Source organism: Sphaerodactylus townsendi, linkage group LG17 (genome assembly GCF_021028975.2).
Source record: "Sphaerodactylus townsendi isolate TG3544 linkage group LG17, MPM_Stown_v2.3, whole genome shotgun sequence".
NCBI classification, from domain to species: domain Eukaryota; kingdom Metazoa; phylum Chordata; class Lepidosauria; order Squamata; family Sphaerodactylidae; genus Sphaerodactylus; species Sphaerodactylus townsendi.
In genome coordinates, this window is record NC_059441.1 from 23623107 (window position 1) to 23901930 (window position 278824).

Genomic DNA, 278824 nt, shown 5'->3' on the forward strand with positions numbered 1-278824 from the left:
CACTGGATTGTAATTTCCTCTGTCTCCTAGTTCAGCTGGGGAGGGGTGTAGATTGCCAGGCCTCTGCAGGGGGTGGGGATGTCCCACTTTGGGTCCCCTCCCTCTAAAGGTATTCAGCTAGCTCAGGGGTAGGGAACCTGCGGCTCTCCAGATGTTCAGGAACTACAATTCCCATCAGCCTCTGTCAGCATGGCCAATAGCTGCTAGCCACTGGATGACTTACAAGCAGTAAATTCAGGCTATGTTTCCAATGCTGGGGGGCAATTGGGGGTGCTGGATATAACACCATCAACGTTTTCACAGCAGTAATAAAACATTTTACAAGCATTTTGAAAACGTCAAAAATTTTATTTCTGCTAAGTGGCATGGACTATTGCTGTGTTCAGATTTGTGAGTTGGGGCATGTTCTATAATATGGTGGTGACTTTAAAATGATCTGGTGTAAAAAATACTTGTTTGGTCATGGTGGGGGAGGGTGGCCACCCATACTGGGGGAGGGGGCTCCAAACTCAGGTTTTGTCCCCGGGCGCCAGTTTGCCTAGAAACGCCTCTGCCCCCATTTCAGGTTAGCTCCCATTGAAAACAATGGGGATGGGGGCATTCCATTTGGGTGTCCATAACTTTGCTGCCCCTGAAGCAAACATCGCCAAACTCAGGTGGTATCATCAGAGCAGTCTCTGGATGATGCCCTGAAATCATGGTGCTGCTAGCTTTAAAAATGCACTCCCTGCAGGCCGAAAAAACACCAAAAATACCCCCCCCCCCCAACCCCAAATACCTTGCATTCGCATTTGCTCATATTTGGGCAGGACATGTCGGACAATGTTTGTCAGAATGTGCTAATGCTTGCCCAGATTCCAGCCGAATCTGCTATTTGTTTCATCTGAATCTCCAACCCTCCAAAGTGATGCTGTTCCAGGGTGGGGGAGAATCTTTAAACAGCATCACTTTCCATTATGTTACAACCAGGGACTGATTCTCCCTTTAAGGTAGGTTTAAAAGAAGAATCTGAGCTCCCTAGTTTAAACACCATTGAAAGTGATGCTGTTTGGGGGTGGATTCCACTGGAGGTGTTTTGTGAGAGATGATGCTGACATTTGTTTGGTAAATGTTTTGCTGGGGGTGATTTGTGAAAGATTTACATGCTTAATACCCACTTGCACTGGCTTGGGGTTGTTTCTCAGGCTAACAACCTACCTCATAGGGTTGTTGTGATTAGGAAATTAGGAAAAGAGTTGGTGGGGAGAGAGCCATGTATGTTTTGATGGGAGTGGGAGGGGTTTTGTGACCTGGTACAAAAAAATCATTGTTTGGTCATGGTGGAGGGGGGGGGTGGCAGCCCATATGCCGGGCAGGGAGTGGGGCGCCAAACTCAGGTTTTGTCCCCGGGCGCCAGTTTGCCTAGGTACGCCCGTGCATCATGTTGCCTCTAACCCCTCAAACAATTTATCAGGGAAGCTATAGTTGTCACCTGGATTTGCCCTGCCTGCCAGCAGGTACAAGCAATGGTTGCCCCCTAAAAGAATGGAATTATTCACTTAAACACAAGTCATACTTGTACAGAATTAGAAAACCCTCACACCCCTGCAGCCAAACAAAGGGAATACTGTATATATAGAAATGCTGATCAGAACTATCCTATTTAGGTGGAGAGACTAGCTAATTCTTTTGGTTCGATGAGAACCGTGTCAGGTACATATCGGCTTAGTCATTCCCTCTCCTTGTTCACCCTCCCACTGTCTGTGGAAACAAAATCAGTCCACAATGAGCTAGAATAACTGTCAGAATGGAAAGTTTCTGATTGCTCTTGAGAAAAAAAATAATTGTTTGAGTCAGAGCTTTTGCGACATTTCTAAATGGGTTTGGATTGGTGGATTCGTGGCGGAGTTCCAACTGCACACCCCGAGTCCAAGGGCATGTTGATGCGGTAACAAGTAACCAGCAGGTATGCATCATAGTCTGTTTTAGGGTTTTATGGAAAAGTTTGTGTGGTTCCTGTTTGCACTAAACATCCCCATATTTCAGGCTGTAAAAGCCCCAAAAAGCTAAAAAAAGATTTTCCAGGCCTGTAACAGAATGTCTGTTTACTTGTTAATCTCAGTCTCTTTGAACAACAGGGACATAGAAAAGGTCAGTTCCAGGTTGACCTGGAGCAATGTCCTAATATCATTTCAGGACAACGCTGGGCTGCTTTGGTGGGTGAAAAATAGTTCCTTCCCTCTCCACTTGGTACAATATCTCCTGTTTTTTAATTATACCTACACATCCACAATGAATAAAGTTGCACCGTTTTTGTTGGGGCTGATTTACAAATCTTACCCTTGCTGTTCGACTGGAAAATCCCAGCTTTGATTTGTGCAAAAGCTGCTGACCATTATTTTTGTGCCAAATGAGTTTGTGTTAGGCAGCGTTATTTGTGTGTCAGAACAAGAAGAAGAGTTGGTTTTTAGATCCCGCTTTTCTCTTCCTTTACGGAGTCACAAAGCAGTTTGCAAACTCCTTTCTTTCCTCTCTGCACTAGAGACCCCCTGTGAGGTAGATGGGGCTGAGAGAGTTCAAAGAGAATTGTGACTAGCCCAAGGTCACCCAGCAGGCTTCATTTGGAGGAGCAGGAAACAAATCCTGTTCTCCGGATTAAGATCCGCTGCTCATGTGGAGGAGTGGGGAATCAGACCCAATTCTTCAGATTAAAGGCCACTGCTCATGTGGAGGAGTGAGGAATCAAACTGGTTCTCCAGACTGGAGTCCACCGCTCTTGTGGAGTTGTGGGGAATCAAACCTGGTTCTCCAGATTAGAGTCCATTGCTCTTAACCACTACAATATGCTCTAACATTTATAAGCAGAGGGACCTGAGAGGAACTCATGGGGGAGGGGAATCCTCATTTCATACTTACTTCCTACCCTCTTGCTTAGGCACTTCCCACACATGCAGAATTTCAGCTGGATTTTACTGCGCGGAATAGCAAAATCCACTCACAAACAATTGTGAAAGTGGATTGAAAGTGTATTATTCTGCATGTGTGGAAGGGCCTTAGAGCTGTATTTCTGGTCTCTGTTCATTTTGCTCAGGGTCTATATCAGTGGTGGGATCCAAAAATTTTAGTAACAGGTTCCCATGGTGGTGGGATTCAAACTGTGGCGTAGCGCCAATGGGGCTGGGCAGGGCACGACGGCGGCGTGACCGGGCATTCCAGGGGCGGGGCATTCCTGGGCGGGGCTGTGGCATGGACGCAGCTGCTGCACCAGCCCTTGGGCAGGAAACGAATGCACGCAGGCGCAGGCTGCCACACACGCCGGTGCACCTCCTGCTAGACTGCTTCAAGTTCTGTGCGCTACTGCTGAGAGGAGGGCGTAACTAAGGCAAAAATCACGTGGCAAAATCACCAATTAGTAACCCCCTCTCGGCACACACAAATAATTAGTAACCTACTCTTGAGAACCTGCTGGATCCCACCTCTGGTCTATATGATCTCCTATGCCCCCAATACCTTTTCAATGAAGCTGTGGAGATCAGTACATCAGAGGACGGCTGATGAACTGAAGAATCATTTTCAAAGGGAATTCGCTGTAAAAGTTTTGAGACTGGAAATAAAACATTTGAGGGTAAAAATAATGTGCAACTCCATGGAGGAAACATTTTATTTCCTGCCTTAAAGTGTTTTAAAAGGTTTGTTTGGAAAGGGGGATAGTGTTGATGGTGGGGTATTTAAACAAACAACTTCTCCTCTCTGGATTGTCATTGGGAGGACAACAGCCATTTGCACCAAATCATTTCTGTCGCTAGGAACAGAGCGTGAATTGAACCTGCTTGCAGCTAGGATCTGGCTAACAGGATGTTTCAAGAGGGAGGCCTTATGAACACTCTTTTCATGAACAGCACAGAGGGCCGGCTGTTTCCCAGCTTTTTGCTCCTTGCCACCTCCTTGCGTGGGTCACTTCTGCGCTTGAAATATGCCCAGCTGCACACAGAGGGGAGGAATTCACAGCAGCCGCTCGAAGCTGGCAGATTCAGGAGCGAGAGGCAGCCCAGCCGGGTCGCTGAACAGCTTGGGCCCAGCAGGGAAGGGATATCATCAAGGCCTTTACTGTAACGGGTTGACGCCAGATTTGCACTGCGGGCAGAAGACCTTCCAGGCACCGGGTTGGAGCACAGATGTTCTCACTGTGTGTTTGGGCAGGGAGCTTTCTCTGAAAACTCAACCCGCTTCACCTCTCAGTTTGTTGTTGGGATTTTTCTCCCCACACAAAGAAAACAATAAAGGTCTTCCCCCCACCCCCTACTGCTTTCCTTTGTCAGTTATTTCCCCCATGGTGCTCAAGTGGATACCATCCTTTTCACACCTTCCAATTGCAGTGACAAACCTTTGATTTCAAAAGACCTTGCAAACCTGCTGAGAAGAAAAGAGGACCTAGGAAAGGGAAGGCACTGATTGGTGAAATATAGCAGCTCCAGGGAAGAATATATGGAATCAGAGTGAAACCAGAGCAGTATTAGAGCCACAAGCTGGGAGACCCAGATTCAAATCTCCACAAAGCCATAAACCTTATTGAATGATCTTGAGCCAATCTCACTCAGCCCAAATGATCTCAAAGGGCAGGGACGTAGGTATAGATTTTTTATGGGAGGGTTTGGGGGTGGGGCCACACCCCACACCCCTAGGGCATGGCCATGCCTCCCCAAGCCCCGCCCCTGGCCTAGCGCTTATAAAAGCAGCTCTCCGAGGCAGGAGACGACAGACTCCCCTGCCCTCCCCTGCCCCCCACCAGCTGGGCTCCCAGCCGGCAGCCGGCAGTTCCTTCTGTCCTGCCCTCTGGGCAGAGGCATAGAGGGAAAATGGAGCCTGGTGCAAAATCTGAGTTAATGCCTGGTGCAAAATACTGAGAAACAGTATCACTTTCAATGTGGCATAGTGGTTAAGAGCAGGTGCATTCTAACCTGGAGGAACCGGGTTTGATTCCTTGCTCTGCCGCTTGAGCAGTGGAGGCTTATCTGGGGAATTCAGATTAGCCTGTGCACTCCCAAACATGCCAGCTGGGTGACCTTGGGCTAGTCACAGCTTTTTGGAGCTCTCTCAGCCCCACCCACCTCACAGGGTGTTTGTTGTGAGGGAGGAAGGGAAAGGAGATTGTAAGCTCCTTTGAGTGTCCTACAGGAGAGAAAGGGGGGATATAAATCCAAACTCTTCTTCTAAACTGAGGACCTCAGATTCTCCCTTTAAATTCATGCCGAAGGGGGTGGATTTAAAAGGAGAATCTGGGGAAATTTTGGGGGTGCCTGCTTTCAGGGGTGCAATTGTTAAGCTAGAAGCACCAAACTTTCAGGGTATCCTAATGATACCACCCAGGTTTGGTGAAGTTGGCTAATCTCCTATTAGCTCCCATTGGAAACAATGGGGGATGGGGGCACCCCCTTTGGAAGTCCATAACTTTGGACCCCCTGAACCAAACCTCACCAAACCCGGGTAGTATCATCAGGAGAGTCCCCCAAACAATCCCTGCTAGCCCAAACAGTGTGCCCCCTGCAGGCCAAAAACTGAAAAAACACTAAAATGTTTTTAAAACCCACAAACGGAGGGGCGGAACTTCAGACATGAATGGGGGGGTTGAACCCAAGAAAACACCCCCCCTTGCCTACGTCCTTGTCACAGGGTGGTTGTGTAGACAAAATGTGGAAGCGGTTCAGGGTTCTCAGGTCATTCCTGGTCACCAGTGAGAGATGGGCTGGTAGGGCTGCCAGATTTAGGTTGGAAAACGTCTGGAGATTTGGGGGTGGAGCTTGGAAAGGACAATCACCTGGTACAAGGCCACAGGCTCCACCCTCCAAAGCAACCATTTTCTCCAGCGGAACTGACCTCTGAATTCATCTCTGAATTCTGGAGATGAACTATAATTCTTGGGGATCCCCAGATCCCACCATCAAATGGCATCTCTAGGGAGGAGGCATGCCTGCTGCTCCGAGCTCCTTGGAAAAAGAACAGAATGCGGCCAAATTAACAAATCTTGTGAGCGGATGGCTAAAACAAACGTTTGATGAGAAATGGGAATTATATTTCTTATTTGAGGCTGAATCGATTATGCAAGAATAATATCAATAGTAAAAATATGAATTTGTTATTGATTAGGATATAAGTAACTGCTTACTAGATACTTATTGCTGTTTTGGAACTAAAGGTTAGAAGGCAACGAATTTTAAAACTATGTAATGTTCTCTCTGAATGGCTAATATATTAACTCTAACACATTGGATGTTAAAATTACAACGCTAATAATTTTAAGATCCAATGTGTTAGAGTTTATACACACACACACAGTCGCATTTTGTTTTTCTATTTTTTCTGTTTAATTACATTTGAGAAATTAATAAAAATATTATTAAAAAAAGAAAAAGAACAGAATAAAAATAAACAGCTACTTTACATTTACTTTCATTTAACTTTTATTCCTCCCTATCCGAGCTCAGGGCAGCTTACAACGCACATGATAAAATACAATATTCAACATATAATATACCCAATCCATGGTATAAATCAACTAAAAACAGCAAAACTACAGTGCCTATTAGGCAACTGCTGTTACAAAAAATTAAACTGTAATACAAAAATTGGTCCAACAGGTTTCATCTGGTATAAACAACCACGTATCTAGCTCTCATACTTCAACTTATCCAATAAGGGGTGGGGAGAGGAACATTGTGGGGAAACGTGGGAGTAAAGAAAAAGGAGAAGGAAGGAAGGAAGGAAGGAAGGAAGGAAGGAAGGAAGGAAGGAAGGAAGGAAGGAAGGAAGGAAGGAAGGAAGGAAGGAAGGGAGGGAGGGAGGGAGGGAAATAAAAAAGAAATAAAAAAAGTACTGCCTCAGTCGTAGGTCTGGTGAACACTTCTGCTTTACAGGCCCTGTAAGCTAATCTTACACTTTGTGTCAAAGGCTCCTTCCACACACGCAAAATAATGCATTTTCAAACCACTTTCACAATTGTTTGAAAGTGGATTTTGCTATTCCGCACAGCTTCAAAGTGCACTGAAAGCAGTTTGAAAGTGCATTTTTCTGCATGTGCGGAATGAGCCAGAATTTGAATGGTATTGCTATTACTGGTCAGGTCAGAAGTGGCATTTATTCCCAGTTCTCCAGTCCCACCAATAAATTGCTGCAAGTACCTTCATCCTTACAGCTCAGTGTCTGCATCTGAAAACTAAGGGGGTGATCAGCAACCCTGTGGTGCCGTTGGGTATGTTTCCCACTTCACAGTGCAGGGAGAGAGTCAGCGTGGTATAATGGCTGACAGTGGTGGACTCTAATTTGGAGAACTGAGTTCAATTCCCCACTCGTCCACATGAAGCCTTCTGAGGGACCTTGAACTAGAAACAATTATCTCCGAACTCTCTCAGCTCCACATACCTCATATGGTATTTGTTGTGGGGAGAAGAAAGAAAAGTGTTTGTAAGCCACTTTGAAACTCCTTACAGCTGAGAAAAGCAGGGTATAAATCCAAACTCTTCCTCTTCTTCATGCCGTCAAGCCTGAGAAATCACGAGAACTCAGACACAGCAGGCCATAATCGTGATTGACACAGCAACTGGATCCACACAATGTACTGGAGGAACATTTTGCTTGTAGGAAGCAGGAAGGAAATGTCAAAAAAATAAACAACAGATAATAGAGATGTTCACTTTTGCATTAACTAACGAAATGAAAAAGCCATTTTCATTAACAGTGGCATTCTAATGTGTTTGATTGCTGAAAATAATGACGACTGGTAAGCTCTGAAAATAACGGCACCAGACTCAACTGGGACGTCATGGCGACAGGAGGCAGGGCAAATGGAGTCGTGAGAACCGAGTGGGAAAAACACCTATTAAATGTGCTCTTTCTCTGGAACACACTGAAAACAAAGAGATGGCAAAGCGAAAGAGTATTCAAGGGGTCACATGCACTGGGAAATATAATCCTCAAATAGCCTCCCTCCATAAGAGCAAACAACCTTTTTGCAGCCAAACCCACTCTCTCTTTGGATGCTTTTTTTTTTGTACTGGGGTTTTTAAAGATGTCCTCAGGATGTCTTATTTTGGTTGTGAAGAAAAAGTCAGAGTAATAAAATCTCTCTAAAACGCAATCCTAAATCCATAAAACATTATAAAAACTTCCACCCTGACTTTGTGTGCCGTCCTGACTTTTGGATAAGAGGGACCACCAGAGGGGGGTCTTTTCGGTAGTGGCACGTTTACTGTGCAGCACCCTCTTCACTATGTCACCAAGCTCCTTGAGCTTTGGGTACCAGTTGGAGATAACTTTGTTCTACAAGGCTTTCTGTTGATTTTGATTGCTTTGACTTTATTGCTCCTGCTCTTGACTTTTTTACTGGTAGCGCTACTGAAACTGACAATATTTGTTGGTTATGAAACATTGCTGTTCTTGATGGTTTCATAGCTGGTTTTGTTTTGGATAGGTCTATTTTTCTGTGAGGGTTCTTTTTTTTTAACAAAAGGGTTTTATTGGCAGGAGCTGTCCCAAATGAAAACAGGCTAAGAGTACTGAATTGTTGGGTATATACATACATTAGCAGAGTAGAACAGAAGAGACAGTTTCTCAGTTGCTTTTTATAAATGAGTTCACTAACTACAAGGGAGGGTTACAAGGGAGATAAAATAAGAAATCCTTTTTTTTCTGTTACCCTTCTACATTGCTATACGTTTGGTTATATCTTGGTACCTATCTGCTGTCTTGAGCTCGTGGTGGTGGTATCGTGTCTGCTTAAACAAAGACACAGCGTTTCCTCTCTGTGATACACCTCTGAAGATGCCAGCCACAGATGCAGGCGAAACGTTAGGAACAAGATCTACCAGACCACGGCCACACAGCCCGGAAAGCCCACAACAGCCAGAGTTAACTTTACAACTTCAGATGTACGTGCTCACTAACATGTAAGCAATGGCTATCTAACTGACCAATAGCTAATCAGTAGATCTGGTCATAAACAGTTTTCTTCAGCAACTTATTTACATACAAATAGTTAACCTTTTTATGACTGAGTTGTGACAGACACTGTTGTAAAATCCCAACACAAATCCCAACATTTCAAATGGCGAAACAAAACAGAACAGAACTTTCGAGCTGCCTGAACAGCTCACGGTTTGATGGTGGCAGAGATTTTTGTGGACTAAATCCCACATGGAATGGATAATCACACAATTTGGCTAGCCTTGCTAAGCTAATTTAATAACCGTTGCGCAAAAGAAACCCATTATTGCAATTGAGGCTTCCTAATGAAGTGTAATTTGGCACTTTCCGCTGGTGGACTGTTTTTGCTGCTTTCGGAATTGGAGCTGAACTGGTTTTCCAGCAAGAACGTTCTGTTTGACTGCCAAGAGGTTATAATGCTACAAAAGGAAAAAGAAGCCATTTTTGGCCTTGTGTTCTCATTTTCTTTTCTCAGGTCCCTTCCGCACACGCAAAATAATGCATTTTCAAAACACTTTCACAACTGTTTGAAAGTGGATTTTGCTATTCCGCACAGCTTCAAAGAGCACTGAAAGCAGTTTGAAAGTGCATTATTCTGCATGTGCGGAATGAGCCTCAGTGTCATGTTTGATACATCAGTCCATGTTCAGGACTGTGAGCCTGTGAGGCTTATGGCAATGGTGCAAGGGAGCAGCAGTGGCGTAGTGGTTAAGAGCAGGTGTACTCTAATCTGGAGGAACCAGGTTTGATTCCCCACTCTGCCACTTGAGCTGCGAAGGCTAATCTGGTGAACAGCTGGTCACAGTTCTTCTGAGCTCTCTCAGCCCCACCCACCTCACAGGTTTGTTGTGAGCTGGGAAGGGAAAGGAGTTTGTAAGCCCCTTTGAGTCTCCTACAGGAGAGAAAGGGGGGATATAAATCCAACTCTTCTTCTGCTCCATTAACAGAATTCGCTGGACAGCCATGATTCCAAGGATTATGATGATGAAGAAGAGTTTGGATTTATACACTGCCTTTCTCTCCTGTAAGGAGTCTCAAGGTGGCTTGCCAACTTCTTTCCCTTCTTCACCCCACAATAGAGACCTTGTCAGGTAGGTGGGACTTAAGGATGTAATACAGGACAAAGTAGCACTGAGTCATAATAAAACTTATTATTGTATGACTAATATTTCTGGGAGGGAGAACTAAAGACAGAAAGGTAAACTGGAAGTTATCAAGCAGTTTACTTGAACCCAGCCTGACTCACAGAAAAGCCAGCTGGATGGCAAATGAGAGTTTTCTTTTTTGTTGATTCTAGGGCCCCTTCCACACATGCAGAATAATGCACTTTCAATCCACTTTCACAATTGTTTGCAAGTGGGATTTGCTATTCCGCACAGTAAAATCCAGCTGCAAAGTGGATTGAAAGTGGATTGAAAGAGTATTATTCTGCATGTGTGGAAGGGCCTTGGGGCATCCTTGTTTCCAGCTCTGCAAGTCGCAGGTAGCAACCTCAGATCTTATAAGCAACCTCGGATCTTAAATTCAGGTTGAATTCACACTGAAGATCCACATCTTTCTGTGTTTATCCAAGACATTGTGCAAACATTTACTCCCTCCTCCCTCTCCTCTCCTGTTGGTGATTCTACTTATTTATCAGCTACAGAAGAAAGAGGGAGATAAAATTATGAGCTTAATCAGTTAAGTAAGAGAAATGTCTTGCCCTGAATGTTTGCCCATAAATGGATTTTAGTCAGAAGGCTGATTTGTTTCTTGTTGCACTTGAGGCCAAAAAGCAGGGGGTAAACTTCTATATGTTTTCCCTTAAAGGTTCCCAACCTTCTTCAGCCTGAGGGATCCTTTGGAATTCTATAGTGTGCACAACACAAAATGGCTGCTGTAGGAGGCGGAGTCACTTACAAAATGGCTGTCATGGGAAGCAGAGCCACACATCCACCCAGAGGAATTCCAAGTGCAAGGGATAAAAGGGATGATTTTACAAATACACTGGGAAACAGGAATTAGGGGGGCGGGAGGAATAAAACGAATGCTGTGATGGCAGCTGATGTTATTTTAACCTTCACAGCTAATCAGATCTCCAAGGGCCAATCAGAAGGGTCGATCTCACTCCTGGGTGAGAGCCCCACCTGTCCCCAACAGATTTATGAAAATACTTGCCTGTGGAGAAATTTTCCTTAATACCCACCAAGGCTACTTCCACACATGCCGAATAATGCACTTCCAATTCACTTTCAATGCACTTTGCAGCTGGATTTTGCTGTGCGGAATAGCAAAATCCACTTGCAAACAATTGTGAAAGTGGATTGAAAGTGCATTATTCTGCACATGTGGAAGTGGCTTTGGTGGGTACTGAGGAAGATATCACTGGCGACATTTTGTAAAGCTGAGTTATGAATGCAATATTATATTACCAAACTCGGTGCAAATGTAACCTCAGCTTGTGAGTTCTGTGGGGCAGTACTTGGAATGAGTTGCAACAACAATTTTTAAACAACAATATGGTTTACTTCTCTTTACAATTAACATTAAACATCAACATTTAACGTTACAATTCAAGGTCCTGTTCAGGTTGCATTTCAAGTCCTTCTATTTACAGTCTACTGATATTGCCAAGTCCAATTTCTTCTTGCAAGTTGGCTGGCTCCTGAAGACTCCAAGGGCTTGATGAACAGGTTGCAACATGATGAAGGTTTCCAGGAGAACTCTCTACCCATTACAACCACAAAAGAAAAACCTGAAAAAATAAACTCCAACATTTACTAACACAGCAAAACAAATAAACTTACCTTCCCAGTAGCTCTCAACAATATTGAAATTACCTTAACAAGGTGTTAAGGGCTTATAGAAATCAAGGTCCGAGTCTGGTAGCCTTGCTTCTTCTGCAAAAGAGCTCTTGCAGCCTCTCTGCTGCTCCGAGTCTCCACCCCCTTACTGGGTCAACCCATTCTGGGCCAACCCATTCTGGGCATAGGGGTTACACAAACAGTGGTGTTGACTCGTAGTCCTGGAGACAGAATGCTAAGCCACCTCTTCACCATCAATGGCCAGCATCTTCCTTCCCAGACATTCTGGTTCCATTCTCTGTGAGTTACCATGAAAACCATCCTCACATTGCCACAATTCACACTTGATACGATATTTTGCACCTTATAAGACATTCTGAGTGGAAAAACCATCTGGGAATGTTTTCGTCTGAAAGAAGACTGTTTCTCCGTATGTCTTCCTTCCACTTTGCTCACACCACTGTCTCCAGATTTGAGCCTTTATTTCCCAGATCTATTCTGCAGCCGCCAACTAGCTTCTCAGTTTAATTCTGTATATGCTCCTGGAAACCAAGTGATAAACATGGGCCCCTTCCGCACATGCAGAATAATGCACCTTTAATCCACTTTCGCAGTTGTTTGCAAGTGGATTTTGCTATTCCGCACAGTAAAACCAAGCTGCAAAGTGGATTGAAAGTGGATTGAAAGTGCATTATTCTGCATGTGCAGAAGAGGCCATGGTGATACATCTCCAATTTGTGTCTAGGGACAGAACATCACTTGTTCTGGGAAAGAAAATTCAAGTCCTTTAGCACCTTGCAAGCGAACACATTTTTCAGGGGTTAAGCTGTTATATTGTCAAAGACTTTCACAGTCAGAATTAACAAGCTATGGTGGGTTTTCCAGACTGTGTAGTTGTGGTCTGGTAGTTTGAGGTCCCAATGTTTTGCCCACATCTCTGGCTGGCATCTTCAGAGGCATGTCACAGCTTATCATGACATGTCAGCCATAGATGCGGTCAAAACATTAGGAGTTAAAACTATGGAACCATAACCACACAGCCCGAAAAACCCATAACAACCAGTTAAGCTTTCTGAGTTAAAGTTCATAATGGCCCTTTGCGTCCAACACCAAACGTTTTCAGACAGAAAATAAAACATTTGCTCCATGGAGTTCCGCATGGTTTTTAGCCGAAAACATTTTATTTCCTGCCTGAAAACATTTTATTTGCATGCTGTTCCCTAGTGATTCTTTTCTGAAAATGTTTTGAAAACATTTTCACTTGCTTTGTGAAACACTTCCCACAGTCCCCAGACTTCCTTGTTAGTGCCATTTTCTGAGCTCAAACCAGCAGTCTAGCACTGTTTTTCTGTCAGTTTTTTTTTAATTTTGGGGGTGGGGTGGTGTCGTGCCTATGTAGCTAGAGAATCACAGCACAAGGCTTTGCAGCTTTGCAGCTACGAATCTAAGAAGAAATTTAACAAAAATGGAACTACCACAAAATGGGGAAATTGAAAATGTTTGCAAAACATTTTCAGGGACTTGTATGGAAAGATATCTGATATGGTATCTGATGAAGTAAACTTTGACTTATGCTCAGGAAAATGTTCTGTGAAAGTTCAACTGGACTTGAATTTTATTCTTTTATTTAATTTTATTATATTATTTTTCCAGACTAACACTTTTAGGAAAGCTGTCAACGAGAAATATACTAGGGATTCTTAATGCCTCCAAAGTAAGGTTTTTATACCTCAAGATCTGACCTGACATTCCATGGTTTTGGCTTTTTTACTCTAGTCTTATAAAGAAGGAACTAAATCTCAGGACAAGAAGGGTAAGTTTCTTTCTAGGGCCCCTTTTGCACAAGCAAAATAATTTTCAAACCACTTTCACAACTATTTGCAAGTGGATTTTGCTATTCCGCACAGCTTCAAAGAGCGTTGAAAGTTGTTTGAAAGTGGATTATTCTGCATGTGCAGAATGAGCCCAGGAGACCAGTAGTGGGATTCAGCAGGTTCGCACCTCTTCGGCAGAACTGGTTGTTGAAATTTGAATCCCACCATTGCACAAGACCCCTATGTAGCCCCATCTCCCTACTGTTTTTCTGAAATAATTGCAACGTTTGTGAGTTTCCTGGTCACTGTGTCACAATAATAAAACTTTTATCGAATGTAAATTTCTTTCAATCAATATGCAGTAATGAAAATGGGATGGCAGCATTGCCTAACGATAACTATTGTCATAGCCTCTATTTAAATAATCAATGTCTTTTTGTATTGCACTCACTAGGTAACTGCTGGCTAATTTCAAATTAAGATGACCCGCAATTTTATTGTTTGATCTTATCTTTGACAAAATAATTTCTCAACAGGAGAATAACTTCAGCCTAGGCCCTTCAAGCATGTGGGACCAACACGGCTCCCTAAATAGCAAAAACACCGTCTCCAGGGAGCCGTTTTTCTCTATTGCAGGCGGGGCGCTGCTGAAACGCAGCAGCGCAGACCTGGCTCCCCTCCACTTCCCCCAGAGCGGCATCAGGCCGCCTCCAAAAACCTCCCTCCTGGAGGGAGGTTTTTGGAAAACAGCGAAGCCTTCGGGCCAGCGCAGTGCGACCGGCACCACCGGGAACACGCTGCTTTCTGTCCTCCCCCCGAGGCTCATTTCGCTGCCTCTGGCGTCATTCTACTGGACTGCTGAGACCCTCCCTTGCTGTCCTCCAACCCCTGGAGGTCGAAGGGCAGCATGGGCGGGTCTTAGGAGTCCAGCAGGGTGACGCAGGACGACGAGGTGAGTGGGGGGGACGGGGAAGAGACGGCTCCGTGCAGAGCCGCCTCTCCCCCGCTGGCCTCTGCGGGGGCCGCTCACACGCTTCCGGGCGAACGGGGGCCCCCACTCCACCGGCAGAATTCCTGTCGGTGCAGGGGCGCCCTTTCCGCAGTGCGGAAAGGGCCCTAGTTAGATTTATAAACTGTCTTTGGAGATGGTTGGTTTATTACAGCCTGGAGCCATTGACATAGGGGCCAACATGACTTTTCTTGAAACAGGTGCAAACAAAAGGCTTTCTTAAGAGAGGGCAAAGAGACCCTAATTTGGGGAAAGAACTGTAGCCATGTGAACAAAATTCCCGGTATTCTGAACCAAGATCAAGGGCTTCAAGCCGCGATTCACAGTATTCTTAGCACCCTAACAATGAGCCAAAAATGTAACAGGAAAAAGGATTTCCATTGGAAACTTCCAGCCAAACTTTGTAAATGTAGTCTATTTGCAATAAGACAGAGATCTTTCATCTGATCTTAAAATGAGGCATTGAACAAACTGTGATTGTCCTCTGCGTACGATTCCTGCTTTTGCTCTAGAAATGTCACTCATCAAGGAGTAATTTCTTAACTGCAGCAAGAGTAACAATTCCAACTAGTTGGAAATCTGATAAAGTAGAGCGTTGGGAAGATTAATTCAGAGAATATGCTAGCATGGCCAAATTAACCAATTTGGAAATTGACGTTCAAAACATGAACTCAATGAGAAATGGGGACTTTAATTTTTATATGAAGCTGAATGGATCATGTAAAAACAAAATAACTCAAAGATTTAAAAACTGATAATGATTAAGATATAATAACCAGTAAGAATGCTTTGGAGTTGGTAAATAAATGTCATAGACTTTAACACTTCGAAACAGTCTCTGTAGTCATATAAGAAAGTCATATGTAATGTGCATTCCATACAATTTTGGGCAAATATTCTCTATGCTTTACTTTAAGCTGTCTCTTAGCATTTATTTCTGTTCTGTTTAATAGATTCTGGAAATCAGTAAAAATTATTAATAATAAAAAAGGAGTAAATTGGGGTTTGTTAAAGTCTTCTAAAAAAACAGATAAGGGGGAAACACAACTAGAAAACATGCGGCCCCCTTCCCCCTATTTCTTGAAGTGGTATGGCTCAGTCAAGGTTGCCGCACAACTGTATACATTGTGGGTGCTTGTTGGTTAAATAGCTCTGAATCAGCTTTCCTTTCCTTTCAGGAGTCCCAAAGACATTTATTCATTGATAGGTTTGCTACCTGATACTCAGCTCGCCTCCTTCTTCCACTTCCTGCCGCACTAAAAGGGCCCACAGAACTGCTGTCAATGACCACACAGTGGACTCTTACAAAGCATCCATTCACGGCCAACGAAATTGACTCGCACAACCCCAGCGACACATCAGTAAAACAGTTCTTTATATATACCAGTCTGGGTTTGAAAGGTCACATCATTAAAGTCCTGCCTTTATGCCTTAAGGCTTTTCCTGGAAGGTTTAGGGTATCCACGGCAGGAAAAGTTTCTCTTCGCTCTGAGGAAATGAATTGGATCCAAAGGTGAGGTTGTTCAATTCATTCATTTCAGTTGGGTTCAATGAACACCACAAGCACCAACTGATATAGATTAGTGAAGCGGGTCTTTGCAGGTCTGCTCTACATTTAAATATCAATCAATCAATCAAGCCTTTATTGGCATAATAAACAGCAAAATGAATACAATAAGAGAAAACTAGTATAAAAAACACATAGATACCCAGAGCAAAGAATAAAATGTTAAGTAAAAAGCTGGCTTTTGATAATTTCCAAAAGAAAGTCTGCCACTATCACCCAGAAGGAAGGATTATTTAGCAAGTAGTGTAATCCAAATAAATCAGGGAAATCAGTTTAGAATAAGGATGTAAGATTCACACACTTAGATCTGATTTCCTTGAATTTGGGACTTAATTGGTGGGCCAAAAATTCGACTAAGCCAGCGTTACACGGGCACTATTAGACATTTCTTGATTGTTAAATCTATCATGAAATAAGGTGGAGGGCATTACATTAAACCTGGCGAGCATTATAACTCTCCTTTGAGCAGGGTTTATTAAAACATTAAAATATATAAAGTAGTTATCTGAGCAGCTAGCATAAAGCTTTTTTTAAAAAAAAATCTGTGCTAATTTTTCATATGAAGCAAGATTGTGCTCTCCCCATAAGCACATTTTAGTTTTTTTAAAAAACTCTTTAAAGAAGAAGAGTTTGGATTTATACCCCATCTTTCTCTCCTGTAAGGAGGCTCAAGGCAGCCTCCAAACTCCTTCCCCTTCCTCTCCCCACAACAGACACCTTGTGAGGTAGTTGGGGCTAAGAGAGTTCGGAGAGAACAGTGACTAGCCCAAGGTCACCCAGCAGAATGTAGGAGTGGGGAAACAAATTTGGTTTTCCGGATCAGAGTCCACCTGCTGTTAACCACTACACCACACTGGTTCCATAAAATCAGAGGCGTTCCTCCTATTGGGCAAAGTGGGCAGTTGCCCAGGGTGCCCCCTTGTGGGGGGCACAAAAACTGCAGGTTCGTTTATGGGATTTTTTTGTATTTTCAGTGTTTTTCCATTTATGGCCTGCAGAGGGCGCAGTTTTTAGGCTAGCAGCACCAAAACTTCCAGGATTTTTCGGGAGACTCTCCTGATGATATCACCCAGGTTTGGTGAGGTTTGGTTTAGGGAGTCCAAAGTTATGGACTCCCAAAGGGAGTGTCCCCATCCCCCATTGTTTCCAATGGGAGCTAATAGGAGATGGGGCTACACCTTTGAGGGTCCATAACTTTGGACCCCCTGAACCAAACTTCAGACCTGGTGGAAAAAATCATTGTTTTGTCACGGTGGGAGAGGGTGGCCACCCATGGGGGGGGGGGGGCATCAAACTCAGGTTTTGCCCAGGCCTCCAGTTTGCCTAGGTACGCCACTGCATAAAATAGCATATTGTATTGCTTCTCAGCCTCTTTCTCCTAGGTTTATTTGGTCCATGTTTTCTATAGTGCAATGGAGTGTAATGGTCTAGGCCCATGGTGGCGAACCTATGGCACGGGTGCCAGAGGTGGCACTCAGAGCCCTCTCTGTGGGCATGCACGCCTTTGGCCCAGTACTGTTCACACAATGTGCTAAAGGAGAACTCCTTCCCAGTGTGTGTGAGAGATGGAATGGTTTGAAAAAGATGAAAAGAGAACCTTTCAATAAAAAGTTGTCTGTATCATTGAAAGCTCTGCTGTTCTGTTTTTCTTTTAAGACAAAAGATGGTAATATATGAGTTGTTTTTTCTAAACTAAAACCTCAGTATTCTGGTTAAATTGCTGTGTTGGCACTTTGCGATAAATAAGTGGGTTTTGGGTTGCAGTTTGGGCACTCGGTCTCTAAAAGGTTTGCCATCACGGGTCTAGGCTAGTCAGATCTTAGAAGCGAAGCAGGATCGACTCTGGTTAGTACTTGGATGAGAGAACTAACTAGGATGGCCATGGTTGCAATGTAAAGATGTCCAGTGGCAAACCACCTCTGCCTGTCTCTTGCCATGAAAGGCCCGTGAGGGGTCCCCATAAATTCACTGAGGCCCCTTCCACACACGCAAAATAATGCGTTTTCAAATCACTTTCACAACTGTTTGCAAATGGATTTTGCCATTCCGCACAGCTTCAAAGAGCATTGAAAGCAGTTTGAAAGTGCCTTATTCTGCATGTGTGGAATGAGCCTGAGATTTGACAGCAAAAAGAAAAGAATGGATTTGAACTTGGGTCTCTATGTTCTTAACCACCACCCCGCACCAACTAAGTGCATTTAGTTAACATATCTATGGCCATTCATAGATGCATAAGGAAAATGCTTAGAGATTTTTAATAAGTAAACACCAAAAATGCAGGGGACACGCTGTAATTTGGAGGAGGCATGGCCCCCTTGCACCCCTCTGTAGCCACAGGCCTGTGTATCTTCCACCATATGCTGAAAACAGAAGCAGCAATGGCATAGTGGTTAAGAGCAGGTGCACTCTAATCTGGAGGAACCGGGTTTGATTCCCAGCTCTGCCACCTGAGCTGTGGAGGCTTATCTGGGGAATTCAGATTAGCCTGTGCACTCCAACAGACCTTAACTGGGTGACCTTGGGCTAGTCACAGTTCTTCGGAGCTCTCTCAGCCCCACCTACCTCACAGGGTGTTTGTTGTGAGGGGGGAAGGGAAAGAAGTTTTTAAGCTCCTTTGAGACTCTTTGAGAGAAAAGGGGGATATAAATCCAAACACTTCTTCTTCTTTTGGGGAAGGATTTTTTTCTGTCTGTGTTGTTGAGCAAACCATTCTAGAAGGTGCATTTTGGGAACAAAAGCGAGGGATACACTAAATGTTTTAACTGAATAAGGAAAGGTTTACAGTGCTACCTATCATGCCTATTATCAGCATTTTGCCGATGAATCGATAGATACCCTCCTGGTCTCCTTCCGTCAACCACAGATTTAGAATCAACTCTTAAAACCCTTCCCAAGAAGCAATTTGCTTTTGTGTTTGATGCGTCATTTGTATTAGATTTGGACTGAAGTGGGCTGGGCTGACCACCTCCGCTAGATGGGGCTATCTCTTTAGGCAGGCCACAATTGACGTTCCCTGTTCTTCGATCTATGGGATGATGACATTTGTCACAAAACAGACCAGAAGCAGGGCTGGAAAAACCCTAAGTCTCTTCTTCTGCACACAAGCGGTTGCCAGAACAGCCACTGCAGCTGCTACAGGGGGTTTGCAGCATTACCTACAGACTGCGCAAACTCACATTTTCCCAGATTACTGGACTGAAAAAAAAGAGAGAGCTATTTTTAAAAGCTTTGGCCACGTGTGCCTTTATTACTACTTTGCTTCCTGTCTGTCAGCTGGTAGCATGTTTCCATTCTGTCTGCCCGTGGAGTTGTAGCTGATGGAGACGGTCCACAAACTTTTATGGAGAGAGGTGCATGAAACTACAGCGACCTCTCTTTGGAAAATCTGAACATATTCCTGCATGGCATGTTTACCTTGCCTTGGATTTTATTGATAGGGAGGGGTGGATTCCCATTCCAGTTTGGAACAGTCTGCTTGTAGGAAAACCTTTGTGTATGTCTTTGCTTTGAAGAGCATTTTTGTGGGACAGATTTTTTTAAAAAATCCTTTCAGGAAAGGTGTTGCTGTGGCCCCTTCCGCACATGCAGAATAATGCACTTTCAATTCACTTTCACAATTGTTTGCAAGTGGATTTTGCTATTCCACACAGCTACAAAGGAGATTGAAAGTGGATTGAAAGTGCATTATTCTGCATGTGCAGATTTCATGTTGCTGAACATGGAAACAGGAGGAAGACAGAGCAAGCTTGGAAAATATTGCCATCCAGGGAAACAGCTGATACTAGAAATCAAACAAAAAAAATGAAGGGGGGGGGGGAATCTTCAGTCAAAACTATACAGGGAACCACAGAAGTTGAGCTGGAAACCAAATATATCACAAAACCAAATATATCACAAAATAAACATTTATTATCAAGTGTACACAAAAAGTCTTAGTTGAAAACACAAGGCCAGAAAACCACGCTATACCTTAAAAGTCAGTCGAGTTTGTAACAATTCCCGCCACTATTGATAACACATGTAAGTGATCAACCAAGAACCAGACATGTTTCAACCAATTTAGCCTTCCTCAGTGGTCATACAAACATTGTTATAAGTGCAACACATCTGGAAGTAAATTTATTGGGTATCATTATCTGAAAATGCAGAACCTAAAAAAAAATTGAGGAGAAAACAAAAAAGAAAATATCTAAGAGTGTTGTGGTTAAGAGCGGTGGACTTTTCTTTTCTAGTAACCAATATTTTTATTAGGCTTAAACATATTTAAGAATTCTGGTTAATGAGAAGAAATGAACCATGGGTGTGCAAAAAATCAGGGTTTTTCCCCCCAATTTTGAGTGTATTGGATCTGAAAAATATTGGTATTCCTGATATTCCCAAATTCCAATACTGTTATGATTCTGTTGTTGTCCAGGAATTTCTCAACCACAGGGTCCACATAACCCATTGAGTCCCCCCTCCAAAGAAGCGTTTGGCCTTTCCACACAAATCTTGTAAAATGTTTTGAGCCAGGAAATGACATTTCCTCCAAGGAATCCTGCATTGTTTTTACCCCCAAAATGTTTTATTTCCAGCCTCAAAATGTTTTAAATGAATCCCCCTGTATAACGATTCTCTGGCAGAAACGTTTTTAAAACATCTTCAGTTGCTGTGCGATCTACTGATGACGTTTCCCTGCTTGTCTGCTTCCCTGAGTTTCCTCCTCGGCACCATTTTCTGAACTCACTCCATTCCCCCTCACCTGTTTATTTGCTGGATTTAGTTGTTTGTTCTTTTATTTGGGGAGGGGTGGGGGAGTCTTCAAAGCTTCAAGAATACACACAGCATAGAACACAGCATGAGGCCATGAAGCATTGAAGCATAAACTTAAGGAATTGCTTCAAGTAGTTGAATGCAGAATACTCAAGTGGAGGATTGAAAATGTGTTAGAAATGTTTTAGGGGATTTGTGCAGAGGGGGCGACTGTCTCCAAAGGAGATTACTGGCACTTCTAGGAGACTGCCGGGCCTCGCCAGCAGTTGGCCACCCTACCACCTTGTGAAAAAGTTGTAAAAAATGGGAGTCAAATTCCCAGAAGTTGCTGCTGTTTTCAAAACAGTCACTTCCACAGTGCTGGAAAACAGGCAATAAAACAGACCTCGAATTGCAATGAAAGGTAGCCTCAACAGAGCTTCTTGTCTCTGTGTTTGAAGAGAGGGCAAATAGGGAACAACCGTAGGGAGAATTCCCACTAGGCACTAGAGACTCTTTGGAACAAACTTGTGGATTCCCTGAATCCATCCCTCTTCTCTTCATCTGCCTGCGGTCCTCAAGAGAACAGGGCTGCGGAGTCTGATTTGGGCAACAGACTGTGACTCCTTGAGAGGCTGAAAGAAAGACTGGCTAATTTGTTCCACTGCATAAGGCAACAGTGTTCCAGAGACGCCGGCCGGCCCAGCTTTCTCCCCACAAACCATGTGATTATGTCATGTCTCTGAGGCCGGTGACGTTTATCTAAGTTAAAGGAGTTTAAATCATTCCAGGCTTTCTCCAGGCAAGGTCATCATGAGGAGCACTTGGCGTTCCTTCAGCTAATATTCTCTTTAGCCAGGGGGCAGAGACGCTCCACTCCCCTCCACCTCAAGGAAGAAAAGTGTCTTTGTTTCAGGTCTGCCTTGAATGGACAGCACCAGAAATATATGTGTGACTTCTGTGTCACAGGGCTGTAAATCTAACACCTTTCTTTTCAGAGACAGGGTAAAAAGTTAAGTAACGTTTTGAAGCTGGTCCAAAGAATCCCCACCCCCAACAAACAAACAAAAACCCTGCACATATTTATAGCATTTTATTTTGAAATGCGTATATTGGAAATGTTTTAGAAATGCTGTGAATGTTGATATTTATTGATACTGGTATAAAACGACATTATAAATCTTGCCGGAAAAGGGGTAGGGAAACCATCCGTTTCTTTACCATTTTAGATGTTTCTTAGCCTGCTTTGGTATATGAAACTATTTATGGGCATTTTGAGGAGAAACTGGGTCATGTATTGGCAGGAAGCTGGGGGAATTCTTGAAATTCGTCAGTCAGTGTTATACATGATTGTGTCATGGAGCTGGTTTTAGACATTTAGCAGGAAATGTCATTCAGCGGAGCCCGTGCTACTGAATTACAGAAAGGAGGAAGACATGTGGTCATCAACCACAGTTCTTGGAGGATTCTTAAGACTTGCTGTTAAAAGGTAAAGGTTTGTCATTAAGACTTGCTGTTAAAAGGTAAAGGTTTGCTTGTCATTAAGACTTGCTGTTAAAAGGTAAAGGTTGTCATTAAGACTTGCTGACTTGCTTGTCATTAAGACTTGCTGTTAAAAGGTAAAGGTTTGTAAGAGCCCTTCGGGGATTGGGCGGTATATTAAATTAAATTAAATAAATAAATTATTATTATTATTATTATTGACCCATGGGGTTGAAGGGCAACAGGTATATTTACAATATATAATCCTGTCAAGCAGAGTAATGAGCAGAGATGTGGATTGTGTGGCACTTTAAATAAGAATAGTTATCCTTCAAAAGACCAGCCATGTTTCCTCAGAGGTTCATAAACATAAAGAGAATGTTACTTTTAACATTACTTTTAACAGTATATATCGCTTACATTGTTTCATGTACAGTATACATCGTTTCATTTACGGCTACAATTTTGGTTGTGATAGAAGAAGAAGAAGAAGAAGAAGAAGAAGAAGAAGAAGAAGAAGAAGAAGAAGAAGAAGAAGGAGGAGGAGGAGGAGGAGGAGGAGGAGGAGGAGGAGGAGGAGGAGGAGGAGGAGGGTTTAGATTTATATCCCCTCTTTCTCTCCTGTAGGAGACTCCAAGGGGCTTACAATCTCCTTGCCTTTCCCCCCTCACAACAAACACCCTGCAAGGTGGGTGGGGCTGAGAGAGCTCCAAAAAGCTGTGACTAGCCCAAGGTCACCCAGCTGGCATGTGTGGGCATGCACAGGCTAATCTGAATTCCCCAGATAAGCCTCCACAGCTCAAGCGGCAGAGCGGGGAATCAAACCAGGTTCCTCCAGATTAGAATGCACCTGCTCTTAACCACTATGCCATTGCTGCTCCTATCTTAGCATTGGTTAGTAGTACACAGAGAACATATTTCTCTCAGTCAGTCAGGGAGCAGAAGAAGAGTTTTTCAATGGTTTTCAACTGTCATATTTAGAATGTTCGTAGAGGTATCCCAGCATTCCTTGCTGCTAGTGCTGCTGCTGCATGTAAGGAAGGCTGAAAATTCCAACAGGAGTGATGCCACATCACACCATTTACTGGGCAGACTATGTTTATGAGATGGTTTGCCATTGCCTCTCCCAGGCCACTGCAGTTTTTAGCAACTTTGGAAAGATTGAAGGCTGCATCAACCTAGAGCCAGCTACCTGAAACTGACCTCTGTCAGGATTGAACTTGGGTCAGGAGCAGAGACTTGATTGCAGTATTGCAGTTTACCCCTCTGTGCCACTGGGCTTCTGAGACTTACTGTTGAGGATTGTAAATTTTTACTGTCACTAGCCACTCTCTCAGAGGCCCCTTCCGCACAGGCAGCAATGGGTTCACGGAACCTGTTTCTGCTGCCATTTGCCAATCCCGGAGGCAGAAGGCAGTATGGTTCACATGGAAATGCTGTGTTTCTGAGCGAACCATGCAGCTGAGATTCCTTCCCACCCAAGAATCCACACACACCCGAATCCCTCCTAACTATTTGCGTGGCATGGCAGGCACCTATTAGAATATCCCCTCTAATGGCGGCTGCCTGGGGAATCCGCCATGATGATGGAGGGAAGGAGGGGGAGGGTTCGAATGCTCCTGCTTGCCATAATTCGCACAGGCAGGCAGGAAACATTTGCAACCCTGCTTTAAGCGGAAAAGTCACAGAATTAGCAAGTTTAATTAAACATGGGTTCTGGCCACTTAAAAGGGTTAGTAGTAGCATTTTGGGGGTGAATTCTGTGAGAACTCTCCACAAATAAAATGCTTTTAAAAAGGGTCTCAACCCATTTTAATTGGCCCATGCGAAATGGGCCCGAGTCACTTTCCAGACCATCTGAAAAGGCTGATAGTTTGGAAGCAAGCAAAATTAGGGTGAGCCCAGTGGACACAGAACATTCTGCAAGCTTTCTGGTTTTCTAATCAGGCAATAAGAAATGAGAAATTGCTCCAATTGGGAACCCAGACTTGAACCAGCAACGTTTTCACAGGACAATCATGACAGCCACTGCTGTTCACTTGGCCTGTGCCTCTCAATTGCACGATGAACTCCCAGTGTTGGTCCTGAAAAGCAGCATCCCAAAAGCCTTTTGCTTTCCCCGTGGTGGTGCATTTCATAAGACACCAGGCATCTACAGTGCAAAATCTCTGGTACTTTCCACCACCATTTTTATTTCTTTTATCTATTTCTTTTATTTGATTTATATGTCGCTCTTCCAAAATGGCTCAGAGCGGGTCACAACATACATACCATATACAGTTACGTCTAAACACTGACAAATAACTCAACAAAATTTCAACTATTAAGCACAAAGCACAGAATAAACAGATTAAAAATATGCAACCGTCAGAATCCACATATCCCACCCTCTTAAGAGAATCCACAGATGACGTGAAGAGGCTGGCCTCAACCAAATGCTTGAAATAATTCAGTTTTACAGGCCCTGCAGAACTCTTTCAGATCTCACAGGGCCTTGATAGAAGATGGTAAAGGATTCTACCAAGTAGAGGCCAGAGCAGTGAATGCCCTGGACCTAGTTGAGGCCAGACGTATCTCCAAGGGACCAGGGACCTCCAGGAGGTTGCCTTCCGATGAACAAAAAGTCCGATTGGGGCAGTACGGGGAGATGCAGTTTTGGAGATATGAAGGTCCCAGCCCCCTAATCAGGCGACATAGCCAGAGATTTGTGGCAAAACAACGAACCTTAAAAAAAATATTCACTACTGGCGCCACGCGAGGAATCAAAACGAGGAAGAGAACAATTTGCCATCAACATTTTCCCTTCCTGTCAGCCCTGATTTTAAGCAGCTGTTCTAAACAAAAGGCAGCATCTTCCAAAGGCTGCTAAAAGTTGGGACTGGATGTTCATTGGTTCCAACCCTGCCTCTTCCCATACTTTCTGCATCCGAGAGTCTTCCATCCTCGGTGCCACGTATGAATGAAGCATTCTGACTGATTTGGATAATAAAGAGCTCTGTGCTACACTAAGGAGGAGGTCCAAATCTTAAACCCAATGTGATTCATTGCTCACATTTTCGGCTAGCAAGGAAAACATAAGTCCTGTACCACGGCCAAAAAAATTGGCCTTTTGTTTCCTCTTCTTTTAGCAGACATGTTAGGCCAGTATTTTTAGCATGCCAACCAGAAGCAGGAATCCTGTTGCCTGCGGGTGACGTCTCAGTTCTGATTTCCCAGCGGCCGAGATGCTGAGGCAGCGGGAATCTCTCTTGGAGCAAGAAGGCCGCACTGTGTAGCTGCCAAATAGCCGGGATGTGCATTTCCAATGACATCACCCAGAGCTGCCTGCTGAACCAGTTTCATCTCCACGAAAAACCTGCAGTTTTTCGGGATGGGAAATTTCGTCAAGCAGGCCAGGAAATGTGCAACTAGAGCAAAGCTGCTCAGTAGGAGCAGTGGAACATTTGCTAACAGTGTTTGTAGTGTCTGTGAAAAGCACGTCTGCATGCCAACCCCCCTTTCCTGAACTGCTACAGTAGCACAGGCAGAAAAAGATGCTGTCCAAAACCCCAAAGGAACCAGGAAAGAACAAGTAGAGTTTGAAGGATCTGGGAACTTTCACTTAGGAGCAAAGTCTCAAAATGGTTCATCCCTTGGGAAACAGATGCAGGGAGGAAAAAGCATTACGGGACATTATGATATCAACAGCTTCTAGGCCAGTAATCTCTCTCCCTCTGATATTTTCCCCTATCTGAATGGAGTCAGTGTCAAAGGTCAGCATAGTGGAGAGCTTGCTCAAGGCACAGAAGAAGAAGAAGGAGGAGGAGGAGGAGGAGGAGGAGGAGGAGGAGGAGGAGGAGGAGGAGGAGGATTTATATCCCCCCTTTCTCTCCTGTAAGGAGACTCAAAGAGGCTGACAATCTCCTTTCCCTCCCCACCCCCCCACCCCCGGCAACAAACACCCTGTGAGGTGGGTGGGGCTGAGAGAGCTCTGAAGAACAGTGACTAGCCCAAAGTCACCCAGCTGGCATGTGTTGGAGTGCACAAGCTAATCAGGTTCTCCAGATAAGCCTCCACAGCTCAATGACAGAGTGTGGCATCAAATCAGGTTCTCCAGAGTAGAGTGCACCTGCTCTTAACCACTACACCACACTGAAGGGTCACCACTCATATGGTTGTCAAGCTCCAGGTGGTGACTGGAGTTCTGCTGTGATTTCAACTGATCTCCTGGTGACAGAGATAAGTTCACCTGGAGAAAATGGCCACTTTGGAAGGTGGAGTCTGAGGCATCATACCCACTAAAGTCCCTCCCCTCCCCAAACCCTCCCCTTCACAAGTCCCCAGATCTTCAGGTATTTCCCAACCTGGAGCGGGCAACCTGTATTACTTCTGATCTAGGAAATGGGAGATCACTCTGGGGTTCTGCTAGTTTCATGCATGTGGACAAAACGTTTGGAGCAAAAACTACCAGACCGTGGCCTCACAGCCCAGAAACCTCACAACAAACAAATGTGAGTTTCACAATATTGATGTGATTTCCTCAAAAATAAACCCCAGTGTTTTGATGCAGTCACTCCCGATTGTGTATTTGAAATGGATAGGATATACCACAAGAAAGCAGATGCTATAGATTTTCTTTTTTGAAAAAGTCTGTCTTGTCTGACTTCTATACATGATCCTCTGCAACTTTGACAAGGGGCATCGGGGCTAGATAGAGGATTTAACAGCCCGGGCTGGCGACCCAGGACGTGCTTGGCCGAGGCACACACAGGGCAGCCAGCGACATAACTCGCCACATCCTTGCAGAGGGCGGGCCACCAGAACTGCCGCCTGGCCAAATGTAAAGTCTTGACGAAGCCACAGTGGCCCGCCGATTTGGCGTCATGACAACCCGCCAGCACCTTGATGCGCAGGCCAGCTGGAACGTAGACCTTGTCCCCTCTCCACCAGAGCCCCCCCCCCACTCCAAGAGGTTGCCCGCCACCCATTCCCCCTCAGATATAGAAGACTCGAGGCTGCAAAGTTCTGCCTCCAGAAGCAGCGGAGTGGGCGGGAGCTCTGAGGCAGTGCCAGGCTGCTGCGCCCAGCTACAAGTAACCGCCTGGAGGCCGAGGTGGGCAGGGGAGAAGACTGTGCCGACGGGTCGCAGCTTGGCCAATGCGGAGTCCAGGAGCCAGGATAGGGCGTCTGCCAGACAGTTCCTCCTTTCTGGGAAGAAGTTAAGGGTGAAATTAAACTTAGCAAAGAAGTCATCCCACCAGAGTTGTTTGGCGGTGAGCTTGCTGGGCGTTTTGAGGTAGGCCAGGTTCTCATGGTCAGTCCACACCTTGTAGGGGTGCTAGGCCCCCTCCAACCAATGTCTCCAGGTCGCCAATGCCCTGTGGATGGCGCAGGTTTCCTTGACACTCACCATCCAATTCAATTCTGGACCAGAAAACTTACAGGACAAGTACGCACAAGCATGTAGCTTCCCATCCATTCTCCGTTGAAGTAAAGCATCCCCAAAGCAACATCCGAAGCGTCGACATGCAGAATAAATGGTTTGCTGTGGTCCGTGTGCACCAACACTGGTTCCGAGGTGAAAATCCCCTTGAGTGCCTGGAATGCCACCTGGCACTCCGCCGTCCAGGCAAGGGGCTACCCCGGCCTGGCCCCACTGGGTCCAGTACCTTTGCTGCAGAGGAGGTCAGTGAGGGGAAGGGCTACCCTGGCGAAGTCAGGGATGAAGTCCCTGTAGAAGTTCGCAAACCCCACAAAGGACTGTAGTTGTCTGCGTGTGGCGGGGCCGGCCAGTCCACAACAGCCTGAACCTTACTCAGGTCCATCTCAACCCCCCAGCCTGAGATGTGGTAGCCCAAAACGTCCACCCGTTCCTGGTGGAACTCACATTTGGAAAGCTTGGCATACAGTTTGTGTTGTGTGAGGCCATGCAGCACCTCACATACCACCTTGATGTGCGCCTGAACAGTCTCAAAATAGATCAGCACATTGTCCAAATAAACGACCAGCCCACCATCTAAATAAACAACAGGTCATGGAGGACCTTGTTAACGATGTTCATAAACACCCTGGGGGCCCCACTGAGACTGAATGGCATCACGAGGTACTTGAACTGGCCTAGGGGGGTATTGAAAGCAGTGAGGTGCTTTTGTCCCTCAGCAGTGCGGACCCGAAAATATGCCTCCCGCAAATCCAGTTTGGTGAACACCTTCCTTTGGAGAGGTGTCCCAACAAGTCTTTGATCAAGTGAAGGGGGTATTTATTGTTCAGGGACACTGCATTCAGGCCTCTGTAGTCTGTACAGATGTGGAGGGAGCCGTCCTTCTTTTTGCGGAAAAGGACGGGGGGGGGGGCATGTGAGACTTGGAAGTTCTAATGAAGCCTCTTGCCAAGTTCTTGTCGACAAACTCCTGCAGTGTCGCCAGTTCATGGGGGATCATCTGATACAGTTTCCCCTTGGGAAGTTGGGCCCCCAAGACAAGCTCGGTCAAGCAGTCGGTGCTGCTGTGGGGTGGCAGGTGGTCACACTCTCCTTCATCGAAGGCCTTAGTGAGGCCACGGTAGGGCCCTGGGAGGGCAGGGGCACGAAGCGGTGGCGCCGTCAGGGAACCCGCCAAAAGCCGATTGCTGTCACTGGAATGGGCTGGGGGAGGAGCCGTGGAGTCTGGCGGGGCCCCACCGGGTGGGGTGGGGAGGGGAATGATATGTTCCGACCACCTGATGTTCAGGTCGTGGTGAGCTAACCAAGGCATACCTAGCACTAGGGGGTAGCTGCCCAACTTGGCCAATATGAACTGTCATTGTTCGCTGTGACCCGCAAATGATACAACCCCTGTCACCAACTTGTGGGTGGAAAGCCCTCCCCCAGTACAACGCCATCCATCTGCTCGAACTGGAGTGGCCGTTCAGTTTAATGAGTCCAAGTCCTAATGCCGCTACCAAATCAGGGTGGATCAGGCACCTTGAGCAACCCGAGTCAATTAGGGCCTCAGCACAGGTATAGGTCTGTACCGTAATCCTGGGTGTCCGATGCCTCGGAGTCGCTGAAGTTCCCAGCTTCGGCAGCCAGGTTAACGGCTGTACTGGCTGTGGCAGGGCGGGGTAATTGGGAACCTTTCAGAGGGGTTCCTGAGTGCTGCGAGCCCTTGGGTCCAGAAGCAGCTGCTGGGGTGCGATGACCAGGGCAAGACACTATGAAGTGGCCATCTTCTCCTCAGTGCAGGCACAGGCCCAAGTGGCAATGGTGTGCACGAGTGGATTCGGAGGGTCTGTCTTCTTGTTGTCCATGGCCTTCTCTGGCGTCTGGAGAAGCTGGCGTTGGGCGCGGATCCACCCGTGTTCTAACTGCTCCACTTGCCGGATCTGCTGCTCAGCATCCCCTGCCCGCCTGATCCATTCCATCAACATCTCAGAGTCGCAGTGGATCAGGGCCCATTGTAGTACCTTGGGGTGAAGAGCGTCCTTGAAGAGCTGGACCAGGACCAACTCAGGCCACCCACGCAAGCGGCTGGCTAGCCTGCGGAAGTCAGTGGCGAACTCGCTAACTGAGTGGTTCCCTTGCCATAGGCATTGTAGTTTGCCCCAGGCCTTCTCTTCCGCCAAAGGGCCCTCGAACCTCTGTCGCTGAGCCAGCAGGAACCATTCTAGGTTGTAGATTTCCAGCACATCTTCCTCTACTAGTCCCACTAGCCAATTAGCAGCCTCTCCCCGGAGCCAGGTCCCGATCTCGAACACTCTCCCCCGTCCGAGTAGAAGCTGTTACCGTGGACCTCCATGTACAAATCCACTTGGATCAAGAAAAAGGCAAGTTCGTCTGGGTTCCCATCAAAGTCCACTTTAAAACTTTTCCGAGGCCCTCCCTGGGACACAGGGCCCCATCGGTAGGTCGGAGCACTCCTCTCTGTGGCGACCGACCTGCTGCTTTGGTGGTAGGGACTGCGGTTCAGAGTAAGGTTGGACAGCCACCCCTGGAGGGAGCGCGGCTTGGCTCTCAGTTCACCTTCTGCGTCGACCCCCTCAATCCCCTCCTCAGCTGTGAAGAGCTCGAGGGCCATCAGGAACACCACTTGCTGCTGCAGGTCCGAAAGGTCGGATTGTAGCTGGTCCCTCTTCCAAATGACCTCCTCTGTCCAGAGTCATAGTGCCTCGTAAGCGCGCCAGTGTCTGCCTCCCAGTTTGATCCACTCCCCAGCGCTTGGGATTTGGCTAGGAATGTTGCCAGGCGCACTCATTTCCCATCCACGTCTTCATAGAGGGTGCCGACCCCTGTCCAGGACGAATGGCAGGGGGGTGTCTTCCCCGCTTGTTCAGGTGTAGGCCACCTCACCAGGGTCCCTCTTCCTGCTGGGGAGAGTCCAGGATAGCGGGCATTGGTTGGTTCTCCTGACCCAGCCATGCCTATAGGAGGTCTGCGCACATGGTAGAATAATAAGAGTGAGTTCCAGCACAATGTAAAGCTGAACACACTCAGACAATGCTAACTTTAAAAAAAGGAACTTTATTGAATTATGTCACCCTAACTACAGGGTGCTGGAACTGAGGATTCTTGTCCTCAGTTCCAGTATTTATTCTATTTACAAAAACAGGCAGTAACCAATCAGCTTTTCCCTTCCCCCCAGCTCCTGGCCTTTCATTGGTTCTGAAGCTCCAGTGGGATGTAGCTTCCCAGTTTGTTTTCCCGCTCTTTGTGGAAAAAAGGCGGGAGCCGGTGCATGCTGGGAGTTGCAGTCCTGACAGTCAATGAGCGGAGTTAAGAGAACCAGGAAAAGCAGTTAGAACTGAGACCCATAAGAAGTCAGAAGGTAAGCTGCAGAGCAAGCATTGGGGTGCCTCCTCACATGCAAACAGAGAAATGCACGGAAACCTCATTATGCCCCACTGCACAGCGAAGAGCCCCGAGGAAAGTGTTCCATGCACAATAGGCCCTGGTTTCAAATGCCCACCCTGCCGTCCTGGGTCAGTCATCTCTTGGTTGAACCTTCCTGACGGTGATTATGAGGATAAAACAGGAAACCATGTAAGCTACCTTGCAAACAACCCTGGGATCCTGGGAGGAAGGAGCTGCTTAGGGATCTGGTAGCTGTTGTTATCCTCACCTTGGGCAGGAGCTGAGCCCAGCAGAACCTATGGTGCAATCAGCGCCAGAAGGTTTGTATAGCCATGGCTTTCTTGGTTAGCAACCCACTTAGAATTTCCTATTATGTTAAGGCCAGGGTCACCCTCGCTGGGTTAGGAATACTTGGAAATTTGGGGGGTGGAGCCTGAAGAGGATGGGGTTTGGGGAGTGGAGGAATTTCAACATGATATAACGTGATAGAGTTGTATCTTCCAAAGTGGCCATGTTCTCCAGGTGAGGTGATCTCTGTTGTCTGGAGATCACCAGCTACCACCCAGAAACTGGCAATTCTAGTTAAGGGCCAGTCAGCCCTTGCCGTCCTCCTGGTACAAAGCTGTTTCTTAGGGTCATTGGGAGGCAGGCAGGGACAAACCATTGCTGTTCTTTTCTTGCCTTAAAAATCCTATGGATTTGCTATGAGTCAGCTGTGACATGATGACTCTTGACACTTCTGTACACATGGGTGGAAACCCAACCAGGTCACACCTCAATCCAGCAGAAGTTGTCTTACATTCTCATGAGAATTTCAACTTAGGCCAAATAATCTTTCCCTATGCAAAGTCCCTTTCTCCAGAAGCAGTGGACAAGGTGTCTCTCGAGCAGGGCTCAAGTTATCTAAGGTGAAATTCTGATCTCTGGCTCAGGTCCCAAGTTGAAAATGCCACCATTGTCAGGGATTATTTGGATATTCCTCTGCTCTGACAGTTACCTCTCCCTTCTCCATCTTCATAAGCAGTACTGTCAAAAGGCCTTTCATGGGAACTTTGACCAATTATGAATAGCTTCTCCAGCTGGAGAGTTTGGTGCCAGTACCACAGGAGCTTCCAGCGGAGGGATGAAAAATGAACCAACAGCTTCGGCTTTTTTAATTTCTTAAGCTCACAAAAATATAGGCCTTAATCACAGCCTATCAGCATAAGAGAATGAGGCCTGCTCTGTAGAGCCAAAGGAGGCCTTTCACAACTTGAGGTTTCCTGACTTGGCCAAAGACTTTCTCCCTTAGGATGGTCTTCACCAACAATGAAGAAAGGAGCCAATCAGTAGTTTCTGTTGTTAGTACCACTATTATAAAAGTGCAGGAATATAGCTGCTTTCATTTTAAAAAAATTATGTGAGTCTCTCCCCACTACTCCCAACTTCACAGGCATCCTGCTGGCTCTGCCCCCCCAACCCCAACCCTAACACCTTGACAAGCCAGGATGCAGCTTTGCAAACAACAGTTTTCTAGATTCTGTTGTAGTTTCTCACACAACGGGCTTTATTGCTAGTTATATATAGAAACTAGCAGGATACCCGTGCTTCACTATGCATACTTGATCACAGCCTCTCTATGAATTTCAGGGTGACATTCAGCATACTTCTTTACAGCCTGTTTGTGAACTTTGGGGTGACATGCAGCATATTTCCTCACAGCCTGTCTGTGGACTGACGGGTTGGTTTTCGCATATTTTGCAGCAGCTTCTTGTAGTTGTCTTTTTCTAATGCAATCTGTAAATCGCTTTCTGCATTTAATTCCTCTTCTCCCTTTAGTGGTTTCAGCAGAAGGAACAGGTTCGTATGCGTTGAGGAGGGCAGTGTTAGAATGCAGTTGGTGCACCATTGGATCAATCGTGCTTGTTGTTTGGTGGGCATTAGCAAAACTTGTCAATGCGACAAATGGAGTTAGAGCTTCAAAGTGCCCTTCATTAAAATGTCCTGTGAAACGAAGCTATGTATATAAACGCGAAATACCACTCACTGACTGAATCATCAAAAGAACTCAAAAACCATTGAAAATACCATGTTGAAGGACATGAAACTTGTGGTTTTTAACTGTCACCCTTAGAATGTTCATGCAGATGGCCAGAGTTGAACAGTAAATATCTAATAAGTCGAGTGGAAGTGAATATTTTGGAAAATCCTTTCTTAGTGAGCACCTGAAGCACATAACGAACCGGTGTGCCAACTTTCAACTTTGTAGTTTCTGTGGTTTTTGAGTTCTTTTGATGAGTCAGTCAGTCAGTTGGTGAGTGGTATATATATACCCCCTCCCCGGGTTTTTTCTCCTGTTTTGAATTTTCCTGTGATTTGTGGCAGTCTACAATTGTATTAATAAAGATTGATTGACTGATTAACTGATATGAATTGTTTGTTTATTAGTTTTATATACTGCCCTCCCACAAAGGGCAGTGCACAACATATAAATCGAAGTAGAGCACAGTTTAAAACATAACAAACACAACTATAATAACATATATATGGCTCTATAGGATTAAATAGTTAAAACCTCTATTAAAACACAGCATTACAGTATATAATGCCTCATGTCCGGTAGCTGCAACCCTCCTGAGAGGGGAGTGGTAGGTTCCTCAGATGTTATAAGGACCATCAGAGAGGGGAGATCCCCAAAAGGGGGGGGGGCGCTGCAACAGCGGCCGGTCTCTCCAAAAGCCTGGTGGAACAACTCACTGAAGGACCATGCCCTGCACCCCCGAGACGGCCAGATGGTGGAGTAAAAGGGTGTGGTCGACCACGTCAAACGCTGCGGTAAGATCTAATAATACCAGCAGCACCAATCCACCTTGGTCAAGCTGCATACAGAGAGTATCTGTGGCGGCAACAAAAACAGTCTCCATCCCATGCCCAGCACGGAAGCCGGACTGGAAGGGATCGAAAGCCAATGTGTCCTCCAGGAACTCCTGAAGCTGCTCCAACACCACTCTATCAATTACCTTCCCCGGAAATGAAAGATTCAAAATGGAGTGGTAATTGGCCAGATCTCCAGGATCTAACCATGGTCTTTTCAAGAGTGGGTGGAACACTGCCTCCTTCAACCCACCCGGAAAGACTTCTTGCTCAAGGGAGCCATTGACGATGTTCAACAGGTGGGGTCGTAACTCCTCTCGGCATGTTTTAATGAACCAGGAGGGGCACGGATCCAGAGGACAAGTAGTTGGTCTAACAGCAGCCAGGGCCCTGTCAACAGCGGCTTCGGAGAGCAGGGAAAACTGGGCCAAACAAGAGCCAGAAGACAGCAAGGGAGCCTCCAGTTTATGATCCCCTACATTGTGCCACTCAGCCGCCTGATCTCCCTGCCTGATGTTCATTCAAGCTGCCACTCAAAACAACAGCCAATCAGAACGTGGGACACTGGGCATGCTCAGATATGCTTGCAAAGGAAATACAGAAGTCCCAGGCTCATGCAAAACCAGCTGGAGTATTTCCTCCTGGTCTTCACTGGATTCCTTCAAAAAACAGGCAGTCAGGTGAAAGGACATCCTGGAATAAAATAGACCCAGGTTTTAAAAACCCGGTGGTACACAGGTATAATTTTGCCATGTGGAAATGACCTGGAACAAAAAAAATAAATAAAAGCAATACATCTGGTCTAAGGAGGTCACCTGGGCCTTGGAAGGTGTTTGGAAGAACAAGACCTTCTCCGTCAGGTGGATGAACGTCTGACATGACCTAAGGGGTGGGAAACAAGAGCTCACTATGCGTCTTGTTCATCAGGACGTCCAGTTCTTCTATGACACCGGGCGTCTCAGGATTTTCCACTCCCAGGTTCCTGTGGTCATCAACTTCTTGGCTCAGAAAGCTGAGACAAGATGTCCAGGTCAGCCTTCTTTACTGATGCAAATTCTGTTTGAATGTCCAGACAAGTGTGCTTTTCATGGGGTTTGGTAGCAGGAGGACATGGAGCACCCTTACGGGACTTCAGATGGCTGAAGCACATTGTCCTTTCTAAATTCAAACTGAAGGCATGCATCGCCTTTAGCCCCAAAAGACTAACACATGGAGAGTGAAAACCTTAGAGACGCTCAAACATCACCGCTTGCTAGATAAGATTGCCTCGTCCTCTCAGGCCACCTGTGAAGAAGAAGAAGAAGAAGAAGAAGAAGAAGAAGAAGAAGAAGAAGAAGAAGAAGAAGAAGAAGAAGAAGAAGAAGAAGAAGAAGAAGAAGAAGAAGAAGAAGAAGAAGAAGAAGAAGAAGAGGAGGAGGAGGAGGGGGAGGAGGAGGAGGAGATTGGATTTATATCCCCCCTTCTCTCCTGCAAGGAGACCCAAAGGGGCTTACAATTTCCTTTCGCTTAACCCCCCCCCCCCAAACAAACACCTTGTGAGACAGGTGGGGCTGAGCTTCAAAGAACTGTGACTAGCCCAAGGTCACCCAGTGGGCATGTGTTGGAGTGCACAGGCTAATCTGAATTCCCCAGATAAGCCTCCACAGCTCAAGTGGCAGAGCAGGGAATCAAACCCAGTTCTCCAGGTTAGAGTGCACCTGCTCTAGAGTGCACCATGAGGGGTAGAAGAGTACAGTTATCAACTCCAGGTTGGAAAAATCCTGGAGGTTTTGGGGTGAAGCCTGAGGAGAAGAAGGGAAGAAGTTTGTAAGCCGCCTTGAGAGTCCTTACAGGAAAGAAAGTTAGGCTATAAATCCAAACTCCTCCTCCTCCTCCTCCTCCTCCTCCTCCTCTTCTTCTTCTTCTTCTTCTTCTTCTTCTTCTTCTTCTTCTTCTTCTTCTTCTTCTTCTTCTTCTTCTTCTTCTTCTTCTTCTTCTTCTTCTACACAATGGCGTAGTGGTTAAGAGCAGGTGCATTCTAATCTGGAGGAACTGGGTTTGATTCCCCGCTCTGTCACTTGAGCTGTGGAGGCTTATCTGGGGAATTCAGATTAGCCTGTGTACTCCCACACACGCTAGCTGGATGACCTTGGGCTAGTCACAGCTTCTCGGAGCTCTCTCAGCCCCACCCACCTCTCAGGGTGCTTGTTGTGAGGAGAGAAGGGAAAGGAGATTGTAAGCCCCTTTGAGTCTCCTACAGGAGAGAAAGGGGGGATATAAATCCAAACTCTTCTTCTTCTTCTTTACACAACAAAGGGGCCATGCCCACCAACCTCTGGAGATAGCCCAATCCATCTCCATGGAACATATATTTTGCATCCAACTCAGTCCAGACAGATATGTCGGAAAATGAACCGCAAAGAGAAAGGTGGTTCTCAACCAGCTGCAAGCTGGCCAGAGACACGTGAAAGGAAAAACTCTGCTCAGCCAAGGCAGCCTTCCTAACGCCGCCTTCACATTTCAAGAGGCTGCAGGTCTTTTGCCAGGGTGCTGCGTCAAAACCCCAGACACGAAAGCAAACTTATGCGGCTTGGAGGCAGAAGTGGGCCTGAAGGTGTTACAGCCATCTAATTGTCTGATGCTCGAGCGGGGAGGGAGCTCTGGCACATTCCCCCGCCTAACACACCAGGGTGGAAAAGTCCTCTTCAGTACTGCAGCAGATTCATTAGCAGCACTGAGGCCAGATGGTCCCCCACACGATAATAACATGGGATGTTTCTGCTCCACCAAGACAGCTGCTAGAGAGCCAGCCTGTTGGACAAGGGCCTGGGTTTAAATTCTCCAGCCACCTTGTTGGGTTGCCAACCTCCAAGCAGCTGATACTCACCTTCCCCTCCCCACAACAAGCACCTTGTCAGATAGGTGGGGCTGAGAGAGTCCTGAGAGACTTGTGACAGGCCCAAGGCCACCCAGCAGGCTTCATATAGAGGAGCAAGGAAACAAAACTGGTTGCTTTGGGAAGTGGATTTTATAGCATTATATCCCATTGAAACTACTCCTCTGCTTTCAAGAAGGATATTGACAAGCTGGAACAGGTCCAGAGGAGGGCAACCAAAATGGTCAGGAGTCCATGCCCTATAAGGAGAGACTGCGGGAGCTAAGTATGTTTAGTTTGGTGAAAAGAAGGTTAAGAGGTGACATGATAGCCATGTTTAATATTTGAAGGGAGGCCATGTTGGTGAGGGAGCAAGCTTGTTTTCTGCTGCTCCAGAGACTAGGACCAGGAGTAATGGGTTCAAGGTGAAAGAAAAGAGATGCCACCTAAACATCTGGAAAAACTTCCTGACAGCAAGGGCTGTTTGACAGTGGAATGCACTACCTCGGAGTGTGGTGGAGTCTACTTCTTTGGAGGTTTTTAAAGAGAGGCTGGATGGCCATCTGACTGTCAGGCCCATGCCTGTCAGTGTGTAGATGTCTCAGTGTGTAGATGTCTTGCTGTGTAGAGATGGCAAATGTTTCCTGTAAATGCTTTCCGGCTTCCCCCTCCCCTCCCTGGCAATTTCCCGGCGCCAGCCCTCCTGCGAGAAGGTGCGAACGTTCCCAGGGCTCTTGAAGCTCTGTAGTGCAAATGTCATGCTCTCTCTCTGAAGTCCATTTGGTGGGAATCAAATGGGGATTGAAGGATATAACTGCGGGATCTAAGCAGAAAGCTTAGATTCAGCTTTATCTGTTACTCTACGCGTTGTAGAAATAAACTGCTTTGGGACTTTCCTATGGTCTCTGTTATTTCCATGTTCGAGAGCCTGACATTAAGCTGAATCTCCAGTTTGACCCGTAAAATTCGGTATCCATGGCCGGAAAGGATGGAACGACAAAGCCGGTCCCTCGCTGGATTGAACTCTGATGAAGGGGAAGCGGGACTGGTCCCGGCAAGGACGCAGGAGCTCCATTCGTACTCAGATTCAGGTGATGAGGAGAAGGGATGCTCCCCTCATCCCCGACAGACATCGCGATCCCTCCTCGGTGCCGCTGCACAACGCACCAGCAACGGGGACAGTGTGTGGATCGCGCCTACACGATGGGCCTCTTCACCGGCGGAAGGCGGGCCGGGGGGCCCAGACAACTGAGCGCCGTGCATCCACTTGGCTCACTACAGCCCATAAGATCAGGACATTTACTCGAGTGGGACTCCAGCGCGCTTATCAACATATGAATGGTCAGCGGGCCCGCACGCAAGCAGGGGCATGGGCTCCTGAGCGAGGTGCAGTTGCCTGGTGGCGGGAGAGGGCTGAGATGCGTCAGTGAGATATAATACTTTCTCTACGACGCCTTAACATGGAACTCCCCTCTTGGCCCGCCGCCAGAAGTGGCAGAGCCGAGGTCGCCAATTTGTGATCCGGCCACTGCCGCCGGCCGCCGGGCCGAGAGGGAGAACGGCCAGCGGTCGCGCCCCTCAACGCACGGTCAGCCTGGGCAGCAGGGGTTACTGGGTCCACTGGAGCTGCAACAGCCGCCAGTACCGCGAGACGCCGGGCAAGGCGTGTGAAGGCTCGTTTTGACGGGACGAATGGAGAAGCTGGTCTACTTCCTTGTGCAGGTTGAGGCGCACATTACGGAAAAGCACGGGTGGCTTAATTTCACAATGCAGGATGAGATCGAAAGCAGGTACATGAGGTGGGGGCTCTCCTGGATGGGAGCGGCTGCCAGTTGGTACGTGCGGACTTTACAGAAGTCGGGCGCCCGACCATGCGTTCCTTCCCCACTTCATGTTGCCATTCCGGGCGGCGCTTTACAGTTCTGGAGGATCCGTTTGAGTGGAAGAGAAGGCCCGGGTCGGTTTTACGGCAACCGCAGGGGTCCCGATCTGTGAGTGAGTACGCCCCCAGAGTTCCGACAGCTGGCTCGGGGTGGTCCAGGACTGGCCTGAGCAGGTGAAAAATCCATTTCTTCCGGAGAGGGGCTTCACCCAGAGGTGGCACAATGGGCCATGGTGACGGGCGGAGCCAACCTCTCCTGGCGGGTTGGTACACGCGGGCTGGCGCAGGCAGAGATCCGCCCACGAGGGTGCAGGTAAGATACTGAAACAGCGGGACAAACTCCCGCCAACACCTTCCCGCCCTTCGTTGGAGTGGCACCTCCCAGCTCGCGAAAGTGGGAAGTGGAGGCAAAGCGAGTCGCTTGGCGCGCTGTGGCGGGCGGGCTGGGACTGTGCCTGAATTGGCGGGCGGATGAGAGGGCACAAAGCGGCGGCGTGCGTCTCAATAAGAAAGTCCGGACTCCTCGGTGGGCCTCCCACCGGCGCGCGTTGGTGATGACCAAGACAACTCCGGTCCAGGGAGGAAACCCTCTTTCAAGAAAGGATCAGGCGCATAAGTGGCAACGCCAGCGAGGCGAAGCTTGACCCCCCGAGGAGGCAGACGGCCCCAACTCCAGCAAGGAGTCAACGGGAAACGCACAGCTTTACCTGGCTCTGGGATGCTACCACGCCAGGTCCCTTCGAAGGGTGCGAAATTGACGGTGAGTGAAAACCAACGCCCATTCCTTCTCCCAGTGACTGTGTCAATCAGACTTTGTGGGGACTAGTGTGCAGACGCTAAAAGCCCTTGTGGACTCCAGTTGCACCCGGGCTGCCTAATGCAGCCAGCCCTGGTAAACCAGTTGGGACTACGGCGGAAGTTCCCGCGCTGCCCCATCTCTTGTTTGGAGCAGGATGGATGGGGCCACATTGGGGTGCACGCAGCCACGCAACCCATAGAGCCGGGTCCTGATCCAATGCGAGGGCATTGGGGAGGAGCCGCAGTTCATCATCGCTAAGGTGGCCAAATATTCCCTGGTGCTGGGGGTGCCTTGCTGCGTTGGTTGCGCAGACCATGATCCAGGAGATCTCCTGGTCCTCCAACTCTATTCGATTTGTTGATCTCTTTGCGGTGACCATATGTTAGTCCCCGCGCAGATGCAGGCAGGTTCTCCCACGAGCGGGCTGGGAGCCGCACTGGACGCCTCGGCCATCCCCCCAGCTCCTACCGGACCTCCGGAGGGTGTTCAAGAGACGGAGGTGACCAAGTTGCTGCCCCAATCGCGTAAGACAGATTGCAAGATCGAAGTTACTACCTGGGGCCAAGCTACCCAAAAGTCAGCTTCTACCCCATGAGCCCGTCACAGAAGCCCAGGCGCCCAAGAATTTTTTGGACAAAAATTTGAAACGGGCTTTATAAAACGGGTGACCAAGTGGATTTTGCCGCGACTCTGTCCTGTTCGTGCGGAAAAAGGATGGCTCCTCATGACAGTGCACAGATTTACCGGGGACTAAACGCGAAGTCGGCGCTTCAGTAACCGTACCCTCCCCTGATCAAGGACTTCTGCTTAGCTGTTTGGGCAAGGGAAGATTTTCACTAAATTGACTTATGTGGGAAGCCTTACTACCGGGTAAGAATCGCCAAGGGCTACGAAAGCACCTGACGGCTTTCAACACTTGAGGTTGGGCCAGTTCGGCCTACCGCTGCTTTTAACAATACCATTCGGGTTAAGCGGCTGGCCAGGCACTTTCATGTGTCTGATTAATGAGGTGCTCCAGGACTTTCTTTGTTCAGTGGGGGTGGTGGTGTATTTGGACGATGTATTAATTCTACTCCTGTAGTCGGAGGGAGGAGCACGTCGGCGAATCAGGGCGAGCAGCGCGTCAACGGTCTGCCTGGACAATGACCTGTTCGTCGCGGAAGTTGTCTAAATGTGACTTTCATAAGGAGCGGCTGGATTTTTTCGGCTACCGGATCTCCAGCCGGGGGTTGGAGCTGGACCCGGGCAAGGTAGAATGATGTGGTGCAGTGGCAGGAGCCCCGCACTGTACGGCCAGCTGCAGTCATTCCTGGGCTTCGCTAACTTCTATCGGACTTTATACCGGACTTTGTTCTCAGCTGGCTTGCCTCTCACTGGATTTGTTGCGCGACGCAGGGGGGGAGGGGCCAGGGGCAACGAGGCCGCATCGGCCCCGCCGTCGTGGTCGACGGAATGTGAGGCTGCATTCCGGGTGCTCAAACGCGTTTTCACGCCGGAGCCCCTCTTACGCCATGGAGACCTCGGCCCTCCAAAACCATTTTGTCGCTCACGCCGATGTTCTGATAAAGCTAAGTGGGTGCGGCCCTACTTCAGAAGGGGAGGATGGGAGGCTGTATCCTCATACGCCCTATCTTTCCCGCAGTTTTCGGGGCGGAGTGCTCATTGGACGGTTATGACAAGGCGTAGACGGGGCAATCAAGCGTGTTCTGACTGCCTGGCGGCACTGGCTGGAAGGAGCGGCCCTCCCGCTCGAGAGGTGTGGACCGACTATCGCGAACTTGGCAGTAGCTCCTTGCCTCCCCGGGAAACTGTCCGCCAAGCAACTTCGCGGGCTGACTTCTTTCTCCCCGCCTCAAGTTCACTCTTGCATTTCCTCCCCGGGGAGGCCAATTGCCTGGCTGATGCATTGTCTCGGCTGCCGCATCCTTTCCCTGGGGACCCTACCCGGTCGGGACTTGGTGTTCTCACCCATCTCAGCTGGGCTTAAGCAGTCAAGTCACTCGGAGTCGTGAAAGCGGCGCTTCACTCCAGCTTTCCTCGGCTGTCCCCGGGCCGCTGGAAGAGTTTCTACGGGGGCGGGGGCAATCAGAAGTGCCACGGATGAAGGGGGGGGTGACCTGCTGGAAAAGCTGGGGAGTTTTTGGGTGGAAGGGGAGTGACTGTATGTGCCTTCCTCGCAGCGCCCAGCCTTCTGGCTGCAGGGCTCTCACGATGTAAAGACAGCTGGTCACTTTGGGTCTGTGAAAACTTTGCATTTGGTCCGTTAGGACAATTTTTGGTGGAAAACTCTTTTGAGGGGATGTGGAGGCCTATGTGAAAGCGGTGCCCTACATGCCAATGCTGAATATGTCCAAAAGAGCGCAAGGGAAGGTGTCCGGTCTCCTCCAGCCCTTTGCCGGGCGGCTGCTGCGCCCTGGAAGGAATTGAGGATCTCCATGGACTTCATTACCGCATTCTCAGCCGTCCAGCAGAGGGGAAGTCAGTGATCTGGATGGTTGTAGACCTTTTTTTCAAAGCAAGGCGCATTTTGTTCCCTTGTTCTTCGCTGCCCTCGGCAAAGCAAGTTAGCCCGCCTGTTTGTAACTCCATATCCTACCGCCTTCACGCCGCCTCCCTGATAAGATGCCAGTATCAGACCGCCAGCGGAGCAAAGTTCATTTCAGCGGTTCTGGTGGTGGCATTTCCTCGAAGCTACTGGGCACAGAATCCTCAGCGCTGTCCTTGGCGTTTCAATGCACGCCTACAAACGTGGCAGGCGGGAACTGCTTGCGTAACGCTGACGCTTTCGAAAGCAGTACTTATGCGATGTTATATCAATTTCCAGCAAGACAATTGGGTTGACCTTCTGCCTTATTGCTGAATTAAAAGCCTATAATAACAGCGGTGCATAGCAGCACAGGGAAAACTCCCTTTGAGGTCGTCTCGGGCAGTCGGCAAAGCCGCTTCCTTTCTTGGGGAGGTGCAGGAGGGGCCCGTAGAGCTCCGGGAATGGGTGCAGTCCATCCGGCAAGCATGGGGCCGATGCAGCGGGCTTTGGAGAAGGCGAAGCGGGGGTATAAGCGGCAGGCCGACAAGAAGCGGCAGCCGGTGACTCTGACGGTGGGGGATTGGATGTATTTATCTACCCGGAACTTGCGGGGGCTGCAAGGGTGCAGGAAACTGGGGAAGAAGTACATAGGTCCGTTCCAGGTGCTCAGAGTGATCAATGAGCTAACGGCTGAATTACGGTTACCAAAAAATTTGAAGTTCGTGCATCCTGTTTTCCATTGCAGTCTCCTCAAAAAGGCGATACTCGGGCCAGATGATTGGCACCCTCAGCCAGCCGTGCCTGTTCCAAGGATGGTGCGAGGGGAGCCTCACCACGAAGTGGAGGAAGTCTTGGATTCTCGGTTGCACCGGGGCCGGCTTCAGTATTTGATCGCATGGACTCATTTCCCAGCCGGAGACAACGAGTGGGTCGACTCCAAAAACGTTCAGGCCCCTCGTTTAGTGAAGGCATTCCACCGGGCCTACCCCGATCGCCCGGGTGGGGGGGGAAGGTCTTAAGGGGCAGAATGTCAGGCCCATGCCTGTCAGTGTGTAGATGTCTCAGTGTGTAGATGTCTTGCTGTGTAGAGATGGCAAATGTTTCCTGTAAATGCTTTCCGGCTTCCCCCTCCCCTCCCTGGCAATTCTCTCAAGCCACTTCAGCCCCTCCCATGCGAGAAGGTTGGGTGCGAACGTTCCCAGGGCTCTTGAAGCTCTGTAGTGCAAATGTCATGCTCTCTCTCTGAAGTCCATTTGGTGGGAATCAAATGGGGGGGGGGGGAATTGAAGGATATAACTGCGGGATCTAAGCAGAAAGCTTAGATTCAGCTTTATCTGTTACTCTACGCGTTGTAGAAATAAACTGCTTTGGGACTTTCCTACGGTCTCTGTTATTTCCACGTTCGAGAGCCTGACACTGACAGGAGTGCTTGGATTGTGTGTTCCTGTTACTGCCAGGAAAATATAAAAATATTTTCCTAAGCCTATCACCAGACTGCACTGGCTAAGGACGGGAGCAAAGAGACCAGTGTTACCCGGAAGTCTCCATAGGGTCTGGAAAGGACGTGTATATGTGGTTGTGCCAATGTTTCACATGGTTTTCTTCCTGCTTTTATTTCTTCTAAGACTTAGTGTAAGCCCCTCAGTGTTGGATTTATTGTTGCCTAATGTTTATGCTTATGTCAATCATTCCAGTTGATTCAAGGTTTATTAATGTTAGTTTAGGATATTCTTGTTTACCTACATACATACATACATACATACATACATACATACATACATACATACATACACACACACACATATACATATACATATATATACATATATATACATATATACATATATACATATACATACATACATACATACATACATACATACATACATACATACATACATACATACATACATATATATATAGGTGCTCTTTATTATTATATTGTAAGTTCTTTAGGATTGCATCTAATGTTTAAATTAGAAATGTTACTTTAGATATTTGTATCTGTTAGTAAAAGCAATAGCTTGTAGCAGCTGATTTTAAGACCCAAGGAAGTTAGTGCTGGAATTCATTTTGGACCAACACCCAGTAAATCTCTTTAGCAAAAACAAAGACCCTTTTGGAATTACAATTGAATCTGATGACGGCACCCCAGATGTCCCAGCCACTGAAGAACGTGCCAAGACCACCATTGGACCATTTGAACTTTCTTTTGTTGTGGGACTGAAGCACAGGAGCTTCAAGGCATAACCCAAGGAAGCCACCATCTGATAATCAGATGGCTGGGTGCGTTAACAGCCTCACCCAGTTTTATGAATGGACACTCTCCACTCCCTGTTCCTGCGCTCTTGTACAGTCTCGCAAGGAAGACGCCTGACAGCAAGATCTCATGGTTTCCATTCACAAAGTTGTAACTGTACCTTTCTTTTATGTGTTGATGTTTCTTTATTGTTAGGAGGTAAGAGGCCTGCCCTCTTACCTGCCCCCTTGCCCTCTTTTGATCTTCGTGTATAAAAGGTCCTGCGCTCGGCTACGGCGGCGGTCCCTTGCCTGAGCTGTATCGATCACTTTCGAATAAAGATATTCTGTTTTCGAAGAACACCGGCTTCCTGCGCCTCACTACGTTGCCTGAACTGAAATCACTTAATGTTACCCGAACAGCAGCGGTAACATTCCTGCATGGCAAGGGGTTGGACTTGATGGCCCTTGGGTTCTCTTCCAACTCTATGGTTCTATGATTCTACCCAAACCCCACGCCTCAGGCTCCACCCCCAAAATCTCCTGGTATTTTCCAACCCAGAGCTGGCAACCTTAAACTGTTGCTCTGTCACAGCCTACTCTACGTCACAGAGCTGTCACGAGGATTAAAATACAGCAAAGGAGAACCAGATACTCGGCCCTGAGCTCCTCGGAGGCAGGGTGGGGTGCACGTGGGATTGACACACGGGATGCTCTGTTCTTTTCACCCAAATCCTCTTGCAAAAATAAAAATGAGCACCCAAGAGATGAGCTGGCCTGGTTCCGTGGTTCCCTCCTGGCTTGGTTTCTCCTGGCATCTGGAAGACCCACATCTGCTCTGAAGGGTTTCTTTCTTGCAGCCTGGGCTCTTTGCATTGTCTCTCCTCCGCCACTGGCCGTCTGGAGTCTTTCTCCGAGCTGCTGACATTAAGCACAGGCTTTTCCTTGTTCAGCCCCTTGAAATTTCCAGTAAAGTGCCGTTCGTACAATCTCTCTGCGGCTGTTATAATTATGTGCGAAATAGTTCTCCCCCATCAATGAAGGAAAACAAAATCGACATACTAGCATCCTTTCTCTTGGCGCGTCCCAGGCCTTCGGTTAAGAGGAACCCGAGCCAAGACGCATCACAGCCCAAGAGGCCGCTGGACTCGGGCGGGAAATGATGAGGACGACGTGAAAACTGAAGGCCCAACAGCAGATTTAATTGAGCTGCTCCCTCGGAGAGATTTTGCAGATGACAGATTTTTCTGTTCCCATTTTAAAAGAAGCATCTTGATGGTGGGCATTTGGAATAAGAAAAAAATTATCCTCTCAGTGGAGGGGTTACAATGGAAGGATTGATCTGACGGGGGACTAAACCGGAGGAACAACGTGTTCAGGAAGGGGATGCTTCCAGATTTGAGTTTTAGAGTGTGACAGTTTTTCTTTCGGCCATGCCTATGGGCATTTTACACCAGGCCCCGAAGGTTATCTGCCTCCTGGCATTCTCCAGACTACAGAGATCAGTTTTCCTGTTTGGGAGGATGGGCTGCATATGGTGTTGGCAGCTCTGTGGTGGTAGGAAATACCTGGAGATTTTGTGGGTGGAGGCTGAGAGGGGGCGGGGTTTAGCAAGGGGAGGGACTTCAGTGGGTATTATGTCATAGAGCTCAACTTTCAAAGCCGGTGAACTGATCTCTGTCAGTTGTAATAGGCGCAAGATCTCCAGCCAACTTGACAGCCCTAACTGTGGCCCCTTCTGCACATGCAGAATAATGCACTTTCAATCCACTTTCACAATTGTTTGAAAGTGGATTTTGCTATTCCGCCCAGTAAAATCCAGCTGCAAAGTGCATTGAAAGTGGATTGAAAGTGCATTATTCTGCATGTGCGGAAGGGGCCTGTATGACATCAAATTCCTGCAGATCTCTCTCCCCTCCCGAAACTCCCCCCTCCCCCCAAATTTCCAGGAATGTCGTAAGCTGGAGTTGGCACCCTGCATGCACCACCCTGCATGCACCACCCGTAGCTGACCCCTAACCACCAAATTGTTTGATTCTCTTCTTCTTTCTGGGAACAGCCAGAACCTCCCAGCAGGCCAATCAGGCAGAAACTTCTGCAGACCTGTGACAAGAACAAGGACTTCAGTGGGGTACCAGTGTGGTGTTGTCATTAAGAGCAGGTAGATTCTAATCTGGAGAACTGGGTTTGGTTCCCCACTCCTTCACCTGAGCGGCAGAGGCTTATCTAGTGAACCAGATGTGTTTCCGCACTCCTACATTCCTGCTGGGTGACCTTGGGCTAGACACAGTTCTTTGGAATTCTCTCAGCCCCACCTACCTCACAAGACCCCTGTTGTGGGGAGAGAAAGGGAAAGGAGCTTGTAGGCCACCTTGAGTCTCCTTACAGGAGAGAAAGGTGAGGTTTAAATCCAAACTCTTCTACTTCTTCTTCTTGCAGTGCCACAGAGTATACCACACAAAGCCTCCATTTTTTTCCCAGTGGAACTGATCTCTATAGTCTTGAGATGAACTGTAATTCCAGGTGAGCCCCAGGTCCTACCTGGAGGCTGGGATCCCTACTAAGCATCAACTACCTAGTGGAGGGGAAATAGGTGAGTGCTTTTAAAAGGAGGGATGGGGTTAGACTAGATAGTCCTTTAGTCCTTCACAGCCCTCTGACTCTCTGATTAAGCATCCCGGGGCTTCTTACGATGCAGTTCATCTATAAAAGCGTTGCAGCTAGCTCTGCCCATCCCTGTTCACAAATATTGACACAGTGTTTGGCGAGTTCAGCTCTAGAAATAACATTTCTATGGTGGCTTTCATCAGATGAGTCCTTCAGTTAGCTCGGCAGCAATGTTTTTTTTAAAAAAAAATCCGTTCCACTCCCCTCTTGTTCCATCAGTCATTCGGACCTGTCCTCAAACCCCCCCCCCCCCCAGATCTGCCTTAAACCCTGAGGCAATCTAGTGGATTTTAAATGGTGCAAAGATTAAAAAATAAAAAGCCTCACATGCTAAGGAACAGCGATGCCGTGGGAAGAAAAAATATTTTATTCAGTTTCGCTGCTCTGATACATTTCACATATGCTTCTTCAGGGAGGTTGTAACGTGGAATCGCTGGTGTAATTCCCACAGAAACATAATTTCTGCTCTGGAATTGAATCTGGGCCTTAGATGCCCTACGTATGGTCTTTCCCCTGTATCTGCAATGAGTTTGAGAACAGCACGTGTGAAAGTGATCAGGGAGTCTTAGTGGACCTCAAACTGAACCTGAGTCAGCTGTGTGATGCGGCAGCCAAGAAAGCCAATGCAATTCTGGATTAGAGTCGCTCATATGGAGGAGTAGGAATCAGACCCGGTTCTCTAGATTAGAGTCTGCAGTTCTTAACCACTATACCACACTGTGTGTTTGCTTGTTTTTCTCAATGGAGAGAAGCATTCAAAACGAGGATCCCATTTTATCACCTCAGTCCACGGGAAGAGTAAATATTTCCTGCACTGAGTTTCACATTGTTGTCTACAAAGTTCTGTTAGCTGGTTGATGTCCAGCCTGATTTCCGTGGGTTTGCTCTGTGTGAATTTTTCTGCTTGCTAGTTCGCAGCCTGGCAGAGCTGTCTTGAAACTGTTCCTGACCTGACTTATGCCTGCAATAAAGAAACCTTTGTGATCCTACAAGTGTGTTCATTGTCTGGTCAAGGGGATCTTGACAGTTGATGGTATTTAGTGTTGTACAATTTTCCATATGCTGCTTATGATATTTTTCTACCTGTACGACCCTCTCACCTGACCTCGATAGCCCTAGGCTGGCCTAACCTCCTCAAATCTCAGAAGTTAAGTGGGTCAGCCCCAGTTAGTAATTGGAGGGAGTGGGGTCTCTCCCCCTTCCCAGTCCAGGTTGTTCTATACCCTCACAGACCTTTTGGTTCATTTCCTGTTGGCTGATCTTTTGCCACAGACTACCTGGACCCAGTGGTGGGATTCAGCAGGTTCGCACCACTTCGGCAGAACCGGTTGTTAAAATGATGCTTCTAAACAACCAGTTGTTAAATTATTTGAATCCCACCACCGGTTGTGGAATCTCAACGGAACTGGTTGAATCCCACCAGAACCAGTTGTTAAATTATTTGAATCCCACCACTGTCCAGACCCTATTGTGGTAGAACAGATGCCATCGGTCAACAAAACTTATTTATCACAGCCTGATTTAACTGAGTACATTCCATACCTTGTTCCAATGTAATTTTTCCAACTCTGTGTGCTTGAGAAGGAAGTGAAGATTCTCCCCTTTAAAAATTTTTCCTAAAAATAACTACCCACTTTTAGGTCGAGAAAGGAGTCTTTTCTTCTCTTTGGTCAGTTTTGCTGGTTGTTTCCTTTCCACCTTGTTTGGTTTTGGACAAAACGGAGGGAGTTTGTGGCTCTGTGGCAAAGGGCATGTGATAATTCTCCTGTTGTTGATATTGTCCAGCATCGCCCCTTCAGAAAAAGGGCAAGTGCCAAAGAGAAAACTGCATGGCTTTTAGTCCTGTTGCAACTGAAGGACAAATGGTTAGAGAATTCATTCAGAGCCTCGTTGAACTAATGCTCCACCACTGCCACATTGCCCCTGCCACACTCTATGCTAAGTTCATTCTGATAGTTTTTTAATACTGTATGCTTTATAAATTCTTTCACTGTGAATGGCTCCCAGAACTTGTGTGTGCATGTGCTAAGTGCCGTCAAGCTGCTTCCAACTCTGTGGCCCCTTCCGCACATGCAGAATAATGCACTTTCAATCCATTTTCAGTGCACTTTGCAGCTGTGGTCGAATCCCCACTTGAAATTTGCGCACAGATCCAAACCTGTTAGTTGTGAAACCATGTCCTCTTTATCGGAGTTTCTCCCTCCCCACTGCAGCAAGCACACAGCAGACACACCCGGTTGCAGAACTCTTAGCAATCCCCACTATTAGGTGAGCTCACTTCACCGCTCTCCCCTGATTGGCTGGCATGCCTTGATGGGGCGGGACCTTTTCCCACTGCGGAAACGTACATTGTAGGGGCATGATAAAAAAAAACCAGCGTGTCAAAGTTTAACGTTTAACTGTTTAACTGTGCAAACAGTTAATTGTTACCTGTGTAAACCATTAACGATTTAAGGTTACACATTTGACTGTTTAATGTTTACGTCCCCTTCTGCTGGCCGATTGCAAAAGCGGAAACAAAATCAAGGAAAGGCTGCGCGCACATCGCAGCACTGATTGGTTGCCCAAATTCAGTGTCACACTCCAGGGCGGGAAACGAGTCAGGGTTTCAACCCTCATCCCTCCCCTTGAATCAGCCCTGAACCGTGTTAATGGGGTCTATGCCACTTGCAACCAGGTCCTGCCGGAACGCAGATTAACAGGGAGAACGAGCGCCAGAAATGGAATCTGCCACGCAAGCAATGGCGAGGTCGTCCCTCAAACCTGGTTAGTTTGTGTTCTGAAACCTGGCTAAGACAGTAGTGGAATAGCAAAATCCACTTGCAAACAATTTTGAAAGTGGATTGAAAGTGCATTATTCTGCATGTGCAGAAGGGGCTTGTGAATTACTAACCTCCTAAGTATCCTTTCCTTAACAGCCTTGCTCAGGTCTTGCAAACTGAGGGGTTGTGGCTTTCTTTATAGAGCTGATCCACCTCATGCTGGGTCTTCCTCTTTTCCTGTCACCTTCACCTTGTTCTACCATGTTTGCTTTCTCCCGCCATTATTGTCTTTTCTCGTCTTCTCATAATGTGACCAAAGCACAGTTAGACACTGGTAGATTCCACACAGCATATTTATAATGAGTTGCAGTCGTTATAAAGTAGCCCGTTTCCCCCCTTTCCCCCCCATTTGCATGTGTGCCGTTTACGCGTTCAGGAAGCAATTTGAGCCCATGGAAACAATTTTCCCCCCAAAGTATTTCATTAGTTCCATTTTATATAACAAAACATAAACAAATAAACAAATACTAACATGCACATAACAAAATTAAAAAGAACAATGATGAAAAATGTGAAAAGATAGAAGCAAGAGAAAGAGCAAGAAAAGAAAGAAGAAACAACAGAAGAAAAACTATATACATATAATGTTGACTTCCCCAACTTATCGGGAGAATCTCCAAGTAGTTTTTTGAGTTACCAAGGTATAGTTTGAAGTTGTATAAAGTTACCCTTCTAATAATGCTGTTATTTCATATTCTATTTTTAGATATCATTCTTGTAGAAATTTGTTAATCAATTGTTCATTGCAATTATTTTCCAGATATACTACATAATCCTTCCACGTCTTCTGCAATCTAGTGAAAGGTAGGTCTTTAATCCTTGTTGACATCTTGTCCAGATAGAAGTATGCCGAGAGGGGGTTACTAATTGGTGATTTTACCACGTGATTTTTGCCTTAGTTACGCCCCTCCTCTCAGCAGTAGCGCGCAGAACTTGAAGCAGTCTAGCAGGAGGTGCACCAGCGTGCGTGGCAGCCTGCGCCTGCGTGCATTCATTTCCTGCCTAAGGACGGCGCAGTGGCTATGTCCTTGCCACAGCCCCGCCCAGCAATGCCCCACCCCCGGAATGCCCGGCCACAACCCTGTTGTGCCCCGCCCAGCCCCATTGGCGCTACGCCACAGTTTGAATCCCACCACCATGGGAACCTGTTACTAAAATTTTTGAATCCCACCACTGCCTGGCAGCCATGCTGATTGTCCTGCAATCTGATTGGCTGCACCTGCATAGTTTTACATGATGAACAAACAAAAGAGAAAAGGGGGCTGTCTCACAACGGCCAGGCAAGAAGGAATGTGTTACTGTACATCTATGGCCCCTTCTGCACATGCAGAGTAATGCACTTTCAATCCACTTTCACAATGGTTTGCAAGTGGATGTTGCTATTCCGCACAGTAAAATCCAGCTGCAAAGTGCATTGAAAATGGATTGAAAGGGCATTATTCTGCATGTGCGGACGTACCCTATGAGTGAAATGGTGGTCATTTTTGCTGCCATGGGGAGAAAGTATGCTTGGGGGACTTGCACAATGGTGGATGGGCAGAATCTTCCCAACATGGTGGACGGTGGCAGAAACCAACAGTAAAAGGCTGGAAGGCTGGAATCAGTCAGCAGGGAAGAAGAACGAAGTGTCTCCTGCCTGTTGGGAGTGCCTTCCATCTGGGATTTTGCAGAAAGTTTAGCAATTTTTTTTAAGCCAGGTTGAGAGAAGTAGAATGGACTAAAGTCATTTTGTGGAAGGGACCTGTGTGAAGTTCTCCCCCAAAACGCTATTTATAACGGCCTGAAGACATTATATTTGTGCTGTGTAGAATCTACCATCGTAGCCTCTGGGGAAAGTTCAGGCTTAATTTGATCTAGAACCCACTGATTTGTCTTTTCTGTGGTCTACGGTGTCCGTAAAGCTCCCCTTTAGAACCCCATTTCAAAGGAATCTATTTTCTTTCTCTCAGTGTTCCGCAGTGTCCAGCTTTCACACCCATATATAGTAATGGGGAATACTACTACTTGGGGATTGGAAATTGAACACATGAACTACATACCCGAAGCAGACTTATTCTGAATCATACCAGCTTTCCCTCAAGATCAGACTGGTGTCTTCAGAGTGGCAGCAGTATTCCAGACCAGAGATCCCCCAGACAAAGTTATTCCATATCACCTACTCTATGATTCTTTTAACTGGCAATGCCAAGGATTGAACTGGGCACCTTCTGTTTGCAAAACAGAGACTTTTGCTCAGCCATATTCCCTATGCTGACCTTGGCTGCACATGCAGAATAATGCACTTTCAATCCACTTTCAAACAATTATGACAGTGTATTGTCGAAGACTTTCACGGCCAGAATCACTGGGGTGCTGTGTGGTTTCCGAGCTGTATGGCCATGTTCTAGCAGCATTCTCTCCTGATGTTTCGCCTGCATCTGTGGCTGGCATCTTCAGAGGATCTGATGGTAGGATCCTCTGATGGTAGGATCCTCTGAAGATGCCAGCCACAGATGCAGGCGAAACGTCAGGAGAGAATGCTGCTAGAACACGGCCATACAGCCCGGAAACCACACAGCACCCCAATTGTGAAAGTGGATTGAAAGTGCATTTTTCTTCATATGCAGAAGGGGCCCTTGTTTGCAGAAAAAGCTTACTGATGATCAGCTATTTTCTATTCTTTGATTTTCTTAAAATTGCTGCCTTGTTTGAGCCAGGGAGCATACATAGAAAGGGTTAGAGAATCTCCCTGCTTCCATTCTTGGAACGTTCTGTCAGCTCCCTCTGGCCTCAATTCACCTCCTCGAGAATTACCGTTGAGCTAGGAAAATTTCTAAAATTAATTCCAGAATTTGGGCATGCTCAGTTCACTATATTTCTTTTCATTTGGTTCATTTACATCTCTCTGTCATAATGACGGACGCCTGCACTCATCTTTGAGTTTGGGGTATGATCACACCAGAGTTCTTCAGTAGCGTTTTGCCAGTTTACACATGCCTTCCGGTGCATTGGTCAGACACCGCGGGGGGGGGGGGGGGGGTCTTGATACATTTATACTCAAACTCAAACTAAACCTTTATTAGGCAACAGAAGAAAAAAAGAAAATATATAGTATACTAGCGGGCCCAGCCACGCGTTGCTGTGGCAATTGTCCTTCTCATCACAGTCCGCAACCCACACAGATGTCCATGCAGGTCCAAAGATCCCAAGCGTAGCCTTTTGGGGTGGTCAAATGGAATCCCCCTTTCCCTTTTCAATACACATCGTTATATGGTGCTGTCTTGTTTTTTTATAAGGTAATCCTTCCCATTCCACAACGGAACTGTCCAGAGTGCGAATCCCGCTGTCCATGAGGCTGGTTGACACGCACAGTCCTGGCTTGGGGAAGGCCGAACTGGGGCAAGCAGGCTATCCCAGTCAGGCAGCAGAGGCAGGGTGGTGAGGCACTCAGATCGAGGCCAGCTCCCTGGGTTCTTAAAGGGCCATGTGCAAAAGATGCGGAGCAGGTAGTATTGGTTCGGCCCCACCCCGCGGATTTTCTTAGAAGAAAAAGGCAAACTCCAGCTCGCTTTTAGTAAAAGAGAGCTGTGGCAAATCTGGGTGAGGAAGTGGGTAAGTGGTGTTTGGATGTGAGGGAGGGCAGAGTGAGGTGTGTGAGGATGAGCTGGATGTGTGTTGTGTGGTAGCAGTGGGTGAGGCACAGAGAGTGAAAGCTACCTGCGTGTGGGGAACCCACCTGACGCTCTCACACGGCAAAGTGTGTATGTGTTTCACTTCCACTCGTATTACCTACCAGTATTGCCTATTTACTGTTTCCACTGTTCATCTCTGCCCATCTGCGCGAACATTCTGAGCCCTCAGGCCACAGACAGACAGGCTGCACCAACATTCTAAGGGTGACAGTTAAACAGAGGCAGCTTCATGGCCTGGTGTGCCAGGAAAAAGACGTTTTACCTGGCTCAGGTATGGACTTTCGGTGGTTTGAAGGTCCGAGTACCTGCCAGCAACAGGGAGGGACGTCCTGTGAAAATTTGGGGGCGATCCGTCCAGTAGCTTTTGAGGGACACCATCAGGGACAAACACACTGTTAGATTTTTATATATATAGATAATAATGTACAACAAATAGGGTTTGATATAATACAGCTGGAAAGCGTTTCAGGAGTATACAGACATCATTTATACAAGGAGGGGGTCCAGAAGGTTATTTCAAGGTATTAACCAGGAAGTTGGCCACCATTTCCAACATCTTGGGGTCCTGATTGTTCAGGAGATAGTTCAGTTTGGCGTTAGGAGAGAACGGGCCTGCCATAATTGGAGCTTTCAGAAAAAAGCTAGGTCTAAATTCTGTAAATTTTGGGCAAGCAAATAAAAAATGCTCTAAGGTCTCTTAGGTTAGGCAACGTGCACAACCACACAGCTGGTGTAGAGCTGACATAAATCTCTCTGGGGATAGAGTAAGAGGAAATGTACTGGTTCTTTATACATGCAAAGAATGTTTGTATACAGCATTTTATTATCAGTGTGAACATATGCATCAGATGGGGAAAAAAGGACATGAGGGAAGTAAAAATTATGGAGAAATGTATATGTAGAAACCAGATGAAATGCAGGGCCAGTATCTAAGAAACTATATCCAGGCTACAAAATAATGAATTATGTAAAAACTAGTACAAAATCTGAAAATTAAAAAAAAAAGAACAATGGAGAATGTTTAATATATCTGAAATAAGAATGCCTAATATATCAGAAATAAGATCATGCGTTCATAATCTAGGGAGTAGTTCAATTTGTAAGCCCCTTTGAGTCTCCTTACAGGACAGAAAGGGGGGTATAAATCCAAACTCATTTTTATTCTTCTACTAGTGCTTACTGATTGTAAGGTGACTTCGTTGCAAAATTCCTGTCTATGGTATTTAATAGCACTGCTTTAAAAAAAAATTTCTGAGAATTCTGCATACTGTAACTATGTAAGTTTTTACAAACCTGTAAAAGTAATTTTTTAAATTTAATTTAGTATATGTGAACTTTAGATATCCTGTTTATAAATGTACGTTTCCCCTTCTGCACACAATGTGTCTGTCTATGAGCACTAAATAAATGAATAGAATGGTTCAGCTAAAGTTAGTCACAAATGATTCAGCTAAAGTTAGTCACAAATCCCACGGAAAGTAAGATTTAAGTTAAATCCAGCTAATTTATTCCAGTGGGTTCAATGGAGCTTAGTCATAAATAATTTCAGCCAGGTCTAGGCTACCATGCCCAATTTACTGACTATGTTCCATGGATACACCCTTGATAGAATTGTTTTATACATCCATGCAAGATAGAACAAATGTGAAATGGTATAGTATAGCCTGATCTCATCTAATCTTGGAAGCTAACCAGGGTCAGTACTTGGATAGAAAACTACCAAGGAGGACTTTGTAGCAGAGGCTACATGGGGTCACATGTCCCCAGGCACATGCCAGCTGGTCATGTGGGGGGTGAGAATTGCCCCACACACCCCTCCCCTCAGGCCTGCCCCACTAGGCTGTTCCTTCAGGGTGGCAGCCCAGCCAGGCTAAGATAAGTGGGGCGTGATGGGTGGGAGGGCACAGGGAGTGGGGGCGGGGTGGGGGGGGGGTGGCTGGAGCAGGTGTTGCCCTGGGTGCCATTCCTCCCCCCATGCCTCTGCTTCGTATTGGCAAACCACCTCTGCTTTCAACATTTGCATTGAAAACCCTATTAGGTCACATAAGTTAACTGCAACTTGATGGCACTTTACGCCCACACAAGATAGAACAAAGGAATCAAACCATTTTATTTCTAGTATTTTTAGTCTATTATTACAATTAGGAACAGAAACTGAATTGATTAAAAATATGATTGAACGGGTCAAGAACCTGGGACATAATATTTTGTTAGACGACTGAGAAAGAACATGGACTAGAAGTATAATATTTACATGAGCAACGAATCTAACCGAATCTTAGCAACGAGTCTAAAAGAGAATATAGAATTTATATTGCATGAAAGAAGAATGGACTGAGAAATCAAAAAGATTTCACAGAAATGGACAAATTGACAAACAGAATAAGAGGGCAAGACCCAGATGGATATCTGAGCACTTGGAAACTTTTTGTTGCCTATTTGATGAAATGTAAAAAAAGATTTGTTAACCATAGGCTTTATACATTAACGTTCTGTTCCCCAAGCAAAACTGTTTCTGGTTCCCTGTGCGTGGCCAGAACAGAGTGGGAGAGTCACAAGCAAGGTTTAACAGTTCAAATAAAAGGTTTACTATTTAGAAGAATGGAGACCCCAACACCTCCCAGGGTCTGTGTAAAATAGAAACTGTAGACTTTTGTTCTTTCTTTGACTGCTTCCGGGAAAGTCCACTTCTTTAAGTTCCTTGAGTCTTTATCTGGGAACTATTCTCTGTAAACCTCAACTTTGTGCTCTCTGTAAACCTCAACCTTTGACGTGGCACAATACTTCTTGGGCACCTGTATTGAACTGAACTGAGTTAAACAGGGGCATTGCTGGTTGACTTCTTAAAGGGACAGGGGCTAACTAAAATTCCCTCCCTTTGGAGACTATACAGAGGACTAAATCCATGCTATCCACGAGAAACTGATACAAAATAATGAAAATAATAAAGGCTTCTGTGGGGGCATGACAATTGGACAGTAGGAAGTAGATTCAATTGTAGAAATTAGTCATTATTATAAGCATTTCTGTACATGATGATTTAGAAAAAGAGATTAGACCTGCCATTGTTAAGAAGTCTTTGAGTTTAGGGTGGAATATTTGTTAGGCATAAAGTTTTGACATTGCATTTTTAAAAACTGTACATTAATAAAGTTGAAATTTTAAACAAGAAAGCTTGATAAGAAATCTTGATATTGGTTCAGTGAAGAAACAGACAGGCAAAGGTAGGGCGATTCAACATCCTCGGCGTAGACGAAATAGGGCATCTCCCTTGTTTACTTTTCTTCTGGAATTTTCTCCCTGGTTGCTCAGTGTGCTAATAGCGTCCGGTTGACCTTGGAGATAGACAGAGTGATTACCTCAGGTGAAGAACATTTGCTAGGCTGGCTGTCCAAATCTTTAAAATGCGTCTGTCATTTATCTGTAAGAACTTAAGTAGAATCAAAATCAGAACCTTCATTATGGTCATAAACCAGTATAAACCAGCATGCAGTAAATATAGTACACACAGGTCGAATCCCCACTACCGTCTTAGCCAGGTTTCAGAACATAAACTAACCAGGTTTGAGGGACGACCTCCCCATTGCTTGCGTGGCAGATTCCGTTTCTGGCGCTTGTTCTCCCCATTAATCTGTGTTCTGGCAGGACCTGTTTGCAAGTGGCATAGACCCCATTAACACGTTTCAGAGCTGATCCGAGGGGAGGGATGAGGGTTGAAACCCTGACTCATTTCCCACCCTGGAGTGTGACACAGAATTTAGGCAACCAATCAGCGCTGTGATGCGCATGCAGCCTTTCCTTGGTTTCATTTCCGCTTTTGCAATCGGCCAGCAGAAGGGGATGCAAATGTTAAACAGTCAAACGCGTAACTTTGAATTGCTAATGGTTTACACAGGTAACAATTAACTGTTTGCACAGTTAAACAGTTAAACGTTAAACTTTTACATGCTGGTTTTTTTGATCATGCCCCTACAGTGTACGTTTCCACAGTGGGAAAAGGTCCCGCCCCATCAAGGCACACCAGCCAATCAGGGGAGACCGGTGAAGTGAGCTAGCCTGGTGGTGCGGATTGCTAAGAGTTCTGCAACCGGGTGTGTCTGCTGTGTGTTCGCTGCGGTGGGGAGGGAGAAACTCCGATGAAGAGGACACGGTTTCACAACTAACAGGTTTGGATCTGCGTGCAAATTTCAAGTGGGGATTCGACCACAATTAAAAGAAAGGAAAAGGTTTAAAGGAATAGGCACAAGGGGACCATGAAATTGACGATAGCTATGCTATCAAAGCCTATTTTATAGCATGGATTATCCTGTGGAGGATTTCAAGTGCCGCTACACAAAACCTAGCAACATTGTATGTTGGATCAGAATTGGTATCTGTGAGCAGCATAGAAGTATAAAATTGCCCTGTGTAACCTGGTAATCTACATAGCAGTGGCAAAATAAGGCCAGTATTTATGTTTTTATAGGACTGACACTGGAGAAACACATGTTCTATCGTTTCTATGTATCCAGATTTGCAAGGACAGGGAATCTTCTTGAACAGCTAAAGGGAGGGCTTTGCATCATGTCAGGGTAAAGCCCTTTGATATTTAGGTACTTCAAGATTAGCTAGGAATGCCATAGGAAAAGTAATGTCCCTAACCCTACTGGAATCACTAGCAATAAAAGTTGGAACTCTGGCTAGATCAGGACACATTTGCTGGCACATTATGAAGCTATCAGTGGGCATTAAAGGAAGGGTAAACCACCTCTCTGTGCCTCTCTTGTCAGTCACAATGAGCTGATTCCACTCCACCCTCCTTCTTCAGAGCTACTAGCTGAGTTAACATGAGGCTATGGAATGTGCAAGAGCATTCCAGCTGTGCAGATGAATTAAAAGGAAGAAAGTATGGATCATTCTTGTCCATACTAATAAGTGAAACACATTGGGAAGAAAGAAACATTTCCAAATAAAAGAATGGAGATGTCTGACAAGAAGGCCTACATTGCCCAGTAATGGATCTAGGCCAGCGTGGTATGGTGGTTAAGAGCAGGTGCACTCTAATCTGGAGAACCGGGTTTGATTCCCCACTCTGCCACTTGAGCAGTAGAGGCTTATCTGGTGAACCAAATGTGTTTCCACACTCCTACATTCCTGCTGGGTGACCTTGGGCTAGTCACAGTTCTTTGGAGCTCTCTCAGCCCCAACCACCTCGCAGGATGTTTGTTGCTGGGGGGTGGGGGGGGAAGGGCAAGGAGATTGTAAGCCCCTTTGGGTCTCCTTGCAGGAGAGAAGGGGGATATAAATCCAATCTCCTCCTCCTCCTCCTCCTCCTCCTCCTCCTCCTCCTCCTCCTCCTTCTTGTTGTTGTAAGAACTAATAATTGAGACTCATTGGGAAGACAGGAACATTCCCAAATAGAAGAATTGAGATGTCTGCCCAAGAAGCCCTTCGTTGCCCAGTAATAGATCTTTGCTTGGAGGGATCAGCTGGTTGGACAACCCTGTTGAGTCATTGGAAAGATACAGGGACGATATGAAGACAGGAGAGGTGGTGTTGGAAGGAAACCGCTTCTAAATAAACCCCAGTCTGTAAGAAAGTCCCATCTTCCTGGAAACCTCTGTTTCTATTTTAGTTGAGTGATGAATAAGCTTCAATATTAGGATGACGGTGGAGGGAGGTGGGAAGGGGGAAACGACCAGAGCTGTTTACACCTAACCATGTAAGAGGTGCCCAGAATACACAAGGAGAAGGAGGCTTATTCAGAGATAGTTGCTGCAGGTTCAATAGCAGCATTGTTCCGGCGGAGGCTACTGGCTTCGACCGAGTCCGTGTGACCAACCAGAAGATCCAAGCTGCCAGGTGGGCTAAGAAGGAGACGGCTTCAGCCCTTCCCGAATGCAAGGATGAAGATGTCACTTGTGCAAAGAGAAAGGGGGAGCTGTTTGGCCAGCCTGGTTTCCAATTTCTCTTATGCCTTTCGACCCTACTTTTCTTCCATGTCAGGGACTCAAAGCGATTTACAAAAGAAATATAACCTTTGAACAAACAAGAAGGCCATTTAATACTCCAGGAGTCCTATCGATGTAAACCTTCCTGAGTTTGATGCCCCGCTCCTCCATATGAGCTGCAGACTCTTATCTGGTAAACTGCATTTATTTCCCCGCTCTTCCACTTGAAGCCTGCTAGGTGACCTTGGGCTCTCAGAATTCTCTCAGCCCCACCTACCTCGCAAGATGTCTGTTGTGGGGAGAGGAAGGGAAGGAGTTTGTAAGCTGCTTTGAGACTCCTTATGGTTGAGAACAGTTTTTCTTCATACCTGGGAGATGTCTTTGGTGGTCAGCATTTTATCTAAAAATCAGGATGTTGAATCAACCTTAGAATCAAGACTTCTGGGATTGGTTACACTTGAGCATCATTATGAGCGACAGGGACAAATACTTGGAATTCAGATTTTGACGTCTGGGCATTGCCAATTATATGACAGAAGCTATGAGTGGCTGCAAACTCACTCAGTCAAAAGACATTTGAGGGATCTTGACAGTGGTGGGATTCAGTCAGTTCAGACTGGTTTGGGAGAGCTGGTAGCTAATGTTTCGTCTAATTCGGCAAACTGGTTGTAATCCCACTGGTTGTAATCCCCCCGTGTGCCCCACTTGAACCGAGGGGCTGCAGCAGCTAGGGGGGTGCAGCAGCTGCTGCCGCTACCCGCCACCCAATCAACCAGAACAGGTTGTTACATTATTTGAATCCCACCACTGGATCTTAACTAGAAGAGTGTGCTGGTTAGAGCTCACGGCATATTTTCAGTTGGAATGCTTCCCCTGGTAAAAATGCCAAGCTACCAGTGGAGAAACAAATCCAGTTCATCAGATAAGAGTCCGCTGTTCATGTGGAGGAGTGGGGAATTGGACCCAGTTCTCCAGATTAGAGTCCACCACTCTTAACCACTACACCACGCTGGCTCTCCCTCCCTACGTCATGCTTGCCCCTAGCTCTAACTGCAGTCAAACGTTACTCATTGCAGGAGTTCGTTGGTGAATTTTTCAGTTCCTGCCTCTTGGCTGGACTGAGAAAGCCTCCGGGCTGTAAAGTCTATGGGGCGTCCAGTATTTTTCATCCGAACCTACTTTTCAGGGTTCTCATGAGGAGGAATGCAATCTGTGTAACACAATCTGTGTAACTGTGAGCCGTCCCTTTATGTGCGTGTGTTTGTGTTTTGCCATCAAGTGACAGCTGAATTACGACAACCTGCAGAGTTCTCAAGGCGAGAGACTTCAGAGGTGGTTTGCCATCACCAGCCTTCGTGTCACACCCTGGTATTCCTTGGTGGTCTCCCATCCAAATGGGAGCTAGCGTGGAGTAGGGGTTAAGAGCAGGTGGATTCTAGTCTGGAGAACCAGGTTTGATTCCCCACTCCTCCACCTGAATGGCAGAGGCTTATCTGATGAACCAGATGTGTTTCCATACTCCCACATTCCTGCTGGGTGACTTTGGGCTAGTCATAGTTCTTTGGCGCTCTCTCAGCCCCACCTACCTCACAAGGTGTCTGTAAAGGGGGGTATAAATCCAAACTCCTCCCCCTCCCTTTCCCCCTCCCCCTCCCTCTCCCCCTCCCCCTCTTCTTCTTCTTCTTCTTCTTCTTCTTCTTCTTCTTCTTCTTCTTCTTCTTCTTCTTCTTCTTCCTCCTCCTCCTCCTCCTCCTCCTCCTCCTTCTTCTTCTTCTTCTTCTAATACTAGCCAGGATCAGGGCTAACAGTGGGTCAAGGTCACCCAGCAAGCTTTCTTGGCATGAGTGGAGGCTTGAACCCAAATTGCCCAGTTCCTAATCCAACCTCTTAACCACTACACCATGCTGACTCTAGAATACCATGGTTCTACGATACCTTGTGATTACTGGAGGAAGGACGGAGTCTGAATCCAATCTCAGACCTGGCCCTATTGTATTGTAATCGGATCATATCTGTTCTCCCTTTTGCCCTAAAAAATGACCCCGCATTTTCCCAAGCTGTTTTCATGTGCCACGTAGCCATGTGAGATCGCAGTTAGATGCTACAATTCATCACTGGGTATTTCAAAAGCGGTCACCGTCACCTGAGCACATACTGTGGGCCAGACCTGAGTTCCATTTTGGTCTGTCTTGCCTACTCTGACCGGTAAAGGTTCCTGGGTTTCTCAAGTGCAGGTCTGCCGCGTCAGCTGCCATTTGAGCCTTTTAGATGGAGTGTCAGGTATTAAATCCAGGGACGCAAAACAGTCACTCTGCCCCAAATCACAGTTCCGCCATAAATGGCAAAATCCACACCTGGCAAAATCCACATCCTTCCACCACTTCTGGAATTGTCTGAACCAGTGTGGTGTAGAAGTTAAGAGCAGGTGGATTCTACTCTGGAGAACCGGGTTTGATTCCCCACTCCTCCAAATGAGCAGCAGACTCTTATCTAGTGAATCAGGTTTGTTTCTGCACTCCTACATTCCTGCTGGGTGACCTTGGGCTAGTCACAGTTCTAGCAGAACTCTCTCAGCCTCACGTACTATCTGTTGTGGGGAGAAAAAGGGAAAGGCTCCTGTAAGCCACTTGAGCCCCCTTACAGGAGAGAAAGGTGGAGTATAAATCCAAACTGTTCTTCTTCCCTGCCTTGCACATTCTGGGTGATCTTCTCTCTGTCAGCTCTCTCAGCCAGCCTGCAGCGTTATTGACTGCATTGCAGACGCGGTCTCTCCGTTTCCCTCCTGGGTCACAAACCTTACCTAAAATTTATTCTCTTTTTTCCCCCCTTTCTCACAAAACCAGTTCTCTCTGAAACCTCATCCTCTGTATTATTGCTTTTTTTCAACCTCTTGCGGTATATGTTCTGGCTGGATTGCATCCAAAGTGTTCTGCTGTTAAAAATCCTTCATTCCCTGTTCATTCCCTGTTTTCCTGATTCGGGAGCTTTTACCATCTCTTTCCCACCACTACCTTCCCCCCCCCCCAAGTGGGTTTGGGTCTCCCCTCCCCCGTTGTCTCTCTCTTTCTGCTTCCCATCCTCCCTCTTTTCATGCTCCTGTCTTATTTTTCCTGGATTCCTGCCTACCTTGACTCAAAGTTTTTCAGAGGAGGATCCAATGCCCATAGTAATTTGCCACCTACAGCAAGAGGTATCTAAAGAGAGACAGGAGGAGCCTGAAACTCTCTTTTTCACAGCCAGTAGCAGTGAAACGTGGACTGTTGCTAGTCGAAACCCTTCCTCTGTCTTTTGTTCCAAAATCAACCCTGCTGCTGTTTCTCAGCTGCCACTGCTGGAAAGGAAGCCGATAAACCAACTACAGGAATTCTTGGGGGGAATAAACCAAAATCACACTCACAAAACAAAAGCTGGAACTCCCATCTGGAAGCTGTCAAGAAGACCCACAACGACCGCAAAAAGTTGCAAACCTCTTCTGAAACACTCACACACAAGAATTTCACACAAGAATCTTAACTGCTCTGCCAGGTGCATGGGACTTAAATTCTTGAAGCACTGAATTGTTAAAGGTAAGACGGAAAATTCTTTTTCCTCTGCTTTGGAATTATTTTATTACATTATCTTTCTCAGGTTAGAAAGGGTTGGAGTCCAGAGCCAGAACAGCTGTGGTAACATTCAACAGGGAAAGGGAATTGCCTGCTATCTGATAAGTTTTGGAGGTATCTGACTGGTTACCGGTAGTCTAGCAGGGGTTTGCTTATGAATTAAGAATGCTGGCAGAGGAGAGTGGATGGATTCAGGTTTCTGGCTGCATCTGCCCAGATGTTTCTCTTGCACTGGAAAAGTTTTGTTTGCCGAACAGGTAGAGGTGTGAGGTGTCTACTGTCCACTATTGCTGAGTGTTTAAGAGCATGGTCCTGGCCACTAATGACTTCCACTGAAATTTCTGGTGAGTAGATTTGTAACCAGGAGAAGTTGCCTTTGACATCTGCTCCCCACACCAAAGACCATTATAGCTGACTCACAATGAGAGAGACGGTAGGGCTTAACTGCCCCCCCACCCCACCCACCCCGTTCCCCACTAATTCATTCCAGCTGAGCTCAAATAGTATTTTGAGTGGCAGATCACAAAGGCTTTCTTGCGCAGGAAAAGTGGCGAAGGCTGGCTCCTCTTTCTATGGAAGTCTCCCTAGTGCTTAAAACAAACAGGTCAGTCCAAACATCTGCATGTCAAATCCAGATGTTCCTTTGGCCTGGGAAATGACAGGGTTTTCTAAATCTCAGAATTTTTACCAGGTATTCTTCGGGACTGCTCCGTCCCCTTCACAACTTTGGCTCTGCTTGCCAAGCACGATTCGCAAAAGCTCTAACGCCAAAGGGCAACGTTATCGATCCGCCGACGAAGCCTTTGCAAACAACTTTGCAAACTTTAAATTACAGAGCTCGCGTTCGAAGCACGATATCACAGTGTTGCGAATTCAGACAATGTTACGGACATGGATTTTGATGTTCCTTTTGGCCATAAAGTGCCCAACATGGGGATCGCCTGCAGTTGTGATTCTTTAGTTGATGAAGGTTGGATGGGAAGTGACAGATGGAAAGAAGAATGAATGAGCATATTTAAAGAAAAGGGAAGAATCTGAGCCTTCGAATGTGAGACCTGTAATTTAAAGGCAAATGAATCAGTTTGGGCAGCTTTAGGTTTCCTGAATTGCTAAAGTTTTGAGACACACTCAACAGTCTATTATGACTTGGCTTCCTGTCAAAATACAGAATCGATAAGTACCTGGCTTCCTTTTGAATGAATACACAAACAATGTATTTTTCCAATGTAATTTTTTTCCGACCATTTCATCTCGGAAAGAAAGTGTTATGTCTTCAAGAAGACCTCTTTTGAAACCCCTTCATTACTTCAGGAGATTTGGATTGCAGTCGAATGCCAAAACCCCACTCTTCCTACCCTCTGCCATTGGAAAATTTCCTTCTAAAATAGAAAACAGCAGGCCAACATTTACTCTCTCCATATAATTTCATTGACTGAGCCTAGTGCAGTTCTACAACTGGGTAAATCAGTCCAAACTAATCCGTGAACGCTTTCACCCAGTCACAGAAGATGTTGGTTCTCTGCAGTTCCAATATATATATATATATATATTTACTCATGATAATCAAAACCAGCGGTCTATGACAAATGGTGTTTCATGTTGATTAAAACAGAATGTGACTTGTCACTTACAAGTAGGATTGACCGCTCTGGACTGGTAAATAAATGGAGATTGGGGAGGAGTCTGTAGGAGGGTGGGGTTTGGGAAGGGGAGGAGCCTCAGCAGGTTATAATCCCATAGACTCCACCTCCCAAAACAGCCATTTTTTCCCAGGGGAACTGATTTTGGCTGTCTGGAGATCAGCTGTAACAGACAGATATAGCTATACACAGTTCTTTCAGAAGTTTAACCACGTACAGAAAGGGTGCTTGTTGCTATAGGAAAAGGGCAGATATCCATCACACACTAATGCTCAACATGGCTAAAAATACAGGGCATACTTTTCAATCTTGGTGTACAGCATTTTACTCCTGCTAGAACTTCATTTGGTAGATTCAATGTTTAGAAACAAAAGGAGTGGCGAATAAATTAAAATGGCTTTTTCTCCCAATTTTTAAATCATGCTTTATGTCATGTTATTGTATGTTGTTAATGTTGTTCACTGCCCTGAGGCTGCCTTGCCAAGGTAGTGCTGAATAGAAATTTAAAATAAAAGTAAAGTAAAATAATAATGGAGATCACTAGGGGCTACCTGGAGGCTGACAACCCTTCTTATTAATAACCCAAAACAGAAAAACTGGGTCAAATATGTAAAACTGTTATTAGTCTCTTCTCTTGTCTTTTATTTTTATGAAATAAAAGAACTTGTAGATACAATGTATTTCATCATCAACATTTATTGAACCAGTTCAGAGCTCAACTCAAAACTACTTTCTCTTAGTGCAATACACAGATATATTCCAGTATAATGCTTCTAAGAGGCTACAAAATAGCAAATCAAAGTATAAACGATTCATCACAATAATTCTTCCATGTTATCTAAATAGATCACAGTTTCCAGTTGAGCTGTAAACTCATTCTGTAAATATGAATTTTGATGGCTAAATACATTGTGTGTGTGTGTGAGTGCGTGCGTGCGTGTAAATTTATCTATTTCATAAAAATAAGAGACAAGAGAAGAGTCTAGTAACAGCTTTATTTATTTGTCACAGTTTCTCTATTTGGGGTTTGTCTATCTGTGTCGAGCCCCATTTTTGTGCTTTGCAGCCCTATTTACCAAGCAAACATGCATCACTATGAATAAAGAGGTCAATGTATTGTTTGGTGATGTTGTTGGGACTTCAGAGGGGTCTCCTGCCACGGAAGCCACTTTCCAGAGCAGCCATTTTCTCCAGGGAACTGATTCCTGTCATCTGGAGACCGTTTGCCATCCCAGGAGCTCTCCAGGCCTGAACTGGAGCTGACATTGGCAACCCCGAGGTCTTCTGTTTGGCTCATCCTATTATATAAAAGGCTAGCTGTGGTGGCAACAGCTCACTTCCAGCCAATCGCCATGCGTACGTGGCTTGGGGGTGGGGCTTACACAGAACGGGTAAAAAGCAACAAACAGCAGAAGGTGGCAGTTCCTCACTCGCTTATGCCCTCACCCTTCTCCCCCACTGCTGAATCATTACAGTCACTGTGCCATCTGCCGCTGCCTAAGGAGCAGTAGGCACAAGTGTCGGCCGCTCCCCATGGGAGGGTTGCGACCGCTGTCAGCTTCAACTGTGCTGCTAACTGTTGCATGGTGATATAGGTGTCACGGTAGAGGAGTAAGCATCTAGGAAGAGGAGTTGACATGGGGCCGGGTGGGGAGAGGAAAAGCAGGAGCGAGCCCCCCCTCAGTTGGTGGTATTTAGCCTTTTCATGCTGATGCAGGTGTCCAGGAAAAGTGAACTGGTGACAGGTGGCCAAGGGAGGAGGAAAAACAGGTGAGATTGGACCCCTTAGTGGGCACCATTAACCTACCAACAGTTTTCTAGAGACCATTGCATTTGTTCATACAATGGGCTTTACTGCTAGTCTGAAAATATTTCCATGCTATAGGATGTAAGGATAAATTCTGCTGACTATAAACTATATTTTATGATTGGGCTTAGCAGTTACATAATAATGCTCTCTTTTTGTTGTTGTTAGTACGGCATATTAAATGCCTTATTTGATCCTTAGTGCTCAGTTTGTTTTTGCTGAGGATTGGACTCAGCGGTCCAGCCTTTAAAACTGGAGAGTGGACTTAATTTGAGCCCTGCTGTCTCAAGGGTGGGCCAGAAGTGTTGGAATCCAAGCAGTTAGGACAAAAGTATCTCTGGCCTGGTGCGGAGTGCCTTTTCTCCTCTCTGTTGTACTTCTATGCATTTGGCACTGGAGGGGAGGGCTTGCAGATCAGAGGGGATGAGTTGTCACCTGTCTTCGGCCTGTGCGCCTTGTGTCTGAAAACGCAAGTCCCACTCATGATGCTCTTGAAGTCTAACTTGACAGAAGCTTCAACAACATAATAAGATTTCCATCAGCCCAGGTTTCTCTGCAGCCACATTCTCTGCCTTCCCTTCTGAGAGCCAGGGTGGTGTAGTGGTTAATAGCAGGTGGATTCTAATCTGGAGAACCGAGTTTGATTCCCCACTCCTCCACCTGAGTGGCTGAGGCTTACCTGGTGAACCAGATGTGTTTCCGCGCTCCTACATTCCTGCTGGGTGACCTTGGGCTAGTCACCCAGTTCCAATCATGAGTAGGAAAAGGGGGATAAAAATCCAAACCTCCTCCTCCTCCTCCTCCTCCTCCTCCTCCTCCTCCTCCTCCTCCTCCTCCTCTTCTTCTTCTTCTTCTTCTTCTTCTTCTTCTTCTTCTTCTTCTTCTTCTTCTTCTTCTTCTTCTTCTTCTTCTTCTTCTTCTTCTTCTTCTTCTTCAGTATTGGACATAATATGCCAAATACTGAAGAATCCCAAACTCTCGCAGTGACAAAGTAACTCCGCGATTTCCGCTTCTATTGTTTGCCCATTTCACAAGGACCGCGCAACAAAAGGAAAGCAAGTGTTGGCCCTGCTCCTCCCTGATTTCTTGGGAAGAGACCCATTAGGCAAGCTTCTCCATCTCGTTTCAAAATTTAACATGAGTTTCCACAGGTTCAAACCGGGCACCTCTTCCTCCTTGGGTTCTTACCTGCCTGAGCTTTTCTCTTTCCCCCTTTTTCTCTAGAAGAAAGGTGTCTTGCACTAAAGAGTGAACCCTCCCAGCATGGTCTAGTGGTTAAGAGGAGGCAGACTCTGATCTGAAGAACCAGGTCTGATTCCCCACTCCTCCACATGAGAGCAGACTCTTATCTGGTGAACTGGATTTGTTTCCCCACTCCTACACATAAAGTCGGTTGGGTGACCTTTGACTAGTCACAGTTGTTTCTGAACCCTCTCAGATCCACACCTGCAGAATAATACACTTTCCATCCACTTTTCGTGCACTTTGCAGCTGGATTTTCCTATGTGGAACAGCAAAATCCACTTGCCTACAATTGTGAAAGTGAATTGAAAGTGCATTATTCTGCATGTGCAGAAGGGCCCTCAGCCCCACCTACCTCCCAAGGTGTCTATTGTGGGGAGAGGAAGGGAAAAGGAGTTTCTAAGTTGCCTTGAGTCTCCTTACAGGAGAGAAAAGCGGGATATAAATCCAGACTCTTCCTCCTCTCCCTGAAACTGGTCATCTCTTATAACCTCTCCACTCCTTAACTCCCATTAGCAATAAAATAAAATAAAATCACTGTGTGCCATTCACAGCCAACTTCTCAATGTGGTAACAAAAGCAGTGTTCATAGCAAGGCCTGGACCACATAGAGTGCCAGCGATCATCCGCTGCCGAGCACCTCAGAACATTCGGCCCTTTAAAGAGTGGGGGGAAAGAGAAATGGGAGAGGCAGAAAGGGATAAAGAGAGAGGGCTGCTATATATTAAATTAGCTTGAGCACCGCACAACGACGGAAACCCTACAGTTTGCTTTTTAAGAGCTCAGTGCCTCCTTGTGCGGGAGCAGAACAGTTTGGCCTGTGTGCGCAACCAGGGGCCCTCCTGTTCCCCGTGCATATGTGTGCACAAGCTGACAGCGGGCAAGTGGCCGCCTCTCCTCCCCTCTCTCAATAGCCTCACAGTGTAAATCTATAGTAGCTTTTTTGTTGTGCTCAGGAATAGATGGGGCATTTTATTTTATAATGGGTACCGTCCAGCTTTCTTTCAAAAGGGGGGCGTATGTGCTGCTCTCGAGATGAACAGTCCTGTCCTCTTTGGGTTCAAGCTGCTATTTTTGAAGGTTAAGTCAGGCTAGGAAAGAAAAGGCAGAGAAGGGAGTAACTTTGGGGGGACTTTTCAAGCATCCAAACAGAAATAAATATTACACTGGGAGATTCCAGGAGAATTTGATAGAACCTTTTTGGGCTGAATCATTGTTACATTTACTTATTTCCTCTTTATTGTAACAAGTTTAAGTGGTATATTTTTATATCAGCTAATTAGAGAAATTATAAGGAGATCTTTTGTAAGAGGGATATAAGCTGTTTGAGAGTTTGTTGGTATGAACGTGATGTGTGCATGAATGGATAACTGGTTGTTAAATTTATTTTTGCACACTATTGAAAAAAATTGCACTTTGTATTATTGAGGTTTGCTAAGCGGGGTGTAATATGTATTTCTGTCCGGGTCCATCACTGCCACTAGCACTTTTGTTAATTTGCTTTTCAAACATCCCCAAAATGTGCAAAGCACCGTTGCTCTCTAGATGGTACAGAGTGGCCAGCCAACAGGTGGGACGTCCTGATTTGTTCTGGTTATCTGTACATCTTAGTTGACCAAGCTGTTTTGGGGCTGAGCTCTGCCCCTTCTGCACTCAAAAAGCACAAGCCCCGCCCCCCCTCCCGACTCCAGGTATACAGCGAGAATTCTTAATTTCAAACTGGCAACCTTAATGTGATGGTTATTGATCAAGTTCCATCTGTGCTATATAGCACACAGCACCTGCTAGTTTCTCTGATGGCTTGCAAACATGGAACCAAAACTCAGCTAGTATAAACAGGATCCTGAACTGGGTGGCCCAAGCTAGCCTCATCTCAACAGATCTCAGAAGCTAAGCGGGGTCGGCCCTGGTTAGTTCCTGGATGGGAGACAGAAGCTAGGTGAGAGTAAACTACCTCTGCTTATCTCTCACCTGGGAAATCCAAAGAAGATTAGGGTGTTGTGGGTTTTCTGGGTTGAATGGCCATGTTCCAGTAGCATTTTCTCCTGATGTTTCGCCTGCATCTGTGGCTGGCATCTTCAAAGGATCTGATGGTAGTAAAGCAGGTGGAGTATATATACTTGTGGAATGTCCAGGGTGGAAGAAAGAACAATTTGTATTGGTTAACAAGTGTTAATGGTGCAATTTGCAAGGGTAATTTGCATGTCTTAAGTGGAATCCCCCCATTTTAGCATATGTATGTAACACTTAAATTGCATAATCAGTGAGTGAGGGCATCTGCATAGCAATTGACTGGCATTTTAATCTAGAGAAGATTGCCAGATGTCAGCTGTGACATGATGGGGTATGAATCGATGCCCTCCAAAATGTCATATTGCTAACAGCCGTGCCCAGGCCTTACAAACCGAGGGCTGTGGCTTCCTTTATACAATCTGCTATCTCATAAACCGTTGCTCAAACAAACAAATATTTTTAAAAATCAAATACCTAGAACAGTTAAAATGTCAAGGGAGGGCTTCTCGGGACAGGCGCTTTCAATTTCTCACTGGCAGACAACCTGTGTTTAAGCTGGATTACACTGAACTGCAGGAAGAATTTAACGTGGTTGAATGGTCCTTACACAATAATATTGCCTGCACATGGAAGGCTAGCATGTTGGGCAGGAAGCAAAGCTACAGGTCTTCTTTCTGTCAGCTTGTCTTCTAAAGGAACAGATTTTTGGGCTGTCAGCCCTGCCCTAAAAAGCAGTAAAGCTGCGGGACAAGATTATCACTTCCATCCAAAATAGATCTGAGCTAATCTAAAGATGGGGAGGAAGGTGGCATGGGATAACCATCAGATCTGAGAAGCGAAGCAGAGTCAGATTTGGAAGACCCTATAGACGAAGACAGTGGCAAACCACCTGTGCTTCTCACTTGATTTGAAAGCTGCTTGCATGGATTGCCTGAAGTCAGCTACGTGTAGTGAGAGCCAGTGTGGTGTAGTGGTTAAGAGCAGGTGCACTCTAATCTGGGGAACCAGGTTTGATTCCCCGCTCTGCCTCTTGAGCTGTGGAAGCTTATCTGGTGAACTAGATTGGTTTGTGCACTCCAACACAGCTGGATAACCTTGGGCTAGTTCTTCGGAGTTCTCTCAGCCCCACCTACCTCATGGGGTGTTTGTTGTGGGGGAGGGGGAAGGGAAAGGAGATTGTAGGCCCCTTGAGTCTCCTTGCAGGAGAGAAAGGGGGATATAAATCCAAACTACTACTACTACTACTACTACTACTACCACTACCACTACCACTACCACTACCACTACCACTACCACTACTACTCTTCTTCTATATTTTGACAGCACTTCACATATACTCTAAGAAAATGCAATGGGGCATTTTGGAAGAGGTGTTTTCTAAGTAATGAGGGGCCCACCCAATGGACTTAGTGATTGTTACTGCAGCCTTGTTATACATAAACATGTGTACTCCATCATGAAATTTACTCCAGAATCTGCTGACCAATGGAATGGATTTTCTCTGGAAGTTCTGGATGTCCAAGGAAGTCAAGATGGAAACTGGAGTATTCACTGCTTGGATCATGTCTGGAAGATTTGTTGAATGTATTTCAGCAGGATTTGGGGGGGGGGGGGGATTGGATTCTGACTTATCAGCCATCCTTCCAGGATTACTATAGAAGAGATTTTGGAACCCCCTTTCCTTTCACAGAGTTTCAAAATTATTTATTTGGATGAATCCCCAAAGGAAACTATTATATTGCATTTGAAACTCAGCTGGATCCTATACAAAAACTCAAGAGACAGAATTAACACTGTAGATCAGGGGTCCCCAAACTACGGCCCGGGGGCCAAATGTGGCCCCCTGAAGGCATTTATCCGGCCCGCCAGGCATGGCGGAGATGGCTCCATTCATTTTCAGTGGGGGCTCGAGGGAGAGGAGGAACTGGCCCCAACGGCCATTGATTGCAGTTACATGATGGCACCCCCAAATCTCCATGCATTTTCTGACCCAGAGTTGGAAACCTTACATGTGGCAACGCCTGCTCCACAGCCTTCCCTCTCGGCTACCCCAGCGTGTGTATGTTGCTCTCGGAGGCTTTCTCATTTCCGCCCTCCCACTCCCATTGGCATCAGCCAGGCTGGCCAAATCGCTTCGCTGGCTGCTAGAGGAGGAAAGAACCCAGGAAGATACCTGATCCTGGGTTAGATGGAATGCTTCATTGGGAAAGTTCTGCTTTTTTTTTTTTTTTTACAGGGGAAGGGATTCCACAGCCTCCCCAACAATATTTGGAGCCCACCCTGTACTTGACATACTTTGGTCACTGTTCTAAAAATAGACCATGACAGAAAGGCTGAAAGGTGAAATCAAACATTTCACAATCATTTGTGCATAGGAATTTGTTCATAGTTTTTTTTAGTCCAGCCCTCCAACAGTCTGAGGGACAGTGAACTGGCCCCCTGTTTAAAAAGTTTGGGGACCCCTGCTGTAGATCATAACATAATATTCTGATGTTCAAACTTTCCTTCCAGTGGAATGCATTCAAAAACATTCCTGTGGAAGACAAAAATGGGACATGTGAGAAACCCAACATAGAAATGTTGGTAGTCCTAACTGAAGCTTACTTGGTCTTCCTTGAAGTTCCTCAGATGATGAACAGAGTTCTACATGGTTATCTGGTGAACCAGATGTGTTTCCGCACTCCTACATTCCTGCAGGGTGACCTTGAGCCAGTCACAGTTCTTGCAGAACTCTCTCAGCTCCACCTACCTCACAAGGTGTCTGTTGTGGGGAGAGGAAGGAAAAGGTGCTTATAAACTCTTCTTCTTCTTCTTCTTCTTCTTCTTCTTCTTCTTCTTCTTCTTCTTCTTCTTCTTCTTCTTCTTCTTCTTCTTCTTCTTCTTCTTCCTGCTCTTTGGGCAAACTCAACTGGTGAATGGAAATCACCCAAGAGCGTTTTCGAAAATTTCAACCTCTCCTGAAATTCCTCAGATATTTTTTGATTGAGAAGGAACTCCAGAATTCCCTCCAGTTTTTCCCTCAAGCTATAAAAGATGAAGGAAAAGAGCCTGAAAGGGTGACTTATAATGCCTTGGACTGACAAACTGTGTGGCTTAGGAGGCCCACGAGTGTAACATGTCTCCCTTACAAGATTTGACACCTTTCAAGAAGTCTGAACTGGAGGGAAAGTTGTCTTAAATGACAGTGGTGGAAAAAATGTCCAACAGATGAGAGAGGTGAAGAGGTGTGGAATTTCTCGGACAAAGCCGGCTCAGAAGACCTTCTTGGAGAAGGGCATTTTGTCTCCAATGAAGGCTGTGCCTAGGGCAGGGAAAGCAAACAGAGTTATTTTGTGGAGGGGAAAACCTGCCCACATCTCAGGGACACGATGTTTGTATGGCAGGAAACTCCCGAGCGAGTTCAACTGGGTTTTAACTCGAGGTGTGTCCCTTGAAACCTGTTCCGTTCGATCTGGAATGTGGTCTCATATAAATGTGAATGTGATTCATTTAGCTCAACATGTTTTAATGCTAACTGGAAAATAAAACACGCTTTAAAACCTGAAAAGGGTCTGTTGCCAATCTTGTGCAGCAACGTGGTTGACATGACCGTCTCGACTTGTTTTCTGTGATGGTTGCGTTGATCTGGTCTTCAAATAGCAAATCACTGGGCACGTCTTCACCACAAACCTATATCTGATTTTATTCACTAGGGGCATGTTTATTGTGCCCTTCCTCCAAACACAGGATGACATATATGGCTTTCCCCTTCCTTCATTTTTTGCTTTCAACATTTTTTGCTTTCACAATTTATTTAAAATGCTTTGAGGCAGGAAATAAAACATTTCCTCCATAGAGTTTCACATTGTTTTTACCCCCTTTGGTTGTGGAAACATTTTATTTCCAGCCTCAAAATGTTTTAAATGAATCTCCTTTGATTTGAAACGTTTTCAAAACTACTCCCTGCTGTGTGTTTCTCTTAAAAAAAATTTCCCTGTAGTTTTGTATTTGTATATTTGACTGTATTTGTAGTTCCTGGACCATGCTGGCTGTCAGTGCTTCAAGGTCTCCCATGTGTCTAACTCTGCTTATTATTTATTTATTTATTTATTCATTCATTCATTCATTCATTCATTCATTTGTTGGGTTTATATACTGCCCTCCCCCGGAGGGCTCAGGGCGGTGCTTAGGCCTCCTCTATTGAGGACATGTTTTAATGATCTTAATAAATCATCTCATTGTAATCTTTATTGTTTATTGTGTAATGTTTGCTGTCGCCCACCCTGGCCATCAGCCATGGGGCGGGGGGGGGGGGGTGTCATAAGAGAAAATGGCACCATGCTGGTGGTGTGATTTCACTTCCAGCAACTATCCAGAAGTGACATCACATTGTTAGCGTTATATTGATGTGACGCTGTAAGATTTTGTCCAAATTCTAGAGCATCCCACCAATGTTACATCACTTGAGGTATTCACTATAAGTGACATTGCACTGCCAATGTGGCAGAGGTGGGATCCAGCAGGTTCCCGAGAGTGGGTTACTAATTATTTGTGTGTGCCGAGAGGGGGGTACTAACTGGGTCTGCTTTTCCGTTAGAAATTCCATTAGGTCCAAAAATCATAAAGTCCTGTTGTTTCCTATGTGGCTGGTTAGCGAAGGTAGAAAATGGGATAATTCTCCCTGCTGGGCTGTTTTAAAAACATGTTTTAGAAATATGGTAAAGTTCCTTGTTTAAGGAAAGTATCCTTCTTTTGATTTCTAGAAACAAAATTAAGTATTTGAAAGTATTAAGTATTTGACAGGCAATCAATTAGAGGAGAAGTAGTTGTTTCTGTTGGCAGTAGACGATAGGACTTGCTATAATGAGTTTAAATTATGGACAGAAAGATCCCAGCTGGAAATTAGGAACTTTTTTTTACAGTAAGAGTTTTTTATAGTAACAGAGAAATTATTAATGCCCTGCTTCCGGAATGCCCGGCCACACCCCCGTCGTGCCCCACCCAGCCCCATTGGCGCTACGCCACTGTTTGAATCCCACCACCATGGGAACCTGTTACTAAAATTTTTGGATCCCACCACTGCAACGTGGCACCATGTTTTAAAAAGAAATTTCCCCGATGAGTAGGAAAAGCGCGAGACATGGTTTCCCTAGTCCTGACAGCATCTGGGAAAAGACAGGGTATGCAAATACCTTATATCCTTATATCTCTGTACATATTAAATACATGGAATATTTATGGACAGAATTGCTATATTTGGAAATAGTGCTGCTAAATGAAAAATCGTACTCATGTGTAAAGAAGCTTGTTGTAGCCCAAGTCAATTTTGTATTCTCTGAAGTCCACTGAAGTTCAGAATTAGAAATAATCTTTCACAATATATTTCTGGTAAACAAGGTCTCCAGCTCCGGGTTTGGAAATATCAGGAAATTTTGGGAGTGAAGTCTGGGAAGGGGAGATTTCAGGAGGGGCTGGCACTGTGGAGACCAAGAGGCATATTATAGCCATATGTGGTTAGAATGTGCAGAAGTGAAAAATTTTTGGACAACTGTATTAATATATAGAGAGAAACTGGTGAAGATAAATATTGATTTAAATGACTTAATGTTCATGGGTGTAATGAAAGACAGAAGGGTGGATAAACAATATAGTTATATGTATAAAATAATGATTAAAGCAGCCCACGCAACAATAGCCTTGGGCTGGAAAGAAAAGAAAAAACGGACACTTCAGAGATGGTTAGAATATATCTGGGAACAAGTGACACTTGATATTTTCGATATACTAACCAAAAATAAGACATGGCAAGATAAACAGAATGAAATTTTGAAGATATGGATAATATACATGGACTGGATGAAAGAAGCTCGAGTCAATGAAGAAATATGGGAGAAGAGGCAACAGAGAATGAACTTACTGCTGTTTGTGTGACAAAACTATGAAGAAGTAGGGGAAGGGAGAAAAGGGGGGGGAAGTATTGTTTGAAAATGTATGAAGAAGGAAATTACTATAAACTGTAAAATTCAAATGATACAATAAAAAATAGGGGGGGGGAGATTTCAGGAGGGGGAGGGACATCAATGGGCATAATACCACTAGAGTCTCCCTTCTAAAGTGGCCATTTTCCCCAAGGGGAACCGATTGCAATCGGTTGGAGGTCGGCTGTAACAGCAGAAGATCTCTTGCTGCCAGCTGGTGGTTGGCAACTCTCCTGATAAAAGAGAGAGACTTGATACGATGATGTATATTTAGTTTTTAAATAGCTGCAGGAGCTGCATGGCTAATTTAATCTGGAGGCATTGTGACACTCCCCGTGTATGATAATAACACACTTCTCAATCTTATTGTACAGCTTAGCCCAATATCATGATTTAATAAACCTTAGTACTATGATCTATTAGACCAGACACTTTTTTGTTTCAAAGAAGTTGTTTGCTAAGAGGGTCACTGCTCAAGGTGTGTCGTTCTGATTTGGTTAGGAGGCACTACAGTGTTTGTTTCTAAAATATGTAATGAATGTAATAAACCATGAATTCTGCCAAATGTAGATAGGATCTTGGGTATTTGGCCTGTGAGGGCTCACTTGGAAATGAAATTCACCACCCAATGCTAAAGTTCATGCCTATGTATGTACTTGCGATCGTCTTCGCATTCAGCATTCATTTCCTTCCGGTTGGATTCTCAGATGTGCACACGTTTCCCCTCTCTCAAACTCATCGCACCTCAGATCACAGAATCTCCATGGTTTCTGAAACCTCAGAAAATTCAACTTTCTCTCTCCCTTCAGAGGGAGAGCAAAGAGAATCAACACATGTTTTGATTTCTTCAGGTTTTCTCGCTCCTCCTGGCTTTCTGACATAGCAACAGTTCCTCCCATTATTCTGGGCACCACTTCAGAAGAACTGAATGGGCTGGATTTGGTTTGGTTTGGTTTTCCAAATTTAAATACTGAGGGTCTTTCGCTTGAGCAATAGACCCAAGGAATTGCTATAAAACTTACATGGTCTGGCAAGTGGTTCCTAACCTTTTTCACTCTCATACCCCATGGCAACTCATTTCCCTAAAATTGGAAGTATGGCCCAGAACCTGCATGAAATCGCATGAGCAAATTCCATGCTTCCTAGCCAGAAATCTGCATTTGATTTTGCACCCTCATGACAGCATTTTTTTCCAGGTCTTTTACTATCCATTCTTAGCATTTCAGTATGATTTCTATATCAGGATGAATGAAGATAGCATACATTCAATAATTGGCTATTTTTTTCACATTTTCCTTTCATGTTTTCTCTGTGGCACGTTGATCAAGGTCATCCGCTCTCTCTGGGTCAAACAAAAAATGAGTCCATCTGGTAAAGCTTCCATGATATTTTGAAATATTTTGAAATATTTCAGAAGGATTTGTTCATTCAGATATACAATGCACTGTTACCATTTAAGGGCTTGGCTTTTTCCCATACAGTTGAATAGCATGCAGCCCCTGAATTTGTGGTGGACATTTTAGGTCATGGATATTAAATAGGTTTTTTAGGTCATGGATATTAAATTTTAGGTCATGGACATTAAATAGGTTTTTCATGTTGGTTTTTTAGTTGTCTTCGGTTGTGCCAGCTTGCTTTATATTCAGTGAATAACTTGGATACATTATTTATGCATTAGATAGCTTGTGAATTCTTCACAAGAGTCAAGGGGACTCTTCCAATCATCCATTCTTGTTATTTAATAGTATTTTAAGCAGCAAATATACACCTGTGTTTTCCTGTTTGGCTGGAAGAGCAAAAAAATAATTATGATCAATTAGAATCACAACTAAATGCGGTTATTACTGAGAAAATCAAATGTTCTTTACAGTACGAAAGAAAGAGCTATGTCCAAGATATAAGGCAGGTTTCTCCATTAAACTGTTAAGTCAAAGAAAGGTTTATGCTCCCTGAGAAATTCGTTCTCTTCATGTTGGCTTACATGGGACCCAGAGTGGTGTAGTGGTTAAGTGCAGGTGCACTCTAATCTGGAGAGCCGGGTTTGATTCCCCACTCTGCAACTTGAGCTGTGGAGGCTTATCTGGTGAACTAGATTAGCTTGTGCACTCCAACATATGCCAACTGGGAGACCTGCTTGGGCTAGTCACAGTTCTTATCAGCAGAGTAGAGTGAAGCTACCCATAGTAGACAAGAGGGTCTAGTAGTCCAACTTCATACTCTCAGCAGCCTCCCATCTTTTTAGGAATAAGACACTTCACAAGAGATGTTCTTTCCACAGGAAGACTTTACTTGGTAGTTGCAGCATACAAACACAATACAAAGTTCTTAAGCTGCACAGGACTAAGCACTAAGATAAGTAAGAAGCCTAAATATACAGAGTTCTATACAAAGCTTTATAATGTTCAAGCTTTATAATGTTGCCCAACAACAGTCTTCCATAGGAACAGAGTCAGAGATAGTCTCTTGCACCAATCACGTTAAAGGTTGACTATCACAAGTTGCTCCAGACTTTCTGGCTCCGGCTCTGTTGGTGACCCAGTTATCTAGGAGATCAACCCTCTTTTTTCCCACATACCATGACAGTTCTTTGGAGGTCTCTCAGCTCCACCCACCTCACAGGGTGTTTGTTGTGAGGGGGGAAGGGAAAGGAGTTTGTAAGCCCCTTTGAGTCTCCTTACAGGAGAGAAAGGGGGGGTATAAATCCAACTCTTCTTCTTCTCCATCTATCTAATTTAGTGGCTATATTTATTTAAGATCAGAATGATTATTGACCGGGAAACATAAGATAAATAATTCTTGAGGTCTCCTTGAAACTCCCTTTCTCTTCTTTCACAATTAAATCACCCTTGGGCCAACAACAGAGGACTTTCCTAGAAGTCTTTATGCCATCTGACAGATGTTCCCTCCATGAATGGCCCAGAACAAACTAAATTGGTTGTAAACCATCTCTCCTTCCTCTTTGTGCTTTTCCACCATCCTTTGTTGCTGTCGAGCAATTTGGCTCCGTTCAAATAAACCACAGTTGATAATGGGGAAAGCAAAATCAGGGGAGATTTATTCCCCAGTGGAGTTCTGTCCAAACAAAATGAAGGAACAGGCTGAACCAAAGAGGAGGTCTCACTCATCAGCTTTTAACAAGGCATCTTCAAAAGGTGCAAACTGGGAACAAAATTGAGAAGGGTTTTTTTTTTTTCAGAAATAGGAGCCAGAAATTGGGGTTTGCGCAGCAACTGGCGGGCTGCAGTAGGTGGCTGGAGGAAAGCTTTTGGCTTAGTAGTCAAAAGCTTAGCAGGACAAGCAAAAGGAGTTCCAGCGACCTGCCTCTGTACTGTTCACTCCTAGATGTTGCATTGTGAACTCTTATCTGGAGAAACAGGTTTGATTCCCCACTCCTCCATCTGAGTGGCAGACGCTTATCTGTATGTGTTCCCGCACTCCTACATTCCTGCTGGGTGACCTTGGGCTCGTCACAGTTCTTTCAGAACTCTCCCAGCCCCACCTGCCTCCCAAGGTGTCTGTTGTGGAGAGAGGAAGGGAAAGGAGCTTGTAAGTCACCTTGAGTCTCCTTGCAGGAGAGAGAGGTGGGGTATAAATCCAAACTCTTTTTCTTCTAAAGAAAATAATAACGTGGGAAATATAATTTCAAGGTACCTGGCTGGTATGAGCTGAAATCAAGTTACAGGTGAGTTCAGAGGTGGGATCCAACCAGTTCTGACCACTTCTCTAGAAGTGGTTACTAATTTTTTCTGAATGCTGAGAAGGGGTTACTAAAGCAACCTCCCTGCCCAATAGGGACTGGAGGTGCGTGTGTGCGGCGGCGCCACTGTTTGAATCCCACCACCATCAGAACCTGTTATTAAAATTTTTGGATCCCACCACTGGGTGAGTTATGGTAACCCTGTACGATTTTAAAGCAAGAGACAAACCCAGTTCACCAGTAAAAATTCGCCATTCACGTGTAGGAGTGGGCAATCAAACCTGGTTCTCCAGATTAGAGTCTGCCACTTAACAATTACATCATGCTGGCTCTGGTATAGATCAGCCAGGAAGTGGTAGGAGCCACTCCACTGGATGGCATAAATCTTTCAGTTTCATATGTGTAAAACTTCTCCACAAATTAAAAAAAATCAACAATGCAGGTGGAAGGCTAGACGCTTTCTGTCTGATGTATTCACTGTTAACATGTAAGGTTTTTAAAATAAAAAACATGGTCAGCATTTAAAATTGCCACCTGTGCCCGTAAACTGGAGTGGAAAACTGAAGTACAGCCAGCATTGGTATAGTGATTAAGAGCAGTGGACTTTAATCTGGACAGCTGGGTTTGATTCTCCACTCCTTCACACTAGAACTGGATTTGTTTCCCCGCTCGTCCACATGAAGCCTGCCAGGTACCCTGGGGTAAGTCACAGTTCTCTCTGAACTCTCTCTTACCTTGCAAGGTGTCTGTTGTAGAGAGAGGAAAGGAAAAGAATCTGTAACCCACCTTGAGTCTCCTTACAAGAAAGAAAGGTGGGGTATACATCCGCACTTCTCTACCTTTTCACCTGGGTATCAGGTGTGTGTAAATTGTGTGTGTAAAGTGCTGGGTGGTCACAGCTAACTTATGGTAACCCAGGAGAGTTTTCAAGGCAAGAGATATTCATAGGTCCTTTGCCATTGCCTGCCTCTGCATAGCAAACCTGATATTTCTTGGTGGTCTCCCATCCAAAAACTGATCAAGACTGGAATCCATGGCCTACAATGAGAGACTTAGGGACCTGGGGATGTTTAGTTTGGTGAAGAGAAGGTTAAGAGGTGACATGATAGACATGTTTAGATATTTGAAGGGATGTCATGTTGAAGAGGGAGCAAGCTTGTTTTCTGCTGCTCCAGAGACTAGGATCAGGAATAATGGGTTCAAGGTGCAGGAAAAGAGATTCCACCTAAACATCAGGAAAAAACCTCCTGACAGTAAGGGCTGTCCGACAGTGGAATGCACTACCTCGGAGTGTGGTGGAGTCTCCTTCTTTGGAGGTTTGTAAAGAGAGGCTGGATGGCCATCTGACAAGAGTGCTTTGATTGTGTGTTTCTGAATTGCAAGGGGTTGGACTTGATGGCCCTTGGGGTCTCTTCCAACTCTATGGTTGTATGATTCTATGACCCTATTTAGCTTCCAAGATCTGACAAGATCAGGCTAGCCTGGGCCATCCAGGTCAGGGCAAGATAATTCTTGCAGACCAACATTTGGTCACATTTATGACTTGATTTGATGTGGGCCGCAGTGTTTTCATCTATGCTCCAAGTTCAAATTTTTCGGTGACCAGGTTGCCTCAGGCTAGGCATCTATCAAGCGTCTGCTTTCCTGCTGGTGTGGAAGGATCCTATGAAGGATGGTTAAAGCATGAGCCTCATTGGCCAAGCACTCTTCTCTCGACTTAGCCTACCTTATGGGAACGTTGCGATGTTAAAATGGAAGAAGAAGAATTATATGTGCTTCTCTGAGTTCTTTGAAGGAAAGGTTGGATGACAATGTTGATTAAACCAATTCACCCCCATGGTGGCTCTGATCCAAACCAGCCTTTAAAAAACCCACAGGGGAATCCTTATTACAGATTGGATTGCTAAGTGGATGTGTGTTTGAGGAGGCAGAGTGTGATTAGTGTTAGGTCTCAAACCTTGAATCAATAAACGGATTCTGTGTTGTTGATCAGCAGCATTTATTGGGAGGCAACAAAGCTCCCAGCTTGTAAAAAGCCAGTTCTAGCGAACCTGGCTTTTGTTATCCCCTTTATTCAGAAATAATCCCCCCTCCAGTGGTGGGATTCAAATAGTTTAACAACTGGTTGTTTACAAGCACCATTTTAACAACCGGTTCTACTGAAGTGGTACGAACCGGTTGAATCCCACCGCTGCCCCCCTCCCATTTTCCCAAAGAATATGAGAAAGACTTCCTTCCAAGCAGAGGCACCCCAAGGTCAGCGACAGATAGAGATAAAGCCACCTGGCCTCCTGCCCCCATAGATCAGCGGAAACATCCCATTTCCCGTGGGAGTAAGAGTGTCAAGGGTAAGCCTAGTTATCTACATAGAGTGTGAAGCCATAAAGAAGAACTCAAGGAAGTGATTCAAGGTTTTATTGATTCAAGGTTTGAGACCTAGCACTTATCTCTTACAGCAGTGGTAACATATTGCAGGCTGGTTACATATATCTTGCAGTGATTACACTGAGGTAGGAATGTATCTCAATCAATCGCCGGCAATATATACACCGGCAAGATACAATCACCGGCAATATATTTTGTAACTACATTGAACCAGCAATGCATCTCAATCAACTAGGTACAATTCCTGACAATTAGAGCTCTTTAAAATTCTCTTTGGGCTCCCTTCCAGCTTTCTACTCAAGCTTCTGGCTCCAGATCTGGCAGTGGCAAAAGGATTTGATTTCTAAACAAACTGGTTTTGGTACCAACCTTGGCATTTTGTCCGTACATGGGTGTGAAAATGCTGATGATGGGCTGGGTTTGGATGCTTTCTCTCTTCTCCCTTTTTCCTTCTGTTTTGTTTGTGCAGGATTTCTTTCCTTCTTTTTTGTAGATGGCTTCCAACAAACGCTGTCCCACTTCAATTGCTCAGCTAAACAGTGAAGGGAGAGAGTAGCTCAAGGGAACAGCATTTTTGCAGGAAGATCTTGGGTTCAATCCCAGGCGTCATGAAAATAATGCTTTAGAATTGACTAAATAAAACAACAAAACAGGAATTGCTGACATCCTCCAATTTCAAATAAATAGTCAAATCAGAACTTCCTTTGAGAGTCTGCGTGGTTAAGAGCTGGTTAACAGCAGCTGGACACTAATCTGGAGAACCAGCTTTGATTCCTCACTCCTCCACATGAAGCCTGCTGGGTGACCTGAGAGGTATCTCCAAACTCTCTCAGTCTCACCTGCCTTACAAGGTGTCTGTTGTGAGGAGGGGAGGGAAAGCAATTGTAAGTCCCTTTGAGTCTCCCTACAGGAGAGAAAGGGGGGGGGTATACATCCAAACTCTTCTTCTTGATCGTTATGTGTTTTTCTCAGTCAACTGTACACATCCTTTCCTCTTTATGGCTTTTTGAATTTCAAGTATATATATATGATCTGACTTCACTATACATATTCTTTCTCAAGGACATTTATCGGTCTCAACCGTGTCTCCTCTTAATCATGTTTTCTCTAACATAAATGTTTATTGAGTGCTAGAATGTAACAAACTTTATGTAATTTATACATCTGTCACCGTCGATGGTTTTCTGTACTATCTCAAGTAACTCTAGATCAAGATGCCCCCACAGTAGATTCCCGTAAATATATACTCCCAAGTAGTCCAATGAGACTAAACTCTAGTGGTAGAACAATTTTCCACAGTGCTTAAACAGTGTGAACAAGGCAATTATTCCAAATGTCCTTGTTCCATAAGGAGTTACTTTGGTTCCAAAATGTCATAGTTGGGTGCCTGTGTAAGAAGAAGAAGAAGAGTTGGATTTATATCCCCCCATATCCCTCCTGTAAGGAGACTCAAAGGGGCTTACAAACTCCTTTCCCTTCCCCTCCTCAACAAACATCCTGTGAGGTGTGTGGGGCTGAGAGAGCTCTGAAGAGCTGTGACTAGCCCAAGGTCACCCAGCTGGCCTGTGTTGGAGTGCACAAGCTATTCTAGTTCACCAGATAAGCCTCCACAGCTCAAGTGGCATAGCAGGGAATCATACCCAGTTCTTCAGATTAGAGTGTACCTGCTCTGTCTCTGAAAGCAGCAGAGAGGAAAAGCAGTGGAGAAGAGGGCTGGGACAGTAAGGGCTGAGTGAGCTCTGGTTTTCTTTTTGGAGGGCTTTTCTCAAAGCCACATCTTTTAAACAGTGTGTTTTAACAGGGGTCAACAGAGGTTTTCTCTTTTTTCTCTTTGTCCTGGGGCTGCTGATAGGTGAGGCTGCTGAGAGATGGGGTTTCCTATTAGCTGTGTTGCTTAGTCAGTCTCCGGAAGCAGCGGCGTGTGCCTAACGGCACACGCAGGTATTTTACTAAATAAGAACATATCTTGAGGGATAGTAGAAGGTATAGAAAGCTTAAGGGAGAGGCACTCATTAAAAGTTAATTTGAATATCTAAACAGAATTAGATATGAAGGCAGGAAGCCAGCAGGCTTTCCAGTGTTTTGCACTGAGTGTCACATGTACAACTATCTGCCACTAGGACAGAAGTCATGGGTGTGCCCTCGCTGCAATGAGCTCCTGGCACTCAGGAAACATGTGTGTTCTCTTGAAGCCAAGGTGGCAGACCTAGAGAAGCTGAGAGAGGCAGAGAGGGTGACAGACAAGGCTTTTAGGGACCTAACTGCCGGGTCCCACTCCCAAGGTGACATCTCTTCAGATGTCATGGAGAATGAGAGTCTGGGGGATGGAGGGTGCCAGTCTGAGGTGGTGGAAGATGCTCTCTTAGATGGGACCCCTGCCTTAGCTGGTGATCAGATATCCTCTCACACTGAGGATACCCCTTGGGGAGGTGGGAGGCTCCTCATAGTAGGCAATTCGATCATTAGGAATGTAGAGAGTTGGGTTTGTGAAAGACGTGATGACCGCATGGTGACTTGCCTGCCTGGTGCGAAGGTTGCAGATGTCACGCTTCGTCTACATAGACTGTTAGACAGTGCTGGGGTGGAATCAGCAGTGGTGGTCCACATTGGCACCAACGACATTGGGAAATGTAGCCGGGAGGTTCTGGAAGCTAAATCTAGACTGCTAGGTAACAGGTTGAAGTCCAGGACCCCCAAGGTGGCATTCTCAGAAATGCTACCTGTTCCACGTGCAGGGCGAGCTAGGCAAGCAGAGATACAGGGTCTCAATGCGTGGATGAGAAGGTGGTGTAAGGCAGAGGGTTTCAGATTTGTCAGGAACTGGGGAACCTTTTGGGACAAGGCAGACCTGTATGAAAGGGACAGGCTTCATTTTAACCAAAGAGGAACCAGGCTGCTGGTGCTCAACATTTCAAAGGTGGCAGAACAGTTTTTAAACTGATTCCTGGGGGAAAGCCGACAGGAGCTGAGGTGACTTCGGTTCGGAATACAGTATCTATGGGGATGCAGAGAGGGAGGTTTTTCTAAATCAACCACATACAAGCAAGGAACATAGCAATGTGATAGGTGATAGTATCTACAAAAGGCTAGAGGGCAAAGCACATAAATTCCAACTTAAGGACAGAGACAGGGTATACAGGTGTCTCTATGCTAATAGTAGAAGCCTTCGACCTAAAATGGGGGAGCTGGAGTACAGAGTTTTGCAGGAGGACATTGATATAGTGGGCATCACAGAGACATGGTGGAATGAGGAGAACCAGTGGGATGCTGCTATCCCAGGTTCAGGCTCTACAGGAAGGATAGAACAGGGTGTATTGGGGGTGGGGTTGCCCTCTACGTCAAAGAGAGCATAGTGTCACATAAAATAGACAATGCAGGGGGAGCTGATTCCCCTACAGAAGCACTGTGGGTATCAATACCATGGTTGAAGGATAGTCTAATATTAGGAATACCATATACTATCATCCCCCTGACCAAAGTGCACAAGAGGATTCTGAGATGGAAAAAGAAATTAGAGAGGCCAACAAAAGCAAAAATGTAGTGGTAATGGGCGATTTTAACTATCCGCACATAAACTGGAAAAATGCATGTCCAGGTCATAGTAAGGAGAGAGCATTCCTGGATGTGCTAAATGACCGTGGCTTAGAGCAGATGGTTGTGGAACCAACCAGGGGAGAGGTGATCCTAGATCTAATTCTATGTGGGACCCAGGACCTGGTGCGGGAAGTCAGTGTTGTTGAGCCAATAGGGAACACTACCACAATGCTGTCAGATTCAGTATCTCTGCATGCAAACAAGTGACAACTGGACATTTCTCTCAAGATAGGGGGGGATGAGTGCTTGGGAAGCTTGAAAGGGAAAGTCAAGAGAGTCAAAAACTGTCCACAGATGTTTGGAGGTTATTTAAAAACACAGTAATAAAAGCTCAGCTGGAATGTATTTCCTGGGGCCAGTTAGGAAAGGCAGCACCCAGTGCAAAACAAAAGCCACCAGGTTAACAAGGGAGGTTGAGGAAATTATTAGAAAAAAGATGTCTTTTAGAAAATGGAAGTCCAGCTCGACTGATGAAGAATACGAGAAGGAACACAAATGGTGGCAAAAGAGAAGCAAGTTAGCTGTAAGGGAGGGGGGGAAAGGGTTATGAGGAATGCATGGCTGCGAACATCAAGACCAGCAACAAGCAGTTCTTCAAGTACATCAAAAGTAGGAAGTCAGCTAGGTAGCAGTGGGCCATTACAGATGTGAAGAACCAAAAGGTGTGCTAAAGCATGACAGGGAGACTGTGGAGAAGCTGAATGAATTCTTTGCAGCTGTCTTCACCCAAGAGGAGGTGAGGAAAATTCCTGTGCCTGAACCATGCTTCTTAGGAGGCGAATCAAAAAAACTAGTGAAGATAGTGGTAGACAAGGAAGAAGTCCTGGCATCCATTGATAAACTAAAAGCTACCAAATCCCCTGGCCCAGATTGCATTCACCCAAGAGTTCTTAAAGAGCTCAAGCATGAAATTGCTGATGTTCTCACTTTAATATGCAACTTATCTCTGAAATCTGCCTCCATCCCTGAAGGCTGGAAGATGGCCAATGTCACACCAATCTTTAAGAAAGGATCTAGGGGGGACCCAGGAAATTACAGACCAGTCAATTTGACATCTGTTCCTGGTAAATTAGTAGAATCTATCATTAAAGATAAAATTATAAAACATGTAGCAAAGCAAGCCCTGTGAAGGAAGAGTCAGCATGGCTTTTGCAGAGTCAAGTCTTGTCTTATAAACTTACTAGAGTTCTTTGAGGGTGTAAACAGGCATGTGGATAACGGGGAACCAGTGGACATTGCCTACTTGGATTTCCAAAAGGCTTTTGACAAAGTTCCTCACCAGAGACTATTGAGAAAACTCAGCAATCAAGGAATAAGACGGAAATGGATTAAAAACTGGTTGAGGAACAGGAAGCAAAGGGAGGATGTAAATGGGAAGTTCTCACAATGGAGAGATGTAGGGAGTGGTGTCCGCCGAGGATCCATTTTGGGACCAGTGCTCTTTAACCTATTCATAAATGACCTGGAAGTAGGAGTAGGTAGCGTGGTGGCCAAGTTTGCGGATGATACCAAATTATGTAGGGTGGTGAGAACTGCAAAGGATTGCGAAGAGCTCCAAGTGGACCTTGATAAATTAGGTGAGTGGGCTATGAAATGGCAAATGCAGTTCAATGTAGCAAAATGTAAAGTGATGCACATAGGGGCAAAAATCAGTGCTATCAATCACAGACCAGGAAAGGGATTTGGGCATCTTAGTTGATAGTTCCATGGGAATGTCAACTCAATGCATGGCAGCTGTGAAAAAGGCAAACTCTATGCTGCGGATAATTAGGAAAGGAATTATAATAAAACTGCCAAGATTGTTATGCCCTTATATAAAGCAGTGGTGCGACCGCACTTGGAGTATTGTGTTCAATTCTGGTCGCCACAACTCAAAAAGGATATCGAAGAGATAGAAAAAGTGCAGAGAAGGGCAACAAGGATGATTTAGGGACTGAAGCACATTCTTTATGAGGAGAGGCTGCAGCGTTTGGGACTCTTTAGTTTGGAGAGGAGACGTCTGAGGGGGGATATGATTGAAGTCTACAAAATTATGCATGGGGTAGAAAATGTCAACAGAGAGAATTTTTTCTCTCTTTCTCACAATACTAGAACCAGGGGTCATACATTGAAAATGTGGGGGGGGGGGGCGGGAGGGGTTAGGATTAATAAAAGAAAACATTTTTTTCATGCAACATGTGATTGGTGTTTGGAATATGCTGCCACAGGAGGTGGTGATGGCCACTAACCTGGATAGCTTTAAAAGGGGCTTGGACAGATTAATGTAGGAGAACGCCATCTATGGCTCCCAATCTTGATCCACCTTCATCTGAGATTGCAAATGCCTTAGCAGACCAGGTGCTCGGGAGCAGCAGCAGCAGCAGCAGAAGGCCGTTGCTTTCACATCCTGCATGTGAGCTCCCAAAGGCACCTGGTGGGCCACTGCAAATAGCAGAGAGCTGGACTAGATGGACTCTGGTCTGATCCAGCAGGCTAGTTCTTATGTTCTTATGCTCTTAACCCCTACACCACGCTGGCTCTGGAAGAAGAGAAATTCTTCCTTTTGTCTGGCCTGAATCTGTTGCTTATCATCTTCATTGGGTGCTCCTAAATTCTTTAACAGGATACTGATCCCAAACGTAATTTTATAGACTCACAGTTTATTTTCCTGTTATCTGCCACCACAGTAATTTTTCTCCTTTGCAATCAGACCTGGATACGGGGGGGGGGGGGGGGGGGGAGCTTGGTCCAGAAAGTCTGGGAAAATAATATAGGAAGAAGATTCAGCTGTGTTCACCTGTGTTCATCACATCCATCCCTGCTTTGTACATGCAGAAACAAACAGGGATGTCCCCAATGTCCCTGAGTGGTGTAGAGGTTAGAGCAGGTGAATTCTAAACTGGAGAACTGGGTTTGATTCCCCACAGAGGCTTATCTGGTGAACCAGATGTGTTTCCACACCCCTACATTCCTGCTGGGTGACCTTGAGCTAGTCACAGTTCTCTCAGAACTCTCTCAGCCCCACCTACCTCACAAGATGTCTGTTGAGGAGAGAGGAAAGGAAAGGAGTTTGTAAATCCAAACTCTTCTTGTTCTTTCTCAATTCCTTGCAAGAAACCTTGAAACAGCACCATTTCATGCTAGGACATGATCTAGGAAATGGATTGATGCAAGCATATCCTTATGTTAAAAATTATTTTGCTGTCTCAAGTATTGTAGATTTTTTTTTCCAAAGGAAGGAAAAGAAGCCACATCCAAGTAGCCAGCTGTACAAAGGGCTTAGTCTTAGGATGGTTTGGAAGCCGCTCAGAATGGAACAAATTTCCATATTTTTGTTACAGCTGAGAAAACACTGTTTATTACTGACTGTCAAGTTCACCACTTCCCTTATTTAAGGGAGAGGCAGAAATGCAGAACCTTCCCCTTTTTAGAAACCGTCTCCCCTCACACTACCTGATCCAGGCTGAATTTTGAACAGAAAAGCTCTCAGTTCTACTAAAAGACTTGTAACTTCAGGGGGGTTGCAGCACCCAGGTGCCTTCCGCGCATGCAGAATAAAGCACTTTCAATCAGTAGTGGAATTCAAATATTTAACAACCAGTTCCGGTGGTGGGATTCAAATAATTTAACAGTTGATTGTTTACAAGCACCATTTTAACAACCGGCTCTGCCGAAGTGGTGCAAACCTGCTGAATCCCACCACTTCAATTCACTTTCAATGCACTTTGAAGCTGGATTTTACTGTGCAGAATAACAAAATCTACTTTCAAACAATTGTGCATGGGCGGAAGGGGCTGCAGAGGAATTGGGGCTCCTTGAATTTCCCCAAATATTTCAGGGCCCCACCCTATTACACTCTACAGGCACCAGATTCTCTATCTGTCACACATAGGGTGTCCAGCCTTGGGTTAGAAAATACTAGGAGATTTTTGGGGGGGGGAGGTGGAGCCTGGAGAGGGTGGGGTTTGGAGAGGGGAGGGGAGGGCAGGGGAGGCAGGGGAGGGGCCTCAGCAGGGTATAAGGCCATAGAGTTCATGCTCCACTGGAGCCATTTTCTCCAGGGGAACTGACTTTGATCAGCTAGAGATTAGTTGTCATAACAGGAGATCTCAAGGTGTCTCCTGGTCTTGCAGCAGTAGCTCAGGAGGAGGAGGAGGAGGAGGAGGAGGAGGAGGAGGAGAAGGAGAAGAAGAGGAGGAGGAGGAGGAGGAGGAGGAGGAGGAGGAGGAGATTGGATTTATATCCCCCTTCTCTCCTACAAGGAGACCCAAAGGGGCTTACAATTTCCTTTCCCTTACACCCCCCCCCCAACACTTTGTGAGATAGGTGGGGCTGAGAGAGCTTCAAAGAACTGTGACTAGCCCAAGGTCACCCAGTGGGCATGTGTTGGAGTGCACAGGCTAATCTGAATTCCCCAGATAAGCCTCCACAGCTCAGGTGGCTGAGCGGAAAAACAAACCCGGCTCCTCCAGATTAAAGTACACCTGCTCTTAACCACTACACCACGGCTGCTCTGGCGGGCAAATGTTCTTTGTGTTTATTTTTACAGCCATTTCTTCTTAATTTGTGACTGCTTGCACACTTCACAATGACTGCTAAATTCCTGAATTGCTTCTCCCCTGCTCAGTTTTTGTTTGGGGTGGTCTTTTAATAACTTTTTTCCCTTCCCCCCACTTTTCATTATGGTCGTTTTGTGATTGTATACTCTAATCGTAATAAATAATAGAAACAAATTTGCCTGCAAAGAGAATGCTTATTAATTCTTGGCCAGTGCAAGACTGGATAGTCTAGGGGTAAAATTACAATTTACATTTATTTTAGTTGTAGTTGTTGTGATATAGGGATAAATGGACAGATGGACAGAGAGCTGGATAGACGGACAGACGGACGGACAGATGGATGGATGGACAAATAGACAGACAGACAGACAGATAGACAGACAGACACTACCAGCAAAACAGAGGTCGATTCCCCACTCATGATTAAATGCATACTCGTCACTCCAAATATCCAGCTTTCATTCAAAACTCCCCACTACACCAGCGCCGAAAATGCATTCACCCCGTTTCTGCCGCTCTTCCCCCCGCTCAGCGCGTGTTATTTCAGAACCTGGAGGAAAGTAGACCTTTTCAAAAAAACACGCAATCCAGTGGGGAAGGGGGGGGGGGTTGAATCCAGATTCAAACTACCCGCCCTTGTGAGTGACGTGGAGCCTCTCATCCAATTAGGAAGCACAGCCCTTTTCTTAAATTTTCCGGTGCCGAAATTGATGTCTTTTTGAAGCAACGTGGAATAGTTTTGTGACTAAAGAAATATATGACGGCATCAGTAAACCTTGCATTCATTCATTCATTCATTCACACATGAACGTGAAAACACTACAAGACGCTGAAACGGTCCCGCTTCATTGTTGTGTTTCCCCCAACCTGAAAACAGTGGTGTCTCTGTGGCACAATTGATTGAGCACTCAGCTAATGGCCAAGAGGTTTGACCCCAGCCAGGGACAAGGAAGCTGTTTTATTTCATTTTATTTTAGCCCCTGAATCTGCTTGAGAAAGTCCAGTCCTTTGTGCACCTCACTCATGGTTTCAAGCATAAATGCCCACCTTTGGACACTTTTACTTTTCGGTAGTTGTGGAGAGGGGTATATGTGTGTGTGTGTGTGTGTAACTTGCATTAACTTAGAAATGGAAACACGTGGAACGTGGAAACAGGGCTTTGTTTTGACTGCCCGATTCCCTGCTCCCGCATAGACTCGTTCTGCGCATGCTCGCAGAGACGTGGATCCGTCACTTTGAAAATTTTTTAAAAATTCCCACCCCAGTACAACACAGCAGCCAATCAGGATAGCCCCTGAGCAGATTGCCAACAGCGGGAACTCCTGCATGGCTGCTGCGTTTCTGGGAAGAAGGGGGCACAGGCTGCAGTGGGGACCATGAAACCGTGTTCAAAAGGTCCTGAATCTACCCAAACTGGTTTGTATCTAGTTTAATTTTTGAAGTGAGGAATCGACCAGAGCACCTTGTATTACTCTTGCCAGCATTTTTGAAGAGTTTTTGGTTGAGAACACTCCCTGCTTTTGGCTACCCTGAAGGCCTTTGCCAAAGAAAACTAGTATTTAGTATTTCTCCAACGCTGGATATCTATTTGATGGTTAAACAGAAAGCGCAACTACATTCTATGATTTCTCTTGTGTTCCAGCACTTCCAGTAGACAATCATTTTGCTTGCACCAAAGAATCTTAATGCATCCTTATATCCTCCCTTTGGATGATGATATCGCTTTTACGTTCGCAGGAAAAAGGATGAACAGGGCCGCATGGAGCTTTTATAAAATATACAGTTGCTGGGAGCCCTGTGGCACAGAGCAGTAAGCTGCAGTACTGCAGTCAATGCTCTGCTCACGACCTGAGTTCGATCCCAACAGAAGTCAGTTTCAGGCAGGCAGTTCAAGGTTGACTCATCCTTCCATCCTTCTGAGGTTGGTAAAATGAGCACCCACCTTGCTGGGGGTAAAGCGTAGATGACTGGAAGAGACGATGGCCCTCATGATGTGATATCACCCATGGGTCTGTAAAACTTGGTGCTTGTGGAACCCCCATGCCTAGAATGGGTTGGCCCAGAATGGGTTGACCCAGTAAGGGGGTGGAGACTCAGAGCAGCAGAAAGGCTGCAAGAGCTCTTTGCAGAAGACAAGGCTACCACACTCGGACCTTGATTTCTATAAGCCCTTAACACCTTGTTAAGGTAATTGCAATATTGTTGGGAACTACTGGGAAGGTAGTTGTTTGTTTTTGCTATGTTGTAAATGTTGGAGTTCATTGTTTCAGGGTTTTCTTTTGTGCTTGTAATGGGTGAGAGTTCTCCTGGAGACCTTCATCATGTTGCAACCTGTTCATCAAGCCCTTGGAGTCTTCAGGGTAGCCAACTTGCAAGAAGAATTTGGACAGCAGTATCAGTAGACTGTAAATAGAAGGACTTGAAATGCCACCTGAACAGGACCTTGAATTGTAACGTTAAATGTTGATGTTTTAAAAGTGTTAATTGTAAAGAAAAGTAAACCATTTTGTTGTTTACAAATTGTTTTTGCAACTCATTCCAAGTACTGCCCACAAGAGCCTGATTAGGAGTTACAAATGGCTTAGCGTGGGGGGCTTGGAGGTAGTGCAAATATAAGTACTTGCAATGGGTATTTTCTGTAAGTTGGGGTTTGATCCCCATATAACTGTTTTGTTATTTGATGTAAGTTCAAGAGATGTTGCTGTGTGAATTTGAAACACATGATTCTGTTTGGAAGTTAAATGAAGGAAGGGATTCCAGTTGCAATCCCCCATCCCTTCTGCAAACTGCTTGGCTGTATTGCAACAATTGCTGTAAAGAGTTTTGCAAACTGCCAGTTAAGCTGGCTTAAGGGAAAGACAATATTCTGCATTCAGATGCACAAAATGTGGTTCCTCAATTACAGGAATCTCTGGGAAATCATTGTTGAATGATTTCAAGGGGATTGCATTGATTACTGTCAAGGCGACAGAATTTTAGTGGGGAGAATGTAACCCCATGCCTAGAAATGGAGTTATTGCAGAATGGAGTTGACCAGTAAAGTGGAGACTCAGAGCAGCAGAAAGGCTGCAAGAGCTCTTTGCAGAGACAGAGCTACCACACTAGGACCTTGATTTTCTATAAGCCCTTAACACCTTGTTAAGGTAATTGCAATATTGTTGGGAACTACTGGGAAGGTAGTTGTTTGTTTTTGCTATGTTGTAAATGTTGGAGTTTATTGTTTCAGGGTTTTGTTTTGTGGGTGTAAGGGTGAGAGTTCTCCTGAATTCATCATGTTACAACCTGTTCATCAAACCCTTGGAGTCTTCAGGAGCCAGCCAACTTGCAAAGAAGAATTTGGACTTGGCAATATCAGTAGACTGTAAATAGAAGGACTTGAAATGCAACCTGAACAGGACCTTGAATTGTAACGTTAAATGTTGATGTTTTAAAAGTGTTAATTGTAAAGAAAAGTAAACCATTTTGTTGTTTAAAAATTGTTGTTGCAACTCATTCCAAGTACTGCCCCACAGAACCCACAGTTAGAGGTTACACTTGCACAAGGACTGACTACCTTTACCTTAACCTTTAAGGCTGCTGGTAGTCTTCAAGCAATCTGGAACTGACAAAGGACAGGGAGATCCAAACAGAGGGGACTTCAAAAGAGGAAGATGGAGATAACTGTACAGGAGTCCTAGAGTAAAAAATAATGTTGGCAGTGCTACCCCCCACCCCCACCCCCACCCACCCACCCCACACACACATAAACTATGATTCTCATTGCAGGGGAAATTCTGTTTCTAACCTGTGATCTTCTGAAAATTCACTAACAGCCCTGTGTCTCTGTGTATCATTACAGGTAAACTATGACCACTTTGCTACTAGTATTTGTGAGTTTGCAAGTCATCACTACAGCCGCCTCTGTGGAAGTTTTAGGTATGTTATCATATTCTAAGTTCTATAAAACCATTCATACCTATCATTATTCAACTAATATAACTCTGTTAAGATTAGCTGTTGATACCTTTTCTGGTGCCTGTCATGTGTTTTTAGGAAGTAGGTGGATCCAGGTAGGGTTTTTACCCAGCAAGGCTATTGAAGATTTGATTGGCCGAGCAGAGATTTCAAAATGTTGCTTTGGTGACAGCTGCTGCCCCATCACAAGGATCTACTCTGTGCTACTGAGGTTAAACTGTGGAACTGTTTCGTGGGTGGCTCCGCCTCCTGCAGCAGCCATTTTGTGACAGACATTTTGTTGATGCGCCCCACATGGCATTTCAGAATTCCAAATGTGTCCACAGACTCAAAAAGTGGGGAATGCTGTTCTAGAATCTCTGATATGAAAATCATGGTCCCTTGCAATATTCCTCAGGTGTACAGATGGCTGGATTGTGTATGGGTCTCTGGAGGATGTTTTTAGAAGTGATTACAAGAACAGCATTTTGTCTCCACTTCTGAATGTTGCTGGTGCAATCAGAGAAGGCAGAAAAGAATCATCTACAAATCATGTTCATGCTATTGAATCCCAGAAAAGGAGCACTTAGGTGCCCAATTAGCAGCTTTCATCTGAATATTTACTCTTATGGAAGTCCACTTGATATTGATTGATTCCACCCATAAGGTTATCAATTAGCAGGGACAGGGCCTTCTAGGTTGTAGCACCAGGCTATAGAATATTCTCCACAGAGATGGTCATTTGACACCTTCTTTATGTCAAACTATTGAATAAAAAAAATCATGATGGGCAGCTTTGTTCTACATGGAAAGGAGAAATGTCAAAGTAATTGATTGTGCAAAGACGTGATTTAGGGATTTTGTCTCTGCATCCAGTGTGACATCAAGCACAATGACCCAGAAGAAATTACCAGCCCTTTGTGAAGGCTGATTAGAAGGAGGAGGAGGAGGAGTTTGGATTTATATCCCCCCTTTCTCTCCTGTAAGGAGACTCAAAGGGGCTGACAATCCTGGAGGAAGAGTTATGAATCACAGAGATGCAGCAGTCAGACTCCTATATGGATGGATACCCATGGACTTGTGGGATCTTTAAAATTTTTAATTAATGTATTTCCACTGACACATTCTGTCATGTGCCTGAGCACATCGTCTGGGATTTGGACTGTTGGCGAATAGTAACTAATATATGGCTCTAAATTCTGTTTCTCTCCCTTTCATCATTTTCTAACTTGCAGATCACGGAGTCACACTGAGTGTGAGCATACCTTTACACTCCCCCTTGTGTGTTCCCCTGGGGCACACCCTGACAATCCCCTGTTACTACATTGACACATTGGAGCACGTTACCACAGCCCCTTTTACCGCCCCCCTGTCCCCGAGAATCAAATGGAGCAGGTTCTCAGAAGGAAAGGAGGTCGTCTTGTTGGTGGCTCTAGACGGCCACGTTAGAATCAACACTGCATACCAAGACATGGTTTCTCTGCCCAACTACCCAGCCATTCCTACTGATGCCACCCTGGAAATCAAGGCTCTTCGATCCAATGATACTGGGACCTATCGCTGTGAGGTGATTCATGGCATTGAGGACAGCCAAGATATGGTTGATGTGAAGGTGAAAGGTGAGCCTACATTTCCTTCTGATTAGTAGAACTGAGTTCTAATGGCTCTTGTGGGTTTTCCAGGGTCTCTGGTCATGGCCTGGTAGTTTTTGCTCCTAACATTTCACTTGCATTTATGGCTGCCATCTTCAGAGGCATATCATGGTACAATGTCTTTTGCTCCGTGTTTCTCTCCACGATGCCACAGAGAGGGATACATCTTAGTGTGACATGCCTCTGAACATATCAGCTAAAGATGCAGGTGAAATGTTAGGAGACCAAGGCCACACAGCTTGGAAAACCCCCAATGGTCAGTTGAGTCTGTGCATGAAAGCCTTTGACAATATGATCAAATTGCCTTCTACTTTGTTATTTTCTATATTTGATGCAGCAACTGTTTCCAGCTAGCTGGGCCCCTTCCACACATGCAGAATAATGCACTTTCAATCCACTTTCACAATGGTTTGAAAGTGGATTTTGCTATTCCGCATAGGAAAATCCAGCTGCAAAGTGCATTGAACGTGGATTGAAAGCGCATTATTCTGCATGTGTGGAAGGGGACCTGGTCTCCCAAATCAACTGGCCCTCTACCTTTCTTTCCCTTTATTATGATTTAAAAGGATACAGGGATTCTTGGATTATAAGTGACAGAGTCCTTAAGTGGTTGGGCAGTATATGAAATTTAATTAATAATAATAATTTTAATCTTTCCTAATTGGTGACGGAAATTAAATTAAACAGATTCCAGAACCTTATGAATTATAGGAATTTTGGATGGTTATTATTGAATTTTATTACTATCTGTATTGTAAGTGTAAATTATTTTAATGCTATGCGTATAATATGTGATATTTCCTGCATATTGGTAGCTTTTATTTATTTTCCTGCTTCTCAGATGGCAAGCACCCTTGCTCAAGTTACTGTTAAGGTAGCACAGAGTGTAGTAGCTTGCCATTCATTTCCCCTCTCTCTCAAGCATTAAGTATATTCACAGCTTGGTGGAAGCATTTATAATCCTGAACTGAGTCACACTCTTCTAAGCCCCCTGACTGTTGGACTTTAAAAGGTGTAATACCGTTACAGTTTGAAATTCCATAACTGTGCCAAATAGTACAGCTTTATTTGCTAAGTTATAAAGGATGCATTTTGTGCTGCTCGAGCCACAAAATAAGTTTAAAGTTCGTAAGAAACCGATCGCTGCATACATTTCCATATGTACACCCCTTCCACCTCAAAAAAATCCTTATGGATAAAATTTTTTGAGAAATTTTGCATCTCTGTGGCCCCTTCCACACATGCAGAATACTGCACTTTCAAACACTTGTGAAAGTGGATCGAATGTGCATTATTCTGCATGTGCAGAAGGGGGCTATTAGCCAACATTCCTAGTGTCTTTTTTTGTTTACGTTTGTTTTTGCTGTCAAGTCACAGCTGATTTATGGAAACCCTGTGGGGTTTTCAAGGCAAGAGGTGTTCAGAGGTGGTTTGCCGTTTTCTGCCTCTGTGCCACGCCCCTGGGGTTCCTTGGAGGTCTCCCACCCAAATGCTAGCCAGGGTTAGGGTTGAGAATGTGTGAGTGATCAAAGTTCACCCAGCAACCTTCCATGACTCTAGTGGGGATTTGAATCTGGGTTTTTCAGGTTCCCATGAGTCAGCAATGACCCAGTGCTTGCACAGGGGACCAGCTTTACCTTTAATTTCCCCGGTCCTAGTCCAACACTTTAGCCATCACACCACAATGGCTGTCATGATATATGACCACTAATTGAGAGCCAGTGTGGCATAGTGGTTAAGAGCAGGTGGATTCTAATCTGGAGAACCGGGTTTGATTCCCTACTCCCCCACCTGAGTGGCAGAGGCTTATCTGGTGAAACAGATGTGTTTCCACACTCCTACATTTCTGCTGGGTGACCTTGAGCTACTCACAGTTCTTTCCGAACTCTCGCAGCCCCACCTACCTCACAAGGAGTCTGTTCTGGGAAGAGGAAGGGAAAGGAGCTTGTAAGCCACCTTGAGTCTCCTTACAGGAGAAAGGTGGGGTATAAATCCAAACTCCTCTTCCTCTTCCTCTTCTTCTTCTTCGTCTTCTTCTCAGCTAAAAAAGTACTGAGTATATTTTGGCTGATGATAAGGGAGAGGAAAATTCATAATCCAGGAAGAATATGATTTCAGAAGCATAATTCCCAATGATACATAGATCCCTTGTTGTAATTCTGTGGACTGCAGATCCTGGCAAGGCAATGATTTGATTGGAGAGAGCGACCTAAGTAGGGAGCCAGTCACAGCTTGCTTGTATTTAACACCTGCTGGTTGCAATTGTAATAGTCACTGATTGTAAGGTCTCGGACCTTAGACCAATAAACGGACTCTGGATTCTTGATCAGAAATGTTTATTGAAGGCAACGAGTCCCTAGCTAGAGAAAGCCAGTTCTGCTGAATCTGGCTGTCCTAGGCTGTTATATCTCTTGCTCAAACCCCCCTCCTGCTTTCCCAGCAAAAGTGTGAAAAGGGTTGTTTAGAAGGCCTACATGCCTCAAGGATGCAAAGAGAGAAAGATATGTCACTTGCTAGGTCTCCCCCTTGCGATTCAACAGACAACCTGTATATGCAAAAGCCATAAACATGAAGGAGAAAGGTATAGGGAGGAAAGAGAGAGAAAGAGCCCCTTCTACATATCAATCAAGGCTTACATCAAACAGAATATATCTGAATACATCTGGTTCGATTCAGGCTTTGATCCTGACACTGATGGGTGTGCATTTGGTGGATGTGTTTTCCAGGCATCGTGTTCCACTACAGAGCCATCTCGACCCGGTACACTTTGGACTTCCAGAAGGCCAAAGAAGCGTGCATCCAGAACAGCGCTGTCATCGCAACCCCTGAGCAGTTGCAGGCAGCCTACGATGATGGGTTTGACCAATGCGATGCAGGTTGGCTGTCGGATCAGACTGTCAGGTAAAGAACTGGAAGAAATCGCTATGCAAAAACTACAAGATAAGAACATAAGAACATAAGAACAAGCCAGCTGGATCAGACCAAAGTCCATCTAGTCCAGCTCTCTGCTACTCGCAGTGGCCCACCAGGTGCCTTTGGGAGCTCACATGTAGGATGTGAACGCAATGCATACATAAAACATTTATTAGGCATAATACCAATAACAACCAGCAATATCCAGACAAGTGTTCCATACATAAAACCGTCACAGGTATTATCCCACAATTCCTAAAAGAAACCTAGCTACAGAAGTTAAAATCACAGAAGAGGAGTTGTTTAGTAGGAATATAACCTTCCCAGCAGTGGAGTATTCCTTAAACTTGACAGGAAGAAGAGCCAAGAGCCTAGTCCTAGCTCCCTCGTATTTAGGACAGTTGTGCATTATATGTTCCATGGATTGCACCACTGTAATACAGTGGGAACATTTCCGCTCTTGCGAGTCAATTTTAAGAAACCTCCTTTGAAGTACGGAACAAGGGAAGGAAATACAACGAGCCCCAGTGTATATCCATCTGAGCTTGGGCTCTTGGAGTATACTCAAATAGTCTGCCATCTGGTTGGTTTTAAATTTGATGTTGAAAAAGAGGGGGGAGCAATTACTTTGCGCTTGGTCCTGTAGAACTTGAAGCTCCTGGTCAAGGGTCGTTTCCCCACTTACCTGCTGCTGCGCGCTACTCTCCCCAAGTAGCGCAGGGTCCCCCGGCACTCCCCACTACAGGGGCGGCTGACAAGCGCTTAGCCACCCGGCGCTGCCACTTTCTCGTTGCCCCCCCCTTAGTGCGCATCATTCCTGGCATCTCCTCAAAGCTGGTAGCCTTTTATTGATGACTCAGCGCAGAAGCTGGCGGAGTGCGATGGAAGCTTTCCGGGAGTGCGCCAGAAATGGCCTTGCAGCTGGGAGTAGCGCGCACTTGGCAACCTTTGAAGATGTCCAAGGTAAGTGGTGGAAACGATAAAAAATCGCAACTTTTTAGTTGAAAAAAGAGTTCGGAAGGAAGTAGCATTTGCAAGGTATCCCAGGAAAATCCCAGGGAAAGTATTTTAATTTCAACTGCCTGCCACCACTTAGATCCATGGAGCTGGGGAAGGATATGATAAGTAAGGCTACCAGTGTCCGAATTAAAGCACAGGCGAACCCAAAACTTTAGGGTAGCCAGCCAACACTGGCGTTCCTGCCTAGGGACATGGGGTACCCCTTGTCCCCGGGCGCATCGATTGAGGTCACGTGGGGGGGGCGCCAAAACATCCTCCTACAGAGCGAGGGATTGAGCAAGCCCTAGAAAGCAGGCACTGAAGCAGCCGACTGCTCCCAGTGCCTGTCGTAGCCCCGCCCACTCTGTACGGTGGCCTGGAGTGTCCAGGGGGTGGGGGAGAAGTCCCGCTGGGCTCCCAGGAGCAGGACTGGGGAGCTCCGCCTCCCCTCCCTCTAACCCAGCATGCCTTATTCGCCTTAAATTAAGTGTGGCGTTACTCAGAAGCCTTCTCCCCGGCAGCCGGGTGCCGGCAGGCACAGGAAAAGGCAAGCTGAGCAGGGAGCCCAGAAGCAGCAGCAGAACTGAAGATGATGCTGACGTTTGCTTGGTAAACCTTCAGATGGGGGGTGACTTGTGAGAGATTTACATGCTTAAAAATTAATTCCCCATGCACTGGCTTGGAGCTGTTTCTCAGGCTAGCAGCCTACCTCACAGGGTTGGTGTGAGGACACAATTAGGAAAGTGGTGGGGAGAGAGCCATGCCTGTTTTGCTGGGGGTAGGAGGTGATTTGTGAGAGATGATGCTGATGTTTGCTTGGTAAACCTTCAGATGGGGGTTGACTTGTGAGAGATTTACATGCTTAAAAGTTAATTCCCCATGCACTGGCTTGGAGCTGTTTCTCAGGCTAGCAGCCTACCTCATAGGGTTGGTGTGAGGACACAATTAGGAAAGAGAGTTGGTGGGGAGAGAGCCATGTATGTTTTGCTGGTGGTGGGAGGTGTTTTGTGAGCTGGTGCAAAAAATCATTGTTTCGTCATTGTGGGGGAGGGTGGTCGTCCATACCTGGGGTGGGGGGGCACCAAACTCAGATTTTGTCCCCGGGCTCCAGTTTGCCTAGATTCGCCCCTGCCAGCCAAGCTTTCGTAACAAGAAGATGTTGTCCCTCTTCCAAACAGAGTGCAGCATAAGGAATGCAATGCAGCACTCCAAATATTTTGTATAATTAGGCTGACTGGATCCTTTCCACTTTATGATTCCAAGCATTAATCCACAAGTGGATCCCATGGAACAATTTGGGAATCGCTTTCATGTTAAAAACTCTCACAGTGGCAGGGATAAACCTATTACCTTTTGTAAAAAAAAAAAAAAAGTTCTCCACAGCCGCCACAGTAGCTCTACAAGCTGTCATAGCTGGGTCTCTATGGCCGTTTCCGCACGGCGGCGGAAACGGCGAGGTCGGCGCATTGCGCGCCGACCTGAAGACGCTGGGACCGTCCGCATGGACGGTCCTTGAAGCAGCTGGGCATGAGCGCCCGGCCAGCTGTTCCGGCCTGTCCCGGGCCTCGGTGTCGCCCGGTACAGGGACCGCCCCAACCCTAAGCCTGAAGCGAGGCGCGCGGGCCAAAGCGTCTGGAAACCTCGGCGGTAGAACCTAAGGGGCGATGAGTGCGAGGTGGGAGGCTGACATGAAGCGCTGCCGTTCCTTTCAGCAGCGGCTTCATGCCAGCGTTCAAAACTGGGAGGAAGCGCTCTGGGGAAGCTTGCCGCCTTCATACTGACGGGCGGCAAAGGCGGCTGCGTGCAGCTGTATGCGAATGGCGGCCTGGAGACGGTGTTTTTACCGTCTCCAGGCCGCCATGAATTGCCCGTGCAGAAACGGCCTATGTTTGTACCAACAGGCTTTGTGATGGAAAACAATTCCTAGATATTTACAAAACTTAACTTGTTCAACCAATGCACCATCTAGCATGCATCTGCTGGGTTTATAAGAGTTAGCAAATACAACCACCTTAGATTTGGCAGGATTGATGGATAATGAATTCCATGTACAATAATCACTGCATTTGGATAACAAGCAGTTTAGACCCATCTTCATTCTAGAGAGTAATAGTGCATCAGCTGCAAATAAAAGCAATGGTAGGGTCACATTACCGAAGCTGGGACAGGGTGAATTGACCGCTTTTAGGTCAAGGGACAAATCCTTAACGAAAAGGTTAAATAACAGGGGGGCCAAAACGCAGCCTTGTTTAACACCTTTGGGAGACTGTATTTTTGGCGTTAGTTTTCCCGATTGATCACATCTACAAGATGAAGCTGGCTGGGGACGAAAGTCAGCGTTGTACGGTAAACAGAGCACCAAAAGCATACTCAAATCTGCAGTGTTATTTTTTACTTGGGTATTTTGTGTGCCAGCATAGCATATTCCAGACAATTACTCAGCATATGCAGAGAGGGTTTTTTGCAATGGGCATATCAATCCTTTGTTGCTATCATAAATGCATACCAGAAACCCAGTCACTAAACATTATAGTTCCATGTTGCTTAATTGTGCATCTGGCTCCCCATTCAAAAGCATCAACTTCTACAGGCAGTGTAATTATTTGTTCATTTATTACCCACAATTTGCTTAATTGCACACCAGCTCATGCATCCAGTGATCTCCGTGGGAGTTTTCACGCAATTCCAGAACTAATATTGGCAAAGGTGTTGTTTGTTTGGGGAATTTAGGGGCCTTAATGAGAGCTCTCAAACACTTGCCCCTCCTCACGCCAAATTCCATATTTGCCAGCCCTTGGAGGCATTGCTACCAGGGGGCCGGGGTGTGCGCATTGCGCCGGGCATGCACTGGGGGGGGGGGGGGCACAAAATTTTAGGTTCGTTTGTGGGTTTTTTGTATTTTTAGTGTTTTTTTCAGTTTTTGGCCTGCAGGGAGCACAGTTTTTAACGTGGCAGCACCAAAATTTCAGGGATTTTTCAGGAGACCCTCCTGATAATACCACCCAAGTCAGGTGAGGTTTGGTTCAGGAGGTCCAAAGTTATGGACTCCCCATCCCCCATTGTTTCCAGTGGGAGCTAATAGGAGATGGGGATACACATTTGAGGGTCCATAACTTTGGACCCCTTGAACCAAACTTCACCAAACCTGGATGGTATCATCAGGAGATTCCCCTGAAGATACCCTGAAATTTTGGTGCTGCTAGCTTAACAATTGCACCCCTGAGAGAAGGCATAGAAGCAGAAATAAAAGGCTTTTTGGGTGTAAAAGACCGTTTATTCAGACATCGTAGAAAGCTCCGCATCGTGACACGCAGTGGCTTGGAATAAGATCTCCGCCAGAGCACAGGTTATAACTCTGTCCATCCCATCCCCTCCCAGATTCCCATGGGAGCGGAGGGTCTCATCTCCCCTCACTTGAGACTAAGATTCTCCCGCCCAGACTGGCTATCGCCGGGCTGTGGGAATGTAGTCAAGGCCAGGCTGTGCCTCATCAACACCATTGGATCCTTTACACTCTGCCTCCCTTAAAAGGCCCTCCCCAGGTTTATGCGGAGAAGTGGAAAGCAGAAATGAGAGTGAGTCAATATTCGGAATAAATCCATTGATTATACCCAGAGGAATACCCCACCCAAAGAGACTAAATATTGTAAGCGTTTTGCGATTAAAGCGAGAGTCCAGGATGGCGTCAATTTACATTAATGCTTGTGGCCATCAATAATAGTCGGTGGGGTCTCTCAAAGTGGTCGATACCAAACATCAGGCGAGAACCTCCTTGAGTAAACTGGAATGGAAGACAGGATGAATATTACTAAGAGAGTTAGGCAAATCAATGAACAGTGACATCATTAATCACTTTAGTAATCTGAAAAGGTCCAGAATCTTTGCCCTAGTTTTGAAAATTTATGCGTCTCTGAGATTTTGGTAGACAAATACACCCAGAAGCCCACGCAGAGGAAATCGGCCGGTGCTTATCCGCTTACAGCACAGGGGAGTCTTTAGCCTGCTGTACAAGGCAGTCTGGACCATTTTCCACCCCTCGGCCAGAGATGAAATCCACTGCTGAAACTCGAGGAGGATCAATGCTTCCATGAGTAGTTCTGCGACAGCGAGGAGGAAGGGCTGACAGGACACAATTTTGAAGGGGTCTTTTTTTGTACTATAGAACCGCATTATTATAGTACTCTGCAAGCGGAATTAGCTTCGCACCAATTGTCTTGGTGGTAGTTGGTGTAACAAACGTAAATACTGCTCTAGAGGTTCTGTTCGTTCTCTCCGACTCACCGTCACTTTGAGCGTGGTAGAGGACAACGCCCGGTGACCCCTAACAACCCTAGAAAACTTTCCAGAACTTAGAAATGAATTGGGGGCGGTGGAGACCACCTTGAGTGAGTGTAGGCAGTAAAGCATGCTGAATGAACAGACGCTAACTTAGGAGGCGGAGGGATGGAAGCACATGGGATGAAAATGGGCTTGTTTAGAAAATAAGTCCACCACCACCCACAAGACCCGTGTTGCCATGACTTTCTGGCAAATCTGTAATAAAATCCATGGAAATGACTTCCCAGAGGCGGGAGGCCACGGAGAGATTTCAACAGACCATAGGGTTTCCGGAGCGTTCTTGGCTTCTGCACAAACAGAGCAACCTTTAATATCACGTCTCAATGTCCTTGCGCCAGCGCCACAGGAACTGGCGGGCCAAATGCAGAGTTTTAGAAAGCCAAAATGTCCAGCCCGGCGGGCATCATGGCAGAGCCTGAGAACCTGCTTACGGAGGCGGTAACTTACTCCCCGCCGTAAGCGCCGATTCTCCAAGCGCGGTGGGAGTCACCTTCCTCCGCGAATTTCGCGCAGCCGCCTCCTCCCGAGTTCCCATAGGAAAGGAGAGACCAGGCTGGGAATGGGCGGAAGGAGGAAGCGGATGTCTGAGTCGGGTGACAGCCAGCCCCAATTGGGAGGGGGGAAGAATAGTGCGCGTGAATGTCCCGTAAGGCAGCTCCACCCTCGAGGTAGAGGCGCGAGGCGCATCAGCCAGTTTATTGGTTTTCGAGGGGGAAAAATGGACCGTGAAGAAGCGAGAAAAGAAATGCGGCATTAGCGAAGTTGCCAGCGGACATCTTGAGGGTGGAGAGGCCATTAAGTTCTTGTGATCGACCAAACTTGAAAGGGTGTTTAGCCCCCCCTCAATGCCAGTGGCCAAAGAGTGGAGAGTGCTACTTTGATGGCCGCGAGTCTCTTTATCCCCTACAGTCCAGTTGAGTTCAGCACCCGGAGAATTTCTTTGATAAATAAGCACCGCGGAACCAGCCTATCATCTTTATTTCTCTGCAACAGGGCTGCCCCAAAGCGCTTTGTCGAGGCATCCACGTGAACCACAAGCGGAGATCTGGGTCAGGGTGCTTTAGGATAGGTTAGGTTGAGTAAAGCAGATTTTAAAAGCTGAAAGGCTGTCTGACATTCTTCAGACCAGGAAAGGGGCCGGGCTTGGCCGGTCAGTGGATCTTTACCGCCAAAATGCAGTAAGAGAGGTCTGTGAGAGGAGAGTCAGTTCAGCGAATTGGGGTATAAAAGTCCGCGATAGAAATTAGCAAAACCTAGAAAAGATTGGAGTTCTTTTAGGTTGGTAGAGACAGGCCATTGGAGGACTGCATCAATCTTAGCAGGATCCATTTTAGGCCTTGAAGGCTGAGATCCGGTAACCCAAATAGTCAATAGAGGTTTGGGTGGAAACAGCACTTGGAAAGTTTGGCAAAGAGGAGTTGTTGAGCAAGCGTTTCAATACTTCCCGAACCAATTCTTCATGCTCCTCCCTGGTTTGTGAATAAATTAAAACGTCATCTAAGTACACCACTACTCCCTTGTACAATAAATCATGGAGAACTTCGTTGATAAGGGCCATAAAAAGCTCCGGGGCCCCACTTAACCCGAATGGCATTATTAAGTATTCAAACTGTCCAAACTGTGTTAAATGCAGTCAGAGTGTTCATAGCCTTCAGCAATTCTGACCCTGTAAGTAAGCTTCTCTCAAGTCCAACTTAGTAAAGATAAAATCGTCCCTTGCCCAATCGTCTAAAGGGTCCTTGATTAATGGCAAAGGGTATTTGTTGGACAGGAGACTGCATTGAGTCCTCGGTAATCTGTGCAGAGCCGTAAAGACCCATCTTTCTTTTACAAAACAATACAGGGCAGCATGTGTGGTGTTTGGTAGCCCGCCCGTATGAACCCTTGGCGAGGTTCTTGTCTAGAAGACACGAAGTTCCTTCTCCTCATTAGGACTCATCGTTAGATTTCTACCTTTGGGCAGTTCGCCCCTGGCTGTATTGATTTTTTTTTGCAGTCCAGTGTCTCTATGGGGTGGCAACTGATGCATTCCCTGCTCCTGAAATACTCTGGCTAGATCTTGGTACGCTGATTGGAATGCCGGTAGAATGGGAGCAATAAGCTGATGAAACCAGGGGTGTCAGGAGAGAGTCGAGTTTTCCCCAATTCATGTGTTCACGCGGGAGGGTCCAGTGAATTCTAAGATCCTTTCCTTCCAAAGGAATTTTGGTTCATGCAACAACAACCATGGCATGCCCAGAACTATGGAATGTTTGGCCACTGAAGCCAGAATAAAACTAATTTTCTCCCAATGGTGAGAGCATGAGAGGAGGAGGAACCGGTTGCGTTTTGAACTGGGCGGTCCTTCGCTCCCGAGAGGACTGCCGTCCATTTGGGTGGTGAATGGTATGTGGGCTTAGCCAGGGGACTTGGTCTAGACCTAGCTCCTCCGCCACCTGGGGCGCATTAAGCAATGGGAGCAGCCAGAATCCCACAAGGGCTGAGGCTATAATCTGAGGTATGCTTAGCGGGGTTGGCCAGAAATGCTTGGATTGTAATGGGGCGCTGCCTTCACTCACAGCGTCTGGAGTGAACCCATGTCCATGAGGGGCTGAAGAAAAGACAGGCAGCTGCTTCCCCTTCCTCTGGGTGTAGCCGATGACTGCCTTGGGCCGAGCCTGTTGGTGACCAGTTCGCGTGGTGGCTTAGCAGATGGGGTGCCTTGACGGGCCGGTTAGCTTCTGTTTTTTTCGGAGCAGTTGGCGGCTAGATGACCTGGTCCTCCACGCCGTAAAGACACAATCCCAGTGTGACGGCTCGGAGGGCGGGTCTCGGTAGGGGCAGCTGGGCTTGGTTTAGTGGGCGTGGTGGCAGGTTCGGTGGGCTGACCTCCGGCGCAGCGTACTCAAAGCGAGCGCCACCTGGGATCTAATGCAACCAATCAGCAATAGTGCGGGGGACCCGAATTAAAAACACCCGTTTCCGCGCCAGCTTGCCGTCGACAGCATCCGAAGTATTCACATTTCATGCGCTCAGGCCACTCAGGAGGGAGTCGAGCAGCATATACCGAAATTCACGGGCAAATTCTGCAAGCGGCGGTTGCCTTGCTGAATAGTTTTGATGAATGCCCGGATAGCTTCATTTTCAGCACCCGGATCTTGGAAGCCCGTAGCCTCTTAAAGGCTTGGAGGAATGCGGGCACCGCGATGCGAGTATCTTCATCTGCAGGTTCAAAGAGTCACAAACCATGTCGGCTGCCATGCCCTAATCCAGGACTGAGCCGGATGTCCCGTATTTTTTTACGCTAGCCAGACCCGGTATAAAACGGGCCATAACAGTCCCTCCATGTAGACTGTCGAGCTGTGCTAAAGATGAAGTAGGGAAGTTTGGAAGCGGTCCCATGTCAAAACGGGCAGGTATTGGAGGTCTTCGTAGTATCCCCTCTCCCGGACCTCCCTTAGGCGGCAGGCGCGGTTGAGCAGGTTAGGGCAGCCGGTTTAGCGCGGGGGGGCGTAATGCGGTGGAGGTATCAACGCCCGGTGCTGCTGGCGTTCAGGTGGGGAGCGGTCCTTGGAAGGTGGCTGGGACCCAGCGTCATTAAGCCCCTCTGGCGCCGGCTGTACCAGTGGCAGCGTAGACTCCCAACTTGGGTTGTCCCTGGTCTGCTGCGTCTTCAGTTCCCTCTCCAAGGCCAGCCAGCTCTCTCTCTCCTTAAGCAGTCAATGCATCCTGACGTGCTGCATGCAAAGCTGCTTTCTCTGCGTTCCAATTTAGCCAGTTCGGGTCTCCGTTGGAACAGCTGCAGTAATTTCACTTTGTGTACGCATGCGAAGGCCTGAAGCGACTTCGGCGTTGACGCTGTATAAGTTCAGTTTGGAGTGTTCCAGGACTTTATCATGGACTGATAGATTCTGCGCGATATTGCCGTTGTATGGCGCATCTTTGGCACGGTCAATTGGAAGTTGGACTTCTTTGCGCTTGCTGTTCCAGTCTGCCCTTTGCAGGTTTTCACACTCTTGCTGCAGCTGTTTCCTGATTCTCTTCCCATAGCTACTTGGCGGTTCCAATTTACGCTTCTTGGGCATCTCGCCCGAGTCGGCCCACTTCCTCATCCCAGCTCTCTTTTGATGGGAGAGGGAACAACGAATCGAGCTGGGAGTGCAGGCTTTTCTCCGGACTCCTCTTCATCTGGACGCGGGCATTAATTGCCCACCCGGTGGCTCCATCGGGGGGCATCTCAGGTGCAACCCGTTGGCCCGAAGGATCCAGGGGTCGATGTCGAGGAGGCGATACGGATACCCCTCCCAATCCTATGGTATAGTCCCAGTGTGTCACCGGGTGGTCTTGGACGGAGCCCCAGTGCTATGCTACCGCGGTGGATCTTTGGGAACATCACTCAAAATCTGAGTCCAGGAATCGCGTTGATGGACTCCTGGAACGTTTACGCGATGAAAGGTGGTCAGGCCCGTCTCCTCATTGACAGGTTGCATCTGGGGTTTGTAATCCCATCACAGTGGGTAGATACCCGATCCACAGAAGCGCTATTTCGCTGATCCATAGAACCCAGGCGCCCCAAGCGCACTCATGTAAGTCCCCCCATGGTGCGTCTTCTACGTCCCCTGGTTCCAGCGGGTAGTAAGGGAAAGACTTCGTGCTGATCACGAGGGCGGGGAAAGAGAATCACCAGAGACCTCGTTCTCAGCCGGTTCGTCCAAATCCAGAGGAGGGAGAGCTTCGGAGGCCTCTTTGCGAGGGCTACCCGAACTATCCACAGGAATATTCCAACCTCTCATGCCCGAGGAGCACCAGAGGTCCACTGCACTAGGAGAGATAGGATGAACGATGGATTCCTGCCACAATGTAAGGTGAATTCCGCTTAGAAGCCCCAGAAATAAAAGGCTTTTGGGTGTAAAAAGGGCCGTTTATTCGAGACATCGTGAGAAAGCTCGCACTTACCGCGAGGTGGCAGGAATAAGATCTCCCGCCCAGAAACACAGGTTATAACTCTGTCCATCCCATCCCTCCTCCCAGTTCCCATGGGAGCGGAGGTCTCATCTCCCTAGCATGAGATAAGGTCTCTCCTTGGGAGCTGGCTTCCATCTCGCCTCGGGCCTGTGGAGATGTAGTCCAAGGCCAGGCGGCTGACCGGCTCATCAACACCGTTGAATTCCTTTACAGCACCCCCAAATTTCCCAAGATTCTCCTTTTTAATTCCACCTCCTTTGGCATGGATTTCAAAGGGAGAATCTGAGGTCCACGGATGCCTAAACATTGAAAACGATGCTGATTTCATAGGGTGGGGATAATCCACCTCCCAAAAACAACATCACTTTCATCAATGTTGTGCTTAACTTTAGGGACCCCTAGATTCTACCTTCAAGCGTTGTGATTTAAAAGGAGAATCTGAACAATTTCAAGCTTAAACATTATTGAAAGTGATGCTGTCTGAGGGTGGGTTCCAGCTGCCCGTGGGTGGGGAGGGGAGGGAGGAGGAAAAACTCAGATTTTGCACAGGGCTCCATTTTCCCTAGGTTCCCTCTGCTGGCCCTTGATATATGTCAGGAACATGCCTGTCAGTATCTTGATGTCTTGCTCTGTGTGATTTGCAATTGTTTTCCTGTTCCCCTCTTCCTTTCCTAGTAATCCTCCTGGCGCCAGCCCATCTCTTCAAAGAGGTGTGAAAGGTTCCAAGGTTCTTTTGTAGCTTCCTAGCAGTAGAAAGTCCTGTAGTGGACGACATTTGGTGTGGGGGCGAGAAACTGGGGGGGATTAAAGGATATATAGCTCTCTAGCTCAGATCCTGGCTTTACATTGTTACTCTTCGTGATCACCTGGAATAAACTGCTTTTGGACTTTCCCTACGGTCTCTGTTATTTCCATTGAGGGAGTCTCCGACAATATACACCAGGACTCTGGCAAGGGTTGAGGAAGCTTAATCCTTTCCCTGTGCCATTTTCAAGAATGTGCAAAACCTGTTAATAAGAGCCAAGCTATTTGCCCTGGAGGTGGGACTAAATATTCAGGTGACAGAGTTCCTGTAATGGCCAGCTACTCCAAATTCCAACATGTACATATGGAGCTGTCAGTCCAAATCCTTCGTCATGTTGGAATTCAAGGAATCTTAGTCCCTCAAGAACTATTCCTAGATCTGGGAAATTTAGCAAAGTGCATGGGCTTTTGCATGCTTTGTGCAGCAAGCGCATCTCAATTCTGTCTGTGAATAACTCCTCCTTTTGTCTATTCAAAATTCTACATTTTATTGTAGGAACTCTGTTTCTAGATATGTGATAGAGTAAACCTTGGTTGCTAAACTGGTGTAAGACCCTCTGTCCAAGCACATGCAGAATAATGCACTTTCAATCCACTTTTCACAACTGTTTGCAAGTGGGGTTTTGCTTTATTCTGCACAATCAAATCCAACTGCACAAAAGAAAATTGAAAGTGCATTATTCTTGCCACCTGTGCAGAAGGGGGGGGGGGCGGAGTGGAGGGAAATATTGGACTCCTGCATCCCTGCCCTCCACGATTACTACAAAAGGTGGAAAAGTGTGTTTACGTAAGTCAGTGGGAGGTGTAAGAGAAGAAATAAAAAGGATGTTTCCCACAAGGAGTATCAGTCTATTACATCAGAAGGACATAGTCAGAACAATAGGAGAAAGGAAGTCCAATGCCTTGACTCCCTTCATTTCTCTTATACTTTATCAAGTCCCCCCCTCTGAAGGCTGAGTTTAAGAGACATCACAAAGAGTCCTTCAGTTCCAGTTTCAACATTCCCTGCAGGGTGCAGTCCACGTAGCTCCACATTTGATAGCAGATAAGGGTCTGCCCACCACAGGGAGTGCCCAGGTGACTCAGGTACCTTCCTAGCACATTACGCAGAGAATGTACACTTTCAATCCACTTTCCAGTACTTGCTGCAGCTGGATTTTACTGTGCAGAAGGAAGCAAAGAATCCACTTGCAATCAATTCAGTGAAAGTAGATTGAAAGTGCCTTTGTCCCGCATGTACAGAAGAGACTTCCAGTTCTAAGCAGCATTTTTGAAGTTCCAACGGGCTGCAAAAAACTTGGAGGGACTCATTGCTTCACAACACTTCCATGGGTTCCTGTCTTGTTGAACATGCATCTTGCATCTTAGAACCGCACCTAGAGAAAAAAATTATTACTTCCAGCGCTAACATGGTTTTTTTCTTGGATGCAGAACCTTTTACTGCCTTTGGACTCCTCAGGTAATCCAATGCACTCCATCCCCTTTAGAAGTGTTGTTACGAGGAGACAAGTGATGAATTCCCTGGTGTGAGGACGATGGAGTCCGATGAGAGCAGATGAGGAGTACGTCTGATGTATATTGCTATGCAGAGGGAAATGGAAGATGTAGAGGGAAAGTCACAGATGCTGTTGTGGTTAAGAGCAGTGGACTCTAATGTGGATAACTGGGTTCTGATTCTCCCTCTCCTCCATGAAGCCTGCTGGGTGACCTGGGCTAGTCACAGGTTGCTCAGAACTCTCTCAGCCTCACCTTCACAAGGTGTCTGCAATGGGAAAGGGAAGGGAGTTTATCAAGCCCCTTTGAGACTCCTGACAGGAGAGAAAGAGTAGAATTATAAATCCAAAATCATCCCCATCATCTTCTTTCTTCTTCATCATCACTCATCTTCTTCTTCACTACCTCCCACATTCCAAAGAAGGTGGAACTCACAAGCTTCGGAGGATCCCACTGAGAGTTTGGCATCGGAGTTGGATCTCACAGCAGCAGTGGTGTGCAGTGGGTTTCAAGAGCAGGTAGCATTCTAATCTGGAGGGACTTGTGGGTTTGATTCCCAGCTCTGGCCGCCCACAGAGCTGTGGGAGGCTTCTATCTAGGGAAGTCAGATTAACCCTGTGCACTCCAACACTATATGCCAGCTGGGTGACCTTGGAGCCTAGTCACAGCTTCTCAGAGCTCTCTGCAGCCCACCCTACTCTACACAGGTGTTTTTTTTGTGGGGGGGGGAAAGGCAAAGGAGATTGTAAGCCCCTTTGAGTCTCCACCACAGGAGAGAAAGGATATAAATTCCAGCTCTTCTTCTTCTTCTTCTTCTTCTTCTTCTTCTTCTTCTTCTTCTTCTTCTTCTTCTTCTTCTTCTTCTTCTTCTTCTTCTTCCCTTTCTCTTACTCCTTATTTTCCAGTACTGATTAATGTCCAGCCTCTTAACATTTCAATTCTGAGGCAACACTAAACCATGATCGAAGTGAGCCATTCTTCCCATGACACCCAGGAGTTTGGGGACTGGAAATGCCAGACATGCAATTTGGCTTCAACAAACCCCCATCTTTGTTGGTAATCAGGGCAAGGTCTCTCAATCTGAAAGTTAACTCCCTATGTTGGAAATAACTCCCTATAAATCAAAAGCCTGACTCAGAAAAAAGAAACTGAATTTATTATCAGGATAGCGATATAATGCGTTACCTTGAGTAAGAACTTTTAGATTTAGAAGGATTACGACTGTAGTGGAAGCTAATATATATATATACCGCATAATGTACTGGCGGGCCCTTTTGACCACTTGTTGCTGTAGCTCAGTCTGTGGTGAAGTGGAAAGAATGAAAAGGGGAAGCGAACGGGTTGAACATGTAAGTCATTGCACAATGCTTGCAGGTGGAGGTGGTCAGGGGCCCCTCTCTACTCCCTCCCTCTCTCCCATTCCCCTTACGCATGGCAATCCTGCCGATCCCCTCCCTAACGTTCCCCTTCCTCTACTAGGGTGGGTGGAGCCATGTCCAGTTAAAGCGGACCCTGTCCCTTCCTTTACTCCCACTACAGAGGCCCGAATTTACCTAGCTTAAAACCACAGCTAGGAGGCATGTAGGAGTTACGCTTTGGTGGGTTCAAATTTCTGTGAGCCGCTTTGGTCCAACAAACCCCTGGACCCTCCCTCACCTTCCCCTTCCTCTGCTAGGGTGGGTGGGCCATGTCAGGATGGCCGGGCCCCAATCTTTTCAGCACTCCAGATGGCAGTGGCGGTTTCAAAGGAAGCTGCATAGTTGTTTCCCCTTTGTATCAGAGGGTGTTGTTCTGGACAGTAACCAGATGGCGCTTGTTGTGGAACAGGAGCTGTGGGATCCAACTGTCTGCAGGTGTGGCATGTACACAATAACTGACACAGTTGGCTTGACATGTACACACAACAGGAGGTGTGGAAACAGTATGGAAACCTGGCCGCCGCAGCGTAATCACGGCGTTGCCAGTGAAAATTTCAAAGCTGTCGGTCAGTAGTTTGGGAGAATTCACCTGTCAGCAGAAAACGCATACTGATTTTATATATATAGACTAGCGGGCCCAACCACACATTGCTGTGACTCAGTCGCAATTGAAGTGGAAAAGAAGAGAAAAGGAAGCGAATGGTTCAAACATGTGTCATTGCACAATGCTTGCAAGGGAGGTGGAGGGCAAGGGGCCCCTCACTCCCTCTCTCCCATTCCCATGCATGGCACCCCGCCCCATCCCTCTTTAACGTTCCCCTTCCTCTGCTAGGGTGGGTGGAGCCATCCCGGGTAGTGGACCCTGTCTCTTTCCTCCCTTTCCCTTACAGGCAGATTCATCTAGCTTTAAAACACACTCGGGAGACATGGAGCTACGCTTGTGTTTCCAAATTTCCAGAGCGCTTTGGTCCAGCAAACCTCGGACCCTCCTCCTCACCTTCCCCTCTTCCTCCGCCATGGGTGAGTGAGTTTCCATATCAGATGGTGGGGCCCCATCTTTCACTCCAGGTGGCGTGGTTTTCAAAGGAAGGCATGGTTATTCCCTTGTATCAGAGGGTGTTGCTTTGTGTGACGGGGCCAGCAGATGGCACTATTACAGGAACAAGAACTGTGGTTCTGACTGTCAATACCGGTGTAGCATGTATACAATAACTGGCACAGTTGTGACATGTACACAACAGGAGGTGTGGAAACAATTAGCACAGAAACCTGGTCGCATGCGAATCACGGCGTTGAGTGAAAAAAAATTTCAAAACAAATCGGTCCAGTAGTTTGGGAGATTACCTAATCAGCAGAAAAAAACGACTGATAGATTTTATATATATAGATAACTTATAATGTATATAACTATAATTGAGTAATTACTCAAAGGGTGGGTGTATTAGCTCTACCCTCAATTACTTTTCCCCTTTCAACTTTCTTTTTTCTCTTCTCTTGCTTGCTATATTCATCCTCTCTTTCTTCTCTTATGGAATTAACTGTGTAGCCAGAACGGGTTTATTTTGACACTGTGAAATAAGATTAAAATATTCTGGAAAAAATTACTTAGATATAAGGTTTGTAAACCCTTTCTGAATAGGATTTCTGGGAGTGCCACTTGCCTAGGCTTCTGTTAGGTTCCCGCTGGCCCGCGGCTTACAGTAAAATGGGAGGAGGAGGGTCTCCAGATCTAGGTTGGAAAAGTCCCTAAAGATTCGGCAATGGAGGTCTAGGGAGAACAGGGGGGCGCCAGTAGAGCACCAATACCATAGAGTCCACCTTCCAAACTGTCCAGTTCTTCTCAGGGAATTGATCTTGTGTATCCTGGAGATGAGCTGAAAATCCCAGGGGGGTCCACAAGATCCCCATCTGGAAATTGAGACTCTTCAATTGCCAATCTAGAACTCCATTTCACTGCAGTTTGGCCCTACAAAGAGGTTGGAAAGAGATTGGAAGGGAAAAGCTGATACCAAAGGGGAAACAGCTTTACATCCAAATGCATCCCAGCATCACCTATGACTGCAGGAAAAGTCTTTCTCATGCCACCTCCCCGAGGAGTTCACCTTCCCAGAAGCTGCCGAGAAATGCTCCCTTTCAAATCTTCGCTTGACTTGGCAACGTAGCGACGAACTCCACCTGGCTGGAAAGATGGCATGGGCGTCTGCAGTGCTAGCTTCAACTGGCTTGGCAGACCGCGGTGTTCGGGTACTTGTTCCAAAGCCGCGATCCCAAATGTGGAGGCAACCTGCAGTAGAATGGGACCAGTGTACCTCTCACGATAACCAGACAGGATATCCTCACCCCCATTCCGTCATTATGATGCCATCTGCTACACTGGGTGAGTTCATTGAAAGGGCATCAATTCCAGGTGCATATATTTTGGGCAGCTCACGATATCAGGATAACCTCCTTTCCTGGGAACCCGAATTCCAATTATTTTTTTGATCACGGCTGTCACAGAGGTTGCCTTGATCTGGATGGCTAGTGGGGCTAGCCTGCTTTGTTGTCAGTCTAGAAGCTAAGCAGGATCGACCCTGGTTTGGGAATACTTTGAATGGGAGACCACCAAGAATATAGGGGGGGTTGCTATGCACAGGAAGGCAGTGGCGAGCCACCCTCTGTTCATCTCATACGCCTTGAAAACCCTACTGGAGTTTGCCATTATATAAATGGCAGGTTAGTGCTAGATTGGTTAGTTTGGTTGTAATTGAATTCCCCTCCTGTTATGATGTCTAGTTTTTTTTAGGTATTAGAGTTTGTTATATATTGCTTGTAATTTTGTAGATAAGTGTTAGGTAAGTAGCTGGATTATGGGGTTAGGTCTGTCAGTATAGTGATTTGTTGTTTTAGGTTAGTCACTGGGCTTAATTTTACTATACTGACACTGCTGTGGAATTGTTTAGATGGGTTGGTCTTAGTTAGGTCAATGAGGGGCCCGGCCATGCGTTGCTGTGGCATCACTTTGTCCTTCCTCATCACAGTCCACCCAACCCACACAGATGTCCATGCAAGGTCCAATGATCCATGCAGTGTAGCCTTTTGGGGTGGTCAAATGGAATCCCCTCTTTCCCTTTTTCAATTCCACATTGTTATATGGTGGTAAGTCTTGTTTTTTAGTATAAGGTAACCTCTCCATTCCACAATGGGGAAACTGTCCCAGAATGCAAATCCCGCTGTCCATGAGGCTGGTTGGCCACGCACAGTCCCTGGCTTGAGGGAAGGCAGAACTGGGGCAAGGAGAGGCTGTCCCAGATCAGGCAGCAGGAGGCAGGAGTGAGGAGTGAGACGTTCAGGTCACGAGCCTGAGCTCCTGGGTCAGTAAAGGTCCACATGCAAAAAAGAAGCAGAGCCAGTAGTGTTGGTTCACACCCCCCACCCCACGGTTTTCTTAGAGAGCCAAGGCAAGCTCCAGCTTCAAGCTTTGGTTAAAGGGGGCTGTGTGAGAATATGGAAGGTAGGAAGTGGGTAGAAGTGGGTGGTTGGATGTGAGGAGAGGGCAGAGTGAGGTGTGTGATGATGAGCTGGATGTGGATGAGAATATGTGTATTGTGTGTGTGGTAGCAGTGGGTGAGGGAGCACAGAGAGTGCCAAAGAAGTTACCTGTCTGTGAGGGGAACCCCACCTGGCGTCTCGCCAGCAAGAGATGTGGTATGTGTTTCACTTTCACTCGTGATTATCTACCAGTATTACCTGTTTACTGTTTTCACTGCTAATCTCTGGCCATCTGCACGAACATTGTAAGTGGGACAATACCAACTCCCTCAGGCCACAGACAGACATGCTGCACAGACATATCTCTAAGGGGTGACAGTTAAACACAACCAACTTCCATGGCCTGGTGCACCAGGAAAAGACATTTTACCTAGCTCAGGTATTGAATTTCAACAATGTGAATATCAGCTCAAACTGCTCTGTGACCGGAAAGGCGCATTGAGTGAAAAAAAAGTTGAAAGCAATCCGTCCAGTGGTTTTGGAGTTAGAGCCGCGACTCCTGACAACAGACGCATTTTAGCTTTATATATATAGATTATGTTTTGTAGTTTTGGCTACAGAAGGGAAAAGTTGCCATCTGTAAGTTTACCCATGTTGCCTTATTTTATGATGTTATGATTATTGATTTTTTTGATGTTTTATGATGTTATATCATTATATTTGTCATAAGTTATGCTTATTGATGTCTTTTTTGCTATTACGTGTAAGTATGCTTTATTAATGTTTTGTTGATTTGATATTATGATTATTGATGTCTTGTTGTTTATGTGGTTGCTGTTCATCACTCCTGAGCCTTCCATGGGGAGGGCAGGATCTGATGAGATCGAACTATAGCATACTTCCTTCCCTCTCAATCTCTTCTTTGGAGTATTATTATTGTGTGTAAAAGTCTGCGGTCAAGTAGCTGGGTGACCTTGAGTTAGTCCCAGTTTTCTCTGAACTCTCATTTCAGAAATTTCCACCTACCTCACAAGGTGCCTGTTGTGTGAGGGATGGGAAGGGCAGTGGGTCCTGAGGATTCATTGTCATAGAGAAAAGAAAGGGTATAAATCCGACTCTCCTCTTTCTTCTTCTACATAGCACTTTATCGGATGTTGGGTGCTTTTGGATCTTCTTTAAAAGATCCCAACCTTGCATGAGCAGAAGCTCCTCAGTGCCAGTGCAATGTAAGTCAGGCATTGTCATTACTGCCCATGATGGGGGGATGTTCCACAGCTGATGCTACTGTCCTCCCACTCCTTGGCCTGTTCATGCTGACTCATCGTGATGAGTAGCTAGGAAGGAGAAGGGTCTCTGCGCCGAAACCTAGGTCAAGGAGCATGACAGAGGTTGGCTGCTGCCTTGTTTCCCTCTAAGTTCTCCTTCTGATAGCATTTAGGTAGCGCTTCTCCTTGGTCCCCCCCAGGTGATGATTTGCAGTGGGATGGATCCATTGAGAACATCACCGGTGAGACTACTCCCGGAGTAGTGGGCAGTGGCTACCACATCCAGACAGTCACCAGGAAAGATGTGGGAGCTCTAGCTTCCCGCTTAATGTCACAGAAGAAGAAGCCCGGGGGCAGCATCGCTACACCTTTGGAACCAATAGGACTTTACAGCCACGGCTTCCAGAGCCAGGCAAGAAGGCTAGTTTCATGAGCGACCCCCAGACATCTGCTGGGTAAACCTGGACACTACGACGATTTGGGCAGAGAACAAGACTGAGATAGAGGGATTTGGGAGAGTTCTTTAGAAAATGCTACCGACCTCAATCCTGGACACTAATTTTCTCACAACTGGATACATGCCAGAGGTGAGCTCAGTGGAAGAGAGACTTTGAATTTCTACGGCCACACCACTCAGGTGAATCCTCGAAGTCGGCCTCTCCATTTACATAGGTAGAGGATCCAAATTTTTGCAGGGACAGCAGCTCCTGGGATTGGACACATACCCATCCACATCCATTAATCCATCCGCCCACAGGTAACTGGAGCACAGCTGCAAATTTCCTATGATAACTTATATGCATAAATTTCCAAACAAACACATGATAACAATTTCCTGTGATAACCACATTTCCTATGCAGATAACATTTGCTTGTTAACAATTGATGACCAATTGCTCGCACGGTTGCTCGTGATAAAAGTGGTCTATGGATACTCAGACAATGCACCTGTGTACCTCATTGTGCCCCTCGCTTTTGTATTTACTGGAGAGAGTCAACAATCCCCCTGCTGTGCTTTTCAGCACTGGTTATGAATAGATCTTGTCCAGGGTTATTTCAGGGTGTCATTCGTGCCAACTGCGTTTTCCCCTTTGCTTGCTTAATTGTCACAACCCTCAACTTCATTTGCTCACCCAGCCCCTCAGTCCTTTCTTGCCGAAGTACGATCACACTATTTTGTTGACAGCCACATGTGTATTGTGAAGACGTGACCATGAAACAAAATGAAGCCCGGTTTGCCTAGATTGGAATTTATGTTTGGCATCATAAAAGTTCTTAAGAAATTGGCTTTTAGCATTCGGCACAGTGCTAGCAACAACTAATTTGAACTATTGGTGGATTTGTTCATAAATGTTCTCCCGGTCCTTCATTTGTGTGGTCCTGTCTTTCATTATCTGTCAAATGAAGAATTGGAAGGAAGCTTGAGCACAAATCCACCAATATTCATCAAGATGAGCAGTTTGGGGGTGGGATTTGTTTGGTGGTGTCAAAAATGCTTGAAATTAGAGAGTATTTGGCGCAGCACTCGTGAAAACTCACTCCAAATTTCGAGGAACTCGTGCTCAAATGCCCTTCCGATTCTTCATTTGACAGGCACTGTCTTTCATTACCGACCATCCACTGATAGATATTCCCTAACATTTGTCAAAGCCCAACAAGCTTGCCTGGATAATAATGCTGTTATTGCCACTCCCGAACAACTGCAGGCTGCCTACGAAGATGGTTACGACCAATGTGATGCCGGCTGGCTGAGGGACCAGACAGTCAGGTATGCATTCAGTGGCTCAGTTGGGGTGGCCAGGGGCATACCACCCTGGGGGACATTTGGGGTCAAATGTCCCTGGGTTGCGACCATTTAGTCACGCGCCCCTCACACCCCTCCTCCTTTCCCCCAGGTCCATACACTGACTTCAAGACCTGGTGCAAAAAAAGTTGTTTGGGAGAGGGCGGCCCCTACCGAGAGTGGGGCGGGGGGGTGGCAGCATCTAAAAGAATGCATTTCAACTATGCCAATCTGGCTGTCTCAATACACACCACAGAAGACCTTTGTCTGACATTGTAAGCTTGTCGTGCTTATGCCTGTGGGGAGAAGGGGATCACAGCAACACCCCAGACATATGGATGTTCTGCATAGAACAGGGCCCTGCAACCTGCGGCTCTCCAGATTTTCATGGACTACAATTCCCATCAGCCCCTGCCAGCATGGCCATCTAGAGAGCCGCAGGTTGCAGACCCCTGGCATAGAAGAGTAGATTTTATACCCCACTTTACCTTAAGGAGCCTCAAAATAGCTTGTAATCCCCTTCCCTTCCCCTCTCCACAACAGATGCAGGGCCCTGGTTGCTTTGGACAGAGCGTTCCACCAGGCTGGAGCCAGGTTTGAAAAAGCCCCAGCCTAGTTGAGGCAGGCTGCTTTAGGGCCGGGGATCACCAGCGAGTTGGCCTTTGCCGAACAGAGCGCTCTTCGGCGGGTGTGCCAGGATCTTCATTCAGCAGGCCACAGTTTCTTGGCACTCAAGTCACAATTGTGAGAAGCTTTCTCCTGATCACAGTTGCAAAATTTGATTGTCAAAACTGGTATTAAAATTGGCATCTGTTTTTCCATTTAAACTGCATCAAATCAATGAAGAAAATGGGGAAACTGGCAAAGGAAACAGGAGGGACAGAACATTCACAACAAATATGTATAAAGAGAAACAAAAAATGGCATATTTGTACATCCCCATTCATCTGGCTGTTATGTACTTTATTTATTCCCCTGCTTTCTTCCCAGTGGAGTCCCAAAGTGGCTTATGTTGTTCTCCTATCCTTCACTGAATTTCCACAAACAACTTCGTGAGATGACAGAGTGGGAATTTGAAAGTGGATCTAACCACTACACCACACTGGTTCTCCCTAGATTTAAATTGAAGGCCTTGGGGTAAAAGAGGTGGCATTCCAGAAATGCTAGGGGAAGTATTTTAAAGAAAGATTTGAAGAAATAAAAAGGTTACTTCTGAAGATGTCCTATGTAGAAGTTTAAACAAAATTTATATGCCTGACTAGTCGTCAACACTAATCTGCATGGCCCATACAAGCCCAATGTTGTCAGTTCTTGGTACTAAATAGGGTTGGTCCTTGTTAGTACTTGGCTGGAAGACAACTAAGGAAGTTCAGGGTCATGAGGCAAGGCAATGACAAACACCTCTGTTCATCTATTGCCTTGAAAACCCAAGGGGGTCACCGTAAGTTGACTATGGCTGGACAGCTCTTTCCACCACCACCACTGGTCTTTGGGCTGGTAGATTGGGACCCACAAGTGAGTTGCATCATGACCTAAGGTAGACACACTGGTAGATACACCACCATTATCTTGTTGTTTAGGGTTTCTTTCTTTTTTTAGGGGAAAAATAGAGACCAGACACAAAGTAGAATGCACTTGTTTAACTTTTAATCATTATGCAGAAAGATTATTAAAGAGAGGACGTTTTGGAGGATATTGATCCTCAGGGCCACCTCAAGTTGGAAGCAACTCAACAGTACAGGGAACGAGAAATTGTAGCGGTTGCAGCACATCACACTGGAATGCAAAGGCTGAATTTTGGTTTCATTTCTGGCAGATACCCCATTGTCTTTCCACGGAGCAAATGTGAAGGAGATAAGGATGACATCCCAGGGGTGCGGACTTATGGTATGCGCCCAGCATCAGAGATGTACGACGTATACTGCTATGTTGAGAAACTAAATGGTAAGTTTTTCTATGGCCCCGGTGAGAAACTCTGTATATTAATGATTACAGGTCCAATCTATCCCTGGCGAACAAACAGTGTCTGATGTATTGATGAAGGCTTTCACGGCCGGATTCAACTGGTTGTTGTGGGTTTTCCGGGCTGTGTGGCCGTGGTCTGGTGGATCTTGTTCCTAGCATTTCACCTGCATCTGTGGCTGGCATCTTCAGAGGTGTATCACAGAGAGAAGTCTGTTACACACTGTGTCTTGACAGTGTTTGAGTCATACAGTGTGGACAGGTTTTATGCAACAGCACTTAAAATACATCACAGGGTGGTGCTGTAAAACAGGCTCAATGAATACTAAGGTTGTTTTACTAAAATGTACTGTAACCAATAGTTCTAGTTTTTTATCTGCCAACTTCATTGTGCCCTTATGCCTTGTTTCCTTTTAATATTTACACTGTTTACATTTTATTTACACTATATAATATTTACACTATATTAAGGACGGAGAACCTATGACTCGCATGTCAAAGGTGACATGCCCCAACATTTTGGGTAACACACCAGTGTTCACCAACACACAGCAACAACTATTCTCCCTGTCTGAGTTTGGCCCCTCCCGCACATGCAGAATAATGCACCTTCAATCCCCTTTCACAATTGTTTGAAAGTGGATTTTGCTATTCCGCACAGTAAAATCCAGCTGCAAAGTGCTTTGAAAGCGGATTGAAAGTGCATTACTCTGCATGTGCGGAAGGGGCCTTTGAGTCATTTTTGTAATTATTTGAAATTTCTTTATATAATACATAGCACCACACATGATTGGACTGTATTTTCTTAAACAATAAATTAATATGTGAATAATTGTATCTCTCTTTTGGGGAAGGGGAGAGGGGTGATATACCAGAAGAGTCCAGTTCGGCATTTGCCGAATTTTTGGCATGCCACCCTAAAGGTTGACTGTCACTGCCCGATATGTTCCCATACCTTTTTGTGTTCCCAATTTTCTTCTGCCAGTAGATTCTTTCAGATATTTATAGTTTTAATATATTTTATCCTTGTCTTATCTACCTTATGTTGGTCTATGTTGGTCTATGATTATAATAAACATTGATTGATTGATTGATTGATTGATTGATTGATTGATTGATTGATTGATTGATTGATTGATCGATCGATCATCTGAGTCAAGAAACCAATCTTCATTTTGTTTCTGTTTTAATTTTAAATCTTTAGGTGAGGTCTTTTTTGCAACCCAACCAGAACAATTCACCTTCCTAGAAGCTAAAGAATACTGTGAAAGCCAGAATGCTACTCTGGCTTCCACTGGACAACTCTATGCTGCCTGGAAACTGGGTCTAGACAACTGCCGTGCTGGCTGGCTGGCTGACGGCAGTCTCCGATATCCTATCCGGCACCCACGTCATGCTTGTGGGGGAGACAAACCTGGTGTGAGAACCACCTATCTGCACCCAAATCAGACCGGATTCCCAGATCCGCAATCAAGGCACCATGCCTTTTGCTTCAAAGGTAATATCCTATTCCTTGTCTTGTTTTTGACACTTTTTATGGTCATCAAGTCACAACTAACTTAGGTTTACCCTGAAAGGTTTTCAAGGTAAGTGATGTTGGGAGATGGTTTGTCACTGCCTGCCTTCACATCATGACCCTGGTATTCCTTGAAAGTCTCCCACCCAAATACTTCCCAGGACTGATCCTGCTTAGCTTCTGAGATCTGATAAGATCAGGCTATCCTGGGGCTATCCAGGTCAGGGTTTTGACACATTACAGGGCCAGAATGATAGCAGAAAGTCAGTGAGGTGTGTAAACTAAAACAGGAGAATAGAACTGGGAAAATTCAATTGATATCCCGTCTCAGCCCTTTAGTTCTCTAAACTGGGGAACCAGGTTTGATTCCCCACTCCTCCACCTGAGTGGCAGAGGCTTTTCTGATGAACCAGATTTGTTTCCACACTCCTACATTCCTGCCGGGTGACCTTGGGCTAGTCACAGTTCTTCAGAACTCTCTCAGCCCCACCTGCCTCACAAAGGGGCTTTCCCCACTACAGAAGGGAGCTAAGGTTGACTCGGTTCCCTTCAGTGGTGGGCAATTCCAGGCTGTCCCCACAGCAACTGAGTTGGCCCCCTGGAACCGAGCTAAGTGGGCGGGATAATCTGTTTCGCTCCTTGATCGTGGTTGGAGCTTGTGTTACGGCGGGAAACGGGAGCGGTCTTTTTTTTTTTACAGTTTTTACAGTTTACAGTTACATGCGCTTTCTGCCCGCCATGACTCTCCCGTTCTGCGCATGCCACAAAAGCGGCTCATGATTGGTTGAACAGATGTTTCAATGCTTCCTCCGAAGCTTCGAAGCGGTATCGACCTTGTTCCGGCAGAAAAGTGTAGTTCATAACTGTGACAAGGATGTCACAGTTCTGAGGGGGGGGCTGAGACAAAACAATGTTGAGCTTGGTGGCAGTGGGGATTCACTGAGGCGAACCTAGGTAGAAACCAGTTCAACTCTGTCAGTGGGGAAAGCCCCTATGTGTCTTTTGTGGGGAGAGGAAGGGAAAGGAACTTGTAAGCCACCTTGAGTCTCCTTAGAGGAGAGAAAGGTGGAGTATAAATCTAAACTCTTCTTCTTCAAATGGTTATTGGTCCAGTTGTTCTTTTTCAGCCCTTTTTCAGTTCTTTTTCACAACAATCAGTGTCTTTATGGGGACTACAAGCAGGGAGTAATGCCAGATTGTTCCATTGGCCTGTTTGTAAGATACAAGCCAGGGCTAAAGTCAATCATTCTGCCTTACCACTTAACCCTCCTATGAAATGTGAATGGCTATTGGGAGAAGGCAAAGTTGAGTGAAATAGCAATAGCTCAGCATTTCATCCTTACTTACAGTTTTATAGATTTTTCTCCTTGTACAACTTTACTTCCTGTTCTTAGTGTATTCTTCACATCATTATTTTATTTGCCTTATTTATAGACTGCATTTTTTCATTGAGACTCAAGCTGAATTACACCATCTAAGTCCGTGCAGTCAATAAAATAAGGCATCTGATGAGCAAACAGATCAAGGATTACAGATATCAGGAAGCTGTGAGTCGTGACAGCTCATACAGAAACAACCTTTTAAACGCGTCTGCACTTCTGTTTTGTTTGCTACAACAGACAAATCCGGCTTCCCCTTTGCAAGCTTCCATCCTAAGAAACTGGCTCATTAAATCATACATTGTGATCAAAATAAAAGCTCACCTTACTATTCCTCCTGCAAATTTGGGGGGATATGCTACAGTTTAGTGGTAGTGCATCTACAGAAAGTCCCAGGTTCAGCTCTAAAAACTAAAAAGTTTGGCCAGTAGGTGATATGAAAGGCCTGAACTTGAGATCCTGGCACTGCTAGACAGGACAGACAATGGTAGTGTAGTGGTGTAGCGGTTAAGAGCAGGTGGATTCTAATCTGGAGAACTGGGTTTGATTCCCCACTTTTCCATCTGAGTGGCAGAGGCTTATCTGGTGAACCAGATGTGTTTCTGCTTTCCTACATTTCTGCTGGGTGGCCGTGGGCTAGTCACAGTTCTTCTGCTCTCAGCTCTACCCACCTCACAAGGGGTCTGTTGTGGGGAGAGGAAGGGAAAGGAACTTGTAAACCACCTTGAGTCTCCTTACAGGAGAGAAAGGTGAGGTATAAATCTAAACTCCTACTCCTACTCCGCTTCCTCTTCTTCTTCCTTCCCTCACAAATATCCTAAAACATTTGTAAAACATTTTCACACACACACACACACACACACACACACACACACACACACACACACCATGCTTTTTGTTCACTCTCACCCTCTTGAAAAGATTCCTGGCCGCCATTTTGTGATTTCCCGCTTTTTTTAGTTTTGTGTTGAATGGATGCTTCAGCGCTTCAAAGCCTCGTGCTTTATTCTATACTGCTCATACACTCACTGCTTCGAAGATTCCCCCCCCTCCTCCCAAATAAAAGGAGTACAATTCTGAGAACCTACTTTAGTTGCTAACAGCCAAACTCTTACATACAGCTGGATGGGAACATCTGGCGAGTCCCCATGTGACACCTTTATACAAAAAAGCCCCTCTGGGATGAACATGATGATTGGAGGTGAAAAGAATATTCACAGCAACGAACTGTCTTTCAGCTCTACCATCTCTGTACGAGGAAATCGAGGAGGATCTAATTGCAGCCCAAGTGGTCCCAGGAGTTGAGGAGGTTCCTTCTGGAGAAGAGACGACTGTGGAAACGGAGTTTGCCACTGATTCTGAAAATCAGACCGAGTGGGGAACGGAGGTATTTCCAACAAACATATCCTTGATCTATGGTGAGTTGGGATTTAATTCCACAGTCCCTCTATCTGGCTCTATTGGTTTACAAACCATGTATGGCTTATGTCCATTGCACCAGGGGGATAAGCAAGTATGGGGATCATCATGCATAGGCCATTTCCCACAGTAATTACCCCAGTTTTTGATAAATCTTGCAGGTTTTGGATCCATCCCGCTGTGGCATCTAATTTATGCATGTCCAGCAAACACATAAAACCGGGTGGTGCTAGCGGGCATGATTTTGATACACATACTGTTATCTCCAGCTCAGGTCATTACTGAAACAGACCCAGCACTTGACTTTTAGGGCCAGGACAAACATTTTTGAAATTGTGATTAACAGCCCAAACTCACTGCTTTGAAAATCATCAAAATGCTTTTAAATCATGGAGGAGGCCTTGGAGAACCACTGTCAGTCAAGAGTGGGTGATACTGAACTAGGTAGACCAATGGTTTGAGTATATCTGTTTCTCCATATATTACACAGGAAAAAGTCACAAAGGGGCCTTGCTAGGATTTGTTTAACCTCTTTCTCTTTCTCTGCTCTCTTGCTTTTTTTTCCTTTAGTGAGTCCATCAGCTGTTTCTCCTATTGACGTGGATGAAGTTCCCATCACAGAGACATCTGCGTCTGGGTGGACATCAGGAGCACCAGATATCAGTGGAAAGTTTGAACCCAGTGGGGAACCCTCTAGTTTTATAGAAAGTGGATTTCCTTCTGGAGCCCCAGATTTCAGCGGGCTCCCTTCTGGAGAAAGCGGGCTGCCATCAGGAGACATAAGCGGCCTGCCTTCGGGCATTATTGAAGTCAGCATTTTACCTTCTGGAGATGAAGAATTGTCAGGAATTGGTTCTGGAATCCTGGACCATAGGGAAATAATCCCTGGACTTCAAGAAGGCAAAGGAATTCCAGAAATTAGTGGGCTGCCTTCTGGGTTTAGTGGAGAGGGTTCTGGTGTGGACCTTCTCAGTGGCTTGCCATCTGGAGAGTTTGATTACAGTGGACTTGCATCTGGATTTCCAACTGTGTCTCTTGTGAATGCCACGTTGGTGGAAGTTGTAACCACAGAGACAGAAAAGGAAGTGGAAGGAAAGGGAACAATTCTGCTCGGCAGAGATGGAGACTTATCAGGTTTGCCCTCCAGTGAGTGGCACATTGATGGGATAACCAGTGGGTTACCGTCAGGAGAGGACATTAGTGGAATATCTGGTATCAGTGGGTTTTCCTCGGGACTTGATATCACTGGAGAACTGTCTGGGATACCTGATATAAGTGGATTACCGTCGGGACTTGATGCTGATGGGCAACTGTCTGGTTTACCAGATATCAGTGGACTATCCTCGGGAATTGACCTCAGTGGAGCACCATTTGGGATACCTGATATAATTGGTTCTGTGGACTTCAGTGGACTGGGTTCAGGTGTCGATGGAAGTGGTGAACCTTCTGGGGTTACCTTCATCGGTGCCAATTTGTTTGAAGTGACAACCCCTTCCACTAAGAAAGAAGAAGGGAAAGGGACTGTAGAATTAAGTGGCTTGTTTTCAGGTGATGGGGAATCTGGAACCCTGTCTGGAAATGTGGACCTAAGTGGTCAGACTTCTGGCCAAATAGACTTCAGTGGATGGACTGTAGAAACTCATGAAGTCAGTGGACTTCCAAGTGGACTAACAGATATCAGTGGAGAAAGTTCTGGTGCTGGTCTCACCAGTGGCTCGCCATCTGGAATTTTTGATTATAGTGGGCTCCCGTCTGGGTTTCCTACCATTTCTCTTGTGGATACAACTTTGGTGGAAGTTGCAACACAGCCATCTGTGGCACAGGAAGCCGGAGAAGGGACATCTGGAATATTTGAATTTAGTGGGTTTCCTTCTGGGGAAACGTCTGGTGAACCATATGATGTGACCACTGTTAGTGGGCTGTCATCAGGGGCAGTAGACATCAGCGGGACATCATCAGGCATTCCATATTTTAGTGGAGAAATTGCTAGTGTCACTGACCTAAGTGGAGAGCCCTCAGCTGTATCTGGGACTAGTGGTGACGTTTCTGGAATTCCAGAAGTCACTTTAGTACATTCTGATTTAGTAGAAGCTGTGACAGACCCAACAGTTTCACAGGAACTTGCTGGTGGAACAGAATCAATGCCTCCCCATTTTTCTGAACCAAGTGGGGAAGCCTTCACATCTAGTGGAGAGACTTCTGCATATCCCGAAAGTACCATTAAAACCCCTGAATATCATGATCTTACTGACGAAACAGCTACCATCCATGAAGGTAGTGTAGAAACTTCTACTATCCATGAAATTAGTGGAGAAGCATCATCCGAAAGACACCCAGAAACGTCCACCTTTTTTGAAACAGGTAGTGAAACATCTGCATTACCTGGAAGCCATCCAGAAACTTCTGGGGTACCTTTTATCCATGGCTTGCCCTCTGAACAATATGAAGAACAAAGCCAGATTCATGGGGATAGTTCAGGGCCACCTTCTCAGCCTGCCTCGGATGGTCCAGAGGAGACCTTTTTACCAGACATGCTGCCTAGCACCAATGACCCAGATTCTGAACTAACTGAACATGCCAAAGATCCAAAAGAGACCCAAGTTGAAACCGAGGCTTATACACATATACTGTCTGAAATGGGAGCATTTCCGGATGTTCTGCTCACTCCTCCTTCTACTACAGATGTCCTACCTGAAGTGCCACCAGAGGTGATAGAGCCTATAGCAGAAGGTACAGTTAAAAATAGATATTTATTATTATTATTATTTATTCAACTACTATTCCGTCCTTCCTGTCATAGGCTCAGGTCAGCTCCCGGTGTTCCAGCGCTCAACATTTTGACACAATAACTCTATCGAATAACCATTTTCCTAAAATTTATCAAATACAATAAGTTAAATATAATTTAAAATTGCACTTAAAACTTAATATAGGTGTCGATAAAAATATTCCTCACTGTGGGAAGAGGTAGACTGGTTGGAATGGGAGGACCAAGATGAAACCATAGCTGTCTCAACTGTACACCTGGTGAAACAGCTCTGTCTTAAGTAGACTAGACAAACTTCTAATCATCTGAAACTCCTGAACATTCACCATCATGAAGTTCCTGCCCTTTCTTCAGCTATGGAATGCTGCTACCTTTGTTAGCACAACAGGTAACACCCTTGTTCACCTCCATGGCAGAGAAACTTTTAGATGTCCAATGTATTGTCAAAGGCTTTCACGGCCGGATTCAACTGGTTCTGGTGGGTTTTCCAGGCTGAGTGGCCGTGGTCTGGTGGATCTTGTTCCTAACGTTTCGCCTGCATCTGTGGCTGGCATCTTCAAAGGTGTATCACAGAGGGAAGTCTGTTACACACTGTGTCCAGAGAGAAGGAAATGTTTGGGGTATTTATTGTCCATGTCTCAGGGTGGGGAACCAAACTGATACATACGGTTTGGTTTTTATGCGTACTCATCAGAGCAAAGCCTGATTCTCCCAAATCCATCCTTGTTCACTGAACATGCTTTTCCAGAAATTACTTCTTCAATAATCTAGCAAAATTCAGTTGGAATTTATGCTTTCACTTGCATACTAGACTTACTACATGCTATATAGGTTTTTTCTCTCCCCGCCCCCAAATGGCAGTAATACAAGGAAGGCAAAAAAGTGGATTGTGAAAGATGCTAATTTTTTTCAGCATCTTTCAAGCTGTTTTGGCCCTACCCCCATTTTTTAAAAGGTAACCTCTCTACCCCTCACTTATTCATTCATTCATTCATTCATTCATTCATTCATTCATAGTCCACCCTGCCCCCAAAGGACTCGGGGAGGTTTACAGTGGCATTAAGCCTAAAATAATACATAAAAATGCATTAATATTCTGCTGTACCCCAGCCAAAGGCCGGGCTCAGGGAGGCTTACACTTAGTCAACATATAACACATACAATCAATACATAATACAATAATCAATACATTATATAAATAATACAATCCATAAATAGTACAATAAGCAATGTAAGTAATTTAAATCAGAACAGTAAATAGGTAACATTACAAAATATTCAAACTAAAGCACCTTTCCATTTTCTAGTCAGTCTTCGACAGTGGATAAATTTACTCAAACAAATATATAAATAAATAGGAAATAATAAAATAAGAGTTCCCACAAAAACTTGCTAGACCTGCCCACCCGCTTCTCTTCTCCAACTGTACCAAGTCAGACCAAAAATGAAAAGGAGGTAACCCACACTGCCACCAAACTGTCCCCAATGAGCAGCACTTACTTCATAGCTGGCCAGGTCCATTGTTCAAATCCTCACACAACCTCTAAGCTCCATGTGGAGTTTGGAGGCAGCGCACCAAGTTGAGTGCTGGGATCAACTTGGCCGGGTCCAGCATTCAGGTCTGTGCCGCCATCTTTAAACTTGACAGGGTCTTAGAGGCAGTAGATGGCGCACATTCAGCTCTGCGCTGCCTGCTGCCTCCAAGACCCATGTCGAGTTCAGAGACAGGTGGAATATTTCAAATTCAGATTTAATAGGAGGAGCAGTGGCGTAATGGTTAAGAGCAGGTGCACTCTAATCTGGAGAACTGGGTTTGATTCCCTGCTCTGCCACTTGAGCTGTGGAGGCTTATCTGGGGAACTAGATTAGCCTGTGCACTCCAACACATGCCAGCTGGGTAATCTTGGGGTAGTCACAGCTTTTCGGAGCTCTCCCAGCCCCACCCACCTCACAGGGTGTTTGTCGTGGGGGGGGGGGAGGGAAAGGAGATTGTAAGCCCCTTTGAGACTCCTTAAGAGGAGTATAAATCCAAACTACTACTACTACTACTACTACTCTTCTTCTAATAACCCAAAAAATTTCAAAAACTCAAAAAAGCCTGCATGGGGATTCAATTTTTTTCAGTTTTTTAAAATTTTCAAGTGTATAAAACCCCAAACCCAAAAATGCTGATAGAAAATTGTACACAACTCTAGCTGAGAATGTATGATTGGCCCAAGGTTACCCAGTGAGCTTCCATAGCACAAGTGGGAATTCGAATCTGGGTCTGAGACCCTAATCCAATATTCTAAAGGCACCAAGCACCACAGTGACCGTCTCTTAGCCAATCTTGAGACATATAAAATTTTTAAAATTTGCATTGATTAGTATAAAGAAAAATGTGTCCAGTTTGCTCTTTTTGGCCCAATAGTCAATAGACTTTGCAAAGAAAATGGGATGAATTGTCCACGCAGTAAGAAAATGTATTTTAGGCATAATTAATTACAATAATTACAATTAATTTCAGCACATACTTGTGGAATATCCCTGAGGCTATATTAAATCTCTCCCTATCTGCTCCAAGGCATCAAGGATTCTGACAAAGGGAAGACAGCCTAAATTATCAGATCCATTTATCTACATGGGAGAACTCAGGAGTAACTGTAGATCTTCCCACTGGACCTGCAGAAACCCAAATTAAACACAACCACATATTCTTCAATTATCCTTTTTACGAGGGATGGGGATAGGGATGGGGATATGGAAATTTGTTCTTATTTAAATCTTCATAAACCCACTTCTTGAATCAGCCCCCACAGTACCCATTTACACTAGTTGACTCTTTTGTATGTCTGTGTATTGGCATTCACCAGCTGACAGCTTTTGGGGGTTCTCCCAAGTCCTGAGGGAAGAAGAAGTGGCAATCGGTACAACCTTATGAGTATTGACCCCTTTTTCCTATTTCCCCCCCAAAAAAACTCTGGTTGACACACTGTATTCGTACCTCCCACGTATACTTGAGGGGATCTGTGGCAGAAAGAGAGAGAAATGTCACTTAGTGACAGTACCCTAAATAAATCACGTGTTTCAGCATCACAAAACCCCAAAACCAGTCCCGATGGAGGGTGGCAGAATTATCAGAAAATGTATTTAATTACCGTTAAGTATTGGTGAGTTTATGAACTATGCAGTTTGTCAGGATTATTAAATTTTTGTCGGCCTTCCTTTCATCATATTGGTTATATGGAGTTCAGTGCAATAATACAATAACACAACAAAATATTATAAGAATACTACAAAATAATACAAATACAAACTACAACAAAATATACACTCTGATGAGATTGCAGCAACAGCTGTCTAATTTCAGCAAAGTTTTGCAACGATCTCCTGATGGATTCTCTGGTGTTATTTTTATGTCTCAGCAAAACAGAAGAATAGTGATACAAATACAATTGCTAGAATTCAAGCACTGTGCACAAAAACATTTTTGAAAAGACATTACATAGAACACATATGACAGCAACAACTCAAAGTAATAAATAAGATAGGATATTTAAATACCCTATATACTCGCATAAATATTTTAGGGTTTTTACTTTGTCGGCTGCCAGGGGACGCAGTTTTTAGGATAGTGACACCAAAATTTCAGGGATTTTTCAAGAGACTCTCCTGATGATACCACCCAAGTTTGGTAAAGTTCGGATCAGGGAGTCCAAAGTTATGGACCCCCAAAGGGGGTGCCCCCATCCCCCATTGTTTCCAATGGGAGCTAATAGTAGATGGGGCTACATTTTGATTATCTCTTGCTGATACCAGCCAGGTTTGGTGATGTTTGGTTAAGGGGGTCCAAAGTTATGGATCCCCAAAGTGGGTGCTCCCATCCCCAATGTTTCCAATGGAAGCTAATAGTAGATGGGGCTACCCTTTTGAGGGTCCATAACTTTGGACCCCCTGAACCAAACTTCACCAAACCTGGCTGGTATCATCAGTGGGAAGGAGTCTCCCTAAAGATACTCTGAAATGTTGGTATTGCTAACATAAACATTTCCTCCCTGACCAAAAAAAATCCAGTTTTGAAGCGAATTTAACTCCTGTATAGTTTTAGCTTGGTTGCTGGTTGAGCTAAGGTTTTTGTATTTTTAAACTTATTGTTGAGACCATATTGTTTTTGTTGACCCTCTTTTCCACTTACAGAGCTAGTTTATTGTTTTTCTTTTAAATAAATATTCAAAAACATTTAACCTCCTGATGCCTCAATTAATGTAATTTTATTGGTATCTATGTTTATCTTTGACATTTACCAGTAGCTGCTGTATTTCCCACCCTCAACTTATACGCCAGTCAATAAGTTTTCCCAGTTTTTTGTAGTAAAATTAGGTGCCTCGACTTATATGCGGGTCAACTTATGCACGAGTATATACGGTAAGATATTTTAATAAGATAAGTAATTGCAGGCTGGGATTGCAGTTCGCTCACGAAGCTGGAGGATATTGATTGAACTGTAAAGCTTTTGGAAGTGTGGACATACTTCACTAGCCAGGTGAAGTAAAAAACAAGACCAATTTATATCTGGGTTTCAGTTAGCTCAGTGGGCACATATTGATTTATGTATCGTCTTTTCAAAAATGTTTTTGTAGATAGAGCGTAAATGCTAGTGATTGTATTTGAACTCACTATCCTTCTGTTTTGTTGAGCCGTCAAAATAACACCAGAGAATTCATCTGGAGATGGCGTTAAAACTTTATTGAAATCAGACAGTTATTGTTGCGAACTGATTGTGGTGTCTTTTTGGTTTGGTAACCTGCCTGCCTTTCATGGCTGCAGGTTCTCCCAAGACGTGTGAAGAAAAGCTGTGCGGGGTTGGAACCTGCCAAGAGCAAGACAGCCGCATCACTTGCTTGTGCCCACCTGGATATACGGGCGATCACTGTGATATAGGTAAGCCCTGACTTTATTGTGATATTGGAATTGGAGGGACCCACCAATGATCATCTAGTCCAACCCCCTGCCAGTGCAGGGACTCCAACTATAAAGTCCCTGACAAGTAGGGATCCAACTGAACCTTAAAAACCTCCGGTGATAAAGACTCTGCCGCCTCATGAGGAATCCTGTCCCAGTGTTGAACACACCTCACTGTCTGGAAGTTCTTCCTCAAATTTAGATGAAACCTCCTTTCCTGTAGTTCGTATCCATTCATCCTGTCACCCAACACAACTGAAAACGTATCCTCTGGAGGGCATCCCTATAGGTATCAGAAGATGGCGATCATCTCTCCTTGCAAACATCTCTTCTCCAATGTAGACATGCTCAGCTCCTTCAACCTCTCTTCATGTGAAATGTTCTCCTTCCGAGCTCCCCCTCGCTACTCAGCTTCGTTTGCACCCTGCTCCTGGACTCCCTTCCAGCTTCCCTGACCACCTCTTTTCTAACTTCTGAATTGTGCCCCAAAACTGAGCACAATACTCCAGGTGAAGTCTAACCAAAGCAGCACATAGCAGCAGCAGTACTTCATATGGCCTTGACACTATCATAGAATCATAGCAGAGACCCCAAGGACCATCAAATCCAACCCTGCCATGAAGGAACACATAATCAAAGCACTCCTGACAGATGGCCATCCAGCCTCTCTTTAAAAACCTCCAAAGAAGGAGACTCCACCACTCTCCCAGGCAGTGAATTCCACTGTCAGACAGCCCTAATGGTCAGAAAGTTCTTCCTGAAGTTTAGGTGGAATCTCTTTTCCTGCATCTTGAATCCATTATTCCTGGTCCTAGTCTCTGGAGCAGCCAAAAACAAGCTTGTTCCTTCTTCGACATGACATCCCTTCAAATATCTAAACATGGCTATCATGTCACCTCTTAACCTTCTCTTCTCCAGGCTAAACATACGCAGCTCCTTAAGTCTCTCTTCATAGGGCATGGATTCCAGACTTCTGTGAATGCGGCCTGAAATTGCATTCGCCTTTTTTACCACTGCCCCACACTTCTGGCTCATATTAAGCTTATGGTCCACTAGATATCCCAAATCCTTTCCCCAGGTGCACTACCAGCCAGGTTTTATTTCCCGCCTCAAAACGTTTGAAAAGGTTTGAGAGGAAAGGGCCTAAGTTTTCTACTAACCTTCAGTTTTCTCCAATCAGCTAATTTCGGCTGATTTCCCCTCTCTCTCATCAGACTACCCCCTTGTGCTGTTCCAAGGGGCCCACAAACTCCCAGATGCATGACTTTGGGTGCACAGCTGTCCATAGATAAAGGGCAGAAAGCTCGCTTTGACAGGTACTGCTCCTTTAGTGTTAAATGGCATAGGTCTTTAAGTGATTTCCTATGCTTTCTCACCGGTGCCATTTTCTAAGCACACACTGTATTTTTGTCAGTTTCTTTTAATTTTGTGGGGTTGTGTCTCTGTAGCTTTGAAGACATGACCCCTGAAGAATTGCAGCATGAGGCCTTAAAGCTTTGCATTATCAGATTTGCGGATCTGTGGGGGGAAAAACACAGAATGACCAGAAAATGGCAACCAGGAATTGTTTTGAAGGGGTAGCACCAATGGGGCTGGGTGGGGTGCAACGCCCTGGGTGGAACAGCAGAGGGGGCATGGCTGGACCGTGGAGGGGGCTTGGCGGGGGCATGGCATGGTGTTCTGGGGTGTTCCGGGACGGGGTGGGGGTGAACGGGACAGGGGCGTGGGGCATGCGTGCCCCCCGGGCGCAGTTCCCCCTTGCTTTGCCTCTGCAAGGGGGTGAGTGCAAAAAAATGTGGGAGGGAGGGTTGAAAATGTTTTGCAGACATTTTCAAAACATTTTCAGTGACTTGTGTGGAGAGGGCCCCAGATTGTAGGATTATGAACTACTGACATGTCTTATTTCAAGAATCTTTCTTCAACTGTATAACACTTGGTGGCTGTTGTGCGGTTGGATTTCATGTTGTGAAATGTGAAATGGGTTTGTATTTATTTCATGATGGTTTCTGCAGTGGTGAAAAGAGGAGGGGAAATTGGGTTTTGGACCCATGGGCAACACATATCGAATCTGCAATATCCTCAGAGGATCCAAAACTCTTTCTTTTTTCCCATTAAAGTATTAATTCAAACTGGGGGGAGAGGGCAGAAGACTTCCTCAGTCTAGGTATGTGTTCTTGGGGAAATGACTCAGGAGGAAGTTTCCTGTTATATACCAGCCTTACATGATGGGAAGGTAAGGAGGGTCACGTCTTGCTTTAGAGACATTACGGAATTTCATGAAGCAGAAATCTGATTTAAAAGTTGCAATTCTTCTATAGTTTCGTGGTTTTTTGGGACAAAAATTGCAGTCCCCATTTTCTCCAACCGAAAAGGGAACTCAGTAGTGTAAAGTGATGCTTAAATTGACACCTGAAGTTTACATTGACACCTTTTTTTCATACCAATGACTTAGATCAGCAGTGTCAAACTCACAGCCCTCCAGATGTTCATGAACTACAATTCCCATCAGTCCCTCCCAACATGAGCATTGGCTATACTAGCAAGGGCTGATGGGAATTGTAGTGCATGAACATCTGGAGGGCCGCGAGTTTGACACCTGTGACTTAGATGCTCCATGATTTTTAAGGTCTCCTGACTGCCAGATGTGTGGTTCTTGAGGCACGACAGCCTGTATTAGAACTGGAGAATCACAGAGTTGGAAGAGATTACAAGGGCCATGAAACCCAACCCCCTGCCATGCAGGAAGACACAATCAAAGCACTCCTGACAGAGAGCCATCCAGTCTCTGTTTAAAAACAGCCAAAGAAGGAGACTCCACCACACTCTGAGGCAGTGCATTCCACTGTCAAACATCCAACGACCCTGGTGTAAACAAAAACAGTAGCCAAAATAAACACACAGATTGTTTGGTTGGGTTTGTCTTTGAGGAAAACCCCACTCAGCTATTATGCAGAAAAGTTTATGAGAATGGCGGTAGAGACAAAGAGAGGGACTGGCTTCCTAAGGGTTAGCTGGAATTCCTGCTGTTTTAAGCAATGTGTGGGCTAGACAACTCTATTGAAGAGGATTGTCTGGAAGTTAGTGTCTTCAGGAACTGTTTTGAAATACTTATCTGAGGGTAAAAGAAAGGTTTTTTAAAACCAACATTAATAACAACTGAATATAGAATAATCTAAACTGGCAGTTTTATATATTTAAATAAATTGAATGTAACATCTTAAAAACAGTAAGCTAGTGACCTGAACCAAACTTGTAGCACTCAAGAGAGATACTGTAACTACTTGAGTATAAGAACCACTCTATAAGAGTATAAGAACCAGTCTCTTGTTTATAAATAGTTGTTCCTTTGCCAAAATTCATTTTTCCTGTAAATAAAATCTTCTTATTCCATTGTTGTACTTAAAAAAAACTCTGGTGCCTGCTTTTTATTTTCTGACAGAGGGAAAGGGGTTATTTTTGCGTTCCCTCAGAGTGGTTTCTCTGCCAGACTGGGAGGTGTCCAGATGAGCAGCTGAAGAACATTTTTGTTGTCTATTATAAATTTAAAGGTGGGAAGAACACAAAGTGAACAGAAATAAAGTAAAATTACCACACTAACACTACCTCATCAGCATAAAAAATCAGTTGGTAGATGCTCAGGGAGCTGAAAGTGACAGTTATAATTTTGGCAGGGCAAGGAGTAAGCTGAGAAAATAGCGCCAATAAGAAAATGCAGGGAAGGCAGAGAGGCATGAGAAATATCTTAAAAGGACCACACAAGCAAATGAGGCCATTTTGAAAATGTTTCAACGACGGAATCATTTTTAAAGTACATTTATTTAAAACATTTTGAGGCTGCAAATAAAACGTTTTGGGGTAAAAAAACAACAACAATGCAGAACTCCACGGAGGAAACATTTTATTTCCTGCCTCAAATAATTTTAAAGTGTCTGTGTGGAAAGGACCAGTGTTTCATGCCCAAGTCAAATAGGACTAACCACGAACAAGGCAAGGTTTTCTTCTTTTTGGCGGGGGACTTCCCTAGTGTGCACCCAAATCTGACATTTGTAAATTAAAATGAATCCTTCAAATAATATGCTGAACATGCTCTAGGAGGGTTAGAATAGGGCATACAATTCACAAACAGGGTAAAAAAAGAGAAACTAGAAAATGGAAGTATCAGAAGAGGGGGAAAATTGGCCTCAAGCCCATAGGAACTTATAACATCTTAGACAATATTTGAGTCCAAAGAAAATGTCTCAGTGATTTATTCCTCCTTGAGTTTATGCAGAATTTATAGAATTGCATTTCAACCAAGAAAAGAAAATGTTAAAGCCACAAGAGAAGGAAGAGAATTTTTACTGTAGTAGTTATATTCCAGTCTATAAACCTTCTCTTTCGGTCCCCAGCCAAGATGTGCCTTTAACGCGAGCTCTTCAAAAACAGCTCAGAAGGAAGTGCCAGGTTGATGACCGAAAAAAATTCCATAAAATGACTTTTCTGCAGCCAGCCAGTCTAACAGGAAAAGTCCCAAATCAGCAATTATTAAAAACATGCCTTTTGTCTTTTGTCTTTCATCTCCATGGCTTCCATTTTAAAACCAAAGTCTGCTGATTTATTTAGGGCTTCTGCTTATTTGTTTAGAACTCGAAAAGACAGACGCACTCAGCAGCCGCCTGACAGGCTGAAATGCTTGGTGATTGCTAACACACTATCAAGTTTCCAGGCTGTGGGACCACGGTCTGGTAGTTTTTGCTGCAAACTATACATCTATGGCTTTGATTGCCCCCGGACATTGGAATAGTCTCCCTTCTGAGATGCGCCATGCACCTACCCTTTATTTATTTATTTATTTATTCATTCATTCATTCATTCATTCATTCATTCATTCATTCATTCATTCATTCATTCATTCATTCATTTATTTCAATTTCTATACCGCCCGATCCCCGAAGGGCTCCGGGTGGTGAACAACACAATATAAAACATAACACATTAAACAGGAGCGAATCCAATACACAATACATAGGCTCCATCAATAAAACGTCTTAAAATACTTAAAACGGTTAATAATTAACATTTAAACAAAGGCGTCCAGCCTCCATTTCAACCCGCCCCAAAAGAGGGGGGGGGACGGCAGGCCCCTCAATATGAGGGGCTCTGATGTACCAGTGCCAAGGCAAGGAGCAAGGGGGGGCACCATATCAGCGGCTGGGCATTCCAAAGGCCCGGTGGAACAACACAGTCTTACAGGCCCTGCGGAACTCACCAAGGTCCCGCAGGGCCCGGACAGCTGGAGGTAGAGTGTTCCACCAGGCCGGGGCCAGCGCCGTAAAAGTCCTGGCCCGTGTGGAGGCCAGCCGCATCATTGAGGGGCCGGGGACCACCAGCAAATTGGCCTCTGCTGACCGCAGTAGGGACATATGGGGTAATGCGGTCCCGAAGGTACGACGGTCCCAGGCTTTATGTGTTTAGGTGCATGGCAAAGACCTTCCTCTTCGCCCAGGCATTTGGTTAGCTTCCCTGGAAAATCCCCTGCATAGCTGCTGGTCTAGAGGGTTGGGGAGTTGTTGTTGTTGGAGTTATTTTAATGCTATTTTTATTATAGTTTTAATTGTTGTATTTTATTGATGATATTTTTATTGTGTTTTTAAACATTGTTTTTAACTTGTGTAAGCTGCCTAGAGACACTAGTATGAGGTGGGGCATAAACACTTATAAATAAAATAAAAATGTTCAGAGGTATGTCACAGATGTCTCTGAAGAGGTCAGCCATAGATGTGGGTGAAAGATTAGGAACAAAAACTACCGGACCACAGCCACAAAGCCTGGAAAACCCACAACAGCCAGTTGATTCTGGGTATGAAAGCCTTCGACCATATACTGTCTAGCTTATTTATTGTTATTCCACCCTTCCTTTGGAAATAATTTCAAAAGAGAAATGGATATTGCAAGGCACGCTGAAAAGGTCATTGTGCCAAAACATACTGACATGTCCTCATGTTAGCTAGCACCCTGGGAAGGATGGGTTCATTTTCTGACTTCTCCACACAATTTTTAAAAATCCCATCATATCAAATTGTTTGCTCACTATCCATTAAATGATTAAGAATTATCCAATATTGTCTCATTTTCACTTTTAATATCTGTCATGTCTCTGTTTCTTTGACTCTCTCCTTGTGTCACTGCTTGGCCAGTTCAGGCAGACATCCCTGGAATTTTGGGACCGCGGCAGTTGCCTGGCGGCCTGCCTGCAGGTCGGTTTCTTGCCGCTCTCCGTTCCTGTTTGTCTTCAGCGGTAGATGCAGCCGTTCTAAAATGAAAGCTGGCGCCCCTTTCCAAACTGCTCCCACGGCACCCCCAAGTCGCTGATAGTCATCCCTACCCAACCAAGCAAGGAAACAGGTTCTCCTGCTGGCGGAGTTGCTGCCCACCCTAATGGTAGCCCTTGATTTCTTCCAGACATTGATGAGTGCCACTCCAGCCCCTGTCTGAATGGAGCTACCTGCGCTGATGGCATCCACACTTTCAAATGCTTATGCCTTCCCAGCTACGGAGGGGACCTCTGTGACATCGGTACGGCCTGCCGACCGGGCTTCAGCTAACTTTACTAACAGCTGCATCCTCTGTCTCTCTCTCTCTCTCTCTCTCCATTTCCTGGGGAATGAGAAAGCAATAGAACTACTCCAAATGCTCCCATCTAGCCCAATCTCCTGGTAAAATATGTGATACCAGAGAAGATGCTGGTCCTTCTGCTTATCTTTAATATGGCAACTAACTATCTTTAATAAAACTATCTTTAAAATTAAGAGATAAACTGCCTCTGACTATGAGGTTCCATGTCACTTTTATCTTTAAAATGGCAACTAACAATCTTGGCAATTGTTTTCCCTAAGTGTCTTAGAAGCCCATTCCACACAGAGCCCATTCCAAATGTCCCAGACTTTTCCCATAGGGCAGACGTTCTGCCCTTTGATCTCTGAGGTTCTCCAGTATGCAATAAGAATATCTTTAAGCTTCTTGCAAAGCTAGAGACTATTTGTTGACACATAAATGTATTGAAAGACATAGCAGATACAAAACAATAAAATATTAATAGAAATTAAATGTTAATAGAAATTAAAAGGCACACTGTGTGTTTTTGTATTTCTGTCGTTACTACATGCACTACACAGTAAATGTACATCACACACTATATACACAACAATCACATTGATGTAAAATAAAACTCAAGGGTCCTTTTTAATTTCCACCTACATTGGAATAATGCCCCACTAAACTCATATCAAATAATTTAAGGTTTGACAGCTTGCTTTAGGGATTTTTTGCCTCCAAATCCTTCCTCGGTGTTACCCTAGTACCCTCTGAACACAGCAATGCCCTGTCCCCTCTGATCTGTTACCATTATCATCCTCATGTTTCTGATGCAATTTTTAGAATATTTAAGATTAAAATAATAGAAATATTGCCTCTTTGCCCCATTCTGAGATGCTCTGTGATTTCTTCAGTTGCATGAGGCTTCTGCGCTTCTGCCCTATGTAATCAGTGCCCTGTGCTTCCCACACCCATTCTCTACATGCCAACACACACATCAGAAGCTTTTCTAACCAAAGGAAGAGAAGAAGAGAAAAATGACAAAGAACACAAAGGAGGGGGAAATAACAGGGGAAGAAAGGAAGGAAGAGAAAAGCTAGATTACGAAGGAAGGAAGGAAGGAAGGAAGGAAGGAAGGAAGGAAGGAAGGAAGGAAGGAAGGAAGGAAGGAAGGAAGGAAGGAAGGAAGGAAGGAAGGAAGGAAGGAAGGAAGGAAGGAAGGAAGGAAGGAAGGAAGGAAGGAAGGAAGGAAGGAAGGAAGGAAGGGTCAGAGAACAGGAATGAAAACGGAAGGTGAATAGTAAAGGAATAAAGGAGACTGAAATGACAAAGAGGGACACTATTTGCCCAGACTTTCTATTTCTTCTGTGTTCTTTTTTCCAAACTGCTTGGGTTCAAGAAATGACTTCACTCCTTATTAAATCCCAGTGCCAAACTGCCAAAACAGTTCATCCCCTTAGTGGGCAAAGTGAGTCTGTGACCCCGAACTGCTCCATGTGAACTGGCCCTGGCGATATCTGTTTGGAAAGTGTACCACATTTAATACTGTGGCTCCCCTGCGCCTCAGACACGTACAGCAACGTTCATTATCCAAATGGCTACCTAGCTATTGTACAGCAGAAGGAGAGAAAAGGAACCTAGTATACCTGGAAAAAAAAGTGTTTCTATTTTCTGTACATCCACAATGTGTTGAACATCTGGCACCCCTGGTTAGCATTTTGCTCTTTGCTTCTGTGTTGTTCATACTCTTTTTAAACATTTCCAGATCTGGCAGAATGTGACGTGGGCTGGACCAAATTCCAAGGCAACTGCTACAAATATTTTGAAGAGCGGCACACGTGGGTGGATGCCGAAAACCTGTGCCGTGAACACCAGTCACACCTCAGCAGCATCATCACTCCGGAGGAACAGGAGTTTGTAAACAGTGAGTGTGTTGTTGGCTGGACTCAATGTTATCATTAACTTATAATTTCTTCTTATGTTTCTTCCCCAATTTTTTGAATCAATTCATCTCAGTCATTAAGATTATAATAAACATTATTTCTAGTCTGGGTGTTAAATGTCCTAGCTTTGACCACTGAGGAAGGCCAATTGGCCCAAGCGCATCTGGTTAGCCAGGGTTAAAAATTGACTGGCTGTAACTATTTGTGTTATGTATGTGTAATGTAGGCTATTATTGGCCCTTAACATGTATTGGTGGTTTTATTCAGTAATATTTTTCTATATCTTTTATAATTTTGTAGTGAGTCGCCCTTTATTTTATATTTTCTTGACCTTGGGGTACTTAAATAGAAGAAAAAGAAAACGATTTTGGATTTATACCCCACCTTTCTCTGATGTAAGGAGTCTCAAGGTGGCTTACAAACTCCTTCCCTTCCTCTCCCCACAACAGACACCTCGTGACGTAGGTGGAGCTGAGAGAGTTTGAACAAACTGTGACTAGCCCAAGGTGACCCAGCAGGAATTTAGGAGTGGGGAAACAAATCTGGTCCACCAGATAAAAGTCCACCACTCATGTGGAAGAGTGGAGTATCAAACCCAGTTTTCCACATTAGAATCCACTGTTTTAACCACTATACCAAGTATTATAGATTCAGTATTATATTTGGCTCCTCAAATCAATGTATTCAAGTTTCTCTCAAATTGTCAGTGGCATTCACCAGCAATCTAGCACCAGATGGAAGAGTTCAAGCATGAACACAGGTTCTTTTTCCTGAGAACAAATAGCTCAAATGCTGCAAGGAAGAAGGGTCCACAGCTCAGCAATGGAGATCTTCTCTGCATGCAGAAGTTCACAAATTCCATCTGTAGCATATCCATTTACAGGACTCCACAAGACAGGCATTTGGGACAGACCCCTCTCTGCCTGCAAAGGCTCTGCTGATCAAAGCAGGCAGTCACGGGCTGTTTAAAATAAACTTGGGGGCGGGGAGGAGACCATTTCTTAGAAAGAAAATATTTCCTATGACGAACAAACTGCCTTTAAGTTTAATCTTTCTCTTCTAGATAATGCGCAGGACTACCAATGGATTGGCCTCAGTGACAGGGCTGTCGAACATGACTTCCGGTGGTCAGATGGACACTCCCTTGTAAGTTACATTCTGTGGTGTGAGGCTACCACTGAGGAGACCATGTTGAAAGTGATAGCCAAGCCACATAATGAACAGAATCACATGGCACTTGTCTTCCTGTAATGAACCACTTGAAGGCTAAAATCCGTACGATGTGGGAGATTCGTGAGAAGAATATCCCTTTTTTAGATCAGGCTGTGGCACAAGGTTAGGGATGGGGGCTCTTCCAGGGAATGGTATTTCGCTTTGGTTGAGCCTTCGGGTGCTCCCAATCACATATAACTGATAGGGGTGATTTTGCCAGCTTGTAGAGTGAGCAGAGCAATTTTTACTTAGATTTCACCACCCCAGGAATTGGGGATCTTAAATTTGACATGTGGACTAGAAGGGTTCTGATATTAGACCCACTTGTTTCTGGAAAATCTAGGATCAGCAAGTGTAAGTGAGCTTAGAATCCACTTCCCCTCTTCCTTTCCTTTATATTTATTTCATTTCCTTTTCTCTCTGTTAGTTTTTTCTTATCTTCTCAATTTTTTATTTTTTCTATTGCTATGTTAGCTTGTTTTTAACTTCTTTTTCTTTTTTATTTCTTTAGTTGATAAAACAAAATAAAAAATTTAAGGTGGGGTGGGGGTCTAATATTTTCCTCTATGACCTGCTCAGGTGGTACCCAGCCATTTGTGCTTGAATGAATGAATGAATGAATGAATGAATGAATGAATGAATGAATGAATGAATGAATGAATGAATGAATGAATGAATGAATGAATGAATGAATGAATGAATGAATGAATGAAATTGGTTTGCGGTCATAGACCAAAATCATAACACTATCCAACACAAATTACTGTAGATTAAACATCAGATTAACTTAAGTAATAAAATCAACAGGGCAAAATCCTAAACAGTTGGAATATTAAATACAATATTACATAAGGTAAAACCCTTCCTTGTACCTTTTACAAATTATCCAGGCAAATTTAGCAACCTCACGTGTCACACCTATATCGGTTCCGGCAACCAATATGGGCATAAGAGTCCTCCTGTCTTTACCTCGATATTTATAGAAAATAGGATGAGCTTCCTTCTTTCCTGGTCTAAATTCTTACTGTCAAATATAAGATGCTCCAACGATTCTGTAGAACCATCCTGGCATAAACATAAACATTCTTCTCTTGGTCTTTTATTGTATTTGCCAATTGAGGCCCCTTAGTCACCCTGAGTCCACTGGGGAAGGGCAGCCTGTAAATAAAACTATGAATGAATGAATGAATGAATGAATGAATGAATGAATGAATGAATGAATGAATGAATGAATGAATGAATGAATGAATGAATGAATGAATGAATGAATGAATGAATGAACGAACGAATCTTCTCCTCTTTCCACTCCCAGCAATATGAGAACTGGCGACCCAACCAACCCGACAACTTCTTTGCCACGGGAGAAGATTGCGTGGTAATGATTTGGCATGAGAAAGGCGAATGGAATGATGTTCCTTGCAACTATCACCTCCCGTTCACCTGCAAGAAAGGAACAGGTGAGAGTTGAGTCCACCACCATGTAGGGAGACTGACTTAATTTGTTTGGTTCTGCGTTTATTCTGCTTTTCAGCCACCATTCTCTCCAAAAAGAGATAAGAGTGGTATTCTGGTATAGACTTCCAGTACTAATTATATTGCAATGAAATTCAGATATTTGGAGGGGAAGGGATTCTCAGATGGTGATGGATCACAGCAGGATGGGGAAACACCTGGAACCATGGTATCATGGTTAAGAGCAGCGGACTCTAATCTGGAGAATGGGGTTTGATTCCCCACTCCTCCATATGAGCGGCAGACTCTTATCTGGTGAATTGGATTTGTTTTCCCGCTCCTTCAGATGAAGCCTGCTGGGTGACTTGGGCTAGTCGCCGTCTTCTCTGAACTCTCCCAGTCCTTCCTACCTTACACGATGTCTGTTGTGGGGAGAGGAAGGGAAGGAACTTGTAAGCCATCTTGAGTCTCCTTACAGGAGAGGAAAATGAATATAAATCCAAACTCTTCTTCTTTTTTACTTCCGTATGTGTTTGTTTATTAAAGATATTTATACCCTGCCTTTCTACTGACCACATCCAAGGCAGCTAACAAAATCCAACAATAACCAACAGTAAAATCCATCAAAATCCAATCCAATAAAATAGAAGAAATCCAATGATAAATTGATAAATTAGGTGAGTGGGCCCAGAAATGGCAAATGCAGTTCAATGTAGCAAAATGTAAAGTGATGCACATAGGGGCAAAAAATCCAAACTTCACATACACGCTACAGGGGTCAGTGCTATCAGTCACAGACCAGGAAAGGGATTTAGGCGTCTTAGTTGATAGTTCCATGGGAATGTCAACTCAATGCATGGCAGCTGTAAAAACGGCAAACTCTATGCTGGGGATAATTAGAAAAGGAATTGATAATAAAACTGCAAAGATCGTCATGCCCTTATATAAAGCAGTGGTGCAACCGCACTTGGAGTACTGTGTCCAGTTCTGGTCGCCGCATCTCAAAAAGGATATTGAGGAGATAGAAAAAGTGCAGAGAAGGGCAACAAGGATGATTGAGGGACTGGAGCACCTTCCCTATGAGGAGAGGCTGCAGCGTTTGGGACTCTTTAGTTTGGAGAGGAGACGTCTGAGGGGGGATATGATTGAAGTCTACAAAATTATGCATGGGGTAGAAAATGTTGACAGAGAGAAATTTTTCCCTCTTTCTCACAATACTAGAACCAGGGGGCATTCATTGAAAATGCTGGGGGGAAGAATTAGGACTAATAAAAGGAAACACTTCTTCACGCAACGTGTGATTGGTGTTTGGAATATGCTGCCACAGAAGGTGGTGATGGCCACTAACCTGGATAGCTTTAAAAGGGGCTTGGAGAGATTTATGGAGGAGAAGTCGATTTATGGCTACCAATCTTGATCCTCCTTGATCTGAGATTGCAAATGCCTTAGCAGACCAGGTGATCGGGAGCAACAGCCGCAGAAGGCCATTGCGTTCACATCCTACATGTGAGCTCCCAAAGGCACCTGGTGGGCCACTGCGAGTAGCAGAGAGCTGGACTAGATGGACTTTGGTCTGATCCAGCTGGCTTGTTCTTATGTTCTTATGTTCTTAATGTAACAACATGAAATCAAATTACACCATACCCTTTAAAAAATCAAAACACAAACAAATTCACCTAATTCCATTATCGCTGTGGCCAAGTTTCAAAGACAACACTGTCTGCAGTTGGATCTCAAAGTAGGGCAGAAGAAGGCTGGTTTATATATCTGCTGTACATTATGTACAGCCCCAATCCCGACTCTCAGGCTTAACAAAGGAAACCAGTTCTACTGTTTCTGTAGCCACCAGACCTGGCTGATGGACTAGGCAACAAATGTGGGGGGAGGGGGAAGGGGGGGCTCTTAGCAACGCTGGCATCAAAAGCTCTGAAGGAGAGCAGGCCGGACAAAAGCTGTCACATGGCAAAGCCAAGAACAACAGCGAGGATAAGTTTGTAGAGGGCTGACACACACACACACACACACACCGTTTCCTTGAGTGGCAGAACACTTTCCTCTCCCAAGGATATCCTCAAGATCAAGTCTAGTGCCATTATTTAGAAACCTGAAACATTCTTCTTCATTCAGTTCATGCTGGAGGCAGGCACTTCACTGCCACAGCCAACAAGTTCTCAGAAGTAAGAATGGCCTTCCTGCCCACAGTGAAGAATTACCTCTTGTGCTTCTGCATGAGTTACTGAATTCTGAATTTAGAGACCTTTGTTAGGCATATACAACATAGGGACACAGAATAGGGGTAAATCCAGTACAGAACAGTGTGAGTGACATGAACAGATATGAACGGAACCTAATCTAGAACACACAGTAGAAATTTGGCTATAGTTTCAGTGATTTCAGCTTCAAGATTTTTGAGCAAAAAAATACTGTATATCATTCTTGCATTGGTAGAAAGGTCTGAGAACCCGACTGGGGTTAAGGCAGAGAAGTTGGACCTAAAGTTGTTGTACTTGGAGCAGAAGAGCAAGATGTGTTCAAGGGAGTCGATGTAAGAAGGGCAGAAAGAACAGTGTCGTTCATGCTGAGGGATGTTTGAGAACCGGCCTTGAAGTAGCGATGATGGAAAGGAATAGCATCTTGCTCTTGAAAATGCCCATCTAAGTTTATGATTAAAAAGTTGGTCCAATTGGCCATTCTGGCAGGGACTGATGGGAATTGTAGTTCATGAACATCTGGAGAGCCGCAGGTTGCAGACCCCTGGTCCAGATAATGGGTAACACAGAGTTTCTGGGGAATAATCCCAAAGTACAAGGGTGAGCAGGAACTCTAAGCCTTGCTGGAGACAGGCACTTCACAGCAGTAGCCAACAAGTTCTCAGAAGTAAGAATGGCCTTCCTGTCCACAGTGAAGAATTACCTCTTGTGCTTCTGCATGAGTTACTGTTCTGACTGTGCCCCCTGACAGGAAGGCCAGTCCAGAACAGAGACTCAGCAGACAGCCTCTTCTGAAGGCAAAAATTTTAGTACCATAATGATACAGGGAAGGCAGTCCTAAGAAGAATTGCACCCTTTGCTGGTCAGTGACTGTAAATAAATAAACTGAACTGAACTGTACCCTACTTAGTCCCTTAAAATCAATGAGTTTAAAAGGACTAAATTTTGCTTGGATTTACACTGTCAATGGGCCTATTTCATCTAATGAAAAGAACGGGACAGTACTGCTTCCTTTCCAAGTGAATTTTAAAAAGACAAAGCAGCAGTTCGCACACAGGTACAACAGGCATCCTTTCCTTTGTAGGCACAGCGCACTCGGCTCACAGGTACGCTGCATTGAGAGCCAGCATGGTGTGGTGGTTAAGAGAGATGGACTCTAATCTGGAGAACTGGATTTGCTTCCCTGCTCCTCCACGTGAAGCCTGCTGGGCAACCTTGAGCCACTCACAGTTCTCTCAGAACTCTTTCAGCCCCACTGTCATGTCCCGTGGATTTCCCAATAAACAGACTCAGTGGATACGAAATAGGTTCATTGATTGGAGTTCAAACAGGTTACACTTCAAAGATCTTTGCCAAAAACTAAAGCTTTCACGCTTGGCCTTCCCCATTACTTCCACATCGCTCCCCTCCCTTCACTCAGTTACTAAGCAACCCCCTCCTTTCACCTTCCCACTGCCAGTTCCCAAGTCTGCAACTCTACAAGGCCGTGCTCTGAGATATAGCAGGTATACCCCTTCCTTCGACAACTGTTTTAATTAAGCCTGCACATTCCTACATGGCATATCTCTAACTCACACTACAAACAACAACAGCCAGGATACCTCAACCTCCAAACTGCCTCTGGAAACATAACAAGACCAGGTTTTTGTGGGTGTGGATTCCCACCTGACAGCATCACGTTTAGCTTAGAAATGATGCATGGTAGAATCATCAAATCATAGAGTTGGAAGAGACCACAAAGGCCATCAAGCCCAACCCACTACCATGTAGGAATACCCAACCGAGCACTCCTGACAGTTGGCCATCCAGCCTCTGTCCGAAAACCTCCCAAGGAGGAGACTCTACTACTCTTCAAGACAGCGCATTCCACCATTGAACAGCCTTACTGTCAGGAAATTCTTCCTAATGTTTAGGTAGAATCTCTTTTCCTGTGCTTTGAGTCCCTGACTCCGTGTTCTAGTCTCTGGAGCAGCAGACAACAAGCTTGTTCGCTCTTCAACATGACATCCCTTCAAATATTTAACCATGGCTATCCTGTCACCTGTTAACCGTCTCTTCTCCATGTTAAACATTCCCAGTTCCCTAAGCTGCTTCTCCTATGGCCGTGGTGGCGAACCTTTGGCACTCCAGATGTTATGGACTACAATTCCCATCAGCCCCTACCAGCATGGCCAATTGGCCATGCTGGCAGGGGCTGATGGGAATTGTAGTCCATAACATCTGGAGTGCCAAAGGTTCGCCACCACTGTCCTATGGCATGGAGTCCAGACCTTTGACCATTTTGGTCACCTCCCTCTGGACCCATTCCAGCTTGTCAATATCCTTCTTGAATTGCAGTGCCCAGAATTGGAAATTCCCAAATGAACTGCAATTGACTGTTAGGTTGGACAGTTATTATTGTTATTGGATCATTTTAATTGTTTTTATTATATGTTGGAAGCCACTTTGAGCCCACAATGGGAAGGACGGCCTATAAGATAAATAAAATAAAAATAAAAAATACATTTCTCCAGATCTACTTGACTAGGAGCATTGCGCGCTGACTGATGCGCTGCTTTGAGTGGATGGTGGCTTTAACTTGAGGGTTCTCTCTGTCTCCGCTAGTGGCCTGCAGTAACCCACCCGAGGTAGAGAACGCGAGGCACTTCGGAAAGAAGAAAGACCGCTACGAGATCAACTCTATGGTGCGGTATCAGTGCAGCCAAGGCTACCTGCAGCGCCACGTGCCCACAATTCGGTGTCAACCCAACGGAGAGTGGCAAGAGCCACAGATAGCCTGCATAGATCGTACGTGTCAGTCGGTTATTTCTACTTTTCGTACAGTGACCCTTCAAGATCTACTGGGTTAACGTAGCAGATGCTAAGTTAGGGATCTTGAGTTATAGATGTGACAGGGATGGAACCAGATGGCTGCTCAGGCCGAGGTAACCACAGCCCACTGAGCAACGTGCAGTTCGCCAGCCACACGTGGCAGCCCACCAAAGACCTGACAGGCCTCCTTGATTTACTGCTTGCCCAAAATTGCATGGGAGGGGTGGTTATTGAGCAAGTCATAGTAAATGACTGGTGATTTTGTGTGGTGTGGGATGGGTCCCAGGTTGTGTAGTCTTGTGATACTTTTTTCCAAAGTTAGATGCAGTGTGTTGTTGCACACTGTGTGCCCTTAGTACTACCACATTTTCAAGCCAAGCAGGATTTGCTTGTAGTGGTTAAAGTGTGGGGCCCTCATCTGGAGAACTAGGTTTGATTCCCCTGCTCCTCCACATCAACAATGGACTTTAATCTGGTGAATTGGGGTCCCCCCCCCGCTCTTCCACATGAAGCCTGCTGGGTCACCTTGGGCCAATCACAGTTCTCTCTTTCAACCTCATCTACTGTCATGGAGAGAGGAAGAGAAGGAGTTTGTAAGCTGCTTTGAGACTCCTTGCAGCAGAGAAAAGCAGGGTATAAATCCAAACTCCTCCTCTTCTTCAAACCGGCCATTTTCTCCAGGGGAACTGATCTGTTGCCTGGAGATCAGTTGTAATTCTAGGAGATATACAGCTACTACCTGGGGTAGAAACCCTCACCAGGCATCTAAGGTCAAACCTCTCACAAGTTCCCATGAAACCCCCAAGCTTATTGCGCTATTTATCAATTGCAATTTTATCTGGCCCATTTTTGTAGAAGCTCAAGGCTGTCTTCCTCTTCTCCTCATTTTGGAAGAAGAAGAATTTGGATTTATATCCCACCTTTTTCTCCTGTAAGGAGACTCAAGGTGTCTTACAAGCTCCTTTCCTTTCCTCTCCCCACAACAGACACCTTGAGAGGTAGGTGGGGCTGAGAGAGTGGTGGGGCTGAGCAGCAGTGGCATAGGAGGTTAAGAGCTCGTGTATCTAACCTGAAGGAACCGGGTTTGATTCCCAGCTCTGAGCTGTGGAGGCTTATCTGGGGAATTCAGATTAGCCTGTACACTCCCACACACGCCAGCTGGGTGACCTTGGGCTAGTCACAGCTTCTCGGAGCTCTCTCAGCCCCACCTACCTCACAGAGTGTTTGTTGTGAGGGGGGAAGGGCAAAGAGATTGTAAGCCCTTTTGAGTCTCCTGCAGGAGAGAAAGGGGGGATATAAATCCAAACTCTTCTTCTTCTTCTTCTGAAGAACTGTGACTGGCCCAAGGTCACCCAGCAGGAATGTAGAAAGCAGAAACACATCTAGCTCACCAGATAAGCCTCTGCAACTCAGGTGGAGGAGTGGGGAATCAAACCTGGTTCTCCAGATTAGAATGCACCTGCTCTTAACCACTATACCATGCTGGCTCTCATCCTGTGAGGTAGGCTAGGCTCAGAGTTGGCAAACACATATGCAAATGCGGTAGCGAATGTAAACGCAACTGGCAACGAACTCCACCCAGACACACACAAATGTGGTTTGCCACATATATTCCCCCCACAATCACTCCACAGTGTGCCACTGAGGCCCCTTCTGCACATGCAAAATAATGCACTTTCAATCCACTTTCAATGGACTTTGCAGCTGTGCGGAATAGCAAAACCCACTTGCAAGCAATTGTGAAAGTGGATTGAAAACGCATTATTCTGCAGGTGCAGAAGGGGCCTGAGAGAAACACATTTAAAGTCAGAAATCTTTAATGATATTTCAACACATCTAGTGCGACGTGCCTCGGAAGACGCCAGCCATAGATGCAGGCAAAACTTTAGGAGCAAAAACTACAACCTAGCCTGGAAAAGTCACAACTATGCTCCAATCGCTGCATCACACTGATGCTCTCCGATTTGTTTTTCGGGGCATACCAGCAAAGTTACCAACTTTGGCCCAAGGGGCTGCAACGCTTGGTTTATCGGAAATTAGGTGTGCGCACTGGACAGTTGGAGAATTGTCTCAGCACAGGATCCTAGATAACACTCTGGTCTCTCCACCCTCAGTGTTTGTGGAAAGGGGCAGATAAGAGGAGAGGCGTTGCTACAGAGCAGACTGAAAAGGAATGCCAGGCTGATTCATTCAGGTCCCAGAGCTGCAGAGGCAAGAGAAGGCCCGATTGTGCGGTGGCACTGCAAGCCGGCTGGCGCCATGGCACATTCAACACGGCCAGCCGGTGGAATAACACAGCACAGCCTCGGCTGTGTTTTTCCAAGGAGGGGGAAAAGAGAGAGAGAAGCTTGGTCAAGCTAGCTCCAGACAAGTAGGGTCTCTGTAACCTTCTCCCAGGGCTAACAAGATGTCTTTTCTTCTCTCTCTGGCTCCTACAGCCTCCACCTACAAACGCAGACTACATAAGAGAAGCCCGCGGTCTCGGTCAAGGACCAATCCAGGAACGGCACAGAGAGCCGCCCATTAAAGAAACGAGAGCGAGAGATAAGAGAGAGATTTTTATGGAACAGTTATATTAACAGAACCAGTTTTTCTTCATTGCTTTTTTTTTTGTCGTTGTTATATAAGGAAAAATTATATTAAAGAAAAAAATCCACCTTGTGTATATGTAAAGAAAAAATAAGAGGGGAGGAAAGAAACATTTTCAAAGCAGCCAAACGAAAGCTATTATGATTCCAGTATTATTTTTTTAACTAACAACCTGGATCTTTGTGCCTTGGGGGGGAGGGGGAAAGGGGAGCACAAGAGGGTAAGTTAAATAATAAAAAATATTAAGGGGGTCCCGACGTTAGCCATTGGCTATGTAACTATTTAATCTGCCAGGCGGGCAAGAGTTTTATTATTTCTGTGAGCCATTTTTGCTGCTTCTTCTCCATGCAGCTTCAATCTTGGGATTTAGAGGGGCGGCTGCGAACGTCACAGAACCGGAGATGAATCGAGGCGTTGTGGCCAGAGGGGGAGGGATGGCAGGATTCACACCTCTTCAAGAGGACGGGGGATGGACAACCGTTGCTCATTTGGTTATATTAATGCCTTTAAATAAATGCAAATGGAAAAGCATGTGTGGAGGCTGAAATTAACGAGGACCACCTGACCAGGTGGGAAAAACCAGCAAAGGGCAGCAATTATGTGGGGACAGACGTAGAGCTAAACCCTGGGAGATCTGTGTCTCTTGCTTTTAACCCTACCCCTTTCCTCGTCAATATCCACCTACTCAGGCCTGGTTCCAGCATCACTCCCCCACCCCAGTTTATTTTGGGCTTTCAGTTTTGTGAGGGAAATGGAAGAAAAAAATGGCTGGAGGCAGAAACCGGGCCAGCGAGACTCAGGGTTGACACAGGCCCGGCAATGTCCATCTTCGAAAGAATGTTCCCCGTGGGATCAGATGCCTCAAAGCCGATGCTCTGAGTGACCATCGATCTTTTTTTACCAAGCGGCCACAGAACCACGGAGTGGACATAATCACTTTGGCCCTGCGTGTTATGTCCTGTCTAGTGGTGAAGAGAGGTTGGCTATTCCCATGAACAGGTATAAACCCAAGAAAAATGCCTTATACTGAGTCAGATTGTTGGTACAGCAACGTCAATATTGTCTGCTCTGACCAGCAGCTGCTATCCAAGGTTTCAGGCTGAGATCTTTCACATTACTTGCCACCTGGTCCTTTTAACTGGAGGTTCCGGGGATCGAACCCGGGACCTTCTGCAATCCAAGCAGAAGCTCTTCTGCTGAGCCACAGGTCCTCTCCAAGAGGTTGGTTCAAAGACCCCAGGGCCAGAATGTCCCATTAACTGATTGGAGAACTGCCCAGTGGGCTTGGAACGCAGCTCTTCCACAAGAGAATTGCATTTGCATTGGGGTAAATCCCCCACCCTTCAATCCTAAACAGAGCTATATCTTTTGAAGTCCACTGAAATCAGTGGGCGTAGGCCAGATTGACTGTTTTAGGAGTACATTGCCAGTCGTTTGCTACTTCCAACCAGGGTAAGCTCTGGAAAGAATCTCAAGCAGCACACAACAGAAGAGTTCTCTTCGTTTCTTGCGCACAGCAACCAAAGTGCACTGCTTTCGAACACGGAGAGTTTTCGTTGAAGTTCTCATGACTAGTAGCCATTTGTAGTCACAAATCACCCCAAATATGTCTAATCCAAGGTGACCAGATTTTCACCTTTTTAAAGTGGGACGCACGCAGCCGCAGGAGCACACTGCCTTCTGGGGCGCTCCCCGGTTTCCCGGCCTGTCACAGGGCGGGAACCGGAAGCGCCCCAGAAGGCAGTGCGGCAGCAGGAGGCTGCCACACTGCCTTCTGGGGTGCTCCCCAGAAGGCAGCGTGGCAGCCTTCCAAAAATCAGGACATTTAAAAAAACCCTGCGGGACGCGGGACAAATTGGTTAAAAACAGGAGTGTCCCGCCAAAAGCAGGACGTCTGGTCACACTAGTCTAATCCCCTTTTTTAAAGCCACCTAGATTTGCCACAAGAGCCAGCAGGGCATAATGCTGAAGGTGTTGGACTTGGATCTGGGAAACCTAGGTTTGAATTCCACTCAGCTACGCCGGGTGACCTTAGGCCAGTAACACACTGGTCTCAAGTGTGACCAGTAACACACTCAAGTGTGACCAGTAACACACTCAGTCTCAACTCTGGCAAGTATTTGAATGGGAGACCTTCAAAGAACACCAGGGGTGTGATGCGGAGGCAGGCAATGGCAAACCACCTCTGAATGTTTCTTGTCTTCAACCTAAACAGAGTCTGACCTGGCTCATATTTGAATGGGAAACCTTCAAAGGACACCAGGGTCATGATGCGGAGGCAGGCAATGCCAAACCACCTCTGAACGTCTCTTGCCTAGAAAACCCTGCAGGTCAGCTGGCAAAAAAAATGTGGTCAACTTCAATTTTGTAAGTTATTTGCAAAAGGGGGGAAAAAGCTCTACCTGATGTTGTTTCCCCACTTACCATCTACTGCGCACTACTCTCCCCAAGTAGCGCAGGGTCCCGCAGAACTCCCCACTACAGGGGCGGCGACAACGCAGCCGCCCCGACGCTGCTGCTCTCGCATCCCCTCAGCGCACTTCATTCCTGGCGCTCCTCAAAACGGTGCCTTTTGATGACCCCGCGCTCGTGGGGAAGCCCGGGAGCGCGCCAGAAATGACACGCGCTGAGAGTAGCGTGCAGCAAAGGGTGGTCGAGGTAAGTGGGGAAACGACCTGTCACCACCTTCATCACACCTGGCCTCACAAAAGATTATAGGGTTGCATAGAAAACGTCATTTCTTATTATCTACCCCACAACTTTGTGGAGTCAGTTGGGTTTTCCTCGGGACGTCCCACTGGAAAATCCAAGGAGCACAGTTCATTTGACTTCTGAGACGTGCCTCCCCAGCCATTTTCTCCCCCACTTTTCCACAAACTGTAAGGGGGGGGGGGATGCGTCTAACCACTGATGCCTGAGTTTGTTTCCCTTCCGTGGCAGTTTCTTCCCCTGGCACACGTGGAGAAGCAGCTCCCATCCTGAGACGACGCTCGATCTCAAAGGGAACACCGTGCTGAGCACCCTGTGTTCCCGGCACCTATTTATATATATATATATAAAAAACGTAATAATTATTACCAAAAGAAGAGACGGGGGAAAATAGTCAATTTAAAGTAATTTAAACCGACTGGCCGACGTCTCCGGGATGCTGGTAGGAGCCAGCTTTTTGCACGTGTTCTGTTCTAAGTGGGGGCAAAAGAAACCGTCGGAGGGTTGGGGAGGCAGAGTGAAGTGAAGAAATGCTTGTCTGATTTCTCTGTAAAAAGCTAAACAAAAAAAAACCAGAGTAACCGACCACAGGAGTCTTTTTCTTTCTTCTTTCCTTTTTTATTTGTAACTCTTGTGCATTAAATGCAAGACAGAATGCCAAAAAAACCACCCCAGCTGTGTCTGCTGCTCTTGACGCTGTTTTGAACTCTGTAAAAATAAAACTTGTATTTTATCCATGATGGAATACTGGTTGCACACTGTGTGTGTGTGTGAGAGAGAGATCATGAATTAGTGCATTTTATCACACCCAAGACTGTTCAATAACAAGACTCTGTTTTCAGTTGATTTCTGCATTATGAGACAGCTTCAGGAATGAGCATTTAGACTTCTGTTGCCAGAACTAAGCATAGCCCTGTGTCACCTGCTACATCCTGTCACTCCACCCTGGCCGACTACTTCCCAAGGGGGATGACACCCCTCCATTCCCACAGTCTGTTGGAAGAAGAAACCATCTTAGAATCCTGGAGAACAGAAGTCCCAGTGGACTGGAGGAGGGCTAATGTTATCCCCATCTTCAAAAAGGGGAAAAAGTCCAGTCAGCCTGACATCGATACCACGGAAGATTCTGGAGCAGATCTTTAGACAGACAGTCTGCCAGCACTTAGAAGGGAATACCGTGATCACAAAAAAGTCAGCATGGGTTTCTGAAAAACAAGTCATGCCAGACCAATCTTATCACTTTTTTTTATAAAGTGACGAGCATACCTGGATTTTTGTAAAGCTTTTGACAAGGTGCCCCATAATATTCTCACAAGTAAGCTTGTGAAATGTGGACTAGACAATGCTGCTATTAGAGGGATTTCTAATTGGTTGTCTGATCAAACTCAAAGGGTGCTAATTAATGGCTCATCTTCATCTTGGAAAGAAGTGACTAGTGGGGTGCCACAGGGTTCTGTCCTGAGCCCAACGCTATTCAATATTTTTATCAACGACTTGGATAATGGAATAGAGGGAATGCTAATAAAATTTGCAGATGACACCAAATTAGGAGGGGTAGCTAATACCCCAGAGGACAGGGTCAGAATTCAAAATGACCTAGACAGATTAGACAGCTGGGCCAAACCAAACAAAATGAGTTTCAACAGAGATAAATGTAAGATACTACACATAGGCTTGACAACACTACATGTGAAAGAGATCTGGGAGTCTTAGTAGACCATAAACTAAATATGAGTCAGCAGTGTGATGCAACTGCCAAGAAAGCCAATGTGATTCTGGGTTGTATCAATAGGAGTATAGTGTCAAGATCGAGGGATGTAATTGTACCTCTCTATTCTGCATTGGTTAGACCTCACCTGGAATATTGTGTACAGTTGCAGGCACCGCAGTTCAGAAGGGATATTGACCGGCTGGAGCGGGTCCAAAGGAGGGCAACTAAAATGGTAAAGGGTCTGGAGTCCTTGCCCTATGAAGAGGGGCTTAGGGATCTGGGCTGCTGCATCACAGAAGGATCAAAACAATCTACATACTATATTACTGATAGAGCTACAACAGCAGGTATGTAATGAGCTGATAAGACCTGAGAAGCAAAGTAGGAAAATGGAAGTGTAGCAGGGAGGGGGCATGAGCACAAACAGGTTCCCACATCCTTCCCAGGAAGACACGTTTGTACAAGAATTCCCATTAGTGTGCATGCCACTGAATCCAAGGAATTAGTGCTCAGTGCTCAGGAATTAGAGCTGCCAATCTCTAGGCAGCAGAGGAAGATCTCTTGGCCCATAGAGTACTAGAGATCTGTTCCCTGGAGAAAATGACCACTTCTGAAGGTGAACTCTATGGCATTGTAATCCCTCCCCTCTCCAAACCTCACCCTCCTTAGGCTCCGCCCTCAAAATATCCAGGGTTTCTCAGCTGGCAAGTCTATCTGTAATGGAAGAATGGCCCACATGATCCACACTGATACTCACAGGTGTAGAGAAAGTTGGGTGAGTTGGGGGGGAGCACACATGGAGATAAAGGAAAATGGGGCTAAAGAAGACAAGGAGTAGATTGCTCCTCCTCCACTACCACCACCCCACCACCACCATCCAGCCTTTTATACCAGATGTTTGCCTGTCCAACTGACTGATAACATATTGGTAGAGATTGTCACAGTCAGAATCAATGGGCTGTTTCATACCACATTGCTTACCTGTTCCTTTTTCAGCAATCTTTCTCTTCCAATATTCAGGCGAGAGTAATAAAAGGCGGGAGAGTCTTCATTACAGGTTGTATCTACTCTCCCACCTTTTTTAGTCCATTCCTACAAAAATGGTTATTGGGGTAAACTTTTCCACTTACCTGCGGAATGCTATGGAATCCCTTTTCATACAGCCATATGCTGTACATGATCGGGATCCCTTTTCATACAGCCATATGCTGAACAAGCACTCGGCTGGGGCTTTCCCCACTGACAGAGTTGAATTGGTTTCTACCTAGGTTTGCCTCAGTGAATCCCCACTGCCACCGAGCTCAACATTGTTTTGTCTCAGTTCCCGCCCCCCTCAGAACTGCGACATCCTTGTCGCAGTTATGAACTACACTTTTCTGCCGGAACAAGGTCGATACCGCTTCGAAGCTTCGAAGTGGGGAAGCATCGAAACGACACCTCATCCGTTCAACCAATCACGAGCCGTTTTTGTGCCATGCGCAGAACGGGAGAGTCGTGGCGGGCAGAAAGGGCATGTAACTGTAAACTGTAAAAAAAAAAAAGAATGCTCCTGTTTCCTGCTGTAACACAAGTGCCAATCACGATCGAGGAGCAAAACAGGCACCAAGATGATCCCGCCCGCTTAGCTCGGTTCCAGGGGGCCAACTCAGTTGCTGTGGGGACAGCCTGGAATCGCCCTCCACTGAAGGGAACCAAGTCGACCTGAGTTCCCTTCTGTAGTGGGGAAAGCCCCTCTAGAGTGTACAAAAAGTTGAGAAGTTGCAGGAGTCACTTGTAGTCAGCTAAGGTAGAGAGTCAGTGTGGCATAGTGGTTAAGAGCAGGTGGATTCTAATCTGGAGAACTGGGTTTGATTCCCCACTCCTCCAATTGAGTGGCAGAGGCTTATCTGGTAAACCAGGTATGTTTCCGCACTCCTACATTCCTGCTAGTCACAGTTCTTTCAGCCCCACCTACCTCACAAGGTGTCTATTGTGGGGAGAGGAAAGGAAAAGAGCTTGTAAGCCACCTTGAGTCTCCTTACAGGAGATTAAGGTGGGTTTAAATCCAAACTACCACTACTATTCTAGTTTTGAGTCAATGGAGAGAGGGCCAGCAGGAGCAGCAGCATCAGGGTTGTGATGTCACGCCACTTACACCTCCATAAGCAACAGTCCAGTCATAACCTTGATTGCTTGTGGGTGTGTAAACATTGTGAGTAAAATTCTTCAGGAGACCCTCAAAATGGATATTGGCAATACTTGTATACAGTAGGTATTGCAGTTTAGTACCTACCATACTGCTCAGGGGTCAGCTGTAGTGAGGTGAAAGACTGAATTGCTGGAGGGGGCCCAAAGTATGTGAAAGCCCGCTGGCCCAGCTGTGAGTTAATAAGGCCCTGCGTCTTGTAGTTTTAGCTCCTAATGCTTTGCCAGCACTGACGGCTGGCATCCGTGTGCCACGGAGAGACACACATCTTACCATGACATCCACTGATGTCCCAGCCACAGCAAAACATTAGGAGCTAAATCCACCAGACCACAGCCACAGCCACACAGCCCGGACAACCCACAACAGCTGGCTGATTCTGGCCATGAAAGCCTTCGACAATACATTGGGTCTACGTGTTACCCAGCTGGAGAACCATTTGGAAACCCGGCCTCAAGTTTCCCCAGGGCCAGAACCAACTGCAACGCAAGCATCTCCTCTTTACAGAAGCAACCTCTGTAAACTTTCAATTTGGTACAAAAAGGAAAAGCATTTCATTTAGCCTTGACATTTTTTATATGTTTACGCGGAGGGGACAGGCTTCAGCCCCGTCAGCCATTCCTCTTTCCTTCCCATTCTCACGTCATCTCCCAGATACACTGAATTTCAACAACTCCTTCTTTTCTCCTTCTAGTTGTCCATAGTGAAGCTCAGTACAGATTTTCCATTCCTAAAGCTTCCCAAAACTGCTTCCCAGTTCCAGAGCCAGCGTGGTGTAGTGATTAGAGCAGGTGCACTCTAATCTGGAGAACCGGGTTTGATTCCCTGCTCTGCCACTTGAGCTGTGGAGGCTTATCTGGGGAACTACACTAGCCTGTACACTCCAACACATGCCAGCTGGGTGACCTTGGGTTAGTCACAGTTCTTTGGAGCTCTGTCAGCCCCACCTATCTCACAGGGTGTTTGTTGTGGGCGGGGGAGGGAAAGGAGTTTGTAATCCCCTTTGAGTCTCCTTAAAGGAGAGAAAGGGGGGATATAAATCCAACTCTTCTTCTTCTTCAGTAGCTTCCAAACGCCATGAGAGATATGAAGGATTGGTGGTAACAGGTTCTTCAGTTGAAAGGAGGAGGGAGGGACAGATTAAAAACAAGACACTAACCAATGGGATTTGGAAGTTTTATTTTGAAGACATCCAAGGACACCCCCCCCCCCGCCCCGCCTATTTTTTTGGCAGCAAAACCAATATCCAGGTGTCAAATTCCGCTCATGAACATCATTCAAGTCTGAAGACTGAAGAGTTTTCTTGAACGGTGGGCTGGCAGCTTAACAGGGCTGCTTCCAAACTCGCAGGTGTCAATTCTGTGTACAACAAAGACAGCGTACACAGAACAGAACTGTGCCCATGAGCACCTTGTCTTCACTTCTTAAAGGAAAGCACATTTCTTTTTTAACTCCGGCCAGTGTTCGCACACGCAATCGCTGACCTGTCATCTGAAGCGGGAGAGAAGAGCAAGACCTTGCTCACGAGGTAGCCTGGCAGATCCTTTTAACCCTTTTAATTTTGTTCCATGCTGGGAAAGGCAAAGAGCACCACAGAACCGGAAGACTGAAAACCCAGACACACAATCATGGCCTCTGATACCACCATCTGTTTCCATCTCTCTCAGAAAAAAAAAACCCCTACTAATATTGTAATTTTCCTACAGACTAAATTATCTGTTGACAAGCTGTCAAACAGGGAATCTACTCAAGGCACACTATTGTGTCAACAGTCATGGCAGGTTTCCCCACCCACAAGTTTTCCCAGCAGCACAAGAATGCCAAATTGATGGGGGGGGGGGGGGGCGACACTCCCTGAAATCTCCCATGCCCCTTGTTGCATTAAGCAGGATGTGTGAACTGTGCAACCAAACAGGAGATGCATATTTAGAGTGAGGGATACATGCATTCATTCATCCTTCGCCTTCCACACAGACAAAAAGGAAACAACTTGCAAACTGCCCTGGGGACTGGAAGAAGAGGTGAGTTGGTGACGTTACAGGTGTTAGCCCTTCGGCATGCAAGCGTCCCACAGCCAGGAGAAAGGGCTTTTCTGCCGTTCATGCCGAGGGCTAGAATTGTGGGGTCTCGAGGGCAGCAGCATTGTGATGCAACCCCTTTCATGGGCCTTCACATGTTACATCTGTCTTCACCCTGAGAGTCCTAAGAAGCAGCCAAGGGGCAAATAAGGCTTATTCCGGATGATTTAAAATCAGCTGCTACTGCAAATCATTTGCTGCCACAGAGCTCCCCTGCCCTGTCATGACTCTCAACGCACCTGTACACCCACATAGCTGGATCTGCCGGGATCAAGAGATCATGGGTTGAAAAGATCTTGCGCTGGAGCTGAAGGGAAAATCTGGCATCAGAACCAGGAATCTTTTACTAAGGCTCATCTATTATCAGCAGCCTGAATAGCTGGCTTTGCCTGGGCTTGTGAGGGCTTGGAAGCTAAGTAGAGAAGGCCCAAGTTAATTCTCTCCAAGACACCTTAGGAGAGAAAAGGAGGGCACAAAACCCAACTTTTCTTCTGCTGTTGGGGTTGTCACGAGTCAATTGTAAGTGGACAACATGTTGTCTATGGCAGGTTCTATCCAGCCATACCTACATTTAGGAATTCTCAATGACCCAACCAAAAACTTTATCTCAGGTTTTTCCCTACTGCAGAATCCCACGGTCAACAGAGACGGGCATCGGCTCCAAGGCAGCTACAATACCCTTTCATTACAAAAATACAAAAACAAACAAGCCACAATGTTTTTTAAAAAATAAACACACCATTAAAAATGTCCCCCCTCTCAAGACTGGCCCTTTAAATAAGTAACTCTAGGGGGCGCCGGGCAGCCCAAGTCCATTCTTTGAAGGAGCTCCCCCCCGCCCCCCCAGTTCCACCTTCAGTTTAGTTCATCTTGTAACAGTAGACTCCATATTTGCCGTGTTTGGGAAAGCCAAAGCTTCTGACCCCTGGTTCTGGCGGGCCACACTTGGCCCGGGGAGACACGATGGGATACCGGACACTCCCGTCTGCCAGCCAGCCAGCATCGCAACGGTCCAGCTTGAGGAACTGCCAGGCCGAATAGAGCTGGCCCACCTTTGCGATCTCTGCCTTGTCGTCCTGGCACGCTTGCTTGGCATCTTCCAGGGTGAACTTCTGAGGATGAGCCAGGTAGTAAACGTTCCCTGTTGAGGGAAGGCGAAAACACGTTACTGAACAGCAGGGGGACATGTGCCACTAGTCAGAAATGCAGGGAATTGCAGCTCCCCCCCCCCTCATGTAGTACAGGTGGGGTAGAGTGTTGTAGAGCAGTGCTGTCCAACTCTGGCACTTCAGATGTTCATGGACTACAATTCCCATCAGCCCCTGCCATGCCAGCAAGGGCTAATGGGAATTTTAGTCCATGGATATCTGAAGTGCCAGAGTTGGATACCTCTGTGTTACAGTTCTGGACTATGATCTGGAAGACTGCAGGTTTGAATCCCCATGCTGCCATCGAAGCTCAGGGGGTGACCACAGGCTAGTCATACACTCTCAGCCTAACCCACCTCATATGGTTGTTGTGAAGAGAAAATGGAGGAGTGGAGAAAGGTGTAAACCATTTTGAGTCCCCACTGGGGAGAAATATACGTATGTAAGCACCATCAAGGTGGAGCCAACATATGGTGCCCCCCAGCAAGGGACTTTCAAGGGGCAAGAGGTGATTTATTATTGCCTATCCCTGCAGAGCCTTCCTTGGTGATCTCCCATCCAATCACTGCATCTGCTTATATTTCGAGATCTGACAAGATCAGGCTGTACTATGCTACCTCTCCTCCCATTGGAGAAAAAGGCATGCTAGAAATGAAATAAACAAATAAATAAAAGCAGGACCCACAACAGGACCAAGCCCTACCCCCGCCTCTCTGCAGGCCAGCTCCAGCCATCCCCAAGCTGCCCTGCGTGGAGGTGGGGGGCACAGCTTGACAGCGGGTGGCCCAGCCAGGGGCTGTGGCCACCTGTCGCTGTGCCCCACCCCCCACCTCGCTGAAGGGAGAGCTGGGCTCAGTGGCATGCTGCTGGGGTGCACACCATTTTGTTATGTAGGGGGGAGCCCAGGGACCTGTGTGCCCAGTGACAAGGGTGACCCCATGCCCCTGTAGGCCGTATGCCTCTGCCGACAGGACCTGTCTACAGAGTCTCTGGAGCCAATGTAGCTCTTCCACCTGCAGGTCTGTTGACTATTCTGACTTTTATTTTGTTGCTTCTTAATCCACACAGTTGGTACGAAAACAGAAAAGCAAAACAAAATAATTGCCTAATGATGTCTGGAGTCTTAGCATCAAAAGGCGCCGCCTACACATCCCACGCACGACTGCCAACTGAGTTAACTGCCAGACACACGTTTTGGAAGCACAGAAAAGGATTGCAGAGGAGTTGTGGGAGAATCTGGGACTGGCTTACTTACTATGGAGTCTGAGGTTGGCTTACTTCCCTCTTGCTTGTGGAAGAGGCAGGAAAACACTTTGGTTATAAATGCTTTGTTTCAAAAATTATTACTAATAATTATAGCCACTTTCCGAAGTACTAAAGCAGTTATAAGCCATACATATATTACCAGAGGTGGGATCCAGCAGATTCTCACAAGTTCCCGAGAGTAGGTTACTAATTATTTGTGTGTGCCGAGAGGGGGTTACTAATTGGTGATTTTGCCACGTGATTTTTGCCTTAGTTACGCCCCTCCTGTCAGCAGTAGCGTGCAGAACTTGAAGCAGTCTAGCAGGAAGTGCACCGGTGTGCGTGGCAGCCTGCGCCTGCATGCATTCGTTTCCCGCCCAAGGACCGGCGCAGCGGCTGCGTCCTTGCCACAGCCCCGCCCAGGAATGCCCTGCCCCCGGAATACCCGGCCACGTCTGTCGTGCCCCGCCCAGCCCCATTGGCGCTACGTCACAGTTTGAATCCCACCACCATGGGAACCTGTTACTAAAATTTTTGGATCCCACCACTGTATATTACCCAGAATTATTTATCACTCCTACTTCGTGGTTTACTCATGAAATCATTATCCGACTTTCCAGTGAGCAAAGGTTAAAAAGCTCAGCAATCTAAGAAATGGCAAACAGATAGCGCCACTTCACACATTTGAGATTCAATTTCATAGAGGGGAGTGGGAGGAGGGCTTGCAACTTGCCACGTTTCACTTGTCTTCTCTGCTTTAGCTTATTCTCAAGGAAAGGGGAAGACAATGTTTTTTTTTAAAAAAACCCATGTCATTGCCTACCAACTCCAACAGGCATGGTGAAAACAGCTAATTATAAACTGACTTTATCTATTGTGGGTTGTTCTTTTTCTTTTCCTCCCACTCCCCTTTTTCTAACTCAGCCTCAGTGATACACATGGGCCCCTTCCGCACATGCACAATAATGCACTTTCAATCCACTTTTACACTGGTTTGCAAGTGGATTTTGCTCTTCTGCACAGTAAAAACCAGCTACAAAGTGGACTGAAGGTGGATTGAAAGGGCATTATTCTGCATGTGCGGAAGGGGCCTTGGATAATCCGGATCACGCTTACTTCAATGCATGCATCAAGCAATGGTGGACAGAACTCCTCTCTTGGACTATTTGTTGATTATTTTTATATCTTGCTCTTCTTCTGAGGATTTCAGGGGCCAATTACCTACTGCTGGTGCTCCTTGGCCTCGCCTTGCTCTGGTGCAAAAAGGTGCACCAAAAGTGCTCTTGCTTTCCCCCGGGGAAAGGGAGAAGCACGCACAGGGCAAGAGGAAGTGCATCAGAACAAGAAATGTTGCCCCAACGCTCCTCCTCTCTCAGCGTACCACAAACAGGAAGCATGTCGGGACAAGATTTCTTGTCCCATGTGCTTCCTGTCCCACCACGCGTCAGAGCACTGGCGGGTAATCGGCCATAGTGTCAAATATGGAGACAATACATGGGGGGAAGTCACAACATCGCTGCAGGTTCCACAATGAGACTATGGAGCACACATCACAGTACATACTGGCTATCACTCCAGGAGACTCAGAAGCCTGCCTGCCGCTCTTGTTTGAGGGAGAACCTGTTGGCTAGAGATTGGACCTGGGACATTCTACGTGTAAAGCAGATGTTCCAGCACTGAGCCACAATCCTTTGCAGGGGACAGTCCTAGCTGGCAAATACAGAATGCCTGTAGGACCAGCAGCCAATGGCCCCTTTCCTTCCTTTGCCTCTGTCAGCACTCACAGCTAACTGGGGCATCGAGACTCACCTTTCAGACTGGAGGAGAAACAGAACACGTCAAAGCGATGCAGGTTTTTGTGGCGCTCTCCATAGCTCCGGATCCCAGCGGACAGAGCCGGTCCACCGCAGGCCTTCCGGGGCTGAGTGATGGGGTACTGGACCGTGCCGTCCGCCAGCCAACCCGCATTACACCAATCCAAACCCTCTTCCCATGACTTGAAGAGCTGCTCAAAGGAGGCGATTACGGCATCCTGTTCCCTGCAGGTCTTCTCAGCCTCGTGGAAATTGAGCATGTAGCGGCCATGCAGCGGCTGGTAAGGGAAGACAACCCCTGCCGGATGGAAAGGGGCGATCAGTCAACAAGGGAGGACCCAGAAGATTTTAGCCAACGGGGGCATGCTTCCTCTCTCCCCAGATGAATGACACAGCTCAAGGGCAGCCATTTGTTAGCAGAGCCACTCTTTATTTGTTTGTTTGTTAGATTTATACCCCACCCATCCCCCCGAAGGGCTCAGGGCGGCTACACAACAAAAAACACAATTAAAACATCAATAAAATCCTTAAAACATTATAAATAGACAACTGCAACTACCACATAATCACGGTGAAAAACAACTAAAAACAAACAAGATGGCATCTTCACTCAAATATCCCCTGGGAGGCCAATAAAGATGGATATCAGCCCAGCCAGCATCCTAACTCCATTTTACAGGAGTTAGGGAGGGACTCAATTGAGGGACTGAGGGACTGGAGCACCTTCCCTATGAGGACAGGCTGCAGCGTTTGGGACTCTTTAGTTTGGAGAGGAGACGTCTGAGGGGGGATATGATTGAAGTCTATAAAATTATGCGTGGGGTAGAAAATGTTGACAGAGAGAAATTTTTCTCTCTTTCTCACAATACTAGAACCAGGGGGCATTCATTGAAAATGCTGGGGGGAAGAATTGGGACTAATAAAAGGAAACACTTCTTCACGCAACGTGTGATTGGTGTTTGGAATATGCTGCTACAGGAGGTGGTGATGGCCACTAACCTGGATAGCTTTAAAAGGGGCTTGGACAGATTTATGGAGGAGAAGTCGATTTATGGCTACCAATCTTGATCCTCTTTGATCTGAGATTGCAAATGCCTTAACAGTCCAGGTGCTCGGAAGCAAAAGCCGCAGAAGGCCATTGCTTTCACCTCCTGCCTGTGAGCTCCCAATGGCACCTGGTGGGCCACTGCGAGTAGCAGAGAGCTGGACTAGATGGACTCTGGTCTGATCCAGCTGGCTTGTTCTTATGTTCTTATGTACAGGCCCTGCAGAAACTACTCAAGTCCTGCAGGGCCCTGATCTCATTTGGGAACATATTCCACCAGGTAGGAGCCAGGACAGAATGTGCCCTGGTCCTAGTCCAAGCCAGCTGGATATGTTTTGGACCAAGGATTTCCAGAAGGTTCTCCTCCAAGGAGCGGAGAAACCGAATAGGGCAATATGGGTACATTTAAAGGTAAAAGTAGTTGTGCAAGCAAGTTGTAAGATGTTGTGTGATGTGAGGCTACCACCAAGGAGGCCACGTCAAGAGTGACAGCCAAGCCACACAATGAACTGAATCACAAGGTGAACTCACATCACTTTAGGGTTAAAATGCACAAGGTGTGGCAGATTCATGATAAGAATATCCCTTTTAACAAAAGGATAATAATCATATGGGAGGTGATAAGATCAATTTCCCTCTGGATTGTTTTCATGATGTACCTTCCTTTAAAAGGTAAAGGTAGCTCTCTGTGCAAGTATGGGTGACATCACACCACAATGTTTACTTGACAGACTTGGTTTATGGGATGGTTGGCCATTGGCTTTCCCAGTTGTCTACACTTAACCACAAGCAGGTTCCCGCCCAACACTTTTGCCAAAACCTCACATTGGAATCACTGAGGAATCTGGAACTAAACAGCGGAGCCTCTCACTCCTGAATTACACATTTTTCGCCTGCATTTGGCTGCATGAAACGGCAAAATCCACTTGCAAAAGATCATTAGCGTGAATTGAAAGTGGATGGAAAGTGCATTACTCAGGATGGGCAAAATCTCCCAACATTTCAGCCTCTGTACTTAATAAAAACCCAAGCCACGGCTTCAAACATAATGCAATTAACTGTGTCACACTGGCGGTCTTCAAGCAGCAGCTAGACAAACATTTGTCTAGTCTATGTTGGTCCTGCATTGAGCTGGAGGTTGGACTAGATGGCCTGTCCAGCCCCTTCGAAGTCTATGATTCTAAATTATAGACTGATTCAACCATTACAGGCCTTGAGATCAAGAAAAATGACCAGAACCCATTTAGGAGTTTAGTAACCAGAATCCTCAGTCCTGCTAAATCCTGTGTATTCCTAACAATCCCAGGCAAAGAAAGGTCCTGATACCCAAGATGTTTTCACTAAAGCAGTCATGACCTGGATCTCAGTCTATTTAGGGGGAGAAGATTTGCAACCCCACAATCTGGAGGCATTCATAGCAATCGCATGCCCGCTTCTCCACATCAGAAATATACAGAATACATCACAGCCTTCCGTTTCTGATGGACGGGAAAGCTGTGAGCATAAATAATAGTGTAGGCTAGTGGTGACACCTGCTGGCCAGAAAGAAGAAGGGTCTTGGTTTAAGAGCCAGCGTGGTGTAGTGCTCAAGAGCAGGTGGACTCTAATTGAGAGAACCGGGTTCAATTCCCCACTCCTCCATATGAGTGGCAGAGGCTTATCTGGTGAACCAGATGTGTTTTCCTGCTCCTACACATGAAGCTTGCTGTGGGACCTTGGGCTAGTCACAGACTCTCATCCCAGACACTGGCTAGTACTTTAATGGGAGACCTCCAAAGAATATCAGGGCCTGTGGAGGCAGGCAAATGGCAAACAACCTATTATTATTATTATTATTATTATTATTATTATTATTATTATTATTATTATTATTATTATTATTATTATTATTATTATTATTATTATTATTATTATTATTATTATTATAGATTTCACAGCTGCCAGATCTCTAGCTGGTTGTTGGCCTTCATTACAATTTGAGCCTCACTATTATTATTATTATTATTATTATTAGTAGTAGTAGTAGTAGTAGTAGTAGTAGTAGTAGTAGTAGTAGTAGTAGTAGTAAATTTGGTATACCGCCCCATCCCTGGAGGGCTCTGGGCGGTGTACAACATCAACATCAAATACAACAACAAAAGGGATGAGTAAATAACAACCAATAAATACCTAACATTAAGAACTCAGTCCCATAAACTCTAAAATATTAATTTAATTTAAAACAGCGATTGCTACATGAAATTGGCGTCCCACAAAACCCTTACTTAAAAAATCCTCCTAACGAGGGAAGAGGGAAGACACATCTCTGAACGTCTCTTGCCTTGAAAACCCTAGTGACTCAGCAGTAAATAAATCCCTGAGATTTTTAGCTTCCATTTTTAACAAGGTTGTGGGGAGAAAGCAGACTACTATTTTATTCATTCATTCATTCATTCATTCATTCATTCATTCATTCGACTTAATAAACCGCTCTCCCCCGAGGGGCTCAGTCCTTAAGGATGCAGGGAGATACGTTGAATTCACAAATGAAGCTGAACAGGGTGGTACAGTCCTATGTTAGTAAAGCAGACCATGCCACTTCAAATGCAGATTGGGAATGCTAGTGTTGAATTCCATCCACATTTTAAAAAAAATTGCCAGTATAAAAAAAAATTAGCAACTCACAAAAAGAAAATCTGTCCACCTAGAATCTTTGATGCGGCAGTTTGCTATTTGTTGGGCGTCTGGGTTTTATGGAAAGGTAAATGCAGTTCATTCTGCCTCCTCATTCGGCTGGGTGTCCAGAACTAGCCTTTGGAATAGGAAGACTGTGCTCCCCCCTTTGTGAGGTAGGTGGGGCTGAGAAAGTTCAGACAGAACTGTGACTAGCCCAAGGTCACCCAGCAGAAACGTAGGAGTTTATCTTTTCTTTAGAAGTGGTTTCTATTGGTTTCTGTTTGTTTTCCTGGTAGGTCTTGCTGTGGGCTAGGTAGATCTGTGGATCTCCCCACTTTACTTTAAAGAAGAAGAAGAAGAGTTGGGTTTATATCCCCCCTTTCTCTCTATAGGAGACTCAAAGGGGCTTACAAACTATTTTCCCTCCCCCCTCACAACAAACACCCTGTGGGATGGGTGGGGCTGAGAGAGCTCCGAAAAGCTGTGACTAGACCAAGGTCACACAGCTGGCAAGTGTTGGAGTGTAAAGGCTAATCTGAATTCCCCAGATAAGCCTCCAAAGCTCAGGCGGCGGAACAACAAATCAAACCAGGTTCCTCCAGGTTAGATTTAAAGAACTCTAATGAACCCTAACAAATCCTTTCACAACTAGACTCTGGTTAAATCATACAATTTCCAAAACTATGACTCACCTCGAATACTAAGAACGCAAACAAATTAAAAGCAAGGCTATATCACCTGAGTCTGAAAGAAACACAACGCCCCAAAACCTCCTTTAAAGCAGCATTGGAATGCTCTACCTCACAGTGTAGTGGAGCAGCAGTGGCGGAGTGGTGATATATGATTTTTAGGCTATGTAGAAGTCCTACGGAGACCCATTTATTCACTGTCAACCGTTACAGCATTTTAAAGTTTAAGTTACATTATTGTACTAAATTATTTTGATCAATGTTACTAAATGGCGTTTGAACGCCACCCTGGCCCTGCCTGGATAGGTTGGGGTATCAAATTTAACAAAATAAAAGTAACTAAAGAACACAAGCAAAATGTAGCACTTATCTCACGTGGAACCAAGTAGATTTCCCGGTTGTTTCGGGGGTGGGCCTTCTCACCATGGATAATTGCTTGATTGACAGATAAGCAGGGCTGATCAATTTCTAAAGCCGGCACGTGGACCAGAAGAGCCCAGCTTTTCTTGGGGTGAAATCCTTGATGCCTTCATAGGTTCACATCAATGTGTGTACCCCCCCCCCCCCGCTTACCTTGCAACTCAAGATCTACAATCCCACTCTCGTCTTCTAGCCCATCGATGACCTCACAGCGGTACTTCCCATGATCATGCAAACGCAGGTCTCGGATCACCAGGGACACCTCTCCAGGGCTGTCCTGCTGCAGGTGCGTGCGCCCACGGAAGTCGCCAAAGCTGCGGTGCTTCAAGCCAGCAGCCACCAGCACTTCCTGGTCACTGGTGCTGTCCTCCCGCAGCTTGGACCACTTGATGCGGGTCCTGCGGGGCACGTCCAGTTGAGGGTCATAGTGGTAGTGGCAGGACAGCGTTACATTGGCTCCGCGATAGGTAAAGACGGGGTCGCCCGGAGTTTCTACCACCAGCCTTATGCCGTTGAAATGAACTGATGGAGAGAGAAAAGGGAGGGAATGGCATTACTGCACATGAAGCCACGTTATGAACTGAATAAAACCACCACACCATCTAGGCAGTGGCGTAGCTACTACGGGGCTGGGTGGGGACAGGCACCCTGGGCATACACCGTTGGGGTCACGTGGAGGCAGAAAACTGCCTCCCATACACCCCCTCCTTCCCCCACCCTTCCAGGCCCCGCTGCCAGCTAAGATAAGTGAGGTGCAGGGGGCAGGGGGGCCCATGGGCATGCAGAAAACTCAGAGCGTGCCCCGGGCTCTATTTTTTCTAGCTAAGCTCCTGCCTGTAGATGTGGTGTGGTTAAGAGCAGATGGACTCTAATTTGGAAAAGCAGGTTTGATTCCTTTCTCCTCCACATGAAGCCTGCTGGGAGACCTTGGGCCAGTCACAGTTCTCTCAAAACTCTCTCATCCCCAGGATGAGGACTTTCACACCGTCAACTGCATGTCCACAATGTGCTGTCAGTGACCCGACCCCCCCCAGAGGATTTTAAAAGCAGGTGATTAAGCCAGGACATTCCTGACTATCTGGTCCTTTTTTAATTGGAGGTGATGGGGATTGAACCTGGGACCTTCCACATGCCAAGCAGATACTCTGCCACCAAGCCACGGTCTCTCTCGAATCGATTTAGCTGTCTCCCCACAGAACACGTACCACAGCTTCAAGCCCAATCTGACCCGAGCATGCCTGAGAATTAAGTTTCAATCGGGAGTGCAGCTGGGTCAAACGGACCTGGAGAAGAGACAGAAACAAGGTTCTCTATACCTCAGTCCCGTCCTGACCACTGGAATATTTATGCACGTAGTATTTGTAGTACCTAACTCTGTAGTACCTCATTATCACCTATAGAGGGAGAGAAATCACTACTCATTGACTGGGAAGTAAAAATGTGAGCAGCAGACACTAACTGCAAATTTGGGTTTTCTTGCTGCAGAATTGAAGAAGAAGAAGAAGAGGGAGAGGAAGAGGGAGAGGGAGAGGGAGGAGGAGGAGAAGGAGAAGGAGAAGGAGAAGAAGGAGGAGAGGAGGAGGAGGAGGAGGAGGAGGAGGAGGAGGAAGTTCAGACAGAACTGTGACTAGCCCAAGGTCACCCAGCAGAAACGTAGGAGTTTATCTTTTCTTTAGAAGTGGTTTCTATTGGTTTCTGTTTGTTTTCCTGGTAGGTCTTGCTGTGGGCTAGGTGGATCTGTGGATCTCCCCACTTTACTTTAAAGAAGAAGAAGAGTTGGATTTATATCCCCCCTTTCTCTCCTGTAGGAGACTCAAAGGGGCTTACAATCTCCTTGCCCTTCCCCCCTCACAACAAACACCCTGTGAGGTAGGTGGGGCTGAGAGAGCTCCGAGAAGCTGTGGCTAGCCCAAGGTCACCCAGCTGGCATGTGTGGGAGTGTATAGGCTAATCTGAATTCCCCAGATAAGCCTCCACAGCTCAGGCGGCAGAGCTGGGAATCAAACCCGGTTCCTCCAGATTAGATACATGAGCTCTTAACCTCCTACGCCACTGCTGCTTGAGAACATTAGGGGAGTTTACCATAACTCTTGACAGGAGCTATCAAGAATTACAGGAGACTCCCCTAATCTCCCAAATTCTCCCAAATTCAGCATCAAAAGACCCTCAGATTTTGCAGTTAGCATCCACTGCACAAGCCGTTACCCTATTGCTCCTGATAAATACCAAAAGGAACAAACAAGGAACAATTGCAAAAGCCATACAGGAGACACTATCGCACCTTAACTAATCAATAATGTTTCTTTGGTTCAAAGCAAACTTAAGGGCAACATTTGCAAGAGTTCAGTGTCGAAAATAGGGGTTTTGTGCCACTGAAGCAGATTCGAATAGTTACAAGATTTCAAATTAGGATAAAAACTGGTTAGTGTCTTGATTTTTAAAAAACAAGAGCAATTCCTAGGCCAAATCCGAGCTAGCACCAGCAGAGCCGTAGCGAGGGGAAACTGTGCCCGGGGCACATGTGTACCCAGCGTCCCTGCCACGCCCCCGTCCACCCCCACCATGCCCCAGAGCGCCCCAGCCCGTGCTCCGGAGTGTGCCCAGTGTAAGACGTTCCCCTCGCCCCCTGGTAACTACACCACTGAGCATCAGTTACTCACAGTTCTGTTTTCCCAACTTCTTTAGGCCAACAGCAACTGCCACACAGTCCTGTAAGGCTCATACCTAGAACACAATTTCTTGTTTGCCCCTACTACCAGGGGTATATAGCCCCAGGACCTGGAGGATCCACTTCAGTTACCATCACCAACAGCTGTCACCCAAAACTCTCTTGACTCACAAAACAACACAAGAAAGATTTTCACAGAGAGGCAAACATCTGTTCCCATCTGGCTCTGTTTCTCCTTTAAAAAGAAAACCTCTGTCTTGCTCAAAGAACAGCATTAAAACCATACTTTTAATGGACATAATTAAAAAGTCTGTATCAAAAAACCAAAACACCAACAATAAAGAAAAATATACAATGTGGATAACTCATTACAAACAGCAAGGGGATCCCAAAATATACACTTAGAACTCCAAGCCTCTGTATAAGTGATATCCCTTCAGGGAAAATCGGAAAAGTAGCATAAGTTGGAAGGATTCCAATTGCCAGATGTTCAGCTGGATTCCTCCTCAGGAGATAGGCCACGTACAAACATCAGTTAGCAGAAACATCAGTTAGTAGCCGTATTGACCCGGGTGAGTTCAACACTTTCAACCTTGGTCTTCAGCCACAACAATTATATACAGAGAGTGACAAGGCATTTAACCCACAATTATAACTTCAATCAAACAGGCCACATGCATCCAAGCATAGTAGACTTCCCAAAGTCTGGGTAACATTTTTTACTGGTCCTCACTTACTTTCCCCATTTCCATTCCCTTTGTCGTGATCGTAGTAAAAGCCATTGTAGAATGGGAGGCCGCAGCGGCTGCTGTCTATTTGCAGCAGGATCACAGCTACCAAGAAATGGAGCATCACTTGAAGGTGGTTCTGGAAAGAAGGACCCCGGAACAGCTGCCAGACCAAAAGGAGAGAACAAAATCAGACTGGTTACTAGGCAAGGCTTTGACCTTTCCGGATCCAGGTCCCACCTTTAACCCCTGGTGGCAACACGGGACCTACTAAAAGGGATGCTAGATTTCCGCACATGCAGAATAATGCATTTTCAATCCACTTTCAATGCACTTTGCAGCTGGATTTTACTGTGTGGAATAGCAAAATCCACTTGCAAACAATTGTGAAAGTGGATTGAAAGTGTGTTATTCTGCATGTGTGGAAGGGGCCAAAGACTCTGTCCCCTCCTCCCAGGGTAACCAGAGAAAATCCTGACAGGAGAACCCAGCCCCAGTGAGAAGCAGAAGTGGTTTACCATTGCCTGCCTCTAAGCAATGACTCTCAACTTGCTTAGTGGTCTCCCATCCAAGCACCAACCCTCCTTCTGACATCTGACAAGATCAGGCTAGCCTGGGCAATCCAGGTCACAGTGGCTGGATTGTAGCCCTGAGCAGTTACACAATTAACTGGACTCATCTTCAACTCACAGGTTTGCTTGGTGGTCTCCCCGTCCAAGTACTAACCAGGACTGACCCTTCCTAGCTTCTGATATTCACCAGGTCGTGGTAGCTGTTTATAGTCCTTAGCAGTTACACAATTAACTGGACCCAGCTTCAACTCACAAGTTTGCTTCCCTTTTTAATGCAAAGGTTGATCTCATTTTTTTAAAAAAATGCAGCGACTTGAACATTTGAATGAATTTCCGAAGAACCTGCAAACTCCTCTCTGGCCAAAAGAGGGCACATGGCACCCCTGGAGTTTTTGCCAATTAGCTCAGGAATTTGACTTTTTGGCCTTCTGGTTAGACAAACTTTATAGCCCCCTTTGGTTACTGTCACTGCCCAGGGCGGGTATGTGTGTAAAAGGAGGGAGGGCAGACAGAGAGATTGACAGACTGTCTTTTTCACTTCTTCAAAAAGGCATTTGGCCCTTGCCTAGCCATATGTTCCAGGCACTGACAAGCTCCGCTTTCTGCAACCGCATTCGTCTCTGCTAAAAAGCGGAGGATTGGAAATATTTGGGGGCAGAAACAATCCTCCGTTAAAGACAGAGTCAGTGAAGTTACAGCACACAACAAGGGTTTTCCCGAAGGCCCAGAAGCAGAGACATGCTTTTTTTAAAAAAATCAAAATTGAATATAGGCTTACAACTTTAGGAGTGTATAATGTTTTTAGGTTGTGACCCTCCCTGAGCCCTGCGGAGATAGGGCAGAATACAAATTGTAAAAATAAATAAACTGAAAACAATTCAAAGCAGGAAAAGATTGCTGATCTCCAGAAAAGCCTCCGCTGTCTAAGCTAGTGCTCTAATCTCAGAGCAGAAACTCATACAGGAACACAACAGGCTCCCTCCAGAGGGGAGGCGCTTTTACTGCATCTGCATACAAAAGGAATGAATGCTTCGTTCATGCCCCTGATAGAAATAAGGGCAGAATGATTTGCCCGTAGAAAAGGGGAAACAACTTCACAGTCAAAAATACAGGAACGTAGCAAGGTGTCTCCTCTGTGGGTATTTTGTGCAGAGGTGTAGCAAGGGGGGAAAACACCCAGTGCATCCTCCGTCCCCATCCTGCCCTGGAACGCCCTCGCCGCACCCACTGATTTTGTGTCATGGGAGATTTTATTTATCTCTTGATGCATACTGGCACTCTTCTCACAGCTTGCCAGTGTGTTCCAGGACATGAATTATAAGTGAATTACTAGCACAAGAAAGATGGACACAGTTTTGATAGCCAAATACTCACAAACACAAAACAGGACAAATCCTGCTTCTCATGAACTTCTCAGCAACTCTGACTCCACGCTGTAGTTTACGGCAACAAGTCAGTGGGTTCTTAGCCAATCTAATAAAGCATCCCTTAATTCTATGGATTAATGCATTCTTTCTAGAGATATACGTTATCCTGGCAACGCCCCTGCAGAGTGTTACATAATGGCTAAGAGGATGAGCTATGATTCCAGGGACTCGCAATCCAACTCTTGACTTCCCTGTAAACACCTTAAACTGCCTTTGGGCAAGATGGCTTCCCTTTGATGGGCAAGATGGCTTCCCTGGGTATGCTTAGCCATTTCGCACAAAGGACACCCTTGAATATAAACCTCCACATCTTTTCGGAGCGATTTCTATCAAAACTGTCTGCGGGCCAAATGCAAAGTATTAACAAATCCAGGGCGTCCAGCAGACTTTGTCATGGCAAACCAAAAGGTTGCGGAGGGTTTCAGGAATGTAGATGGGGGACCCCAACCACAATAGACCATCTTTCTCAATCAGTGATGCCTTGAACAATTCAGCCTCCACGTCACCCTGAAGAGCCTCACAAATTAGTTGGGGCAGGGGTCCCTCAACCCCAACCATCCCAGTAGGATCCTCAGTGTAGGTAGAAGGTCTTTGAATAGTAGTTTTGTGGGCTTGCAATTGACCGCAGGTCACCACTCCCAACCCCAGCTGCTTTGGAGTCAACATGGTATCAACCAGAGGTGGGATCCAGCAGGTTCTCACAGGTTCCCGAGAGTAGGTTACTAATTATTTGTGTGTGCCGAGAGGGGGTTACTAATTGGTGATTTTGCCACATGATTTTTGCCTTAGTTGCGCCCCTCCTCTCAGCAGTAGCGCGCAGAGCTTGAAGCAGTCTAGCAGGAGGTACACCGGTGTGCGTGGCAGCCTGCGCCGGTGTGCATTCGTTTCCTGCTCAAGGACCGACACAGCGGCTGCATCCTTGCCAAAGCCCCGCCCAGGAATGCCCCGTCCCCGGAATGCCCAGCCATGCCCCCACTGTGCTCCGCCCATCCCCATTGGCGCTACACCACAGTTTGAATCCCACCACCATGGGAACCTGTTACTAAAAATTTTGGATCCCACCACTGGTATCAACCACCTCTTCCCGCTTACTGGCATGCTGAGGAAGGTGTGGGGGAAAGGAGTTTGGATTTATACCCCCTTTCTCTCCTGTAAGGGGACTCAAAGGGGCTTCCTCTCTTTTCCCTCCCCCCACCCCAACAACAAACACCCTGTGAGGTGGGTGGGGCTGAGAAAGCTCTGAGGAACTGTAATTAGCTCAAGGTCACCCAGCTGGCATGTGGGGCACAGGCTAGTCTAGTTCCCTAGATAAGCCTCCACAGCTCAAGTGGCAGAGCGGGGAATCAAACCCGGTTCTCCAGATTAGAGTGCACCTGCTCTTAACCACGATGCCACGCTGGCACCAGCTAGAAAGTTACTTTTCCCCAGAATGTATTTCAGAGTGAAATTAAACCTAACACAGAACTCGGCCTGTCGCAGTTATTTTGCAGTCGGTCCACATTTCAAAAGGGCAAGAAGTTCCCTGCAGGCAATGGCTCCATGCAGTCAGTGCAAACTTAATAGCCTTTCCTCCCACACGGCCCAATTCCGTTCAGTTTAAGAGAACTTGCAGGACAGGTAGGAACACAGGTACAGCTGCCGCTGGAGGAGAGCGCGCCCCCCCCCCCCCGGGCCACTTGCACAACAAAAGGTTTGGAGGGGTCAGCATGCCGCAATATGGGCTCCAAGTTAAACAGTTTCTTTAATACCTCAATGGCACTCTTGACACTCAGGTGACCAATCCAAGCAGCCCCCGGGCCCCTTGGCTTTCGGCCCCCTCCCCTTAGGTTTTAGTAGGCCTGTGAAGGGGAGCACAGTCTGGGATGACTGAGGAATAAAATTGCAATAGAAATTGCAAAAACCACGGAAAGACTGGAGCTGCTCCTTCGTGCAAGGAGCCTCCCAATCCACAACAGCTTATACCTTGCCTGGGTCCATCACAATTCCGGCTGCTGATATCCGGTAATCCAGGACATCCAGTTTGTCTCGGTGGAACTTATGCTTAGAGAGCTTCACATATAGCGAATTGTCGCTCAGTTTGGTCAATGCAGAGCATACCAACTCTATATGCTGCTCCAGGGTCTCCGTGTCAATCCATGTAAACCATGACCCCATTATAGATGGTCATGTAGCACCTCATTGAATCATAGAATCATAGAGTTGGAAGAGACCCCCAGGGCCATCAAGTTCAACCTCCTGAATTGCAGGAACACACAAGCAAAGCCCTCCTGACAGATGGCCATCCAGCCTCTCTTTAAAAATCTCCAAAGAAGGAGACTCCACCACACTCCGAGGTAGTGCATTCCACTGTCAGACAGCCCTTACTGTCAGGAAGTTTTTCCTGATTTTTAGGTGGAATCTCTTTCCCTTCACCTTGAACCCATGACTCCTGGTCCTAGTCGCTGGAGCAGCAGAAAACAACCTTGCTCCCTCACCAACATGACAATCCTTCAGATATCTAAACATGGCTATCATGTCACTTCTTAACCTTCTCTTCACCAAACTAAACATCCCCAGCTTCCTAAGTCTCTCCTCGTAGGGCATGGATTCCAGACCTTTGACCCTTCTAGTTGCCCTCCTCTGGACCTGTTCCAGGTTCATTGATCAAGTTCATAAATACTCCCGGACCTCCATCTCAGCCACCTCCCTTCTCAGGGTCTCATTTTCAGCCTCTGAATGGCGGAGGTCCCAATCCATAACAGCTAACCAATGGGACTCCCTGAACTCTGTGAGTTGAGCTCCATTCCAAGACATGTCCTCCCAACGGCACCTGAATGGCGCATGCAGCCACAAAGCCCATGCTGGGTCCAAGGGTGTTGCCAAGCCATGAAAGACAGCTCAGATCCACATCTACAGGTCTTGTGGGGGTAGGGACCACCGCCCCCCGCCCCCCATCTTGTTTGGAAGGATTTGAAAACTTTCCCCCTTGCTCATCCCAGGGCTCATTTTTCCCCCTCTTCAGTTGGTAGTGGAGCAGGGCCCCCACCTGAATTGGGATCACTGTCACCCGGACGACATCCTCCTGCAGGATGGGCACTAAGCAAACTGTTGTGCCCCTGGCTTTTCAGTAATGAGACCCTGTGTGCAGATGACTTCTTTATTATGAAATAGCATCAGGAATAAGCACTGAGACTTCGATTTCCAGAACTAAAGCACAAGCAACAAAGCACCCTCCATTATACCCCTCGTCATGCCCCCACAGCGCCGCCCCGCCTACTTGTTCCCAAGGGGGGTGGGATGGCACCCAATCAGTCCCACGGCCCAGACACAATGCAGCCTCCCCTGGGGTCAAAACAACCTACATTCCACACTACTGCAAAAGCTACAACAGCCGGTGTCTAATGAGCTGATAAGGCATTGCCTGGGAAGTGAGTGAGAAAATACAAATACAGAGAGTGAGAAAATACAACCACAACAATGAAGATGGAGAGGGGGAGAGGAGAGAAAGAGGATCCCATATCCCAGCCAGGAGACATGGCCGAATTAAACCTGAAATTGGTTGACCCTGACAGTAGCTTGTTCTGGAGCAGCTAAAATCAAGTATTCAGTTTCTTCAGTGATCTGGTCATAAGCCATTCCCACGTATTTGTAATAGTAGTAGTAGTATTTTTGGCAGTGATGAAGGGAGGGGAAACTGCCCGCGCGCCCCCTCCTGCCCCACCCCCAACATGTGACTGCAATGGTGGCGCCCAGGGCAATCCACACCAAAGCAGGGCTCAGGGCAGTTTGCAATAGGAAGATAAAAACATTGAAAGGATAATATCCTTAGGCAGTGGTGGGATCCAAAAATTTTAGTAACAGGTTCCCATGGTGGTAGGATTCAAACAGTGGCATAGCGCCAATGGGGCAGGGCGAGGCACGAGGGGGTGTGGCCAGGCATTCCGGGGGCCGGGGGGGCAATAATTTCTCTGTTACTGTAAAAAACTCTTACTGTAAAAAAAAAGTTCCTAATTTCCAGCTGGTATCTTTCTGTCCATAATTTAAACTCATTATAGCAAGTCCTATCGTCTACTGCCAACAGAAACAACTACTTCTCCTCTAATTGACTGCCTGTCAAATACTTAATACTTTCAAATACTTAGTTTTGTTTCTAGAAATCAAAAGAAGGATACTTTCCTTAAACAAGGAACTTTACCATATTACTAAAACATGTTTTTAAAACAGCCCAACAGGGAGAATTATCCCATTTTCTACCTTCGCTAACCAGCCACATAGGAAACAACAGGACTTTATGATTTGTGGACCAAATGGAATTTGTAACGGAAAAACAGACCCAATTAGTAACCCCCTCTCGGCACACACAAATAATTAGTAACCCACTCTCAGGAACTGGTGAGAACCTGCTGGATCCCACCTCTGTCCTTAGGATATAACAACTCCTCTAACTTGCTGGCACCTAAATCATCAACAACTCCTCACTGCTAAACAACATCTAATCTACATTAAACCACATCAGTAAAAATCATCACAGACCTTCAAAATAGGCCCAGCGGAAGATCTCCCGTCTTACAAGCCTTACAGAACGGAGAAAGGTCCATTACAGACTGGGTCTCCTTAGATCTGCTTTGGCAGGATCCAGTAGAAAAGTTCTTGGGCACAAACATGGCTCCCATTGAAGCCATGAAAAGGCCCTTGACCATGAGGGCTTCCCAAGACATGCCATGCTTCATTGGGGAGAATTTACATTGGCCCAACTTTAGCCCCGCCCTTGAGTTTCCTTTGCATTTCTGAAGAGCCAGCTGCTTAAGACATGAGTGAGCCCGCCATACCCTGCATAGGAACTTTAATGGATACAGTTTAGTTAAGTGGAAACTCCATGGTCAGAGCAGTATACTTCAGATGCCGGGGATAAGCCAGTGAGGCAGCCAACTCTGTCAAGCCCTGTTTGTGAGTTTCTGGAAGCATTCAGTCAGAGTTTGCACAAATGTTGACCTGGTCAGATTCTCATTTCCAGCAAGGGAATTCTTACACCATCAGCTGAGTCACTTCTGACCCTTCATGTTTCCCCATGCTTTTCACAATATCCTGCTCCTAACCTCATGTCATAGAATCTTAGAATCATAGAGTTGAAAGAGACCCCAAGGGCCATCAAGTCCAACCCCCTGCAATGCAGGAACACACATTCAAAGCACTCCTGACAGATGGCCATCCAGCCTCTCTTTAAAAACCTCCAAAGAAGAAGAAGAAGAGTTGGATTTATATCCCCCCTTTCTCTCCAATAGGAGTCTCAAGGGGACTTACAAACTCCTTACCCTTCCCCCCTCACAACAAACACCCGGTGAGGCAGGTGGGGCTGAGAGAGCTCAGAAGAACTGTGACTAGCCCAAGATCACCCAGCTGGTGTGTGTTGGAGTGTACAGGCTAATCTGAATTCCCCAGATAAGCCTCCACAGCTCAGGCAGCAGAGCGGGGAATCAAACCCGGTTCCTCCAGATTAGAATACACCTGCTCTTAACCACTACGCCAGTGCTGCTCCACTACACTGTGAGGTAGTGCATTCCATTGTCGAACAGCCCTTATTGTTTAGGTGGAATTTCTTTTCCTTCACCTTGAACCCATTACTTTTGGTCCTAGAAAACTCTTATTGTTGAGGGTGATTTTTGGCCAGTCACTTTCTTAACCTTTCCCACCTCACAGGGCTGTTGTAAAATGGAAAATACCAGACGTACGTATGTCACACTCGGGTTACTGGAGGAATGGCAAGATAATGGGATAGAGAAAGAAAATATGAACCTGCCCCAGGTTCGGCCTCTCCCTACCATACACCAACCATTTCAGGCATCCCACCCCCCAAAAAAACTGTCTCTGTGCTCTTCCGCAATCTCACCCCCTTCTGAAATGCACAGCTGACTCCTCAACAAGACCACACGAACTTCCGCATATTCTGACATCTGGTTCCTTTTCCAGCAACCCTCTGTCCCCAAGCCGTCCTTCGGAAGAGTACGGTCCTTAGTCACGGGTTCTTTCAAACCCCAAATTTATGTCCCTCCTTTTGTAACACTGGGGTGGACAAAAACTGCATGTTTCCCATTAAGATTCCCCTTGGATTCTGCTTCCTACAAGAGAGCGGGTGGCAAGCTGGAGAATTTGCCCTCCAATGCACTTTCCATCATCGCTTCTTTTTTAAAAAAATCATCTTTAACAGGACTGTCCTGGAACCCTGGCGCTTCTAGGGAATTTAAGAGACATTTGTCTTGGGCCCAACTGGATGCAACCCGACCCAACATGTGTGCTTTTAAGTCATCTTCATTCCTGTGCTCAAGTATAGGAATCACTTCTTTACATCCAGGAATGGGGGAAATGGCGCCCGGGGCAAAGTGGTGCCCCCCCCGTCTCCCCCCCCGCCTCCCACAGCCCCCTGTGCCCCCTGCCCGCCCCACTATGCCCCTCTTACCTGAGCCAGTGGCAGTCCTGGGCAGCTTGGCGGGGCCTGGCAGGGCGGGGCCAAGGGGTGCCCTGGGGCAGCCCTGCTAGGCTGCTCCTTCAGTCTGCTGAGCCTCCGCCACCTGAAAGAGCAGCCTGGTGGGGATGGGGCAAGCCAAGGGGGGAGGGGGAGGGGTGTGTGGCAATTTTCCACCACCCCCATGTGACTGAATGGGGGGGCACCCAGGACATTTGTTCCCACCCCTCCCCGTGGAAGCTATGCCACTGCTTACATCGTTGAATCAGCAGAAAGTGTTCTGTCTGGGGTGGGTCCAGTCAGTTAATTCTTTTTTTATGGTGGGAGAGCTGAAATCAGTCTCCCGGGATTAGTTTTATTTACGCATTTATTTATTTATTTAACTTGCAAGTCTCCCTTCCCCATAGGGGCCCAGGGCGCAAGCCGTCAATTAGAATAAAACCACAGGCAAGCCATAAAACCATAATACAATAGATGATTACCTCGTTTATATCTTAGCACCATAAACAGGGGGAATAACTTCATTAAAAATGTAACTATGATTCCCCATAATTCAAAACATTCATACTTCCACTAACAGGAAAGGGAAAGGGAAATACAGATTCCTGGGGCTTGACTGTAAAATTGCTATGGGGAAGAGCATTTCCCAGGGGACCACTTCTATAATCAGAATCCCCCCACCCCAAACTACTTTCCAACACATGGGAAACCCCACATTTTGGGAGTGTCTCCTTAAGATAGAAGAGTTTGAAGAACACTTTGGATTTATACCTCCCTTCCTCTCCTGTAAGGAGACTCAAAGTGGCTTATAAACCCCTTCCTCTCCCCACAACAGACACCTTGTGGGGTAAGTGCAGCTGAGAGAGTTCTGAAGAACTGTGACTATCCTGAGGTCACCCAGCAGGCTTCATGTGGGGGAGTGAGGAAACAAATCTAGTTCACCAAATAAGAGTCCGCCCCTCGTGTGGAGGAGTGGGGAATCAATAACAATACAATACAAAGACCTTTAGTAGGCATATTTGCGCTACATAAAATTACAAGAAAAGGAATAACGTATGCTGTTAATTCACTCTTAGCGACAAGTAGTGAGCTGCTTTTCCCAAAATCAGAGGATCATTACTGTTAAATAGTTTTACCACGCAAACTTTGGGAGAGGCTTTACCTATGATCAATGACAACAGAGCCTCCCTCTGTGAATTCTATTTTGGACAGTAACATACAATGTGCTCCAATGTTTCCACCGCGGTAGGACAATGTGGGCTAGGGGGAGCTTCAACCTTGTAAAAGGGCAGGGGAGAAGAACCCAGAAGTCAGAACCCAGCGTTGTTTGGGATCTGAAATTTGTAACAGATGTGTACCCATGTCGGGATTGATACCCAGGTGTAGCATGATGTTGTTGCATGGCTGATTAAATATTGTTGCTCCTGATCAAGTTGTCTAGTTTTAATTAGACTGTATATTTCCTGGGGGTCCCTCATCGCTAACTCCTCCAGGGAAAAACCTAATCAGGTGAGTTTACCCATGATTGTGTTGAGGGGGGAATCAAAACTGGTTCTCCAGATTCAAACATCTCAACCACTCCCCCATGCTGGTTCTCAGATGCCGTTTTTTAATTCTCTTACCTATTCTAGCATTAATCTCAGATGCCGTTGTTTCTTAACGTAATCACAGTGGGATGTATTTTAGGGAAAGGCTGGCTTTCCACATTGATTGGCTGGAAGACTAAAAGGCGAAAGCTGATCTTACCATAACCATTCCATATTTCAAAACTAGATGGGAACGGATGATACAGAAGAGCAGGAAGAACAGAATTCTCATAGAACTGAAGAGCTGGGAGGAAGAGCTAACAAAGCTTTTTACAAACCACAATGTTCCCATTTGTTTCTGAGACGCCTTTCTGATTTTTACACGGGGAGAAGCTTTGGAAGAGACACAAGAACCAGTTTAAACTTCCAACCTGAACAGGAAATTCTCCAATGCTCTTAGATAAGCTCTATGGAATGAAGGTCAAGATGCATAGATTAGATCTAACTGGAAGCAGCCAATGATTGCTAGAAGCAATTTCAGGACTGGGCTAAAATTTCCAGCTATAGACCCTGGAACTCATCTGGCAAGAACAGTGACAATAATTCTATGCACATTTATTTAGGAATTCGCCATACTATTCTGTAGAGCTAATGGCACCAACTTGTGAAGAGTTACTCCTATAACTAAGCCCATTGATTTCAACCAGCTTTGGCTGCCGTCTCACATTGCATCGCTGTTCAGACATGCACAGCATGATAGCAGCCCAGGAAAGAGGCGTGTACTGCTTTCAAACCACAGGTCATCCCAAAACACATCCCACGGCAAAGGAGCATCTCAAATCCCAGAAAACTACACTACACAAAGCTTTCATATGTTGGTATCACAAAGGTTACATCAGTCCTAAACCCTGTCCAAAGCGAGAGACAAGGTCCTTGTTTATTGCTAATGGGACCTGGGACCTGTCACAGTTTCAATGGCCTATAACATGAAGCTGTCCTGATAGGTTGAGGGCAGCAATAGGATCCATCGTATGTGGCCTGCCATTCCCCTCCTTTGCCTTTCCCTTTCTCTTTTCCCTTTCCTTTTGAGTCCATGCTGATTTTGTTTATTTCATAGAATCATAGAGATGGAAGATACCCCAAGGGCCATCAAGTCTGACCCCCTGCAATACAGGAACACATAATCAAAGCACTCCTGACAGATGGCCATCCAGCCTGTCTTTAAAAACCTCCAAAGGAGACTCCACCACACTCCAAGGCAGTGCATTCCACTGTCGAACAGCCCTGACAGTCAGAAGTTTTTCCTGATGTTTAGACAGAACAGCCCTTCCCCTTGAACCCGTGACTCCTGGTCCCAGTCTCTGGAGCAGCAGAAAACAAGCTGGCTTCCTCAACAATATGGCATCCCTTCAAATATCTAAACATGGCTAACATGTCCCCTCTTAATCTTCTCTTCACCAAACTAAACACCACCAGCTCCCTCAGTCTCTCCTCCTAGGGCATGGACTCCAGACCTTTTCCCATTTTGGTTGCCCTCCTCTGGACACGTTCCAGCTTGTCAATGTCCTTCTTGAATTCACAATCAAGTCACAATAAAACATCTTCTTGCTCTAGTACACATGACATTTAAATCCAGTTGTCCTGGGATGGGGGAGACCCCAAAGACAAGCAACAGCAACCATGCCTGGGCCCATGGCACACTTTCTAATTTACTTACAGGCTTGATCCAACACTTACCACTGGAGTGCATTAACAGGGAAAGAGATGCTCAAACCTACTATCTTCTAACCACCTGTTGTGAACACTACCTTGCTCTCCCTAGGAGATAGGGGGAAACCCCACCCTCTCCTTCCGTGCATCTCATGACAGCAACTTCATCTCCTCTTAAGCACCCCCCCCCCAGATTTTCAAGCCGTCACCCCCCCCCCCGCCTCCACGCCCCCAAAAGCCCAATCGCCTCCGGGACACGTTTGCAGCACGGCGGAGCGCCCCGCACCTGCGGCTGCAAACTTTTGAGCCGGATTCCTGCACGCAACGGGGCGCATCCTGCCAGCTAGGAACTCAGCCCCTTCCTTCTCAGGCGATGCAAACGAGGTACTCGGGTTGTGGGATGGGAACAGGGCTTTTCCTTACCCCCACCCCCCTCTCCCCGCCCGCCAACCCGGCTTTCCTGCTTCCAGGATGCCCTTACTTACAAGCGAGCCGGTGCCTTCGGGAGGAAACGAGCAGGGAGAAGCGCCTGGGTTGCTCCTCGCTCCGGAGTGAACGTGGAGGCAGAGCAGCCAGTCCGGTGGATTGGGCTGGAGTGGGGGGTGGAAGGAAACTCTCCCGGGCGAAGACCGGCCCCTTAAAGGAGCAAGCGCCCCTTTCCGCAAAGAGTGGCAGGCAGGGGCGGAGGGGGCGCCGCCGAGGAGGGGGGGGGGGCGTCCTTTGCCGGCGTGCGCGGAGCCACCTCTTTCCTTACGGCCCGCGGCGCGGTGTCGACCTTTGCAGCCAAGCCGGTGGAAAATTACCAAAGGCCACGGCTGTGCGTGTCAATTGCCCTCCAGTGGGTGGAAATTGCCCTGCCTAGCAGGGACCCAGCATTTCAAGGCAAGAGACTGGCAGAGCTGGTTTGCCACTGCCTGCCACTCACAGCGACCCTGTTGTTCCTTGGTGGTCTCCCATCCAACTAAGTGCTACCAGAGGTGGTTTGCCATTACTTGGCTCTCCATAGGGACCCTGGGGTTCTTTGGTGGTCTCCCATCCAACTAAGTGCTAACAGAGGTGGTTTGCCATTACCTGCCTCTCCATAGCGACCCTGGTGTTCCTTGGTGGTCTCCCATCCAACTAACAGAGGTGGTTTGCCATTACTTGCCTCTCCATAGGGACTCTGGTATTCCTTGGTGGTCTCCCATCCAACTAAGTCCTAACAGAGGTGGTTTGCCATTACTTGCCTCTCCATAGGGACCCTGGTGGTCTCCCATCCAAGTGCTAACAGAGGTGGTTTGCCATTACTTCCCTCTCCATAGCGACCCTGGTGTTCCTTGGTGGTCTCCCATCCAACTAAGTGCTAACAGAGGTGGTTTGCCATTACTTCCCTCTCCATAGGGACTCTGGTGTTCCTTGGTGGTCTCCCATCCAAGTGCTAACAGAGGTGGTTTGCCATTACTTCCCTCTCCATAGGGACCCTAGTGTTCCTTGGTGGTCTCACATCCAAGTGCTAATGTAACCCCTGTGTCAGAATGGGATGACCCAGAAAGGGGTGGAGTCTGAAAAGAAGCAGAATGCTGCAGAACTCATGAGGTTGGAGGAAGCAAGGCTACCAGGCTGGGACCTGGATTGATTTTATTAAGCCCTTAACACCTTGTTTAAGGGTTTTTGTGTATGTAAATGGTGAGAGTTTTCTGGGAACCTTCATCATCTTGAATCCCGTTCACCAAGCCTTTGAAGTCTTCAAAACCAACCACCAGCAAAGAAGAATTGGACTTGGCAATATCAGTAGACTGTAAATATAAGGACTTGAAATGCAAACCTGAACAGGACCTTGAATTGTAAATGTTAAATGTTGATGTTTAATGTTATTTGTAAAGAGAAGTAAACTGTTTTGTTTAAATTTGGTTCTTTGCAACTCCTTCCAAGTACTGCCCCACAGAACCCACAAGCTGAGGTTACACTAACAGAGGTGGTTTGCCATTACTTGCCTCTCCATAGGGACCCTAGTGTTCCTTGGTGTTCTCTTATCCAAATAAGTGCTAACAGAGGTGGTTTGCCATTACTTCCCTCTCCATAGGGACCCTAGTATTCCTTAGTGGTATCCCATCCAAGTGCTAACAGAGGTGGTTTGCCATTACCTGCCTAGTAGGACCCTGGTGTTCCTTGAATTGTTCTCCCCATCCTTAAGTGCCCCAACAGAGGTGGTTTGCCATTACTTCCCTCTCCATAGGGACCCTAGTATTCCTTAGTGGTATCCCATCCAAGTGCTAACAGAGGTGGTTTGCCATTACCTGCCTCTCCATAGGGACCCTGGTATTCCTTGGTGTTCTCCCATCCAACTAAGTGCTAACAGAGGTGGTTTGCCATTACTTCCCTCTCCATAGGGACCCTGGTGTTCCTTGGTGTTCTCCCATCCAACTAAGTGCTAACAGAGGTGGTTTGCCATTACTTGCCTCTCCATAGGGACCCTGGTGTTCCTTGGTGGTTTGCCATTACCTGCCTCTCCATAGCGACCCTGGTGTTCCTTGGTGCTTTCCCATCCAAGTGCTAACAAAGATGGTTTGCCATCGTCTTTCTCTGCATAGAGACACTGATATTCCTTGGTGATCTCACATCCAAATACTAACCTCTCCATAGGGACCCTGGTGTTCCTTGGTGTTCTCCCATCCAACTAAGTGCTAACAGAGGTGGTTTGCCATTACTGCCTCTCCATAGGGACCCTGGTGTTCCTTGGTGGTTTGCCATTACCTGCCTCTCCATAGCGACCCTGGTGTTCCTTGGTGCTTTCCCATCCAAGTGCTAACAAAGATGGTTTGCCATCGTCTTTCTCTGCATAGAGACACTGATATTCCTTGGTGATCTCACATCCAAATACTAACCAGGGCTTCTAAGGTCTGATAAGATCAGGCTAACCTGGGTTATCCACCTAGTGCCATGGTGGCGAACCTATGGCACTCCAGATGTTCATGGACTACAATTCCCATCAACCCCTGTCAGCATGGCCACCACTGACTGTGTGTGTGTGTGGGGGGGGGGACAGTCAAGTCACAGACAACTTATGGCGACCCCTGGTGGGATTTTCAAGGAAGAGACTAACAGAAGTGGTTTCCCATTGCCTTCCTCTGCATAGTGACCCTGGTCTTCCTTGGTGGTTTCCCATCCATGTGTTGACAGAGGTGGTTTGCCATTACCTGCCTCTGCCAGCCTGACCCTTGCACTAATTCTGAATTGTCTTGTGTGATTGATTTAGTCACTTGCTACAGACATACAGCAGAACCACAACATTCTGAAGAGGCTACCTTTCACATCTCTGCTTGAGTCTTCGGGAGAGCTTGAACCCTTCCAATGAAGAGGCATTCTCAAATCACTGGCTCAACATGAGGGGGGGTGGATTTTAAGGTGTAGCATAGTGGTTAGGAGTGGCAAACACTGATCTGGAGAGCCACATTTCATTCCCCACAAGCAGCAGATTCTAATCTGGTGAGGCAGATTTGTTTTCCCATTCCTTCAAATAAAGCCTTCTGGGTGACCTTGGGCTAGTCACAGTTCTCTCAGAAATCTCAGTCTCCAGATGTCTGTTGTGGGGAGGGGAAGGGAAGGCAAGCGTAAGCCACTTTGAGACTCATTAAGAAAAGCACGATACGAAAGCCAAATTCCTCTTCTTTTCTTCCATGTTATGTCGGTGGATCTGTGATCACACCTCCCAATGTATTGTCGAAGGATTTCATGGCCAGACTCAACTGGTTGTTGTAGGCTTTCCGGGCTGTGTGGCCGTGGTCTGGTAGATCTTGTTCCTAATGTGTTGCCTGCATCTGTGGCTGGCATCTTCAGAGGTGTATCACAGAGAGAAGCGTGTTACACACTGTGAGAAGGGAATGTTTAGTGAGGTATATATATTGTCCATGTCCCAGGGTGGGGAACCTCCCAATGTTTTCTTTAATCCATGAATTTCAAATGAAATTTTCAATCCTGTGATTTGCTTGGAGAAAAACCCGCAACGCAAAAAAAAAAGTCCCTGTGTGTCTTCCTTCCCACAAACAGTAGAAGCCCGGCTCTGTTGGAATACTTTGATCAGGAATGACTCTGAATCAAGGCCAGAGGAAGAGAACCCCTATTTTATTTTGCCTCATGGTGCCCAAATTCCTCACATGGGGCGGGGGCGGTGGTTCTCATTGCTGAACATAGGACAACAGACTGGAATTTCAATGAGGAAAGGAACTGGAAAATGGTGTGCACCGTGACCCCCTGACCTCTCGGCCCTCGAGGGTGAAGCCTCCTGTTGTTGAGGAAATGGGAGCTCGAATCCTGACATGCTCTGGAAGCAGGAGATGTTTGCACCAGAAGGCAAAGACCCTCCTGCACATGATAACAACAAGATGCTCATATGCCGGGGCCTGCCCAGTCCATAGAAAGCAAGACCTCTCCTCAAAGCCGAATCCTGGCAGCACGTCACCCATCAAACCCAGGAGGGGGGTCTCCAGGGCCAGAACCCAGCGTGAAATAGTTGCTGGAACTCTGACTGCTTTTTGTAATCTCTGGGAATAACTCATAAAGGCTCAAAAAGGATCCCAAAATGGCGATGGAGTGCCAGCAAAGAGTGTGCCGTTGATCTTTCTTGTAGCGCTTTTCAAGTCAAGGTTGTCCCCTGTGAAAGCACCGGATTGTTACTGACCCATGGGGTGGCATCACATCAGGATGTTTACTAGGCAGACTGTGCCAGCGTGGTGTAGCAGTTAAGAGCAAGTGGATTCTAATCTGGAGAACTGAGTTTGATTCCCCTCTCCTCCACCTGAGTGGTGAAGGGTTACCTGGTGAACCAGTTGTGTTTCTATACTCCTACATTCCTGCTGGGTGACCTTGGGCTAGTCACAGTTCTTCGGAACTCTCTCACAAGGAACACCTACCTCACAAGGTGTCTGTTGTGGGGAGAGGAGGGGAAAGGAGTTTGTAAGCCACCTTGAGTCTCCTTACAGGAGAGAAAGAAGGGGTATAAATCCAAACTCCTCCACCACCTCCTCCTCCTCCTCCTTCTTCTTAAGGGGTGGTTTGCCATAGCCTTCCCCAGTTGCTAGCTGCATACTCATTTTACCAACCTTAGAAGAATGGAACACTGAGTCGATATTAAGCCAGCTACCTGAGCCCCACTTCATTAGCGACCCATGGGGTGTTGTCACATCTACATGCTGTCACATGTTGCCAGGCAGACTATGTTTATGAGGTTGTTTGCCATTGCCTTCCCCAGTCATGTACACTTTACCTCCAGCTAGCTGGGTACTCATCATTTTAGCAACCTCGGAAGAATGGAAGAACAAGACAACCTTGAGCCAACTAGACTCTGTTTCAGATAAACATGTTAGTACAGTCAGTTGAGATGCAGCAGCTGAGAAAGTTGTATGCTTCCGCACTAGAATATAGTTCCGAACAAATATGAGAATTATTATTCATTTCATTGTCGAAGGCTTTCACGGCCGGAATCACTGGGGTGCTGTGTGGTTTCTGGGCTGTATGGCCGTGTTCTAGCAGCATTCTCTCCTGACGTTTCGCCTGCACACATCCTACCATTTGATTCCCCACATCCTACCATCAGATCCTCTGAAGATGCCAGCCACAGATGCAGGCAAAACGTCAGGAGAGAATGCTGCTAGAACACGGCCATACAGCCCGGAAACCACACAGCCCCCCAATTATTCATTTCGTGCTGCCTTTGTCAAAACCACTGTTTTGTGCATTATTGGACATGGGACTTTAATACAAGAGCACTGAACAACTATAATCAAACATTCAAATGGATAGGGAATCATAAAACCATAGAAGAGTAGGGCTAGGGAGGCACTAGGACCCAGGTGGAGCATTTTACAACAAAGGAGGTCCAGCATGTTGAGTTCTGTGGAGGAGGAATATATGACCTACTAACATTTTTTTGTGATTTACTTGAAATCAACTTCCATCTGGGTCAAACTCGGATCATGAGCAGAACTTGGACTGCAATACTGCAGCTTACCACCTTACCACCCTGCACCGTTAAGAAGTAGAATTTACTTCCATGACCTTTATTTAGTCTAGCCATGTTAAAAGTGCCATCCTAAACAGAGTTGCCCTTCTAGAGCCACTGAAGTCAATGGGCTTAGACAGGTGTCTCTCTGTTGAGGAGCACATTGTAATTGTCCTGCTATATTTATTGTCTTCCCTTTGTTGCAATTGTTACTTTAGCAGCCATACTAAGTATAGACGTCTCTGTTTGCATAATCTTTTAGTAGCCCTGAGAAAATTACCTCTCGCAACAAAGGAAGTTGATACCCAATAATGGGACACATGTACACCATTTCTCCAAAGAGAACACATTTTTCCACATTGTGCATCAAAACTTTAGAGAAGGTCACAGTAAGAATGTTTGTGCTCATACAATGAGCCACTGACTTGGATGTGCCCTCTGATTGGAAAGGGGAAGAGGAGCTAGGGGAAGGCCATTCTGTTGAACCTCTGCATGGGGCGGGGGGGAGGTCAGCAGATATTACCAGCCACAGTAGAGGCTAACTAAAAGGAGCAGTATGACATGCAGAGATGTAACAGGCAGCCTCCATTGTGGGTGGATACATGGAGTTCAACATAGACTTTCATTACTGAATTAATTTTGCCTCATTAGCAGTTCTTTCGTGGAAAATACTATCCTAATGGTATTTTTTGCTCCATTTGTTTGCTCTTACATAGGAAAGGGTAGCATGCTAAGCTCAGCCTCGTAATCAGTGGGAGTTCAGGGTGAGGCACGAATGGGGGGGGGGGCATCGGCAATAGCATTGATATCACTTCCTGAAAACCCCAGAAGTGATGTCATGCCTCTCTAAGAATGCCCCAAAACTCCATGGCTTTACCATAGAGTTTCTGGCAATTCCTTCAGAGGTGTGACATTGCTTCCAGGAAGGGACGTCACACCATCACCACCTGCAATTAAAAAAAAAAATTCTCCAAGCCACCAGGCAAGACCCACCTGGGACAGGACAATTCTTGCCCCCAGCATGCACCTGGTAGCCCTAGAAAGAGCAAATGTTCCTTCTTTATTTAAAAAAAATATATCGGTTGAGAACAGTAGGAATGGGTAGTTGGATGGCTGAAAGGACGTGGGTGAGAAATTTGAAAGCTGCCTGGTTTAGAATAGGAAACACCAACCAACTAGCTGCCCCCAGCGCCCCCCCCCCTTCACTCCCATTTAACACTCTCCCTTTGATCTCAGTAGCCCCAGCGTCTCTGATAAGCCCCCAACCCAGGTGGTGTTCTTTCTCATATCACCAAGTGGCTTTATCTGCCCACCAGTCTGTCTCCTAGTAAAGGAGGAAATGTCTGGGAAAGACAGGCATAACCTTGCTTTGCGTACGTGGGAAAGGCATCACGGAGGAAGGCCTCTTTCAAAACCGCTGTGGCCTCTGTCTTTTCTTTTTTCCTGCCGGGATGTTTTGTGCTTCTTGTTTCCTTGGGGAAATTCTAGCTGCCAGAGGGTCCATTCTCTTGCAGGATGGCATTTTTGGTAGTATTTATTTACAAATCTACAAATCCTTCCAAACAAGTTGTGGATTCTAACAGCCCCATCTTTCAAGAAGAAGAAAAAGAGGAGGAGTTTGGATTTATACCCCCCCCCTTTCCCTCCTGTAAGGAAACTCAAAGGAGCTAACAATCTCCTTTCCCTCCCCCTCCCCTACAACAAATACCATGTGAGGTGGGTGGGACTGAGAGACCTCCAAAGAACTGTAACTAGCCCAAGGTCGCCCAGCTGGCGTGTGTTGGAGTGCACAAGCTAATCTAGTTCCCCAGACAAGCCTCCACAGCTCAAGTGGCAGAGCGGGGAATCCAACCCAGTTCTCCAGATTAGAGTGCGCCTGCTCTTAACCACTATGCCACTCTGTTCTCAAAGACTGTTTTTTTCAGGAAGGTAACAAATGGAAAAGATTATCTTCTCTGCCGACTATATTGTGTCATGAGAATGTTGGGACCAATTGGAAAAGGGGCCCTTTGGAAAAATCATTCAGAGGGGTTGGTTATCATCTGTATGCTGACAGTGCTCAGTTCAGACAATGCTCAGTTCAGAGGGGTTGGTTATCATCTGTATGCTGACAATGCTCATATCCTGGACCTTGCCACTTCCTCTCTACACAAATAGGTTTTCCAAAGATATTCCAAAAAAGGTTTCCAGTTTTCTAAAACATTGTCCAAACTATTGTCTCTTAATAGTGTCGTCATTTCCAATTTCCCTTGATATTCCACATGACTTCAGAGGCATGGCCAAATATTTGTTCTTACTTCCTGACCCTAAGCTGCATCATGCACCAACTCTAGCTAGGTGCAGAGGTGGGATCCAGCAGGTTCTCACCAGTTCCCGAGAGTGGGTTACTAATTATTTGTGTGTGCCAAGAGGGGGTTACTAATTGGGTTCACTTTTCCGTTAGAAATTCCATTAGGTCCAAAAGTCATAAAGTCCTGTTGTTTCCTATGTGGCTGGTTAGCGAAGGTAGAAAACGGGATAATTCTCCCTGTTGGGCTGTTTTAAAAACATGTTTTAGAAATATGGTAAAGTTCCTTGTTTAAGGAAAGTATCCTTCTTTTGATTTCTAGAAACAAAATTAAGTATTTGAAAGTATTACGTATTTGACAGGCAGTCAATTAGAGGAGAAGTAGTTGTTTCTGTTGGCAGGAGACGATAGGACTTGCTATAATGAGTTTAAATTATGGACAGAAAGATACCAGCTGGAAATTAGGAACTTTTTTTTACAGTAAGAGTTTTTTACAGTAACAGAGAAATTATTAATGCCCCTCCTCCGGAATGCCTGGCCACACCCCCGTCTCCGCCCCCCCCCAGTCCCATTGGCACTACGCCACTGTTTGAATCCCACCACCATGAGAACCTGTTACTAAAATTTTTGGATCCCACCACTGGCTAGGTACAATATCTTACCTTCTGCTGGGAGTCAAAAGAGAGGTACCAGTATTCCGCATCATGAAAGACTTTGTGTATGCAGGTTAAACAGTGAGGAATCTATACACCATGTTCTGTTCCACTGCCCTTTATATGAGGCAGCTAGATTAAAGCTTCTGCTACTCCTCTTGGTCAGTTCTGAAGGCTGGACTGATCAACAAAAGACAATGTTTCTTCTGAACAATATTCTGGGTGCGGCTTTGGAGCCAATAGTATAGTTTCTTAGTATAGTTATAAGTAAGATCTCTTAATCAATTTTTGCCTGGCAACTGTAAACTTATGTTTGGTTACTGTAGCATGTGTGTTCTCTTTTATTTGAATGGATGCCATTGAAGGTTCTTGACTTGACTTGAATAGTGTCGTCAGCTTTGCCATTTGTGAGTATTCCGTAACTTCCAGAATCCCGTCCTCTTTGATTGGTATCTTATTCTCTCTGCATTTTTTGCTGCAGTGGTCATAGACATAAACAAAGTTCTGTGTTGTTTAGGAAAGTCCTCTCCCGCAACTGCGATATTGTTCATTACTCTAGCCAGAATATATACCGGATGTTTTTCTCCCACCCACTAACTGGTTTGCTAACAAGCCTGCAGTGAATACCTGATTGAGATCTCATCGGCGCCTAGACAGCCTCAGGTTGCTATGGTGGCTGTTTCTGGGAAGGCTGGCTGTTCCTTACAAGCCATCCTGGCAGAACTCCATGGGGAAGGTGAGCGTGCTTATACACAGAGGTTGGGACACAGAGGGTGCAGCAGTGTACTGTAAGAGCAACTGTACTCTAATCTGGAGGAACTGGGTTTGATTCCTGCTCTGTTGCTTGAGCTGTGGAGGCTTATCTGGGGAATTCAGATGAGCCTGTGCACTCCAACACACGCCAGCTGGGTGACCTTGGGCTAGTCACAGTTCTTCAGAGCTCACTCAGCCCCAACTATCTCACAGCATGTTTGTTGTGGGGGGCAGGGGGAGGAAAAGGAGATCGTTAGCCCCTCTGAGAGAAAGGGGGTATAAATCCAAATTATTATTCTTCTTCTCAACGGGGTACAATACCAGAGATAGCCTTCCCTCTCTAAACCCCCTCTCTCCCAGACATCACCCTGAAAGTTCCAGATATTTCCCAACTGTAAGGAATTCCATAGAAGCAGAAATAAAAGGCTCTTTGGTGGAAAAGACCGTTTATTCAGACATCTTAGAAAGCTCAAGTACACGCAGTGGCAGGAATGACCCTTCCCGCCAGAAGCACAGGTTATAACTCTATTCATCCCATCCCCCTTCCTGCTTCCCATGGGAACGGAGACCTCATCTCCCGCGCAGAGATCGGCCCGGGCTGTGGAATGCACTCAAGGTTACTTTACCATCAACACCATTGAAACCTTTACACTCTGCCTCCCTTAAAGAAGACCCTTTCCCCCCAGGTTTATGCGGAAAGGCGCGGTGGAAAGCAGAAATAAGGGTGGGGGCGTCAATATTTTCGGAATAAACCCATTGATTATACCCAGAGGAATATCCCACCCAAGAGACTAAATATTGCAAGCGTTTGCGATTAAAGCGAGAGTCCAGGATGGCGTCAATTTCCGTAGTGCTTGCTTGGCCCATTACCAATAATAGTTTGGTGGGGGGCCTCTCCGGCCGGGTCGTGCCAGGCATCGGAAGCGGGGAGCCTCCTTGAGCAAGCTGGAATGGAAGACAGGATGAATGTTAGCTAAAGAGAGTTAAACCATGGCAAATCCATAATCGGGCAGTGACATCGTATTAATCACTTTAAGTAATCTAGAAAAGGTCCCACGAATCTTTTTGCCAAAGTTTGGAAAATTTATGCACGATCTCTACTTAGATTTTTGGTAGACAAAATACACCCAAAGCGCCTACACCGCGCAGAGGGAAATCGGCGGTGTTTATCCAGGCTTGCAGCTTTTTGGGAGTCCTTAGCCTGTTGTAAAAGGCATGGTCTGGACCGATTTCCACCCTCGGCTAGGGATAGAAATCCATTGTTGAAACTCTGATAGGGTCCAAAGCTATGTCCGCTGAGGTAACCTTGTGTAGCACCCATGGGAAGGAGCTGACTCAGACACAATTTCAAAGGGGGTTTTCTTTGTACTGCACTATGAACCGCATTGTTATAGGTATTCCATAAACGGAATGGAAGCTTCCGCCTCTAATTGGTTCCCTGGTGGTAGTTGGTGTAACAAGCGTAAATAGTGCTCTAGAAGGTTCTGTTAGTTCTCTCCGTCTTCACCGCTTTCACTTTGAACAGCGGTAGGGGCGGCGATCGCCGGGGCTGACCCCAACAACCCCAAAAGCGCCTTCCAGAACTTTGGGAAATGAATTGGGGGCCTTGGTTCGGAGACCACACCTTAACGGGGAAGTGAATGTGAGACGGGTTAGAAACATGTTGGAATGAACAGCCGTGCCAACTTAGGAGGCCGGAAGAGGGATGGGAAGCTACACGGAATAAAATGGGCTTGTTTAGAAAATAGAGTCCACCACCACCCACAAAACGCGTGTTGCCACAAGGACTTTCGGGCAAACCGTCGTAATAGTAAAATCCATGGAGATGCACTTCCCAAGGGCGGGAGGCCACCGGGAGAGGGTTCAACAGCCCATGGGGCTTTCCGGAATGGTTTTGGCTTCTGCACAAAACCGAGCAACCTTTAATATACGCCTCAATGTCCCTTGCGCATTGCTGGCGCCACCAGAACTGGACCGGGCGGGCCAAATGCAGAAGAGTTTTCAAGAGCCAGCCAAAATGTCCAGCTACCGGGCCCGGGCATGCGTGGCAGGCTTAAGAACCTGCTTGGAGGGGCATCGTACCAGCATTCCCACCTCCGCCATGAACTCCATTCTCCAAACGCAATGGTGGGAGTCACTTTCCTCCGGGCTGGGAGGCTTCGGTGCAGCCCACGCCTCGGGCCTCGAGTCTCCCGCAGGAAAGGAGCAGACGACGACTAGGAATGGGCGGATTGGAGGAGGGGTGGGCGATTTGAGATCGGGTGACAGCCATGGCCCCAGCTGGGAGGGAGAGAACAGTGCGTGGAATGTCTCCGTGAGGCAGCTCCACCCCCCCCTCTCCCGGGTAGAGCCGAGAGGCCCGCGTCAAGCCAGTTTCATTAGTTTTCCCGAGGGAAAAAATGGACTGTAAAAGAGAAGCGAGAAAAGAAATCGGCCCAACGGAGTTATTTATGCGGACATTTTGAGGGGGGGGTGGAAAGAGGCGGCCAGGTTTCTTTGTGGTGGATCCGACCCAAACCTAGAAAGGGGTGCTTTAGCCCCCTCCAACCAGCGAGTGGCGCCAGAGTGGAGAGTGCTACTTTTGATGGCCTTGCAGTCTCCTTTTACATCCCCTACAGTCCAGTTAGGTTCCAGCACCAGAGAATTTCTTAGATAAAATAAGCACACGGAACCAGCTCTCTACCATCTTTATTTTCTTTCTTTCTTGCAACAGGGCTGCCCCAAGGTGCTTTGTCCGAGAGAGCATCCACGTGAACCACAAACGGGAGATCTGGGTCAGGGTGCTTTAGGATAGGTTCGATTGGTAAAAGCAGACTTTAAGAGTTGAAAGGCGCTGTTTGACACTCTTCAGACCAGGAAAGGGGGGCTCCGGGCTTGGCCGAAAGTGGATCTTTTACCCTTAGTGCGTAAAGAGGTCTGTGAGAGGGAGAGTCAGTTCAGTGAATAGGTGGGGTATAAAGTCCACGATAGAAATTAGCAAAACCAAGAAAAGATTGGAGTTCTTTGCTTGGTTGGTGGGGGGCAGACCATTGGAGGGACCGCTGATCAATTTTAGCAGGGATCCATTTTCAAGCCCTCGAGGCGAGATCCGGTAACCCAAATAGTCAATGGAGGTCTGGTGAAAAACAGCATTTGGAGAGTTTGGCAAAGAGAGAGATTGTCGAGGCAAAGCGTTTTAATACCTCCCGAACCAATGTTTCCATGCTCTTCTATATGGTTTGTAGAATAAATTAAAAGCACGTCATCTAAGTATACCACAACTCCACTTGGTACAATGAAATCATAGGAGAACTTAGATTTGATAAAGGGCCATACAAAGCCCCGGGGGGCCCCCACTCCTAACCCGAATGCGCATTACCAAGTAATTCAAACTGTCCAAACTTTGTGTTAAACGCAGTCAAGTGTTCATAGCCTTCAATGCAATTCTGGACCCTGTAGTAAGCTTCTCCTCAAGTCCAATTTAGTAGTAAAATCATAGCCCTTTGCCCAGTGCATCCTAAAGGGTCCTTGATCAAAGGCAAAGGATATTTAAATTGGACAGGGAGACTGCATTGAGACCTCGATAATCTGTGCAAAGCCCGTAAAGACCCATCTTTTCTTTACAAACAAAGCGGGAGCGAAGCGTGTGTGTGTTTCTGGTAGCTCCGCCCATTATGAACCCGCTGAAGCGAGGTTCTTGTCCAAGAAGGCACGAAGTTTCCTTCCTCCTCATTGGGACTCATACGGTAGAATTCTACCTTTGGGCAGTTGCTAAGCCCCTGGTTTGTATAACGATTTTGCAGTCCAGTTGTCTCTATAGGGGTGGCAACTGATTGCATTCTCTTACTCCTGAAAAACTCTGGCTAGATCATGAGTTACGCCGGTGGGATGCCAATAGAATCGGGAGCAATCGCTGATGGAAAGCCAGGGAGGGTGTGTCAGGAGAAGTTGGGTTTTCCACCCAATTCATTAATGTTCACACGCAGGGAGGGTCCAGTGAATTCTAAGATCCGTTCTTTCCAAATGAACTTTGGTTCATGTAACAATAACTCATGGCATGCCCAAAACTATGGAGTGTTTGGCCACTGGCTTCAAAATAAAAGCTAATTTTGCTCCCAATGGTCCGGCGCAACGGGAGGAGAACCCGGTTCGTGTTTTGAACTGGGCCGGTCCTTCGTTCCCGAGGGGCTGCCAGTCCATTTGGGTGAATGGTGTATGGGCTTAGCCAGGGGAATTTGGTCCAGACCTAGCTCCTCTGCCACCTGGGGGGGCGCGAGATTAAGCAATGGGAGCAGCCAGAATCTACAAGGGCAGAGGCTATAATGCGAGAATTATGTTTAAGCGGGGTTGGCCAGAAGCGGCTTGGACAGTAATGGGAGCGCTGCCTTCCACTCACGCAGCGTCAGGGAGTCAGGACCCATGTCCATGGGGGGCTGAAGAAAGGCAAACAGAAGCTGCTTCCCCCTCCTCTGGGTATACGCCTTCGATGACCGCCATGTAGATGAGCTCCGTCGGGGCGGCCCCTGACTTCGCACGTGGTGGCTTGGCAGATGGGGTGCGCGTGAAAGCTGGAGCGCCGTTGGTTTTACTGTTTCTTGGACAGTTGGCGGCTAGATGACCTGAGGGTCCTCCCCGCGGTACAGTGACACGCAATCCCAGTCGGCGGCCAGTGCCTCAGAGGAGGTGGACTCGGTGGGAGGCGGCTGGAGAAAAAAAAAAAACTTGTCTTGGCGGGTAGAGCGCAGTGAGCGGAGGCTTCGGAAGCGAGTGGCGGACCTCCCGGCACGGCGATATTCCTTAATGAGGCGCCACCTGGGATCCCATAACTGGACCCAACTTCAGCAATAGTGCTGGAGGAACCCGAGATTAAAAACACCGTTTCCACGCGAGCTTACCCGTCAGCAACAGCATCAGCGAGAAGTATTCGCATTTCATGCGTTCAGGCCACTCAGGAGGGAGTCGAGCAGCCGCCGCACGTAAAATTCACGGGCAAATTCTGCAAGCGGTCGGTTTGCCCTGCTGGATAGTTTTGATGGTGCTGGGATAGCCTCATTTTCGGCGCCCGGATCTTGGAAGCGCGCTCTTAAAGGGCTTGGAGGAATCTGCAGGGCACCGTCGGCGGGAGTCTTCATCTTGCAAATCCAAAAGAGTCACAAAACCAGCCGGCTTGCTGCCCCATCCAGGACTGAGCCGGTAATGTCCACGCATTTTTTCGCGCTCAGACCGGTATAAATCATCATAGTCCTCCATGTGGGCATCGAGTTTGCAAAATGAAGCGGTAGGGAAGTTTGGAAGCCGGGGTCCCCATCAAAGCGGGCAGGTATCGTCGGGGCCTATAGTAACCCCTTTCCATGGCTCTTGGCGCCCGGCAGGGGCGGCGGTTGCACGGAGGTTGAAGAGCAGGTTGGGGCGGGCAGCCGGTTGCACAGGGGGGGCCGGAATCGGGGGTGGAATCCCAATGCCGGTGCCGCTGGCGTTTTGGGTGGCAGGACCTGTGCAACAGCTGTTGCTCCTCTGGCCGGCCAGTATTAGTAACAGCATAGACTCCCGACTTAGGAGCTTCCTGGTCTGCTGCCTCCTCAGTTCCCCTCTCCAATGCAGCCAGCTCTCTCTCCTCCTTACGGGTCAATGCATCCCTGGAGCGCATGCAGAGCTGCTTTTCCTCGTTCCAATTCTAGCCAGTTCGTCCCGTTTAATAGCTGCAGTGAGCTCTCACTTTATGCGTGTGCAAAGGCCTGAACGCTTTCAGGCCGTTGCCGCTGTAAATCCAGTCTGGAGTGCTCCAGGACCCATTATCATGGACTGGACAGATTCTGCGCATATTGCCGTTGGAGGCTAGCATCTTTTGGCACGGTCCAACCTTTCGAAGTTGGACTTCTTTCGCGTTGCTGTTCCCGGGTCCCTCCTGCAGGTTTTCGCGCTCTTGCTGCAACTGTGCCCGTTCACTCCTCCCATAGCTGGCGTTCCACGGTTCCCATGCTTCTTGGGCATCTCGCAGTCGCCCCACTTCCTCATCCCAGTTCTCTCTCGATGGGAGAGGGAACAGATCCGGCTGGGAATGCAGGCTTTCTTCGGACTCTTCGTCGTCTGGAAGCGAGACATCGGAGACACCGTAGCCACCGGTGGCTCCCCGGGGCACCTCAGGTGCGGCCGCTGGCCCGGGATCAGGGGGGTCCGATCGGAAGACGGTACGGATACCCCTCCCAATTCCAGGTTTAGTCCCAGTGTCTTTCGGACGGGCCCCAGTGCTGTGCCACGGTGGGTCTTTGGGAGCATCACCAAAATACGAGTCCAGGAATCGTTCAATGGACTCCTGGGTTGCCGCATGAAAGGTGGTCAGGCCCGTCTCCTCCATGACAGGTTGCATCTGAGGTTTGTAATCCACACGAAAACGGGTACAGATCCGATCCACAGGCGCTCGATCCATAGACAGCGCCCCAAACGACTCATGTAAGTCCCCATGGTCGCCGTCACGTCCCTCGTTCCAACGGAGTAAAGGGAGACTCGTGCTGATACGAGGACGGGAAAGAGTCACCAGCGAGGCCCGTTCTCCCGCCGGTTCCTCCAGATCCAGAAGGGAAAGGTCGGAGCCCTCTTTGGGGGCTACCGCACCTTCCGCAGCAACATTCAACCTCTCCATGCCGAGACACCAGAGGTCCACTGCACTAGGAATATAGATGAATTAGGATTCCTGCCACAATGTAAGGAATTCCATAGAAGCAGAAATAAAAGGCTCTTTGGTGGAAAAGACCGTTTATTCAGACATCTTAGAAAGCTCAAGTACACGCAGTGGCAGGAATGACCCTTCCCGCCAGAAGCACAGGTTATAACTCTATTCATCCCATCCCCCTTCCTGCTTCCCATGGGAACGGAGACCTCATCTCCCGCGCAGAGATCGGCCCGGGCTGTGGAATGCACTCAAGGTTACTTTACCATCAACACCATTGAAACCTTTACAACACCATTGAAACCTTGGAGATGTCACCCTGGCATGTGTTGATTTTGAATGGCTTCTCCATTCACCGTTTCCCCATGTCCCACCCTCCGAAGAACAGGTTGGTTTCTGTTTGCCTCTCTTTTGTGCTGCGTGGTCCCCCTTCCCCCTCGCCCTCGCTCAACCTCCCTTCTAATCTCAGTCATGCTTCTAGGAAGTGGTGTCCTTGGCAGCTTTTCTGTGGTGGGTACAACATTTCCACAACCAGACGCAAAATCACCTGCTCCATTGTTTCAGGTCAAAGGAAAAAGCTGCTGGCTGTTTTGCATCTGGTGGCGAGGCAGGAGGGCCCCTGGGAGGCACTAGGAATGTGTTGAGGTCCACACAGTTTCCAGCCAAAATGATGCAGAAGATTGAGGTCAGCTGCTTCCAAGAGGCACAACATTCTCTGGCACCGATTGGCTGAATTGCCGTCGTGTCACAGAGGTGCAGGGTAGGTGGCCGTTGCAATTGGCTGAGATGCTATGATACTAGAGAAGGACAGGAAGGAAGAAAGGAACACAGGCCCTTTCCCCACTCACCGTTGGCTGCGCGCTAATCTCGCCGAGTAGCGCGGGGTCCACCTGCACTCCCCACTACAGGGGCGGCAACAACGCAGCCGCCCTGACTCTGCTGCTTTTGTGCCCCCTCAGCGCGGGTCATTCTGGCACTGCTCAAAACAGCGCCTTTCGATGACCCCATGCGGAGCACGAGGCAGTGGGGAAGCCCGGGAACACGACCCTCGCGCTAAAAAGGTCCTGGACCAGACGAAACCGACGTCATTTTAAAAGTGGGGAAACGGCCACAGAAAAGCAGCCCCTGTTGCTTGTGCTGAACAGGTGTGGTGGGCATGCCAGCCTCCAGGTGAGATATGGGGAGGCCCTAGTTACATTTCATCTCCAGACATCAAAGGTCTGTTCTCCTGGAGATGACATTGCAGAAGAAGAAGAAAAACAATCCTTTAAAATCATCAGATAACACGCTAGCATTCCTATACTGCCCCCCTACCTAAAAAAATGTGAAATGACTAACCATGTTATTTATCTGTTTTATTCAACTTCTACGCCCCCCTTCCCCTCCCAGGGAAGGTTTTGACTAGCTCTGTTGTTGTTGTAGTTGCAAATGTTTGTAAATTGTGGTACAGGTTAAAAATTAGAATTGAATTATAGGAGACAAGAATATGGACTATTTTCTGAAAGACTATAAATCCTTTGGGGACTAATTATTGAAAACATACAAAACAGAGAAACAACAGCAGGATTCGAGGCTTAAATGAAAACAGCATTTTGGATTGAGAAAACTTCATAAGAAGGACTAAAAGTGAGAAAAATGTAGATATTAATTATAAGCACAGAGTTAGAATTATGCTTGGATCCTTAGTGAGGTAGCTGGAAGTCACCGTATATATGTGTAGGTGTTTGTGTATGTGGTTGTTGTTTTTTTCCTTTTCATTTAGTAGTAGTATTATGGAGGGGGAGGAACTAGATTGGGATTTCTTCTTTACCTTTCTATGTATGTGTTATTTGGATATGTAAAATAAATCAAAATTCTCTAGGAAAAAAAGTAGCATTGAAGCGACCGATACAGCCTTCCTGTAAAGTGGAACCATTTTTACCACACTTGGTTGAGAACCTCATCCTGCAGGAGTCATGCCAGGCTGTTCAGGATGCCTGTAGATGACTGAGAGACCTGACAATGGCAAAAAGCAAAACAATGGCAAAAAGGAGGCAAAAAGGCCTTAGTACTGCCCTTTCCTGGCAATGGGTTGCCCTCATCCCTGCTTAATTGCCAAGTTCCTGGGCTTGCAGTCGTGAGACAATCGATACCTGTGTCCGGTCGCCAAGCGGGTCACTCTGACCGTTCACTCGCGTCTTATTCAAAACTGGCATTTTGCTTGCACTGAAAGAGAAGTCAGGATTTGCACTGAAAGAGAAGTCAGGCCGGCAGCCTCTAGAAATCCCTACCCTCTGATGCGTGGGGACTCTTTGCAGCCGGAGTAGCTGCAAGAACGAGCCCTGATCTGCCCAGTAAACCAGTTCAGCCCCCTTCACTATGACTGCGATTGGATCTCAAGAAGAAGAAGAGTTAGGATTTATATCCCTCCTGTCTTTCCTGTAAGGAGACTCAAAGGAGCTTACAGGAGCAGCAGTGGCGTAGTGGTTAAGAGCAACTGTACTCTAATCTGGAGGAACTGGGTTTGATTCCCCAGTTCCTCCAGATTAGCAGAGTGGGGAATTCAACCCGGTTCTCCAGATTAGAGTGCACACTGGCTCTTGTGGGAAAGAGCCACGGTTCAGTGGCGGAATATTAATTCAGCATGCAGAAGACACCAGGTTCAATCTCCAGCGTTTCCCGTTCAAAGGACCAATCAGTGTTGTGAGGGGGGACAGTCCGCCAACCTGAGGAGACAAGCCTGATCCTTGATGTATAAGGCAATCACATGGGTGCATGGGTGACTTGCGGGCAGGTTGCCAACCTCCAGTGCATGGCTGGAGATCTCCAACTATTACAATTGATCTCCAGGCAATAGACATCAATTCAGTTGGAGAAAATGGCCACTTTGAAGGATGGAATCTATGGAATTATATTCCACAGAAGTCCTTCCCCCCAAATGCCACCCATAAAATCCCCAGGTATTTCCCAAGCTCGAATTGACAAACCAAACCCTGCAGATTAGAGTTGTCAGCCTTTCAGTGGTAGCCGGAGATCTCTACAACTGATCTCCAGTCGACAGAGATCAAATCACCTGTAGAAAATGGCTGCTTTGGACTTTATGGCATTGTTCCGTGCTGAAGTCCCTCCCATCCCCGAAACCCACCCTTCTCATGCTCCACCCCCAAAATCTCCAGGTGTTTCCCAACCTGGAGCTGATGACCCTGCTTGCAGGGATTACTTCACTTCTACCTGTGTTCCCATTCCCACACTATTTCCTATACAGTGGCGTAGTGGTTAAGAGCAGGTGCACTCTAATCTGGAGAACTGGGTTGGATTCCCCGCTCTGCCACTTGAGCTGTGGAGGCTTGTCTGGGGAACTAGATTAGCTTGTGAACTCCCAACACAGACCAGCTGGGCGACCTTGGGCTAGTCACAGTTCTTTGGAGCTCTCTCAGTCCCACCCACCTCACAGGGTGTTTGTTGTAGGGGAGGGGGAGGGAAAGGAGATTGTGAGCTCCTTTGAGTCTCCTTACAGGAGGGAAAGGGGGGTATAAATCCAACCCCCCCCCTCCTCCCCCTTATTTTAACAAAGGGAGACCTTGGTCTTAAAGGGTGGGGAAATATGAGGCTGATTGTCCTGGGTCCCAAAGGCCTTTGACAAGCAGCACTCTCGAAATCCCAACCTTAGCGTTTTCCTTCCAAGGTGGTAACACCCCTCATTCACCTCATAAGCCCCAGAAGATATTTCAGTGCTTTGGGATTTTCTCACACTCTTTTTAGGAGGCTGTTGATTTCACCAGAGGAATGTCCCTTTCCCTTTAGCCTGCAGATTGAAGGGAAACGCAACCCGTGAAATGCCTTCCTCCTCTTTCCCTCAGGCTTGGCTGACGACTCCGCTTAAAAGTGTGGGGTGATAAGGTCACCACCCCAACTCAACAGCAACCAGGATCCCAGAAACTTCAGACACCCAAAACGTGCTATATTTTTGTACATAGTCCATTTTTGGAGACAGAAAACGTTTTATACAAAGTAGCGTTAAATGGAATCAGACCATTGGTCTAATATGGTCAGTATTTTTTTCCAGCTGAAATGGTTATTTTAATAATTTTTTTTCATTTTTTATTTTTATAGATAGATATTAACAAAACAGAGAAAAGAAACTATGACCAAATGGTAGATACAGGTAGTTCTAAAAACTAAAAGACAAGGCCATGTTATATATATTACATAACAATGTCACTTTGGGGGGATTGGAGTAGTCATTTTATTGTTAACTTGGTATTTTCTTCATTTTTAATATGTTATAGATAGTCATTAACAAAGTAGAGAAGAGAATCCATGATCAAATCTTAGGCCCCTTCCGCACATGCAGAATAATGCACTTTCAATCCACTTTCAATCCACTTTGAAGCTGTGCAGAATAGCAAAATCCACTTGCAAACAATTGCGAAAGTTGACAAAAAGTGCATTATTTTGCATGTGTGGAATACAGTTAGTTACAGTTTGTCCTAAAGACTGAGACAAAACCGTGTTATGCATATTATATAACAATTTAAAATATTACCAATAATAACTGTACTTAATGGCATTCCAATAATCCAAAATAAATAAAAACACTTCTATTATAACTTTCTAAGGGTATTTCTTCCAAAAAAACACACAAATATTCTCATCTTTCATGACAGGATTAAACATTTATCTGTTTCTCTTCTAAGCTTCTCAAACTAACAGATCAAGTTGAATGACATTGTATATACATCATTTCCACCATGTCCTTCTCTTTTCATTGTTATCCTTATTTTTTAAATACATATTACTTATTTAATTATTGCATCATAGAGCAGCATAGGCAAGCATAAGATAAATAGCTACAAGATAAAATGTTTTAAAATTGTGAATATATATTATGCAGCCTTATCCAATGGGCCAGGCAAACAGAGACGCCCTGGCGGCATGGAAAGCCTTAAACTGCCAAAAAGCCTCCCCGCCCCCCCGGGAAGCCCAAATTGGGGGGGGGGGAGGAGGAGGGAGGAGGAGGAGGAAAGAAGAAAAAGAAGAAAGAAGAGTTGGTTTTTATATTCCACGTTTCTCTCCTATAAGGAGTTTCAAAGGGGTTTACAAACTCCTTCCCTTCCTCTCCCCACAACAGGCACCTTGTGAGGTAGATAGGCTTAGAGAGTTCAGAGAAAACTGTGACTGGTCCAAGGCTTCATGCAGAGAAATGAGGAAACAAATCCAGTTCACCGGATCAGAGTCCATTGCTTATGTGGTGGAGTGGGGAACCAAACCTGGTTTTCCAGATTAGCATCTGCCACTTTAATCACTACTACACCATGCTGGGGAAGTACCACTTTCCAGCTTTCCATTCCCCCAGCCCTCTTCTGTACTAGCCAGGAATTTCCTGGTTGTGGGAGAGAAGGATGCCCACCTCAAATCATTTCCTGAACAGCTGTCTTCCAGTCCCGGGGCAGACTGATAGGACTGCAGACACACGGTTTGTCTCTGCACCGTGACCTACCACCCGAGGAGGCTTCAATCAATTTCCTGTCTGTGCATCCTGGAAACATCATCTGTTCCTGCTCCCTAGAAAACATTTCAGAAGGATACTTGGCAGTGCGAGGCAACCGTGCCAGGAACAGCTTGCTATTTGACCCCTTTCGCTGCAGACTCCGTTGCCTGGAGTACATCAAAGTCTCTACAGACCTCTGAACTCCCTTGATAATAACAAGCCCATAGGTTTAGAATCATGCCTGAACTGGGGGCACAGCACGGGGCTATCACAACACTGTATATTGTGTTGCTTCACCGAGTGTTGTGATTAAGAGTGGCTGACTAATATGGAGAACTGGGCTTGATCCCCTGCTCCTCCACATGAGTGGCAGACTCTAAATTAGTGAATCAGGTTCGATTCCCAGCTCTTCCACAGGAAGCTTGCTGGGTGACCTGGGGCCGGCACAGTTCTTTCCGAACTCCGTTCGTTTCCACCCGTTTCACAAGCTGTCTGCTTGAAAACAGCCACTTTGGAAAGTGGACTATATGGCATCTGACCCCACTGAAGTCTCTCGTCTCCCCAAACCCCGGCCTCCTTAGGCTCCACCCCTAAAATCCCCTGGTATTTCCAATCCCAGAGCTGGCAACACTAACTGAGCTCATCATGGATCTTTTATGACATCTGGCAGTCTTAGTAGACCACAAATTGAACATGAGTCAGCAGTGTGATGTGGCAGCCAAGAAAGCCAGTGCAATTTTGGACTGTATCAATAGGAGTATAGTGTCTAGATCAGGGGATGTAATTGTTCCTTTCTATTCTACACTGGTTAGACCTCACCTGGAATATTGCGTACAGTTCTGGGCTCCGCAATTCAAGAAGGACATTGACAAGCTGGAACGCATCCAGAGGAGGGCAACCAAAATGGGAAAAGGTCTGGAATCCATGCCCTACGAAGACTTAGACAGTGGTGGGATCCAAAAATTTTAGTAACAGGTTCCCATGGTGGTGGGATTCAAACAGTGGCGTAGCGCCAGTGGGGGATGGGCGGGGCATGACGGGGGCGTGACCAGGCATTCCGGAGGCGGGGCATTGCTGGGCGGGGCTGTGGCAAGGACGCAGCCGTTGCGCCAGTCCTTGGGCGGGAAACGAATTCACGCAGGCGCAGGCTGCCATGCACGCGGGTGCACCTCCTGCTACACTGCTGCAAGTTCTGCACACTACTGCTGAGAAGTGGCAGAGGGGCGTAACTAAGGCAAAAATCACGTGGCAAAATCACCCATTAGTAACCCCCTCTCGGCACACACAAATAATTAGTAACCTACTCTCGGGAACCTGTGAGAACCTGCTGGATCCCACCTCTGCTTAGGGAGCTGGATATGTTTAGTTTGGTGAAGAGAAAGTTAAGAAGTGACATGATAGCCATGTTTAGATATTTGAAGGGATGTCGTGTTGGTGAGGGATCAAGTTTGTTTTCTGCTGCTCCAGAGAGTAGGACCAGGAGTAATGGGTTCACGGTGAAGGAAAAGAGATTCCACCTAAACATTAGGAAGAACTTCCTGACAGTAAGGGCTGTTCGACAGTGGAATGCACTACCTCAGAGTCTCCTTCTTTGGAGGTTTTGAAAGAGAGGCTGGATGGCCATCTGTCAGGAGTGCTTTGATTGTGTGTTGCTGCATTGCTGGGGGGTCAGACTTGGTGGCCCTTGGGGTCTCTCCCAACTCTATGATTCTATGTGCAGTTTGCATCCAAGGCCACTCACCACATTCATGCTTAGGACAAGATTTTGACCTAGGCAGTTCACACCTTGGTTTCGTAACTGTTGCTTGTCACTGTACTGCCGCCTGCTTCACATATCTGATGAAACAAGTTGTCCGGTTTTTAAAACGTACAGTGTGCTCTGACTCCAGGGAGTTTCCTGCCTCTGAGCTCTTGGGGGAATGGACGTGTGAACATGAATATTGCATGAATTTACAAGTCTTGCGAACGGGTCAGTGGAAAGCCAGTCAGTTCGAGTGTTTTCTTTCCAAAAACCTGTAATTGGGTCTTGCTTATAACAGGGAGAGGATTAGTAAGGTGATTGGGTGGGGCTCTGCCAACTGGCAGGGTTTCCCCCCACCCCACCCCTTTCATTATATCCATGCCTGTCTCGGACAGTCGCCAGGCCTGAAGAGTTTACAAGAAGCTCCAGGCCAATTAGGAGTTGATCCATTCCCCCGCTGGGGCCGGCACCTCAAACCTCTGATTGTTCAGCAGCTGCAGTTGAGCTTTGCTTTGGGGGCCAGGGTTTGTCTGCCATAACATTTTCCCATACGGAGGGATGAGACTCTCACTCCCAGACAACCCCTGAATTGGATCCAAATGAAAGCAATCTCAGGGCATGGCTGAATAACAGACCATATAGGCTGTTTGATTGCTCCAAAAAGGAGTGAAAACACACCCAGGCTCCCTTTTTTAAATTAAAAAGAAAACCCTCTCCTGAAATGGCTCTGCAACCGCCCCCCAAACCGACTTTGATTCTCCTGGCTCCTGACCCAATCCATCTCTGAAGCCAGTGGCCTGCTTTATTAAGAAGGGCTGAAGAATTTAAGCAGTCCTTCGGAGGAGTTTCTGCTTCAAAAGAATTCCAGGCAGGACCCACTGAAGTGGAAAGCCAGATTTAAGCTTCGTCGCATGACTTACAGCCAAGCGCCTGATGCCAGAGAATCTGCGACCGGAACCCCAGACGTGTAATTGAATTGCAAAGGGGTGGAGGGGGATAAAGACCAGGACCCCAGGGAAGAGGTTTAACTCTTTCCCCCCCATGCAGTTTCCTTGATTGGAATTATCACTCTCCACGGCTTTAAGGCCTGAGCGAGAAAAAGACAGGCGTTGATCACTGGCGTTTATCTGCCTATTTTCCCTCTTGGAAAGCAGGGTTAAATCCCTTCATCTCTGGAGTCACAGCCCTGATTCATAGGATTAATAGACCCGGGTTGGGAAATACCTGGACATTTGGGGGTGGAGCTGGAAGAAGGGGGAGGGACTTCAATGGGGTATAATGCCACTGAAGCCACCTTCCCATCCCAGCATTTTTTCTGCTGCTTGGAGAACTGTTGTAATCCCAAGGGATCTCTAGCCATCACCTGGAAGTTCACAACCCTACTCCTAGGAACACTCACCTAGGGGCTCTTTACTGAGCAGTGGGCTTGCAGTGGGGTCTCCTCACATTTCTCTGCTTACACATGAGGAGGCACTCCTTGCCACACAGTCTGTCTGCTGAACTCTCCAGAGCCTCCGCTTCTCATGGTTCTCTTAACTCCGTCCCATCAACTCAGCCTTAAAGGCACAGATCTCATCACACCCAGTAGTACAAAGTTTGCTGGCTTTGTAAAAGCTTTCAAATTACTGTAATATTGATATTTCTGTTATTGCAATTATATTTATATTTCAGCCTCTTTCCAGAAATAATACCCCCCCCCAATGAAAAAAATAAAGCAATTCCCTGGACCACATGCTGCTGAAGAAGGGGACCAACTCTTAGAGCTGATATTCTCTCCCCGCCCCACCATAGACACACACATACACTTCCTGCCAGTGATGCATCTGTCAGAGGGACATCTGTCAGAGGAACATTGACCCCAGGCATTCCCTATTGGATCACGTGGGGGTGCCCGGCAGACTACAGCAGGCTGCTGGAGCAGGTTTTGCCACGGGAGCCATTTTTCCCCAGTACACCTCTGCTTCCTGCCACTGCTGCAGGAGAACAGAGAGGCTTGTTTGAAAATAAAGACTTGTTTGAAATAACATTTTAAAAAACTCTCCAGACCATGGGGAGGGTGGAAATAGAGCAGGGGAAGTGGGGTGGAGCCAAAAAGAGACTCTGCTCGTGCTGTTTCTTGGAAAAACCAACTCTCTGTTGTTATATCCAGACAGCAATATCTCAATATGAGCATCTAGAGAAGTAGGAAGGAGCCAGCAACATGGAAGGGAGGATGAAAGGGAAGGCAATGGACCGCAATGTGTGGGTATGGGAAGGTGGAGCTAGATATGTTAGCCGTGGTAAGACGTCTGGGGCAAAGCCATGCTCACTGGTAGCAAAGCAAATTAAAAGTTACACTAGAAGTGGTCTCGCTTGCCGCAGAGAGAATGGAAAGTGAAAGTGGAGCTCAAGGAAATACATCCTTACAAGAAATCGTGCTACAATGAATGTTCAGCCCTATTGGGCAGCAGGCACCTTTTGCATAACCCGGCCCGAAACTCCTTTGGAAGCAAAATCTTGAAACTAAATCCAAGCACCACCGAGCCAGATACTGCTGCATCTTGAGCACATTTGGGACTGATCAAAAAAGCAGATCAATACGTAGCTGAAGAAAAATTGCATTCCCATCTCTCCAAATCAGCAAATCAAAAGGAGTTGAAAGCCCCAGGGCCATTTGAGTATGCAAATTGGCACCCTTCATTTCCCAGTGGATTTTATCTGCACATCCTCTGCCACCCCCTATTTTCCTCTTCTTCTTACAGCTGGGCTGCTGTTATACACCCCCACATCTGGATCACACTGCAGAGCAAGAAACCACTTTCCGCTGCCCCTTGCATCCTTGTTCTCCCAGAAACCAGGCCTCTCTGGGGTTAAATGTGCGGAAAGAGACATCAGAAAAGCACAGCCCGCCAGGCGTTTTTATTGATGCAGAGTTTATGACTGCTGCCCCCTGCTGGGAAGTCACAGTTACCACAGTTGTTGGGTTTTTCCTTGGACTTTAATTTTTGTCATTGTTCAAGTTAATTGCTTACAGAGCTAACACAGTTTTGGTTAGGTTGGCTGACTGCAAGATGTGTCATCCCGTTCCATACGCTCCCCACCCCCACCCACCCTCTACCACAGGGACACTTCACAAGCACTCTTCTTGTCCAAAATAGTCCTCCTTTCCCAACTCTGTCATCACAAAGTCCTGTTTCTTCAGCACGCTCCATCCAGTGCCAGGGGTACCAAACCGTGAAACCCTCCGGACAGATGCTGTGGCAAGAAGCAAAGCACTGTGGGTACAAGAAGCATCCCTGGTTTTGGATGGCAAGTGGATTAGGGCCACTCCCAAGTCAGGCATCTTCAGAAATCTTATCTTGGAGAAAGGAGATTAACAGCAGGACTATGGCCCCTATCCGCCCATGCAGAATAATGCACTTTCAATCCACTTTCAATGCACTTTGCAGCCAAATTTTACTGTGTAGAATAGTAAAATCCACTTGCAAACAATTGTGAAAATTGATTGCAAGTGCATTATTCTGCATGTGCAGAAGAGGCCTATGTGTATCCCAACAAGCACAGGATGGGGCACTAGGCAAAGGATTCAGTTGTCATTGTGAAAAGGCAAGTTTCTAGGTCTTGGGAAGTAAACATAAGCTTGAAAGCGGGCATGCAAAAGCTGGGGAAATCTCATGAGGGAAAACAAAAATCTGTACAGCTTCTTGCTTCTACCCCGATTATAAAAGCAGAATAAATTATGTAAAACTATGCAAATCGGCTTCAATAGCAAAAGGGTACGGACGGCAAAATTTGTGCACAGAGTGCATACCGATCCATTTGCATCTTAGGTTGCACCTTGACTACAAACATGTGCTAATTTTATACTGGTTTAAGCCACGTGGCTTCCTTTAAAGGCTCCTGGGGGCTGCAGTTCTGAAGAGTGTGCCGAGACCTCGCCACTCGGGAGCCCTGACTTCCACTCCCAGAACTACGGTTCCCCAAATTCCTCGGGATGAAGGAATGACAATTGCACAGAGCAGCTCTTAAAATGTGTTGCTGAAGACCCCCAGAAAGCCAGGGGACCATGGTGAGGCAGTGTTAGAGACACACACCCCTCGCACACGCACACACATAAAAGAGCCTGGGTCATCACATCAGGTTTGCAAACAGGTGCAAAACCAGGAAGGTCTGGAAGAAAAGGAAACTTAGAAAACTTTTGGGTTCCAGCAGCTGCTGGCCAGGCAATGCTCCCAACGCCCCAGGTCCTGAAGTGACACGAGATTTGAATCGACCTTCCCTGGGGCATGACGTGGCAAAGCAGACGCAGCAATGAAAAGTGTGCAGGTCCAGAGAAAGGACAAGGAAACTCAGGTGGGTTCTTCACTCCATAGTTCCTCACCCAGAGAGGGTTTACTCGTCACACCCCAGCAGCTCCACCCGCAACGTGATGCGGTTGTGCCACGATTCAGGGAGGATGCGCACAAAGCGGGTGTGCAAGGGCACGTCGAATACGTTCTTCTTGTGCGAGTAGTTGTCAGAGTTACCTTCAAATATCTGTTGGGGGGAGAAAAAGAGGCGGCGCTGTTGGAAATGGCGTGGCAAAAAAGCAGACCTACTCTACAGGGGCGTGATTTTGAGGGGCTGGAATGCCTTTTAACAATGAAAATTAACACAAAGCAGAGATTACAGATGACAGAGAGTTATCCATCCAGAACATTTTTAACCAGCCCTTTATCAAAAAAGTTTAGGGTGGCATAAATAGCTCTCCTTGCCCCCATTATAACCCTGTGACATAGGTCTGGCCATAAGGACAAGGCTGGCCCAAAGTTAATCACTGAACTTTGACGAAGAAGAATAGTTTGGATTTATACTCCGCTTTCCTCTACCTTTCAGGAGTGTCAAAGAGGCTTACAAACTCCTTCCCTTCCCTTTCCCACAACAGACATCTTATGAGGTAAGGGGGCTGAGAAAGTTCTAAGAGAACTGTGTCACATTTTGTGTGAAGAAACATGGAAACAAACCCAATTCACCAGATTCAAGTCCACACTCTTGTGTAGGAGTGGGGAACAAAATATGGTTCTCCAGATTCGAGTACACCTTTCTTAACCACTCCGCCATGCTTGTTCAGCAGGGATCCGAACTCAGACCTCACAACTGTTGGCCAATATTCGGATTTATATACAATCTCGCACCCAACCCTGCTACCTCAGCTTGAAAAAGGTCTTGGTGGAAACTGTTTGGAATGAAACACCAGAGAGCTAAAGCAGACGGTCGACCTCTCCGTTCGGCAGAGGCGAATTTACTGGTGGTCCCTTGTCCCTCCATGATGCGGCTGGCCTCTACCCAGGCCAGGGCTTTTATGGCCCTGGCCCCTGCCTGGTGGAACGCCCTTCCTCCATCTGTTAGGGTCCTACGGGACCTCGGGGAGTTCCGCAGGGCCTGTAAAACTGAGCTGTTCCACTGGGCCTTTGGTGAGGCTGGCCGCTGAGTCCGCCCTTCTTTGTTGCTCTTTACAGCTTTGTCATCTGCTGACTATCGGCCAGTCTCCTCCTGGGGAGTTTATACCAGACATCATCTACTTATTTTAATTGTGGAAGATCACTGCTGCTAGTGTTTTAATGTTTAATTTATTTATTGTTTTAATTGAAACTATTTGATGTATTTAAATGTTGATTGTTTTGTAAAATTGTCTATTAAATTATCTATTAAATTGAATTAATAATAATAATAATAATAATAATAATAATAATTATTATTATTATTATTATTATTATTATTATTATTATTATTATTATTATTTGGAAAAGGCTTTTTCACATGTACCTTTGTGCTATTTGTTCTGCTGTCCCTATACAGCGTCCAGGAGTTTCCGTCACTGCTGGAGGCCACCTTGTAGGAAGCCACATACTGGATATGCCCAAAGTCACGAGCCCCTTGCGTGATGACTCCGGTCACCCGTTTCTCTTTCTTAAGGTCGATCTGCAGGAGAAAAGAAGAATGGGAGCTTCAATTGTACATGGCAGACAGGGACTGGAAATGCAGACGATACCACCTCACCTGTATTGGATAATCTCACAGAGATTATACCTTTACTTTACAAGCAGAGTGCACGGAGGCTGGAGCCCTGGAAAGCATCTCCCAAACATGCGTGTGAGCTTTGGCACAAAGAAAAGTCAGAGTCATTTGTAGTTTCTAATCTAATTAAATAAAAGTTCCTATTAGTGAACTCCATTCTGGATAGAAAGGTAAATAGATAGGTTCACTAATCTAATCTCTTTGAATGGGGATGGATGCACTCAGCATCCATCCTCTCTACTCACATGGTGCTGTGGAAGGTTAGAGAGCAAGAAGGAGGGAGAGAGAGAGAGCCGGAAGGAAGTACCTGAGAGTATCAGTCTAACATCAAAGGGATAGTGCCAGCATGGTAAAGGTGTCAATCCCTAGGTCTAGCATCTATCTTACTAGCATCTAGCATCTGGCTTACTAGTAAAAACCCCTCTGTGGTTGAGGCAGAGGGAAACTGGAGCCCTAGGCAAACTGGAGCCCTGGGACAAAACCTGAGTTTGGCGCCCCCCCCCCCCCCCCCATGGGCGGCTACCCTCCCCCACCACGACCAAACAATGATTTTTTGCACCAGCTCACAAAACACCTCCCACCCCCAGCAAAACATGCATGGCTGTCTCCCCACCAACTCTCTTTCCTAATTTTGTCCTCACACCAACCCTATGAGGTAGGTTATTGGCCTGAGAAACAGCTCCAAACCAGTGCAAGTGGGTATTAAGCATGTAAATCTCTCACAAATCACCCCCAGCAAAACATTTACCAAACAAATGTCAGCATCATCTCTCACAAAACACCTCCAGTGGAATCCACCCCCAAACAGCATCACTTTCAATATTTAAGTTGGGGATCTCACATTCTCCCTTTGTCCATGCCAAAGGGAGTGGATTTAAAAGGAGAATCTGGGGAAATCTGCAGGGTGCCTGCTGCAATTGTTAAGCTAACAGCACCAAAATTTCAGAGTAACTTTATGAGACTCTCCTGATGATACCACCCAGGTTTGGTGAAGTTTGGTTCAGGGGGTCCAAAGTTATGGACCCTCAAAGGTATAGCCCGCATTTCCTATTAGTTCCCATTGGAAACAATGGGGGATGGGGCACCCCTTTTGAGAGTCCATAACTTTGGATCCCCTGAACCAAACTTCACCTAACTTGGTTGGTATCATCAGGAGCGTCCCCTGAAAAATTCCTGAAAATTTGGTGCTGCTAGCCTAAAAACTGCACCCCCTGCAGGCCAAAAACTGAAAAAACACTAAAAAATACAAAAAGCACACAAATGAACCTGAAATTTTTGCGCCTTTCCACTAGGTAAATACGCCACTGGGTTGAGGCAGGAAACAGCATAAAGTCATTCTCTTCCAACAACCTGGAAGTCTATTACCCTAAAATGCTAGCTGCCCTGGTCTCTGAGAGGTGATCAGAGGATGGGTCAAACATTTATAGTTTTTGACTAGCATTCTTCATGTAATGGCAATTGGTATTTTTGCTGTAAATTTTTTGCACATGTTTTAGGAACTTTTGGAAGGAGAGGGGAAGGAACATGTGGACAGTCATTAAAAAAAGAGCAAGAAGTAGGAAGATGAAGCTCCGTTGGCTTTCATGTGTGCAGCACGTACATCGTGGTTAGGTGCTCTACAGTGGGTTTTCCCCATGGTTTTCTGCATTAATGGGTTTCTCCCACTGAGCAGTGTCTATGGTGGAGCCACACCACCATTTGGCCTGCCCCCACTTCCTTGTTCAATCTGTGCGGGAGAGGCTGCTTTTGTGCGCTCAGGAAAAGCTGGGAGGAGCAAGGAAACTGAATGAAAGTGAAATGTGTATTGATTCCCTTCACTTTCCCTGAAAAGTCACACTTGGGAGAGCTTTCGGAAACCGTGGACATTCTCAGATCTGACAGTGCAGTGAATTCCAGAGAGGGAAACTTGCATGTAACCGAGAATCCAACCTCTTCTTAAAATGGAGAACTAATATTGTTTGAAAAGAAGGCATTTGCTTGCCCATACACCCCAATTATTTATATATCCTGTCCTCAATTCTGAAAATCCCCCTTACATCTCAAACTCAAATACACAGTTTTAGCTTCTTCTTTTTTCCCCACTGGGACTGACATAGTGAATCTAAACAAATATATACAATTTGTTTGTAAAGTTTATTGAGAGGTTGTCTTGCCTGGAGAAATTGGAAATTTTTAGAAAATTTCTTGGACATTTTGTTTCCTGTTATGAAGTTGGTGCTGCATAGTACCGCATGTTTTGACACAATCACATCGTTAGTAGCAGAAAAGCACATTGTAACTGGACAGTGTGAACTACTGAGTCCCAGAAATGGTTAATTAAAAAAAAATTTTAACAGCAGCAACAAGATGTGCCTAGGACGTTTCTAAGGTTGTTTTCCAGATTAAAAGAAGCGGCTTTTTTGAGGCAAAACTGAGACAGCTAGACTTAAAATTCCATTTTAGTATGTTCCATCTCTATGAATTTGAATAGTTCTACTCATAAGAAGCTATGCAGATCTGCGGGTGTTACAACACATACTGTTAAGGTCAAGAAGAGAAGATTTATAACCCACCTTTCTCTCCTATAAGGAGTTGCAAAGTGGCTTACAAACTCCTTTCCCTCCTACAACAGACTCCTTGTGAGGTAGGTGGGGCTGAGAGAGTTCTGAGAGAACTGTGACTGACCCAAGATTACCCAGCAGGCTTCATGTGAAGGAGCAGGGAAACAAATCCAGTTCTCCAGATTAAAGACCACCAGTCACACGGAGGAGTAGGGAACCAACCCCAGTTCTCCGAATTAGAGTCTGCCTCTCTGAACCACTACACCACACTTGAGTTCACCATTTCCGTTCAAAAGCTCACTCCCTTCCCATCCTCCTTCTGGCTAGCAACAGAACGTACCTGAAGCCATTCTCCCGCCCCATTGGTGAGGGCAGACCAGGCATTGGTCTTCCCCGTCTTGTCAAGGCGAGCGAAGTGCGGATGCCAAGTAAAAGCATCGATGCCCCACGTCTTGTACACGCTGGAGGCCGTGACCTGCTCATCAGAGATGCGGTGGGATTTCATGCCCAGGGGCTCCGAGCAACCTGCCATGTTGAAATACACTGTAACACAATGGTTTACAGAGACGAGTGAAAGGGAAATGCCCACATGCCACAGACCTTCCCAATAAACCCCAGCAAGCCGACAGACGCACCCAACGCTCCTTGATATCAGTAGCTTTCAAACTTCCAAAGAACCCTTTTCTGTGTTCATTTGCATGAATCCCTCCATCTCACAGGGTGTTTGTTGTGAGGGGGGAAAGGGAAGGAGATTGTAAGCCCTTTTGAGTCTCCTATAGGAGAGAAAGGGGGGATATAAATCCAAGCTCCTCCTCCTCCTCCTCCATTGTTGCCGTACAGCCCCTGTATGTCGCAGAGAATTCAGAGATGACTGCCAGAGTTCTGCAATTGTTAACAGTGGTGAGCTCTTTCATGGGTTCGATTCCTCCCTCCTCTACATGAAGCCTGCTGGGTGACCTTGGGTCAGTGATGGTTCTCTCAGAACTCTCTCAGCCTCACCTACCTCACAAGGTGCCTGTTATAGAGAAGGAAATGTGACTGTAAGCTGCTTTGAGACTCTTTAAAGTACAGAAAAGTGGGATATAACATCTCTTCTTTCTTTCTTCTTCACATGTTCAAACAGGATCCTAACTGTTCTTGCCCTGGCTGAGCAAAGAGCCATCTTTGTAGGATTTCTGGCTGGCCATTTCCACACAAACCTTTTAAAATGTTTTGAGGCAGGAAATAAAATGTTTTCTCCATGGAGTTCTGCATTGGTTCCTTTGGTTCCTAAAACATTTAGTTTGTAGCCTCAAAATGTTTCAAATGAACGCCCTTGTAAAATGATTCTTCAGTTGAAACGTTTTTAAAATGGCTTTATTTGCCTGGACGGTCTCTTTAAGACGTTTCCCTCACCTCTCTAGAGTCCCCAGACTTCCTTCTCGGTGCCAATTTCTCAGCTTACTCTCTGTACCCCCTCGCCTATTTTGGGAACATTTCAGCAGAGTTTCTTCTTTTTGGGGGACCAATCTTCAAAGAGTGGTATGTAGAAGGCACAGAGAATCACAGCATCCTGTTCTGAAGCATCAATCCCACAACAAACTAAAAAGGGGGGGGGATCACAAAATGGCGGTCAGGAATCATTTTGAAAATGGTGCTCTGGGTGCCAGAGGCTGAAAGGCAATGATGGAGACGGCTTAAGTCCTTCATGAAACAGATACTCACTGGCACCTTAAAGATGAGTAACATGGATTTCAATATGAGCTTTCAGGAGGTAACTTCTTCTAACAGTATTGTGTGGTTCTTGGTGGCATCTGGGACACCACGAAGAAATCCAGGAGGCTGAATTTGATAAACGCTTGGTCTCATGCGGCAGATTTGTTGGGAGTGCTTTGACTGTGTGTTCCTGCATTGCAGGGGGTTGGACTTGATTGGCCCTTGGGGTCTCTTCCAACTCTATGATTATATAATTTTGGGACATGCCCCATACACCCTCTAAAGATGGAGCAACAGACAAGGTCTTCCCTATTAATGGCCTGGAATTCCGGATACATTTCTAACAGACACCAGGGCTTCCCATAAAGCAGTTTGAAAACCACTGTTTCAAAAACCAGCCCATGCAGACAAACCCCACAACCCCCAAAAGAAAATCCCCCACAAACACCTGCACAACATTTGCAAGTCATTTTTTTGTTTCGGTGAGTTTTCTAACCCAATCATTGTGTAATGTTGACTTATGCCAACTCAGAATTTCCCAGACTGCATAGTGCTTGATGTATTCCCAGATGATGGGATGGTGGGAAATTAACAGTTTTATCTCTGGATAGTCTGACTTAAGGGAGAATTGAGGCCAGTGGGATCTCAAATTTCTTGCATGGAATGAAATGACTTACAAATTTTCTGAACCGAATATTTCAAACTTTTCCCGGACTGTAAATTTCTTGAGCCAAGCACTGAAAATGGAAACACAAGCACGGTGCCTGTTGAGCATCCAGTGAGCGCCAGTGTGGTGAGAAAGCCAGTGTGATGTGGTGGTTAGAGTCCAAGACTAACAACCGGGTGACCCAAATTTCAATCCCAACTCAGTTGTGGAAACTTGTGTGTGATCTTGGGCCAGACATCTACCTCACAGGGTTGGTGAGGATAAAATGGAGGACAGGAGAATGATGAACCCCATCCTCGATCCCCATTAAAAAGAAAGGCAGAGTATTAGTGGATTAAACCCATCTTAAATAAAAACTGTGATCCGTGCAACAATAGTGCTGGATTACTGTAATTTGCCTACGTGGGCCTGCCCTTGAAATTGCTCCAGAAGCTACAACTGGTACAGAACACAGGGGCAAGAGTTCTTAACCACTAAAACACACTGGCTCTGTGAAGTTCTGCACACACCACCGACAATGTTTATGTTAATAGAAGACATAAATAATCCTGGAATTTTTAGCACCACCAGCAGGTGTCACTGTGGTGACTGATGCAGACAGAGGAAGAGCTAGAAGCCAACATTGCTGGTACCAGAAATGTGGGTGGTGTGTCAATCTAGCCCATGCCTCTCCAGGAATTGCCAAAAACTCTATGGTAAATCCACAGAGTTTCAGGTAATTCCTAGAGAAGACTGGCATCTGACAGGATCCCCCTGAAGTGACATTATGACATACACCCGAGGGTCTTTTTTATTTTAATTTTCTCTTGCCACAGCCTAAAACAGGGGCAGGTTGCAACTACTTCTCCAGGTTAATCAATTAAATTGTGAAAAAGGGTGAACATTTCAGGGGCAACGAAGAAAGACATGCCAAGCTTTTCCGCCATAAAGTTTGCAAAGGGCGCAAAATGACATTAACCTTCAGAGTAACTGCGGGGAGTCTTTTAATTGTTTCTCTCCCCCAAGTGCAAAATTACACAGCAGTTAGCAGCCACCGAAATGGAACCAAGGTGTTAAAATTAAAGCACACTTCTCAATGTGCTAACAAAGTTTGAAAAATCAGGGCTCAGCAACAGCCAATAGATTTGTCCACACAGAAGGAGGAGGAGTTTGGATTTATACCACGCTTTTCTCTACCTTTCAAGAGTGTCAAAGTGGCTGACAAACTCCTTTCCCTTCCTCTCTCTACAACAGACACCTTGAGAGGTAGGCAGAGCTGAGAGATTTTGGAGAGGACTGTGACTAGCCCAAAGTCACCCAGCAGGAATGTAGGAATGCAGAAACAAATCTGGTTCACCAGATAAGACTTTGCCGCTCATGTGGAGGAGTGGGGAATCGAGCCCGGTTCTCCGGATTAGAATCCACCACTCTTAATCATGCTGGCTGCCATCCCCCTCTGCTGTATACATGGTGCAGCGTTCTGGTCTTGAAGCAGCAAACTGGTGCTTTTGTTTTTTCCAAGTGTTCAACCTCTCCCAGCAGACAGAAACACAGAGCAAGAACGCTGCCTTCTGATCCGAAGCCCAAAGAAGAACATGCACAACTACCCAGCACATGGAAATCAATGGGAAGCATTTACCATTCATTTCACAGCCAATTAGCTCGAAGCGCAACGTGCAAGCTCGCCGGCAGACCACAGGATAGACACGGATGTAGTGGGCCGTGATCGGCGGATTAAACAGATTGGTCACTGAGACGTCATTGTTCACGTTGCCTTCGAAAACCTGCAAAGGGAAATGGGAGGAAGAAAATGTCTAGGGACGTGGGCTTGTATTTCACTCCCTCCCCGCAAGCAGCCCTGCTCTTTTGTGAAGGAACGTTTCGTTAAGGCAACGACATCTCCACACATGGAAACAGTGGAAAAAGTGGTGGTCGATTCCACCAAATATTCAGCAACGAGCTTTCAACTGCATTCACGCATGAACTTGTTCTTTAACTAAAACTTTAACCCGTGAGAGCCAACACTAATTGATCAGGGTCCGAGTTAAACACACACCTGTTGATTTTTTTGAAAAAACTGTTTTGGTGATGGTGCACTATGAGGAACTCTAGGAAACATAAGAACGTAAGAAAGAGCCTGCTGGATCAGACCAGAGTCCATCTAGTCCAGCACTCTGCTACTCGCAGTGGCCCACCAGATATGAGAGGCAACAGGCACAGTGTCTTTTCTGTGCACACAAAAAGTGAAGCAGTGATAGTTGTGTAGGGGACTGAAGACCAATGAAAAGAGAGCTACCAATCTTGATCCTCTTTGATCTGAGATTGCAAATGCCTTAACAGTCCAGGTGCTCGGGAGCAACAGCCGCAGAAGGCCATTGCTTTCACATCCTGCAGGTGAGCTCTCAAAGGCACCTGGTGAGCCACTGCGAGTAGCAGAGAGCTGGACTAGATGGACTCTGGTCTGATTCAGCTGGCTTGTTCTTATGTTCTTATGTAGAGCTTCACATACATCCCTTCTGCAACTCAGGCAGAAATATAGACTCAATCAGTTGAAAGGGGCCAACCAGGCCATCTAGTCTCTCCCGCTGCTCAATGCAGCATCAGCTGAAACCATCCCTGACAATAGTTCATCCAGCTGCTGCTTGAAAACTGCCCAAGAGGAGGAGCTGACCACCTTCCCAGGCAGCTGATTCCACTGCTGAACTACTCTGGGTGTAAAAAGTTTTCCTAATATCCACTTGGTTCCTTTCTGCCTGTAATTTATGCCCATTATTGCGAGTCCTGTTGTCAACAGTGTAGGCACAGATTTTGTTTAAAAAGATTCTCTAAATCCTTATAGGGGAAAAAATAGTTCTCTTTATTATTTCTGTTCCTTGTAATTTTGTGCTGTCAGCCATAAGCTGTTAAGCAAAAGGCATGTAGGCCTTTTGCTCTTTGCCCTTCTTTCTCTCACTAACCAGAAATTCATAGCCCTTTGTTCTAACTCACCCTGTGGAATTTTGGAGATCTTAAATTATGTTTTCTTTTAGGTCTTGTTGTCCTCACTGGCACCATAAGTCTGTCCTTTTTCTGATACAAACCAGAACACAGCCACATGTTTAGGCTCTTTTGTTTAGATAAGTGGGGCAACTGAGAACAATACTGATAAGGTGATGCTAGGTCTTAGTTCACGGACGTCAGAAGTGTGAATTACTGACATCTTCCAATGAGGGCATCTGCATGTTTAAAATGTTTTGGGTAGGGGGAAGATCTCCTCCCTCTTGAGTGATTGATTGCTGGTGGTTGTACTTTGGGTGTAATTCTTTCCAATGGTACTCTTTTGATGTAACCTGTCTTTATCCTATAAAAACGGGAGACCTCAGCCATTTTAGTGTGACTCCTCTGATGCTAACTTGCCCTTTGTTGGTCTGAATAAAATTATTTCTTTAATTTTATTCCTTGTCGGCTTGAGCTTTTTGGCTTAAAAGTTTCTAAAACGTTACCCCGCAGTAACAACAGGAACAGCTCCCTGAACTCCTCCAAGCGTCAGCCTTTCAAATACTTTGCAAAAGCAGTTATATTGCCTCCCCTACCCCAGCCTCTTTTCTACCCTGATCAGCATTTAATCCCCAGACAGCAGAAGGGAGAATGATGCTCTGAGTGAACAGCTTGCAAAAGAGTGAAGAGAAATTTGAACCAGGGACTTTGGTTTCTCTGCTTGAGTTTCTCATCACCTTCCTGCCCACAGAAGATATGGGTGTGGAGAAATGAGAAATCAGAGTACATGTGTCAGCAAGGTGAAGTTCTGTCCCTGGGATTTCAAATGCAAAAGGACCTCTGTTTTCAGTTATGCAAAAGGCCTACACCCAAAATGATACACACGGCATCAAGTGGATTTATCCCCTTAAACTTGGCAATATCAGCTTTTACTTTTCCACCTCTGCAAAAACAATTCTTAATAAACCCTCCTTAAAAAAAATCCTTGCAAAAAACACAATAGAATCACACAGAACAAGCGCAAGCATATTTTAACAGTCTCCATTTATTTCAACAGCACGTTTTGCATTTCTGGGATGTCTAGAGTTTAAAGTTTTGCACACGTGTTTTCATGCAGAAAACACTCCACCCTGTTTATAATATATATTCCAGGCCTTGCCAGCTGGGCTTCATAAGTCTTCTCCTTTCAGCGAAGGAGTGGCTACGATTAACTGCTTCCGATCAGTCACAGGCGCATTTGCTAGAGTCATCATCCCAACTGCTTTTGAATCAGCTATTTTTGGGTGCGCCTGTGCTTTGGCTGCATGCGCAAATGCCTGATGCCTCGACATGGATCCCCTCTTGCCTTTCGTGCAAAAGCAAACCCCAGTCACATGTGTTTTGTGTTGTCCTTCCAACAGGGCGAGAAAAAACTTTTCAAGCCAGGGGGAAAGGAATGAGAAATATGCGCTGAGGGGCCATGTGCTACTGATTATACAGCTAGTCAAAGCCTGCAGGAAAGAACGTAACAAAAACAAAAGAATTTCTAGACTCAAAAGGATTCCGTAGTCTCCCATTCGGGGACAGGCGATAACTCGGAAGCAGAAAATCTACTTGGAAAGCAGAAGGTCCCAGGTTCAATTCCCAGTGTCTCCAAGTTCCAAAAGGATCACACCGTAGGTAATGTGAAAGACCTCTTCCGAAGACCTTAGAGAAACCATTGGGAATCAGAAATGGCCACAGATGGCCAATGGACCAATTGTACAAAAGACAGCTTCGTGGAGTGAATTGGATAAAACCTCTGAGCTACAAAGTTCTGAGTTCGAAAGACCTCACTTGAACAAGGGGGCTTGAACACCCTGTTTTTGACATGGCAAATACAAGGCACTCCTATTTTTGGCAGTAAGGTGTTGTGGTTCGGTCATTCAGTTAGGAGTCAACCAGAGGGTAAAAATGGGAGAATCGCAACAGAATGAAAGGAAGGGTAGAATTTAAAATATATATTAGATAGCACAAGCAACTCACATACAATGAAGCCGTTGGAACACGAAACTGCTGAACATATGCTGTGCGTGACTGTTTGTGCATAAAAGTGCCACCAAGTCTGAGCCAACTTACGGTGACCTTGTAGGATTTTCAACACAAGAGACATTCAGAGGTACTTTGCCACGCCCTGCCTTCGAATGGATTTTGATAGACTTCTAACTGTGACTGGCTCAAGGTCACCCAGCAGGCTTCATGTGGAGGAGTGGGGAAATCAAACCCGGTTCTCCAGACTAGAGTGCACCTGTCTTACCCACTACACACCATGCTAGCTCTCTTTGGGAATTATTAGGAAGTATAAAATATAGAGGTCGTTCCACCGTTTTCTTCCTTCCCTCAGAGAGCCTTCCCCCACAGTTTACCTTTTCGAGATCTTGTCTTTCATCCTTGAAGTACAAAAACTCCCGTCCATCCAAACTGTAGGCTATTTTGTAGGCTCGGACGTATTGCTGCCGGCCGACGCGACTCGCCCCTTGTGTGGAAATGCCGGAAATCCTCATCTTCCTCAGCAGGTTGACCTGGTCCGGAGAAAAGTCCTCTCAGAAGAGCAGAATTATCCGAATTAATTGGCTGCTCAGCAGCACTGAAGCCAGGAGCGAACTGGGAAGCGAAAACTGTCCTGGAGCAAGTCGAGTCAACTGGTCCCTCCTATAATTTAGCCAGCACTGCAGGGCCACTCGGCTCTGTGGGGCAGACAGTGGGCATTCACCCCCTGGCGGTGCAGGAGAAGATGGTGAGCAAACCAAATGCCATAGCCAGTGACTGATGAGGGGTCTGAGTCAAGATGTCCCCAAAGCTCGGGCAGAGCTGAGGTTTGGCTCTGCTCAGCCCCATGGTCCACAGAACAGTGACCCACCAGGAAATTTCCCTGTAGGAGGAGGAGCCTGGGTTTATACCCCATTTTTCTCTCCTGTAAAGAGTCTCAAGGTGCTTTACAAACTCCTTTTCCTTTCCTCTCCCCACAAGAGACACTGGTAGGTGGGGCTGAGAGAGTTCTGAAAGAACTGTGACTAGCCCAAGGTCACCCAGCAGGCTTCATGTGGAGGAGTGGGGAATCAAACCTGGTTCTCCAGATTAGAGTCCCCCTGTTCTTAACCACTACACCTCGTTGGCCAATCCACCCTGACAACAGCGGAGCGTATACAGCAGAGGTGGGATTCAGGGGGTTCCGAAGGTTCTGTAGAACCTGTTGTTAAAATTTCCTTTTTCACTTTTTTAATACTTAAAATATTTTTATTAAGTATTAATATTTTTAATACTTAAAATAAACAAAGTGATACTAAAAATATTTTTAAATACTTTTTAACAGTCATTATTTGAATCCCACCACCATCGGAACCTGTTGTTAAAATGTTTGAATCCCACCACTGTCAGGGTGTGAAGAAATAAGCTAAGCAGCCAAGGGACCACAGAACCTCTTCTCCTGCCCGTTTCTTCTTCAAGCCCCTTACTCTCATGCTTAATGCTAGCTCCAAGTTTTACGGCTGCTCCCAAGTTCACACAACTCCTTATACATTAAGCTGCAACGCCGTTACACATCAACAGTACAGTGGAGTTGTGGTGTGGAAAGTGGATCATAGCAAACTTGTGGTGATCCCGTAGGGCAGTGATGGCGAACCTTTGGCACTCCAGATGTTATGGACTACAATTCCCATCAGCCCCTGCCAGCATGGCCAATTTGGCCATGCTGGAAGGGCTGATGGGAATTGTAATCCATAACATCTGGAGTGCCAAAGGTTCGCCACCACGGCTGTAGGGCTTTTGAGGCAAAAGATAATGGTAGTCTGCCATTGTCTGCCTCTGCATGGGCTGAGAGAGTTCTGAGAGAACCACAATTGGCCCAAAGTCACCCAACAAGCTTTATGTGGCGGAGGGGGAATCGAACCTGGTTCTTCAGATCAGAGTGTGCTGCTCTGAGCCACTCCACCACAATGGGGTGTGCCTTTGCCTGCCCCCACATGGGCTGAGAAAGTTCTGAGGGAACTGTGACTGACTCAAGGTCAGCAGGCTTCATGTGGAGGAGCAGGGAATCGAACCCTGTTTTCCAGACTAGAGTCCGCCGCTCTTAACCACTACACCAGCTGGCTCCTACAAGTGGAGCTACACACTTCTATTTCCACTGAGGTCTGCAACACTTTCAGCGACAAAGACTTGTTGCTGCTATCCCAGAAATACCTGAATCCAGGGACTCCTGTCATAATTGCTCGAGGTCCAGGCATTCACAAGGCCCTTCTTATTCAGGCGAGCAAGATCTGGACCCCAGCGCTGCAAGCCAAGGAAGCCGTAATGCACAGATGACGACGTGAGTTGAGTGTTTGCAATGGCGCCTGACTCCATGCCCAGGGCACTGGCACAACCTGAAGTGGAAAAATTTGTGTGTGCAAAAGAGGGAGGCAACATTGCACATAAGAAGAAAGACACGCAGGCAGGAGAGGAGAGAAGAAAAACAGAATAAGAACAGGAACATCCTTCAAAACCATGGAGTTCACCTTCTACCCAACAACTAATATTTCATTTTATTACATAAATTGTTAATTAAGCCCTTAAAGAGCAAGATAATGAACTATACTTTGTCTCAGAAAAAGATGTTATGCACCCCTGGTATTTTGAAAGTCAGCGGTGGGCATAACTACACAATGACTGTTGCAGGCATTGGAGTCAAGGAATGGCACGCACACTATACTCTGTCTCAGATAAAGGTGTTAGTGAGGTCACTTGAAGTGCAGTGGTTGTGAAAACTGTATGCTTCCGCATTAGAATATAGTCCTGATTGAATATGAGAATTATCATTCATTTTTATGCCCTGCCTTTGCCAAAACCATTATTTTGTGCATTACTGAACATGGTACCTTGATATAAGAGCATATAGTTCATGTACTTTTACTTTAATAATGTGGATGAGAGGGAGCAAGGCTAGGCAGGCATTAGAACCCAGACGGAGCACTCTACAGCAAAGAAGGTCCGGCATGTTGATTTCTGTGGCGGAGGAATAAACCAGCCTACTAACATCTTTTTGCTGAGACAGACAATAGATGTGGACGGCTCAGGTCCAAATCCCAACTCTGCCATGGAAGCTTGCAGGGTGACATTTGGTCAGTCACATACATTTGGCCCAATGTCTGCTTCATGCCCCTGGTGCTCCTTAGAGGTCTCCCATCCAAATACTTGCCAGGGTCGATGCTGAGAGTATGGGACTGGCCCAAGATCACCCAGCAAGTTATCGTGTCAGATTAGAACGTGGGTTTCCCAGGTCCTAGTCCAACACTTTAACCACTACATCACACTGTCTCTCTATGCCATGTTGGCTCTCTACAGTAGACAAAGGGCTGCTATATTTGCAAGGCGTACGCTCGATCGCTGAACCGTCCTCCTCTTCCAAGCAGATAATCGCATTAATGGCTGGTTTGTTCTTTGACCCTGTGGTGTTTCCCCTCCCCCTCCTGTGGCCGCGGCTGACAAGCCGTCCCACTGTCCCTATCCGAGGTGATGGACTCCTTGTCTGTGGCCCCGGTCTTTGGGGCTCGTAATGCAGTCAGCTGCCTAAACCACAGGGTGCTCCTCAAGGGGTGAGGGCAGCCCTCACTCCCTGGGGTTCCCTCCTATTGGCGTTTGGGGGTGGCTGCCCCCCTACTGGGGTCTGCTGCCCCCTTCCCAGCCAGCCTCTCTCCCCTCCTTGGCCTCCTCTCTTCCCCCTCCAAGGCACCTCCGCACTCCCCTTCGCTCTCTCCCACTCCTCCACCTTCAGCTCCTCCGCTCTCGCTCCCTCCTCCTCCTTCTGCTCCTCCACTCTCTCTCACTCCTCCTCCTTCTGCTCCTACACTCTCTCTCACTCCTCCTCCTTCTGCTCCGTCGCTCTTTCTCTCTCCGGTCCACCCCTCTTCCCACACGATGGTTTCCCCGACCTCCCTGGGCTTCCGCACAACCCTCCCACGCCCTGCTGCGGCCAGCCTTGCTCTCCCGGCGGTCTTCGCCTTTTGAAGGCTTCCCGGGTCTTCGGGGGCGTTCCCGGCCGCGCTGTCGTCCCGGCTGCGCCCCGTTGATGGCGAGAGGCGCGGCAGCTGCCGGCTAAGCCGCAGCTGCTCCTCGTCGCGCCTCTCGTCCGTCGGTGCCGCCCCCCCCCCCCGCTGGCGCTTCTGCTGCGGGTCGGGGCGTTGCGCCGGCCGGCTGCCGTCCAAGTCCGGGGCGAGCCGGCGCAGCGACCCCCGGACAGACCCTAAAATTTGCCCTACAGCATATCTTGATTTTTGCCTGCAAACACTGCAAAAAGGAACATGCTTCTTAGAATAGTAATCATTTAGTCTTTTTAAAATCTATTTCATCTGAATTTATATCATAACTATCTAATATTATTAGCAGGTTTATCATATATGGCATAAAGAAGTCTATGATTTTTGTTTGTTTACTATTATAAGCATTATTTCATGTTTATTATAATATAGTTAACTAATTACTTATTCGATTTAATATGCCACCCCTCCCCTTCCAGGCTCAGGGCAGTTTACAACATTTAAATATAAAACATTGGCAATAAACAGCTATTATCGTTAAGTGTCTATTCTTTATTAGTTTATCACATATAATATCAGGTGCACAATTTCCTCTTTTTTTTCTTGGTCTCCCAAGATACTTGTTTTGATTTTTTTTCTTTTTTCTGTTCTGTTTGTTCTACTCTACTAATATTAATTGAATTGGTCCAGAACAGAAGAGACAGATTCTCAGCTGCTTTTTATAAATGAGTTTACTAACTATAAGGGAGGGTTACATGGAGATAAAATAAGAAACCCTTTCTACATTACTGTACGTTTGGTTACATCTTGCTACCTATCTGCTGCCTCACATGATGTTGTGGACCTCGTGTCTCCTCTCTGGTGTCGTGTCTGCTCAAACAAAGAAACTGAGGCCCTTTCCGCACGGAGGCGGAAGGGCTTGGGTCGGCGTTTCTGAAAGAACCGGGAAGACGGTGCCACTGGGCGCCGTCGCCCGGTCGACTCACCTGCTCTCCGGCCCTCCGGCGCGTGGCACAGCAGCGGCTTCCAGCCAGCATTTTCAGAAAAGTGCGCTTCCCAGCACACTCTGAAAACGCCGGCTCGGCGCCGGGCGGGCGGCACAAGGGTGGCGCGGCTGTGAAGCAGCTGCACCCCCTGTGCGAATGGCGGCCTGGGGACGGCGTTTCTGCCGTCCCCAGGCCGCCATATTCCGCCCATGTGGAAACTGCCTGAGTTAGCTTTATAACTTCCGATGTAGGAGCTCGCTAACATGTAAGCAATGGCTATCTGACTGACCAATAGCTAATCAATAGATCAGGTCATAAACAGTGACTTCAGCAACTTGTTTACATCCAAACAGTTAACCCTTTTATAGCTGAGCTGTGACAGACACTTGCAAAATCTCAACAGAAAAACACTCGCAAACAACACTCTCTTCTCTGCATTTCAATCCTGAGAGCTGTCAGCTTAAGCCATGGGTGTCTTAGAGGAAAGAACTCGTTTTTGTGATGTTATGTTGATCTGTGTGGCCCTCTTATCTGCTTTCATTCTCTTTCATCTATGCCGTGGAAGTCACTGCAAAGATGCAAAGAAGCAGCAAGAGATCTGGACTCCCAGGGCTTCCTACAGAGATAAATGAGCCAAGTCAACACTGACATGGCAATTATCTCAAGCATGTGAATGTGGTCCATTTCACCCCTGAGCCAGCAAGGGGTGAAAGATCCTCTGAAGATGCCAGCCACAGATGCAAACGAAACGTCAGGAGAGAATGCTGCTAGAACACAGCCATACAGCCCGGAAACCACACAGCACCCCAACTTTAGAACTTGCTACAAGGCATTCCTGGAGCACCAGGTAGCCCCTGCAAGATCAAGAAATCAGAGAATGAATTAAGTGGAACTTGGGTTGAATGAAAGCATTTTGGGTATTGAACGACAACATGACTTGAATTAAAATCACAAGTTCTCTTTATGACCTAGGCCCATTAAACGAGGTTGACCTAATGCTATATTTTAAATATCTATGCAACCCAGAATTTCTACGTTGATGTAATGTTTCCTACACCAGTCCTTCATGGAAAATATAAAGGAATTCCTCCATAGAATGTATTTTCTTGTGTGGTGAGGGGGGTAATTGGGACATTAGAGCATGTCTTGTTTGACTGTAAAAATTACAGTGGAGCAAGAGATGGTCTTATTACTCCTATTACTCTTATTACTCCTTATTACTCTTCCGCATCCCAGGAAGAGAAAGGAAGATTATATTTCAATTATGTCAAATGAAACAAATCAGGAGATAACTTACAATGTCGTTAAATTTGGATGGATAGTGAGCAAAATTAGTGGCATTTATTCAATTTATTATTTATTATTTTAAAATTAGATTGTTTTAATTATAATGCAATTGATTTTTCATAAATTTTAGACCACTACTCGGCTTTCCCATTTTACGGGTCTACGTACGCCGAGACACTTTTATTGTATTGTTGTTGATCTGTAAATTGCCCCAAGCCAGTTCTAGGCGGCGCAATGAAGAAATTCGAGAAATAAATAAAATAAAAATCAGGAAAACGTTGGTCAGTGACTTATAGATAAGTAAATCCATTATAATCTGCACTGGTTGGTTACATTTTAGATTTATTATTTATGATATAAATTTTGATATAAATTTTAACATATTGTACAGATATCTATTTTATATCTATTTTGAACTATTTCATTCTTAGGTGTCACTTATATTGATATTTTATGTTTTGGTCAAGGACCGTATGAATAATACTTAAACGGAGCTTGGGGGGGATTCATCTATGCTTAGAATCCTCTCTGTCCTCCTTGGAAACCAGCAGCATCACACTCTGGAACTTACGGATGCTGCAGGTCTTCCCCAAGTACAGCGGAGCACATTTGCAAGAATAGTCTCTTTCCAGATCCAAGCAGATTCCTCCGTTCTGGCATGGCTGCGAAGCACATTCGTCCATGTCTAAGGCTGAAAAGGAGGAGGATTCTGAGGAGGAAGAAAAAAAATCCCTCAGTTCAAGAAACCTTAGTCAATCAGTTAGATGTCTTAAAATGGATTAACGAAATCAGTGTAAATGTGCATGTCAATAAAACTTTTTAGGTTATATTCATTTCTCTTTCATACTAAAGCACTACCAATACTTCTTCTGGAAATTTCCTCCTTGAAAGCGGTGCGGTGTAGTGGTTAAAAGAGATGGACGCTTATCTGGAGACCGGATTTTACTCCCCACTCCTCCACATGAGCGGCAGACTCTTATGTAGTGAACTAAATTTGTTTTTCCACTCCTAAATTCCTGCTGGGTGACCTTGGGCCAATCACAGCTCTCTCAGAACTCTCTCAGTCCCACCTACCTTACAAGGTGTCCATTGTGGAGAAAGGAAGCGAAAGAGTTTGTAAGCTGCTTTGAGACTCTTTACAGGAGAGAAAGGCGAGGCATAAAGCCAGACTCTTCTTCTTTTTCTCCCCCGGGACTGAATAAATAACATCACTGATTAAAAAATTGGGGGGTATTTATTTTCTCAAAAGTCTTGTTTCAGAATGGATCTCTTGTCCATCAACATAACATGCCAGGTTTTACACAACTAGTTATCTGTACTTGGTAACCATTATTGCTTCCAATGCTGAACCAGAAGCAGTCTTAATCTTTCCCAAATATTTTAATGAATTTACTTCCAAACTTTTCATCCAGTTCTCCTGTATGAGGAGAAGCACTCCTTCTATATTTGTGTACAACGCCAAGAAAGATATAAGGAACTCCCAAACCTGTTTCCCAAGGTGAACAGCCACACCCTCCTGGCCTGGATAGCCCAGTCTAGCCTGACCTTGCTGGATCTCAGAAGCTAAGCAGAGTCAGTCCTGACAAGTAATTGAGTGGGAGACCTCAAAGGAATACCTGGGGCATAATGGGAGGGCAGACAATGGCAAACCACCTGTGAAGCTCTCTTGCCTTGAATTGGCAGCAAATGATAATAATAATCCCAATTTAAAATTAAGTCCAGGCAATTTTCTCTAATTTCTGTGTTGTTAGATTCACGGAAGATATTCCGTATCTTTGGGGTTAGTTCTGATGCCATCTCAAAAGACGCATTTCCTCCTAGACACCAGAGGCGATTGATGGGCCTGTCTTTTTCTTGACCCAAGGCAGGTCCAGGGAAAATAAATACAACAAAGCCACACAAACTTAAAATATGAAGTCACAAATAAAAGATGAGGAAACCAGATTTAAAACCTGCATTTTAACATTTAAAACCTGCATTTCAACAGACACAAGACGTACAACAGCCCTGCGGAGCTGTGATTGGTCCCACTCAGGTAACTAACATCTACTGATGGCTACAATACAAGTTTCTCTAACAGGTAAAACAGTCACTCCACTGGGAAATTTTGGGTCAGGAAAATGTTACTGGGGCAGGGAAGAGATTTTGCCTCCTCTCCCCATGTATCATGATCCCAATCTGAATAGAGTATGTATGTGTATGATTTTGCCGCAAAATCAAAGCTAATGTACAGTGACCCCATAGGGTTTTCAAGGGAAGAGACCTCTGGAGGTGGTTTGCCATCGCTTGCCTCTGTGTGGGCAAAGAGAATCTGGAGAGATTGTTTGACTAGCCCAAGGTCACCCAGCAGGCTTCCTGTGGAAGAATAAGGAATCGAACTCAGTTCTCCAGATTAGCTTTAAAAGGGGCTTGGACAGATTTATGGAGGAGAAGTCGATTTATGGCTACCAATCTTGATCCTCTTTGATCTGAGATTGCAAATGCCTTAACAGTCCAGGTGCTCGGGAGCAACAGCCACAGAAGGCCATTGCTTTCACATCCTACATGTGAACTCCCAAAGGCACCTGGTGGGCCACTGCGAGTAGCAGAGAGCTGGACTAGATGGACTCTGGTCTGATCCAGCTGGCTTGTTCTTATGTTCTTATGTTCTTAGATCAGAGTCTACCACTCATAACCACTATACCATGCCGACTCATGAAGAAGAAGAGGGAGGAAGAGGAGGAGGAGGTTTGGATTTATATCCCATCCTTCTCTCCTGCAAGGAGACTCAAGGTGGCTTACAAGTTCCTCTCCCCACAACAGACATCTGGTAAGGTGGGGGGGAGGGTGGGCTGAGAGAGTTCAGAGAGAACTCTCTCAGAGACTAGCCCAAGGTCACCCAGCAAGAATGTAGGACTGCGGAAACACATCTGGTTCACCAGATAAGCCTCTGCCACTCAAGTGGAGGAGTGGGGAATCAAACCCAGTTCTACAGATTAGAATCCACCTGCTCTTAACCACTACACCACGCTGGCTCTCATTCCACTGAAGCCGATTCCACTGTTAAACAGCTCTTGCCGTAATTTTTCCCTAATATCCATTTGGAACCTTTCTCCCATCATTTGAACCCCTTCTCGCGAGTGCCGTCTTCTGCGGCCAACAGCTCAGCAGCTCCCTGCCCTCCTCTAAGCGACAGCTCTTCAAATACTTCAAGAGAGCATCATGTCCCCCCTCAACCTCCTCTTCTCCGGGCTAAACAGTCCCAAGCCCCTCAGTCTTTTCTCACAGGGCTCGGCCCCCAGGTCCCCGATCATCCTCATCGCTCTTTTCTGCACCCGCTTCTTTCTGCCCACGTCCTTTTTGAAGTGAGGCCTCCAAAACTGCACACCGGACTCCAGACGCGCCCTGTCCAATGTGGTCCTTCACACTGCTTTCCTTCCCAATGGCAACCCATACTCACTGTTCTGGCAGTGTTTGCCTTCATACCCTGAAGGGCACTGGCAGACATATTCAGTGAAAACATCTCCCCGACCCGGGACAATCTGGCACACGCCGTTGTTCTGGCAGGGATTTGGGTGGCACGGGCCTGAAGAAGAGAGAGATGGAAGAGGTAATCAGATGTTAACGGGGGGGAGGGGACGTGAATGCCTATAGAAGACAAAGGTTTGGATTTATACCCCACCTTTCACTCCTGTAAGGAGACTCAAGGTGGCTGACAAGCTCCTTTCCCTTCCTCTCCCCACAACAGACACCCTGTGAGGTGGGTGGGGCTGAGAGAGTCCTGAAAAAACTGTGACTAGCCCAAGGTCACCCAGCAGGAATGTAGAAGTACAGAAATGCATCTGGTTCACCAGATAAGCCTCTGCCACTCAGGTGGAGGAGTGGGGAATCAAACCCAGTTCTCCAGATTAGAATCCACCTGCTCTTGACCACTACACCACGGTGGCTGTCTAAATCTCCAATATATGTTAGATCTAAGGGTCAACCTGGGCAGAGGCATCAAGACCTCCTGTGATTGTCCATAGGTGTCTGTCTGTGTGGTCTGAATCTGTGGGGCATCTTGTGGTGTGAGAGAATGTGCTTTAAAACACTTCTTTTGGCTCCACCATGACACCTTGGAGTCACAGAGTTGGAAGGATCCATAAAGGCCATCTAGTCCAACTCCCTGCTCAATGCAGGATCAGCCTAGAGCAGTGGTGGCAAACCTATGGCACGGGTGCCAGAGGTGGCACTCAGAGCCCTCTCTGTGGGCACGCACAAACAGATTGTCCCCCCCCCCCCCCACACACACACACACCTGGGCTGGCCTCGGCTGCTGGGCTCGATTATTAGCATTAAATCTAAGGCCTAGTTTTGGGGAAGCAGTGTGGGTAACTTGTTAAGTGCTGTTAAACCCCACTGATTTTAATGCAAAGAACTGAAGCGCAGTCCTTTACCTGGGACTAAGCTCGGTTGCTGGCAATGGGGCTTGCTTCTGAGTAAACCCTCCTAGGGTCATGATTCACCCATTGGAAGAGTTGCATGGCTGCTTCAAAGCAAAGCCCCCGACTACCACCAAGCTTACTACTGAGTAACGCACGCCTCGGAGCCAATAGTTTTTCCTAAACTAAAACCTCAGTATTCAGGTTAAATTGCTGTGTTGGCACTTTGCGATAAATAAGTGGGTTTTGGGTTGCAATTTGGGCACTCAGTCTCGAAAAGGTTTGCCATCACTGGCCTAGAGCATCACTGACAAGTGTTTGTCCTGCAGCTGCTGGAAGTCTGCCAGTGAGAGGGAGTCCACCACCTCCCTGGGCAGCCGATTCCACTGGTGAACTCTTACTGTAAAAATAATTCTTCCTAATGTCCAGCCAGTACCTCCCTGTTTGTAATTTAAACCCACTATTGTGAATCCTACCAATGCGCGGCACTGATGGTCATGCATGATGTACTGGCTTAAAAAATATTGCTCTGCGCGATCTCAGCAAGTGTGTGCCACAAACTCTGTGTCTACCTGTCTTAGCACCTAGATGTTTCTGAACTGGGAAGAAGTTTCATGCTGATCAAAGTGGCCTTAATTGGCAAATACCAATAAAAGACTAAGAGAAGAATGTTTTTGTTTCTGCCAGGATGGTTCTATAGAATTGTTGGAGCATCGTATATTCGACTGTAAGAATTTAGACCAGGAAAGAAGGAAGTTAATTAATCCTATCATATATAATTACCGAGGTAGAGACAGGAGGACTCTTATTTCCATATTGGTTGCCGGAACAGATATAGGTGTGGCGCGTGAGGTTGCTAAATTTGCCTGGACAATTTGTAAAAGGTATGAGGAAGGGTTTTAGCTTTTGTAATAATTTATTTAATATTTTAATAGTTTAGGACTTTGGCGTGTTGATTTTATTACTTAAATTAATCTGATGTTTTAATCTACAGTAATTTGTAAGTGTTGGATATTGCTATGATTTTGGTCTATGACCGCAAATAAATTTCATTCATTCATACCTGTCTCCGTTTCATTGCAAGCGATCCCAGTGAAGCCGTCGGCACAGACGCAGAAGAAAGGAGAGCTGTCGGCGCCCGTGATACACGTTCCTCCGTTCTGACACTGGTTCACTTTACAGAGTTCACCTGAAAGAAACACCGGTCTGTCAGTGCAAAGAGAAGGAGGAGGCAATCCTAATATGACTGAATTTTATTACCTCAGGAAAACAGCCCAGAAGGATCCTTCCAGAATCAAATCAATAAACCACATCCATGCAACACTTCTGACATCCCTCCGGAGATTGATTTTTTGCATTTGATCCTTTGTCGAACCACCCAAAACTGGCATGGCGGATGCAGCCACAAAACAATTGCCACAAAATGGCGGCCGCAGGAGGCGGATCCAGCCATAGAGTAATTGCCACAGCTTAATTTTTCTAAGATGATTTTAATTTTAAATGTACTTTATCTAGTTTGTATTAGATTCTAATTACTATAGTTGTTTTCATTGTTACTTGTTTTATTCAACTGTATGATTATATATTGTATCTATTGTTGTAAGCTGCTCTTAGCCTTGTGGTGAGGGCAGCATCAGGGGCATAGGTAGGGAAAATGGAGCCCGGGGCAGACTCTGAGTTTTCTGCCTCCCCTATGGGCCACCGCACTGCCATCCCCCGTGCCACCATTCCTGTGCCCAAACTTCCGTGCCCCACTTACCTTAGCCGGCAGTGGGGCCTAGTGGGGTGGGGCAAAGAGGGAAACAGGAGGGCTGTGGGGTAATTTTCCACCTCCCCTCATGTGACCCCAATGGCACCTGCTCTGGGTGCCAGTCCCCACCCCATCCCATGGTAGTTACGCCACTGGGCAGCATATAAGTCGAAATAAATAACATCCATTTCAGTAACACCGTGGAGATCCTCGTGTTGTGGTGGCAGCTGCAGCCAAAGAGACATTTAGAAACATCTGCACATCCAGTTAAATTTCTAATAGTCTATCAGAAGCCTTGCTGGAAAAAATCCTACCTGGTCCAGTCTACTTCCTTAAAAAAGGTGTTGGCAGTCACTGTGATGACCCCTGACCTAGGATGTCACTTTGATGAGGGCAAAGAAAAGTGAAATAACCCCACCCTTCTGTCAGTCTTCATGAATGGACGATAATCTCTGTTTTGATAGCTGTGCTGAAGAGCGCGTCTTTTAGTGGGCCCAGCGGATGGGGGTGTGAAACCACAAGCGTGTCCAAACCAGCCCTAAAGAGTCTGCCGACTCATTAGAAAGCTCGCTCGGCTTCAGACCGTGGGTGCTGCACGCAACAACAACAACAAAAATGCTGACTGTAGAACAGGCCAAAGCAAAGAGTCCCCCGATTTCACCGTGATCCAGAAGCTAGGATTAAAACGTTGCCAAGGATTGGGGGGGAGGGGGGAGAGGGAGGCACAGCTTAAGCCGCTACTCCTCGGAGCATTATTACATAGCGAGGCTTTTTATAGAAGAAGCCCTGGAGTTAATCTCGCTTCCTGCCACTTCACAGCAGGGCAAGCGAAAGCCAGAGAGTTCAGCGGCAACAGGGAAAAAAGCCACTCTGGCCCTGGTTCAAGTCACAGACTGTTCCACCCCTGCCCCGTCCGGCTCCCAATGACCTCACCCTCCACCAATGCGCTGCCGCAAGCCAAAGGCAGGGAGGAAGGGATGCCCATAGAAGCCGGAGATGTCTCTGCCCAACCACCACTTAGCTTCCCAGGTCAGCCTCTGTGCCAGTTTCTCTGGTGCTCAGTGGCAGAGAACTGGAGCCAAGCAGGCCTACGCAAAGGTCAGCCAGTTCAAGAAAAGGAAACGGTCGATTAGAGGTGCAAATGGGGAAGCCCCCTCCCTCCAAGACAGCCAGAGTGGTGTGGTGGTTAAGAGCAATGGACTCTCATCTGAAGGGCTGGGTTTGATTTACCACTGCTCCACATGAGCGGCAGACTCTTACCAGGTCCACTGGATTTGTGTCCCTGCTCCTCTACATGAAGCCTACTGGGTGACCTTGGGCCAGTCCCCGTTCTCTCTGAATTCTATCAGCCCCACCTACCTCACAAGGTGTCTGTTGTGGGGAGAGGAAGGGAAGGCGTCTGTAAGCTGCTTTGAGCCTCCTTATAGTTAAGTAAAGCAGGGTACAAACCCAATCTCCTCTTTTTCTATAAACGGAACTGTGGTTTTCCTACTTTTTACACTTTCGATGAGCTACCTCCATAGCTACACAGAATCTTAGCCATTCAGAAGACCCGTCTACTTCCCATTGAGAAGTGTTGAGATGACCTGCCTTCTGCAGACCGACTTAAACCCTTTCTGCATGAGGCAATAAAAGCGGGGGGGGGGGCAGGTTACACGAACCCGCCCTTCCCTCGGCCCCTTTGCACAGCTGGACAGCCGGCACATTGGCGGAGTGGGCGCCTTCACATGAATCGCAGGCAGGACTGACACACACACACACACACAGGCCATGATACAGCCCATTTTCCCTGCATGGCTCTGCAAATGGGAGCCGGGGAAGGGTTTTTTGAGAATCACATAATGCGCGATTCTCTTGTTTGAATGTACTTCACAGCCGAGCCGCATTAAAACAAAAGAAATTGCACATAACGTGATTCTTGAAAAACCGGGGGAGGGGGGAATGCGGAGCAGATCCATGTTAGGATCAGGATCCATGCGAAGTTTCTCCCTCAACCCGGGTTTTTTACCGGTATCCCAGTTTAATTGGCCCGTGCGGAGAGGGCCCTAGTCTACCCTGTGCTCCTCAATGGGACATAGATGAGTCATCTGAGTGGCTAAGATTCTTGTACTTGTATCTGCATAGCTACAGAGATAGCTTAGCCAAAAAAAAAAATAAATAGGAAAACTACATATTACTAGAATCTGTCAGACTAGCTGAGTACAACTATGTGCTTTTGGGGCTGAAAAGGCGCTCAGGATCGGAGCCTGAAGCAAACATCCTGGGGCAACCTTCAGCAGAGGAAGGAAGAATCCCTTCAGATGCACACCAAATGTCGGGCGCAAGCAGAGGGTGAAGCTGACCAGAGAGCAAAATGGTTGGGTGGGAAAAATAAGACTTCTCCGGATCTCTGCATTCTGCACAGCCAGGCAGAAGAAATTGCAGGCAGCTTAGGGGAGGGGAAGTGCGCTTTGAAGCCTTCTCCAAAAAAGACACCTTGAGCCAAAATAAGGTTTCCTGAGGACAACTTGGGAAGAAAGCTGCACAGATTGCCTTCCCATGACATCTTTTTTAGCATCCCCACAACATCTTCTTTAGGCTGTGTGGAACGGACAGCTGAATCGATCGCACTGGGCACATCCGATGCGCATTCGCTCCTAACTTCTTGAAGAAAGGGCTGCATTTATCAAATTCAGTTTGTCAACTGAGAAGATTCTTCAGGCATCTGATAAACTGGATCCTAAGCAGAGTTTTACCCTTCTGAATCAACTGAGACCCAAAACTGAGGCCCGAAATTGCTTAGGATTGTATGGAAACAATCTGCTTCTCTTGGAAAGGTCCCCAGACCTACTTCTTTTGCTTGCCACAGCTTTCAATAGACATACAAACAATAAATTGCAATACACCTATGCGTAACATTAATTCATTGCAAAAATAGTAACAGAAAAATTCATAGTGCACATACAAGCAGCAACCGTTCATTGTGCATATAGAAACAAAGATTTGCAGAGTTACATAGGTCAGAAAATGGGGAAGGTAGAAGAAGGTCTTGTTATCCAAAGAAAACCAATTGTACCAATGACAACACTTCAGATGATTATGCCTAAAGATGTCAATACATAGTTGTGTGAATGTACAGTAAGGCAAGAAGAAAAGACAGTCAAAGGGGTTTACAATCTCCTTTCCCTTCCTCCCACCACAACAAACACCCTGTGAGGTGGGTGGGGCTGAGAGAGCTCCGAAGAACTGTGACTAGCCCAAGGTCACCCAGCTGGTATGTGCTGGAGTGCACAAACTAATCTGGTGAACCAGATAAGCTTCCAAAACTCAAGTGGCAGAGCGGGGAATTAAACCTGGTTTTCCAGATTAGAGTGCATCTGCTCTTAACCACTATACCATGCTGGCTCTGCAAATGTGTTTCGCTCTTTCTAGGCTTTTTCAAAACTTGTCCAAAGTGCACACTATAGTATGCTTTGAGTAATCCTACCTTCTTAACTGACGATGAGACGTGGTATTCAGTTCACTCCAGTGTTCATAACACAACCGTTAGAAAAACTAGTTATTATCTCCCTCTGACAAGTTCACATGTAAGTTGCACTCAAGTGAATATTTTCTGTTTTCTGACCTATGTAACTTGGCAAGTCATTGTTTCCACAAACACAATGAACGGTTGCTGTTTGTATACGCACTATGAATGTCTGTAAAAGCTCTGCTTGCTGCAACTTAATTGTAACCCTGGTCTCTCTATAGTTACGAGGGTTCTTTTTTATGGTCCTTTATCCTCCCTGACTCAGCAAGGCCAAGAATGAACGCCTCCTCGGCCATTCACTGGGCAAACACGAGCACATTCCACTCGGCTCAGATAAAGGTCCTGCAGCAATGGACAAAAATTATATCTAGCAGAAGAGATTAGACATCATTGTTGTTCTCCGGACAGGGATTATCCAAGGATTAGGACACAAAGCTGAGTCTCCGTCAAGACCCCCGCAGTCAAAAACCAGTTTCCAGCCCTGAGTCACCAGCACGGGAGCAAGGAAAGCAAACTGAGGAAGAGAGATAGGGCCTTTGCTTGGTAGGACCTGGAAAAGATCTCCAAATCCCTAGGTTTTGTTTGTGGGAAAATAGCAAGCTGATAGTCCTCAGGAACCAAGCAGAACATTTCGAAAGCCGGAGGGGTAGCTTCTGCCAGGAAAGAGCACTGGCAGTCTTCCTGATTTTATTTATAACATTAATATTCTCCTCTTCTTTCTCCAGATGCTGACAGCATGAGTATTTAAAACCCAAAAGACTGGCAAAGATGTGCAATGGCGTGTCTAAGGTCCCTTCCGAACATGCAGAATAATGCACTTTCAATCCACATTCAATGCACTTTGAAGATGTGTGGAATAGCAAAATCTACTTTCAAACAATTGTGAAAGTAGATTGAATGCGCATTATTCTGCATATGCGGATGGGCCTAATAGACGCTGTCAACAGCAAGAGGTGACTTTCTTTCATATGTGGTACATGTGTAATGAGGCTACAGCCCCTTCCGCACATGCAGAATAATGCTCTTTCAATCCACTTCCAATGCACTCTGCAGCTGGATTTTACTGTGCAAAGTAGCAAAACCCACTTGCAAACAATTGCGAAAGTGGATTGAAAGTGAATAATTCTGCACGTGCGGAAGTGCCCTAAGGCTTTTGGAGATATGATACTTAAGGAAGTACGAAAAACAATTTCCTGTTGGGAATTATGAGAGAGGGCTTTCCTAAGCAATATAGAACTCTATTTATGTATATGATGTCCGCAGCAAGGACTTCATATGTGCAAAACAGAGAGATAAGATATCAACAAAAGAGGACTAGATTTTGGAAGTTACAGAATATTCAGAAATGGCTATTAAGAGGCAACAGTCTTGGCAATTTTTAGAAAACTGGAAATCTTTTACGGAATATCTTTGAAAACCTATTCAAACAGAGAAGTAGTGGCAGGGTTTGAAATCTAAAGAAAACAGTTGATTGTAAACACTAGAATGCCCTTAAGAAATAGCTACTGAACTAATGTCTTAATTGTGTGCATGAAGCTAGAGTTAACTTTTAATTAAAGATGAGACCGCTCGAAAATATATGATGACCAGTGGACTATTTTTTTATGTTTGTATGTTTTGTTTGCTTTTGTGTGTGAGAAATTTTTAAAAATATTTAAAAGATGCTAACAACATGGGGAGGGGATCCATGAGGTCTTCCATACCAGAGTCCCAGATCCTAGATTCTGTCTCCTCTCCCTCTCCCTCCAAGGGCCTCCTAATATTCCCACCATAGACCCCAAAAACTCCCTCAGAAAATCCTAAATTCTTTCCAATTAAGAGCTTGGATTCATTGTCCATATTATAATCTATCTATCTATCTATCTATCTATCTATCTATCTATCTATCTATCTATCTATCTATCTATCTATCTATCTATCTATCTATCTATCTATCTATCTATCTATCTATCTATCTATCTATCTATCTATCTATCTACCTACCTACCTACCTACCTACCTACCTACCTGTAACATGGCAAAGGAGACTGGAATCACAGTAAGCAGTCACGTTGTCTCACAGACCACTAGAAGAGGAAGAAAACAGCCAATACTTCATGGCCTACACACCCTTGCAAAGACTTGCTGTCAAGTTCCACCTCCATATTCTGGAGAAGACAGATGGCACAAGTTGAGGGGGTAGATCCGGCCCACGGCCTACCAGCTGCTGACCAAAGACTAGGAACAAATGAGGATCTCTAGCAATCCTTTTGTACCCATAACTGAATTGACTGGGCTTTTTGTTCATGCAGAATTCAGAGAGCGACGATGAGTCCGCTCAGAAGTCTGCATTGTTGTATTCAAGTGGGGCTTACTCTCAAGAAAAGGTTTGTAGGATTTGGAACCCCATTCTCTACCTCAGAGGTCCTGGACCTTTTTTATCCTGCAGGCACCCTTGGTATTTTGAAAGACAAGTGGTCGGCACAACCCTACAACCGCTGTTGCAGGCGCCAGAAGGAATGCCCATATGCCCACTATACTCTGTCTCAAATAAAGATGTTAGTACAAATAAAGATGAGGTGTATTAGGTCAATTGCTTCTACAAAGAAAATACACAATAGGCAATAATACTTTTGGATTAGTTGTTATTTCACTCAGACTTTATTGAGCCTATTGTTTTTCTGAGGTGTAAATTACAAACCCCTAGGATCACAACTGATGCCTGTCGTCTTTCCCAGACTGCGATTTCTACTGCTTTTTCTTATCTCTGCTCCGTCTTCAAAGGGAAGGCTTTGAAGATGGAGCAGATAAGAGAAAACAGTAGAAAAGGAAAAGAATAGGCTTGATGAAGCCTGTGTGAAATAACAATTAATTAAGATTTAATACAATTCATGAACTGGCCTGAAAACTTCTTCTGAAGGAAAGAGCTCCACCCTAAAAATATGACATGACAACAGCATTTCCATCTGGACATGTGCAGAGTGTCTTTTACCACATGCAGCATATTTGGGGAGGATTTCCAGGTACAGCTGAGCTTCTGCACTTGATCTCTTTGAATTTAACCACCCCATTAATTTTCCCCCTGACACATTGATCCTAAAGAACTGCTCAGAAACCGGAAAACCAAACCAAACAAATTGGACCCTGAGATGCCTCAAATAAAAACAAAAAACAAAAACCTTTCACATTCCTTTCACCCTAACTTTTGAAGGAAGTGTATACTTTTAGGGTTATCATCACAATAACCCTGTGAGGTAGGCTAGACTGAAAAAGAATGCCTGGCCCAGGTCATCCAGCAGCATCAAGGCTGAGTGGTGACCAGAGGTTGGTGATGGAATGGGCCGTCAAGTCACACCTGACTTACGGTGGCCCTTTAGGGTTTTTATTCATGTAACCAATTTGCCCAGGTTCCCTTTCAGCTCTTTAAGCCAAAAGAGCAAGGAACCCCTTCTCCCTAAGCCAAGGGAGAAGTAGAGATTCAGACCAATTTGTATAGGAGTTCCCCTTTAGCCCTTTAAGCCAAAAGGACAGGGAATCCTTCTCTCCTCAAGCCAGAGGAGAAATAGAGCTGCCTCTCTAGCTAGGGTCTCCGTATCAGCCGCCTAAGCCAAAGAGGCAAGGGACCCTTCTCCCCTCAAGCCAGAGGGAAGAAAGAGAGGCAACGAATCCCAATCACAGACAAAGTCTCTTAGGCCGTTTCCGCACGAAGGCGGAAGCGGCCTGGTCGGCGACGCACCGGAGGCCCGGGGACAAGGTAAGTGCGGCTTCAAGGCGGCGTTTCCCCAAAAAGAGCGCTTCCAAGAGCTCTGGGGAAACGCCGGCTTCGCGCCGGGCGGGCAGCGCGAGGGCAGTGCGGCTGCGATGCAGCTGCGCCCCCTGTGCGAACGGCGGCCTGGAGACGGCGTTTTTACCGTCTCCAGGCCGCCATTAATTGCCCGTGCGGAAACGGCCATAGAGAATAAAGCAAAGTTTATTTCTAAGCCAGCACGGGTCCCACCAGTGAGGAGAGCTGCCCCGAACTGCTGAAAGGTCCAAGGTTTTAAAGGGTCTTCTGAGGTTACATCAAAGCAAAGTCATATACATTTCAAAAAGATTTAGGATTGGAACAAATTATCACACGTCAAGCATTTGTAGAAGTTCCCAAACATTCCAGGATGTTCCCAAAACAAAGTAAATTGGAAATGCAAAGCTAGCCATCCATTTGCCTTTAGCTCCGGTGGCTGTCACCTTGTTTATGATACCCCTTGTACCAACAGTAGGGTCATTTAGTTCCTGAGAGGCTAGAGAAGTAAGTAAGGGGTGTCAGACATTTGGGTTGTTTACTGCTATTACAAAAATACTGAGAGATGTTATCTTACTGATAGCCATGTGTAAATTAGTTTGTCAGACTAAGGGGCCCCACTGACTGTACCGGCTATGTTGATTTTTGTAGCTAAAGCAATTAGCAAAGGAATGCAACTTCTAACCGAGGGAGAAGGGCTGTATGTAAGATTTGACAATCTATATTTCTAAGCTGGATCAATTTATTCCCTTAAAGCAGACTTTCTTGCTCCAAGGTATTGCTCACATTCAGAGGTTCACATCACCGGCCATTCTGTTGAACTAGAGGTGATGGGGATCGAACCTGGGACGTTCAGCATGTGAAGCAGATGCCCCAATTGCAAACTTTGGCCCCTGAGCTAAGACTCCACCTTTTGGAGCAGCAGGAACACAAGAATTAAACAAGGTTTGCAGCACATGTCTTACTTCTCATTGCAAAGGTGACAGCTAAGGATAACACAAGAAAAGAAGTTACATACTTCCTGATTGGCATTGAAATTACTTGGAAATTCCCCATCTTGTTTCCAAGAAGCTTCAGTTCTACCTCATTTTGAGTCTAAAGCATTCATTTGTCTAGTCACCTAGGATGAGAGACTGCTGAATTACAACCAACAACAGGAAGAGGAGAGGAGGAGGAATTTGAATGAATACCCCCACCTTTCTCTCCTGTGAGGAGTCTCAAAACAGCTTACAAACTCCTTTTCCCTTCTCCTCCCAACAGACACCTTGTGGGGTAGCTGAGGCTGAGAGAGTCCTGAGAGAAGTGTGACGAGCCCGAGATCACCCGCAGGCTTTATGTGTAGGAACAGGAAACAAATCCAGTTCGCCAGATCAGAGTCCACCACTCATATGGAGGAGCGGGGAGTCAACCCCAGTTCTCCAGATCAGAGTCCACCTGCTCTTAACCACTACACTGCTGTCTTGAAGTTCAAGGCAATGCATTTTCCTGGATTGAATAGAGACCCGGGGTTCCTATCTCATTACCAGCGTGGATTTTTTCCCAGTCACCCCTCTGCATGTCACACCTAATCCACACTGTTGTTATTTACCTGCTATTGACATTTACATGCTATCGCCATTGGGTGTCTGAATTCACTTTTCTCCACTTAAGGACAGATGGACTCACATTCTTGCTGTTTCTGTGACTCATGAAAGCTCAAACTCTGCCAGATATTTTGTTAGTCTTTAAACTGCTACTGGACTCTTGATCTTTTTTAGGTGAACAGGCAACTCCTCCAAGCAACCAAATGGAAGTGCGTTTCTTGTTCTTTTATCTTCTTCTTTTTTGGAATGAGTTCTAACTGCATCTAATCAGCATGCAAAAATATCACTAAGGCAGACAGAGAGGGGGAAATCATTGCATAATTTCACTTTGGCTAGCCATCCCTGCAAATTTATTTTGAAGGCTGCTCTACAGACCCCTCCCCCCCCCAAAAAAAACCAGTCAAGTTTTATCGGGTGGAAAATGCATCCGCTTCCTTTCTGTCCACACCACAACTTTCATGTTCCATGACCCTTTGCCTCCACAATCAGAAATCCCAGATAAACAGAAAGGATATCCAGATTGAGAATAATTTAAGATTTAATGCAATACATGAGTTGGCATTAAAAACCCTCTTCTGTAGGAAAAAGCCCCACCCTAAAAACATGAAATAATAGGTTTTCATCTGAACATGTGCAGAGTGCCTTTTACCATATGCAGCATATTTGGGGAGGATTTCCAGACACAGCTGAGCTTGTGCATTTGATCTCTTCAAAATTAACCACCACATTAATCCTAAAGAACTGCGCAATCAGACCCACAGACAATGAAATTTGAGCCTGAGATGCCTCAAATAAAATCAAAAACCTTTCACATTCCTTTCAACCGACCTTTTGAAGCAATTATACACTTTTTAGGGTTATCGTCACAACAACCCAGTGAGGTAGGCCAGACTGAAAAAGAATGCCTGTCCCAGGTCACCCAGCAGCATCAAGGCTGAGTGGGGATCAGCAGCTGGTGATGGAAAGGGACAGCTGACAAGTCACAGATGACTTATGGTGACCCTGTAGGGTTTTCAAGGCAAGAGACATTCAGAGGGGGTTTGCTAGTCGCCTGTTTCTGCAGAGCAACACTTACTTCCTTGGTAGCCTCCACCCTGCCCCCCGCCCCCCCAATGCTAGCCAGGGCAGACGCTGTTTAGATCTGGCGATCTGATGAGATTATGCTAGCCCAGGCTAAACGTCCCCAATCCCCAATTTGACATCTTAACCAGTATACCACACTGCCTCTCCAACAGAGCCCTTGTTTTGCTAAAACAAGACAGCCAGCACTCCTTCAGATACCCCAGACATTGACAGCATGACCTCCCCGGCTTTCCTCTCTCGAGGACAGCAGGCAGGAGTGTCACCACTGACCTGCCGGGGGTCACGTCCACCCCCACCCCCACCCGGCCAAAGGCCTCTTGAATAGCCCTTTCTGACCCAGATGGCCCAAGTGAACCTGGTCTCATCAGATCTCAGAAGTTAAGCAGGGACAATCTGGGCTAGTACTTGGAACACCGGGGTCCTGACACAGAGGCAGGCAACGGTGAAGTGCCTCTGAGGGTCTCCTGAAACCCCTACTAGGTTGCCGTGGGTTGGTTGCGAATGGACGGCACTTTACGCAGACAGTGGGAGTCTGTCTCGCAAGAGCCAGGGAGGGTCCCGTCCTTCACCCATTTAGTAAAGTTACCGGGACCTCCCCCAAAATCTGGCCATTGGCCAGGGATGGGGCAGGGAGGTAAAGTAGCCAGATCTAGGCTGGGGAACTCCTGGAGACTGGAGCGGGATGTGCACCTGAGTAAGGGATATGCCACAGAGCTCTCTTTCCCCTCCCCTAATTTTCTCCAGGGGAAGGGATTCCAGATGCCTGGGGTTTGCTGCCATTCCAGTGAGTCCCCCATCCCACCTGGAGGCTGCCATGCCTAGTGGGTCCAGAAACGGCTCCATCTAGGGATGCAAACTCTGGGTTGATTTCAGAGGTGGGGCAGGAAGCTCAGTGGGGCACAATGCCACAGAGTCGCCCCCCCCCCCCCCCCCCGGCCCGGCAGCCATTCTCTCCAGCGGAACTGATCTCTGCAGTCTGGAGGCAAACTATCAGATCAGAAGATTCCCCGGCCCCACCTGGAGGCTGGCATGCCTAGTGGGTCCAGAAACGGCTCCATCTAGGCTCGCTGGCTTGGGAACTGCGCGGAGATTTGAGGAATGGAGGCTGGGCGGGGCAGGGACCTCGGTGCCACAAAGCCCGCCCTCCAAAGCACCCGTTTCCCCCCAGATTTGGAGATGAGCAGTCATTCCAAGGGGTCCCCAGCTCCAACAACACTGCGCAGCTGCTTGAAACCCTCCGGGATCGCCGCCACCCCCCTCCTCCTCCTCCTCCTCCCGCACTGACCTCTCGTTGCTGCCAGGAGGCAGAGGGCGAGGAAGGCTCGCCAGGCGCCCCAGCTCTCCATGGCGCTCCAGTCCCGTCCCGTCCGGATCCTCCAGCTGCTCGGCGACTTGCAGCCGCCCCAGCCTTGCCGGAGTCCGCGAATGACTCAGGCGATCCCCGGCGCCTCCGCCCCCCCCCCCCGCTCATCCCGGCGGGTGACTCCCCCCCCCCGGCCACGTGCTCGGACCGGCGGGCCAATGGCGAGCAGGCGCCGGCTCCTTTGGATCGCCCGCGGCCGGGAGCCGGCTTTGCGCGCACGAGTTGCGCGCGATCCCCAGGGACTGGGCTCTGAGCGAGGGATCGGGCCGTTTCAGACGTGCCGAATCGAAACGGAGATGGGCGAAATAGGGGAGTGTTTTCAGGATGCACTTTCTTAGATGTCAGAGTTATCATCATGAATATTATTATTATTTGGAAACTCAGATGGGGGGGATTGTTTTCATAAGGTACTTAGATTTCATAATTATGCTGTCGACGACGACGACGACGACGATGATGATGGGGAAACGGGAAAGTGTTTTCATGATGTACTTCCTTAGATTTCAAAAGCATTATTTTTATTATTGTTGTTATCGTGGTTATAATATTCAGATGGCGGGAATCGTGGAAATTGTTTTCATGATGTACTTTCTTAGATGTCAAAATTATCATTAATATTATAAGGAAACTCAGATGAGGGAAGTGGGGGAAATATTTTCATGAATATGATCTGAGTCACAATATGGAGGCAGATGCACCTGAAGCCTGCTTGGTGACCTTTGAACTCACCTACTTCAGGCTCCATCCCTGAAGACTGGAAGATGGTCAATGTCACACCAATCTTTAAGAAAGGATCTAGGGGGGACCCGGGAAATTACAGGCCAGTCAGTTTGACATCTGTTCCTGGTAAATTAGTAGAATCTATCATTAAAGATAAAATTATAAAACATGTAGAAAAGCAAGACCTGCTGAGAAAGAGTCAGCATGGCTTTTGCAGAGGCAAATCCTGTCTTACAAACTTACTAGAGTTTTTTGAGGGTGTAAACAGACATGTGGATAAGGGGGAACCAGTGGACATTGTCTACTTGGATTTCCAAAAGGCTTTTGACAAAGTTCCTCACCAGAGACTATTGAGAAAACCCAGCAATCAAGGAATAAGAGGGGAAGTCCTCCTATGGATTAAAAACTGGTTGAGAAACAGGAAGCGAAGAGTGGGTGTAAATGGGAAGTTCTCACAATGGAGAGATGTAGGGAGTGGTGTCCCCCAAGGATCCGTTTTGGGACCAGTGCTCTTTAACCTATTCATAAATGACCTGGAAGTAGGGGTGGGTAGCGTGGTGGCCAAGTTTGCAGATGATACCGAATTATGTAGGGTGGTGAGAACCACAAAGGATTGCGAAGAGCTCCAAGCGGACCTTGATAAATTAGGTGAGTGGGCTAAGAAATGGCAAATGCAGTTCAATGTAGCAAAATGCAAAGTGATGCACATAGGGGCAAAAAATCCAAACTTCACATACAAGCTACAAGGGTCAGTGCTATCAGTCACAGACCAGGAAAGGGATTTGGGCGTCTTAGTTGATAGTTCCATGGGAATGTCAACTCAATGCATGGCAGCTGTGAAAAAGGCAAACTCTACACTGGGGATAATTAGGAAAGGAATTGAGAATAAAACTGCAAAGATTGTCATGCCCTTATATAAAGCAGTGGTGCGACCGCACTTGGAGTACTGTGTCCAGTTCTGGTTGCCACATCTCAAAAAGGATATTGAGGAGATAGAAAAAGTGCAGAGAAGGGCAACAAGGATGATTGAGGGACTGGAGCACTTTCCCTATGAGGAGAGGCTGCAGCGTTTGGGACTCTTTAGTTTGGAGAGGAGATGTCTGAGGGGGGATATGATTAAAGTCTATAAAATTATGCATGGGGTAGAAAATGTTGACAGAGAGAAACTTTTCTCTCTTTCTCACAATACTAGAACCTCTTTTTAAACCATTGAAAATGCTGGGGGGAAGAATTAGGACTAATAAAAGGAAACACTTCTTCACGCAACGTGTGATTGGTGTTTGGAATATGCTGCCACAGGAGGTGGTGATGGCCACTAACCTGGATAGCTTTAAAAGGGGCTTGGAGAGATTTATGGAGGAGAAGTCGATTTATGGCTACCAATTTTGATCCTCTTTGATCTGAGATTGCAAATGCCTTAACAGACCAGGTGCTCGGGAGCAACAGCCGCAGAAGGCCCTTGCTTTCACATCCTACATGTGAGCTCCCAATGGCACCTGGTGGGCCACTGCGAGTAGCAGAGAGCTGGACTGGATGGACTCTGGTCTGATCCAGCTGGCTTGTTCTTATGTTCTTATGTTCTTAAGCTGTCTGTTGCGGGAAGAGAAAGGGAAAGGACTTTGTAAGTTGCCTTAAGTTTCCCTAAAGGACATAAAGGGGGGTATAAACCCAAACTCTTATTCTTCTACCTACTGCACACATCTGCTGTAACAGGCTCTGCTTATTGTAGAATAAAAACATTCAGGCCGACCCCAGCCTCTTCTTTGGTTTTGCTATGACAGAATGACTCCTCTGGAATCATATTCATGCAAATAAAAAACTAGTGCTGCCAGAAGAAAGTTTCTACATCCTCCCCCTTGGCTTGCTGGGCTGCTTATGTTTGGGGGCAGTCTTCCAGCAGGGGAAATTCAGCACAGAATAAATAAAGAGGTAGTACAGGAATAGAATTGAATTCAAATTTCCAGGCCTGGTGAACCAGAGTATTAAAAGAACAGGCAGAAGAAATCTCAGAACCTCTTGCTATAATCTTTGGGAACTCCTGGAGAACAGGAGAAGTCTTAGCAGACTGGAGGAAGGCTAATGTTGTTTCCATCTTCAAAGAGGGGAAAATAGAATTGCAGCCCAGTCAGCTTGACTTCAATACCAGGAAAGATCCTACAGTAAATCATTCAACAGACAGTCTGTAAGCACTTAGAAGGGAACACCATGATCACTAAGTCAACATGGGTTTCTCAAAAAGAAGACATGCCAGACTAATCTTATCTCTCTTTTTTTGATAGTGACAAGCTTGGTAGACAAAGGGGATGCTGCATACCTTGATTTTAGTAAGGCCTTTGACAAGGTCGCTCTTGATGCAAGCATATAGTAGAAATGTACCTTCCACCTGAGGGAAGGGTTCGTGTTGCCTCCCCCATAAATTATTGGTCTGGTCATAATTCCAGAGGGGCAGTAGAATGAAACAATCCTGTAGCATCAAAGAATAACACGATGTCTTGTTCTCGGTGTTCCTCCATCAAATTAAAAAGCATGCCAGGATCTGTGACAATGCAGGAAAAAAAAAGATAGCTTCTCTGAGGGCAGGCCCCCCCCCCCCCCCATGCCTTGCTAGTGTCACATACTGGTTAAGAGCAGTGGACTCTAATCTGGAGAAGCAGGTTTGATTCCCCACTCCTCCACTAGTGATTGAATCTTATCTGGTGAACCAGATTTGTTTCCCCACTCTGACATTCCTGCTTTATGACCTTGGACTAGTCACAGTTTTCTCAGAACGCTCTCAGCCCCACCGACCTCACAAGGTGTCTTTTGTGAGGAGAGGAAAGAAGTTTGTAAGCCCCCTTGAGTCTCCTGTATAAATCCAAACTCTTCTTCCTCCTCATCTTCTTCTTGACAGAAAGCCTTCTGGGGAGTAAAAATGAAGTGTGCACCCAAATTAGATATTACCAGACATTTGAAGCACCACTTGGGCCTCTTCCACACATGCACTTCAATCCGCTTTCAATGCACTTTGCAGCTGAATACTGCGGAATAGAAAAAACCTCTTTTAAACAGTTGTGAAAGTGGATTGAAAGAGCATTATTCTGCATGTGTGGAAAGGGCCTTTGAGAGGAGTTGGGTAGCGGTATGGAAATTCCCTTGAGAGGGAAAGCCCAAAGGAAATCATGGAGCCATATATGAGTAGAGGGTAAAGAAAGTTGCATGCAAACCACCACCAGCTGGCATCGATTCCCGGCATTGGCAAGCTCTTCGAACTTTTATTTTTTGGATACATCCGGTCTATAATTATTATGGGACCTGGGACAAAAGTGGTTTCACACACGCACACACGCACACACGCACACACACTGGCACAAGACTGTCACCAAGTTTCTAGTTCCATCAGCTGCAGCTCGCAGTAGAAAGAACTGCTTTGGGGTTTCTGTCTCCTGTAATGGTTTTTAAGGCCACAAACCGAATAAAGAGGCCAGTATCTCTATTTATGTAATAAGAGCGTTTGAAGCAACTTTTAAGAACGTCTGTTTTTCTTGTACTAAAATACCTACCAAACTAGGTTCTGCTTTGAAATATTTTTTAAAACATAAGCTCTGTCTTCCAACCCACGGACCAAATTCTTTGTAGCTCTGGTTGATGGCACAGTGTGGTAGGCAGGGAAGTTAACTCTGCCTTTTCCCCAGTGGAAAATCCCACAAACACATTTCTGCTCCTGAGGCAGGTGGGAGAGAGGCCGATCAGGTGTTCTCTCGCTCTGCTGGAGTTTGAAGCCTCTCAGAAGGGCCCTTTTCAATTGGGAAAATGCTGTAGGGAAGCCCCTGGTGTGAATCCAGATTTTCTCTTTCGACTACTTTTGAGATCTTGAAGATGCCAGCGACAGATGAAGGCAAAACACCAGGAGGAAATACGACTGGAACACGGCCATACAGCCTGGAAAACCCACAACATCCCAGTGATTCCAGTCGTGAAAGCCTTCAACTATAATTATGTTCTTTTGCCCTCAGTCTTGGTCTCGAAGCCAACAGAATAACTTTAAATTGTTGCTGATGTTAAGCATTGTGTTCAATAGGCGACATAATTTTTGCACTAAAAAGGAACAGCAGACAAATTTCCCTTACTCGCAGTAGGACTCCGAAACAGCTCCTGGTAATTGGATTAGGGCCTAAAAAACAAAATACATAGGGAGAAAGGAATGAAGAAGAAAGGGAGGGAACAGAAATCCTTTGGAGAAAGTCAAGGTGAAGAAGAGGAGTTTGGATTTATATCCCACATATTTATATCCCCACATTTCTCTCCTGTAACGAGACTCAAGGCAGCTTACAAACTCCTTCCCTTCCCAACAACAGATCCCTTGTGAAGTACCGTAAGTGGGGCTGAGAGAGTTCTGAGAGAACTGTGATCACCCAGCAGGCTTCTTGTGTAGGAGTGGGAAAACAAATCCAGTTCACTATATAAGAGTCTGCTGCTCATATGGAGGAAAGGAGAATCAAACCCTGTTCTGCAGATTATAGTCCACCTCTCTTAACCATTGCACTACGCTGGCTTTCAAATATGTTCTGTGGGAACTCTCATTTCCCTGGTAGGAACAGGGGTCTAATTATCCTCTCTTAGGGAATTGACTTTTGCCATGGAGTTCTTACTAAGGTGATAAGTTGATTTAAATACAGTCCCTGCCAGCTGTTAGCAGAAATAAACTGGGTCCTTCCTGTCAGGGAGATTGCATCTAGGTGATCAAGATGCATTCCTAGCTCTTTGTAGTCGCTACAAGATATATGTTATCAGCTTTCTACAAGATATATGTAACCAGCCTGCTACATGTTATCACTGCCATTCTAGGACATTCTTTCCTTGATCTTTGCTTTATGGCTTCACACAATGAATAGATAACTAGGCTCTCCCCTGACACTTTTGTCTCATGGGAAACAGGGTTATTTCCATTGTCCTGTGGGGGAAGGAAGCCAGGTGGCTTTACCTCCATCTATCACTGACCTGGGGACGCCTTAGCTCCAAACTAACTGTTTCTCACATTCCATGGGAAAATGGGAGCAGGGGACTAACATTGGAATAAAACGGGTGGCAAAAGCCTTTGGCTTTGATCAGCTATGGACTTCGATGCCTATCAGTAAATGCTTCTGATCAACAACAGAGTCTGTTTATTGCTTCCGGGTTCAAGACCTAACAGTTCCCAGGTCCCAAAAGATAGATAAATTTAAATCTGAAATATTCTGAGGAGGCTATTTTTGGGGCAATGATATTCCTGCAAAGAGCCAGTGTGGTGTATAGTTAAGAACTGTGCACTCTAATCTGGAGAAACAGGTTTGATTCCCCACTTCTCCCTATGACTCTCACATGGTAGACTAGATTTGCAAAAAGGGAGAAGGTTTGTACTATCTGAAGAGACACCAGATTTGTTTCCTTGCTCCTCCACATGAAGGCTGCTGGATGACCTTGGGCTAGTCACAGTTCTCTCAGAACTCTCTCAGCTCCACTTACATCACAAAGTTGTAGGAAGGGGAAGGTGCTTGTAAGTCGCTTTGAGACTTCGTATGGCCAAGACAAGAGGGGTATAAAAGAAGAAGAAGAGTTTGGATTTATATTCCCCCTTTCTCTCCTGCAGGAGACTCAAAGGGGCTGACAATCTCCTTGCCCTTCCCCCCTCACAACAAACATCCTGTGAGGTAGGTGGGGCTGAGAGAGCTCCAAGAAGCTGTGGCTAGCCCAAGGTCACCCAGCTGGCGTGTGTGGGAGTGTACGGGCTAATCTGAATTCCCCAGATAAGCCTCCACAGCTCAGGCGACAGAGCTGGGAATCAAACCCGGTTCCTCCAGATTAGATACACGAGCTCTTAACCTCCTACACCAATTCTTCAATTGGGTTAATAGTCAACTTCTTCAAAGGGTTAATAGTCTGTCTTGTGTTTAATTGAAGCTATCTTGTATTTACTATTGTTACCAAAGAAAGGACTGGAATGCTCCCATTCAAACTAGCCTCCTTGTTCTGCCTCATGAATACAAGATAAAGCAAGTACCTTTCACAAGGAACGCTATCTTTCATTCCGGTGCCAAAATAGGTTTGATCTAACCTCCTGTTGTGCTTAACCATCAATTGGATGCCTCACCGAACACATCATAACTGGTAATGACCAGCTGGCACGCCCGCTTGCAATTAAATTTGCCCTTTACAATTTGCTAACTTCATCACTAGATGAACCTGCTTACTTTAAAAGCTTCTCCCTTATTGCCAGAGATTAGGTTGGGGGGTTTCTGCTTTTTCTCATTGTGAGGGCTGACTGGATCAATTTTGTGGCAGATCATAACAGAGGCCCCTTCCATACATGCAGAATAATGTACTTTCAATCCAATTTTGCTATTCTGCACAGTAAAATCCAGCTGCAAAGTGCCTTTCGAGTGCATTGAAAGTGTATCATTCTGCATGAGCAGAAGGGGTCAAAGTCTGCATTTCATCAAGCTTAGAACACCAGTATGGGGCCGTGGACTCTCTGCCACGCATGTCCCATATTACTCCTGTTTTGTCTGTGTTTCATACTGTATCAGCCAGCTTCCAGCCTGATCCTTCTGAAACTGATCCTCAAGGAATGACTTGTTTGTCACGAGAGGCCAGGGGAAAAATGAAAGGAAGAAGATTAGATCATATCAGTATCTTTTACAGCTTCTGACATCATCTACCAAGTTAATCCCCGTTTGCAACATTTCTGTGGTGTTGTGGTTAAGTGCAGCAGATTCTAATCTGGAGAACTGAGTTCTGTTCCACACTCCTACACATGAAGCCTGCTGGATGAGCTTGGGCCTGTCACATTTCTTTCCAAACTGTCCCAGCTTCACCTGCTTCATAAGGTGTCTGTTGTGGGGAGGGGAAGGGACGGTTTGTAAGCCACTCTGAGACTTCTTAAAGGTAGAGAAAAGTGGGACACAAAAACCAGCTCTTCTTCACTTTCATTACTCCAATAAACCCCAATATGAAGAAAGCTCCATAGACAGAAATATCCCCAGCTCCATAGACAGAAAGTCAAGGATGAATAACTTCAAGGGCCGGTTATATCACATGATGTTTGTTGCTTCTGTGTTATCTTTTCACTTATTCAAGCAACCCACAGGAACATCCTACGATAATGGTCTTTCTTTGCTCCAGCAATGAGCAATTCTGTCTGCGCTTTTTAAAATCCCACGCGCAGGTGACTCATCCAGTCTCCTGCTAACTCTCACGCTAACCCTGTGAGGTGGGGAGGCTGCTCAAAGAAAGTAATAGACCCAGGCCGGATGGGAAATATAGGGCCCATTTCAAAATATTCATTAAATATTTTTGTAATGAGTGGTAAACAGATATGATTTGTAGACGGGTATATTCGTGTGTACAAGATGTACTTAAGGTACAAGTAACAATAGAATAAAAGAACTGAAACGATTTATAAAAATGGTAATGGCAAGCAATTTTATGCAAGATGCATAGGGGACCAGTTCTCTGCATTTATCTATATTGTATCTGCATTCATCTTTTATGATTATGCACCTTTAAAATGTTAGCATTTTGAGCTAAAAGATCCTCCTTGATTCTCTTTAGAGTATCACTGTTCTTTACCAAAGGGTCCCCTTTGCCTCTGCCTGAGAGATTAGGCCGCCAGGAGCATACCGCCGAGGGGATATATGGGGTCAAATGTCCCTGGGCTGTGGCCATTTATCACGTGGGGGTTGGAAAATCAACCCCCCCTCCTTCCCCCTGGGTCCACACACTGACTTCAAAACAAATGTTGTTTGGTTGTGGTGGGGGAGTATGGGGGGGTGGGGGGCGGAAAACTCAGATTTTGTACCAGGCTACATTTTTCCTAGATGCACCTCTGGTAGGCCCCTTCAAAATCATAGACCCACATCAACTGGCCCACCTGAGCCCACCCTTCCATTCATATGTCCAAAGGCAAACATAGAAGGCCAGATGAACACTGAATGCCAAAGTTATGTAGTGTGATTGATCCCTAGGGAAATCAGATGTATAGGGTTGCCAGCAGGGGCTGCCTATTGCATCTCTGCATGAGTTACTGTTATGGGATGTTTCCTCCCAGTCAGCTTTGATTCTGCCACACTGGGTATGATTAGAGCAGGGTTCCCAAATATGATGATGATGACTTACTATGGCATTTTATTTATCTTGACGACATCTGACGGCGGCTTTTACGAGCTACCTAATTTACTAATTTTAATTTACCTAATTTACCTACCTAATTTAATTACGGCAACTACTTGGCAATTTATATCCCCCTTTCTCTCCTGTAAGGAGACTCAACGGGGCTTACAATCTCCTTTTCCTTCCCCCCCCACAATAAACATACTGTGAGGTGGGTGGGGCTGAAAGAGCTTCAAAGAACTAGCCCAAGGTCACCCAGCTGGCATGTGTTGGAGTGCACAAGCTAATCTAGTTTGCCAGATAAGCCTCCACAGCTCAAGTGGCAGAGCGGGGAATCAAACCCGGTTCTCCAGATTAGAGTACACCTGCTCTTAACCACTACACCATGCTGGCTGGTCTCCAGGCAACAGAGATCAGTTCACTCAGAGGAAACAGCTGCTTTTCAAGGTGAACTCTATGGCATAATAACCCAACAAAGTCCCCCCTCCCCAAACCGTGCTCAAGCCTTACCCCAAAATCTTCAGGTATTTCCCAACCTGGAGTTGGCGACTCTACAGGCACGGCTGCCTTGGATCTAGCAGGCTTGACCCACTGAACACCCACAAACACACAGACACACATCTCTAGCAATATTATTAGTAAAGGAAAAAATGCCCCAGCTCAGAGCCTGGCTCCAGAGAGAGAAAGCTGGTTAATTGGCAGCCCAGTGGAATGAACTCTGACTGCGCACTGATGAGATCCTATCGAGTCTGTTTCCCTCCCTGAGTGACCTGTCTTTTAGCCACCGATGAAGAACAATTTCCTCTCCCTGTCACTGTGCTGTGTTCAGTTCGGGCTGGTAGTCCTGCCAGACAGATTACAAGGAGCCAGGTTGTCCTGTCCTTAGGAAGCCTACGCCATCGATAAGCAAAGCAAGATGCCAAGGGCGTGATGCCAGCTGTTGTAGCCCAAATCAACAATGGGGAGGGAGGGCAGGTCTTTGGACGGTGCTTGTTCCTGGGAAGCGGGAGAAAATGAGAATGTTACAGCTTGTGCAGTGGAATCCTTCCCAGGTCAGTCAGTTGCAGGCTGTGCGTGAAGCTACCTTCTGCCGAGTCAAAGTCCGGGTTGGTTGCTCCGACTGGTGGTAGCGCTCCAGAATTTTGGGCCGATACCTTTCACATCACCTGATCCCTTTAAGTGGTGGTGTGAAGGATTGAATTTGGGACTATCTGCATGAGAAATCAAAGTTCTGCCAATGAATTACAGACCCTCCCTGAGCAACTAGTGCAGAGGTGGGATCCAGCAGGTTCTCACAGGTTCCCGAGAGTAGGTTACTAATTATTTGTGTGTGCCGAGAGGGGGTTACTAATCGGTGATTTTGCCACGTGATTTTTGCCTTAGTAACGCCCCTCCTCTCAGTAGTAGTGCGCAGAACTTGAAGCAGTCTAGCAGGAGGTGCACCGGTGTGTGTGGCAGCCTACGCCTGCGTGCATTCGTTTCCTGCCCAAGGACCGGCACAGCGGCTGCATCCTTGCCATAGCCCCACCCAGGAATGCCATGCCCCCAGAATGCCTGGCCCCGCCCCACCCCATTAGCGCTACGCCACAGTTTGAATCCCACCACCATGGGAACCTGTTACTAAAATTTTTGGATCCCACCACTGAACTAGTGGTATTAGGGGTGCCAGCTCCATGTTGGAAATATCTGGAGATTTGGAGGGTGGAGCTTGAGGAGCAAGAGCATAACTAGGACAGGGCAAACCAGGGTTTGTGTCCTGGGTGCTGCTTGGAAGAGGGGGGTGCCAGGCAGCTAGGGCTCAGGTTGGTGCACTGACTTTGGGGGATGGGGGTGGGAAAGGAATTCTGGTTCAGACATTAAGTCAGTTCTAGAACGGCTTTTTGAAGAGAGCTCCTGAAAGGCTATAGGAGCAAACCCTGAAGAGGCAGGCATCTTCCTTTTTTCCGGGGAGATGGGAACGGGTGAGCTGTTGAGCGTGCAGCATTTCTGCCAGGAAGTCAAAAACAGCAAGGGCGTGGCAAAAACCACAACTGGGGAAAAGAGTGTCTTTTCCTAGCATCTAGCATGCAAACCCCACCATGCTTCCCCTAAGCAAAATATGCAAACTAAAACGCCTTCATGTCTGTCACCACGCCAAAAATGCAAATGGATTCTCCCTCAGACCAGCAGTGGTGCAGTGGTTAAGAGCAGGTGCACTCTAATCTGGAGAACTGGATTTGATTTCCCCGCTCTGCCATTTGAGCTGTGGAGGCTTATCTGGTGATTAACTTGTGCACTCCAACACGTGCCAGCTGGGTGACCTTGGGCTAGTCACAGTTCTTCGGAGCTCTCTCAGCCTCACCCACCTCACAGGGTGTTTGTTGTGGCAGGGGGGAGGAGATTGTAAGCCCCTTTGAGTCTCCTTACAGGAGAGAAAGGGGGGATATCAATCCAAACTCTTCTTCTTCTAAATCCCCCCTAACCTTCAAAATGGACTGTCAGAAGCTTGAACCCTGATGGATTGCTGCATTTCCAAATAAAGTGCCCATCTTCTGTAGTAGTTAAAGCATTGCACTGGCACCTGGAAAACTCGGGTTCAGTTCCCCGACCTACTGGGAAGCCCACTTACACTCTCTTAGCCTACCTTGCAGGGTTGTTGTGAGGGTGTCACGAAGAAAGGAGGACCATGTATGTTGCTCTGACCTCCTTCAGAGAAGGAAAAGGGTAGGATCAAAATATACTAGATGGGCCATTCTTCTTGGTGCTGTGGTCACTAGCTACTGCTTGTTAATATAAAGAATATGATAAAGTAGAGATTGTACATACAGGAAGAGAAGCCAACAAAGAGCTTTGGGAACATTCGGCGTTTGTCAAAATCGCCCCTCCCCTCCCCTCCTCCCCCCACCCCACACTGAGTGGTGTTTACACTCTGACAGTATCACAGGATGCGTCCTGATGAAACAGACTGTCCATTATTGGAAAAGAAAAGTGCTTTTTCTTCTCTCCGTAGGAGCGCGGATGGCAAAATCTAAAAAACAAGGCACTTGAAAATACAGAGCAAACTTTGAAAAAAAAATGACAAACGGATGCCAAATAAGGACATTGTTCAATGTTTCTTAGACAGGCGGGGGGGACAACAGCCCAAATAAAGGAGGGGTCTAAGTAAGATGGGGAAGGATCGAAGCACATCTTCATGTGCTAGGAGGAGAACTGGGAACGAAAGCCGGCTTGTTGGCAAGTATAGATCCCAAAGCGATGGAACATTCTGCTTCCACATATCTTCAAGCCATGTTTTCTTAGGCCAGCCCAACCTACCAGAGGGGAGGAAGCGATTTACGTCCTGGTAAAGCAAGCTGTGCATAGTTTAACACCATCCCTGTGGCATAGTGGTTAAGAACAGGCAGATGTGAAGCTACAAGGGGGCCATGGGGTGCGCGTTGCACTGGGCACATGCCTGGGGGTGTGCAAAAATTCAGGTTTGTGTTTTTTGGTTTTTTTAGTGCTTTTTCAGATTTTTGGCCTGCAGGGGGCGCAGTTTTAGGCTAGCAGCACCAAACTTTCAGGGTATTTTTAGGAGACTCTCCTGCTGATACCACCCAGGTATGGTGAGGTTTGGTTCAGGGGGTCCAAAGTTATGGACTCCCAAAGGGGGTGCCCCATCCCCCATTGTTTCCAATGGGAGCTAATAGGAGATGGGGCTACACATTTGAGGGTCCATAACTTTGGACCCCCTGACCCAAGCTTTACCAAACCTGGGTGGTATCATCAGCAGAGTCTCCTAAAAATACTCTGAAAGTTTGGTGCTGCTAGCCTAAAAATTGCACCCCCTGCAGGCCAAAAACTGAAAAAACACTAAAAAATACAAAAAACACAAACAAATATTGGGGGGAGGGGTGGGCGCAAAATGCAGATTTTGCACCATGCTCCATTTTCCCTAGCTATGCCTCTGAGAGCAGGTGCACTCTAATCTGGAGAACCAGGTTTGATTCCCTGCTCTGCCATTTGAGCTGTGGAGGCTTATCTGGCCAACTAGATTACCGGTAGCTTGTGCACTCCAACACATGCCAGCTGGGTGACCTTGGGCTAATCACAGTTCTTCTGAGATCTCTCAGCCCCACCTACCTCACAGGGTACTTGTTATGAGGGGGGAAGGGAAAGGAGATTGTCAGCCCCTTTGAGTCTCCCTACAGGAGAGAAAGGGAGGATATAAATCCAAGTCTTCTTTTTCTTCATCCTGCAATGGGCAAAATAAGTAAGTCACCTTTTCAAAACTTTTGCTGAGAAGTTTAACCCAGGGATGCTGTGATGCTAGACTTTGAGTCTCCATGAATTATTCATATGTATTATTACATCATTACATATACATATGTAAAGTGCTGTCAGTGGCCGCCAATTTATGCTGGGGGTTTCAAGGCAAGAGATATTTGGAGGTGGTTTTCCATTGCCTGCCTCCATGTGAGAGAGTTCTGAGAGATCCGTGACAGGTTCAAGGTCTCCCAGCAGGCCAGCATGGTGTAGTGGTTAAGAGCAGGTGTACTCCAATCTGGAGGAACCAGGTTTGATTCCCCGCTCTGCCACTTGAGCTGTGGAGGCTTACTTGGTGAACCAGATTAGCTTGTGCACTCCTCTCCAACACATGTCAACTGGGTGACCTTGGGCTAGTCACAGTTTTTTGGAGCTCTCTCAGCCCCACCTACCTCACAGGGTGTTTGTTGTGAGGGGGGGCGAGGAAAGGAAATTGTAAGCCCCTTTGAGTCTCCTTACGGGAGATAAATCCAACTTTTCTTCTTCTTCTTCATGTGGAGGAGTGGGGAATTGAACCGGATCCAGGGGTGGGATCCAAAAATTTTAGTAACAGGTTCCCATGGTGGTGGGATTCAAACAGTGGCGTAGTGCCAATGGGGCGGGGCGGGGCACGACGGGGCGTGTCCAGGCATTCCGGGGGTGGAGCATTAATAATTTCTCTGTTACTGTAAAAAAACTCTTACTGTAAAAAAAAAGTTCCTAATTTCCAGCTGGTATCTTTCTGTCCATAATTTAAACTCATTATTGCAAGTCCTATCTACTGCCAACAGAAACAACTACTTCTCCTCTAATTGACTGCCTGTCAAATAAGTAATACTTTCAAATACTTAATTTTGTTTCTAGAAATCAAAAGGATACTTTCCTTAAACAAGGAACTTTACCATATTTCTAAAACATGTTTTTAAAACAGCCCAGCAGGGAGAATTATCCCTCTTTCTACCTTCGCTAACCAGCCACATAGGAAACAACAGGACTTTATGATTTTTGGACCTAATGGAATTTCTAACGGAAAAGCGGACCCAATTAGTAACCCCCTCTCGGCACACACAAATAATTAGTAACCCACTCTCGGGAACTGGTGAGAACCTGCTGGATCCCACCTCTGACCGGATCCTCCAGAACAGAATACACTGCTCTTAACCACTATACCACTCTGGTGTAGAGAGTCCTGGAGAGGGATATTTTGAGGGGTAGAGAGTTCCAGTTTGTTTATTCCTCTATTGGCATCGTGCTCTGAGGCAGCTTTATAACAGGAAGTGAAGCTGGAATGCCCTTCTGGCAGGCCTCCGCTATGTCTTAAATGACCCATATTCAATTTAAAAAAACCCCTTCTGGACAACATCTCTTTCATTCCCTTGGATGCCAGTTAAATCTTATTGCTGTTAACCTCTCCCCCATTCAAAGCCCGCATGGTTTCATTATCCGCTTTCTGCAGATAGACTTTGTGGCATCCAATTTAACCTGCAACTCTAAGCAGACCAAAGTCCCAGGAGGACAATGCAGGCTACGTTTTTATAACCTGTTATCTGGGCCCCAAGGAGATTGGCCGGGGTTTCCGATTAAGCCAGCAATGTTTAGTTTCTTTTATTTATTTACGGCCGTTCACCAGCAATACTGCATAGAAATTAAAAAACACAGAGACAAATAATACAAAGTATTCATATATCACCTACTACCAATCAAAGATTTCCATGCCAGCGATGTGTGTGCTGATTCCAAGGAGGAGGAGGAACTTACAATCTCCAGCAGCCTCCAAAGGATTAAACCCTGCGCTTGCTCTTAATCCTTCTATCAGGATAATCGGTCTCCAGTTTATGAAGCCTGCCTTTTGCATCTTAACCCATGATGGAAATGAACAGGTACAGCCAGGGAAAGAGCACTGAGAAATAGGAGCCTGAGCTGCTCTGTTTTCATTCGTAATATCCCACCCCCCAAAAGGAAGTAGGGCAGTGGTGGGATCCAAAAATTTTAGTAACAGGTTCCCTCGCCAGCCCCCACTCAGCAAAGGGGGAGAGGCGTACCTAGGCAAACCTGAGCCCTGGGCAAAACCTGAGTTGGATGACCCCCCCATGGGCAGCCACCCCACCACGACCCCAAAAAATGTTTTTGCACCAGGTCATTTCTAAATCATCATCACATTATAGAAAAAGCCCCAACTCACAAATCTGAACACAGCAATGGTGAGACACACAGGTTCTTTGATAGAGACTGGTGAGATAAAAGGGACGAAAGGCTGAGAATCCATGAATTGCAGTACCTGAAAGGGATTAACCCAGTTCAGGGAGTTACATTATTAGTCGCAATTGCTATATTGAACCTTCACGTTCAAAGGCAGGGTGCCTCTCGGGGAGGCGAGGGCATGGAGATGGAAAAGCGGACCCAATTAGTAACCCCCTCTCGGCACACACAAATAATTAGTAACCCACTCTCAGGAACTGGTGAGAACCTGCTGGATCCCACCTCTGAAGTAGGGACATTTGTGGATGGGCAACATTACTCTGTAGTTGCAAGCGATCAATAAAAGAAGATATCATGCTTGCCTTAAATTGGTACCACACTACATCCTATTTTGTCCGCTGCATACTGGCCGTGGGGTGAAGCTTTTGGCAGGGATATTATCTGGAATAAAGTTATGCTTGGACGCTGAGAAAATCATATTTCTGCTGTGGGATTCTGTCGGATTCACGACAAGTTGCCTCATTTGCTTTTGCAGTGAGGAAAATAAGGGCAACGTGGCATTTGAAGGGAGCAGCTATTTAGTTTTGATCCAAGCTGATCCATTATACATTGTTCAATTTAATTGTAATATTTTACATGTCAATATATAGCATACATATTTCTATTGTATAAGCATTTGTATCATTATAGATCTGTTTTACCAAATTTGTGATGGCCAGTGGCTACAATAAACTTTTACTTAGGCCCCTTCTGCACATGCAGAATAATGCCCTTTCAACCCACTTTCAATGCACTTTGCAGCTGGAAAGTGGGTTGAAAATGGATTGAAAGTGCATCATTCTGCATGTGCGGAAAGGGCCTAACTGAAGCGGGCATGAGTGAAAATTCAGAGGGTGGTGTCGAATGGGTGTGAAAAAGAAGGGGCAATGTTAAGATAGGTGCCCTGGGCAGCTGCCATACTGCAGTCAAAGCTCTGCTGACGACTTGAGTTCGATCCCAACGAATGTCAGTTTCAGGCCCCTTGCTAGGGTCACTATAAGTTGGAAGCTAAGCACAGTCAGTACTTGGAAAGGAGACCACCACCAAGGAAGTCTCTGCAGAGGAAGACAACATCAAACCACCTCTGCTTCTTTTGCCATGAAACTCCTTCTTGGGGTTGCCATAAGTCGCCTGTGACATGACGCCACATACATACACACAATCAGGTATTGTAGGACTTCCAAAACCTTTGGCTGGAAGCCACAACAGACAACAGGAGTCCATACGTACCACCACAGGAAATATGGCTTTATTCAGAGCACTTGGAGCTAGTCTCTGTATCCAGTCTTAAGAGATATTAAGGAGGAGCTCTGTCCATCTGGAATTGAACTAGTCAGAGCCCATGTGGGAAGCCGGCAGAAACAGGAATGCTCTTTCTGTATTTGGACTCAAGATTTTATGTCGTTTCCGGCCTGCGCATATTTTGCAGGGCACTGAAGCCACAAAGAGAGCTTGTCACAAAACAGTCCCATATTTGGAAAAGGTTCCTTGCCAGCTGATTCTGTTTCCCTCGGTGACTACTCCTTTCCTTTGGGAGGGAGGAACCAAGCCCCAAAACAAACATCTCTTGAGTCAGCCATATCATGTCCCAAATGAGATCCATCTGCTGTGACCGGTAGACATCCGCAGGCTGGCAGGACTTTGGTCCCACCAACCCAAGCTCAGGGTGCATTCCAGAAGACAGAGGGAGCGGAAGCAATTGTATGGAGGGGAATCTATAGGTTTGTAAACTGTAATGTGCCATGTAAACAATGTGCAGAAATTCCTTTTCTTTCTGCAGATCTAGAAGGTGGGCACTGCTAGATCGAGAAGGTTCAATGATTATTTTTCCCAAGGTCTTTTCCCTTAAAAAAAAATAGTATTTTAAAATGCCAGAATGCAACAGGGTTAGAGTTAGTTCAGTTCTTTTCCTTGAGACCATTTTCTTTCCAAAAAATTCCCTGATCCTTTTCCCCAGCAGGGGTCCGCCATGCAGCTTGGGGAGTTGTGGTAATCTAGGACTTAAAACAATGGGAGGGAAAGATCCAACACAGCCCCATCACAGAAATATGCATGCATCTCTCTCTCTCTTTCTCTCTTTAAAGGGTCACATCTCCAGTTGAATTCTGCTTTTAAAAAAATTCAGTGGGAATATTTCTTATGCCAACCAAACTAACCATGTTATAATCGTCATTTAAGGTCCTACTTTGATTAACAGTAGGTTTGCACACACAATTCAAAACGTTGCTTTTGACCTTGAAAGCCCTTCATTTCAAGAGCAGGACCTAATTAACCATAGAGCCAGCGTGCTGTAGTGGTTAAGAGCAGAGGACTCTAATCTGGAGAACTGGATTTGATTCCCCTCTTCTCCACATAAGTAGCGGGGGTTCTAATGTGAAGAATTGGGTTTGTTTCACTGCTCCTCCACATGAAGCCTGCTGGGTAACCTTGTGCCGGTCACAGATGTCTTCAAACTCCCTCAGCCCTACCTACCTCACAAGGATGTGGGAAGAGGAAGGAAAAGGAGTTTGTAAGATGCCTTGAGACTCCTTACAGGAGAGAAAGGTAGAGCATAAATCTTCTTTTGGATTTATAATCCAAACTCCTCCTCCTCCTCCTCCTTCCTCCTCCTCCTCCTCCTCCTCCTTCTTCTTCTTCTTCTTCTTCTTCTTCTTCTTCTTCATCATCATCATATTCTCTAAGTCTCCCTTCTCACCACAGACAATTCCTATTTTCTGATACCTGCTTTATCCCTGTTTTGCCTTTGGCAGAAATGTTAGTTGTGTGCCTTAAAGTTTGCATACCAATTCAAGCATGTGGACATCAAATCATTTTATTGTTTGTTTTTAGTCTGAAATTGTGAAGTCGTTTAAGCAGCTCAGTGATTTTCTTACATTCTCTGGCTTTGTTTTAAGGCTGGGTTTTTAATTTGGAACTTGACCCTTTTATTATTGTCTTTTGTTGTTTTGTAAACCACCCCAGGCTGGTTTAGGGAGGAAAATCCCTAAATAAATAAAAGGGCCATGTGGTTCAGCTCCCTCCCATTCCTCACCCACCCCCTCCAGCAACTCACAGATGAAAGCACAAACATGCCATGCCTCCGTTCTCACACCCAACATTGCTGCTCTGCATCCGCCTCCTTGTTCCTCAAGCCTCTTTTCCAAGTCTATGTACACCCTTGTTAATATCTTGGAAGGATTCTAACAAATTCAGAAGGATGGAAGGCTACCTGAAACCAACTTCTGCTGGGATCGAACTCAGGTTGCGAGCAGAGCTTTGACGGCAATACTGCAGCTTATCACTCTGCACCCGCGACTCCTCTTTTCGGTGGTATAACTTTGATTCCCACCTTGGTGGGTGCACCTGCCGGGCAAAATGCAATTTCCAAAAAAACAAAAACTGAAACTGGATTTCGATTTCTTATTTCAGAGGAAATATGACCATAAACCAGCAAACTACTAGGTCTGGAGGGGAAAGGGACTGGCCTGTTGCATCTCCTGTTTCACAGCGCCCCCTAGCATCTTTGTAAGGCATTTGCACCTTATCCCCTAGAATGGGTTTACTGGATCAATTCAAGCGTAGCTTGTATGATTTGTGGTTTCCATTTGATTTCTGGATTTTTGAGCAAAAATGTTTTTTCAAATGTCGCGGCATTGTGCATTATCTTCTGGGATCTCAGACACCAAGGAACTCTATCATAGGATTGGTTATAATAATAGGGTAATAGGTTAGTTTTGATTGGACTCCTGGGTGGCATTTTTCCCCTTCTGGTTCATCGTTTTCAGATTGAAAAAAGACTCTTGAGTGTGGATTGGGTTGGAACGACTGTCAGAATAAATGGCTGTCTTTAAAGTTCTTCAGTTATGTAATGTCGAAGACTTTCGTGACCAGAATCAACTAATTGTTGTTGGTGTTCCATGCTGTGTGGCCGTGGTCTGGTAGTTTTTGCTCCTAATGTTTCAGAAGAAGAAGAGTTTGGATTTATATCCCCCCTTTCTCTCCTGTAAGGAGATTCAAAGGGGCTTACAATCTCCTTTCCCTTCCCCCCTCACAACAAACACCCAGTGAGGTGGATGGGGCTGAGGGAGCTCCAAAGAATTGTGACTAGCCCAAGGTCACGCAGCAGGAATTTAGGAGTGCAGAAACACATCTGGTTCACTAGATAAGCTTCCACCACTCAGATGGAGGAGTGGGGAATCAAACCCAATTCTCCAGATTAGAGTGCACCTGCTCTTGACCACTACACCAGGCTGGCTCTATGGCTGGTGTCTTCTGAAGATGCCAAACAAGCCCTGTGGCCCAACACTTACTGTAGCATAAGACAAGCATAAGTGTTAATAAATAAAGTGTTTATATTACATACTATATTACATATATAAACTATTTATGTATATTATTTATATTATAGTTAACAGAGATCATTTATTTATATTACAGCCCAAACTACAAGGGGGGGCTGAATGCTCAGAGGGAGTGATGGAGCCCCCTGCTCAGGTGTTTGCCCCCTCCCCCAGGGCAAGGGGCATCCCCACTGGAGAAGGGGCAGAAGTGCAGCGGCTGGCCACCCCTCATCTCCATGGTGACAAAACCCGGAAGTCTGGGCTGCCTTGGAGGGGAGCAGGTGAGGGGTCCCCAGGCTGGGGGGTCCCCAGTCAGCTTCCACCAGCATTCCAGCCCAGGAACACTGGCCCTTCCGGCTGAAGCCATTGGTGCCAATGGGGCAATTCAGGTGGTGGAAGAGATTTCGAGTTTCCCTCCCCTATGTGCCGTACCACAACTCTCCCCCACCCCTCACCCCAAACTGGAGTGTGCTCTTAAAGTTACAAGCAACAGAAGGGCAGCAACAGGGAGGTGCTGAAAGAGAGGCCAATCTAAAAGAGTGGCAATATCCACTATGGTGGCACACGTAATACAGCTGGCGGCGTGCTTTAATATACAAAATGTTATGCTGGAATAACTCTGGAAAGCACCAGTGCTGTTTTATTCCACTGCTATGGAGCAATACACGTGGCACTGCAGCTCTTCCACACATGGAACATTTTTGGCACAATACTTTGAGACAGTCCTGGAAGACTCAAATTATTTTTATTCTCCACAGGGTGCCTCTGTTTACCAAAGGTGCTTTCTTTTCCCTGAGCATATAGCTCTCTCCTTTTCCTGTCCCCTATTAATCATGGTCACGTGTGGCTCTACCACCATCAAAAAAAAAACCCCGTAGCTTTAAAAATGCTCTAGCAATGTGTCATATACAGCATTACGCCCACAAATACATCGTATGAACCATGTGCTCATCTCTATAAAATTACAGTTACTGGGAGAATTATACCAGCTTGGCTGCATCATGTGTAGTTCTGTGTGGAATCTATAGTATGCCTAAGCTGGATTTTTTTGCAAATTTCTGAGGACTATTTTTCCCCAGAGTTAAGATTGAAGGCACTCCAGCTGGCTATGGAAGGAAGAAAATTGTAAAGTTTCAATTGTGTCAGAATATGAATAGTCTATGGTCAAATTAACCTGTCTACTGGGTTTTTCCATGTCCAAGTAAGAAAGCATTATACAGAGATACAACAGACAGCCTCCATTGTTACAGGGCTGTAGCTAGCAGGTCCTATTAGCTTGAGGATATCAACATTTCCAGAAGATTCCCATGCAAAGGGGTAGGACCTACTTTCACCAAAATGAAGAAATCAGCCATCCTTTCTTGAAGTATCTAGTCATATTCAAAGTCATTAGTGATTAAAGAGGGGCTTGGGCTACTAAATGGTTTACTCATACAAAGACCATTTAGAAGAGAAGAATAAAAGTTTGGATTTACATCCCCCCTTTCTCTCCCATAAGGAGACTAAAAAAGGCTGACAATCTCCTTTCCCTTCCCGCCCCCACAAACACCCTGTGAGGTGGGTGGGGCTGAGAGATCTCCGAAGAACTGTGACTAGCCCAAGGTCACCCAGTTGGCACAAGCTAATCTGATTCACCAGATAAGCCTCCACAGCTCAAGTGGCAGAGCAGGGAATCAAACCCGGTTCTCCAGATTAGAGTGTGCCTGCTCTTAACCACTACACCACGCTGGTTCTCCACACTTTTAAAAACACTTTTACACACTTTTAGTCTCCTCCACATTGCGCTTACATTCTTTTCCAGTTGGATTCTCCGTTACACACATTTTCCCCTCTTCAGAACTCTCAGTACTCTCAGATCAAAGAATATCCACAGTTTCCTACAGCTCTCAAAATGTAACTTTTTCTCTCCCTTTGCGGGGAAAGTGAAGGAGATCCGTATGTGTTAGGCTTTCTTCAGGTTTTCTCACCTCTTCCTACTTTTCTCCACCTATACCACAGCAGTTCCTCCCATCCTTCAGGCCACTATTTCAGAACAATCAGAAGGAATTTCTTTTTTAAAAAAAAACATGAACTTGACACTTAATGTTACTTCACGACCAAAAGAACAGCACACACACCCTCCAGAAAAAAAAGTGACAGGCATCCTCCTCAAATGAAGGCTGAGATGAGCAAAGTGGCAGATCGACTCAGCGAAGAAGAAGAAGAAGAAGAAGAAGAAGAAGAGGAGGAGGAGGAGGAGGAGGAGGAGGAGGAGGAGGAGGAGGAGGAGGAGGAGGAAGACAAAGAAGACAAAGAAGACAAAGAAGACGAGGAGGAGGAGGAGGAGGAGGAGTTTGGATTTATACCCCACTTTCTCTCCTGTAAGGAGACTCAAGGTGGCTTACAAGCTCCTTTCCCTTCCTCTTCCCACAACAGACCCCTTATGAGGTAGGTGTGGTTGAGAGAGCTCTGAAGAACTATGACTAGCCCAAGGTCGCCCAGCAGGAATGTAGCAGAAACATATCTGGTTCACCAGATAAGCCTTTGCCACTCAGGTAGAGGAGTGGGGAATTAAATCTGGTTCTCCAGATTAGAATAGTAGCCCTAGAATTCCTTGGTGGTCTCCCATCCAAATATTTACCAGGACCAACCCTGCTTAGCTTCCAAGATCTGATGAGATCAGGCTAGCCTGGGCAATATGGCCAATATTGATTGATTGATTGATTGATTGATTGATTGATTGATTGATTGATTGATTGATTGATTGATTGCAATATGGCCAATATTTATTTATTTATTTATTTATTTATTTATTTATTTATTTATTTATTTATTTATTTATTTATATCCCACCTTCTTCCCCACACAGACCCAAATGGGCTGACAGTACCCTGTCCTCCCCAGTGGTGGGGTCCAGCAGATTCGCACCACTTCAGCAGAACCAGTTGTTAAAATGGTGCTTGTAAACAACCAGTTATTAAATTATTTGAATCCCACCACTGGAACCGGTTGTTAAATTATTTGACTCTTACCACTGCTTACAACAACTCTACAAGATAGGTTAGGCTGAGCATGGGTTGTTAGCTTTAGTTTAGAATTATGGATCTGCCCATTAGTGTGTGCGAGTGCCGTTTATAGAAACTTCCCATCATGTGTGTGCAAGTGAGAGAGTGCTTCAGTGGGAAAGCCCCACTAAGGCAGGCAGCCATTGACCATGCACTGAGGACAAAGGTCAGGTCAGAAGTGAGACCAGCATGGGGAAGAAAGGAAGTTAGTGGGCTGTCTCCTGGCCCAGACAAGGAGGGCAAACAAGAGAGGCAACAACACAGTTAGAGTGAGATACACAGCAGAACCACCACCACCACCCCCCCCACACCCACCGTCCAGGCATGCAGAAGTTGCTTATTCCAACACGGGTAACCGGCATAAGTTAGGCAAAGCAAGGATTCAGGCCTGGCCCTCTCAGATCCTCATCTGACACCATTACCACTACACCACACTGGCTCTCAAAAGAACCTTTTATTACATTTTTGACCTTTCCCTGTCTTTATCTGAAATCTTCTAACTGGAGATGCTCAGGACTGAAGCAGAGATGTTCGACATGCAAAGTGTGTGATTTGCCATCAGACTTCAGACCCTCCCACTTAATCCATAATTTTGTGACTGAAACAGAACGCAAATAAAGCAATTGATCCAAAGTCAGACACATTATGTTGTGTGTCACTGTGGTGTAGCAGTTAAGAGCAGTGGACTCTAATCTGGAGAAGTGAGTTGGATTCTCTCCTCCTCCTCCTCCTCCTCCTCCTCCTCCTCCTCCTCCTCTTCCTCTTCCTCTTCTTATCAAGCACCCAGTCTCTAAAAATAAAAAACTGAGCCCATAGACAGACGCTGAACCAATTATACCTTACAAGGGTTGTCTCTCTAACAAGTGTACTTCCACAGAGCACACAATAAATGAACAATGCTTCTATCTTAAGGTTGGGCTCCAGGCAAATAATGTCTTCCTACATTACACAGCAAATAAAGGAGGCTCTGGCAAGCAGACGTTGCAACCCGATAAGTCATGAGGTGGAATCAGGCTGAGATTAAATATTTGCCAATTGAAAGAGAAGGCAATGAAATGAGGGTTGCCATCCTCCAGGTGGTGGCTGGAGATCTCTCGCTATCACAACTGATCTCCAGGTGACAGATATCACTTTAACCCATTTCGGAAACCACATGAGGAGTCTGACCTGAGTGCTTACCACTCAGAATCCAACCTGAAGGGAATGTATGCTCAATGTGAAGGTGATCACAAGTGTGAAACAGCCTGAGACTGACTGAAATGAAAACCTGTAAGGAAATATCTCCTCTGTTGCAGAATCTGTTTGACGCTAATGTGGGAAATATTCGGTCTCTCTTTCAATACTTTCAATACTCCTTTTTCTGAGCATAAACTAGAGTTGTCAGGTCTCCTCTGGCCACTGGTGGGGATTGGATTGGGGAATAGAATGGCCAGATCAAAGTTGGGAAACTCCTGGAGATTTGGGGATCAAGCTTGGGGAAGGGAGGGATCTCAGTAGGGTACAGTGCCATAGAATCCACCTCCCAGGGAACTGATCTCTGTAGTCTGCAGAAGAGCTGTCATTCTGGGGGATCTCCAGGTCCCACCTGCAGGCTGGCATCCCTAGCCTAAGCACTGCTTTAACTCTCTAAACCAGACAGTCAGGCGCCAGTAGTTGCGTTTCCTGTTTGTTTCCATGATAATAAAAACAATGAATAGAACTTGTTTCTTGTCTGTAAGTTAATGAATGCACACTCCAACTTTCCTGCCTCCTGGGGTAGGAAACTGTTATGCCGGGGTATTGTTAAAAGTGGACAGTATTCCCTTGGTAAGGAATCCAATCCAGCCAGAAAACTTTAGAGTTCTTCTAATGACTAATGCAATTAAACCTGTGCAAAGCTGTAAACATTTGCAGTTATACTCTCCTAATAAACTCAGGCGTGCCTAATTCAACATAGGACTGGGCTGAACAATTTCCATTTAGCAATTTTCTTTCTTCTGTTCCCTGCCTCCTTGGTGACTCAGAATCCTCGAGACTTAGTCACCTTGACAAATATACTACTCCTCTTTGGAAAAACTGACAATATTCTTGCCAACATGTTTCGTAGGAGTAATTTCAACACAAGCAGGAGGAAAAGCCACAGTGGGAGAGAGGGTATTTTCACCCAGTGATGCCAAACAGCCTAGAACAGGGGTAGGGAACCTGCGGCTCTCCAGATGTTCAGGAACTACAATTCCCATCAGCCCCTACCAGCATGGCCAATTGGCCATGCTGACAGAGGCTGATGGGAATTGTAGTTCCTGAACATCTGGAGAGCCGCAGGTTCCCTACCCCTGGCCTAGAAGATTTAAGCTTGCAAAGGAGCATCAAGGAATCATTTATAGTATTGTCGAAGGCTTTCACAGCCAGAATCACTGGGGTGTGGTTTCCAGGCAGTATGGCCGTGTTCTACCCTGTTTCCCTGAAAATAAGACATCCCTGGAGAATAAGACGTAGTAGAGGTTTTGCTGAAGTGCTAACTATACAGCATCCCCCGAAAGTAAGACGTAGCAAGTTTTTGTTTGGAAGCATGCCCGTCGAACAGAACACCAGAGCATGCAGCTGTGGAGCGGAAAAATAAGACATCCCCTGAAAATAAGACATAGCGCATCTTTGGGAGCAAAAATTAATATAAGACACTGTCTTTTTTTCGGGGAAACACGGTAGTAGCATTCTCTCCTGACACACACATATATAGACAGACAGACAGACAGACAGACAGACAGACAGACAGACAGACAGACAGACAGACAGACAGACAGACAGACAGACTGCTACTAGAGCACAGCTATACAGCCCGGAAACCACACAACATCCCAATCATTTATACAGAGGCGTACCAGGGGAAAATGGCACCCAGAGAAATCAATTCTCTCCCCCCCGTTACACAATTGGCCATAGAGACAGGGGCTGATGGGAATTGTAGTCCATGAACATCTGGAGATCCACAGGTTGCGTACCCCTGCCCAGGGGTGTACCTAGGCAAACTGGCGCCCGGGGACAAAACCTGAGTTTGGCGCACCCTTCCCTGCCCGGCGTATGGGCTGCCACCCCCCCCACACACCATGACCAAACAATGATTTTTTGTACCAGCTCACAAAACACCTCCCACTCCCATCAAAACATACATGGCTCTCTCCCCACCAACTCTTTTCCTAATTTCCTAATCACAACAACCCTATGAGGTAGGTTGTTAGCCTGAGAAACAACTCCAAGCCAGTGCAAGTGGGTATTAAGCATGTAAATCTCTCACAAATCACCCCCAGCAAAACATTTACCAAACAAATGTCAGCATCATCTCTCACAAAACACCTCCAGTGGAATCCACCCCCAAACAGCATCACTTTCAATGGTGTTTAAACTAGGGAGCTCAGATTCTTCTTTTAAACCTACCTTAAAGGGAGAATCTGGGGTCCCCGGTTAAAACAAAATTAAAAATGATGCTGTTTGGGGGTGGATTCTCCCCCACCCAGAAATAACAGCATCACTTTTGAGGGGTTGGAGATTCAGATGAGAAACAAATACTCAGATTCGGCTGGAATCTGGGCAAATTTAAAGGGCACATTCGTGACAAACATTGTCCTGATTATGTCCTGCCCAAATATATGAGCAAATCTACAAATCACAAGGTAATTTGGGTTGGGGTATTTTGGTGTTTTTTAAGTTGCAGGGAGTGCATTTTAAAGCTAGCAGCACCATGATTTCAGGGCATCATCCACAGACTGCTCTGATGATACCACCTGAGTTTGATGATGATGTTTGCTTCAGGGGCAGGCAAAGTTATGGACACCCAAAATGGAATGCCCCTCATCCCTCATTGTTTTCAATGGGGAGCTAACCTGAGATGGGGTTGGCCTACCCATTTGAGGGACCATAACTTTGGTCCCCCTGGAAACATAATCTCTCACCAAACTTGGGTAGCATCATAAGAATAGTTAACAGATGATACCCTGAAATTTTGGTGTCACTAGCTTTAAAAATACACCCCTTCCAGGCACCCCAAGAAATTTGCCCAAGATTCTTTGTTTTGCAGTGACTTTGCTCCATTGTAGCTAATGAGGAATTTCTGAGGCAGGCTGCACATTTTTGAAGATAGAGGCTCCAGACTTTCAAGGTGGCTCCAGGAGGGTCTCCTGGTAATAGCATCCAAGCTTGGTGAACTTTGCTTCTGGAATGGGGAGGGGGGGGGGCAAGTTGAGAGAGTTCTGAGAGAACTCAGCCCACAGGCTTTCATGTGCAGGAGCGGGGAAACAAAATAATCCTTTTGGGGGTCCATAAAATTGAACCCCCAGAAGCAAAGGCCTCCAAACCTGGATGCTATTACCAGGAGGCCCTCCTGGAGCCACCCTGAAAGTCTGGTGCCTCTGTCTTAAAAAATGTGCAGCCTGCCTCAAAAATTCCCCATTGGCTACAAATTCCCCATTCACAGATGCTAGTCAATCAGTGTTGTGTTTAACTAACTACCTTTGCAAACTAATGAAGCAGCATTCCCTGATTTTGGCCCTGCCAGAGACATTGTTTGCTTGGCCACAGTGTGTGTGTGTGTGTGCGTGTGTGCTTCAAACAGTGCACTTCAAACAGTGCACTTATATGGTTGCACAGCTTGTCTTTAGCAACAGTTCCCACTGCTGGTTTTACACAGGGCACTCTGAATGCTTTACTTCCTCCTTTGAGATTTGGTTTTTTGCCAGTAGATACTGCTATAATTTAGACTTGCTTGCCACACATAATAAGTACTTATATTTCAGCCACTTTTGAGCAGTTCCATTAAATTCAAGAACACAATGTGGAGGAAACATGGAAGAATTGCAGCTATAATGTGGTGATGTTAAGATGTAGCAATATATATATATATAGACAGGACAGTTGAGTCATGTGTTCTTATTGCTACATCTTCTTATTGCTACATCATCCCAGCACTGATTCAACATGTCTGCCCCTCTGTATATCTGCGATTCATATATATATATATATATATATATATTGCCCCTCTGTATATCTGCGATACATGTTGAATCAGTACCATTTTTCAAAGTCACATGATTAAAGATCTATTAGAGAAGTCTCATATAAACATTGAAGGCAAAAATGACTCAAATAATAGCTTGATGGGCTCTCTGTGGAAGTATACGTGGTACTGAGAAAATACCATGAAGTCGCAGCCAACTTAAGATGACTCCGTCAACTGAGTTTACAAGACAAAACACAAATGGAGGTGGTTTGCCATCGCTTGCCTCTAGACAACAACTCTAGGTAGCTTGTTGTAACCCGCCCAGAGCCCTTCAGGGATTAGGCGGGATATAAATCCAAAAATAAATTTTAAAATAAAAATAAAAACCTTGGGCTTTTGTAGTGGTCTCTCAGGGTTAAAGTGGGCAATCCAGCCATGCCCCCAACCTGCTCCTGCTATGGTGGCAGCAGAAGGAGTACTGAGATGCTGGCACCACATCCCAGCACCAGGAAGGGCCGCGGTGGCCTCATGCCAGCAAAATCACCTCTTTGCCCAGGGAAGGTGCTCGCCGCACCCACAGGCAGATTCACCCTTGGGTGGCGGTGGGGGCCATCAGTCTACAAATTAGCAAAACAGAGCAGCTCTTATTTTCATATTACTCCTAAATATTTAGCCACAGCACGTTATCCTTTTCTTTTTGCAAGTACCTTATATACTCGCTTATAAGTCTACTTTTTCAGCACATTTTTTGTGCTGAAAAATCCCCCCTCAACTTATACACGAGTGAACAGGTGGCAAGCGGGTGGAGGGAACAGGTGGCGAGCGAAAAAAGGCTGGGAGTTGAGGGTGTTTTTCTGCACCTGCTCCCTGCTATTTGGACACAAAGGCATCTCCCAGGTAAGCCTTGGGCTGTTGCTTCACTGCACTACAGGTGGCCAGTAGCTTCATTCACAGTGAATATTCAGTGAATAGGTGTGAATATTAAATATTAAATTTATATGTTACAGAATTTTTGTTCAGGGTGCCCTGGGGTGAACAGGGTGCCCTGGGGTGCAGCCACTGCCAGCACCTTTCTTGGACCCCACCCAATGTTTTTGGAAAGCAGGTGGGACTTCTGTCCAGCTGAGCTTTCAGACCTGCAAAAAAGACCTGCTTTGGGGCAGCAGCTGCCATCACCACGCAAGCATCTTCACTGTGTAATGATAAGCTATCCGTGTTGAAGGAGAACCTGTAGGGACTTTTTAAAAGGGATCTCTTGTTGAGAATCTTTCCTATGAAACTCTGACGAGATACTGTCTGTGAGAGTTATATATTCCATTTCAGAACTTCTAAAGTTATTGTTGATACCATATTGTTTTTCTTTGAAATAAATATTCAAAAACATTTTATTGGTATCTATTTTTATTTTTGAAATTTACCAGTAGCTCCTGCATTTCCCACCCTAGTCTTATAGTCAAGTCAATAAGTTTTCCCAGTTTTTTGTGGTAAAATTAGGTGCCTCAAATTATATTCGGGTCGACTTAAAGGCGAGTATATACAGTATTTAAAGCCTAGCACACAAGACACAGAAGGGCAATTCGTTGTTTTTAAGGGACCTTGTTCTATAAGTACCTTATGAAAAGCAGTTAAAGACCTTTAAGCTAAGTATTTAAAGTCCATCATCATTATTCAAGACATAAAAGGACAATGTATGTATTTTTAAAGGACTCTGTTCCATGTCACCTAACGCATAATAGATTTTAGTTTCTATTGTTTGGTTAGCATACTGGATGTGTTGAGCATTTTGCTTGACTGAGTATTCTTTTTCAACCCCTTGTTGCTAGTCACAGTTCTTCGGAACTCTCTCAGCCCCACCCACCTCACAAGGTGTCTGTTGTGGGGAGAGGAAGAGAAAGGAGCTCGTAAGCCATTGTAGTCCATGAACATCTGGAGAGCCACAGGTTGCAGATCCCTGATGTAGAATCATCAGGACTGAGACATTTCTCTGTGAACCAATAGAGTTAATACTACACTTTGAAGCAGAGATTTTTTTACTGATTTGGTATATTAGAATCCTAGGCTGTTTCTGCACGGGCGGAATACAGCGTCCCGGAGCGCTAAAAACAGCGTCCCTGAGGAGGGGTCTTACGGCCGGCCGCAACCCCCAAGCGGCGCAAAGCCGCTGTTTCCAAACCTCACTCCCTGAGCGAGGTTTTTCGGAAACAGCAGCTTCCAACGGCTGGAAGGCACCATTCCCCCCCTTTCCCAAATGCCTTACCGTCCCTCCGACGGGACGCTGTATTCCGCCCGTGCAGAAACAGCCTAGGATTCTAAGGGACTCCACCACACTCCGAGGTAGTGCATTCCACTGTCGAACAGCCCTTACTGTCAGGACGTTTTCCTGATATTTAGGTGGAATCCCTTTTCCTTCACCTTGAACCCATTACTCCTGGTCCTAGTCTCTGGAGCAGCAGAGAACAAAGCTTCTTAGCTTTGTTTGTCGGTCTACTGCTTACAGCAGGAAAAAACTGCAGGAGAAAGCTTTGGAAAATCTCATGGTCACTCTGCTCACGGCAATGGGTCGCCTTACTGAGCAGCACGTTGTAGCACAGGGGGCATAAAGGAAGGCATTGTCATTGACTCTGCTAGGGCCCAGCTTTGCTTTGCTTACAGAGGAGAGTCGTTTCCCAAGCGCATGATCTGCCACGTGCAAGGGCTGAACAGATGCACTTAGAAACCCGTAGGATGAATCATCAAGCATCACAAATGAGCTCTGTCCTCTTTCCAGATGCTGCAAGCAGCCAGTTCTTTATGTCTGCTCTTTATGTTCTCATGTAGGTTTTATGCCATCTTGTTGGTAATTGGTTTCAATGTTGATATCTTTTGTACTGCTTTTATATCATTGCATTGTTCTGCTATGTGTTTATATATCAGCCACCTTGAGTCCCCTTGGGAGATTGGCGAAGTAGTACTGTAAGATATAAATAAATATAAATGTAGCAGAGGAGAATTCAAGGTCAGTTCTTCACCTAGGACCTCTGCGGTATTGATTGTCCCATTCCCACAGCTCACAGCTGTATGGTGTGGCTGGAGCTAAAACACCGAACCAAATTAGACCCTCAGGCTGGGGCGGGATGGGGGGGGGGTAGTAATTTTAACCTGATTTTATTGCTGTTTTAATTGTTATAGTTGATTTGTTTTTATTGTGGTTTTATTTTTTTAACTTTTGTAAACTGCCTAGAGTAGGAGGCAGAATATAAATATCATAAAGAAATAAATAATCTGGTGGCCTGTTGCTCACTGCAATTACATCGACATTGTTGGAAAATCCCTGTTAAAGCTGTAAACCAGACATGTGGCCCTCCAGATGTTCAAGGACCTCGATTCCCATCAGCCCCTGACAGCAGATATGTTTAATGGGGTTTTACTGCAAATTTACTGGCTGTTTTTATTTTAGAGATATGTTGCTATGTTTATTGTTCCTGCAAATTTACCAGCTTTTTTATTTCTGAGTTCGTTTTTAAGATGCATTATTGAATTTGTTTTTACGTCAGTTTTCTAATGGGTATGCATTTAT

General features: G+C 46.1%; 3 protein-coding genes across 5 annotated transcripts; 1 reads left to right on the forward strand and 2 right to left on the reverse strand.

Annotated features, from left to right (window-relative positions):
• The first annotated feature begins 62585 nt into the window (after positions 1-62585).
• On the forward strand, positions 62586-153315 carry ACAN (aggrecan). The gene is made up of 15 exons (XM_048482176.1): positions 62586-62956; positions 93704-93780; positions 95034-95417; positions 98177-98351; positions 120696-120823; positions 122046-122339; positions 124975-125154; positions 125726-127885; positions 132729-132842; positions 139305-139418; positions 141202-141360; positions 142443-142525; positions 143904-144048; positions 148858-149040; positions 151503-153315. The coding sequence occupies exons 2-15, from the start codon at positions 93711-93713 to the stop codon at positions 151589-151591; spliced, it is 4278 nt and encodes a 1425-aa protein (XP_048338133.1). The 5' UTR covers positions 62586-62956; positions 93704-93710; the 3' UTR covers positions 151592-153315.
• A 6105-nt stretch (positions 153316-159420) lies between these two features.
• On the reverse strand, positions 159421-185209 carry HAPLN3 (hyaluronan and proteoglycan link protein 3). 2 transcript variants are annotated; one of them, XM_048482186.1, is made up of 5 exons: positions 184908-185209; positions 172758-172920; positions 169506-169874; positions 164539-164841; positions 159421-161477 (listed from the first exon to the last, which is right to left on the reverse strand). In XM_048482186.1, exons 2-5 carry the CDS (start codon positions 172870-172872, stop codon positions 161197-161199), a joined length of 1068 nt encoding a protein of 355 aa, XP_048338143.1. In that variant the 5' UTR covers positions 172873-172920; positions 184908-185209; the 3' UTR covers positions 159421-161196. The 2 variants fall into 2 exon arrangements, with proteins under 2 accessions (XP_048338143.1, XP_048338142.1); XM_048482185.1 differs by having other exon boundaries at positions 172758-172911; positions 184908-185208.
• Positions 185210-210907: 25698 nt separating this feature from the next.
• Positions 210908-247668, reverse strand: MFGE8 (milk fat globule EGF and factor V/VIII domain containing). 2 transcript variants are annotated; one of them, XM_048481889.1, is made up of 10 exons: positions 247514-247668; positions 235608-235733; positions 233584-233709; positions 230716-230853; positions 226040-226221; positions 224227-224382; positions 220506-220650; positions 216866-217050; positions 213734-213889; positions 210908-212464 (listed from the first exon to the last, which is right to left on the reverse strand). In XM_048481889.1, the coding sequence occupies exons 1-10, from the start codon at positions 247572-247574 to the stop codon at positions 212321-212323; spliced, it is 1419 nt and encodes a 472-aa protein (XP_048337846.1). In that variant the 5' UTR covers positions 247575-247668; the 3' UTR covers positions 210908-212320. The 2 variants fall into 2 exon arrangements, with proteins under 2 accessions (XP_048337846.1, XP_048337845.1); XM_048481888.1 differs by having other exon boundaries at positions 216866-217068.
• Positions 247669-278824: the final 31156 nt, after the last annotated feature.

Excerpts from the sequence above, each read along its gene's own strand:
- ACAN (XM_048482176.1), top strand. The coding sequence starts at position 93,711 with ATGACCACTTTGCTACTAGTATTTGTGAGTTTGCAAGTCATCACTACA. Across the intron at positions 122,340-124,974 it reads CCATGCCTTTTGCTTCAAAG|CTCTACCATCTCTGTACGAG; the intron begins GTAATATCCTAT and ends ACTGTCTTTCAG. Across the intron at positions 139,419-141,201 it reads AGGGGACCTCTGTGACATCG|ATCTGGCAGAATGTGACGTG; the intron begins GTACGGCCTGCC and ends AAACATTTCCAG.
- MFGE8 (XM_048481888.1), bottom strand. The coding sequence starts at position 247,574 with ATGGAGAGCTGGGGCGCCTGGCGAGCCTTCCTCGCCCTCTGCCTCCTG. Across the intron at positions 233,710-235,607 it reads TTGCAATGAAACGGAGACAG|GCCCGTGCCACCCAAATCCC; the intron begins GTATGAATGAAT and ends TCTCTTCTTCAG. Across the intron at positions 217,069-220,505 it reads AATTGGCTGTGAAATGAATG|TGTATTTCAACATGGCAGGT; the intron begins GTAAATGCTTCC and ends ATTGTGTTACAG.
- HAPLN3 (XM_048482186.1), bottom strand. The coding sequence starts at position 172,872 with ATGCTCCATTTCTTGGTAGCTGTGATCCTGCTGCAAATAGACAGCAGC. Across the intron at positions 164,842-169,505 it reads TGTAGATCTTGAGTTGCAAG|GGGTTGTCTTCCCTTACCAG; the intron begins GTAAGCGGGGGG and ends TCCATCCGGCAG. Across the intron at positions 161,478-164,538 it reads TTTCTCCTCCAGTCTGAAAG|GGAACGTTTACTACCTGGCT; the intron begins GTGAGTCTCGAT and ends TTCCCTCAACAG.